At 41.3% G+C, this 213965-nt stretch overlaps 26 protein-coding genes and 1 long non-coding RNA gene across 35 annotated transcripts; 16 read left to right on the forward strand and 11 right to left on the reverse strand.

Moving 5' to 3' along the window:
* Window positions 1-2852: 2852 nt before the first annotated feature.
* Window positions 2853-10251, forward strand: LOC121179034 (transmembrane protein 88). Its single transcript, XM_041033608.1, has 3 exons — window positions 2853-2969; window positions 4017-4311; window positions 7932-10251. The coding sequence occupies exons 2-3, from the start codon at window positions 4018-4020 to the stop codon at window positions 8157-8159; spliced, it is 522 nt and encodes a 173-aa protein (XP_040889542.1). The 5' UTR covers window positions 2853-2969; window position 4017; the 3' UTR covers window positions 8160-10251.
* A 26055-nt stretch (window positions 10252-36306) lies between these two features.
* On the forward strand, window positions 36307-45221 carry LOC121179007 (von Willebrand factor A domain-containing protein 1-like). Its single transcript, XM_041033572.1, has 6 exons — window positions 36307-36708; window positions 42410-42949; window positions 43138-43416; window positions 43807-44082; window positions 44304-44576; window positions 44704-45221. Exons 1-6 carry the CDS (start codon window positions 36627-36629, stop codon window positions 44721-44723), a joined length of 1470 nt encoding a protein of 489 aa, XP_040889506.1. The 5' UTR covers window positions 36307-36626; the 3' UTR covers window positions 44724-45221.
* A 3126-nt stretch (window positions 45222-48347) lies between these two features.
* Window positions 48348-50474, forward strand: LOC121179021 (olfactory receptor class A-like protein 4). Its single transcript, XM_041033591.1, has 4 exons — window positions 48348-48632; window positions 48916-49179; window positions 49793-50038; window positions 50262-50474. The coding sequence occupies exons 1-4, from the start codon at window positions 48348-48350 to the stop codon at window positions 50472-50474; spliced, it is 1008 nt and encodes a 335-aa protein (XP_040889525.1).
* A 3346-nt stretch (window positions 50475-53820) lies between these two features.
* On the forward strand, window positions 53821-55954 carry LOC121179022 (olfactory receptor class A-like protein 4). The gene is made up of 4 exons (XM_041033592.1): window positions 53821-54105; window positions 54385-54648; window positions 55273-55518; window positions 55742-55954. The coding sequence occupies exons 1-4, from the start codon at window positions 53821-53823 to the stop codon at window positions 55952-55954; spliced, it is 1008 nt and encodes a 335-aa protein (XP_040889526.1).
* A 1185-nt stretch (window positions 55955-57139) lies between these two features.
* LOC121178967 (olfactory receptor class A-like protein 4) lies at window positions 57140-58334 on the reverse strand. Its single transcript, XM_041033490.1, has 2 exons — window positions 58248-58334; window positions 57140-58159 (listed from the first exon to the last, which is right to left on the reverse strand). Exons 1-2 carry the CDS (start codon window positions 58332-58334, stop codon window positions 57140-57142), a joined length of 1107 nt encoding a protein of 368 aa, XP_040889424.1.
* A 1841-nt stretch (window positions 58335-60175) lies between these two features.
* Window positions 60176-62265, forward strand: fndc10 (fibronectin type III domain containing 10). Its single transcript, XM_041033585.1, has 2 exons — window positions 60176-60303; window positions 60470-62265. The coding sequence occupies exon 2, from the start codon at window positions 60617-60619 to the stop codon at window positions 61679-61681; it is 1065 nt and encodes a 354-aa protein (XP_040889519.1). The 5' UTR covers window positions 60176-60303; window positions 60470-60616; the 3' UTR covers window positions 61682-62265.
* Window positions 62266-65277: 3012 nt separating this feature from the next.
* Window positions 65278-70294, forward strand: ssu72 (SSU72 homolog, RNA polymerase II CTD phosphatase). The gene is made up of 5 exons (XM_041033603.1): window positions 65278-65545; window positions 66557-66700; window positions 68472-68611; window positions 68861-68979; window positions 69334-70294. The coding sequence occupies exons 1-5, from the start codon at window positions 65466-65468 to the stop codon at window positions 69433-69435; spliced, it is 585 nt and encodes a 194-aa protein (XP_040889537.1). The 5' UTR covers window positions 65278-65465; the 3' UTR covers window positions 69436-70294.
* A 3424-nt stretch (window positions 70295-73718) lies between these two features.
* On the reverse strand, window positions 73719-79137 carry atad3 (ATPase family AAA domain containing 3). The gene is made up of 16 exons (XM_041033549.1): window positions 78834-79137; window positions 78139-78215; window positions 77757-77858; window positions 77577-77636; window positions 77416-77485; window positions 77140-77305; window positions 76912-76981; window positions 76517-76672; window positions 76368-76424; window positions 76150-76275; window positions 75934-76058; window positions 75770-75821; window positions 75552-75622; window positions 75261-75428; window positions 74693-74801; window positions 73719-74527 (listed from the first exon to the last, which is right to left on the reverse strand). Exons 1-16 carry the CDS (start codon window positions 79027-79029, stop codon window positions 74069-74071), a joined length of 2064 nt encoding a protein of 687 aa, XP_040889483.1. The 5' UTR covers window positions 79030-79137; the 3' UTR covers window positions 73719-74068.
* Window positions 79138-79700: 563 nt separating this feature from the next.
* On the reverse strand, window positions 79701-81831 carry mrpl20 (mitochondrial ribosomal protein L20). Its single transcript, XM_041033613.1, has 4 exons — window positions 81531-81831; window positions 81172-81282; window positions 80289-80366; window positions 79701-80179 (listed from the first exon to the last, which is right to left on the reverse strand). The coding sequence occupies exons 1-4, from the start codon at window positions 81615-81617 to the stop codon at window positions 80006-80008; spliced, it is 450 nt and encodes a 149-aa protein (XP_040889547.1). The 5' UTR covers window positions 81618-81831; the 3' UTR covers window positions 79701-80005.
* Window positions 81832-81954: 123 nt separating this feature from the next.
* Window positions 81955-86192, forward strand: sdhb (succinate dehydrogenase complex, subunit B, iron sulfur (Ip)). The gene is made up of 8 exons (XM_041033590.1): window positions 81955-82149; window positions 82907-83040; window positions 83783-83868; window positions 84412-84548; window positions 84945-85061; window positions 85164-85265; window positions 85396-85518; window positions 85639-86192. Exons 1-8 carry the CDS (start codon window positions 81958-81960, stop codon window positions 85717-85719), a joined length of 972 nt encoding a protein of 323 aa, XP_040889524.1. The 5' UTR covers window positions 81955-81957; the 3' UTR covers window positions 85720-86192.
* Window positions 86193-87050: 858 nt separating this feature from the next.
* mfap2 (microfibril associated protein 2) lies at window positions 87051-92471 on the forward strand. The gene is made up of 8 exons (XM_041033614.1): window positions 87051-87134; window positions 88879-88940; window positions 89506-89553; window positions 89944-89970; window positions 90104-90166; window positions 90258-90345; window positions 91444-91517; window positions 91612-92471. The coding sequence occupies exons 2-8, from the start codon at window positions 88910-88912 to the stop codon at window positions 91713-91715; spliced, it is 435 nt and encodes a 144-aa protein (XP_040889548.1). The 5' UTR covers window positions 87051-87134; window positions 88879-88909; the 3' UTR covers window positions 91716-92471.
* A 94-nt stretch (window positions 92472-92565) lies between these two features.
* Window positions 92566-113392, reverse strand: LOC121178992 (rootletin-like). 2 transcript variants are annotated; one of them, XM_041033537.1, is made up of 37 exons: window positions 113224-113392; window positions 110302-110428; window positions 110072-110214; window positions 109025-109216; window positions 108853-108936; window positions 108674-108765; window positions 108348-108513; window positions 108142-108248; window positions 107804-108031; window positions 107287-107377; window positions 107096-107182; window positions 106809-107018; window positions 106118-106317; window positions 105825-106007; window positions 105185-105329; window positions 104950-105096; window positions 103926-104156; window positions 103374-103567; window positions 103155-103282; window positions 102849-103018; window positions 102531-102710; window positions 102132-102266; window positions 101896-102039; window positions 101263-101501; window positions 101018-101177; window positions 100734-100901; window positions 100218-100641; window positions 99432-99595; window positions 99202-99322; window positions 98838-99001; window positions 98064-98279; window positions 97613-97837; window positions 97379-97528; window positions 97043-97243; window positions 95593-95724; window positions 93758-93931; window positions 92566-93505 (listed from the first exon to the last, which is right to left on the reverse strand). In XM_041033537.1, exons 3-37 carry the CDS (start codon window positions 110204-110206, stop codon window positions 93419-93421), a joined length of 5874 nt encoding a protein of 1957 aa, XP_040889471.1. In that variant the 5' UTR covers window positions 110207-110214; window positions 110302-110428; window positions 113224-113392; the 3' UTR covers window positions 92566-93418. The 2 variants fall into 2 exon arrangements, with proteins under 2 accessions (XP_040889471.1, XP_040889473.1); XM_041033539.1 differs by having other exon boundaries at window positions 110072-110217.
* An 837-nt stretch (window positions 113393-114229) lies between these two features.
* Window positions 114230-119779, reverse strand: necap2 (NECAP endocytosis associated 2). Its single transcript, XM_041033597.1, has 8 exons — window positions 119628-119779; window positions 118047-118147; window positions 117411-117515; window positions 116639-116720; window positions 115948-116056; window positions 115705-115849; window positions 115513-115603; window positions 114230-115362 (listed from the first exon to the last, which is right to left on the reverse strand). Exons 1-8 carry the CDS (start codon window positions 119720-119722, stop codon window positions 115317-115319), a joined length of 774 nt encoding a protein of 257 aa, XP_040889531.1. The 5' UTR covers window positions 119723-119779; the 3' UTR covers window positions 114230-115316.
* Window positions 119780-121333: 1554 nt separating this feature from the next.
* LOC121179036 (SUZ domain-containing protein 1-like) lies at window positions 121334-125227 on the reverse strand. The gene is made up of 4 exons (XM_041033612.1): window positions 124935-125227; window positions 123462-123511; window positions 123074-123343; window positions 121334-122962 (listed from the first exon to the last, which is right to left on the reverse strand). Exons 1-4 carry the CDS (start codon window positions 124983-124985, stop codon window positions 122851-122853), a joined length of 483 nt encoding a protein of 160 aa, XP_040889546.1. The 5' UTR covers window positions 124986-125227; the 3' UTR covers window positions 121334-122850.
* A 759-nt stretch (window positions 125228-125986) lies between these two features.
* Window positions 125987-133583, forward strand: fbxo42 (F-box protein 42). The gene is made up of 11 exons (XM_041033548.1): window positions 125987-126124; window positions 126301-126559; window positions 127506-127785; window positions 128035-128151; window positions 128896-129030; window positions 129664-129817; window positions 129917-130027; window positions 130618-130714; window positions 130950-131006; window positions 131138-131254; window positions 131341-133583. The coding sequence occupies exons 3-11, from the start codon at window positions 127512-127514 to the stop codon at window positions 132409-132411; spliced, it is 2133 nt and encodes a 710-aa protein (XP_040889482.1). The 5' UTR covers window positions 125987-126124; window positions 126301-126559; window positions 127506-127511; the 3' UTR covers window positions 132412-133583.
* Window positions 133584-134047: 464 nt separating this feature from the next.
* Window positions 134048-140167, forward strand: slc25a34 (solute carrier family 25 member 34). 2 transcript variants are annotated; one of them, XM_041033587.1, is made up of 6 exons: window positions 134048-134140; window positions 134673-135443; window positions 137774-137839; window positions 138555-138707; window positions 138824-138958; window positions 139080-140167. In XM_041033587.1, the coding sequence occupies exons 2-6, from the start codon at window positions 134943-134945 to the stop codon at window positions 139266-139268; spliced, it is 1044 nt and encodes a 347-aa protein (XP_040889521.1). In that variant the 5' UTR covers window positions 134048-134140; window positions 134673-134942; the 3' UTR covers window positions 139269-140167. The 2 variants fall into 2 exon arrangements, with proteins under 2 accessions (XP_040889521.1, XP_040889522.1); XM_041033588.1 differs by having other exon boundaries at window positions 134100-134172.
* A 108-nt stretch (window positions 140168-140275) lies between these two features.
* On the forward strand, window positions 140276-142494 carry LOC121179019 (transmembrane protein 82-like). Its single transcript, XM_041033589.1, has 6 exons — window positions 140276-140639; window positions 140769-140841; window positions 140929-141115; window positions 141283-141700; window positions 142034-142218; window positions 142402-142494. The coding sequence occupies exons 1-6, from the start codon at window positions 140558-140560 to the stop codon at window positions 142492-142494; spliced, it is 1038 nt and encodes a 345-aa protein (XP_040889523.1). The 5' UTR covers window positions 140276-140557.
* A 2262-nt stretch (window positions 142495-144756) lies between these two features.
* fblim1 (filamin binding LIM protein 1) lies at window positions 144757-149852 on the forward strand. 2 transcript variants are annotated; one of them, XM_041033581.1, is made up of 8 exons: window positions 144757-144916; window positions 145288-145648; window positions 146384-146556; window positions 147272-147365; window positions 147499-147668; window positions 148136-148314; window positions 148564-148684; window positions 148796-149852. In XM_041033581.1, exons 2-8 carry the CDS (start codon window positions 145312-145314, stop codon window positions 148904-148906), a joined length of 1185 nt encoding a protein of 394 aa, XP_040889515.1. In that variant the 5' UTR covers window positions 144757-144916; window positions 145288-145311; the 3' UTR covers window positions 148907-149852. The 2 variants fall into 2 exon arrangements, with proteins under 2 accessions (XP_040889515.1, XP_040889514.1); XM_041033580.1 differs by having other exon boundaries at window positions 144759-144916; window positions 145288-145657.
* A 458-nt stretch (window positions 149853-150310) lies between these two features.
* Window positions 150311-169411, forward strand: si:ch1073-335m2.2 (msx2-interacting protein). Of its 4 annotated transcripts, none has more exons than XM_041033532.1 (15): window positions 150311-150574; window positions 151865-152179; window positions 155119-155595; window positions 155721-155875; window positions 156602-156802; window positions 156983-157134; window positions 157223-157348; window positions 157455-157568; window positions 157659-157772; window positions 157874-157974; window positions 158222-165569; window positions 165974-166042; window positions 166143-166337; window positions 166429-166587; window positions 166997-169411. In XM_041033532.1, the coding sequence occupies exons 1-15, from the start codon at window positions 150492-150494 to the stop codon at window positions 167126-167128; spliced, it is 9741 nt and encodes a 3246-aa protein (XP_040889466.1). In that variant the 5' UTR covers window positions 150311-150491; the 3' UTR covers window positions 167129-169411. The 4 variants fall into 4 exon arrangements, with proteins under 4 accessions (XP_040889466.1, XP_040889467.1, XP_040889468.1 ...); XM_041033533.1 differs by having other exon boundaries at window positions 155122-155595; XM_041033534.1 differs by lacking the exons at window positions 150311-150574; window positions 151865-152179 and adding an exon at window positions 152192-153874.
* On the reverse strand, window positions 169149-180414 carry prkar2ab (protein kinase, cAMP-dependent, regulatory, type II, alpha, B). The gene is given in 15 exon segments (XM_041033575.1): window positions 169149-169273; window positions 170670-170808; window positions 170983-171048; window positions 171141-171215; window positions 171398-171499; window positions 171783-171936; window positions 172042-172148; window positions 172625-172764; window positions 172851-172886; window positions 173360-173598; window positions 176737-176815; window positions 177586-177682; window positions 178256-178348; window positions 180098-180217; window positions 180321-180414. Coding segments are annotated over 14 exon segments (1557 nt in total). The 5' UTR covers window positions 180203-180217; window positions 180321-180414.
* Window positions 180256-184478, forward strand: LOC121179040. Of its 2 annotated transcripts, XR_005893846.1 has the most exons (5): window positions 180256-180434; window positions 181297-181405; window positions 182973-183229; window positions 183570-183668; window positions 184222-184478. It is a non-coding gene; the product is annotated as an uncharacterized LOC121179040 (long non-coding RNA). The 2 variants fall into 2 exon arrangements; XR_005893847.1 differs by lacking the exons at window positions 182973-183229; window positions 183570-183668.
* Window positions 181097-189698, reverse strand: LOC121178996 (NCK-interacting protein with SH3 domain-like). 2 transcript variants are annotated; one of them, XM_041033547.1, is made up of 13 exons: window positions 189373-189698; window positions 188353-188465; window positions 188050-188260; window positions 187295-187370; window positions 186552-187093; window positions 185392-185562; window positions 184680-184766; window positions 184203-184341; window positions 183998-184078; window positions 183557-183685; window positions 183239-183328; window positions 182962-183134; window positions 181097-182869 (listed from the first exon to the last, which is right to left on the reverse strand). In XM_041033547.1, exons 1-13 carry the CDS (start codon window positions 189541-189543, stop codon window positions 182645-182647), a joined length of 2208 nt encoding a protein of 735 aa, XP_040889481.1. In that variant the 5' UTR covers window positions 189544-189698; the 3' UTR covers window positions 181097-182644. The 2 variants fall into 2 exon arrangements, with proteins under 2 accessions (XP_040889481.1, XP_040889480.1); XM_041033546.1 differs by having other exon boundaries at window positions 186552-187096.
* A 691-nt stretch (window positions 189699-190389) lies between these two features.
* ndufaf3 (NADH:ubiquinone oxidoreductase complex assembly factor) lies at window positions 190390-193327 on the forward strand. Its single transcript, XM_041033607.1, has 5 exons — window positions 190390-190509; window positions 191874-192069; window positions 192193-192259; window positions 192444-192544; window positions 192707-193327. Exons 1-5 carry the CDS (start codon window positions 190421-190423, stop codon window positions 192812-192814), a joined length of 561 nt encoding a protein of 186 aa, XP_040889541.1. The 5' UTR covers window positions 190390-190420; the 3' UTR covers window positions 192815-193327.
* Window positions 193328-194223: 896 nt separating this feature from the next.
* On the reverse strand, window positions 194224-197151 carry zgc:112334 (uncharacterized protein LOC619199 homolog). The gene is made up of 11 exons (XM_041033579.1): window positions 197110-197151; window positions 196435-196542; window positions 196226-196322; window positions 196013-196147; window positions 195735-195933; window positions 195505-195636; window positions 195219-195318; window positions 194948-195119; window positions 194630-194774; window positions 194478-194532; window positions 194224-194370 (listed from the first exon to the last, which is right to left on the reverse strand). Exons 1-11 carry the CDS (start codon window positions 197149-197151, stop codon window positions 194224-194226), a joined length of 1332 nt encoding a protein of 443 aa, XP_040889513.1.
* A 2374-nt stretch (window positions 197152-199525) lies between these two features.
* LOC121179029 (transmembrane protein 43) lies at window positions 199526-204418 on the forward strand. Its single transcript, XM_041033601.1, has 12 exons — window positions 199526-199555; window positions 200509-200658; window positions 200804-200938; window positions 201473-201567; window positions 201688-201737; window positions 201860-201929; window positions 202008-202078; window positions 202182-202309; window positions 202428-202502; window positions 202949-203050; window positions 203200-203317; window positions 203407-204418. The coding sequence occupies exons 1-12, from the start codon at window positions 199538-199540 to the stop codon at window positions 203607-203609; spliced, it is 1215 nt and encodes a 404-aa protein (XP_040889535.1). The 5' UTR covers window positions 199526-199537; the 3' UTR covers window positions 203610-204418.
* Window positions 204419-204937: 519 nt separating this feature from the next.
* Window positions 204938-208226, reverse strand: LOC121179031 (transforming protein RhoA). Its single transcript, XM_041033604.1, has 5 exons — window positions 208118-208226; window positions 206986-207143; window positions 206508-206628; window positions 205769-205899; window positions 204938-205684 (listed from the first exon to the last, which is right to left on the reverse strand). Exons 2-5 carry the CDS (start codon window positions 207139-207141, stop codon window positions 205511-205513), a joined length of 582 nt encoding a protein of 193 aa, XP_040889538.1. The 5' UTR covers window positions 207142-207143; window positions 208118-208226; the 3' UTR covers window positions 204938-205510.
* A 1099-nt stretch (window positions 208227-209325) lies between these two features.
* On the reverse strand, window positions 209326-213411 carry LOC121179027 (cytokine-inducible SH2-containing protein-like). Its single transcript, XM_041033599.1, has 3 exons — window positions 213205-213411; window positions 212291-212447; window positions 209326-212041 (listed from the first exon to the last, which is right to left on the reverse strand). The coding sequence occupies exons 2-3, from the start codon at window positions 212427-212429 to the stop codon at window positions 211536-211538; spliced, it is 645 nt and encodes a 214-aa protein (XP_040889533.1). The 5' UTR covers window positions 212430-212447; window positions 213205-213411; the 3' UTR covers window positions 209326-211535.
* Window positions 213412-213965: the final 554 nt, after the last annotated feature.

Below are 213965 nucleotides of genomic sequence, written 5' to 3' on the forward strand. Positions count from 1 at the left end.
GTGATGGGATGCCACAGAGAAAGTTTCACTCAGATACTTTAGCTTGTTTTATCCATTTTGTTCATGATGTGTCTACTTTAAAATAATACAGGAGGAGTTCACATTTTTTCACGTCTGTGTTGGAACTTTGAAAGATATCCCACTAGATTTGGTTATCACAGACTTTGGTCCCCTATCTTAAACATTGTAGTCAAGTTAGGGTGGGATCTCTCTACAGCCTGTGAGGGGAGGAGCTGTCACAGCAACCAATAACTTTCAGTATACACAATTGCATTAAGATAGACTTGAACAATGTGAGACTTTCCTTTTATGTCCAGTGTTGATTCAATATGGAAAAAGTACACCACGGAGAGCTACTGGAAGAATTTAAGAGATTAATTTCTCTTAATTAAGATTTAAAAATGGGACAGTGGGCTGATTGTTTCCAGTTTATTTTTCACAAACTCATTAGGTTAAAAAGTTAAAAGCAGAGGAGAATATGAAACATGAAATTACATTGGTGAAAATAAACAGTAAGTATGCAGAAAAGCATGACTATGTCTTGCCATCTGGACCTCAATAATTTTATTGCGAAAGGGAACGTGATGTAACTCATTACAGTAACAACATATAATAAATAAGATAAACGTTAATGACCCCTATTGAATCACATACTAATTACTAAATGTTGTGACTGATGATAGAACAATTAGTGAAAATGTAGATAGATGAAAAACATCCATTACCATTAGTTTATACATTTCACAGACAGTCCAGCAGATGTCAGCAGATGTTACAGGATCAACAAAGGTTATATCTACCGCACACCTTTGTAACATCCTCCTCAACTTCTCACAACCAAACAACAAATCAAGCAACATCTTCCCCCTCAGACGCTCCACATCATCTCTCCTCCCCTTCATCAGTCATTCCCTCCTCTCTATCTCTACATCCAGACTCTATCTTTTCTGTCATTTTCTCGTCAGCTCTGCCCCATATCCTCCAATCTTTTTTTTCTCTTGTTCTGTGTAATTAAATTTGAACAGCGAAAGGTTGACTGTCTGTCTGTGCTGCAAAACAAATCGATCATCCTCTTATCTCTCAGCCACACAGCTGACAATGCTGTGGGGTTAGTGAGAGGCAGACTGCAGAGGGAGAAACTCAGAGGGACTTTTCTGAGCATATCACAGTGTATTGTCATATATTAACTTATTCATTGCGCAAACTTCCTGTCCCCGAGTGTATCATCTTTCACCTGCTCCAAAACCTTCCTTATTTCTTTTCTTATAACGGTTGTTTTCTGATACAGTTTTAGGTGTACTGGGTGATCTGTATATGATTTTAATTGTGGGAGATGAAGAGTCCGTTCTTTACAGTTTGTGTGGCCTCTATGAATTTAAGTGTATCCTAATCTAATTTTCCTGTGAGGTCATCTGATTATCTGATTACACTGACATGTATTTACTTTTGTAAACCTCTGGAAAGGTCACTTGCTTGGACAGATAACAAGATGAACAGGTCTGGGCTACAAGCAGCCTAAAATGTTCCATACTACCAAAATCAGCTCTGTAAACTTAGCCATTAATTAGCCATTATTGTCAAAGAGTAACTTTAACAATAATTGTTAAAGAGTAACTCTGACCACACTGAACCATGGTGTCACCGTGTGCTTGTCACACCCTTCAGTACATTTCTAAATCACTGTAGCGAGTAGAGAAGTTAAACCTCTGGTGGTCAGGAAAAAATAAAATAAAATGACAACGAACTTCTCAGCTGCTGTTAAAATGCTCTTTGATGGTTTAGCCACAAGAAGGACTTTCAAATAACTTTAAACTAAATGTTGCACAACTTTAGTTATATTATTATAGTTATAATATATTGTGTTTTATTCATGATTGATAAGGCACAAGGTTTGGTTAGTGAGTTGTGACTAATGGCTTACTGAGGCATTTACCAATGCTTTATACATCAACTTTTAGTTGTTAGGTTGTGAAAAAATCCCTCTGGTGTGTTGGTGTTTATAATAACAACTTGGTTGACTGTGCAGTTGGTTTCTCATCTTCTGAGGGCAGAACACACCACCAAGTGTCTGCTGTTTGCTTGGGCGGGCAAAGGACTCAAATGCAACTCATTTTACATTACACAGTACATTAGGTCGGGCTTAAAGGATGTGGTCACCTGTCACAGGGATCACAGGGAACAGATTTATAACACACACTGCACAGTCAAAACACTTCACTGTGCATTGATAACTGGCATCAACTATCAACTCTGCAATAAATGCATACATGTTGAATAAGTAATTCAAGAGGATTTTACAACAATCCATCAAGCCTGCTGCTGTAAATGTTTAATAGGTTGTTAAGAAATTGATTTTGGTTTTCTGCAGCCCTTTCACAGGAGGCATGTGGTGTAACAGGCATGATGTGTTCAAGAACTATCTAATCAAGCATCAAAGTGGGGGAGGATTTTCCACAATCTGGAAGTTGTCTTTTAGTTATCCATGTATATGTCTATAACTGATGTATAAACCATTAGTAACTGAAGCCATTACTTTAAACATATAAACCCTTTATTAAAGGTGTTCCCAGATATTTAGATTTTTTTCCCACGTTTTTATTGTTCAGTGTTGGTTTGTGTGTCCCCGTAAGGCCGGTGTGTGGAGACGGGTTTGTTTGCGTTGAACGTCGAAATTGAACTGTTGTTGTGCGGCCGCGTGAGCGCGCACTACACGGTGGTGCGCGCGACCCCGGAGTCGGTCGCTCCCACAGACGCGCAGAGGCTCCTCACAGCAGCATCACTTCAGCACTTCAGCAGCGCAGCAACTCACAGGTGCTTTCCTCTGCTGCTGTTTTTAAAAAATATATAAATAAATAAATAAACAAAAGCTTGCCTCTGTAAGTATTTATTTAATTTGGCACAGAAACTACGCGCTCCAGGTCGATCACCGGGAGGGGAATTCAACAAACACACCCAAGGGATTAACGGAGGTAGGCAACATAATTCTCACCTAAAGCTTGGTGTGTAAAGACGCTCTGTCATAGCTTACGTGAGGCTACTACACGGTGTGCATGTGGTTATTGTTCCGTGGCAGCCTTGTTTAACAGTTTCCAGACAGAAAAGAACAAGTCTAGCCAAGAAATACTAAACAGAAATTCTATATTATTATAGTAACCAAGGATAAAAGTACCTCACACAATGCAAAGAATCCGTGATGTGGATTAAATGAAACTGCTGTGAGAGGACCAGAACATGTGTCCAGTCCAGTTATGGTGCTGATGCTGACCAGCTCTGGGTTGTGTCTGCAGCTCAGCAGGTTGCTCAGGTTAAAAGGTTTCAGACAGATTCAGATTAAAAGGGGTCGTATTGACATACAGTTCGGGCTTTAGTGACAAAGCCCTGATCGATGAGATCGACCAGGAGGAGCCATGAAAGGACAGTTAAAGGTGTGTGTGTGTAAAGTCAAAGCAGGCTATAGGTTCCTCATTTACATAGTCTAATGAGATATTGGCTGCCTGGATGGAAAGTAGAAGAGGACTGTGTGGGGGACAGGACTCTGTCTGCACCTCACTTTTCCTTTTTAAGGTTTTAAAATTCAGCCTGTTTGCAAAAATTAGATGCAGTTTGAAGCAAACAGCATCCAGTCTGCAGGGGAAAGATAAAGACACCCAAAACAAGTGCTTTTAGGTGTGTGAGTTAATATGATAGAGGTGATAAAATAGGAAATGAAGTGATTAAACATGCAGAGATTTTAAAGATCTGTATTTTTCATTAGTTAGATAGATATTTTCAACACAATTTAATTAGGCACACTAATGCCTTGGTTAAAGACCCACCCTTTGTGGCTCTTTAACAGAGGAAGAACAGCATCACTTTACACCTCACCCTTGTTATGTCTTTTACATTCAGTAAATTAACACAATAAATCAAGGCATGTGTCAGTCATGTCGATAACCACCCTGCAGTCAGAGTCTGAAGAGAATTCACCCTGAGTCTGATTTACACCTTTCCCAACAACATCTCTCTCTCTTTTTCAGGATGTGTGGTATGGATGTGGACCTAGACGATGGCAGCTCAGGTGAGGAGGAGAAAGAGGAGGAGTTCTGGATCGGGGAGGGGGTGAAGATGCTGCCCCCTCCCGTGGCCCACAGCGGGGGCAGTGCGTGGGGCAGTCGGAGGGGCAGCTGCGGCTGCGTGGCCTGCGGGGCAGCTCTCATCCTTTGGAATCTGTGTGTCATCTTAGCCAGCGCTCTGCTGCTGGCTGTGGTCTTCTCTGTGGTGCTGCTGCCTGCAATGCTGCTGCTCTATGCTGGTTTCCTCTGCCATTCAAGGGTGAGTTGTCAGCGGAAATATGGCTGCCGCTTAACAGATACTTGTCTGTTCTTTATTCTCTTTGTGACATGGGCAAGCTTAGAGGAAAGGTTTACTGTCATTCTAGTTGACAGATGATCCACTGAGGTGATTTGCGCTCCAAAACAGACAGACAGGTGGACAGAGATTTGTTGGCAGAAGGTCAAGACGATAATATCAGATACAAGATACTGTTTACCAGTGACAGGTATCACAGTGGGCTCCAGAGTACAGTGTTTTCATATTGAAAAATAACGATAGTCGATGTTAGTAATAAGCAATGGAAAATTAAAACCAATTCTTGGCGTCTCTGTGGGTGGACAGTTTTGTCTTGCAAGTCATAACAACACTTCGTTGCATCAATTCTTTCCAACTTACCAATAATCTTCACAAGTTTAGATTTATACTCTATAAACATCGAGTCACCAAGCTGGATATAAAGCTTTGTAATGGAACATGTTCCCTGTCTATCTCTTCTGTCATATTTGTCAGTAGGCAAAGGTAAAAATGTTTTAAGAATTATTAAAAAACCAACTTGTGATCAGTGCATCCAGGCGAAACTGTAAAATGAATAGCTTCAAATTGCTCAATCCCCCATCTGAGCCCTGGAGAGAACCATTGTTGTATGTGATCCACATCTTTACCTCTCTCTGTGTTTCCTGTCTCTTTCCTCTGTCATTTAACCTAGCTTCAATTTGTAATGACTGACTTAAGGTTTTCCTCTTGAACAGCATGGATTGTTTCTTTGTAGTTACTCTTGAGTAAGCTCCACCTTTGTGCACCTGCTAAGGACCACTAAAGCTGTTATAATCAGTATTTTTTATAATGATCTCTATTTAGGAACCGACAGAGAATTTTCACTTTACTCACTCTGCTCACTCTACAGAGAGTTTCAGCATCTTTCAGCCCATTATTTTTGTTTTACACCCACAACTTTGCTGTTTTGGCTCACCGCTCTCATAGCATCTTTTTCAGCTGTGGCAGGCAGCATGATTTCAGCAAAAAAGTTATGATAAACCCACTTTGGACAACCCGCTCAACACCAAACAGCAGACAAAGTTAGCAACTAGCCGGTGAACATAATGGAACATTTAAGTCAATCAGGTCAGTTTCATTTATATAGCACCAAATCATAGAAGATGTCATCTAAGGGCACTTTTCCTATAGAGCAGGTACAGACCACAGATAACATAGCACAATGAAAGTTTCAGATAGGGGTATAATAATCACAATCATAATAACAGTAATCATATTAATAATCATAATAATAATTAGACTAATAATGAGAATTGTAACATTGGGTGTTGAACAGGATCATGGTGCCAGTGGATGGTTTGCAATCACAGATCCAGATTCTGCAGATCTGGAGTTAGAAATCCCTGCAGAAGGAGAAGAGAGGAGAGAGACAAGAAAGCGCAAAACTACAGGAGAGAGAGGGGGCAAGTTAGTAACAAGCATTAATGGGATATGAACACATACAGCTGGAGAGGGAGAGGAGGAGAGAGGAGCTCAGTGCATCATGGGATGTCCTATGGCAGTCTAGGCCAATAGCAGCATAACTAGGGGGTTGTTCAATGCAAGCTTAAGCTTTGAGCCTGATCTTAAACCTAAACTTATTAAATGATGCATATGTGAGGTGAATAGAATTGGTTCAAGCACAGAACCTTGTGGAAGTCACACAACTGATTGGCGACTGCTTTCCCAAGGTGAGACATCAAGTGAGACTTGATGAATTTTATCTCTAATAATTGGAATTTTATCAGTAAAGATAAATTATTACTACGGAAAGCTTTAGGAATGTATATTTAGGGACTAAAGAGCCAGATTTTTCTCTCAGGAGTTGGTAGAGACCAAAAACAGAGGTAAAAGGATAAAAAATAAAACACTGATCTTATATCCATCAGGTCATGACACCAAATAAATGATAATATTGCCCTGTATCTTCTGGGATGTGTAAGGATTTAACTGTCTGCTTCACTCCTTTCAAGTTAAGAGGTAACAATATGTCAGTTTTGCATTTACAGCCTCTATTTGCTGCCCCCAAAAGGCCCGAAAATCAATTTCTGCAGATAGTAGAAGTACAGTAGAAAGACAGTGCTCTGCCCAGACATCACAGTATCTTAACAAATGATTTACTTGGAGGAATCTGCACTACTCCCTCCTTTAACTTAACTAGATGTTTAAGACAAGTTAGCCCATGTCATTTGTGGAGAATGGGAAGATCACCTCTCATTAAGATCGACACCTGGAGTCTCTGTTGAGGGTAACAGACAATCACAGCCTTGAGGGAACGTTTTTCTTGGCAGCACAATTCTCTTGCCTATCCCTGTCTCCCTCTCCCCAAAGCTGTTCAGGCTTATTCTTCATGTTTGTGCTTATTGATTTTTATTATGAACAACAAGCCCATCCAGGAACATGATGACTAAACTTAAATGTTGCAGCTTGTCAGACAGTATTCCTTGTAATGAGGTGAAGGGAAGGCTGCATCTCTTTATTGTGAGTCACACAAGAGGCAGACAGATTATCAGTAAAAGCTGGTGAGTCTAGCAGTCAATCAAAATCACTCTGTGAAGATCTACAGCTGTGTCCTTGGCTCACCTGATGGGACATAACATAGCATGACAACACAGACAAATTAAGAACATGCAAAGTGTGTGGGTGCAACCAGACTATAATTGTGATTAGGGCAGAGCAAATGTCAGTTCAGAGCCAACAATTGCACACAATGTCAGTCAGAGATTTCTTCCTATATGGTGACAGATTGAACACTAAAAGAGGGACTCAGTGAGAAGTCAAGACTGTCTGATTTGTTGCTGGCACCAGCTGTGCACAGATGAGGAGGAAAATGTACTCAGTGAAAGCACAGTGTGCACTTGACTGAGGTGTGTCTGTGTGTGTGTGTGCGTGCGTGTGTGTTAGTGTGTGTGTTAAACACTACTGTTGCTAGGGTACATTTGTAGGAGGCGAAGTTCCTTTTCAAGCTTACAATAGGAAATCGTTTAGCAAAGGGGCTTCAGATGCAGCCGAATCATTTTGAGTGTGTCTGAGTGTGGTTGTGAGATTGACAGAGAAAAAGAGACAATGTGATTGTACATATGTGAGAGAGTGTATGTAGTGTGTATGTAACCCTGTTGTGTGCTCTTCTAAGGATGTCACTGTGTACTTATGCAGCTGGTAACCTCATACACACTCTGATCTCACCCCTTGCTCTTTCTCTCATTACCCATTCATTGTTTTCTGCTCTTCCCTCTGTTTTGATCTTTTTCCTTCTTCTCTTCTTCTCCTCTCCTCCTCTTTCTCCTTCCCTCCTCCTGCCCACCTCCTCCTTCTCACTCGCCGTCACAGGTGATTGACAGCTCAGAGGGTTACTGACAGCTCTGTGCCGCTTCTTATCTGAACTGTAGAGAGAAGCTGGGAGAAACTCTGTCACACCCCACTGCCCTCATGGTCCCACATCTGCACCCTGAGCATGTGCACATGCACACATTAATCATACCTAGCCAGGGACAAATCTTTCCTGTTTGCTTTTTGACAGAAGGGAAACAGCTTCTGCTGAGTCCAAAATGTTCATTATGTCTTCCCCTCTGCGTTTGTCTTTGTAGGTCCTTGACGCCCCCTCCGCCATCTGCCGTTACCTTGACGACAACAGCTGTTCCGCCCTTATCATCCTGGGCTTTGTGATGATGTCGCCACTCGTGGTCGTGGCGGCTGCAGTCTTCTGCGGGCTGCTCAGAAGGTTTCGACTCCTTCTTCTGATTCAGCCGATCACACGTGCCTGGTACCGAGGGCGGCTGCTGGACTGGGCGGGCAGTGTCCACGCCTGGGTCTGATCGAGATGGAACAAGAGGCATTGATCGTCGTGAGGGTTGCACGTAACAGCCAGGATGGATCAGAAAAGTTTGATCAGTGTGATATCAACCAGAGAGGAACAGGGGGTAGTGAAATTATCAGGAAGACCTTAGAAAATGATGCAATTCTGTACAAGAGTCCTATAATAAGTCCTTTCTTTCCAAAACATGATCAGTTTTTGTTTGTCAGAGAAATGTAGGTTAAGGAATAGTTTAATATTTTGGGAAATTCTCCTATATGCTTGGCAAGAGTCTACAACCAGCAGACAGCAGTTAGCTTAACTAAGACTGGAAATGGGTAGAAACCGTTAGCCTGACTCAGCCTACCAGCACTGCTTAAGTTCACTGTTTAACACCTTATATCTCCTTTGTTTAATCTGTACATAAACAGAAATGTAGCAACAACAAGTTGTGGTTTTACGGGGGGTCATGTACGGGACTCTTTCTTGGCCAGGCCCAGTCACTTTCTGGAGTCTCTGCTGCTTACCTAAGATAACTGCCTCTTGTCTCTCGCTTTAAACTTAACCGAGAGTGGTGACAATCCCCTCATCTAACTCTCAGAAAGAAAGCAAATAAACCAAATTTCCAAAATGTTGAACTATTTCTTCAAGACTAATTATGGAGGTGTTTCTGAATTGAATTGCATACTGAAAGGCTGAAAGGTATTTCTGTTATTTTTTCTATCCCCTGCATATTTTGGCTCATATTGTGATTTGTTGCAAGTACAAAAAATAAGATTGTGCTTAAGTTCATTGTAGCAATTTCCACCTCAGTCTTATTTGGCTTTGAAGTAGAAAATGGCTAATTTTCTGTGATTCATAGAGTGGCATCTTTGTACTATAGCCTCACATTCAAAAATGACAAAGATTACAAAACATTTTCTGCATTTTATCTGAGAGAACAAAATGGCTCTTGGGACAGTCCAGAAAGAAAATAATCCCTTAAATCTTTATGGAAAGACTTAAAGATTTGTCAATTTCTTGATATGAGGTTATAGTTTGAGGTGAATGACACAATGTTTTTGTGATTTTGTATTGCCTGCTGGCTAACTATGTTGACATAGTTACATGTGGAATACTCTCAGAAATGTATTGTTGTGAAGTTATTTGTTTTTGCACATTAGAAGTCTAGCAACAGGTCAATTTCAAATATCCTATTTGGTGATTTGTTTGGGTTTAACTTGGTCCAGAATATTGGGGTAAGTTTCCTGGGGCCTTCAAACACTCTGAAAAACAGAATAAAATATAAAATGTTGGATAAAAAGCAGCATTTAATATTGTTTGTGTGGTGAATTAAAAGGACAATGATGTTTGTACTTGAACAAGTCTCTGGTGTAGCATCAAGCAGTTTCGTATTGTGGAAGGGGAGGGTGCATTTGAAACTTATTTCATTTTAGTGGATCTTTTAGATCATATTGTGCCATGAGAACACGCTCTTCATTATAAAAACAACACAAGCTGACAGCATGACAAAATAATGGCTGTTTCGTGGAAGCCAGGTGTTGAAGAGGGATTTTGAATCACCAGACCAGGAGCTCATTCTGCTGTCTCTTAGCTTTCAGGTCATTTAAATTCATCAGCAACACACGCAATGCACATCCTTTTTATCAGTGTGTCCTCACTCTGTAATTAAGTGTTCTGATTTGAGGTCTCATTTCTCGGAAGAAAGCCTTGATTCATATTTAATGAGCCGCAGTTATTACATGCCCCGTGCCATTGTTGAAATGCTGCTATACTGAAATGTATTTGTTTTTATTTAAATGTATTTATTTGTGTGTTTTGTCTGTTTATGTCCCGGTCCTATTATTTATCCTCCATTCACTGTAAAATGTTTGTTTACAGTAATGAATCTGTGTTGGTTCCAGTATTTGAGAGAACTGTACAGGAAAATAAATGATGTTTATTTCTTTTTGTTTTTGCCAGGTTATGTGCCAGTAAATATCACCCCCAAAAACAATTTACTGGAAAGATGATGGTGGTTAATCTAGGTTTCTCTTTTTTTTTATTCAGCTTTTGATTTCAGTGCTATCATGAAAACAGTGACATAATTCCATGTTCAGACCTTCCATCAATAAAAAGAGGACCTTTTTTTTCTCAGTGTCTCCTTTGTGTTGTGGCCTGTTTGTGAAGGTTTGAAAGGTTTGATGATTACAGTCCAGTGAGTGATGACTTAACATTCAGCTCTGACTCCGATGTTCTCTCTCAGTCAAACACACCAGACTCAAAAAGCACACTAAAAGGGCATTTTGACCTCAATTTCAAAACAAAACACTATTAGAACATTTCTACCACAGCCTGAATGCTGACCCCTCTCACCCTCACTTTACCCTTTGTTACATTTGTGCAGTACAATTGAGTAAATCAGCTTATTAAAGGAAAATGTTGAAAATGAATTTTGTGGTTGTCCAGTCTGTCCTGATGACGTATGCAGTCCATTAAACTAGTACTATTCATATTGACAGATACATCACCGCTCTCTTGTTCAGAGATGCTGCAGTGTTGATATGTCTGCTCACAGTAGGATGGTTGTGTTTACCAAGCAGTTTGTGTAAGCTCTTAAAAGGATCTTCTTACCAAAATCAAAGAAAAGTATTGGACAAGTTAAAAATTTTAATCTGTCAGTAGTTCAGTCTAAGGTAACTGTGCATGTCCATATGACCTTGCCATAGCCATGCTGCTTACAGGGCTTTTAAAAATAATTCCCACACTAAGTTATTGTTTTGGTTTTTATAGAACAGAATGGTAGAGGCTCTGTCATTTACAAGCCAGACATACAGTGCTACTAGTCAGCAGTAGCTGGCTCCTCACTGGGTGAGTCAGCCTGCCACTAAACTCTGAAGTCCACTGCATGTACACTGTTTGCTGTGAAGAGGTTGAAATATGGCTGAGCTTTAGTGTGCTTCCCCGAGGGAGACAGAGGAGAAGCAAAACTGGATTTATTATTGTAGTTTAAAAGGAAACTTCTCTTATAATGTGTGTCAATCACTTGTAACACTGTTGTTGTTAAGTGGTCGATGATTAGAACAGATGCAGAATATAGGGGAGGAAATTGCAGTAGGACAGACCAAACAATGAGCTCTGAAAGCCAGGGACTTCACTAAGTGGCAGAGAGGGAACCAGGTCAGTAGTGTTGATGCCCTTTAAAAAAAACGCTAAAATGATACCCCTTTAAATTATAATTACAGATTATAAAATCCCTGCATTGCCGCTGGAGATTGCTTCAAATTTACTTTTCATTAATGTTGCCTGTTCATCACTATTCATTTGTTCCCATCTCACTGCAAAAAAAAAAAAAAATTAAGAGCAATTTAGTTTGATATTCAGCCTTCAAACCGTATAATATTTCCACTTGCTCTGTGTGAGTATCAGAACTGTTTAAACACACTGAAAAAAAAACAACTATATAAATAACTCAGATCATATGATTCTACAAAATCCATAAAACATGTTAGATCCTAATAAAACCATGTGAGTGAATGTGAAAGTCAGCCTACTGTTGTCGTTTAGGAAACTGTTTTAGGATTTGGTAAGGTAAGATATATTTTCAGCACAGTGTGAGTGAGTATCAGTAAAGAAGACTATGCTGTGCATTCAGCTAGCAGTAGCATGCTGTCATGGTCACAGTGACAATGCTGGCTTGCTGCATTGAAACAGATGTAATGTTTATCATGTTCACCATCTTAGTGTCCCATGTTAGCATGTTAGTATTTGCTGATTCACATTAAACACAAAGTGCAGCTGAGGCTGATGGGAATATTTGCAGGCCTAATAATAATAATAACAACAACAACAACAACAACAATAACAACAATAATAATAATAATAATAATAATAATAATACATCAAATTTGTATAGCGCTTTTCCGGGTGCTCAAAGACGCTGGACAATGGAAGCGACAAAACAAAAACAGAGCAGTAAACAACAATGACAATTTGGACAATGATGGCACTACGGATCACCTAAATGATTACTGTTCATCCTGATGGCGACATGAACATGGGTACAAAATGCCATGGCAATCAATTAAACTGTTTTTGTGATATTCCAGTCTGGATAATAGCGATAGACCCACTGTTTGAGCCAAACAGCGAGTGTGGCTAAAAATCACCAAACATCTCCATTTTAGTGAAGCTGAAGTGTAGAAACCTTTTTTTGTGTTGAAGCAGTGTAGTGAGAGACCAATGCAGCTAATCTAGTCCAATTCCAAATACAAAGGTATCCTATTAATACCTCACTGACTCTTTAAAAATTGAATCCATTAGTGTAAGGGTCCTTCCAGCTGCTCTCTCCAGTTCCACACACTTTCACCCAGGCAATGAAAATGTGGGTTTTCACCGCTGTGTTTCAAAGTGGACTCTATAATGGATGCTTCTGTCTGCATGAGTGCCGCTTATAAAAGGAGGGTCTATCAGACAATATTTCAAAGTAGTCGTATCGATGAGGAGAATGCATGTAAAGTAGTGGCTGGAGTGATTTTCAGTCTGCTAGATTTTCAGGAAGTGTTAGCTCTAATATCTGAGTTCAAATACTACAAACTAAAAAAAAAAGCTCAGTGAACCAAATATTTGTACATTGTTAGGTCAGGTCTTGTGGTCTCTCTTATACTTTACTGTCAAGAACATTGGCACTTGTGAGCCTCATATTCTGTGTTATAATAATTTCTTTGATGTATATTTTGATGCAACTTTCACACAGATCCACACTCATTTGTCTCCATGATAACCCAGATTTTTCAGGTATTTTCCATGGCAACCAAATAATGTCAGAGGAAATACTGATTATATATAAAATTAATTATATATAACTTATAACTGTACATGCGACAGCCACGTGTGTTCTGTCGGTGTATTTCCTGTGACAACTTTCTGCAGCAAAGACAACCAAGGCCTTTAAGTAATAAAGAAGTGAGGAGCAGCTTTTTGTAACTTCACCCCAGTCTACCAAAAGACTATATCACATTCTTAAACAACGTTGTTGCTGTTATATTGTAGTTGATATTTGTTATGTTTTGTCCACATAGTTCAGTCATAATCTGTAGCAGTAGGAGAGTGATGTGTTTTTCATTGTTTTGGTTCTGTACTCCAGCACAGTGAGTTTGAAAAGAAACAATGACTCTCTGGTTCAAGAGTGTTTGAGGGTGTTCTCGTCCATATTGGTTGAACACTTAGGGTTTTTTTTTTCATAAATAGACCTAGAATTTTAAGAGAATACAGAGGGATAATAAGTCGGAACAGAAAGACACAGTGACCCAGGAGTTTTGATGGCCACATATCACTGTATGATTATATGTAAAACCACATCACCTTCGTAATACATCCTGACCTCACTGTGAGTGCCCTCTTTGTTTCAGTTCACAGATTCATGTAATCAGAGGAAAAACCTTGGGAACATTTAATCAAAACCCATTCATTACTGCATATGTCAACAGGAAAAGTGTGTTTCAGTCCAAAGCAAACAAAGGATCGCTGACAATTACACACTGTCAACAAATTAATCTGCAGGATTTCAAAAGCCAAAACAGTGATCTTGTCAACCAACACTTGAAGACTAAACATGAGCTTCATCTGCAACAATCAGCAGGATTAACCGACGATGATGTTAGCTGCCGGCAGCGGATTGGGCTCCTGCAGTGGATGTATTTTGGGTACAGGGAGCAGTGAGTTTGTTTCTGACCCTCCTCCCTCTGTATCCCCCAGGTCCTGCAATTTTCTTCTCAATTATGCTTCCACCTAAACACTACTTCCCACTAAACAATCATCGCCTCTATTTAAAGAATGCTAAAATAAAAAATAAATAAACATGCTGCTTTTCTGGGCTAAGCCGCTGAAGGTTAAAATATATTGCAAGTGCCTGCAGAATGGATACTATGCATTTCATTTAATCTGTCTCTATGGCAGCAGGTGTTTGTGGTATGTGCATTTAATGTATGTGTGTGTTTTTGTGTCTCCGCTGTGTATGCAGTACAATATGATTGTGTGTGTTGGAACCGTACCCAGAGTGTGCCTCTTTTTATGGGCACGAGAAGCCAAACAAATAACCACTGTGTTAGTACACAGATGTTCACTGGCACGAACAAATAAACAAATTCAGATTCCTCATTTTCTCTGCACATCCTGTAGCGGCCAACTGCTGGTGATAAAGCATAGGAATACAGAGGGGTAATTACCAACAGGCACTGAGGCGTGGTGCCTACAGCAGGCCGTCGGAGGAGACAACACTTCCAGAGCAGGATGGGGATGTGGAGAGGTGAAGTCTTTTAATTGGCATAATGAACCTTTTGCCATATAGAGTTCATTTATATACTCTCATCCAATTAGCTGCTGCAAATGTAGGAGGTATGGAAATCCTCCAGAGAGGTAGGTGGTGTCAAGAGCTGGAGACGGCAGCATGGAAGCCGGACTGACCTGCCAGCTGCAATCACCAACTAGACTGCCAAACGGAAACTGCTTCAGTGCTCAGTGATTCAGGAAGCTTAGCCATAGGAATAAGGCTTAGTATGTTCGAGGTAGTACACAAATATTAATACTGTTAAACAACAAGAAAAAAAAACTGAAAAAATAACATTTTATTTAGTTTCATAAGACTTTTCCACTTTTTTTTACAGCTGTGGAGTTTGCGTTGTATTAATTGTTTACAGACAAGAGTTTACAGGAATAGCTACCGGTTATTGTGTATTTTGGGATACGTGTGCTTACTTGCTGAGACTCAGATGAGATATCACTCTCAAGCATAATGTAGTTACTTTGACTGCTTGTCTGTTTTTTGTGAATCCATGTGTTTCCATGTTTCTGTATCATCTGTCACGGCTAGGGCAAGGACTTGGACCCAAACGCACGACCCCACAGACGTAATCAAAAATAATAGTGTTTATTCTAACAAAGTTTCAAACAAGGATCACCCATAAAGCGGAAAAAGGCACAAAAAACAAAAATACAAAACGTGAACTCAAAACCACACTTAGAGAGGAAAAAGACTGAACCCAAGAAACCAAATCCAACCAAGAAACAAAGTAACAAATGATACACAACCTGACTTGACACACAATGACTTGGGATAACTGGAAAAGAGACAAGACATGAGACAAGAGAGAAGGCGTGGGACAACGGCATGAGACAAAAACGAACTGACAAGAACACAGAAACGACGAGACTTAAATACACAAGGTAAGGGGTAACAGGTGAAACCAATTAGGGCGGGGCAGACAATCACAAATGGAGGGAAACAAGACAAAGACAGGAAGTAGAACAAAACAAGATACACAAGGGCCATGGTTTCAAAATAAAACAGGAACTACTAACAAAATTTAACAACCTAAACAAGAGTCCACAAAGGGGTTCAAAACATAAACGTGTTCAGAAAACTGCCCCCTTAGGGGCTAGTCATGACACCATCTCATTATTAAAACACCTTTGATCAAACTCTTGTTTATGGAATCACAATGTTTTCTGATGTGTAGTCATTATCAATGAATTTGTTGTCAGATACTGTTTTCACAGTTTCACAACTGCTTCCACTAAAAACCTCACAGGCAAATGACTGTCTACAGTATATCAGGCTCGCTGCATAGCTGTGCACCCACATGCACAGTTAGGGCAGAAGATACCGTTAATCTCTCAGCTGTTATTATGATTACATGGTGCAGAATAAACAAAGTGACATTTAATCAGCTAAAAACCAAACTAAGTTAAGGAACAATGGCCTACAGCTCACTTTTTGCCCCAGACCCTGGCGCCACTTAATCTGCCACTGGGTAGTTTTTTGGTTTGATCTTCATGATATTGGGACGTTCATGAAAGACTTTTAGTGATCATTTAACTTTTTATCTAGTGCCAACATCAGGTCAAACTCTTAATTTCGGTCGTGTTCGGTCATGCACTATGCAAGTGGAAGTGTGCATACAGAAGTATCTGAAATTAAATGGTCGATGGTTGACATTAACATCATCTCAAACCACCACCTATGTACAGCCTCACACAGCTGTTAGCATGTCTACAGAGTCTCAGTTTCTCAGTTTATACCAATATAAAGTTTATTCCTAATATGATACTGAAGCAGGTTTACTTCTTTTAGCCCTCTGGAATATGTCCCTTATACAAGTTTTTGTACTCAGAAAGGGATTCATGCACAAGTTCTGTTGTTAGCTAAAATCCTTACAAGTACACAACTTTGACACCTGACAGATTTCATCTCCTCTATAGCTCCTGTTCCTGGCTGGTTGTGAGATATTGAACTTGTGTGATTTTTTTAAGCAAGAGGGGTTGTGGAATACAAGGCGTTTTCTTCCTGCTGGTCATAATGACCACGTTATATCATCCATTTTTAGATTACAGAGGTAATCATGGCTAATCATGCTCAGTGCTAAGAATCAGTGTATTCTGTGTCACAAATTGTGCTCACAATCAAAGGCAATCATGAGAGAGCATTCACAGCTCCGGTTGGTGTAATGTCCCTCGTCTTTCCTTCTGGAGCACTGTCTCCTGGGTGAGGCTCAGACTGGCCTTTTAAAAAAGGGAGAAGATTTAACATTTCAAATCACAAGTATAAAAGGATAACACAATCAGAGGTAATAAAAACAACACAAATGTGATTTCCTGCCATCATAATGATTTTTGCCTCATCTATCCACTCTTCCCCTCTCTCTCTCTTTTGTCTCTTTCTCTTCTGCTTTCTGAAGCACTCTTGTGAAAATGAATCTGTCCTATGAGCCATTTACATCAGGCTCTCTCAATCCATTTCCCACTCTTGTACTCCCCACCATCTCTCTCCCATACACTCACCCTATTTGCTCTTGCTTTCCTGCAACAGAAAATTACAGCTCTCCTGGTTTTTACCGTAGCATCTACCATCTCTGTAATTTCTCTATCTATACCTCCCCGTCCTTCACATACAGGGAATGAATCATACTGATTTACAGCACCACTAGCAGGTCAAACTTAGATATATCCAGCGAAATTTCTCAACCTCTGCAACGTGGATGGGCACAAAATTTTGAAAACTGATTCATGGTTCCCAGAAGATGTATCCTAATAACTTTGGTGATCCTCTGACATTTCATCTAGCGACACCCTGAAGTTAACATTCATGGTTCAGAGTGAAATGTTTCAAGAATTACTAGGCACACTGTGTGAGCTAGTTCTTTTCAAGCCTGACCTTAAGGCGTCTGCAGGTTTTTTTTTTTTGTTCCCTTGCTTCATCGTTTTCCTTGATATTTCAATGTTCCACTGTGCCAGTCAGACAACTACTATACTGCTCTCTCAGATTCTTCCAAATTAACCCGTGAACACAATAGTCTCTGCCCCCGTGTCAGCCACGCTCCGTCTCTCATTACCCCCCACATGGGAAAAGAAGATAGCTCCCACTATTACGCGTTATCTTTCCCCTCTTCTCCAGCTTTGCTCTCACTACTCCGCTTTCAGTTTACAGCTTAATACTTTGAGTCTTTACTGAGTGCTGCCCACCTCCCTAGTCTTTCCTATTTTCAGAAAATTAATATCCATTTTCCATTGTTCCGCTCTTGTCTCATTACAACTTATTCCCCATCTCCTGTGGCTGCAGGATGGAAAGAGGAATCAACGAAGGCTTTTCATGAACACTAATTCCCTCCTCTGCAAGAGACCTACAGCTGTCAGGAGGCGATTTCATTGCACTTCAGAGGGTCGCTCAGGCCATAACACACATATGATGGAAAAACATCTCTGTGCTGTAAGTGTGATGAAAAATGGATAGGCCTGTGGTTAATTACTGAATGGCAGCAATGTACAGCTCATGTTGATAATCTTCTCCTTCACTCTGATATGTTTTAACTCTGATGAAACAATCAAGCAATGGTTTGTGATGATAAGTCTGATTCCACAATTCTTCATCAGAAACCCGATTTGATTTGTGGAGTCATTCTGAATATGTGCCTTCAGTAAAGACACTTGATGTTCATTCAGACCCACCTAATGAATCCTAATACTGGTGACCGCAGTGATGAGGAGATACTGTGTTATTCGTGTGATCAGGTAACCATAATAATATCACCCATTCCATATGTCACTGTACAGTGTCAGTTTGCCACAGAAGATTAGGTTAAGATTCATTTAATGATTGATTTGTTAAAGGGTTAAATCTTAAATCTTAAAAGTAGATGAAAGTGGGAGATTAAGTAGATACTGGTCATTGTGTCTGTATCGTTTGGTACAATCCACCACACACAATGTTTATCAGTTTGTTGTGTTGTCTGAACACCATTTCTTTCTGTGAATCCTACATGCACCAATAAAACGTATAACAGGGACAGTCTGGACTTCAGTATGTTCATGAACAAAATTTATCATGCTGGCAAAATTAGTATGACATGCCAATCCAACGGCTCAATTTACGTTTGTGTGAAAAATGTGAAAAGTTAAAAATGTCCATTGTTGTGAATCCACATTTTCCTTCTTTTGTTGATTCTTCCTTTGTTGATCTTTCTGATGAGAGTGCTAAGACATGGATTAGCTGCATGTTTAAATTGGTAGACATTTAATAACTACTCTCAAAGCTGACAGGATTCTGTGTTTGCCAGAATGTCTTATGATGGCAAATATTGGTACAGAGAGTTCAAATAAAGTCGGTTTACACTTGTTTCAATGAATGGTAAAAACAAAAATGAAATCTAGTACTTCCTTTTTCCCCTCTCAGATGCATCAAGGATGTTTACTGGCATTTGATTATCTGCTATGTTACACTATCATTTCTGGTACAGATTCAGGACAACAGAGCACAACGCCTCAGGTCAACAGCACAATTTGTTGTTTACTTCACCGGTTTTAAAGGTGAAATCATGACCTCAACATCATAGTAACCCTAACAGACAAGACACACACATGGAGAAATGCATTGTGAATCTACATTTTATGAATAGAACTGGCAACATGTGGAAACAACATGTGTACCTTCAGAAGTTATTTGAATTTGAAAAAAAAAAACAGAGGTGATGCACCACCTCTGACTTTCTTGAGCTGTTCCACACAGATACAGTTAATCATCTGCAGAGCAGCAGACCATCTCATGAGTCCTTCAATCAAAGATCTTTGGACTTTTATTTAAAGCAAATATCAGACAACATTTTCTCAAAATAAATTACATAGACCGCAACTGAAATAAAATACAACCAACTTCAACTAAAAATAAAATGATATGGGCCTGAGTCATGGCCTGGGAACTAATGACCTAAAACAAACAGCTGCTTCACCTGCTCTGCTCTGACTGCTGACAACTGCTCAGACTGAAGCTGCAACAGTAGAGAGACATCTGCTGCTCTCAGGGTCAGAGAGAGTTACCTGCAGTGTTTGGTAGCACCTGCAACCTGTTCATAGCTGTTTACACTTTATTTACTTGATGCTGTTGTTCTGATTCTCCATAATGAACAATAATTTTACTATTGCTTCAAACATTGTCGTGAACACTCACCTTCAGATTGTTGTACAACAGGTAGTAACATCTGGGTGTGAGTCCTGGAGAGAGTCCAACCTTAAATCAGTAAAATACAACAAAAACCTGACACATGGTTATTAAATAATGCAGATGAAGTTTATTTTAATATCAGTCGGTTTCACTGACTTATTTAGGTAACTTTTTTTTAAAGATGGTGATAAACACACTGGTTCTACGTGAAGCTTTTCCATTCAGATTCTCAGGACACGCTGTGACTGACAGCGAATGATAATCTCAAGGCTCAAAGGCCCTGGTTTTGTCTGGTTACTCCTTGAGACATGCATGCACATTCCTGCACTGACAGAGGAACAGAGCTGCTGCTGTGAGATTAGGTACCTCTGGGATCCCATCGTTTTCCTGTCTGTTCGTGGTCAGAACCATTAAAGCCGGTGCAGAGGAAGGCTAACAGTGGATAATGGATTAGAGTAACAGGCTTAACTCTAGGCAAAAAGTGGTTATGTGGTAATAAAAAATGACTGAAAATAGATTGTTGAAAGCTCTAAATGTACTATTTGTCATTTGTATCATTACAAATCAACTTGTCGAGTTATTTATAAATCATAGAGTAATCAAGACCACGTGGCAGTAAGATTTGGAATGCACATTTGGAATGGATGAAATGTGCATTATTTGGAAGAAAGTTGAAGTGACTTTAGCCCACTAATTCCATTAGAGTACTGGACCCCCCTTGTCCGTTCCGTTTGGGAGAGACCCAGAGGTCAACTGCACCCCCCTCCTCTTTACTCTCCTCACACAGCTTCTGAGCATGGCACCCTCTCAGCAAACAAGAGCACCTGCAGGGGCCGCCAATTTGCCAGCCTATTGAATCAAGAGACAATGCTTTCCTCAGGTCAGGGTGCCTGTCTTCTACAGCATCTTTATCAAGGAGGAGTCATATCATGATCATCCCATTGGCCAGCAGATTAGTTTCACAGACAACAAGAAAAGTAAGTTTGCTTTCAAAAAAAAAAACAAAAACAAAAAACAAAACAAGTCATTGAAATTCTGATAGTTTCTGTGATTTAACTGCATTTATTCTCATTTAACAGTTGGAATTTCTGAGGAGGACAGCATGCTTCATAGATCTGTTGATGAGCTGCAGCTTCACTCAAGTAAGATTTTTAAAAGTCACAGGGGTAATTATCCCACAAGTAATCAGATTCCATTACTGACTCTGACCCATTTATAACCAGCAACACATTAACGTGCAGGAACATGCCCTGAACCAAAATCATATTTGATGATAATTCCCACAGTCACGCACACAGAGAGGAAAGCTCTGCTAAAACCAACAGGAGAAGTCATCGTCACTCTCCTCAGTGTGTTTCTCCCTCAGGCTGACACTCAGGAGTCTCAGTGAACATCTTTTATCATGCTCGTCAGTCTACCTGCTTCTGTGTGTGTGTGTGTTTGTGTGTGTGTGTGTGTGTGTGTGTCCATAAAGGGTTCAGCTTGGAAAATATGGCCACTATGCTATCAGTACACACACACTCACCCATAAATCAACACATACATAAACAATGAGAGAGTGAGATAAAAAAAATAATAAGAGGAGATGAGAGGATAACACACCCGCAGGTTTGACTTTACTGCAGAAACACAAATCTGCTAAAAATGAAATGAAAAATACTGTGTTTTAAACATTAAGCAGACTTTAAAAAAAAATGTTAAGCTGTGATTTTATTCAAGTTGATGAATAATTTGCTGATGGTTTATAGATCAATAAACCATTAACAAGAACTTTTTAGTTGTAAGATTGTGAACAATCCCTTTGGCTGGTGTTTCACCTCAGCATGACACTTTCTTTGTCTTTTTAGCTTCTTATCTCTTTTCAAACCTTATAGACCATTTCCCTGACCTTTAAATCATCACCCATGTCTCTTCATACACAAGCAATTCAGTCTGACTGTCAGCGTGGGTATTTTCATCCTCTAACACGTCTGGAAACTGAACTACACATCATTTATGAACAACTTATTCAGTTTGACAGTTACAGACTTGGATTATTGTTAAAAACACTTTATTGAGAAATTCTTATTAATTAACTATAAAGCATTAATGAATAATTCATCAACCATTAATGCAACTTGTAGACCCTTTATAAAGGCTGTTTTGTTCATCACAAAGTTAAGATGTTGACATTTTGCCTAATTTCACATGTAACGCCAACCAGAGCAGGTGCTACCTGGTTAATCACAGCTTACTGGAGTCAGCTGGTGTCTCAGGTGTGTCAGTCCTGATTGGACAGTGGCAGTGAAAAGCAGCACAGCTCTGAGTCCTGTGGGGGACTGACAGCATGACGTGCTCAGGGTTAAGAATGATGAGTGCTGCATGTAGAGAAGACCTCCTCATGGACACAATGACAGTGAAGCAGAATGAACAATGAATCTGATGGACAGACATGATGAAGATTGAAAGCTGTGCAGGTCGGGTGGGAAGACACGTTCAGCACAGTACAGAGTGGGCCGTGGCCCCATCTGGGGTCACTTTATGTGGGGTGACCAGAGATTTGCAATTTCCCCACTGAGGGACTAATAAAGGATTTCTTATCTTATCTTAAGGATTTCTTATTTCGAACAGTATTCTATTTGTATTAGTGTGATTATTTTTAGTAAAATATCCTTTTATCCTTACCCATATAAAGGATATTTAGCTAACTGCTGATTGTACTGCTGAGTTGGGTGATAAGTATCTGTGACTTTGTCCCACAGGTGACACCTTTCACATCACACACAGGCATGTTATCCCGTAATAAAATGATTATTTTATACAAAAATATATTTAACATAAGAAATACGTACCAGATATCACAGTACATATTCACAGGTGACTACGACCAGTCAACTGTATATGAACTCAGACTGTGTAATAATCTTTGCAGCTGAATAAAATTTCATGTTTATCTCTTATAAGAAACATCCACTCTACCTGCAGCTCAGCACACGTTTCTACCTCTTATGAGGGTAACGTTTCTAACGCGTTTGATGCAAAACCTCTAAAAACTGTCAACTCTTCAAACTCGAAACACACTCTGAATCTATTCTCTTTTGCCTCCTCTCGCTCGTCTGCAGAGTTTTCACACTCTCAAGTGTAGAGGGTTCTTCTACTGCTGTGCATACAGTACAATCTCAGCAGTAATGGTGTTTTGACATATTTTTTTTTCCAGCAGCGTACCTGCCTTTCTCACCACACACAGATACACATAAGCCTTAGAGAAATATCCTGTAACGCGGTGCACCAGGCGAACAGAGAGCATCCATAAATAAACCGACTCCCTCTCTGCCATTTCCCTCTTGATGCGCTGCGCTGAGAGCAGAGCCAGACTCCTCAGTTTGCCCCCAGGGGCAGATGAAAGAGAAATACTGATGAAGAGGAAGCAGCTGGGGGATGCCAGAGACAGCGAGGTGAAGGTGAAAATTGGGAATGAACTTATGAGGAGTGAAAGGTCAGATGGGAAGAAAGAACAGAAACTCAGCACGGTATTAACCAAATACAGCAGGCGGTTGTTGTCAGCCTGTAATCTGTTCAGCACACACTCTTCTGAGCCTGGAAATATCTAGAGAAAACAGCATATCTAACATGTAGGCCTCAGCACTCATTACCTGAATCAACAAAAAAGGCTTTACACCAAAATGAAAGCTGAAAGAAAATCAAAAACAGTCCTGAGAAATGTTTCTGGGAGTCACTGTGGTGTACTGGTATAAAATATATAAAACATGTAGAAAAACAGCAGATTGTTGTGGTTTGTGGTGAGTAAATACAACCCAGACTTTCAACCAAAGATCAGTACACAAGCTATTTTAAATGAGATGTTCTGAAGTTAAAGCACCACAAAACAGTGTGTTCACATTATGCTGTGAGAGAAGCATTTTGCATTAATGTGATGCATCACAGTTTCCCAAAGCTCAAAGTCATAACTTTTAAATGTGTTGTTTTGTCTGACTAACAGTTGAAAACCCCAAAGATTTTCACGGCTTAAATTCACAATTTATGGGTAAAGTTAAAACTAAAACAGTTAAAACTGATCTGTTCACTGACAACTTGATTAACTGACTGTTTGTTTCAGTTCAACCATATCACACGCTCTTTATCTCAGTTGCTGTTTGAATTTCACCCATAACAAAAAACATTTCAAACTTTTCATCTGTGTTGCCTATGAAGGTATTTAAAGATTTAAAGATAATTCTTTAAAGATAATCCTTGACCTTGGAAATAGTTCAACACAAGAATCCCAACTCATGGTCCAATTTTTTCTTTTTTTGTTGTTTTTTTTACCAGCTAATTAACCGATTTATTGGTTTATTTAACAGGGGACTGGAAAGGACAGATGTTACCTTAAAAAGCTTGTATAAGATTAAAGTTACTGTAGTCAGTGAAATAAGCATTCAGATCAATGATTAAAAAATGTGAAGATCATAAAGGACAACATTTTACTGTGTTGTTAAAGTGGTACTTGTTAAAACATGCAGCACAAAGCACATAATTAAACATGCAAAGCAATGCTACATACAATATACACAAAACATGACAGCATTGCGCTGCATTGTTAGACCCTAACTGGGGCATGCAAGGCAGACTGATATATAGTCATAAAAAGCACATATTGTGCTGTTTGTTTTTTTTTCACAATAGTTTGTAGACCAAACATCTTGCTCGCCTCCTTATTCAGAGGTTCATTAACTCCACCACCATCAACCACCATCAACACTGTAACTACAAGATCTGCATGGAAGCTGAGATTCTGCTCCACGCCTGAAAATCCAGCATCTGAAAATGACTTTTAAACATGCAACGCTTGCACAAGAAAATGACAGAGATTTTTTTTTTCATCAGTATAATTTTTATCCTTCAAACTTCTGTGAAAATGTAATAGTAAGTGACACACAATCCTTGAAAGGTGACAGATTTAAGAGCTGGAGGCAAAGATTATAACAGACTTTTTCTTATCCCTCTAGACCAATGGTAGACCTCCTCACTCCCCTCTATGTTTCTGCCTTAGGCAGGAATACGAGGCAGAAATACTGCTGAGCGCCTCTCATCCTCCCTCGGTCCTCTGCCTGTCTCTTTATTGCTTCAGTCAGCACCAGAGTGCCAACTGTTTGTGTGTGTGTGTGTGTGTGTGTGTACAAGGATGAGACAGGTAGATGTATGAGGATTGTTCTGACACTGCAGGATAGAGAAAGACAAGGGTAGAGCTACCGGTGTGCACACACATTCTCATATATAACACACCCACCACAAACAAAACAAAAACACAAACAAAGAATCAGGTAGGACATGATTTAAAAAGGTCATTTTAAAATACACTTCAAAATGATAGGACAATTAGATGAATACACATTATCTAACACTGCGTTGCAGTGTCATGATTTGCCAAAGATACAGTGAAATACATTTCTGATATACTGTGAACAATACGTGTAACAGTATTGTTTGAAATACAAATAAGTTTTATTGGATCTAAAAGGATCCACATGAGATTATGTTTTCGTACATTAAAACAATGTCAGGGCAGATAAAGTAAATTCATTGAAAAGCCACAGACATTGAAATACAAAAGAGCTGGCTGAAAAATAACCAGCATGGCTGCTGCAGGCAACAAACAGGGCCACAAACAACAAGAAGACACAAGTAAATAATGTTATAAACTGAGTCGAGTGCAGGAAGAGCTACAGACTTTCACATTAGGAAGACAAAACAGCAACAGCACGACCCAGCACGGGAGGATGTTCAGCAACTTTCCTAAAAAAAAGCAGTTCATTTGGAGACAGAGGTGTCCACATCCTGAACAGAAAAGACAGAGGAAGGTTTGAAAAAGGAATGAGGAGACCTCCATGTTAAACTGGACCAACAATCCCTAAAGAGAAAAGGAAAAACTGAGACTCCAGCTACTAACAACTCAAGCTAACAAGCTCCTCACATCCTTCCCAGGTGGTCTCACACCAATTCACACCTTAGTTCATGTGACTCTGACGACTCGCACATAACTTTTATATGACACCTACCACTTACATGTGACTCTCATGGTGTGAAGAGGATTAAATATCTGCAAGTCTTCAATCGGCCTGCTGCTAAAAACTTGTGGATTAGTGAGGAAGAAGCGTCTTAGCTGTCGTTTATCAAGAAACAGTATGTAAAACCTAAATATATACTTCTTTCCTTTTCTGTCTGTGCATGGATTAAATCAGCAAGCTTCAACAATTTAATTACAAACACTTAGAGGTGCTGTGTTTGAACTTCAGACAGAGCCAGGTTAGCTGCTTCCCCATTTCTAACTCCTTCATTAACCTACAAACACGAGAGTCTCATCTAACTCTCGGCCCAAAAACTAATAAGCAAACTTCCCAAAATGTCAAACTTTTCCTTTAATAAGACACTATCTGAAATCATGAGTGTAGAACACACATACAGCAAACTTCTAAAGGAAACTTTAAACATTTTTGACTGCCCTGTAGTCTTTGATGAAAATAATCAGTGTTTTTCAATGACTGCTGGTAAAGAATGAGAGGCATTTCTTTTGCGTGGTTCTCTGAGCAAAAACAAGGGAAAAAAAAGAAAAGAAATCTGAACAAACAAACTGAAAAACAAATCAATGTAACCACCAATGAAAGCATTTAAGTCTGTTCCATTTCAGTAATTTTCTTTTTCAGCTGTCGTTATTAAGTTCATTGCTAAAATTAAAAAAAAAAAAAAGACAGCTTTACAAGCACAAACATAAAATGGCACAAGGAACTGTGTGAGCAGCATGAAAATTATCCTATCCACTGCTGAGCACTTCAGTAAACCCCCAAACTACTAGAACAAGGACAGTAAATGAGAGGAATGCATGACGGGCCCTGGAGGCTCGCTATAAACTCCAAACCGAGCAGATGTTTGTGACTAAAATACAGCGTCAGTGCTTCAAAAATGGATGAGCTGTGTGATACGGAAAACCCGAATAAGAGCAGAGAGACTGTGAATCCTGCCACCAGTTTTACGCATAGAGACAATTTATTATCAAACGCACACCCATGTAAGAACATTGAAACTGAAGGAAAGTGATGCAATGTCTGATACAAAGAGGACATTGAAAAGACTCTGTTTGAGTGTTACATTAAACTTGCATCAACTGGTTTTGTGTCCACTTACTGTAAGCTGTAAATGCAACACTGACATTTTATCACCTTATAAAGCTGATATGATGAGGGTCTTAGCAAAAAGTTGCCTAATTACACATCCAGCAGCTACTCAGCAACATTATCACTGATTTGGAGTCATGTTTCCAGACATCTGGCAATTGTATTTCTAATATTCACCTTCTTTTACCTCTGTTTTTGGTCTCTACAAGTCCTATGGGAAATATCTGGCTCTTTAGCTGTTAAATGCTGCACTACGTTCACCAGCTAATCAGAAAGTTTGTTGGCGTTTTTAGAAGTTTTTCTTTGAAAGCAGCTGACAGTGGGGCTGATAACAAGGGTAATGAGAGCTGTGAGAGTGAACCAAAAAACCTAAAAGACACTAAAATGCTTCATAGAGCTGAAGGGAACCGCACAGTCAGGTGATAGTCATTTGTGGGTCTGACATTACTACACAAGCAACTCCCTTCACGTTCCAGGTAGTCATGTTATCCATTGATAATATAGAAATATTGACTATGGTAGCTTTAAGTAAAATTGGATAATAACTTTAAGTCATAATGACCCCATTTCCACCTCGTCTTTCAGATTTTGATGTGCAGGGATTTTTAATTTAATTCCTTACTACAATATTTCCAGAGCTAATTTCTTTTGGTATCTCTAAATGATTGTTTTACCATCTTATTCCCCTCATTTTCCCACTGAACCTCCATTCCATTGTTATAATTTCTTTCTTTAAATATGACCCTTTCTATTGGATTCCACATGTATATGATAATGTTATTTCTTTAAGTTAGAGTTAAGAATTTTTAGTCTTTTGGAAATCTCCTTTGCCCTGCGTCTTCTCTGTGGCTTGAAGATATCCTTTTTTATGAAACCAAATAAATATTTTTTGCAAGAAGGTAAAGTTTTATAACTTATTTTAACAACTGCCTTTCAGTTAAAATATACTTTTACCACCAACAACCTTTGTCTTTCTTTTCTACTTTAAAGCACAGTCTTAACTGTTGATGTTACAGTTGAATGTTTTATCACTGTAGTTTTTCCATAGATTAAATCAGGGCAGTAGCTGTGGGATATACCACAAAATTATTTTGGGTGTTACTGATGTTATCAGTCTTTTCTGTATCAGCCATCACTTTTCATGTTTGTCCCGGTTGTTGATGTTCAGATCAAGGCGGGGTGTTTAAAGTGTAGGCCATGTGTCAATTATACATTTTATCTAAAAAATTTCTTTGAAGAAAAATAACCTCATAGATGGAAAATGAAAGATAGAGGGGACTTTTTTTGAAGAGTTGCTTTTTATGTAATGAACTCTGTTTCAGCAAAAATGTATTGCAAGAAAGTAATTAAAAGACATTAAATCCACCTTTAAAGATGATCCACACATGTAATTTACAGTCTGTAAAACCATGCCTATGGAAAATATTTGTTTCTGACTGACCGGCAGGTGTCAGTTAAATTGTATATCAGGACATTACAAAAATTTTCAGTTAACAGTTTCTTCAATGTTATAAATCAGAACATGTTGTATTAAAGGGATAATTCACTAATTCACTTCCCAGTTTTAATGCTAAGCTAAGCTAAGTGACGACCACTGACCCCTGAGAACACTGAGCAGTGATTAGTTGTCCAAGGCGCAGACACTAGGTCCATTGATCCTTTACTGGTCTGAAAAACTGGTCGATTGATTGAGTGGTCCCAAGCTGCAGGAGGTCACATGCTGCTACATCGTATTTCTTTCCCATCAGTTCCTACTCAGTGTTCCAAACAAAGACAAATCAGTGCCTGGAGCTTCAGCACAGACCGTGAAATATAGCTTGTGACCATAATATTGACCTTTCCTGTTGCTTTTATGCTTATATTAGTGGTTATTCTCTGCAGCCTGCCAGAAATCAATGAGGAAATGTGTTGTACGTGCACAGGGCACAAACATGCTGTAACTGTTAGATATGAGCTGCAGCTTCTTATGAAGCTTACTGCAACAAAAATACCTGTGATGTTCAGGTGCAACTGCAGGTGACTGATCATTTTCCCCACTGTGGTCTGTCTGCTGGAGATTTTAATGATACAGCATTGACACTAAAACCCAGCAAAGAGTCCGTTCATCATTTAGACCACTTTATGAAACTGAAAGCACATGATTGTTTTCAAAGACCCCGGGCTTCAATTAGCCGGACAGATGATGAAAGATTCAGAGTTTGAGCAGAATAAAAGCCTTATGAAATCTGAACGGAGATTATAGCATCATTTTGTCTTTTGAGAAAACCGCAGTGTCTGATTTACGTTTTTGGTGACACTTTAGAATAACGATCCTTTATAAGACATTTATAAACTATTAGTAGATATCAGTAGATAGTTAACTAATCATGAACAAAACACTTATATAAATTTGTAAATGATTATAAAACCATTTATAACTAGTTACTGAAAATTTAAATAAATAAATAGCTTCCTGAAGTTTTATAAAGTAAATAAAACAAAGTTAAATTAAATTTGCACAGAAATGTGACTCAGAGATGTTCAGCGTGCCGAGGGCACACCTCCCTTCTGTCGTGGGTTTTTCTTTTGACACACGCTCTGCTCATATCATGGCTCGGCCATAAGGTGAGACCCGCCTATCTACAGACTACACACCTCCAACTCCTCAACAAATTAATCAACTGTACCGTGTGGAAAACTACCTGAGCACAGCACAAAAACATGAATATGGCATGACGGGAAAAAGTAGATTGCTGACCAAGTTCTTTACAAAATAAAGTGAATTTGTTTGGTTGCACTGTGAACAGATAGATGACGTTCTTCTCTGTTTTATTTCTGACAAAGTAGCTACTCAATCACTGCTGCATTAAACACAGGTGCTGCCAAATCAACTAGGACTGAAACTGTAAGAACTGAAACTCGTCTGAAAATTGTCCTGAAAATTGTCCTTAACGCTTTTTAGTAACCACTGATCTAAACCAGTTTGTCTTTAAAACCTGGAATTTCACTGTTCACTGTGAGAGAAAAAAACAGACATTTCATTTAAATTTGGATACGACTTGCTGCAGTTGTCCCATTACTGAAGAATATGTATTTCAGTATTTCACAACAGCATCATGTGACTCCTTTTTGACTCGGAACACACTGCACACTTTCTGCAGCTCCACTGCACAAATGAAAAACAGAGCAGGTGACAAAAAGTCGATGTTCAGTAAGTGCCATTGACTCTTTAATAATGTGGCTCCAAACAGGTTGTCAAACCAGAAAATGAATGAATCTCTAAATGACATTTAACACTATTGTACCACTGTCATACTCTTGCTGTGGCTTTCAGCAAAGGTCATGGCAAAGGTCATGTAACATCGGAGATACACACAACATTTTACTGTATTCAGATACATTTCTCTCTGCAGCATTCGCTCTCTGGTGCTGCTTTTTTTCCCCTCCCGCAAGCTAATTTTCCATGTCTTGCGTCAGAGGAGAGCTACTTAGTGTTGGCCTCGCTTCAGTTTTGACCTCTGTTTTCTCTCCCAGTTGTCTCTGTTACTGTAAGCTTAGTCTCTCTCTCTCTGCCTCCCTCGCTCTGTTTCCTGTATCCTTTCCCAAAAGTCCTGCATTTTTCTTCATAATGACTGTTGTAATACTTTTATCTGATTACAAATGTGACTGGCAGACATTAAAGTCAATTACAGGACTTCAGCTGCTCCATTAGCTAAATGGTGTCAGAATCAGAAACGTGCCACCATCTGTTACGCTCAGCCAACCAAATCAGCCTTCAAATGAATGGATGAATGGGATTTGAGAATGCTTTGAGAGAACTCTGTCAGAGAAACTAATGGGCAAAATGCCTTCACGTGCATTCATGAAGTGCTCCTCCATGTTTTACGAGGCAGCTGAAGGTTACTGCTCTCTAGACTGGCACTGAAGGGTTTTATTTATTCCAGTGGTCTCATCTCCCAACAGAGCTCTGAATCCTGCGATTAGATTTTACTCTGTGCCAACTTTCTAACACACTCATGCACACCAAACGCACACACACATAAAGGAGTGAAGTCATTTCACACTTAAATTGGAGCAAAAATTGTGTTTCGTCCGTGTGCTGTGGGGCTTCGTCTCCTCCCTCACAATGTATAGTACTGTATGTGCACATCAATCATAAATTGATGAACTCTTCATATCGATTGAAGAAATGAAATTACATCTCCTTCTTTCTTACATTCTCTCAGTTTTTCTGTTTCTGTTCCTCTTCGGCTCCTCACCATCCACGATCGATTCTTGAATCGTCACTATTTTAGCCCAGCTAGCAGCATAGCAATGTCAGCCAGTCAGTCTGAGCTTTTTCATCCAAAGTGGTTGGGACTGAAATGTGTTAGATGGATTGCCATGAAATTTTGTGCAAACATTAATGGTTCTCAGAGGGGGAATCCTAATGACTTTGACAGACTTTTTCTCTAGCACCACAAAGAGGTTGAGATTAGTGGTTTTTAGTGAAATATCCCAACAGATATTGGATGGTCATGAAATTTTGTGCAGATATTCTTGTTCCTTCCAGGATGAATTCTAATCATTCATGACCTTTCATGTCGCTCCATTATCAATTCCATTACTTTGATTTATAACCAAATACATGGAAAAATCAATGACATTACCATCAGTCTCAGCTGTACTTGATGTTTACTGCTAATTGGCTAATACACACTAAAAACACACTAAACTAAAATGACTGGGGCCCAGTATGGTCTCACAGAGCTGCTCGTATAGCTGTAGACTCTTAGGCTGTGCTCAGAAAAACACGACTCTCTCATTCATTTGAATGGAGCTGGTCCACCAGTGCAGTGTGGGTGCTAATACAGAATGCTCTGGCAAAACAACACATGGTCACCCTGCACAAAAGTTGAACCTGGTTCAACTTGCGCTGCAACATAATACAACATCAAAGTGCTGTGCTGGCCAGGCACACATTCCCGGTAGATTACTTTGTGAAAGGACACTGTAATTCTTTTATCTTACCTGTGTTTGAGTTTTACAAACTATTGTGCAGTGTGTTGGCCCCTGACAAGACTTTAAATATATTAGATCTATATCTGTAACTCCATCTGGACTTCCTGGATTGTATTTTATTGTCTCACCTGTACCTTAAACAACAGTCCCCCACCAACACAGCTTCCTGTGCTGTTTTAACACAGAGCTGTGTGTTGTCATATTTTCCCAAATTATTATTATAGCCCATTTCAAATGGTAGCAAGCAATGCAATGAAAAATGGATGCTTGTTAAACATTCTCAATTTGGAAAATCCATAAATATCCCAGAATTATAGGTATATACAGCCCAACATATACATTGCACCCTTTGGCTCTTTGCCAAAAAAAACATTCACACAAAAAACTCCCACATACAAATTCACACATGCCCAGATTCACAAACACACACATATTATCCTCATGTACATGTTTGTCCATGCAAACATGAGGAGAGTGTTGCCTTTGCCAAACTCTTCAAGGGAAATTCCAGTTTCCATCTTACAGGGAGGGCTGGTGATCCTGCAGGCCCAGACATGCACCAGGCAGCGGATGAAAACGGAGACGGAAGGAAGGAAGCCGCCATCGTTATTAATCTGTCCTTTAAGTCAGTGCCTTCTAATCAATACCTGTAAATGCTCTGTATATTGTGTTTTCACTGCTTTCACAAGGGAGTTTTTTTTTTGGTTCAAAGCTGTCCTTGAGGGCTTTCTCTGCCACCAATGTTCAGCCAGAAAACCACTGACGCAGCTCAAATGTTCATTCCGCTTTTTAAAGAGCCTGTTCAAAAGGAAAACATTCGAACTTAGAGGGAAAAAGGTTACCACTTAATTCCTGCCCTGTGTGGTCAGTAATATTATATCACTGTGCTGTTGCGATAACAAATCCTGTTAATTTAGCAGCGGCAGAGAGCTGACAACACATTAATCTGAAAGTTAATCAGCGGGACTCCTCAGCAGAGGCAGAGCTCATCAACATGGTGTTAATAAAATGTCTTTTTAATAGCATGTCTTCCTTCTTTGTGCACAATCGGGGCGTGATTTTTTTATTTTTTATTTTTTACTGTGAAGAAAAACGTGCTGGTAGTCTAATCAAGTATGTTGTCATGCTGCATGCACAGAAGGAATTTATAATACTGCTTGCGTAGACTTCTTACAGATTAATTGAGTTAAGAGCATGAACACATACACATAGACACACACATATACAAGCTGGGGTGCTACAGTGGGAGTTAATGTCTCGATTATTATACTCATATAACTATAAAAATAACAATCAATCTGTTTCAAATGGGAGCAAAACCAGCATGTTTTCAATGTTCCAGAGTGAGAATAACAGTCATGAGCTGCTGGTGATGGGGAAGAAGACTCATATTTCACTTTAGAAACAATGTGAAGCAGTGTGTGGCTCCACATTGGACTGCATCTGCTTTATGTTCACTGTTAGACCATCTAATTTATCTGATTATTCACAGAAAATGTGAAAGCTTTATAATAACAAGCTGTGTCCCAAATCCATTCTATGCACCAGTTCTATGGATGGAGTACCGAACACGCCTACTGGGGTCCACCTACATAGTGTCCATCCACAGCACACTCAATATGTGTGCTGCCTAGTTTCAGTACTTATGTTTGTCACCAAAAATCTTGGTGTGTTTTTTTTAGACAGGAGAAGTAGGATTCATCCACCGGTGGCCATGAATATAGGTACAAAATTTCACAAAAATCTGTCCAATCGCTGTTTTTATTTTGGTCTGGACTAAAGTGGGCTGACCGACTGCCATTCACAGAGCGATGCTGCTGGTGTGAAAAATGTGAAGCAGAGTCTGGTCTATTGACTGTATCCGCTTTACCTGGAATTTACCTCAAATTTATCTGACTATAAATCTGAGAAAAACTGTGGAGGCTTTATAATGAAACTTTGAAAAGTATCCCACAATAAGATGATTGTTTGACTGAGCAGAAAGCTCAAGTTTAAATGTTAAATATCCATTACAGTGGGTTTTAATATGATGAAATGTTCAAGGATACCAAAATGTCACACTTGTGCCCAGTGGCACATTAGATTCTACTGTCAATTAAAGCAGAGTGTGTGAATGCGTGTGAGTGTGCTTGTGTAATTTTTCAATTTAATTGTGGGGCGTCTGGTGAGTTCAAGAGTGTGGAGTCAAGCTGGATTTACTGCTTCATCCACTGTGGCCTCAGATTTCAAACACAAACTATCTGAGCAGGAAAACCAGAGGTATATTAGAAAACAGCAACACATTACAAAACCTCAACAGAGCTCACATTTTAAAGGGACAGTCTGACTTATTTGCTTTCTTGCCGAGCAAAGATCTCACATTGGTCTGTATTTCTATAGCCAGCAGGTAGCTTACCACAAAGACTGGAAACATGTGCATATTATGTTTGAATAGTGGGTTTATGTTTCAAATGACGTGCTTACTGAGGCAAAACCAGATGATCTGATCTCCACCCTTCTTTAGATTTAGAGTTGTTAATAATTGAAACAGATGTCACTGAATATTGGAAAACCAGTCAAAATGTTCAGCCTGACAGGCTTAATAAACAAGATATAGCATGTTAAGTAGTGAACATTAGAGGTGCTGGTGGACAGATTTGACAGAACCAGGCTACCTGTTTCCCTGACAGCTAACCATCATTAGAGTGGTATCAATCTTCTCATCTAACTCTAACTTGGATGGGCATATTTCCCTAAATGTAATTCAAGGTTCTTGGAGACCAGCAGACATTTACAGTCATTCATTTGTCTCCAACCAAAATTAGAGCCCTGGAAGACTGTAGTATCCATAAACCTGCAGACAGACTCCTATCTTAGTGCACAGACTGAACTTCTGCTTTGTACCGGCACTGTCTGCCAGTTAGATACCAGCCTGGTATGTGAGCAAGTGTTGTGTATCAGAAAGTGCTTTATCTCTCTGCTATCTGTCTCTGTCTACCTTTATCCCACCCTGAATGACATCCCACATGCACAAAGTCTTTGCATAAAATAAAAAGAACAAAAAGAAAAAAGAAAACACTGTCACATTCAGGCAAATTCTGATCATCCACATTATTTCCCTTGAAGTAACAGAGGCTCTGTCTTGGCTGTGGACACATGCTGGGCACTCTCATCTCACAAGGGCACATTCAGTCAATGCCCTCCATTTATTAAGCCTTTTATCTTTATCTGGTTACACACACACGGGAGGCAGAGATGTGGGTCCTATTGTAGTCGACTGTAATAAATGAATGTGAATAGACTGCACTTGGTCCAAGTATCTTTCTGATAAGTGGCAGCTGTGGTATTTAGTGTAATCCCGTCTAATGGACCGGCTGAATGGCTTTCTATGTTGCTTCTTGATCCAAATGGATGTCTTGCCCTGTTGCTGTTTCCCAAAGTGGGGTCCAGTTTTGTGGTCAGCTTGGGGAGCATCCAGGGAGTCCCCAGAGAAAACTGAGATCGGATCAGTTTCACTGTTATTTCTCCAGACATGGACGGATTACTAAACTGGCCTACTGGGCACAGGCCCAGGGGCAGAGGGGTCAGGAGGCCCCTGAGACAAAGCATTTGTTTGAAGTGGCTGTTAACATTTCTTGTTGCAGACAACAACTACAAAGACGCAGAAAAGAGATGACACAGAATGACCATTATGAGACGTAAAACAACCACAAAAAATGATCATAGAAACACATAACAACCAGAGACAGACATAAAATAATCCCTTAAAGACTTTAAAAAAAGATGCAAACAACTATGCACTGCTGATCATTTGTAATCATTTTGCAAATCTGGCTGCCTTGCTTCTATATAGGAGAGGTGGAGGACTGTGTACATGTCTGTGTTTCCATCCTGTGCTTCCAGCACAAGCTAATGTACAGGCAACACAGATGTTATTTTTCTTACAGCAACAGCAGACATTTACTTCTGGCATGCGTATGGTGAGATGTTCTTGGTTCCTCTGGGACATAAAGTTTTGGTCCACAGGTGTCCATTTGGCCTGGTGCCTGAATGTTTGCATGATTTAAGAGTGATGACCCCTTGATGGAATCAGTGGCGGTTCTACACTACTCCCTGGGCGACTTCCCCTCCAAGCGCCCCCCCCCCCCCCCAGAGGTGAACTGCACCCCCCTCCTCTTTCCTCTCCTCACACAGCTTCTGAGCACGGCACCTTCTCAGCAAGCAAGAGCACCTGCAGGAGGCGCCAATTTGCCAAATCCCCACACAGTAATATGATAGATAATAGAAAACCGTTTAGCGGCGCAGATGATTTTTTTTGTTGCCACCAGGCTACCAGGCCACCATGCCCCCTGGGTCACGGTGCCGCTGTGTACAGCAATGTCCAACAGGCCACCATGCCCCCTGGGTCACGGTGCCACTGTGTACAGCAATGTCCAACAGGCCACCATGCTGGTGCAAATACAGATTATATCATGGTATGTTTTGGGCTTCGTTGGTAAAGAGGTATATGTGTACGTGGGTAAAGAGGGTGTCGTCCAGAAAAAAAAGTGACAATGATTTCCTTTCCTGGCTCAGCAGCTGGAGGAGGAGGAGGAGAAATCCCAAGCAGAAAGTGAACTGTGTACAGTAATGAAACAGCTGGGAGAGAAGTAATCTGATATTAAATGAAATAAGTGCGCCGCGGAAACAATCCTTCAGAGGGTGAAGAGCGTGACTGACGCAGGTGTTTGCTGAGGAAAAGTTTCCAGGAAAGCAACAGGCAGAGCTGCTTCCACACAGGCTGGATCAACCGTGACAGTGATCTGAGCGATGGAAAACGGTGAAGTTACGTTTATTTCACCGGATTGTTCTGTTTGATTTTAACCACATTCATGATTTTTTTCCCCCTTTTTTTCGATGCTGTCTGGAAAGAATGCAGGGCTTTTTACTTCGCTGCGTTTTTTTCTGCGCGATGTTGCAGCGGAGCAACACGCAAAGTGCTGTACCTGCCACAGGTGAGTTGATAGCACAAGCTAAGATACAGATATGAAACAGAACAGGTACAAGTGTGTGACCGAATTAAACATTAACATCACACGGACCCAGTGCACAAATACAATGTTGAGAGACTGCAGTATTGGTCATCAGGGTTAGATTAGGAAAATTTGATATTTTGTAAATGGAGTTTGGTCTTAAAGTTAAACCTTGTGGGGGGAAAAAACACACGAATTGTGTAAAATTGTATAAATTACCTATGCAGTCTCTGCAAATACACCCTAAAATGAGAGGACTGATTTTCCTTAACACTGAGTAAAATATTTACACATTGCTGTTAATTAGTTATGAGTCAGACGGCAGCAGTGAGGTATGAAAGCACCATCATTGACATTTAAAAAGTAGCAACAGGCCAGGATTATTTCACCGAGACAGTCAGGTTTCAACAAGTTGTCCCGAGGAGTTTGTGTGGTGATACGTTGCACAACAGCACCGAATTTAATCCCGAAGATAAAGGGTGTGTCTATTTATATGGTCACAGTTTATGATCTAATTAATATAATGATCTATAATAACCATAATGAATGTTAATAATAGCTATAATTGGCGACAGTATGGAGAGTCACTGAGGAAACTTATTTCTTCTCATTGGATCACGTTTGCGTTACATTTACTCAAGTACTGTACTTCAGCACAGCTTTTGCGGTACTTTACTGGAGCATTTCAGTTTAAGGCTTCTTCATGCTTCAACTCCATTTCAGAGGGGAATACTATACTTTTTACTCCAGTGGTTTTATGAGACAGCTGCAGTCACTGGGTACTTTTCAGAGTATAATTTTACAAACAACCACTGTCTAAAATATGTTGAATTGTTCAAGATTAAACTACCTAACAGTGTGCAAAGAAGTACAAATTTTCTTCATCTTAACATGGACATGCTTCTTACATATTTATGCATAAGTAATAATAATCTGATAACCTCATGATATAGTAGTAGCATTATGCAGACATTTCTCTGTATAATGCTACTACCTTTCCTACTCTAAGTACATTTTGCTGATTATACTAATGTATGTTTACTTAAGTAAGATTTTTAATGCAGGTTTTTATTTCGAATATTTCGGTTTTTTGGTTTTTTTTTTTTAATAATAAGTAATTCTACTTCCACCACTGCAGGTGATGTCATTTTTTTTCAGTTTAAGATGGAAAAGATGCCAGGTGGCTATAACTGGACTAAAGTTGTTTTTGTGACTTGGAACTAATTAGTAGAGGGTATAAAATGTAACAAGCTACACCAAATGTCATATTTTCCAAATTATGACACTAGTAGAGATATTACTGCCAAATTGGACCTCAACCAGTTCACAGAAACATTGCAAGTAAACAGTGTGTCCATTGTCATCACTGGTCTGCCCTAAAACATTTCAGCTGTCTGAGTGACTCTTAAACGGGTTAGTCCAGCCATTTATTATTGCATGTCTATATAGGTGGGGGACCATCCCTTGTGCACAGGGATGGCGATACCAGACAGCGTTCTTTGGAAGAAAATAGTGGCCTAGAAGGAGCATAAGCCTGGATTATTGGGATCAAGCAGATGGCTGCAGACACAAAAGTCATTCTTTAGGCAAGCTTTAGTGACTTGAATTTGATTTGATTTGGGCAGCCATGGGTAGCGAGTGGAGGTCAAGGAGCAGCGGAGCAACATGTGCCCTTTTAGGCTGATTGAAAATCAGACACGCCGCTGCATTCTGGACCATCTGTAAGAGTTTCACTGTGCATGAAGGAAGGCCCAGTAGAAGGGCATTGCAGTAGTTGAGGCAAGAGATGACCTTGACCTGTAACAAGAACATGGGGGCATACTGAGCCAGGTAAGGCCTGATTTCTCTTATGCTGTATAGAACAAAGTGGCATGACTGGGAGACAGATGCAACATGGTCAGAGAAGGATAGCTGGTCATTAAACATGACACCCAGGTTTCTGACAACCTTGGTTGAGGTGAGAGATTAAGTGGAGATTTTGATGTTTATTTTGTGATGGAGAGATTGATTGACTAGAATGACTAAGAGTTCAGTGTTAAAGAAGTGTAGATGAAGGTGGTGTTCCTTCGTCCTTGTGGATATGTATGAGAGATAAGTTGAGATCAGACTGTGGGGTCATGGGGGGAGTGTCAGGTATGGTTGAGCACAATTGGAAGTGTGCACTTCTATCTTTCACAAAACAGGACAGTGACTAAATGACAATTAAGCCATCTTTAGTGGTTGCTGTCCAATCTATTGGTGCTGAAAAGCAATTTTCAATCGCCGGTTGCTGGACTGATGGTGGCTGGTTGGAAAATTGTAACATGTCACCCAACCCTATTAAGAATATTGCACAGAGAACCAATAACACAGTCCCATCGTAATGTCAAATCATTTTCAAACAGCTAAATAAAAACAATGAGTCTATAAGAAATAGTTTGATATAAATGTATTTTTAAGGACAATAGGAGCTTTGGTGTAAATGCTGGTTTTGACATAGAGAAGGCCGTGGTCCTTACAGGTGGCCACAGCTAATTAAAAGAAAATATTTGGACTTATTTGCTAAGTTAGAGAAACAAAACGTGTGGAATGTGTGGAATTTTTAATTAATTGACGGTTTCACTTTCCTGCAGGAAATCTGTAAATGTTTAATGCAGCTAAAAGCAACATGCAATTTATATGTGTAAAAACATCATCTGAAGTTTATAAGTAGCCTGCATTGATTTTGATCTGAGAGAGACTGGATAGTCTGCCATCTGTCTGTTTAATGTCAACATGTGTTGATAGTGCACTGAGTAAACTTCACAGGAAGAATTAACATATTTTTCATTCATCTGTGCAGCTCTGCAGTATGACATATGGCCTTGGCACAGCTCGAAAGCAATTAAATAACAGATGACATCCTCAAATCTCTCTCTGTCACACAGACACGCTTATACACAGTCACATGCATTTGTCCTTGCAGGAATGCAAAGATGGAGCAGTTCCTCCACATCTCCATCAACAACTCTAATCCAACCATGTCTCTTTATCTTTCTGTCTCATTTTGTGTTCTGTCTGATTCTCCTCTTTTAGCTTATCCCCTCTGCTTGTCCCCCATGCATACACACACACACACACACACACACACACACACACACACACACACACACACACACACACACACACACACACACTGTACATATGTGTATAAACGTTTTAGAATTTCTTAAAAAGCTTCCTCTTGATCCAGATATCTTAGCCAACTATAGACCTATATTGAACCTCCCCTTTCTCTCTAAGATCCTTTATAAAGCAGTTGCCAATCAGTTGAATGACTTTCTACAGACCTGTTTATACTGGTGAAATTTACAAATGACTTTCTAAGAGACTGGCACATTTCATTGAGATTAAATGTATATTCTTATTCCACGTATGCAAAAGTTAGACACGGAGTTCCAAGGTTGTGTGCTTGGACCAATTCTATTCATCGTATATATGTTTAATTTAGATAGTATTATTAGGAAATACTTACATAAACTTACACTGTTATGTGGATGATACCCAATTGTACTTGTCAGTGAAGCCAGAGGAAACCAGTCAGTGAAACTTCAAGCACGCCTTGAGGTAAAGACCTGAATGATTGATAATTTCTTCCTATTAAACTCAGACAAAACTGACAGCTATTGTAATTGGTCCATACATAATCTAATTCTGGATGGCATTGCAAAAAGACACATAATGTCTCAAAAGGATGCAGAAAAACTAGTCAGTGCTATGCTTGGATTGTTGCAGTTCCTTATTGACAGACTCTCCATTTGATCAAAAGTGCTGCACTGACAGGAACTAGGAGAAGAGTTCGTATTTCTCCTGTGTTCGTTCCACTGCACTTAAAATCCTTCTCTTCACCTACAAAGCCCTCCAAGCCAGGCACCATCATCTTAGGGAGCTCATAGTAACCTATTACCCCAGTAGAACACCACGCTCCCAGAATGCAGGCTTACTTGTGGTTCCTAGAGTCTCAGAAAATAGAAATTGTAACAGAGCCTTCAGCCATCGGGCTCCTCTACTGTTGATGAAGTCCTTTTGATGAATCCCCTGACATTGCCAAAGGTCACGCTCCAGCTTGACAGGCACTGCACCAGTTTCAATAAAAACTGGAAAAATTAGGGTGTTACCAAAACGTTTAACCAGTAGTGTATAAGTTTCCATTTCTCTTCTGCTCCCCCCAGCATCTATCTATCTCCTCTTGTAGTCTTTGTAAGTTATCTGTGTTTCATTAAGAGGTTGGCTGACGCCTCTTCGTCTGATTGCACTTTTCTCCCTCATTTCCTCTGTTCCTGTTTATTTTCCTACTGCTTTATTTTCTGCCTCCCTATAAAAGTTTAATGACTTGACCACTGCTGCAATAAAATAATGGGTGTGTTCTGCAGAGGACCTGTAAATGGAAAGGACAGAGAAGTGTGAATGACATGGATGAAGTGATGCAATAAAGCAGATGTCTAGATTATGTAGTGTACAATTAAGATTGATTGTATGTGGGTTGAATTCATTCTATTACTCCACGAACTAATGTCCCTGTATTAGTCATTTATAATAGGTGATGGTACAAGACCAATATATCAGCCAGCAAATGTTCCAAAAGTCTCCTGTGGTGAACAGGATTATTAGGAAACACTCACTGGTTTCCAGGAGAAACAGATCAGTGAGTCACCAGATGTACTGGACACGTATCTGATTTTGCAGGATGGTGCTTGTAGGTAGATTTGTTTCTTTTCATTGAAAATTATTGTGAGAAATGCTTCTGAGAAATGATGATGGGTGAGATGGAGAAACCAGTGTGTGTTCATTCAAGTGGGGAGATCCCAAGATGTGGGATGTGCTTTTATTCCTTTGCTCTGCACAGCTTCTTTTCTTTTTAAACTGATTTATCTATAATGTAAATCTCACTCCAGTTTCATATGATAAATCCACTCCTGTGACCAGTTCTCTTGGTTCCTTGCCATCATAAATCCTGTGCTGTAATTCGATTTAAAGTGTTCTCAATGCAGTATTTTTTGACATGTTTTGATACAGTGCGAGCTGTACAGAGGATTGTTCTCAGGACTTCAGTGCAATGTATGAAAAAAGACACCTGTTATTGCCTCTCATTCTTTATATTAATGCTTCTCCAGGAACAGTAACTGCATCTAAGACATTAATAAGCCCAGTGTCACCTTAGATGCCCTAAATCAGTGTCCCTTTTTTTTATATGACTGAAATATTAATGCAGTCATGATTGGAGGATTGGAGGATGCAGCATAGGCACCATGGTTTATGAAAATTCCACTTGCCTGTCTTGTACCTTCATCCAGTGGGGAAAAGGGGGATATTGAAGCTCTTCCTTAAAGCTGTTGACTGTGGTGACAATGACTCTAATGTAAAAGGTTTCACTCAGTGACAAATCCACAGATAATTATCCTGTGACTCTGCTGTTTAACCATCTTTGAGTTCACTGTTTTGGTTTTCCAGCCCTCAGCTGAAGGAGTAAATAAGCCATTCTTTCTACTCAAGTTTGCTAATATCAATTTAAAGGCAATAAAGAGGGAATAAAAATCACCTAATGCAGGTTTAAAGGCATAATTTTAAAAAAAATCACTACTAAACCTGTCACTAAGGAGAATGTGAGGTTCGCAACATCCACATATTAAAATGGCCTTCCTATTTTTCCTCCTGTTGTTTACAGTGTTGAACTGCAGTGAAGGGGATATTCTGCTCTTGCTGGACTCTTCAGGAAGTCTATCAAACTATGAGTTCTCCCGCCTGCTGCTTTTCACTACCGAGCTGCTTCGCCCCTTCTCATTGGGCCGTGGGCACGTAAGAGTTGGGCTGCTGCAGGTGGGCACCAAACCAAACCTGGAGTTCAGCCTGGATGTCCACAAGAGTCAGGAAAGTCTGCAGAAAGCCCTGCGACGTGTCAGCCACCTGCAGGGAGACACCAACACTGTGGAGGCGCTCAGGGTGGCTCAGCGGCTCCTGACAGAGACAGAGGAGAGCGTACCAAAGATACTGCTGTGGCTGACTGATGGTGTGCAGCCCGGAGACGTGGACAAGCCCATGACGGAGCTGAAGGCACAGGGAGTTTCTGTGTTAATTGTATCTACGGTACATGGCGACTATGGGGTGTTACAACGTGCAGTGACGCGTCCTCTGGAGTCCCACCTCTACTTTGTGGACATCGATAACATCGACATCATCACAGAAAATCTGAGGGAGGCCATCATTAGTATGTGTGTGTGTGTGTGTGTGTGTATGAAATATTAGGTAGCTCCATGTTATGTTAGAAAGTGATTTTTTGACAGTAAAGGTGATTTTTAACTACAGAATTATTAAGTTTCCAGTTTCTATATTTTATCTCTGTTTTCCTCTCTTATCTCTTCCCCCCCTCTCTTTGTCCCTTTGTCTTATCTATAGAAATTATTCGTGCAGAACAGCTGCGCATTGTTCGCTTGACTTCCCACAGTGTCGTGCTGCAGTGGTGTCCTGTTCTAAGAGCAGACAGTGGTTACTATGAGCTCTGGTATAACTCCGTGTTGAGAACAGACCCTGAGACCAGACTCACCCTCTCAGGCGACTCCAGCTCGGTGGAACTGACCAACCTGCGGCCTGATACCACCTACACAGCGTATCTCCACCCAGAGGCCAACCAGAAGCCGTTTAATACACTGTCTGTTAACTTCACCACGCTTCCTGGTGAGATGATTGAAAAGTGATTTCCCCTTCTTTTAAATATGCGTTTACAATCCTGTAATGCATTTAACCAAAGAAGTAGTAGCAGACAAAACCATCTCACAACAAGTTCCTCTCATTTTTTTTGTCTTATGCCTTATAGCCATTAGGGGGGTATTTACTGCAACATGAGTGCACATATCTGCACGTTTGCAGTTTGTAATACACACAAATCTTGACTTGTACGTCTAAAGCAAACTCGGGTTTCTGCAGTGTGATTGTTTAATTCAAGTGAGGCATTTCGAATGGTCACTTTGGGTATTTTAGTACCATATTCACCAGGCTCCATCTAAGCTAAATTGATGCTGGTAGTTATCACCTCACCTGTGTCTCTTCTTCCTACACTTGCCTCAGACGTTTTAAGCCCGGCAGTGGTCTCTGTGTCAGACTCTGGCCCTCATCAGATCCGTGTGAGCTGGGGTCCCCTGCAGCCGGCTCGGGTCCAGAGATACACAGTGGAGTATGGGGCTATTCCAAGCGGACGCGTCCAGACTGTAATATTGCCCAGCCAGAGAAACTCTACCTTGCTTACAGGCCTGGAGTCAGGCACTCAGTACCTGGTTACAATCAGCGCTCTGCATATGAATGGGAAAGAAATAGTCATGTCAGTGAGGGCATGCACTCAAGAGGGTACGCTTTTATTTTGACATTTGTAGACCATGTTTTACATCAGTTGTGTTTGGTTGAAAACATCACGTTTGTTCTTTTTATTGATGTTTTGTTTTGTATCGGCCCGTTGGATGTTGCCCATGTTCCTTTATGAATCATCCTTACTCTTTTCACTGTGTGTCAGCTTCACGTGAGCAGATTGCAAACTCCCTTGTTTTCTTTTATGGTATTTTCTGCAACAGCTTTGCCTGCCCTGGCTAAACTTCAGCTGACCCCATTGGAGCATCAGGAGGTGCAGGTAGTGTGGCAGGCCCATCAGGACGACCTGATAGGCTACTGGCTCAACTGGAAGAGAGGAAACTCCCACAGGTCCTCCTCCTCCTCCATCTACCTGCCTCCTCATTCTCGTTCCACACGGCTAACACATCTTCCCCCAAACAGCCGAGTGTGCGTGTCTCCGGTCTACAGCTCGGGCCTAGGAGATGGTTTATGCTGCACTGCAGAGCGTCACACAGGTTAGCTGTGCAGAATATTATCATCTGCTTTTACTTTCTTAATTCCTGCAATTACGTTCATACATAGCAGGTTTGGTTCATTTGAAGAAGTAGAATTTCCCGTCTCTTTGTCTCTACTCTCTGATAGATTCCAGCCAGTGGGGTTAACAACCAGAGTCTGCAGCATAAAACATGGATGAAATCAAGCATTTTAAGCACTGGGTGCACTAGAAAACCTGTGCAGGACTGAATTTTATTTCTGAAGTTCATCTTGTTCATCGGTTTTCATCTTGAAATGAATTACAGTGACTGAAAAGGCTTTATTACATCACCCCAGCCCTGTATCCTCACAATGGCTGAGTAAATACTGAGCATAATTAAGTTATTTTTTTTCTCCTGCAAATGAAAATATCAAAAGCTTCATAGGAAGGCTGTCCACCACAGCACCACACATTTGTTCAAACATATTAGTTAGTCAGGAATATACACAGCTGCAGAGTATGCGGATAGGCAGCATTCACAGTCTGAGGAAATACTGTTACTGACTATAATTATTTATTATTCTGATTAAGAACCTGTAATGTCAGCCTACTCTCAAATTGTTCTGTTACATAATTATAGCTGTATTTACTTGAAATTCTATGGAAATGCATTTACCTTCCTACCTGCCCTGGTATCAGAGTCAAAATTAGAGGCATCAGCCATCACTAGTTTTAAAACTAGCAAATAAAATCTTCTTCCAGATGAGAAGTGACAGTAGTTTGAGTGGAATTACAGTGTCTGAAATAAGATATGCATGAGAGAATGTCATATTTTAAGTCTTTAAGGTAACATAAACCATGAAACATACTTGTGAAGAGTTAAAACTATGCAATTAAAAATAGAAGTCTCTCAATAAATTGTAACCTGAGAAGCTGAGCTGCAGTAGCCTGAAAATCAGGCTGCCCTGCATTTCATTTTCACAGCACTATTCAGTTATATTGCTTAAAAAAAAAAAAAATCAAAGATATGGACATCAGTTGGGCGGCACGGTGGTGCAGTGGTTGGCACTGTCGCCTCACAGCAAGAGGGTTCCAGGTTCAAACCCTGGGCTCGGAGTGCGGAGTTTGTAGGTGTGAGTGTGTGTGTGTGTGGTTATCTGTCTTTGTGTGTCAGCCCTGCGATTGACTGGCGACCAGTCCAGGGTGTACCCCGCCTCTCGCCCATAGTCAGCTGGGATAGGCTCCAGCTCTCCGCTACCCTGACGGATTAAGCAGTATAGAAAATGGATGGACATCAATTCAGAGGTCTGGCACTACAGTGGTACTGTCTCAGAGTCCTCACACAGATCACCTTATCCTTCAAACCTTTTTACAAGACAGTGTTCAACGATGTTTCCATTCAATAAACGTAATATTTTTTTTCCATGTTATCACATGAACGCTGTTAAATGAGTTACTCTCACTCTCACATAAAGCTCTGAATGTCTAGTTAGAGGACTATGACCTTGCTTGACCTTGTTAATGTTTTCCCAGGTAGACAATATGCTTGATCTGACTGAGAATAATTAATCTTTTGAAATCAGTGAAAGCAGCGTTAATTTGTTTAAAAAAAAAAAAAAAGATCAAAATTGTTACTATAACAAAGGTGTATTACACACAGTGTAAAGTTACATTTTACAGTCCTTGGGCTGCAGACAGCAAATTATAGTCAAGATAACAGACCAATAAAAATAATGCTGCGTCACAGTGATTTTGGAATATTTTTTTATTATTTTTAATGATTTCAGCTTGTTATCTACCATTTGTGGCTCATCACGAGTTGGACTGTTGATTATAGTAGTTTAAAATGTTCACATTTTGAAGCTGATGGTGAATGCGTCAGAAAAGTGTTTTTTGCCAGGAGACACAAGTTTCATTTATCATTCTCTTGGTTCCACTCAGCGATGGACATTTGGCAACAAAAAAACAACAAGCAGCAAATACTGAAGTCACAGACGGGTGTGTTTCTGTTTTACTGCCCGTGATGAAAATCAAGCAAAATGATGCTGAGAGAGTAAATTGTTTTCTGTATCAGCATCCTGTTTCTGTACTTTCTGTACAGTACAGAGTAGAGAGTGAGTGAATTGTGAACATATATTTTACATTTTTGCTTTGTATTTAACTTGATGTGCAACTGAATTTGTGGCCAGGTTTGTTCAATAAAATATTTCTCTAAGCAAATTGAATAACAATAGAAAGATTTCTATGAAAATATATTTGCACAATGTCCATATGTATTTGATTTTTTTCTTCGTAAGCAGAAGGGAATAAAAGGTTCTGTATTAAAAATGTGTTGTTCTCGCTGGTATTCTGGTATTTGGTTGTTTGTGGGGCCATCTAGTGGCTATAAACAGATCTTTCATTCTGAGTAAATGGTAAACTTGGTGTGATCCTGTCATGTGACATCAATGATTCATTTAGGATCATTACAGATCATGCTCCATTATATAATATTTCTTAGGTACACTGAATGAAAAAGTCTTCCAAATAAAAAGGGGACCTTGGCATTAATTGGAACATTAAAATGTTGACCTGCCCTGATGTTGATATGATTCCTTAAAGGACCAGTTTGTAGAATTTAGTGGCATCTAGTGGTGAGGCTGCAGATTGCAACAAAAGAATGTAGACCTTCATTCATTCAAAAAATATGTTTCCAATAGAAATACATTTGTTTTAAAGTCATTCTGTGAGTTACAAAAAAATGGAAAATTTGTGTCCTTGAACATGACTCAATAGATAAAATAGTGACAAAACAATTTTACGAACTATAGTGAGACTGGTTTTGACTTCAGCTGGCATAAAAATGTGAAAGGACCTCTCAAGAGCCAGTGTTTAACCTGTCTGATTTGGGCTACTGTAGAAACATGGTGCAGAGGCGGGCTCTGTGGAAGAGGACCTGCTCCCTGTGTAGATATGAAGAGCTCATTCATGGGATATGAACTGCGGACATCTCTCACCCCAAGCAACAATCAAAGAGCCTTCACATGCCCCTCGGGGAGGCTCACCTAGACCTTTGATAAGGGCATTCTGGGCAAGTTTGATTAGTATTTGTGCCACTTTCTGTGAAGGACAGTAGCTTGTTTTTTGTTACTGAGCAATATAATTTGTGACTGTGGTGCTTCATGAATGCAGATGACAAGAGGACATCACAACTTCGATTATTTCATTTAATACCTTCTAGGAAAGCAGATCTGGTCTGAAGTCAAAAAATAAGATTAAAGTGCTGCTGTTTTTTTTTGTTTTTGTTTTTGTTCATTTGCTGAAAGCCCAACCACATGCAAATACATGAAAACAAACAAAAAGGCTTCCATTTCCCCTGGGATAATGGTGAAACAAATCAGGTTGCAAAGAAAGCACATTTCACTCATGGAAGCTGATTAATCTCTTGAGTTTCATTAACGTGCACTTCACGCTCCCTGAGGCATAAAACATAGTCTTGCTTTGTGGCTTTCTCAGGGCCTAACAGGGGTTGTCTTACCAAAACGGAGCACATAGACAGCCCTGCTGTCAGTTTTTTGTCATGATGACACAAGTTGGATAACCCTATTTGTGTAGCCGTGGGAAGGAGTGTCTTAAATGACTGCGCCTGTGAAGAACGCACAGAACAAAACGCAAGTAGGCTGATTGAACTGGTGTTCAACATGTTGGCAGCATTTTGGAGGACAAAGACTGGATTTTATTCTTCTGATATAAATCAAAAATGAAGATGAGGTACGCTTTAAGACTTTATATCAACTGTTAAAACTGCTTCAGAGACAAGGTTGTTAAATCAATGGCTGCAATAAACGGCCCACAAAAGCAAGATGAAGACCAGAAGCTTGTGGGGATGGGACTTCGTGTCTCCGTGTCCCCTGCACAAACTGCCTTTTACATGATCCTTGTGGTGCTGGGCATCCTGGGTAATGCCACTGTGGTTGGGGTGATTGGTAAGAATGTGATTATGGACCATGGTGGAGGACGTAACTCAGATATCATTATCATCAACATGGCATTGTCTAACCTGCTGGTGTCTGTGATGAGGAACACACTGCTTGTTATTTCAGACATGGGACTTGAGGTATGTAGCTTTTAAGATAAATCGCGAGTTATCCTTTGGTTAGTTTAGAGGCTTTGTCTTTGTACCACCTACCATACTGGTGGTCTATGTCAAAGCGTAGATTTTTGTTTGGGAAATTTGCGTTTGCCATAGCAAACATATAGTAGCCGAAAAGTTAAATAGACATAAAACAAATTAAATGTCAGTCAGGCTGACATCTAATTTGCGTTTTTTTGTATCTCCAGGAGATAAGTGTGAGTACAGAATACTAGTTTATTTATTTATACACCTGTTTCTTTTACAGCTGTACTCATCCAAAGACTGGTGTCAGTTTTTGATGGGTGTCTGGGTGTGGCTGCGGTCAGTCAATGTGTGGTCAACGCTCTTCCTCAGTGCGTTCCACCTCCAGACTTTGAGGCGCGTGGCTCCCACTCTCGGGAACTTTCACGGGTCCCGGGGTGTTCCTAAGACCCTCCTGCTGAGTCTTGGCCTGATCTGGCTTCTCAACCTTGTTTACGCCATTCCTGCCCACATATTTTCCACTAGTGGGGATGTGAACACCACAGAGGTAATTTCAGTGGTTTTACATGTTTCAGCCCATTTACTACAAATCATGTATACTTTAGATTACAGCACTGAAAAGATCCCTAATGTGTTTTAGAATTTTTAAAGTATTTTCTTTCCTATTCCAGGCCTCCATTAGTTTCTGTTCATTTCTGCAATCTATGAAAATCTTTGGCTTCTTTAACCTGCTTGAACTGTGTATCACTGAACATCAGCTCTGCATTTATTGTTTGTAAATGAGTTGATTCAGTTCAGACATTAAGAATAATTTTCATTATTGCTGATTACATAATACAACAACATAATACAAACATATGCAGGTTTACATTTGAGGGGATGAATGAAAGTGTACAGCATGCTTTAAGTACACCCTGTATTTAAGGAGACAAAACTTTAAAGGACTGGTATGGTCTTTCGATATTTAGAGAGATTGTATAATACACTTCATCTAAAGTATATTTCACTTCAAGTAGGTTAGTAGTAAAGTGTAAGTGAATGTAGAACTACTTATTTTAAAGAAAAACTATGTTTCACCTAATTTCTGACCAGTGGTACTAAGTTATGTTCCCCTCTCGTTCCTCTTTTGTTCTGCCTCCACTCTTTCTTCCTCATCACAGACTCTGATGCTGGTGAGCAGCACAACACGCCCCCTGCTGGGCTGTGTTTGGAACTTTCCCTCCAGCTACAGCGGCCTGGCCTATGCCACCACATCTTTGGTGATCCATGAGGCGATTCCCATAATCTTGATGGCTTTTACCAACCTGGGCTCCCTTTACACACTCCACACCCATGGCAGGACGCGCAGTTCGGTGCAAGACGCGCCTGTCATAAAACGGGTACCAGCTGAGAGACGAGCAGCCAAGGTGAGGAGGAGGAGAGTGTCTAGAGCTTTAAGCCAAGCAGATAAGTAGTGAATGAGTAAATTAAAATGTTTGATATTCAGCAGACCTCTGATTTTATTAATAGAACAGGCAAGCATAGCCAGTTTCTAAGTTGTTTTAGCAACATTTTTATTACACCAGATTTCATCAGATGTCAATGTGTGGGTTTCACTGCCTCCAGTTCTTTGTCTTGTGTGATTTTCAGGTGATTCTTGCTCTCATAATGCTCTTCATTGCATCCTGGGGAACCAGCATTATCTCCGTCAACTATTTCAACTACAACCGTGGCTCCTCGGCTGAGTTTCTTCTGGTCATTGCTCGGTTTGCCAACATTATCTTCATTGCCATGTCACCTGCTGTTCTGGCAGTCGGCCACAGGCGGCTGCGTTCTTTCATCAAGTCCATGATCTCTCACTGACAGAGCTGCTGGTGAACAGTTCACTCTGCTGAAGCACTGGAGGTGCAGCTCAAGCAACACTGCTAATCATGAACTATTATTAGCGTCATCCTCTCTCAAAAAAATAGTAAACGGAGGTTCACTGGCATAGGATGAAAACATGTTTCTCTCTGTAAACCTCCACATATGTGTGTGTGACTGGAGATGGTCACAGTCGAAAGGTAAAGTGTTGAAACGTCATTAAGGTAACAAGGATTTATGCAGCATGACCCAATGAGTTCAATCCTTTATGTACGCAGCGATGATAGCTGGTGTGATGTTTTTATTTTACAATCCAAACAAATGGTCCAAATAAAAATGAAAATCTACCAAAATCAATTCATGTACATTATTGCATCATTTTTTTATTCATCTGCCAGCCAATATCTGGGGCTAAAGTTTTGCTGTATATGTTCATTTTATTTGTTATCATGTTGGCTTTTGACTAAACATTTCATAATCTGACACCCTACTTGTAACAACATAAAATAATATTTTAACCACATCTCAAAGAAAATGATTGTGAGACAGTAGTCCCTGGGAAACAATTTGGAATATCAAGGTTTCTGGATCAGTTTGTAGATCCTTATAAGAGAGCTTAGTGATAAACGCAGGGGTAAAGTGGTTAATATAATGAGCAAACATAAAAGACAACTTATGATAATATGAATGACATATTTTACGTCTTTGAAGTAACATAAGCCATGAAACATCCTTGTAAAGAGTTAAAACTATGCAATTAAAAATAGAAGTCTCTCAGTAAATTGCAACCCAAGAAGCTGAGCTGTAGTAGCCTGAAAATCAGGCTGCCCTGCATTTCATTTTCACAGCACTATTGTTACTGTTATATTGCTTTAAAAAAAAAAAATCACCAGTCCAGGGTGTACCCCGCCTCTTGCCCATAGTCGGTGGGATAGGCTCCAGCTCCCCGCGACCCTGACGGATTAAGCGGTATAGAAAATGGATGGATGGATGGATGGACATCAATTCAGAGGTCTGGCACTACAGTGGTACTGTCTCAAAGTCCTCACACAGATCACCTTATCCTTCAAACCTTTTTACAAGACAGTGTTCAACGATGTTTACATTCACAAATGTAATATTTTCTTTCCACTACTAGTTATCACATGAACGCTGTTAAATGAGTTACTCTCACTCTCACATAAAGCTCTGAATGCCTAGTTAGAGGACTATGACCTTACCTGTTAATGTTTCTCCCTGGCAGACAAAATGCTTGTTCTGACTGACAATAATTAATCTTTTGAAATTCATAAAAGCAGTGTTAATTTGTTAAAACAAAAACAACCAATAAAAATTGGAATAATTTTTATTATTTTTAATGATTTCAGCTTGTTATCTACCATTTGTGGCTCATCACTAGTTGGACTGTTGATTATAGTAGTTTAAAATGTTCACATTTTGAAGCTGATGGTGAATGCGTCAGAAAAGTGTTTTTTGCCGGGAGACACAAGTTTCATTTATCATTCTCTTGGTTCCACTCAGCGATGGACATTTGGCAACAAAAAAACAACAAGCAGCAAATACTGAAGTCACAGACGGGTGTGTTTCTGTTTTACTACCCGTGATGAAAATCAAGCAAAATGATGCTGAAGATCATGAAGATGTTAAATTTAATGGTATTGGCTTTTGAGATCAGAGTAAATCGTTTTCTGTATCGGCATCCTGTTTCTGTACTTTCTGTACAGTACAGAGTAGAGAGTGAGTGAACTGTGAACATATTTTTTAAATTTTTGCTTTGCATTTAACTTGATGTGCAACTGAATTTGTGGCCAGGTTTGTTCAATCAATTTTCAAATCAAATTTATTTCTCTGAGCAAATTAAATAACAAGTTAAAGATTTCAATGAAAATATATTTGCACAATGTCCATATGTATTTGATTTTTTTCTTCGCAAGCAGAAGGGAATAAAAGGTTCTGTATTAAAAATGTGCCCTGATGTGGATGTCATTCCTTAAAGGACCAGTTTGTAGAATTTAGTGGCATCTAGTGGTGAGGCTACAGATCACCTCACTTGAATTAGCAACTTGAGCTTGCTTTAGATGTGCAAGTCAAGATTTGTGTGTATTACAAACTGCAAACGTGCAGATATGTGCACTTATGTTGCAGTAAATAGCTCCCTAATGGCTATAAGGCCTAAGATTAAAAAAAATGAGTGGACCTTGTTGTGAGATGGTTTTGTCGACTACTACTTTTTTGGTTAAATGCATTGCAGGATTGTAAACACATATATTTAAAAGAAGGGGAAATCACTTTTTAATCATCTCACCAGGAAGTGTGGTGAAGTTAACAGACAGTGTATTAAATGGCGAATGGATGAATGGATGATTTTCTGTGTAAAGTAATACATAATCAAAATATTGCCATACATGTCACAACCAGCTAAATGAACAAAAAGGAAACAATCTGCTTACATTTTTTATGCATCCACCAAAGGCCAAAAAGGAGTGATGCTCTGTCACATAATCTATTTAAACAAAGAAATTAATATACAACAAATGTTACTCAACAGAAATGGGTATAAATAAACTAAAAAAACAGCAGATAATATAGAGTAACTTACTGGTGTGGCAGCATGGCTGGGGACAAACGGGGATCTGTGGAGAACACACAGCCTCTTATAACCTGCTTAGCTTCTCCCCTGCACAGGTGAGCATTTCCACCCACTCCCTGCCTGTCTAAACTCTCTGGATGTGAGATTCTTTAACAACTACCTTTTAGGACAACAGATCTGGTCTGCTGTCCTCAAACGCAAAAAATAAGATTAAAGTGCTGCTGTTTTTTTGTTGTTCCTTTGCTGAAAGCCCAACCACATGCAAATACATGAAAACAAACAAAAAGGCTTCCATTTCCCCTGGGATAATGGTGAAACAAATCAAGTTGCAAAGAAAGCACATTTCACTCATGGAAGCTGATTAATCTCTCGAGTTTCATTAACATGCACCTTTTGCTCCCTGAGGCATAAAACATAGTCTTGCTTTGTGGCTTTCTCAGGGCCTAACAGGGGTTGTCTTACCAGAACGGAGCACATAGACAGCCCTGCTGTCACTTTTTTGTCATGATGACACAAGTTGGATAACCCTATTTGAATGGCCGTGGGAAGGAGTGTCTTAAATGACTGCGCCTGTGAAGAACGCACAGAACAAAATGCAAGTAGGCTGATTGAACTGGTGTTCAACATGTTGGCAGCATTTTGGAGGACAAAGACTGGATTTTATTCTTCTGATATAAATCAAAAATGAAGATGAGGTACGCTTTAAGACTTTATATCAACTGTTAAAACTGCTTCAGAGACAAGGTTGTTAAATCAATGGCTGCAATAAACGGCCCACAAAAGCAAGATGAAGACCAGGAGCTTGTGGGGATGGGACTTCGTGTCTCTGTGTCCCCTGCACAAACTGCCTTTTACATCATCCTTGTGGTGCTGGGCATCCTGGGTAATGCCACTGTGGTTGGGGTGATTGGTAAGAATGTGATTATGGACCGTGGTGGAGGACGCAACTCGGATATCATTATCATCAACATGGCATTGTCTAACCTGCTGGTGTCTGTGATGAGGAACACACTGCTTGTTATTTCAGACATGGGACTTGAGGTATGTAGCTTTTAAGTTAAATCACGAGTTATCCTTTGGTTAGTTTAGAGGCTTTGTCTTTGTACCACCTACCATACTGGTGGTCTATGTCAAAGCGTAGATTTTTGTTTGGGAAATTTGTGTTTGCCATAGAAAACATATAGTAGCCGAAAAGACAGACATAAAACAAATTAAATGTCAGTCAGGCTGACATCTAATTTGAGTTTTTTTGTATCTCCAGGAGATAAGTGTGAGTACAGAATATTAGTTTATTTATTTCTACACCTGTTTCTTTTACAGCTCTACTCATCCAAAGACTGGTGTCAGTTTTTGATGGGTGTCTGGGTGTGGCTGCGGTCAGTCAATGTGTGGTCAACGCTCTTCCTCAGTGCGTTCCACCTCCAGACTTTGAGGCGCGTGGCTCCCACTCTCGGGAACTTTCACGGGTCCCGGGGTGTTCCTAAGACCCTCCTGCTGAGTCTTGGCCTGATCTGGCTTCTCAACCTTGTTTACGCCATTCCTGCCCACATATTTTCCACTAGTGGGGATGTGAACACCACAGAGGTAATTTCAGTGGTTTTACATGTTTCAGCCCATTTACTACAAATAATGTATACTTTACATTACAGGCACTGAAAAGATCCCTAATGTGTTTTAGAATTTTTTAAGTATTTTCTTTCCTATTCCAGGCCTCCATTAGTTTCTGTTCATTTCTGCAATCTATGAAAATCTTTGGCTTCTTTAACCTGCTTGAACTGTGTATCAGTGAACATCGGCTCTGCATTTATTGTTTGTAAATGAGTTGATTCAGTTCAGACATTAAGAATAATTTTCATTATTGCTGATTACATGATAATGTAAAACTGACAAACATATGCAGGTTTACATTTGAGGGGATGAATGAAAGTGTACAGCATGCTTTAAGTACACCCTGTATTTAAGGAGATAAAACTTTAAAGGACTGGTATGGTCTTTCGATGTTTAGAGAAATTGTATAATACACTTCATCTAAAGTATATTTCACTTCAAGTAGGTTAGTAGTAAAGTGTAAGTGAGTGTCAAATGTAGAACTACTTATTTTAAAGAAAACCTATGTTTCACCTAATTTCTGACCAGTGGTACTAAGTGTACGTTCCCCTCTCTTTCCTCTTTTGTTCTGCCTCCACTCCTCTTTCTTCCTCATCACAGACTCTGATGCTGGTGAGCAGCACAACACGCCCCCTGCTGGGCTGTGTTTGGAACTTTCCCTCCAGCTACAGCGGCCTGGCCTATGCCACCACATCTATGGTGATCCATGAGACGATTCCCATAATCTTGATGGCTTTTACCAACCTGGGCTCCCTTTACACACTCTACACCCATGGCAGGACGCGCAGTTCGGTGCAAGACGCGCCTGTCATAAAACGGGTACCAGCTGAGAGACGAGCAGCCAAGGTGAGGAGGAGGAGAGTGTCTAGAGCTTTAAGCCAAGTAGATGAGTAGTAAATTAGTAAATTAAAATGTTTGATATTCAGCAGACCTCTGATTTTATTAATAGAACAGGCAAACATAGCCAGTTTCTAAGTTGTTTTAGCAACATTTTTATTACACCAGATTTCATCAGATGTCAATGTGTGGGTTTCACTGCCTCCAGTTCTTTGTCTTGTGTGATTTTCAGGTGATTCTTGCTCTCATAATGCTCTTCATTGCATCCTGGGGAACCAGCATTATCTCCGTCAACTATTTCAACTATAACCGTGGCTCCTCGGCTGAGTTTCTTCTGGTCATTGCTCGGTTTGCCAACATTATCTTCATTGCCATGTCACCTGCTGTTCTGGCAGTCGGCCACAGGCGGCTGCGTTCTTTCATCAAGTCCATGATCTCTCACTGACAGAGCTGCTGGTGGACAGTTCACTCTGCTGAAGCACTGGAGGTGCAGCTCAAGCAACACTGCTAATCATGAACTATTATTAGCGTCATCCTCTCTCAAAAAAATAGTTAACGGAGGTTCACTGGCATAGGATGAAAACATGTTTCTCTCTGTAAACCTCCACGTATGTGTTTGTGACTGGAGATGGACACAGTGGAAAGATAAAGTGTTGAAACACCATTAAGATAACAAGGATATGTGCAACATGACCCAATGAGTTCAATCCTTTATGTACACAGGGATGATAGTTGGTGTGATGTTTTTATTTTACAGTCCAAACAAATGGTCTAAATAAAAATGAAAATCTACCAAAATCAATTCATGTACATTATTGAATCACTTTTTTTATTCATCTGCCAGCCAATATCTGGGGCTAAATTTTTGCTGTATATGTTAATTTTATTTATCATGTTGGCTTTCGACTAAACATTTCATAATCTGACACCCTATTTGTAACAACATAAAATAATATTTTAACCACATCTCAAAGAAAATGATTGTGAGACAGTAGTCCCTGGGACACAATTTGGAATATCAAGGCTTCTGCATCAGTTTGTAGATCCTTATAAGAGAGCTTAGTGATAAACGCAGGGGTAGAGTGGTTAATATAATGAGCAAACATAAAGGACAACTTAAAAACTACTGCCTACTGTAAAAACAAACTTTCTAGGATCACTTACTGAGTATCCTCTTCCAGGTTTTCTATCATTTGTACTAAATTTTTGGGGATCAGTTTTACTTTCTCAAGCTAGAGACTGGAGACTAGTTGGACTGGGTTTGAGTCATTGGAAAGGTGCTTTAGAGGCTTGTGAAGCCTGTTGAGACACTGTACGTGATACTGGCTTATAAAAATAAACCTGAACTCACAGCACAAACAACCTGTACAAAAAAACCCCTCAAAGTAGTATTGGAATACATCTCAGCTCAAAAGAAATGACAAAGACATAATAACATGTTTTATCTCAAGTTGACCTCCATTTGACCTCCACTGCTTTTATCGACATATCTCAAAATAAGATAATATAATATTTGACAACAGTATAGTCCTGGCAGTAAGGGAGTGGATTCAAATGGATGATGCATCAGTGCTTATCTGGGTGTAAATTTTTTCACTTTTCAAAGAGTATTACGCATTCACACTTTGCATCATTTGCTTGCTTTAACTTTCTCTTCTTTAGTGACTTTCCTCTCTTTTTGAACAACGAAAATGGTTTGATTTCCTTTTTTTCCTTTAGTCTTTGGGGATTTACTCTCCTGCTCAGTGTCCTCACTGTGACATTTAAGAGCTTTGGTCCACCCCAACATCATGCTCATGATTCTCCTCCTCAGCCTGCCATGTCCCAGGGCCACCACCATCGGGCTGAATCCTACAAACAGCGAGGCAGAAAAATGGGCCACGGTCAGCAGCCCTTCAGCATGGTGTCCGCCATCGTGGTTGTAGTATGTCACTGCAGCTACCTGTAGGGCCCAGCAGGCCACAAAGAGCGACACCAGCGACATGATGACATGAGCTGCCTTGCGTTCAGTGGATACATGTTTCTCCAGCTCTCCGTGAGCTGCTCCTGACTCTCCTCCTGAGGTGATGGCTCTGATGTGCTTGGCCAGAGCGTGAAGTGTGGCCAGATTAGTGCAAACCATCAACACCAGTGGCAACACCTCATTAAGTGCCAGAGAAGTGGAGGCGAAAGCTGAGCCCTGCTCGTTGGAGGGGAACTCCCAGATGCAGCCCAGCAAAGGCCTGGTGGTGCAGCTGATCACCATCAGCTCCACAGTGGCATTGCCGTGAACATGGGTGCTGTATACCAGAGCCGGAATAGAGAAGGCCAGGTTAGCCCCCCACACCAGCCCCAGAACAATCCATACCCGCCGCCTCTCCCTCTGCTGTGCAAGAGGTCCAAAGCTCACGTGCTGTCGCCTCAGGGTAGTGCAGTGGAAGGCACTAAGTGCTAGAGTCACCCAACAGCCCACAGCTCGCCACCACACCCAAAGCAACATGAAGATTCGGCACCAGCCTGGCGACAGAGACACATTCAAGCCCAGGTCTGACACAAAGATGGGCACTGTGCGGAAAAGTGAGGTCAACAGGTTAGCCAGCGACAGGTGCACCAAAATAGTGTCAGAAGGAGGGAGTCTATGCGCCGGGGTCTCACTGGCTGACTGAAACACCTGAGAGCAAAAGCAAGACAGACTGAGAACAATCCTACCAAAAGCATTAAGCTCACAAATACCAATACAGTGTTCTATATTATCTCACCACATGGATGACCAAGATGTTTCCCAGGATGCCAGAAAAGACCAAAAGCCCAAACAAAATAGCGTCTACAGTGAGGACTTTTGACATGGCATCATCCTCTGCATGGCGACATAGTTTGCTTTGTCTTTGTGTGGAGCATGTCTGTTAGAGTAGAGAGAATCATCAAGGCTTCATTTGTACCACTACTACCGCTGATATTCCTCATGGTATTTTATATACACACACACGGGCGAACTAATAGGTTCATCACACAGAACATTTCTTCTTTGCTGACCAGGTTTAAGGTCGATTTAATTCAACATGCTGATGCTTTTTACTGTATAAGCAAAGGAAGGAATTTTCCACATTTGCTTTCCGCGTCACCGACCGACTGTTAATGTAGTGCTGCCTCTTGACCTGAACAACTGCATCAACAGGCATGAGTTGCTGTTATTTGCTCTGTTCATATTAAATTATTCATACCGATAACAACATCTGCTACAGAAACGCATGTTGTGTTGGACCAGTGATCCACCCTGGGTGTTTCCCTTGTTGGCTCATTTATTTTTCAGTTTATCTTGTTAATGTCCCATGACTAGTTTGGCTAAATAACATTATGTAGTACCAGACAATCATATATTCCAAAAACTACTGATCACACAGATTTAACCAATTATACAACGTGACCATTCAGGAACAAGCGGTGCTGAGCCTGCACCACTGATGCAGCATTTTTTTTCTATTAGTAAGCTATTCATACTCTCCCTTGGTATTAATTGTTTGCTGGGTTGCCATGTTTCTCTCTCAGGGACGAGGCAATCACTGTTTGGAATAATCTCACCTAAGCACTGCTTAATGAAATGTATTGTGGAGAACGATGCATCTTGATCATGTAGCAATGTCATATTCCTTTCTGTTGTGCTTGGGATAATTTATCATCATTAGATTTTCCTTTGTTGAACATCTATTCTCTGACAGTCTCAAACAAAATGTGAACATAAGCTTCACAAGGGTATAACTGCAGGAGTTGATTTAACTGCATTGTGTTTCATGTTGTGCTTTAATTGGCTGCCCACTCCGTTCAACATAAACAACAGATTTACTTAAGGAAATTTAAACATTTAAACCAGGAAGAAAAATCAGAGGCAACAACTTTCTGTTTTTCAGTAGCGGTTAATTCCTCCATTGTGGCAGATAACTGCAGAATAAAGGGTTTGAAATTTATTCCATTTTTGTCTTATCAAATTCTCCCATGGTATGTGCAGAAACACGCAAATTCAATAATTCATATATCAGATATGCAAACCTTATTTGTAAATGCAGGTTTTACATATGACAATATATATGGCATATATATGTGACAACACTCTGTATGTTATCTCCTCCTGTGAGGCATTCACTGAAAGGCATAGAGCTAAAAGTGAGAGCAGCGGGGCATCAAATGCAGCCACCAAAGTTTCTGAATTTGAACTGTATTTAAAAGCACTAAGACAAATCTAGATTACAGAAGTCATAATAAAAATGTAGAGTCGTCCTTTAAGCATGCTTTGAAACAGGATATCCAACACATAAATGTATAGGTATGACAATATCTCTTTCTTTGTATTATTCATATGGACAAGTTTTATTTATTGAAATGTAATACGGAGACAGTCTCGCCCGTAGTCAGCTGCGATAGGCTCCAGCTCCCCCGCGACCCTAACGGATCAAGCGGTATAGAAAATGGATGGATGGATACTGAGACAGTTGCATTGTTGAATGTGGAATCATTTAGCAGCACGGGTGGGATGCAGGTCAGTTTAAACCCTCCATCCATCGGTGTTGTCAAGACTCGTATTGTTGTCTCTGTTACTGACAGACACCCGAAGCACTGTGTGGGATGATGACTCACAAACCGACTGTTTATAACTGCAAATATTTTGTGCACGCACCCACGCGCCCAAGCAGTCCACGGCGCGCGCTCCTCCACGTGCACTCTCACACAGCGGGCATCAAAGCCTTTACGTCAAGCCAGGCAGGAAGAAGAAAAGCAAATCTGATGGCACGATAGCTGGGTCCTCTCGTCCAGCCGAAACAAGTAAGTGGTCTTCATAAATGCCCGTGTGTCGAGAGCTACACCGAGATGACTTTAATCACCATTAATGCTTTATTAACTTCATCGTGCAAGCTTATCCTGTGCAAGGTCATACTCGGATCTCTTTCTGAGTAGATGGACGCATGATTGAATGTTATTTCTGTCGCAGATGCTTCGCCGCTTGCTCTCGCCCATGGACGCGATATTCAGTTTCACACGGATTTCGTCGTGTGCACCGAAGCTGAGCTGATCCTATGGCAGACATCAGCCCGCCTTGTACACTGTGAGAGAAAATAATTTGACGAGAGGGACTGAGATGAAAAGCCAACAACGACCATCACTGCTCGCCTTATCGGCACTCCTGCTCTGCACATTACACCAGACAGCTGGGTCAGGCAGATCTCATCGCGCCAGCTCAGCATCATCAACACGATCATCAACAGCATCCCCATCGGAGGTGAGAGGCAGAAATAATGTGGGGACGCCCCAAAACTGGCTGAAACAGACTAATATCAGCTCCAACTATGGCTCCAGTGACTCCAATTACAGCCACGAAAGTAGGCCATCACCAAAGCTGGAAGAGGTAACAGGCCATATGAATAGCTCCTCTTTCAACACCAGCAGAGGCAATATTACTACTGTGATATCTGAAAGGTCTGGCAGGGCACCAAGCTGGGGCCCAGAGGAAGGGGTGTCACCGCTGTGTGCCTACCGAGTGATTGAGGGTGGCATTGGGGGCCAGCTGTGTTTTCGAGACACACTGTTTGGGTACAAGTGTCGTAAGGGAGACTGCAGGACAGTGGTGTCTTTGGGGAATCTGGTGGCAAATATTCTAATCAATGGCAGCGTACTGTTACAGTGGACCCATGAGGGAGAATCCACGATTGATGGCCGAGGTATAAAGACAGAAGAGACTGCAGGTGGTCAAAAGAGCAGTGGGGATCCTGGGATGAATTTAACCAGAGAGGAAACTATACGATCAAACACTGTTTTCAGTGGCCGACGCCATAGACGTAGAGGCTACGAGTTGAGCTGCTGGTGGAACGGAAGCTATACTCAGTTTGAGTGTGCTGGGGTCCATCTTGGATCTGGCTGCAGGGACTTTCTACTGACCGAGCTGCATGAGAACATCCCCTACAGACTTTGCCTGCGTTCCCTGGCCCGCTCCGATCCAGCCCAGAAAGCAGACTGGCGGGATTGTGTAGAGTTTACCCTGTCGCCGTCTGGGATGCAGGATATTGTGATCGCCATGACAACAGTGGGGGGAGCTATTTGTGTGATGCTGGTCATCATCTGCTTGCTGGTGGCATATATCACAGAGAACATCATGAGCCCCACGACACAGCACACATACTCCTACCGCACTCATTCGCGTCACTGATGCACCTCTGAATAAATAAAAAGTCCTACATTTAACATCCGTGACCATATCAAATCTCACAATCATGGTCCCTCATCGTCCAAAACAATTATTTTTCAATCAGCAACATAATATGATATATACATCCTGTTATGACTGAATTGAAGCACAATCTACTGTGGCTCTGCAAATAACATGCCTTGTCAACCTCTGCGAGGATGCACTGAACCAAAAGTACTGATGACCTACATTCAGTAAATCCAGTAGTTTACTGTGCTATGTTTTTGTTCAAGGTTGTCTGCGATTGAGTTTGTCAGTCTGTGTGCTGGCAGCATTTAAACAGCAATACAATTAACAAAATGGCTTTTAGTACATCAGAAACAGCAGTTTTGCTAAGTGTGCAGCCTGTGAACATGTCCAGACTGGTTCTGTCCTTGCTGGGTCACAGAAAAATAAAATTTTATTGAATAACATTTTTCCACTTGAATAAATCATCCCATCCATCTTGTTTTGCTTTTAGATCCTGCACACAGTATGTATTTGTACCATTTTGTGAAGGGCAATACAATCTGGTGTACAATCTCCAAATACTGTGCCAAAGTTAGAATGGGTTAGAATGCCTTTATGTCCTGCTGTTAGTGAATAAAGAACCATGAGGTCATTTCTAACACATTGCAAAGGTCATTATTTTTCTCTTGGTGTGTGTGTGAGTGCGTGCCCACTGCGCAAAGACACGTCCAAACAACGTCTTTTTTGCACGTCCAATTTTGGTCCCCTGAAGGTGCAGACTGTGACGCCAGAAGATGTCTTTTTTCCGATGTCTACCGAACGTCCAGTATTGACGTCCACAGGACCTCTGAATAAGGGCTAATTGTAGTCCAAATGTGGTTGTTGTGGACATCTTTTCTACATCAAATTTTAAACTCATTTCAGACATCGTTTTTATACTGCTTCTAGACTCTGTGCACGACTGTAGTCCCATTTCAGGAGGTGGCACACTGTTCCAATTAATTTTCCTATAGCTTCATTTGATTGTCTGAGCAGCAGGTGACAACTGGAAACGCATACAAAGGTGTGATGCATTTCCATTTTAAACCCGCTGCTGAGGCAACAAAGCTACAGGAAAATTAACTGGTACAGGAAACGGGTCCTCCACCTTTTGGAAACACATGGGGCTACAGTTATACACAGAGGTTTACAATAAATCACAATTCAATCCCCACTTATTTATTTCCATTTTTATTTTTGTCAATCACTGGCACAAACATGTCACTAATAAAGCTTTTGACTTCTGTTGAATTTCCTGCCAACTACCAGTAAAAACAAGGAACATGAATTTCATGGCTTGCAAGTGGACATTACTTCAGTGTTCATCAGTTGAAGCCAACATGCTTTACTTTTGTCTGCCAAAACTAAATGAAAGTGATAGCCAATAACTACCAGTAGTAGAAAAATACAAATAAATAAATATAAAAATAATAAAATAAATTACACACCCCACCTTGTTTGGGTATGTATCACAACAAATAAACATACACATACAACAGAAATTTAAAACAATAAAAATTAAAGTGCTAAACAATGTGTTTTGAGGTAAAATCCAACCCGAATTATTCTGAATACAGAAGACGATGCACAAAAGCTGTGACAACATTCTCCACAACGGATAATCAGTCCTGAGTGACTGCTGTGTATCCTCCACCTCCACTTCTTTGCGGTCCTTTGCTTCATCCTCTGTCCTGTGTCATCAAATTTCATAAATCCAACTACACGACCAGAAAAAGAAAAATTATTAGAAATATGTAAAGGAAATCTGCAGTCATACTGTACTGCTCTCACCACGCGTACCCTTAAGCAAAAGGTGACTACATAAATACACAAACTCCACTAAACAATGCTAACAACACAATAAACATACCACTTTGAAAACTACACGCACACAATACTTACAGACTGTACGTTCCCTGGCTGAAACATGAGCAACCACATTCAACTTTACATCTCTGTGTTACTGACCGAACCTAATGACTGAAGAAACAGTACGGGTACACCAAGTCCCCATATTTGTAAGCAAAAATATGTTGCCTGTGCATCCACTACCAATACTGGATTAATACATATACATCACCACCTGCCTATATCTTCGTGGCTCGCTAGCATGTAAAAAGCATATTCCCTGCCACGAGGGAGCCGCGAGATATAAAGTTCGCAGCTTGTTCTTTTCGCTAGCTTAGCGAATTTAGCTTAGGCTAGCTACCAGCCTAGCGCTGGTTAGTGAGCAGTGACTTAGCGACTTAACAATGCTTGTTCACGTTAATGCTTCAGCTAACGTGAATATTTTTAGGCACTGTCGTTTTCAAAAGTAATTTCAATTCCATTTAAACTATGGCCAATGTTTAGCTAACGTTAGCTGATACGATGACATGCAATGCCAATTATAGCCACAGCAGGTTTAGGTAGCTTAAAACAACAAAGCTAGAACAGCTAACACTATAAATACATAAATGAACATAAAATGAACAAACATGACCAACTTACTTTCAGCGTAGTGGAAAACGGTGGTTTTGGTGTACGCTGAACAGAACCGAACGGCCACTTGCTTCCACAGAGATGAAATCAGAGACGGTTAATGAAATTCGAAGAATCGCGCCAAAAGCTTGGCGTGTTTCCTCGGCCAATCAGGGTACCGTTTACTGGTTGGCTTATGACGACGTGCTGCCTCAGCCAATCAGAGTGGCGTTGACTGGTTGAAATCATAAAAGTTATAAAATCAAGGCTCCTATGTACCATGAAATTATTTTCTGAAGCCTAATTTCCAACAAGTTGCATTTCCAAATAAATATATGAATAAAAACATAAACAAATAATAATAAATGATAAAATAAATAATTACTAACAAATAATGTTTAATCACAAATAATCTATAATCGTATTCATTAATCATGTTGATAACAATGTTGATATTTGTCATTTAAAAAATTACATTCATTAATAATGTCAATTTCCTGCACCTGTCTTAGACGTCCACGTGACGTCCAAAAAAGTTACCTAGTCCGACGTTCAAATGTTGAACTGCATATTGACATCCAAGTGGGGTCTTAGTTAGACGTCCAAATATCGGACCTAGTTTACACGTCGTGTAAATGTCCAGAACTGGTCATGGACCGACGGACGCAATATAGACACGATCTGCACATCCATCAGACGTCTAATGTTTAGTGGGATACTTACGCCACTGGTTCCGCATATGGAATAGATTACATGATTAGATTTTGGGGTGCCTGGCTGCATAAACTTACATATTATTTAGGCAAAACTTTTCTTTAACTTCTGTTTGCATTCTTGATGATAACTGCTAGCAGAGCATTTGTGTTTTTCCTGGGGTCATGGCAATGTACGGCAATCCAAGTGTATGTTGGAAAATACCCTGGGTGTTCTCGTACACATTTTTCCTGTAGTAAAAAATATATATATTTATTTAAAGGAAGGTCATGTTTTTCACAACATGTTTGTTTATTGCCGTCACGTCTACGTCGCTGTATACTCTGGACTGACAAAGTAGAAAGCTCCTCCCTCACATGACATCACATGATAAAGCCGTATTCAACTCACGGGGCGCCGCCATTTTAACTTCCTGCTTCAAAAGAAGACGAGCACGTCGCACAGTATTTGTTCTCGAAAGGCTTTATTGTTTGTCTTAACGTAGGGGTTGTTTGTCTTGTTAATTGTTCTCACAGGGAGCAAACTAACCACCTCTGTTAGTTTCTGGCAGCTTGTATCGGGTAGTTTCAGCCGGAGAGTCGCAATGCCGAGCCACCCGCTGCGTGTAGCGGTTGTGTGCTCGAGCAACCAGAACCGCAGTATGGAAGCGCACAATATCCTCAGGTAAAGATGAGCCACCGGGAAGAGGAGAAGCGGAAAACGACCGCCAAGTGAACGAAATCCGTGCGGTATCGAGCCGTTTTCTGAGCCGGTCCCGAGCCGCGGCGACATGGTGACAGATAGTCCGTCGGGCCTCAGCGCAGTTTAACAATGGACTTGCTCCTCTTGAGAGTCACACCGGGGCCACAGCGCACTGTTGACGCTGCTTTTCACTACGTTTTAGGTTTACTGCTGCCTCAATTAAATATGTACACAGATCGATTTCAAACAGATTTCTAGGTTTTCAAAATACTGGCCCAAGTTTTTATGTAGTTGTGTTTTTTTTTTTTCTCCACCCCACATGTTGACAAGAGCGCCCCTCTGTAGGAAGTATTCCGGAAGGGAGGAACTGCAGCTGTGTAACACTGGGGGGACTCATCATATCTGATCAGCACCCTCATTCACACCATTTAGGAATTTTGTTCCTAAGACTACAGTTCACACTTAGCCTAATTTTCATACAGCTGTTCAGTTCTCATTGTACATTTGCATAACAGCAGGGCTGAACTGGAAACGAAAATGAGAAGTCACAATTAGTGCATCTCTGTCTAGGATGGAATGATCAATGGACCAAGAAAGCTTGTCGGTGACATACTGTCACCTATGTGATCAGCTGGGAAAATGCCTCTATGCCCTTTACCCTCTATAGGATTTTGTCCATTTTATTTGAAAAGAAAAAAAAGTATCTTCTTCTGACACAGTACGGCAGAGAGCTGGAAATGGCTCTACATGCTAAAGTGTGCAGTGATGTCTTAATTCAGCTTGTTTACACATAACAGCCCCCACATTTGCTTACTCATTCTGTTCAGGTCTTACATGTCAGGAGACAACTGAGAAGGCAGATTGGTTAAGATACGCTACAGGCATGGCAAAATTGGTTTAAATGTATTTTGCTTTTGTATTATGTTTTCTTGCATCTAACATTGATCCCAGAAATGTTATGTAATTTACTCTCCTGTCCTCTCCTTTTTGCAGCAAACGTGGATTTGATGTGCGTTCATTTGGGACAGGGTCTCATGTGAAGCTACCCGGTCCTGCCCCGGATAAGCCAAATGTGTATGACTTCAAAACAACATATGAACAGATGTACAACGACTTGGTCCGCAAGGACAAGGAACTGTATCCCCTTCTCACTCACTTTTTACTCACCCACTCTCTCTCTCTCTCTCTCACACACACACACACACACACACACGCACATATATATATATATACTACACGCCAGATAAGTGAACATGGCCCATGTACATTCATCTTGTTTAGGTATCAGTCTTTGTGGGGGCTCATGGAAGTGTGATGGCGTTGGAATGGCTCAGCAGATCGGAGAGCACTGATGGGTAAATCACATCCAGGGTTTTTAAAATGTGTGACAGTATGCTTTGTTATGAAAACTGTAAAATACAGAATACAGGAGAAGCACCTTGCAATACAACAGCTGTACAGCAGTAAGTGCAATTTGGTGAAGATCCTTGCTAATATTCTTCCTTCTTGTTACCACTATTTCTTGCTAATGCAGTTTTCCTATATTTTTAAAATGTAGCTTATAGATACTTTTGTAATTTGTGTAACACCATCAAATTAGACTATTTTTTTTTTCTTGTATTCAGCTTGATCTAGCTCACTTGTCTTTTATTGTTGTTAACAGCAAAATTGAAGCGTTGGCGTATCAGTTATAAACACCGTAAAACATGGTAAGGGGGAAAGTATAAAGAAAAAAATCACAGGAGAACCTCATTGGCAAAGAGAAACAGTGGCCACAAGTAGGTAAGAATGACTGAGAAAAACCCTACAAAAAGCAGACACCAATGACTAATCCTGTTTAAGATTTTATTGACTGTAGTGCCCCAAGGTAAGTTAAAGATTCTCAATTATAATCATGTGTTATTCCTCATTAGTTAAAGTATATGCAGATGCCATCAAACTGAGGGCACTCAGACAATAGCTTGGCCCACATTATGGAAGGCTTGTAATGTGCTGGGGTACTATTACTGCCGGGCACTTTATTTGTACATAACTCAGAAACTTTGATGAAAATCATTGCAGTTATTGCGCCTGTTAACAAGTCCTGCCATTGTTCAAATGTCAACACTATCAGCCGTTGAATGTTATAGCTGCCCCTTTCGTTCTTTGTTTTAAGGCCTCTTTTATTCCTGGGATATCTCACATGTTCTGTCAGATAATTGGTGTCTTTAATTAAGGACCAGGCTAAGTGTTGGACTATTAAGCATGTCTAAGAAAAACATCTTTTTCTGGTCCTTCAGTTAAAATCCAAGCTTAAAACTACTTCACCAAGTTTTCACTTACTATTGTGCCATTGCAAATAATATTGCTGTATTGCTGGTGTAAATGTTGCCAACCCACTGCAGGATCATATTGCTGAATATGAAGGGCACCTTATTATAAAATTGTAAACTAGCCATCACAAATCACAATGCATTATGAATAGGTGTACATACTGCTGTTTCGGTTTGTTGATAACATTAAATATTAAAACTCTGTTGAATGGATTAATCATTGTCAGTAAAAGTTTCACTTTCTACTGACTTTGCCCTGATGTGCCATCATTCTATCCACGCTGGTTTTGTCAGCTGACCACTAACGAATAGCAGGCTTTTCACTCCCCACTAGAGGGTGCTGTAGATCTACTAATGCAAACACTGACACTATTCAGATGTGTACAATCTGCCTCTATCACTTGACTGAGACATAGCTGAGACAGTTACAATCAAAATATACAGTCTCATTCAGGAAAATGGACATCATACTTTTTCACAGTCTTACGGAGTGCTGATTGAAACCCCTCCTCTCCTGATAGTGTGATGAATGTGTTGTATTACCTTGAAATGTTTCTCTTGCTCCTGCTGTGTTCCTTGACCTTCCCGCTCTCCAGATACACACAGAACGGCATCCTGCACATGCTGGACCGCAACAAGCGCATCAAATCAAAGCCTGAGCGCTTTCAAAACTGCAAGGAGAAGTTTGACCTGGTCATCACCTGTGAGGAGAGAGTGTATGATCAAGTCCTGGAGGGTGAGGCTTCCCATAAGAAATGTCAAATCACTGAAGAAACATAGTAACTGAGAACTGTTTGGAAAAACATAGCACTAATACTATGCTTTATGGGCTCGCTCTGGCTGCTTTCAACCCATTAGCCACAGCACTGAGTCATGGCATGGTTTAAAACACAGTTGTTGTGTATGCAGTTCCAAGTGTTTTATCCAACACTTCTGACTGTATGGTGTTCTCTCTCTCTCTTTCTCATCTGTTGTTGCTCCACAGATCTGAACTCAAGAGAGCAGGAGACTTTGCAGCCTGTACACGTCATCAATGTAGACATTCAGGATAACCACGAGGAGGCCACGCTGGGCGCCTTCCTTATCTGTGAGCTGTGTCAATGTGTGAGTGTCTCCCTCCAGGGTTCTCAGATACTGCTTTGCAGGCACAGTGTGAGCAAAGTGGGGTTGTAGTTATTATGCAGCATGTTAAGGCATTAAGTGGTTCAATAATGAAATTTTGCAGTAAATCTATATCATCAGGTGATATCAATGAAATGATCTCTAAGTATACATAATCTGCCAAGCCATATATATGTAAAAGAACAGATTCAGTGGTCACCTAATGAAAATGCTGCCAATGCTATAAAAAGGTGCTATAGATTGATAAATGGTGTACAGAGATCGATTTGAGTTTATTGGTGCAAACGTGTGCATGTGCAGGCTGTGTTTAATGCGCTTCCTTCTTCACCCCTGCAGATCCAGCACACCGACGACATGGAGAATGAAATCGATGAGCTCCTTCAAGAGTTTGAGGAGAAAAGCAACAGGCCTTTTCTTCACACTGTCTGCTTCTACTGATGCACAATAGAAATTTGCAATAAACACAGACCCAGATCATAAGCAATCAAACAACAGAATATGGACATACACACACTTCCTGCTCCTCAGTCAACTGTAACACAAAACATACACATTGCGTGCCTACACACAAACAGACACACACACACACACACACACAGCTTTGGGTCAGGACCTAACAAATGGCTGCTGTTGGACATATTGGTGATGATGGGTTTTTCCTCTATGCAGAGGATGGACTTGCTGCTCTTGCTCTGCCTTTATTACTTCGGATCAAGGTCAGGCCAAGGTCCTCCCTCCATCCCAGTCCAGTGAAATCACTCAACCATGTCTCCTCAGGGAGAGCCATAACACCCACACACCCCTGGTCAAACAACTGCTTTACAAGTCCCTTCTAATTTTTGTTCGGTACAGCACATTGATGCTGTTTTTTTTTTTCTCTAGATGATTTATAATTGTAATTCATTCAAGTATATATGTGAGATTTTTATTTCTGGGGGACAATGTAAATGTGTTTCTCGGGGTCAGATAGGGAGGAGAATTAATTGAACTGAATGCGTGTTTTGTGAGACTGTGTGTTGTAGATTAGTTAGGATTAAGTTAAAGTGGGTGGGCTAATAATGAATAACCAAACCTAGACCTCTCTGAGGCTCTCCTCCAATGTGTTTCCAATATAATGCGTTCATTCATATTTAAACTTGGATATGTTATCTTTCAGGGCATTTTTTTTTCTTTTGTAAATGTTAAAGAATTGAAGCATTGTAATTATCTGCAAACTGCGAGCTCAGCTCAGAGTGCCTGACTTTTCTGTATGTACATATGAATCCACTAAAGAGAGAGACATCTCTAAGAATCATGACCGGACTCTTTATTTTCTTTGTGATATGTGCTTCATGTAAGAGCTATAATACATGTTAGCATATTATTTGAATTATTCTGCTAACACAGTAGTCCAGACAACCTGCTCATCTTGTTTGATACAGTTAGATGTTATGGAGCTTTTTGTGGACAAACAAGGGCAATAATTAGATTACGTTAACATATTTGGTGAAAATTGGGTTAAGGTAAAAAAAAAAAAACTTTGCTCAGTATGGCTTTGTTTGGTCAGCAAACACTGCCCCTCTGCATCTTGTGGTTCACAGACATTTTGTATAGCTGATTAAGGTGTGCTAAATAAAGCTTACCTGGGTGAAGCATAAGTCAGTGTGTGTTTAAATGCATTTGTGTACACTGGCGGAGAGGATGTAATCCGTTACTACCCGCCGGTACCTTGTTAAAGCAAAGTATATATTTTTCGAATTAAGGTCATTAAAAAAAAAAAAGAAATAAATGTTAAATTTAACACGAGCTTCGTTTTATGTTGACAAAGTGAGGAAGGGGGGCACTTATCCAAGCGACCGTTTGTTCAGTAACGACAACTAGAATTCGAAAGTTAAAACGTTACAGTACTAAAGGTAACCATGACAACTCGTTTCATTCCCTTTAAGCAGTTAGGAGAGACTAGCTAAACTACCTTTGTCTGGACAGCGGTCGGACGGTGAGGGTAGGGCAGAGCGGGTGCACAGGCACGGACAGTTACCGGTAGGAGCCCTTCTGTTCTTCCTGGAGCAAGTTACAATATAAGCTAACCGAAGAGTCTGGATATGAGATCAACATGATGCTCCTAATGCTGTATGGTGCTCTTTTGTGGTCCCGGGTAACAACTCGTGTCAGTTTATTGTCGCTTTCAAAACGACAAATCGGCGAATAAGTGGATAGTAAGCCAGTTAGTCGGCGTTTAAAAACTTGTTTGGAAAAGCCATCGATGCTGTGGTGCATGTCCGTTTACAACAGTTATTATTTTTTGTTTCAGACTGACTGACAATGAACGCGCTTCTTGACCGCTATCACAACTTCATTTTACCGTTAATCAGAGGGGAGGACCATGTCTGTGCCTGCACCTGCGGAAGGTAAAATACAATTCAGATGTCACGTTACTAAAGTCAGTCGATCTTTGTTTATACTCTGTGTGTGTGTGTGTGTGTGTGTGTGTGTGTGTGAGTGAGTGAAGCTCAGGCTGTGTTAGACTAGTGCATTTCAATGAGCCTGAAGTCACGCAAAGCTTATTATGACTTCTCACCATGAAACCTGGGTATTTATGGTATGGTGGAAACCTTTATTAACAGGTGCAACATTTCATCAATTATAATAGCACTACTCTTTGTGAGACTGTGGAATTTTGTGGCCTGTTTTTGTCGGTTAATACAATTGTTAATTACAGATACAGTGGAAATGGTCGTAGCAATGGGTTATGATACTGATGAGTAGAGAAATTTTCTCTACCTCTACAGCTCATGAAACTTGTGTGTGTTTACAAGGTTAAAAAAATACATTATTCCACAAGCAAGGCTAGGTCTACTAATTCCTGAACAGCTGACATTTTGAAAATTGTAGTTTTCACTGAACAGCCTCAAAAATATCCATGTCCTTGTCATCTTTCAGTGTCATGGGTTCATTTCTGTCCAGTGACACTGTTGTTCTGTACCTCTCTGTGTGCAAATCTCTCATCAATGGGTTACTGCTCTGTCTGCCACAGGCATCAAGCCTATCATGTAATTCCATATCATGGGTGCAAGACCATGGTGTATTCCGAGGAAAACTACTTTTTAAGTGACAACATGACCCAGCAGGAGATGGACGTTTTAACTGGACTGCTTTTGGGCCTCTGCTTGAGCTGGTTCTTGTGTTGGCTGGATGGTGTTTGGCGCTTAGGGCTTAAATACTGGAGAGCAAACCAACTGAATGGTGAGTAAGAAGCCTGCTGAAACTGGACTTGCATGTGGGGAAAGCTTAGGGGTTTCTTAAGAAAGAGCACTGGCAGTCATTATACAGTATGTGATAAGTTTATATATTTAAGCCATGCATTCTTGTAAGTGAAACTTAGTGAAACAATGCCACTAAGTTATACTTTTTTTTAACTAAAAAAACAGGTTGTTTGTTATGTGTAGAGCACACAGAGAAGAAAACCTCTCCCTAACTTTACCAAGATAAGTTTAAAAAACTTTAACCTCCAAAAGTAAAACAGAAGAAAATTAATTTGTAGTAAATGTAAAAAATTATAGCATAATTCTGGTAAACTTACTGAATTTTTCAACAAAAATTCAAGAGACTGTCAAAAAAGCCCAGTTTACTTGTCTTTCTTTCCAGATGTGGGTGTCTGGTCACGGATATTCAAGTTCACAAAGGACTTGTCCCTATGGTTACATCCAAAACACAGAGGACTCCAGGAGGAACATGGTGCGAATCAAGCAAGTGGTGTGCCGTAATGTTAACGACACTTAAAAGATAAAATATGGATGAAAATCAACAGATACTTTGTTCTGTTTTCTGTCTAATAATCTCATGCCTTGCAGTTCTGATTTAGTCAAAACACTACTTGATTTTTGAAAACGTATTTATGGAAGCATGTTGTGCTTTTGTTAAATAGCGTACAGTAGAGAGCTGATAGAAAATCAAGGGAGAAGAAGTGAGGTGAGACATGCAACAAAGGTTCTGTAGCCAGACACAAACCAGGGATGTTATGATTTTATAGTTAGTGTCCAAAACCACCAGGCACAGACGCCATTCTTATTCATCTGTGATACAGGAACAGGGGTTTCTGCCTGAGGACCTGAGGCTTTACACCCACTTAATTCGTAAGGATTTTAAAAAAAAACTGAAAGATGGGACCAGCCTGCGAAGAGAGCTTTAAAATTATCTAAAGAGATGACCTTGTTGCAGTGAGTTAAATAATTTCCTAACATTTTTTTTTTTTTAAACTTCAGTTTCCTCAAAATTACCAGATTGTATGGTTGTTATTTATGTGAACACATACATCACAGTACACAGTACATGCATCCTATAACATCTGACAGGGAGTTTTATCATGTGTCCTATTCCAAACCAGGGACAGTTTCATGCCCTTGACTTCGCTTTGTAGAAGCAGTTTCCTTAATCCCTTAGCCATTACTGTGAAATATTGAAATCCCTAGTGAATTCCTATAGGACAAGTCTTAACCCCACCCTTCTGCATCCACCCACCTCTGTGGTTATGTATTGTGTTGCTCGACCCTGTCTGCCTTTCAAAACCATATATAATGCCTAACAATGTCATTGATAGGACTGAACTCTCTAAATCCTACATCAGATAGATACTATGCCACTTACTGCTGATTTGAAAATGTTACTCTGAGATCATTTTTAACTTTAAACTCTACTACAAGCGAAATTGTCAGTTGTGTATTGTCATGTAACAAGTATATTCCAAACCATGAGAACCATGAGAACTTTTACTGTTTATAAAAACACAGACCCATTTTAATCATTTCAACAGAGACGCTCCACTGTGCACAACATTTATATACTGTTATTACAGACAGTCTGGTTTCCATGTAAAGTACACTTTTACAATGTATACATATATATTAGAATGAAGGAGTCTCAGGTGTCGTTTTTGTGTTGAAAAGTTAATTCATTATCTTCCCCAACCTTGTGAACTCATCTTCTGTCATCAAAGATGGTCCGACAGGCTTTCAGACATAAACTGACATACTAGTTAAAGGGGCAGGAAACTAATCTTTCAAATCCAGGCAGCCCCACTGAACAAATCTTCAACTCAAACTGGAGTTCCATCTTTTGGAGGAGAGGATCCAGTCTTGTCTTCCTTTTCCACCTTGCCCTCACTGTCGATGGAGGTAGTAGGCTGGGCTGTCGTAGCTTCTGCTTTGACAGCACCTTCACAGTCCTGTCCAGCTGGGATGGAACTCCTGCCCTCTGCTGAATGGCTGATGTCTGCAGGAGGTGGTACACTGTCACCTTCTTGTTTTGTGTTTATCTCGAGGACTGGAGCGATCACCTCCTGAGCCTGAGGTGTCTCCTTGAGGGGCAGAGTGAAGCCCATTTTGCCTCCAATGGCAGTCGCCCCAGGTGGGGGAGGTGTAAGGGTCTTGGTCTGAGCTTCCTCTTCTCCATGCAGCCAGTCCATCTTTTGAAGGTGTTGCTTGACAGCGTCGTCAACCCGAGCATCAATCATAGCCTCTGTCAGGACACCATCTTCAGAGGAATATGCTGCCGCCTGTAAGAACATGAAGCACAACACGTGTGTTCAACACATTCACTTACAAAATGAAATGAAGCCCCTGTACCATTTTAAAAGAATAGCACTGTGTAACTGTGATTTACGCTGCAGTTTTTATTGAGGATTACAGAAATGGATCCACAGTAACTTAAGGGAACTTACCTGCCAGGCCACACCCAGCTTGGAGATCTCTCTTCCTGACATGCCCTCTGTCCTCTTCGCTATCTCAGAGCACTTTTTACCATAGTCAAACTGTGCCAGCTTCATCCTCCTGCAGAAACACAAAGACATGACATAATCAGTTTCCTGCTGTTTTGCTAGCCTGGATTCAATTTGTCTCTGACTCTGTTGTGTTTTTGCAGCTTACTTCATTGCCTCCTGGCCTGTGTGTGTGTGTCTCGCCCCACCCGCTCACCAGCCTCCATCACACAGCTGAGCTCTTTGTAATTAAGGCCTCAGCATGGCTGGCCAACCTCTACATGCTCAGCAGGCAATTTCTTGGCCTTCACCTCAAAAGGCCCTAAATCTAATCTAACCCGCATTCTGGCAAAACCTTAAAGTGAAGGCATATTATACAACTCAAAATGACAATATATTCCTCTACATGTGAGTGTGTACACATGGTGGACTGAACCTAATTACTTGTTCTGGTATGCACCCCCTAGTGTGCAGCGGCTTGCATTTGTGCCCTATTATATCTTCGGAGTTGTAGTGTTGGGGCTGTACTCACTGCCTCCCTCCAGTGGCGGGCTCCAGCACATATCTGTCAAAGTACAACCGCACCAGCCTCTCCCTCTCTTCGGGACCCGGCAGAGCAAAATTCACTATTTCATCTATACGGTCGTTTATGGCCCAGTCAAACTGCTCTGGTTGATTACTGGCCAATACCAGCATGAACCTGCAGGAAAAAAAAACAACAACAAAGAAATTAGGCACCTCAGAGTTGTGATGGGAAGAGCGTGACACAGTCAAGGTTCAGGTCAAAGCACCAGTGTGGCACAGAAGGTAAATAAAGGTTTACTTGTTGCTCTGTTCTCCGGTGCGATATAAGAAAGCATTCAAAGTAGCTCTGAGGTCTTCACTGATCTTCTCCTACAAAATACAAGAATGAGAAATGCACATTATATATTGAAAGATAAATAGAGGGTAATGCAATTATAAAAAGGGATCATAAAGAAAAACATACTTTGTATAAAATTTTCCGTGCTTTAAATTATTATTAAATACATGTACACTTACAGTGGACCTCTTGCGAAGGAAGGCATCAGCTTCATCAACGAAAAGCAGCAGCCTGTGACAGTATAAAAACCACAAAAGAACCTCACTGTCTGTTGATACTTTATCGCCGGTGGACATTATTTGTTTGTTCATTATCAGATTCTCCACTTAATATAGTAATATACCCGCGTCGACTTGTGTTGGCCCAGTCAAAAACTTTATGCATGGCGGTCACACCGTCACGACCCATGGGTGCTACATCTCCACCGGTCATAATTGCATAGTCCATCCCAGAATGCACTGCCAGCTTCTACTCAGCACAAAGAGAAATTCCTTACAGTTAGATAAAGCATCACTGTCCATGTGTGTAACAGTTTACATCATTCAGTCCTCAGTTATACCTTAGCAAACAGAGTTTTGCCAGTTCCTGGTGGGCCATACATGAGGATGTTCCTGTAGAGGCCGTTATTCTGCCTAGTGTTTCTTGTTGCAATGGCAATGTCACGCACACGCTCTTCCAGGGAAGGCTTTAAAAAATGGAAAATTTTATTTCACATGGTTGCAAAACTAAGAATCCCGATTTGTTATATCTTTTGTTAAGACTTTGATATCCACTTACACTGAGCACAACCCCCTCAAGTGCATCCTGAGGTTTGCTCCTCAGCCGTTTAGTCGTCTACGTAGTTGAGAAACGACAGGAAAATTATAATTGAGATATTATAATCTTCAGTTACAAAATGTAAAAAGGATAAATTGCTAATTAGCTACCTTGACTGGATGCTTGATTGCCTCTCCCACAGTGAATCGGGATGTCTCTCGCACCAGCGACGGCTTCCCAAGCCTCGCCTCGATATAACGTCCTGCCACTGCAGTTGCATTTCGGGCTGAATAAACTCCAACAGCTAAAAGGGTCAGTCCTGCCACCTGGTGACAAGACAGAACAGTTAGACTACATTCAAATGCTAATCACAAACCTGTTTTTCGTTTGCCTATACAAATGGTCCAAACATCTTAATGGAGTTTTATAGTTACGCATCCATTGGATGTACCCAGTGGAATTAAAATCAGAAAATGCTTTATTGTGCATTTTATTGTGCATTTTTTAAATATAATAATCCTTCACTAAACTAGCTGTGAATGGAAAACAGAAACAGACGTCTCACCGTGGCTGTGACTTTGTCCCAGTCTGACACAAAGGCCCTGAATCCTTCCCCAAACACAGCACCTGCGGTTCTTAAAAGCAAATACACCCTAACTGTCAGTAATTGCCTTTAGGGTGTTGACGACTGAGGATGCAACTGTTGAGTAATGTCAGTTAACATATAAAACTAAGATAATAAGATAAACACTGTAGTGTGAAATCACTACAGTGATGAGTGCGTGTGTCTTACTTTATGGACTCCAGGACAGTCTGTCTGTGTTCTGCAGCCTTCAGACGGATCTGCTCGCGGATTATATCAGCATTCTCTCTCTCCACGCGGGCTCGCGCTTTAGATTCGGCCTCTATACGCAGAAGCTCATTCTTGTGCCTCAGTTCCATCTCGTGCTCTATCGTTGCTATAAAAGAAAAAAAAAAAAAACATGACACAACAAGTACATAAACCACTGCTCAGCAGCTTCAAAAACCTTTCACAAGATCCTGTCATCAGTGTAACAGTGGTCCATACCTTTCCTCATGGCCTCCTGTTTTTGTACAGACTCCTCCTGTTTGCGGAGGTTCTCCTCATTCAGGGCTTGCTGTTAAAAAAAAAAAAAGAAGCAGTCATCAGTTTGGTTCTGCAGTTAATTTAAAAGCATTTTACAATAAATATGGAGAAGAAATACGCACTTGTTGCCTTAGTTGGTCCTCATATCGCTGTCTGGCCAGCTTATCTTGGTACTGAGCTCTCTGTCGTTAGGACAGAAAACAGTTATTGGTAACCATAAAACTCTAGTTCAATGCTGCAAATTGTCTACTAAATTTTCTTTACTTCAAAATAAAAAAAAGAAAAAGCATTCCTGCTCATACCGCTTGATGCTGTTTGGTCTCCTCATTCAGAGTTTTCCTCCTCTCCTCAGCTTGGACTCGTATCTGGTCGCCTTTGAGCTGCTCGACTGCTGCTTCGTACTCCTGTTACAGTGACATGCAAAGGATGCCAAAACTCTGTTAAACCCAAACAACACACCTGAGAATGATTACATTCATTGTAAGTCCTTGATCGACTGGGTGGTGCCATGAAAGTCCTAAAGAGATACATAAGTACACCGGTAGCAGGTTGATAGATAGATCCCGAGTGTAACTGGAAATCCACTTTATTTATACATGATTTCTATTTTCGATACTGATAAACTGCAGGAGTGAAGCAGGACTTTCATGTGGGTTTAGTAGAAATGTATTGTGTCCACTGTACCTTCATTTTGCTCTGGTGCTCCATCTGGGTGGTCTGCTCCTGCATGCGAGCCAACTCCAGAGCTTCTTTGGCATGTCCTGGATAGTGATGACAAGGGAAGATAACAACTCAGAGCTAAAACACACGGTTTACATGAAAAAATGTTGATTTTGGTGGCTCTGGCTCAGCGATCTGCAGTATGCAACCATGACTGATCTGACTGTAAATCCTGAAGGGAATTTTATTTTTTTCTTTACCTTTCTGGATTTAATTCCCCTTTCAATGTTCAGGAAAAATGCTTAAAACAAACTAATAACCACAGAACACAACAAAAGCAATTGGTACAACATTTTCATGTACGTGCACAAGAGGAATTTGGGTGTTGCAAGCCAGATTGCAAGGTGATGACCTTTGAACTCAGTCCACTAGTTTGAATGAAGGTGAAGACAGGACAGGGTTGTTCTCATGAGCTACCAAAAAAAAAAAAAAAGAAGTATGATATTAAATACAGGTGTACAGATGCTGGCTATTATATTGAGGCCCACCCTCATTATCTAAGCAGTTGCATCACTGAAGCGACCACCACCATGGACCAGAGAGGAGCTGGATCCTGGTATATCAAGACTTTTACTGTGCAGTAATGTTGTTATAATCTGGATAAACCTCCACTCCGGTGACCCCCCCGTTGAGCTAACACGCCCCTCCTGAACACTTACGAGACTTGTCGAGCTCCTTGGCCGCCTGAGCAGCACGCTCCAGCCCGGTGGGATCGAAGTTGCTCCATTTGTCCTTGGGTTTATCTCCACCGCCACTGGAGCCTCCGGCCGGCGGCGGCGGCGGCGGTGGAGGCTGAGCCGGGAGGCCAGGAGGCGCTTCGGGCTGTCCCTTGTTCAGGCCGAAAAGCCACGACATTTTACTGAGAATAAATAAAGCACAGTTTCGCCGGTTCTGTGTGGAGAGAGAGGAGGGTGCTGCTACAGACCTGTCACTGCACTTCCTCCACACGCGTGTCACGCCGCAATCTTTTGCGCAAGTGCATCACAAAGTCTGGGTTTCCTTGAATAACAGCAACGACGATTGGCTGACGTCAAGTACTTCTTCCTCTCATTGGCTGCCCAAACAACTACGTTCACTAGAGGTCATTCGTGTAGTCCCACCCAAAGTTCATACGGCAGCCGCAGAGGGTCATAATATCTGCAATTCACATTGGAACGGACATGGTGTTTCTTTGGTTGCATCAGGCTGTTTCTGGTTTTGTAAGTCACAGGTCATTGCCATTGTCCTCTATAGCTCAGTTTCTGGCAGGGAGCAGTCACTGGGTTTGATCTGTGCAGGATCATCGGAGATAAATGTTGGACCAGGGAACTGTTTAGACTTCAAACCTCAGCCTTTGTGCTTCTCAAATGCCACTGGTTAATTCAATTTAAATATTTTTGTCCTTGTGTTCCATAGTGAGCTCTCTCATAGCTATAAAATAAGGAATTTTGCAGGGACAAATAGCACATAGAATAAAACAACTCTTGAAATCCCACACCACACATACTAAGTGTGAAGAGAATCAAGACAGGGCAACATAATATATATCAAAATGTTTAATGAACTAAACATTATCAGTACAATCTTACCACAACAAAGGGTAAAACATATATTTACAGAGACAAAAGTTGTCATGTGATAAAGCTTGAAAACAGTCTTTTTTTCTTCCTGGAAAAAAAAAACTCACAATGCAACAGCATCAAACCATAACTTAATAAAGGTTGCATATGATATACACAGGGAGAGTTATGGAAATTGACAATCACATTCTCTTCAGGATTATCTCAACAATCCAAGAGAGCTGCTCTTTAAACCACACAGCAACTGGAAATCCTTAACCGTAGCAAGTCCTTTATTGTAGTGAAACAATGCGGGAGAAGACACCAGGCGGCTCTTTGCCATCACCCAGCGCTGCACGGAAGCCCTCTTGTTGCCGAGCCCGTGCCAGCTTAGCAAGTGAGAGGAATGACCGAGGTTCTGTGACAGCGAGGTCAGTGATAACACGTCGGTTCAGCTGAACGCTGGTCTGTAAGGAGGAAGACAGGAAATGTTTTACATACAGATAGAGTGAAATGTCAAACCTAAGACATCCTAGAGAGATTTGGCACTATGCTGTAATATGTGACACAACCAACCTTTGTAAGGTTGTGCATCAGGACAGGATACTTCATGCCGTGCTCCCGTGATGCTGCTGCAATGCGTGTAATCCAGAGCTGAAGAAACAAGAGTGCAGCAAACATGATACATCATTTGATAACCTTGTTCAAGGCCAGATTAACAATTATATTTTGTACAAACAGAGTTGGTTTTGCAAGAACTCAACAAACTTCCCATACAGTTTGTTGATAAAGCACAGTTGATACACCTTCCTGCAACACTTGAGGATGTGAATTAGTAGTTCCCAACAAACCTGGGATTGGAAGGACAGCTGACTTTTAAGGAGGTGACAACACAATGCATAAATGAGAGACAAACCAGACCTAATTACGAAAGTAATATATGGTTTTCTTAGGCATCTTAAAATCATCTTGTGACCCCTCAGATTTGTCATGAGGCCTCTGCAAGGACCTCAAGTCCTGTGTTGGAAACCTTTGGACAACAGGGGTGTACATTTAAGGACTGTTCTAAAGCCTCAGGGTCAAGAGGTAACCTAGCACCTGGACGCTTGATCAAGAGACTGCAAAGACGGTTATAACTGCTGGATGTGTTTTTAAACATATAAGTACCCAGGCTTCCTTGTAAAGCAGTATTAATAGTGATTAATAAAGGTTAGGCTGGAGGAAAGCAGGACACCGATGCAAAACGTCTGCACAGTGACTGCAGTCTGCAGCACTCACTGCTTTTTATATAATGTGGTTTGAAAAAAAAAAACAAATCTCCAACATTTATAAAGAGACCGTAACCAGGTTCTGAATACGATATGGATTACACAGCAGGTAGAAGCTATTTCTCTGATATTCCAGACAAAATCTAAAAATCAAATCCCTGACTTTGCACCAGCCTTGTGTTTGGTCTTACCGTTCTCATGTTACGTTTCTTGAGCCTCCGTGCATTGGTGGCGTAGACGAAAGCCCTGCGTACCGCCCGCACAGCCAGAGTGTAGCAGCGGTTCCGTCTGCCTCTGAAGTGCTGGTGGAAGAACCGACAAGAATGTGACAACAACAAAACTACCGTCATTGTTAGATCACGGTGCTGAGGCAACTTTCTGACTGACCATCTATCACTAGATAGCAAACTACAGCAGAATGACTCATTGAATTAGTAGTTTTCTGAAGTGGCTACAACACAGATCACAACGTGAAACTATTAGACACAACATTTAGACAGCGTGGGAGCAGGTTAGCCCAATCTGCTCTAGGAAATAGTCCCGGCCTTACCCGCGCATGCTTGAGAACTTCTTGCACTTTCCAGTATCGGTCGGGTCCCCGGCTTCTGATCCAGCAAGACAACGTCAGGAACACCATATCTGTTTTTCACTCGACCTCGCTTAACAGAAAACAAAACAGATTTGAGTGACCTTAACAGAGCCCAACCTGAAAGGAGACTCAATTCAATTCCACACGCCGTGCAAACGAGTGACAGAGACGCGCCGGGTACGTTCGTTATAAAACACAGGACATCTGGTTTCCGTGCTTCCTCGGCTTCACCCGGGTTTGCTGACCGGGATGTCGGGAAAGACGTTCGCACTGTAAGCAAGACAAACGAAGCAAACATTATGGGCAAAAAAACAGCAAAACGAAATACAAAAAAAAAGAAAAGGCACAACCAAGTCAAACAAACCATTAAAAATCAGTGTCCTATGACATGTGTGCGGTTGCGAAGCCGGGAGACGTGTGTGAACGAAACACGCGCTCCTATGAGAGCAGTGACGCAGCCACGGTGGATGCTGGGATAGCAGGCGGTGGAGGTCAGAGAAGCTCCAAAATGTCGGTCGCTGCTTTCACGTCCTTGAGCCGCTGTGGTGTTTTGGCATTCCGCTCCCCCACGGGACTGGTGGTATGTCTGAAGTTATCAGAACAAGTCAACAATTTACGTTACGTGTTATTATCAGGCACTGATATTCTCATGGAGCTCTGTCGCTCTGCTCACAGTAACACATATCCGTTTGACAGCGGAGGGCTCCGTCTATGCTCTGGAGTCCTTGTTACGTAGTCCAGCTAAAGCTGCTAATTAGCTACCCTTCACTTTCAGTTGCAGTTAGACGGACTCTAATAACTTTTTAAAGGCTTTAATTTCTTAGTAATCGGTTGGTGTCTTTAGCATCAAATATAAACGATAAAGAAATATCCGGTCAATGAAACTTGTAAATATTTTTCGGCTAATAGTCGACTGGATAGAAATAATCTGCAGCTACATTGATAATCGAATAATCACTTCAATTCATTTTCAAGCAAAACCGTCAAACATTTGTTACTCTCATCAATGTGTGGATTGAATGAAAATAATCGTTGGTTGCGAGCAAAGTTTTTGAAAGGAAGGTAGAAAGACCAGGTACCAGCAGATGTCTTCAAAATAACAAAAGTCCCATTATGTCTCTAAACAGATTATTAGGGGTGATAAATAAATAATGAGCTGTCATAGTCTGCAACACAATCGAGTGAAAAAAGCAAAGATGGAGTAGTAAATAAATTTCCATTTTATCATTCTTAATGTGAGTGTATCACGTATCCATGGGGTCAATTTTAATGTATTCAGCGTAAATGGTAGAGAGCCAGAATAATCACGTTTCGTCTCCTGTTGCCCCTGCTGCCAGGCGGTGCGGTGTGCCCAAACGGCAGCAGCTCCTGCAGCTCAGCCCAGAGTGAAGAAGTTCCAAGTGTACAGATGGGACCCAGACACTCCAGGAGACAAACCCCGCATGCAGACCTACGAGATTGACCTCAACACGTAGGTGTAACAGCTTTTCTCCTCGCAGTGAGGAGGAGGATGATTATTATAAATGCATAAGTGATAATGGAAAAAAGTGATCTCCAAATATTTGATATCTCTGAAGATAATGGGTGAGGGGGAGGTGAATCCATTATTTTCTATATCAAAACACCCTGCAGGGTAACACTGGACTGACACCGTGAATGCTTTATAGACCCCTGTCAGCCAGGTGGAAAAAAAACTGTTTTCTGTGGGAATTGTATTTAAGAGTGTACTTTTAGTGTAGGTGGAGTGAAGAGGACTCTGTCAGATTAGGCTTATCTTTTCTACTGAATAGCACTGACTATAGCATTTTCAGTTGAGCTCCTATATGTTCATGCTAGTGATAACAGATTATCTGGTTTGGTAACGTGCACTTGCACTGACGGTGGCTTGCTGTTCGGGGCACTGAAAGCAACATATAAACAAAAGGTATGACTAATGAATTGTGAACAGCCTTCAGGTGGATTTAACACAGGTGTTTCTGACAGCCTGGCGTATTTCCAGTCCCCTTCCTTCATCTGTTTCTCTAATCCGCTTGAGGAGACTCACTTCTGTTAACATGACACTGCAGCCAGAAGAGCTGAGCCCCAGAAACGCTCTTCAGGCACTTCATCTGTTAGGTTTTTTCTTGGTCGAGTAAAACACATCAGTTATTCCCTTTTACGCCCTGATGTTTTACAATTAGCTCACTGAGTGCTTCTTGTTCTTCTTCATGTAGTTGTGGCCCAATGGTTCTTGATGCCCTGATCAAGATCAAAAATGAGATTGACTCCACTCTGACCTTCCGCCGCTCCTGCAGAGAAGGTCAGTAACAAGGAGGCTGGAGTGTGCCACCAGAATAATTTTTAAAGTGTGTCATTAGACATGAATTTAATACAAATTATTAAACTTTAAACTATTTACACATGCATTAGTTACTTTTAGGTGCCTTTAGACGATAGAATGATCATTAAAAGTGGGAAATAATAGCTGTGTGTAATTAGTCCGGAGTAAGTTGATTAATAGATTAGAATTAACCACAAAAATTCCCGAATTAATCTGTTATGATGGTTCAGTCTACATTTGATTTTTGTTTTTTTCATTTAAGGGAGTATACCAGAGTTTTTGAAGTTATCATTTGTTCAAACCAACCACTGGTCGTTCAAACTAATGCTGCACATTCCCTTCTTTTTTCCCCAAATTACAGTCTACATAACTCTTATGAATTTGTTTTCCAGCATAAATATCTATTAACATACTGCAGAAATAAAATACTACAGTAAAGTATTGTGGTAGAAAAGGTGTTTGGCCTTCAGATCATCCTGTCTCAGAATTTATACTGAAAATCTGATTGTCTTTTAATTGCAGGTATTTGTGGATCCTGTGCGATGAACATTAATGGAGGAAACACACTTGCTTGTCTCAACAAGATTGACACCAACATTAGCAAGCCAACTAAGATTTACCCCCTGCCACATATGTATGTGGTCAAGGACTTGGTACCTGTGAGTAATAAGTCCTGAATCAAGAGTCGACTACATCATGAACGGTTGGAACAGCTCTGACTGGGAGCAGATGTTGTCCCAGTTGTTCCATTTTTGTATGAAACAGGTTTCCCTCCAGTCATGTACTTAAGTTATGATTTAACAAAACAATAACATTTAACCTTGTCATAAAGTGTAAAGAATTTAAAATCATTTATCATTACTGTCTGCATATGCAGCAAATGGAAGTGTTAAAGTGGCTGCTGAGATTGAAAATAATAATTTCAGCCTCTGAAAGTATTTTTTGAAGTTCTGTTAATCAGATACATGGATACATTCCTCTGCCATATTTCAGAAGCATTTTACAGCCCTTTTTTAAAAATTAACTTTTATTCTGGCTGGTTTCTTGATTTGCAGGACATGAGCAACTTCTATGCTCAGTACAAGTCTATTGAACCCTACCTGAAGAAGAAGGATGAGTCAAAAGAGGGGAAAGAGCAGTACCTGCAGTCTGTAGCGGACCGACAGAAACTGGTACACCACTGTTTTTATTTTGATAAAGCATTGACTCACAGGCTTTCCAGTGCTCAAACTCACACCTCCGTAAATCTCCTTTCTGTTTTTTCTCCTGTGTAGGACGGGCTGTATGAATGTATCCTCTGCGCCTGCTGTAGTACGAGCTGCCCAAGTTACTGGTGGAATGGAGACAAATACCTCGGACCTGCTGTGCTGATGCAGGTGTGTGTGTGTGTGTGTGTGTGTGAGCGAGCACATTAACATTTAGGATGGTTCATTGTATTCTGAGTATTCTGATTAAAAAAAATGACCATGCGTATGAATGATCAGTATATGTCCTGTTGTCTCGCAGGCGTATCGTTGGATGATTGACTCACGAGACGAGTTCACAGAGGAGCGTCTGTCCAAGCTGCAGGATCCTTTCTCCCTCTACCGCTGCCACACTATCATGAATTGCACCAAGACCTGCCCCAAGGTAAAATGTCAGCACTCATCTACTTCCACATGCACACCACAGCTCCTGCTGCAGGGGACACCGCAAATATCAAAATTAATTTTTTCTGCTCTCTCCTCATTCGTTTCCTTTTCTTCTCAGGGACTGAACCCAGGAAAAGCGATAGCTGAGATCAAGAAGATGATGGCCACATACAAGGAAAAGAAGGCCGCCGCTGTCTGAAGCCTCGGTTGTCCTTTTGTACAACTTTTCCCTCCGTGATTAAATTATATATTGATTAAAAATGCTTAACAAGGTCTGAAGGGCCAGTGCACGAGTCATCTCCATGACCACCACACCCTAAAAAAACCACAGAGTCAACTAATGGAAATGGGTGTGTGTGCCTGTGGTTGGAGGACTTGGTGTTACACAAACGCACATGTACAGTATGAATGCAGGAGAGAGAGTGTGTGTGTCTTACATGTACCAGAACAGAGGTATTTATCTCCAGCTCCATTGTGTGTATGTTTGTGCACTTGGGAGACATGATGCTGAATATAAAAACAAGGAGTTTTCGTGTGTGTAGACATTTTTTTTTAGCTTCTTGCTTTTCAGGTTAGCAGCTGGTTCACAGACATACAGTGTATATGTTCCCTCAGATCTTCCAACATACCAACAGCTTTGTTTTGATGGAGAATAAATATAGTTGAAATGCCTGCCTTTGTTTTCATTGCTTATTACTTGCTGTCATTAATTTAATTCCTTCCATCCACCTATTGCAGCCACTGTCTTTAGCAGCCAGAGTCCACTAGATGTCATTATTGTGTAGAGTCTAAGCTGCAAATGAGCTGAACCATCAGTAGCTTGTTACTAGGTTTACTTTAAGTTTGTGTCAAAGGCAGATTTTATGTTGATGTGTGTGTAAGTGACACAGGTTTGTGTCAAACACAATCTAGTGCAACAGCTCTGCAACATATTGTTAAGCTTATATTAAGAATTTATTTAAATGGAGTTGGTTTAACTTTTAGATCATTATTTGTGGCTTAGCCAATATTATAACATACAGGCAAAGGTATTTTTTAAATATCTTTTATCACTTAAAGGAAGATGTAACTTTAGGTAAATGAGAGAAAAGTTCAAACATTATTATATATCTACATTATGTACATGTATCTTGTGTCTAAGAGTTAACCTAGAGTTAATTAGCATTTTAATTGCATAAGTAACAAAACTCTGACATTAATGGATAAAACAGTTTAAGTAGATATTCTGGTGAGGTTGGTGAAAAAAAACAATGACAAGAAACTAAACCTTGATTTTATCTTTGAAAAAAAAAACATATAATAACCAATAATTATATCTACTGACAATGAATCAATCATGAGATACATGGATAGAACTGGAGTAGGAAGACAGTGCTGCAGTATGGTGGTCGTTATTTCACAGCTGATGTCTTCTAACGTTGCAGATTCTGACGGCTAACCGGTTTTGGTCTAACCCTGGTCTTCCTGGGACCGGGGGTTGGGGGCTGGAGGCTGGGACTGGACGGGGTGGAGACTACAGATGCTGGGTGGTACAATGTGGCGCTGCGAGATCCTGGTGCACTCAGAGGACGCATGAGAGCTGAGGAAAGTCGGAGCAAACTGAATCAAAGTTAGGTAAGGCACTGAAAAAAAAATCCTTATGTTTGCATTTTTTGTTTTCTGTTTACTTGGACGTTACTTTATTGTTTTTATTCTCTGCATGTGTGCGATCAGATGGCTAAGAAGACTTAACTTTGTGCTGAGAGTTATGGAGAAAAAAGAAATCTGCAGATACGAGGTGTGCACAGACTGCAGTGCAGCCCGGTCCAAGTTTCAAGGACGTCAAAGCATCTCAGGCGTTTACCAGTGCGCTTAAAGTAGACCGAATAATTGTGGATAATTAGCGTGCATGTTAATGGCTGTGGAGAGTTGACATGTGGTCCTGTGTTTTCACTGGAGAGAAGGAGGAGGAGGGACTTCGCAGCACAGCCTGCAGCAATGGCACTACAATGGAGAGAGGGTGCCAAGAGGGAAAACTGAAGAGGAAAAAAAAAAAAGTCAGCTGCCTCCAGAGTGTGGGGGTCAATGAGGGAAAGATGATTTTACATTTCTTTTTATTTGTCATGGTTGCATACAATCAAAAGGTGTAAAACAGATGACAGCAGTGAAACCTTCTGTCGCTGTCCTCAGAAACTCTTACTAATGTGTGTGTGTGTGTGTGTGTGTGTGTGTGTGTGTGTGTGTGTGTGTGTGTGTGTGTGTGTGTAGGTGGGGGGAGATGGGGTCTCTAGCTGGGAAGGGAAGGACTCAATGTGGAGAGGGGGGCTAATCGCTCCCAGATGTGTGCTGTGAAAACATATGGTTTCCGAAAGCCACTGTGATGCACAAGAAGAATGTGTGTGTGTTATGCTGGTGCACAAACACACTCACAGATTTATTGTGACACATGCAGAACTTGTGCAAACAATGTTTCTATCATGTTTTGTGTTCAGTGTGGCCTCACTAAAAAAATCTGCATGCAATCACAGAGAGAGAGAGAGTCCACAGTGTAGGATGTGTTGAGAGCACAACTTAACTGCTTTGCGTTGTGTGTATGAAGCAGCCTACAGTGCTGCAGTGAAGGAGGAGCATTCATACTTTCCATAAAATGGAAAAGTAGTTTAGTCAGTGCTGCAGGACGCAAAGGATTTTACTGTATGTAACACTGTGATGTCCTGAGTCTGATAAACAACCAAAGAAAAGAGAATGATCTGGTTTACTAGCCAGTGATGTCTTGATGTTGTCAGTGTTCATATTTTTCTGTCCACATGTCATTTTGACTCAACCTGAAAGGCCCCTTTTGCTTGGTGGAGTGAAGAAGAAAGAGAAGGGGGAAAGAGGAGGAGGGGTGGTTCGAGGAAATGACTGGTGACGGGCGACAGAAGGGAAATGAAGGATGTGGAGACAGACGGAGGGAGGGAGGGAGAGACGAAGAAAACTCTGAGAGTGGGGTGGGGCTGAGGGGTCCTCTGCTTCTTTTCCTGGAATGCAGCCTCGAGACTGTCTGCTGCAGTGAGGAAAAGTAGGAAAACAAAGAGATTGTTCTTAGGAAGACAAACGTGCCACATTCTTGCTGTCAGAGTTTTCTCCCCCTCTTTTTCTTACCGTGGCTGTCTGGGGGCCAGTGGAGGGGGTTTGTTGGGAAGGGGGTGATGAGGAGGTGGGGAGGGGGGGGGGTGTGTAGAGGAAGAGCAGTCGGGGGTTTGAAAGGTGATGGAGGGCAGGGGGAAAGAGAGGAGAAGAGAGTTCAGGAGACCAATGGAATATCCAGCACTAAACAGTTTATTTCCCTCATGTTGCTCTGTTTTGATTGCTCTTCCTCTCCCCATCTTCCCTCCAGTGTTGAAGTCAGTCTACCTCCCAACGTGACCATGAGAGTACTCCTACTAATCTGCATGCCAGGTAACCGAACCATATTCCTCTGTCAGCTGAAACAGTCAAGTGAGGCTCATGAAAACGTGGGTTTGAATTTTACATATTTTGACATATCATAAATATTCATGGCTAAGTAATGGAACTGTAAAAGCTAAAGGAAATGAAAGCAAGTTGGCTGAAGACATTGAAGAAAGCATGGTGTGCTGCAGAGATGGCTGTCCGTGGAATTATCATTTTAATGGGCTTTAAAGCATCACAGCGACTTTATGTCACTTTTACTAACTAAGGCCGCAGCTGGAAGTTACAGGATAATGGTAAATGCTAACTTGTAGCACACATGCTTTAAAGGTTTCATAGTTATTGCCTTAAAGAAAGTTGAGTGCAACGTTCAAAACTTAAGGAACTGAAACTTTGAAATCAAAAGTGAGAGCAGATTACGTTTATTAGAAAACACCTGAAAAAAAGGCACCAGTGCACGACAGCACCTTTCAGTTGCAGTATTCAGATCACTTACAATTACTCACTTTCCATCCCTGCATTTCACTCACCACCTCATCTTTGTGATTACTTTATTTGTCTAAAATGTCGACAGTTCTCCTGCTCGCCCAGGGCCAGTACCAGGGACAGTTGCCTCTTTTGGGTGAGTTCATTAAGAGAATATTTGCTGTGGATTGTTCCAGCTCAGCATCGGTTTATATCACAGCTCTCCACATCTGTTCCTGATCTCTCGTTGTCCTCTGATGTGTCACCTAGCCTCGAGGAGTTTCGCTCTCTCTCCTCATCCCCATTGTTATTTACCACCCGCATAGCAACGGTCGTCACAGTGTAAATAGCACTTTGACCACTCTGCATGTTATTATTTGTAAACATTTCTCATATGAAGTCATGGATTTACACCCTCGCAAGCTGTTCAGCTCTGGCAAGCAGGTGGTTCATTTTATGTGTATATCTTTGTGGGGGGTATGGGCTGTAACTGGTTTCACAATGTTGATCTCATGAAACATTTTTCTCTCCTGCTCATTCTTCACAGGGGACTATGGGACAGATTATTTTCCAGGTAAAACATTTTCAGGTTCAGGGAAATGTTCCTTGATGTTCTTTAAATGTTACTTTCGTGTTTAAACGTCAGTGTATCAGACAAAATGGATTTTTAGGGAGTCCAGATCCTGAAAGTCCAGATTCTCTTCCAGAAACCTACCAGCAGCAGGTTCGACTTGATTTGGAGACTGAGCCCACAGAGCCCGGCCCTCTCGGTAAGAAACCTGCAGAGATGAGGAGCAATAATTAAAAAGTTGTTTACTTTGAATGGAGAAATGGTGATTTTTCTGTGTGTTTGATGTCCAGATTGCAGAGAGGAGCATTATGCCTGCACCAGACTCTACTCTGTTCACAAGCCATGCAAGCAGTGTCTCAACAGCCTCTGCTTCTACAAGTATGTAGGACATTGAAACGACTTTTAAACGAGCAGTTCACCCTGAAATTAACACCCAGTCGTTACCTCTTTCACCCTTACATTAGTCAAAACCTCTCTGAAGTTTGCAGGACCAACAAACACACTGTGAGTCACTGCACATTGCTGCATTTCAGCCTCCTCTCAAACCCATCCAAACTACTGTCACTGCTCCAAAAAGCACAAAGTATCTGTCAGATCTCTCCAAAGAGCTTGTGCCACATAAGCCAAGTGTGACAGTGCAAATAAAGAGCCCAAGAGTCCAGTATTTACCTAATTTTTCTGTTATAGTTTCCTTATGCACAACATATGGGTTCAGACTTTTCCAGGGTAAAAATCACAGAAGTAAATGTGAGGCTTTTGGAACACACAATGTATTTATGCAGCACATTGTTGGGCTACAACAGGACTGAGGTGTTATGTTCCTATGGTGAAGATGTAAATGAAATTGTTTAGGAAAAGGCTAACATGGGTGCATAGCGGATAATTTCCTGTTTGTTTGAAGGATTAGGACGAAGCTTTCTCTCACTGTCAGCATATTTCTTGAAAAGACTAAAACTAATAATGCGTTAGCCAGTTTCTCAGTACTTCTACTACTACTACATTTTCTCATGTGTGACACTCCCTTTTTATTCTTACTGAAGATATAAATCTGGCTACAGGCCACAAATATCCATGTGTGGCTATATTTTTAAGGAAAGGCTCAGTTATTTCTTACACCAGGTGGGCACTGTAGCTCTTTGCAGTTGCTTCCTCAAGAGGACTAAATAGTACACTTGTTGGGGACTATTTTCAGCTGCGGATTAATATACATTTGGTGCTCTAGCAAATATTTACAGCAGCAGGCCAGTGTACGTGGTATCAACCCAAAATAAATTACAGTAATGTTTATCATAATGAAGAAACATGCCACCCAGTGCAACTGTGTAGTTCACTGAGCCTTTTTAATTGTTTAAGTAGTAGTTAAGTAGTGTTTTGACTGAAGATGTGTTTGCATTTTGGGGTGAACTACTCCTTTAACCTCGCTGGCACTTTAATGTTTTAACTACACTTGTGACCTCTACATGTGTTTTCCTTCAGCTTGCGACGGGTGTACGTCATCAACAAGGAAGTTTGCGTGAGGACTGTGTGTGCACATGAAGAGCTGCTCAGAGGTGGGCTCAGGGCATTGTGTGTTTATCCAGGTCTGTGTGTTTGCGTGCGGTGACTTGTTATTTTAACTCTTAACTCCTCTCCGTCTGTGTTTAGCGGACCTGTGTCGTGATCAGTTCTCTCGCTGTGGCGTGGCCGCGTTGAGCGGACAGTGTGCATCACTAGGAGGAAGCTGTGGAAAGAGCTGTGGTGGCTGCTGATTGCTTACTGAGATCAGGGACACTACCTGCCCAGATACTGCCGCTTCTCTACAACTCGTCCACATCCTCTTTCTTTGTCCTCCTTCTCCCTTCTTCTCTCCTCAGTTCTCCTTCTGACTCTACTGTACAATTCATTACTCTTGTGCCAAAAGCACTTCTTTTATTCTATTTCTCGTTACCTTCATTTTTCCACATGTATATTTGCCCAGTAGATCCTGTGTGTATGGTTACATATATTCCAAAGAACATTGATGATTGTATAAATCACTGGTGCTATAAAATCATCACACTGGTGCTATAAAAAAAGTTAACCTTTAGAGATGCACATAAAGCTGCAGAACATCTTTTTTTCTTTTCTTTTTTTTGGCATATTGTATCATATTAATCTCATGCTTTGTGTTTGTTGATACGTTACTGTACTTGTGTTGAGAAGCAGTCATTGTCACGATGATCAACTCATCAGTGGTGGCCACTGTGCACTGACATCAGACAAAACGAATCAATATCCAGCCGTCTGCAGTCTCACCTTTGAAGATCATGAGACGTGTGAAGAAACAGGTGGTGAGTGACCTCAGATTTTGTACTACAGCCACCTGGATCTGTGCTCAGCAACCAAGCAGCAAGCTTATATAAATATATTCCAGTGGCAACAAGTGCTCTGAAAAGGCATCTCACAAACGGCCTCTGTACTACTGCTTTGTAAAACTGTCACTATAAAGACCGAGAAAAAAAAAATAAACTTTTTTTTTAAATACAGCCGTTCAGTGTGTGATTTGAATCAAACATGATTCATCGCCGTAACATAATCTGAGGCTGCAGCTCGGTGCGCTGAAAGGTATTTATGAAAGACAAGAATTATGGTGCACACTGTGAGTTTATTCTCCTGCGAACATGTGGCTTCCATGTGTACTGTCCATACAAGTCACATTGCTGTTATTAATCGTCAGTCTGTCAGCCATCATACAGTAAATAAAAAGTATATACACCTAATAAAACTAGTAATAACTAATTTTAAAAAACACATACTGTAAATATACCATCACACTGCAGCACTCGACTGCTTCAGGTCCTTTTCTCAGCTATAAAATAGAGTTTATTCACCAAATCAGTCAAATCTGTATCTGTTTCTAAGAAAAAAAAATACAGTGCAGTTGCTTCATTATGCACAAGGCCTTCCTTCCTTCTTTTCTGTCCTCAACTGTTAATATAAATGCAGATGAATCGAGGCCAAACTGCAAAACTGGCCGAGTTTCCTTCCTGTGCTACATCCAGAATCTATCTGGAGGAGAATCCTGCGGTGATTTGGGTTTCTTCTTGAGTGAGAGCAGGAAGTTTGGGAAGATGTTGAGCACGGATCAAGTACAGATGGTTGCCAGCAATCAGCAGGCTGCTGGCATTTACAACCCAGCTGCTGAATCACATTGCTGCGTTCCCTTGCCTGTCGTGTGTGTGTGTGTGTGTGCTGCAGGTCAAGTTAAGTGCTCTTAACTGTACAAAACATCAATAAAACACCATCAAAATGAAACTAGTGTTCATTTCAGTCACAAAATAGAAACAAAACATTTTTTTGAACTGAGTTAAGAGTATAAACACTTTCAGGAATGTTTCTGTGAGTAAGATATTGCTTTCAAGACATTCATGATGGGTGGATTTTCCCTGGATTAGAAGGTGGTGTGCTGGTGATTCTGGGTTTAAGCTGCACCTCATTTTCCTGCCGACAGTAAGGACGATGGAAGAGAGGGTTGTCGCCGTTTCATCTCCTGCTGCAGCTGCTCCTTCAGAGTGGATACCTGGAAGGAAAAAAAAAAAAACATTTTACATTTCAAATCTGCAACTTAGATCACATGTTTACACACTGATGCCATAAGGCTGTATACAAGGTTTTCCATCAGGTGGCTGCCGGTAACAGAGGAATGAGGGCCTAGCTGAGTTATTGTGGTCGAAACGTAATACTGGTGTTTTAAAACTTCACAAGGACTGAACCGCTTTCTGTATTCTGAATATTTCACCACAACTGTGTGTGTGTGTGTGTGTGTGTGTACCTGCTCCTCCAGGCCTTTGACCCGGTGTCGGTGAGCTCGCTCTCTGGTGCCCAGAGTTCGCTCTATGTCCCTGAGGCTGGTCCTCAGTCTCTCCGCCTCCCGCTGAGCCTCGTCACGCTGCCTCACCAAGCTCTCACACAGGCTGTGTGTCTGCTCCAGCTCAGCCAGCTGAGTCTGCTCATCAAACACACACACAGACACACAGACGCACAAATGGAAGAGTCCAAAATGTGAACACTAAGGAAAAAGGGCAGAAAGTCTGACAGGATAATGAACACTAGGACAGTTCATATATGGAGAGAGTTTGGCTGGAAGAGTCTAACTCAGTTTTCAGTTTTGTTTTTCAGGAGTTTGTTTCTGGAACAATGTGAATGTATCCATAAAAGACATTCTGGGATTTTCTTTTTCCAAACAACTGTGCTGTGATGTACCAATAGGAAACATTAAGGAGACTATAGTTTGATTGTATCCTCACGGTAAAGAACAATGGCTTCATTTTGTTCCGAAAATTATTTTTCTTTTCTGCCTTGACAAAACTGTATTTCTTCTGTGTTATGCTGCACTTATTTCTCCTTCAAAAATTTAAGTATGAAAAAAGTAAAACAAAAAACAAAATAATACAGCTAATTTCTACATCACATTCCACACATGCAAACATTTAATAATTAGGTATTTACGCATGAGTAAACATCATAAATCTCGTGTTTATCTGGTACAACTAACACCTGGGATTTTTATTGGTCTGGAGAAGGTATGACAGTTGGGACATGTTGATTTGTTTCCAGGTTAAATCACACAAAGTCTGCATGCTCCATCTCTTTCTCAATACTTTTCCACAAGAACCTGTAGCAGATGCTTGAGGGGTTGGGAATTACCGCTTTAGTTGGTGAATCCTTCTGCAGTCTGGGAAAATCTTTGACTAAACAAGGAGAAATGAACAGTGGTCTGAGATGTAAAGCCAGCCTGTAATAAACAACTTTAACGACCGTTTCTAAATTCTTATGAAAGCCACTGTAGCTTCACTTATTTGCTTGTTTATAGAATGTCTGTGGTATTTAAAAAATCATAGTTATGATCATTGTTTAGCATCAGAACACCAAAATGAAGCCTGGCCAGAAATATCAAGCTGTTCTGGCAGAACCTTCTGTTTTTTGGTGTCATCTATGGGAAGTGTCTCTAGAATGAAGCAGTAACATGAATGAGTGGTGTCAAACAGGAGGCAGATGTGTCCACAGCAGGTTATTTTTAAGTTATACTGACTTCACTTGACTCTTAAAAGTTTTTGGTGCAATGTACAGAAAAAATACTTAATACTTAACTCTGTCGTGCCTTAATTTTTCAAATGTAACTTTAAAAACAGGAGCCTCCTCCTTTAACGTTCAGAAAATGTGAAGTTTTTCTCATGAAACCACTTTTTCATGCAAAAACATCCCTTGCTGCACGAGTCAGTAAAAACACAGAGGCTCTCACAGTGTGAACAGTATGTTAACTAGAAGCTCTGTGGTTTAATAATGAAAGTAAAATAATTTATAAACCACAGAGAACATATAAAGCCCAAATTATGGGATCAAAATGTCGAGTTAAAGGCCAATTTTCCTCACTGTAAAACACGTGCTTGGCTTTGTCCTTCAGTGGAAGGTGATGGACTCCAGACTGTGCTCAAGCTCTCACCTCCAGCAGAGGTGTGAAGCAACAGCTGAGAAAACAAGTCAGCATCTGTGTCGCCAGGATTCACTTCGGTTTAGACCTTGAGGGGGTTTTGCTTTTATTACGAACAGTATGTCACAACCAGGACCCATCTTTAAGTGTAATGCAGATCAGCAGCTGCTCCCCACCTGCAGCATCAGTATCTGTTGCTGTGCTTCTTGCAGCTCCTGCTCAGCGGTGTTCAGAGAGCGATCCAGACGGCTTTTCTCTGCAGACAGCCGCATGCTGCCTTCTTCGGTCTTCAGCTTCTGACGTTCCACCTAAAAACCGAGGTAAATATAGAAATATAACCAACAGAAAGAGTGAGATCCCTTGCAGAAAAAAAAACTGATTGTGATTTCAAAGCATGTGTGCTTTTTGGACACCGTTTTTCACATGATGTAGTAGTATCATAACAGTAGGGCTGTAACTGCAGCTGAGTTCATTCAGCTCAGTTACTTATTTGTGATTTCTTAAAGTATAAGTTCAAGTTGTTTAAATGTTCATTTTGCCTGAAATAATAGCAAATGTTTTGTTTTGTGGACATTTGGACCTTTTCAGATTCTTGTTTAGTTTGTGAAGTTTTGTTCACTGTTCCTGTTTTATTTTGAAATCATTGCCCTTGTGTATCTTGTCTTGTTCTACTTCCTGTCTTTGTCTTGTTTCCCTCCTTTCGTGATTGTCTGCCCCGCCCTAATTGGTTTCACCTGTTGCCCATTGCCTGGTGTATTTAAGTCTTGTTATTTGCCTGTGTTCTGGTCGGTTCGTCTGTGTTCCATGCCGGAGTCTGTGTCCTTGCCTGAGTGTGTGTCTTCCCTGTGATCGTTCCCGTACCTGTCTTGCACTTTTTTCCCCACCTCATGGACTTACCTTGGTTTCCTCTGTTTGCAAGTAAGAACGTTTTATATTTTCGTTTGGTTTGGTCTCTAAGTATTTTTCTCCTGCATGGATGATATTTGGTTGTTTGACTTTTGTTCCCTGGCCCTGAACACTTCCAGTGATTTTTGGTTCATTAAAAGACTTTAAGTTACTCCTAGCCTTGGTCATGGGGGTTATTGTTTTTGGGTCCTGGCCTGATCCCTAGTCTTAGCATAACATTTTGGCACTCCTGTTTGAAAAGTTCATCATCAAAATCGATCATCAAAATACGGTCGACTAATCGACTTGTTACAGCTCTATTGTATACGAATATCAGGTGAGATTTGTGTATCATTTTTTTGCCTCATCTAAAGATCTTGTTCATGTTTTCACAGTTTTCATGGTTTCATCACATACGCACAACTAATGGTAAAAAAAGCTCAGACATTGACAAGGAAAGCCAACAATCCTTCATGTCTCGTGTACAAAAATGTCAGTTTGAAGCCACACAGTAAAATATTTACTGCAACCATCTGAGTAGAGAAGGTGCGGCCTTAGCAACACAATTTGAGAAAAAACACATACACTTTCTGACCCTCCATGACCCCAGTACTGTGTCCACCATCAGGCGGTGGTTCACTGTGACCCCATAAGATTGGAATCTGATAAAAACCCAATGTTTCCAATGGACTTTTGAGTTTTTTTAAATCACGAGAGGCTCTTTGTGAAGACAGTGCTGACCTTATCCAGTGTATTCCTCAGGGCGTCCTTGTCTTTCTCCAGTCTCACAGCCTGTCGCTCGGCATCTTTTTTCTCTGTCTCAAGCATGGCGACCGCTCGTTGCAGCGCGCGCAGTCGCTCCTCGACGGCGACCCGCTCTGTCTGAGCTGACTGGGCGCTGCGCTGAGCCTCCGCCAGGACAGCCGAACGCTGACGAAGAGCCTGACAGAGGGAAGACACAGATCACACCCAGGGACATCAGGCTGGAGCCTTCTAAAGAGGGACAGCTGAGGTAGTGGTGTGCTCATAAAATTTTACAATGAGCCAAAGACTTTCTTTGTTTGAGATTGTCAGCACCTCTTGAGCATTGTGGAGCTCAGCCTCCAGCTCCTCTCGTCTCAGCTCACTCTGGTTCAGCTCACTCTGCAGGCCTTGCACGCGCTCAGTGAGGGTGGCCATGTTCCTCCTCGCTTCAGCAAATGACGCCCGGACTTCATCCGTCCGTTCCTTAGTGGCACAGAGCGGCCGTCACATGAACATTCACTGTTCATCTACATTGTTTCAGGCCTTTTTAACTTCTGATCCACTCACCTGTAGAAGTCTTTTGTCCTGTTCAGCCACACTCAGTGTCTTCTGCAGAGAAACCAGGCGACTCTGTGTGCTGCTGTGAGCAGCTGCCGCCTCCTGGAGGCTCTGGTTTAGTGAAGAGTTCTTCTCTCTGAGTAAAGATTCACCTTCCTGAGCTTTGAGCAGAGCCTGCGTCAGCCTCTCCACCTCTCTCTGCAGCAGAGACACACGGGCCTCTCCCTCTGCCACCTGCAGTTTGTAGAAATCAAATTAATGTGCAATTTAGAAAATTTTACAAAAATTACAGACCAGTAAAATATAGTATTACCAAACTCGATAAATCTTGCACCTCAACACTTCTGAGGCAGATATACAGCATCACAAACTGCATCCCAAACTGTGTATTTCAAGCCAAAATCAACAGATTAACCACTGAGAAATGAAAACAAACGGACTTTTTATCAGCCTGTTGTACCTGTTTGAGTAGAGAGTCATTACGGTCCTGGGAGGCCTGGCTCTCAGCCTCCCGGTCTCCCAGACTCAGTTTGAGTCTCTGCAGCTCCCCCTCCAGACTGCGCCTCCCCAGCTCCACCCTGGTGGCCCGGGCCTCGGCTGCCTCCAGCGCTTCCCGCAGGCGCTTCCTCTCCGCCTCCAGACGTATCTCAGCAGCACGCTGCTTATTTAACTGATCCTGCAGAGATGGAGGGAGGACAGAGAGGATTTTAAAGAGCATATTTTTTTGCGTGTATAATGGAGACCCAAGTTTTTGAGCCAGAAAAAAAGACAGTCTTCATAAATCCTCCTGAGCCTTTTCAAAAATGCTTTTTCACTGAAAAATGTCTTAATCCAACAAATATAAATCTCTCTCTCTCACACACTCATAAAGTTTTGTCTATCTGAGCTGTAAGCTGTTTTTTCCCCCCCAGTAAGAGCGTCACTTTCTTTTTGTGTCCCTGCTCCTCCTGCGGTCCACAAGGTCAATCATTATGAAAGGTGCTGGCTTTAAAAACAGACATATGGAGAGCTCACATGGGACACCACAAGAGGTGTAACACTGTCTCTGTGTGTAGCATCTGTTGTTATTACAATCCCTGACTGTTGTCTAGATATGGCTCTACGGTTGAGTACTGCCATATGGTGATCCTGACAGTTCAGTGGTCACTGCTGAGCGAGTCACAACACAAATACACTGTGTTTTTATGTACGTGCAAGCAAGAGCACAAATGTATGTGTGTGTGTGTCTGTGCACCTGTGTGTGTTTCTTATCCGCCTCAGAGGCCTGCAGCGCTCGCTCTAAATCCTTCGCCCTGTCGCTGAGAGCTCTTCTCTCTCTGTCTCCTCTCCTCACCGCCTCCTCCTGCTGCTGGAGTAAAATCTGAGTGGTGGTCAGACGCTCGTCCAGGCCGCGCCTCCCTACAATCACAAACACGAACACATGTCAATACAAGACAATGCACTGTATCTACAGTAGCTTTTTAGTTTTAGTTCTATCTATCTATCTATATCTATCTATCAGATGAAAGGGAAGTTGGGACAGGAAGTATTTTCTCAGGGTTTTTTTGTGAGGGGTGTACTATTGTTCTTTTCAGACTACATGGACAAAAATGATTAACCTTCTTGATAGTCCTGTACAGTGTTCTGTAGCTGAGTGAGACGACTCTGAGCAGAGTCTCTTTCCCGCGTCAGCTCCTCCACCTCCCGCTGCAGGGCCCCCAGCTGGCATCGAGCATCATCCTTCAAAATAGGCAATAAACAAAGACGTCAACCATGCAAACAAAAAAATCCTGGAAATATTGTGAAAATTTACTTGTCTTTTTTTTCTTTTGTTGCACAGCTCTTTTACCCGCTCCCTCTGTGCGTCACGCAGCTCCTGGAGGAAGTCTCTCAGACCACTTCGCAGTGTCTCTGGGTCCAGGTCTGGCTGAGGGAGAGGCAGCGGTGTATCCCCTCTCTCAGGAGACACAGCCCCGGAGCCTAAAGTGTTGTCAGGCGTGCTTACTCGAAATTCTGTAAAAATGAAACAAAAAGCGTTGAAATCACCAGCTGGTTTTTGTTTATGCTGGAACATCTACAGGAGGGGAGGAGGGGTCACATTATGCCGTCACCCAAAGACTGATGCAACAGAGCCATATTTCAGTGCAGTAGTTTGTCATATTCCTCAATAATCAAGTAAAGATTTCTTTTGTGTTACTGTTCAGTTCAGTGCAGTGGTGATACTGTAACTGTATAAGACTGGTAAGACTGATTTGGAGAAGAACTTTATTAACAATGCATTTCTATTACAAGTCCAATTTTTGTATTTAGGTATTTGTTTGTGTCTCAATACATTTTTGTAGTTACTGTTTATGTATGGTGCATACAGTATGTCTACGTTTATTTATCATATATGATATTTATGTTTTTCTTCTTCAGTTTGCTACAAAGGATCAATAAAGTTCATCTTTTCTTATTTATTGCATGAAGTGTAAACATTTGTTAATTATGCAGTATTTATTTCCCCAGGAGGAGTAGCTGTTGCCAAGGTAACAGCTATTAAATGGGATCTGAATAAACATCATACTGTATTTAATGTCAGAATAAATGCCTAAATATCATGTTGCAGAGGTAAACTTGCATGTTTCATTCTTACCCTTAGGAGGCGAGAGAGAGGAACGCAGCGGTGAGATGCTGTGGTGACGTGACATGTTGCCAGGTGATGCGGAGCTCCCGCCTGGGCTCCTCCCCCGGCCTCCTCTGCCGCCCGCTCCGATGCCCAGTGTTCGGGTCAGTGCCGACTGGAGGCTGCTCAGACGAAACTCCAGCTCCCTCCTCCCGGCCTCAGCCCGGGCCAGCTCGGCCTCCGTGGCGGCCAGTCGGCCCTGGGCCTCGCTCAGCTGCAGGCTGGATTGAGCAGCAGAGTCCTGAGCTGCCTGAGCGCGCAGGGACAGGTTCTTAGCTTCATCCTGAAGCTTCTTCTCGCAGCCACGCGCCTCCTGCAGCTGAGCAGTCAGTTCTCGCTCGCAGCCACGCCAGCCCGACTCGGACTCCACCAGGCGCTTTTGAATCTGGGAAAGCTAGAATGAAAAATAAAAAGGATTGAAATCATGACACAGTGAAGACAGTGAGTGTGACAAGAGCCTGTAAGTCTCTTTTCCTCCATCCTCACCTCTTTCTTGAGGGAGTCTCTGGCTGCTTCAGCTTCAGTTAACTTCTGTTTGAGGGTGAAAACCTCTTTGCCTCTCTCCTCCTCTCTTTGCTCCTCCAGTGACAGGCGAGTCTGCAGCTCTGCCACCTCCCTCCCTTTCTGCTCCTTCTCGCCATCCAGAATCTTCAGCTGCAGCCAAGAAAAACAAAAATCACAGCTCAACACACTCTGCAAAGAAAATCCTGAAATGTTTAAAACCAAAGTTTTCAGCAATCCCGAGCATGTCACATGACAGCATGTCTGACCTGTCTGCGGAGCTCCTGCAGTTCTCTCCGAGCTTCGAGTCGAGACCTTTCAACTTCTCTGAGGCAGCTACGCAGCTCCGCCACCTCCTTCTGAGCGGACGAGAAGTTCTCCTCCAGCACAGCCAGCCTCTGCTCTTTCTCCTCGCACTGTCGTTTCACACTGACAAACACAACACACACACTTACTCTCACACTACTCTTAACGTGCCTGTCCGACTGGCTTTCTCATTCATCCGAGTGTTTACCTGATTCTCTCCGTCTCTGCACTTCGCAGAGTTTCCCTCAGCTGGGTGTTTGATTGGCTGAGAGTGTCCCTCTCCTTGCTGACGTCACCCAGGTTGCGTCGTATCTCCGTGCTTTCTCTTCTGTAGTTGTCTGCTGTGTCCTTACTTTGGTTGAGACGGCGCTCGATGTCCAGCATGTCCCGTCTCAGCTGGTCTCTGCTCTCCTCATTCGATGCGAGAGAAGCTCTGCACTGCTCCAACTGGAGGGCGAAACAAAATGATGGAACTGAACAGAAGCAAAAACTATAGTGAACACAGCTTTTACATCCACCATGGAGGGTTGATTTGCCAATTAGCATTATAAGTATGGTGTAAGCTTAGGCCACATGCCAAGGAACAAGTCATATTTTTTTAGAAGTTTCATTCACCGTGTGATAGAAGGTATTTATTTTTATGTTGTAATTGTTTTCACATGATATATGGGACAAAAATTCTGTTCCTACTGAAGATTTATCCCATGTTCCGTATTTGTCAATGCAGATCCAGATGCAGAGATAAAGACTAAACTTTTTTTATGGTGCGACCTTGATGGATATGGGCTCTCTGTTTTGTCACGCATAGCTTTTATGTTCTGTCTGGTACAGGATCATCTACCTCTTTGAGAGCAACATTTGCACGTGACTGAAGGTCAGTGCAAGTCTCCCGTAGACTGTGGAGTTCACGTTCGTGAACAGAGGCTGCATCCTCCAGCTGAGAGCGAAGCTCCAGCAGCTCGGCGGTCAGAGCCCCGACCCTGATCTGGAGGAAACAACACAGAGAGTTGATTTAGCTGATCTTTTTTATGCTTTTGTGTTAGGTAAGGCTGATGATAAGAAAGGAAGCCACGTCACCTGCTCCTGCTCTCTGTAATGAGCTGCTTCTCTGGACATCTTCTCGGCCTCCAGGGTTGCAGCTGACAGCTCGGCCTGCAGACTGGACAGCCTGTCAGACAAAACTGTTTTCTCTGCCTCCTTCAGAGAAAGGGCCTGGAAAAAAATATAAGTCTGGATGACTTATAGATGCAGGTTATAGCAGAGCTGAACCTCATTGCTTCTAGACCATATCTAATGAAATACCATGACAGGAAGTCCAGACAATAGGGTTAAAACCATTTTCATATAATTATCAATCATCATATCTGCTTGTTTTTAATTAACATATATGGTGACAGTGTTTATCATGATATTAGGATTCCACACAACGCTTCACTAAAGGCACCACAGTTCCTCAGTCTTGGAACCAGATCAGACCTGTTGTTTCTCAGTCTCAGCCTGCAGCAGACTCTGATCTCTGTCGTGCTGGAGACTCCTCAGTTCATCCTGCAGCTCTTCTCTTTCTCTCTGCGCCCTGTGGAGCTGATCCTCCATCTCCTCCCTGAGCTTCCTCAGGGCTGCCTCGTGCTCCATCAGCAGGCTGTGCCTCACGACTTCCTGCGAACCAGAGTGCGCGGCCAAGAGCACAAACACGGATTAAAGAGCCATCGACAGCATCAACAGTCTGACTCCAGACGTAACGTCGGTCTACAAATAGAACTTTAAGTAACACACTGAGCCACTGAACTTTCTGACCTTTTCTGAGACCAGTCTCTCCACCTCCTCCTGATGTTCGGAGATGGCCTTGCGTAAAGCCTGCTGGGTCTCAAGCTGTGCAGCATTCAGAGTCTGATTCAGAGCCTGTTTCTCCCTCTCAGCCTGGGCCAACGCGTTCTCCCCATCAGAGCGAACACGCCTCAGTTCAGCTGGAAATCCCATCCAGGAAAACAAAAAAGAAGGAAACACAAAATTCAACCACCAAGTACCAAATATCTTCTCTTTAGCATATTTGTGTCATAGTTTTCTCTCTTTTGCTACACGCTCATCATCCTCATCACTCACCAGCAGCAGTTTCACAGCGGACTCGAAGGTTTTGGTTCTCCGTCTCCAGCTGTTCTCGGCGAGACTCCACCTGAACAAGCTGCTGCTGCACCTCGAACAGACTGGTCTCCAGGGATTCCCGCTCTGACCTGCGGGGTCATACAAACAAACACAAGTTACACACACGCAGGGAGACACGTGAAAACGTGTGTGTCATGGACATACAACAACAACACACACCTGAAAGCAGCCAGTTCCTCTGACAGCATGGTGTTTTCTCTCTCAGAGGCCGTCAGCTGGACCACCAGAGCCGCTTTGTCTCGGGCCAGTTCTGCACGACCGCGGCCGACCTCCTCTAAGGCCACCTCGTTCCTCTGGCCCTCTCCTCTGGCAAGACTCAACTCTGCTCCCAGAGAGGTCACCTCACCACAAAGCTGTCAGCAAAGGCCGAGCAGAAAACAAAGTGAGAGAAAAAAATTACAGAAATGAGAAACCACGAGTAAAATGGAAAACTCTTTCCCATGTGACACGCCATGATTGTGTCATTCACTTTTTTTTTGGCATTTCATGCACAGTTTTCATTGTTGTTTTAGCCAAATAAACATCTTTTAAACACCATGTTTGCTGCACAAAAGTAAAAAAGAGGCCACACCATCTAATTATAAGGCATGTGATCAAATTTGTAATTAAATAGGCCCATAAATGGCAGGTGCATCACTCGTAACTTTTCCTAAAGTGTTTTCAGGTTGGACTTAACCTTTAAACAATGATGTAATATAACCTTTTGTGTACCTGAGTGACTTTCTCCTGCAGCTTAAGTCTCTCAGCCCTGAGACTCTGGAGTTCTGCCTCCATCCCCACCCGGCTTAGCTCTGTGTCCTGCAGAGACTGCTGCAAGGTGATGCGGGTAGTGTCCAGCTCAAGCCGGTCCTGCTCCAAGCGGACCAGCTCATCTCTGATGGTCAACTTCTCCTGCTCCGCCTCCCGTTTCTGAACCTGCAGGAGGGACTTCTCTTCCTCCAGCTTTAGGGGACAGAGGTAAGAGTGAGACTGAGACATCCACATTAAAGGCCCTGAAACTTTGTTTTCTCAGTCAGCTTTTTACTATGAGCGATAAACAAACAATTTTCTTCCAAAGTTGGAACAGTTTTTATAATTTCACATGGGATTTCTGTGTTTCTGTTTTTGATTTTCTGCTGGAAAAAAAAGCTGATGTCTTCTATTTCCATACACCAATCAAGAGTTTAGCAACATTTGGATATAAACCTGATAACAGCTGTGGTGCTGGATGCTTATGCTGCCAGGTCAATCAAATCTCATTAAACCACATCCACGGAGTCCTGACAAAGCAGCTTAGCTGCGTTTTGTTAGTTAGGTTTGTGTTAAACTCTTTACAAATAACAGCTAAGACTGCGGTCTAGTTTACACAGCAAATTGCCTTGTTTGCAGGGATGTGAATGTAAGGTAAAGTTTTAACTTCTCTCTCAGCTTTTTCACTTTTTTGGTGTACAACCATCACGAGGGCCTTTGAGAAGAGACGGTCCAAAAGTGTGCACCTTTATCCTCATTTGTACGATCGCACTGAGACTACAAACATGTGCAAAAGATACAGAATTCTTGAAAGAAAGATCATGTATGCAGCCAAAGGAGGCTATGATGGCAAGTTCCAAACTGCCACATCTTCAAATGTGGCAGTTTGGAACAGGACAAAAAAACGTCATGCAATAAAGTATGATCAATCGTGTCACACAACCAGGTTCATTTCAAGCCTACTGAACCCTTTAACAGGTCAAATTCTTTCCTGGAAACCCCATACCTTGAGGATGTAGGTGTTTAGGTCAGCTTTATCCTGGGCCAGGCCCTCGTTCATGCTGCTCATTTTAGCCAGAGAGTCTCTGAGAGCTGCATCCTCAGACTGCAGCTTGTTGAGCAGCAGAGAGAGCTCCGCGTTACTGCTCTCAGCCTGCAGGGACAATATGAGTCGTTCACAAGAGAACACATTATACAGAAAACTAAATCAGCAAACATTAAACGAGTTGACTTTTTCTTACTCGACCAAGTGCCTCGGACAGTTGGGCTTTCTCTCTCTCCAGCAGCTGCCTCTCAACCTCCCCCTGCTGGTGAGTTTCCTTCACTGCAGACAACTCTCCACGCTGAGCAGAGGCTCGGCTCTCACTCTGATCCCACTGCTTCTGTCTGTGTCAAGGCAATACACATGCACGATCATTTTCAGTTCATTGAGGCTATTTATGAGAGAGTTAGGCGGTGTGTGTGCATGTTCTTGTAATTGTGTAAAGCTTATGGATTGTGGTAAACATAGTTTGAGCTCAGCATAAGGACAAATACAGTGTGTGCTTGAAGATTAGACACGCAACAGTTTTATTTTCTCAGTATTTTATTCCGATTTTCAGATCTTATGAATAAAAGTCCAAATGTGTAGGCTTGAACGGTCAGGACAGCTCTGCTACGGTGCTTTAGAGGATAAAGGATTTACATCAGATCTGTTCAAGGAAAATCTTGAGAGAGACGGGAAGAGTTTGTAAATGACAACAGAGAGCTTTCTGTTTTGTAAGCTACTACAGATCCTTTGAAATGCACAGTGCTCATATGCACTGTGTGTTGGCTGCAGTAGACTTTGTGGATTAGTGCCCACATCACATTCACTTAATCACTATCAATTAGCCTACTTACATCCTCTGAGTCTCTGCCTTGGCCCGGTCTCTCTCCTGAATGGCGGCCTCCTTCTCCTCCCTCTCGTGATCTCGCTCTCGCTGCGTGGACACCACAGTCAGCTGCAGCTTCTCACAGTCCATCTGCAGGATCTGGTTGCTGCTCTGTGCTGCCTGTAAAGTCTTCTCCAGGCTCACCTTCTCACTGCCATGTTCACGATGTATGTAGGAAAACACATTGTAGAGTTAGAGTTACATTTCCAGGATTCAAGGATTAGAAGCAGATTGTTAAAGGTGATGTAACTGTCTGCAAACCTGGCCAATGTGTCTCTCTCCTGCTTCAGACGGTCCTTTTCTCTCTGTGTGGTCTCCCTCTCTCTCTGAGCAGCGTCCCTCTCCCTCTGCAGAGCTTGGTTTCGCTGTTCTGCGTCTCTTTTAGTCGAATCTGTCTCTGAAAGCTGCTTTCGTAACTGCTGTGATGTGGACTGGGCCGAGAGCAGACGCCCTCGAACATCCTGCAAAAACATGACAAGACAGTGGCGGAAATGATATGTTATATAATAATAATAATAATAATAATAACTAAGACAATGGTTTTAAGGCATGGGGGTCCCCTCATAGCTTAGGGGTTAAGATGAAGACCATGAATCATAATGCAAATGTCACCAGTCTTTCTCAATTATGTTCTGTCATGTTTCTCTATTGTGTGTAATAAAGGCTTATTTATAATACTCATAAATACATTAAGAAAGTTTTTTTTTAATGTTTTACTCTGCTCCTTCCATTTTAGATCCTGACTGGTGATGAATAAAGTAGGGTTACATTTCGCTAATGTAATTATTGTACTCATGTATGAAGCTTAAGCACCGTATCATTTACCATGATACCTTCCTGAAACATGGTAAATGATGAGATAAAAACCGTGAACAGCATGAGTGTGTGAGTGTGTGTGTGTGTGTGTAGGGGTCCTTTATCATATAGAGGGGTTTAAAAATTGACATGTCACCTGCAGCTGGAGCGTCTTGTTTGTGACCGCAGAGCGGAGAGCAGACAGCGCCGTCTCCGGGAGGGAAGCCAGTGAGGAGGGACGAGAGGGGGAGGACGACCTCCGGGGAGAGGAGCAGCGGTGTGGGGAGGAGCCACGCAGCAAGGCCAGCAGTGGAGCCCCAGCGTTGTCCTGGTCCACTTCTGATGACTCTCCATCTGACAAAACCGTCTTTAGAAAGGAAATTAAAATGAGACTCTGGAGTCCAACTGGTATGACAGCGTGTGCAGATGTGTGCAGCTGTGTACCTGAGCAATGTCCCGCAGCGTGTCTAACAGCGTTTCAGTGTGAGTTCTCATCATCTGCATGTCGGTCTCATCGTTACCACTCTGCTCCTGCAAGAACAGCAGGAAAAAGAAGCACAGACACCTCAGTCACCTGAAGGAGGAGGACTGAATGCAAATGAACAGTTACACGGCCTTCATGACCGTCCGCTCACCTCAAGCCTCCTCGTCAGTACGACCATTTCTCTTTCTCGCTCTTCCAGTTTGCCCTTTAGTCTCTCCGCCTCTCGCACCGATTCTGACAGCCTGATAGTCAAAACGATAACAAGCACAAAATAAAACATCTGATTAAAAAAACTGAACCTTATAAAAATATATTTTTTTTTAAGTTTTCATAACACAGAAAAACTGGATAGTTGAAGGATAGTGAATTTAATGGGTTGAAGGAACACAGGTTTATGTTGTGACCACCAGTTGTCACCTGAAATCGTGTTTTAACTTTCACTTAGAGTTGCATTTAACTGCGTTCTGAGGTCCCTGATCTTGTGTTTCTTACTGAAATGTACCCTGGGAGCCGTAGTTAACGTCTCACCTTCATGTTTTTATGTACACAGGCTTCATCTTTTTGATGAACCAGATCTTTTCTAACACACTTGTTCATGTTCACATGTTCACATGTAAACAGTAAATCATCTAACATTGTTCATGGAAACGGTGCACAATGTCACTGACCTGACATTGAGCTCACTTCTCTCTGCGTCCGTTCTGGTCTGAAGATTCATCATCTCTGTCACCCGTTCCCTCAGCTGCTGCTCCAGCTGAACCCTCAGAGCTTTCTCCCGCTCCAGAGCCAGAGCTGCTCCTCCTTCGCGGTTGTGCAGAGCGGCAGACAGACCGGTGCAGGACACCTGAGCGGAGTTGGACAGTCGAGCCAGCTCGTTACGCATGTCTGACAAGTCCCTGAGATTGGAGAGATGGAGGGGAAAGGGAAAAAAAACACAAAATGTGAATGTGCACATTTTCCAAAAATGCAAACAACATGTATTTTATTGTTGATTGTTGATTTTAACCTTTCAGTGGCGCTCTTCAATTCACAGACGTGCCTTCTGAACCCGACCACTTGCCGCCACAGCATCAGCAAACGACTGTGCTCGCTGCTAAAGTAACTGTGGAAAGACTGAAGGGAAGGATGGAGAGAAAACAACAAGTAAACTACCCTGACTTCATATTTTCCTTAATTTTAAATGCTTTACTGTTTACAGCATCCCTCTCCCACCTCTTCTTCTCTCCTCCAGTCAGACTCCTTTTGTTCCAGCTCCTCTCTGGCTTTCGTCCAATCAGCAGTGAGCCTGCGGATGTCCTGGCTGAGAGCCTCATTGGCCAAACCGGCCTGCTCCAACTGCTCTCTCAGCATCGCGTTCACCGCAGACAAACTGCTGCTCCTGAAAACACAGCAAGAAAACACACAAGGGAAAAATAAACTATGTTGACAGAGCAAATCAGGAAGAAAAAAAACTATGTGATATTATGAGATTTGCGACACGTGAAAGCTCAGGAGATTTTCACCACTGTGTTACATCTCTCTCTCATGTAACCAGTCACCTCTGCTGTTCTTCCTCCAGACGGATTAAAGCATCTTCCAGGTTGCTGCTTGATTCGTCTTGATGGCGACCATTGGACGTCTCGCTGTGACTCTACATGAGAGAATGTGTGCCAAGTTAATGGTCGTGCGGATGAAAGTCGGCTTCCTTAATGTGGAAAATCAATAAAACACCACTGACACTCAGCCTGTGTTTCTCCAACTCTGAGGACTTCTCCTGGAGCGTCTGCTCGAGATCCCCACACCTCTTTTTGTACTGAAGGACCTGAGGAAGCAGCACAAATATCACCGTCTCTCCCTCTCTTGCCTCACTGACCACATCCCAGCTAAACACTAGAATAAAACAATCATACCTTGGCCTGAAGCTTCTGCACCAGCTGCGCCTGCCTCTGCTGACCCTCCTGGTACGCGGTGAGTTTACGCTTGTAGGCCGCTTGTTCCTCATCCAGGCGCCTGCGTAAGTCCACATTCTGCTGAGCAAGGCTGCGTGACTCCAGAGAGTCATGGTCCCCGTCTCCCGTGTCGAAACGTAGCGCCTGCTCCAGCTGTGGGTTTAATTAAGAGTAAGAGGCAGAGGGTGACGTTTCATTTCATGCTGTGAATCTATACCTACCATGTCCTGTAAATCCAAACATCCTCAGTATTTGAGACTGACAGTTCATTCTTAACCTACGGCACCTCCCACAGGTGGTGAGCCCATGGGAGGTGGTGCCGTCCGGAGTGGGGCTTAAAACCCACGACACAGATCTATCACACTATAGGTGTGAGAGATGTGTGTGATAGATGGGCAGCTGGCGTCACAGCATCTAAACAAAACTAAGTATTTCTGATTCCTGACAGACTGAGGATGAGATTGTTGTTGCAGAAAACATGTACAGGTTACAGATTTTGACCAGAGCTGCCTTTTGGTTTTGGACCTTTATGTTTCCTTTTGCTAATGTTCAACCCAAAACTGGATGTGGCGCCCACCCACCACCACACCTCCTGTCCTCTCCACTGAAGCCCCTGTTTACAGTTGCCCAGGGTGACAGACGCCATGACAACATTCCACTTCAGCTCATTCCAGCCCCCGTCACCTGGGAGACCAGCAGATCTCAGACAAAGAAACACCAAGAAAACAGGCAAATGGGGGAAATGGGGAAAGGGCCACAGTAGCCCCTTTAGGTGTAATATAATCTGGAGGATTTTGCAATCTTATATTTTATACAGTGCTGATGATGGTCAGGGACAAATCATGCGTAGAAACCAGGATTCTCACCTGGGACGTTATTCACTGATATATCTAATATTTCTCAGAGCTTTGTTTATATCCAGCTCACAGTTCTTATTTCTCATCTTAGTGCACCTCAGCCCATCATGCCATCTGCTATTGTTGCTTGTGTCCTGGTGTGTTGCCTCACCCTCTCACTAATTGCACCATACTTGATGGCGAGCTCATCCCGGTCCGCTCTGCTGTGCGCCAGCAGGTCCTCCAGCCTTGCCAGCTCTCCCTGCAGCACCCGGTTCTCCTCCTGGAGGGACATGACCGAGGACATGGCCCCTGCTGCTGAGAGGAAAGGAAGACAGAGGCAACGGTCAGGCAACGAAAGCTTTAATTTGACATGATGGAGAACGGATAGCAGCCACTCACAGCTATCGTTGAGGTTCTTTGTGACAATCTCTCGCACTCGTGCTGGTAGACATGTAGGGGGGGCATCAGGTGAAGGGCCCCGGACCGTCAGCCTCTTCTCCTCGGACAAAACGCTCTCCTCCAGCCGCTGGTGCACAAAACACACACTTTTACCCTTTCAGCTTGTGACATTCACAGAGAAGGACAACTATGAGAGACAGTTATGAAGTGTATCTCAATGTGCAGGCAATGACAATAAACAATAAATACTGAAAGATGATGGTGATTATGTGATTAAGAGCCACAAGACCAGGAGGTGCCACGGCAGCCACACCAGGCCAACACTGCTACATAATAATAACTCAACACTGTCCTCTAACACAAACAGGCAACACACACACAGAGAGAAGCCAGCAGCTTTATTTGTCACATCTCACACCAGGCAGCGCTTAATGTACATTTAACAGGCGATGGGAGATGGAAGAGAGCCCGGTGCACCTCACCTGTATCACAGACTCCAGCTTGTTGGAGTCCGTGTCCGAGTTTTCCGCCGCGCTCATCGCGGTCGCAGCAGATATATAAAATCCTCCGGGGAATAGGATTAACTCCGAGTAAACGTAAAGTCTTCACAAGTTCAGCGATCGTCTTTTGCTTCCCAACAGGTGCGAAAAAGAGGAAAAGTTCACAACCTCGGGCGGGTTATTTGTTGCCGCCGGAGCCGACAAAGTTTGGGGGGCAGGGGAGCGGAGTGTGAGCGTCCTGTCGCCTCCTCCGCCGGCACAGGAAGGCACAGATTGAGGACAGCAGGATTAGCAGGTTTTAAGAAGCGCACCCCTCCACCTCCACTTCACCACCTCCACCACATCCACCACTACACTCTCACTGCTCGCTTTCACAACCCGCCACAAACCAACTATTATTCAGCCGCACAACAAAGAGAAGCAGGAATAAAGCTTCAGTACCACCCTCCCTTAACATAAAGAATATTTTTAAGTGTTTTGACCTCTGTTATTAGAAATTGTGCTCCTGTTGTTAAAGGGATACAATTTATGAGATGAATTTTCAAAATAAAATTCAGAATAAGAGAGGTCAGGGCCAGATGTGTTTTTATTTTTGTCCTTAAAAAAAAAAAATTCCTGTAACAGGTATTCTGTGGTTGTGTGCATGTATGTGGAAATGTTCTTTGTCTTTTGGTTTAATAGACTGAATAAATTTGGCTTTTATACTTTGTCACTTTACACTAAGCCATTAATTAAGAAAATATTCTGCAGATTAACTGAAAATGAAAATAAGTGTTAGCTGTGGCCCTAAAATGGATTCATGTAGCTTTTTTTGTGGTGTGCAAGTACAGATACTGAGAGGGCCCTCAGCTGTTTCTGATCAGAGGTAAAATGTCACAGCTGACCCTGTCCTTTAAATTAACTTAACACCATGGCAGACAATAAAATCTGTATCAAGAATAAACTCAGAATAAAAGAGTTATCCACAGATTTTGATCTTTGAGTATGGATTTGTTCTTCTAAAAACTATTTGAGGTTTAATGGCTGTTTTATGTTCAACATGACATGTGCATACTGGTTATAAGTGCTCCATAAAGGGACTAATAGTAAACTGTAAGTGTTAGCAACTGCAGAACAATAAAGTTTTTAAGGGAGTTTGTAGACATGTGAATGTGAAACTATGACACGTTAAACATGGGGGTTGTGCACTGCACAATGTAGTGTTTGGATTGTCATAGTTACAGACAAGAGGATCATTGTGTCAATACCAGACCCCCAACACAGCCTTAACACTCTCTCTCTCACACACACAAACACGTATTTCTGTATTTGTGAGGACGCTCACTGACTTTACACATTCCTTAACCATCACAGCTACAGTCAGTGGTGTGAACTGCACGCCTCACCCCAACCAATGCTCTCACTTTTCAACACTGTCCTCGCTCTTGAGGTTTAAAACCTCAAACTTATCCTCACTAATGCAGAAGTTCAAGAGCACACACACACACACTCATGCAAAGTGATTTAACACATTTTAACCCCAAATGTGTGGTTTCATTTTTGTTAAACTTGTCAGAAATTAAGAATAATACATTCATGTTAATATTCCCCCACTGTCCGTGCTGGGTTTCCCTTCAAGTGTTTTCAGTATTAACCTTTTTTGTCCTTAAAAATTACATGACTTGCAATAATGGTCAACTGCTAGACCTAAAGTTTTTTTTGTTTGTTTGTTTGTTTTTTGGCATGTGTATTACTGGACATGCTTTCATTCATAAATAACCAAACATCAGCCAAACAGCAGTCGAAAATTCAGTTTTAATTGCTGAACATCTGTGGCGCCCCCATTTGGTCTGTTAGTAAATGTGTGGCTCTGATTTCAGTGAGATTTTGTATCTGATGAGCTAAACACCTGTTGATCTCTCGTCTCCACTGTCAAACACCCCAGCTGGAGCTAAACAGCCCTCATGTTTCACTATCAGTTATGTGCGGCCACAGATTATGGGGCGAACAAATAGTTTGATGTCCAGTCGTTGATTATCGACTGCTTCCTCTTCGGTTCCAGTTTGTTACAAGGGGAACTAAAGGCTTCTGTTTCTTTGACTCATCACCAACATCCTCTTTATCCAAACACACTATACAACACAGAAATGCGTCCAAAAGGACACGCCCAACTTTTCAAAAGTCTGTATCAGGAGTTTGAGGAGGCGGGGGGAGCAGGAGGAGGAGGAGGAGGGGGGGTTTGTACATTAAACTGTCCAGTATCCAACTACATTTAACTGATGATGAATTAGGACTTTGGTTTAAAGTAACAGACACTGAAAAACGCGCCGCTGTGAAAAACGACAGCCTGAATATAAAACGTTTTGCAGACCCACGCTGTGTCGCGCTTGCTGCAGCTCTCGCAGTGAAACCATCCACCTCTCTGTCTGATTTACATCCTCACCTCGAGCGATCGGTCGGATCAGCTTTGCCCTGCCGTCCCTCCATTCCTCTGGGCGCGATTTGGGATCATAGAGGCAGAAACAATCCAGGTCCACCGCAGCTACAGAGCTATCATCAGCTGTTTTCAGGCGGCGCAGTCTTGTTCTCAAATCTCCTCCATGCTTTTTCCGGGGAGGGACTTCAGCTCTCACGGATAGACCGGCCTGCAGTCTGTGACCTGCTCAGTGTGTTTACATGATGCTCAGCTGTCATCATGTCATGTGATCACACGCATCTCGATTTTCTGTTCCATTAAATTAATGTTTTAATTTTTATTCTATTTTATTTTATATTATTTTTCAGCAAACAGCTGAGAACAATCTCGAAAAATATCACGAAGAGATAAAACCCTGTTTTCTCTGAAGATCTCAAAATCAAAATTTGAACACTCATGACTAATGTTTAGTAAACCAGCATTTACAGTTACTTTTTTATTGAAGGAAAACGCTTCAGTAACGGTTCAGTGGGAGATTACTTTTTTAAAGTGGCACATTTTGCTAATATACAAATCTTTATTCAACAATTGCCATTGAAGTGGTAAGGTGAAAGGATCTGAGGATATATATACACATACACATATGTAGGAAGAAACTATTTTGGTGCTAAATATTTTAAAAGATGCACAAGTCCGACATTTCATATAAGGTCAAATGTCTTATATTAACACAAAATTTCCTGATTGAAATGAATTACTGTATGAGAACAGGTAATTAAGTTTTGGTTACCCTAAGGAGGTAAAGAGGCAAGATATTCAACACTAACTCCACATACTATATAATCAACAGTTTTATGCATTATCATTAGTTTTTGAACACTGTGATGTTTGACAGCATACTGAACAACAACATACTGGAAGTGAAGAGGTGAAATCTCTAACATGAGCCTCAGAGACCAAAGGGATTCAGATAAAATTGTCTCTGTGATTCGACACGCACTGATTAACATTTTTAAAAAAGTAAAAGAGCCAATGAAATATATCGTTTATTTACATGAAGACATAGGTTTACATTTTATACATTTTAGATCATTTTCAGAAAGGCACTTAATCAAATACTCAATGCAAATCTTCAACGAGATTAAGGAAAATTCAATTTGGTAAAAGGCACATTTTAAAAAGCAACAACACGAGAGGAAAAGACATGTGAAGGGTGTACACAAAAACAAGCATGAACACACCAACAAAACATTTTCAAGCTCTGAATGACAGACAAAATGGCAATCATGACTTTATTCCAACACCACGATTAAAAAAAAAAAAAAAATCCTGGTATTTTTGATGAGGGCTTAAGAGCTTTAACATAAAACTAATCATCAAATATCGATGGAGCTTTGCAAAATCTCCTAAAACAAAAACTAGGAAGATGAAAATAGAAACAGAAAACACACACTGACATACAACTAAACAAAACATGGATACTTCAATAGGTAAACCATATTACTTTCCCAAATGGTGAAGAAAACCTTGACATGAGTGGTGCTGGTGTATTGAGAAAACTGTTCGGAAAATAAATGCATGATGTTGTGAAGACAAGGACCAGAGGGATACAATCAAATCAAAATTTTGGGTAGACTGACAGTGACAGGACTAGAAAAGAGGAAAAAAATAAGGGCACATTTGATTTAAGGCAACGGACTGATGTTTTCACCTGGTTAGTGTGACGAGAGAAAACCCTTTCCCTTCAACCATCACTATGCTCACTTTTCTCAGAGAGAGCAGAGGCTCTAACAGCGACGGTCAAGTGGTTACCTGACAACTAAGAATCAAAAGACAGATCCCACTGCACAGCAGAATGTGGAAAAAAAAGACTAAGATTGGAAAAAAAGAAAAAATATATGTACATTGTACTGTTTGCTCCTCCAGAGTTTGTTGGTCAGTGGGCTATAGTTTACGTGAACAAACTCTTTACAGAACGAGTGCAGCGAATGACCCAGTCAAGTCTTGTAAAAACATCCTCTCTTTTAGTTTCTTTCTTTGTTTTTTTGTTTTTTTTTTTGCCACAATGGTCCTGTCCGTGGAATGTGTGGAACCTGAGTGTGTGCACGCTTTCTCCCGACTCAACTAAACTGCACCCATCCTGGTTTGACAGCATCTTTACTGGAGCTGTGGAGGAGAAAGATTGGGATGAGAGTGATGATGGGGTGAGGAAAGAAAAAAAAACACTCATATAAAACTAACACAGAAGATGACAGATGGAGGGGATGGATTACCACACAACAAAAAGATGCTGGGTACATTTTCTGAAAAACTTACTTGGAACCTGCAGATGTGAAATCCCCCCACATGTCAGAGCTGGGCTGGGCTGCGGGGACGGGAAAGGGAGAACCGAAGTCTAAAAGGGGGGCTGCATTTAGAGAGAAACAATTATGGAGAACATGAGTGATGTTAACATCATGTGAAGATGTTTAATAAAAATTTAGTCTGATTCAAAAGCAAGGGGATCACCAGTGTTAGTCTGAACAGCTGGGGCTGTCTGCTGTCCTCCAGGAGGCGGTACGATACCTCCAGCCTTTGCTCCAGGTGGAGGTGGGAGCAGACCCCCACCCATTGGCCGTGGTTTGGCACCACCTGCATCCTTCTTCTTTATGTTCTGTGGTAGGTAAACACATTTTCATATAGTCAATTTATTGTGTAAAATGTAATTACTCTTATCTTTTTCCATCTGCGATGTCTGGGCGACATGCTCACCCCGATGCTGATCTTGATGGTCTGTCCCTCTTTGAAGCTCAGGTCCAGTTTAGGTGCTGTGCTCTGAGAAGCTTCCAGTTTTGCGAGCTCACCTTCTTGCTTCACCCACCTTCAGAAACAGAGTTTGAAAGCATAGGCATTATCACTAATACAACGTTGTGTTGAGTTCAACTTTAAAGTGGTACTTAAGAGTGAAAGTGTGCTGGTGCAGTTGCAGATACGAGACATCACATTGATGCCACTACAGGGTTAAACCACCTCGTTAACTGATGACAGAGTTTAACATTTTCACAGTTAATATTTTTAGTTTTCATTCTAAAACACTTAAATTGGAAAAAAAAATCTTTGAGTCAACAGGAAACATCTGAAAAATATTTATCCTCTTTTAATAACAGAAATTTAATTTTATTACAGAATAAAATGATTTTATTACAGAACGTATTGTACTGACTCAATAAATAACTTTAGAATAAATGTGACATATGCATCCAGTGCAAATGTGCATTATTGTCACAATTATTGCCTACAGCAAATATGTAGGAGGTGAATGTTAAAGTTTATGTCCACATTTGCACAAAAGGTACAAAGATATGTCTAGAAACATGTAACAGGTTGTTTGACCTGTATGACAGGTTGTATATATAAATACATATCGGACACTAAAATATATGTGCAAAAGGGGGTAACTTACTTAAAATGGTCTTGTAAAGCGACGTTGAAGTCGAATGAGTCTCCACGATCAGCAAAACCCAGACCAATAAAAGCGTGACGTCCTTCATTCAAAGCAATTACAAAGACAAAATCACGACAGGGTTCCTTTTGCATCACATGATAAAACATACGTATTCCTTCAGTATTCATACAACAAATATATTTATAAACTATTCTGATTTGATTAACTTCTGTCACTTGACAGCAAGACTGACAGGTGGAGTGCTTCTGCGACTGTCTGAGAACCAGGCCGAGTTTAACATCTTACATCACCACAGTGTCACTTTTAAGATTATAGTGATTGTCGATGCAAAATTGTTTTGCAAAATAGTTCAGGGACCAGCTAATGATCTATTTCACTGCCACCATCCAATTTGAAAACTATTATCTTGACACGGAAACATGTCATTAGGAACACTGACTATAGTTTGTCACTGTTTACAGTCTTGCTTTTTAATGTAATTCATAAATTTAGATTCAAATAAATTTGTCTTTGTAAGTGTGACATTAAATCTAAGAGATGGGTAACACAGTGTATCTGCCTACTTTGTTTTATTCAAAGTATTTCTTTGACAAAGATTTTATACAAAAACTAAGCTGTCTTTAAATCAGGGTATTATCTGGACCAATATGGTAAGTGGATAAAAATCCAGTGTTCCTGGAGTGTGTTCCTTCCAAGTTTACCCAGTGCTACATTATACAAGTGTAAAATTCAAATTTCAGTTTATATAGTTTTGATTAAAGTGCCTTACCATTTCCATCCTCTATCCGGATCACAAAATACCTGCTGGAGTCTGTGACTGCTTCAACTGCACAACCTGGATACTGTTCGACTGGAGCTTGTGCAAACAGCTCTCCTGCAAACAACAAAGTTACACCACATGGTGCCTTAGGGTTATTTTCTGCGTGGTAAACAATCACGTAAAAAGGCTAGTGGAAGACAATGCAAGATAAAAAAAGCTTGTTGAAAGGAGCTTTGATCGCACTGTGACCAAACCAAATGAAATAACCTCCTGTGCCACACAAATGCGACACTAACAAAGCAACCCACATCAACTAACTACTACAGAGTCTATATTTAGTGCTTTTAAGCAGAGCAGGCAGGGTAATGAGGCTCTCTCTCTGTTTTATGGCTAAACCGGTGAGGATTTCTTGCCATCTTTGTGGCTACAGTCATCGCGGCTGCTCTTAAATTCAAAAGAACTGGAGGCTCACTTTAAACAACCAGTGCTTCACTGACACTTGGAAGAGACTCACTTATATGAATAAATGAATCAGTTCTGGGTTAAGTAGAAATTTGCATGAATGACTTAACTGTGAAACAGTTTGTTTTTTGTACACACTGACACACACGTGCAGAAACTGCGACCTCACGTGTAGTTGTTTACCTGTGTTTTTGTCCTCTAACTTGATGAAGGCCATCTTGCCTTTAGCTGTGATTTTCATCCTACCACTCCATGCAGGTTCATCCAGCTTCCAGTCAGCAGCACTAGAAAAATGAGAAACAGGCATCTAAAATGTGACAATGGTTTGTGTAATCGTCATCCACAGGAAGAGCTGACTCGACCACTGTTTACATTAAGGCAGCTGTAGCTTTTCACAGCAGGAGGAAGTGAAATTAAAAGTTTCAAGGAAGACAAGACATTAATGGAAACAGTGAGCGCTTTTGTTCCTCTGCCAAATGAAGAAAAGCTATGAGGGACTTCAGCTAAAAAGACTGCGGACAGTAGAATGCATCTGTAAACATCTCAAAATTGTCCATCGCTGTGAAGCACCTCTTAGATCCTTTCAATACATCTGACTACAATATGACACCTGTGGGTCTTTGAAAGGTGTTCTGAGGCCCTGAGTTGAAACAAAGCTTCGCAAATGTCACCATGAGTATTAAAATCAAAAACCAAATGCTAAAAAGATGAAAGACACTCACACTGCAGCACACAAACTAAAACCATATCATTCCATATTATTAAAACAAAAATGCATTAGAAGTTCTATCTTAATTAACAAAATATGACCAAAACAGAGAGAAAACAACAGGCATTTAGGTAACATTATCAAAGTTAATAATGTATATACAGATAGAGAGTAGTCCACACATTTGTTGTTGAATTAATCATTAAGGAAATTCTAATTTCCACAGCCTCAGTGGACACCTGCAGCCTGTCTTAGACAGACAAAGGTCAGTGACTGGGTTAACCTCCTAGGGGGTCCCAAATCAAAAATCTGTTGTTGACCCCTATTGATCCCCAGTATTTATGATAATTCTATTATTTTTCCAACCAACCATTAAGTACTTTAAATGATTAAGTTGATTGATTGCTCAGTTGACAGAAAACTGAATGGCAACGATTTTGACAAAAGATTCATTGAGTCTTTTCTTGGAAAAGCAGAACAAAAGTCGCACAAATTATCTGTTAACAGCTTCTCAGAAGTGAATATTCCCTTTGTTTATGTAGTTATCCAATGTAAACTAGACAATTTGGACCTGACAATTTGTACCTGAAGAGTCAGCGTTGACACAGAGTCTCTCTACAACAGAATCCTACGAGATGAAGGACCCTTTAACTTTTCATATTTAATTAACGTTATCAGCAGTGTCAAAGTTTCTGATGTCTATCACAGGCAGCTCAAGTTAACTTTTTGACAACAGGTGTGAGTTACAGGTAAGTTGTTTGTCGATGATGGTGTCCGATTTCCTTAAGCTGAATTTGTTTGTAGACACTACAGCGGTACGTGTTAGCCGCTAGCCTGTGTGCGAACTATGTGCATTTATCGTAACAATCTGTAGTTTATCTGTAGGTGTGGTGCTGTGAGCGTCGACTGCATTTAAGAGGAAAACAGAGAAAAGTAGCGAACGTCCATCCTGACGACTGACTGCCTGTCCGATAATGGATGTATTTCCGTTAAATTAGCTTTGCTGACCCAGACTTGTCTTTTGCAACCGTCACCGCTCTCTGAGGTCATCTTACCGATATCCACGGTTAGAGGCCCGCGGTGGGATCCGGTAAACGTGAACCTCGGGCTTTACGCAGAGCATTGACTCATAACTGTTGTCTTCTGCCATTTTGTCAAGTTTCACTGACAAAAACACCAACTTCCGACTTTCAGTGGACACCACGACTCTGTGGGTTGAAACCTGACGACAAGATCCCACAGGAGCCGAGGAGCTGATCCAAACAGCGCCGCCTCTGGTCAGGAGGGGCGCAGCACCTGAGAGGTGCAGGGACAGATGGACCGTACAAAACCTGATCACCTCATCATTTTAGTTTATATGAAACTCATTTATTGCAGAGTGTTTTATGAGACTGCCTCCATTTTTTCTGGTTGTCATGTAAGTAACACACAGAAATCCTCCAGCACGGTGGTATGAATCCATCATAGTAGAACTATGAGACGCCAACCTTCACTGATAATAAATATTTAAAGGATTAATGATTTCAGATGCACTCTGTCATCCTGGTTTTAATAAGGTTTGCAGCATTGCAGAGTTTGCAAAGGGTTTGAAAAGTCTGTGAGAGAGCCTGCAAGCACTTGATGTTTTAAAATAAGGTTTTTCAGCATGTTGTGCTTTTTTGCTTTGTGAAGACACTGCAAGAAAATGTATTCTTTAATAATTTTATGTCTTTATATGAACCACCTTCCTATCTGCATCACATGAAATAATTGAGAAATAACATATGCATTGAAGAACCACGTTTCATAAATATAAAACATCCACCAAGCTCTCTTTTTTTTGAAGTGTGTTTATTAAAGGGTATTCAAATTTTGTTTGTGTTTTTCCAAGTTTCAAAATAACAATGACATCAAATTGGCTTCAAGCACAACAGGTGGCTGTGAATGACTGAAACAAAGCATCATGGGTAAATCACACAGGTATGGGGTGGTTATTTGCTTTCAGCTATCAATTTAAAATTATTACAAATCTCTTTCAATAATTAAACCTGATCCCTGGGGGCAGTGTATTATGGGCATGAATAGATGTTACAAGCATGTCACTCCTACTAACAGTATAAATTATCTAATGAAACAAAAATACTGAGATGTTAGAACTGCAACAGACAACTTTCGTAGCAAACTCCAGTTGTACTCCAACTTAAATTCCCAGAAATCCTTAGCGAACAATGAACTCCTTTGAACTTAGGGTTCTTGTTCTTTGGCAGGTAGTGAGGCTGAATAGGTGGAACAAATGCAGCAGCATTCGTCATATTGATAAGTTTGCTCCATGGCACATTTGTTCACTGCTGTGTAGAAGCAACACCCTTAATTCAATGTTGATCATAGTTTCAATTCTTTACACTTCATGTGAGTGTTTCTAATTAACTTACCAGAAATTATATGGATAAAAATTATGGAGAAAGCACATCCATGGAGAACGTCTCTAAGAGAGGCTTGACTGCACTTTTACAGAGTGTGGTTTTGTATTTGCCTACAACTCTAATTTAGTGCAGCTATAAACTGTGCCTCAATTACACAGGATTTATTCAACAAAATAATTAACCTATCACATGTGCACAAAATGTACAATTAACCAGAACTACCAGGTGTAGTAGTGTAACCAGGGATAACTGTTATTTAAGGCAAAGTGTCAAAAAGTTCAAAACTTGCTGCAGGTTTGGTTAATTGTGAACCTCTCTAACTACCAGTGCTATTGACTCATCAGTATTTTATTACAATATTGATTTCACAGTTTGCGAACTTTTATTTTCAGTTGGTTGCAAACAAGCGGACTATGTTTTAAAACCTTGGTGTGTCAAAAAAAAACAAAAACAAAATGCACAAAAGAAGACATTCATCAAAACCAGGCAGTGGAATCTGGATTCATTCTCAAGGACAATGGTTTAGAAAGGTGAGATTTCCTGTATTATTTTTGTAGTTTAAATCACATATTTCCCTGACCCCGACAGGACATTTGCATGTGATTGTGTCATGCTGGGCATGAAACAGTTGTTTCTGAACAAATAAAAAACACAATTTTAATAACAGATGCAAAAACAGACCAAAGTCCTCGTTGCCAGACAGATGAATCTCAGATGGCTGTAAGAGAAGTTCCAATTTAGCTATGCCGATTAGAAGCAGTGGGACAACACAAACAGTTATACTGATGAATGATCACTTCAGTTGTTTAAGTCATGGATAGGTCTGACACTACCGGTAACGTTTCCTTTGCAGGCTACATCATTTATTCTGTTATGCACTACTAATCTCCGGATTTAAACATACTATGTCTCAGAAAAAAAGAAAGAAAAAAAAAACACACAAACATGAAAACAATGTAAACTCTTTAAAACAAAACACAGCACAGGTAATTAGTCAATATGTTAAAAAAAAAAAAATCCAGGGAACAATTTCATCATTATTATTGCTTGTATAAGCTTAGATTTAGTGACACTCTGTCCTTCTGATCTATAATCTTTGGCCACAGGCTGTGTGCCCACCGGGCATTTCTTCAATAGCCACCAGTGCCAAACAGAGGCCTGTGGACTGTGGAAAGTGCTGGTCTGGGCCACTACAGTATTAAAACGCACTTTTGAGCACAGGGCACTTTTTCCTCAAAGGGCTGAAATTAGGACGACTTTCCATCACCTCACACTCAAGCTGCTGAATACACAGTAAATTCTCGGCACAGTAAAGCACTTCATTTCCACTGAACCCAACAAACTGAGGCCAGCTCCCCGGTGGACACTCAGCCATGATCCACGGTCCATCAGTGGAAAGGCCAGCTCGTTCGTTTGCATGTCTCTGGGGAATTCCCACAGATTCACAAGCTCTCCTTGTTCTCCCTGAAGAGACAGACACCTGATGCTCTGGTGCTGGGCTGGCCAATCAGACTTAAAATCATAGGGCACCTCATGGTACATCAAAGTATCACAGTGTGTAGGGATGTGAGGCAAAAACCTGTTCACAGTGTGGAACAGAAGGAGTTTCAGATCTTTGGCTGATCTCTGCCAGCCCCTTGTAACGTTCCACAGAAGGAAAAGACAAGGCGCAAGGCAAAGACCACACCAGTAAGCAGAGTAGAGAGAGGGTGGAGAAGTTCGTCGCGATCCATGCTACGTCTTCATATTTCTCATGTCTGTCAAACTGTGTGTCATCCCACCACTCTGCTCTTCATACCACACAAAACCCCTTTAACTGCCACCCTTCATGGCCTTACGGGGAGACAGCTGTTTCCTTGCAGCGGGCAACACCAGTTTATCTGCAGAGTCGAAAGCCTGAGGTGCCGTCGGGGCCGGTGGGCTGGCGGATCACATGATTGTTTGGACGAACTGGCTCTGATGGTTGCTGCACACTCATGCGAGTGGGCCTAATGACATGAGGAGAAACGAAGAATAGATTATTTGTTTTTTAATTTTAATAAGTAATACTTTGTGTAATAAGTGTGGGTTTTGTTGTTTTTGCTGTAGTAATGCCTCACCTGTCCTGGCAGAGATTGTCCTGAGGTGTTTCATCTGAAGAAGCACTGCCCAAAATCCTCCTCCTGGCTTCTGCATACTCTGCCTCCCTCTGGGCCAAAGACTTCATCTGCTGAGAGGGACGAGTCGAGGACGCAGGGTTTCCTGTGGTACCGTTATTTGAAGGACGCTTTAGAATTCTAATTTGTGGTGGCGGTGCCGCAGGCAAAGACTCATCCTGGATTACCATAGCAGTTTGCACAGGTGAACCCCCTGAACTCAAGGTGGACTTTCTGCACAGGTGAGAAAGTGCGAGAGGAATAAAAATTATTAGAAAAAAAAAAAAACACTGAGTGTGTATATTCATATCACATATTAAACCTTTTTTTGATAAACTTTCTGTTTGCTTACTTTGCCTCTTTAGTTATTTTCAGCTTAGCCTCAAGCCTTCTCTCTATTTCCTGGGAGAAAAGAAAGACATATTTATTATGTTTTTTATTACTGTCCAACAAGTTCATACTGTCAAACAAGATATTTGAAGTTATCACCTGGGGCTTTGGGAAATTTGTTCTGACATTTTTCACAATTTACCAACATACTGTTGACAAAGCGTCTAAATGATTAATCGAGAAAATAACAGACAGATTAATCATTAATAAGAATAATTATTATGCGCTGAAACACAATCAGGATGAGTGGATACGAGCATGCAGCAACTCAACCATTACTATACTTTAATATCTACAATAACAGATATATAATTAATATAAATAATAATTAGTATTTTCACAGCCACTTAAAAATGTGTGAATTGTAGACAATGCTTAATTAAATAAAGACTATCTCAAGGTGATGTCGTCAGACACTTTGTTTAGTTGAACCAACAGTCCAAACCCAAAAATATCCTGTTTACTATCATATACGTCAAAGAAAGTCATTACATCGTGACATTTGAGAAGCAATTATCAAAATAGTTTCAGATTAACTTTCTCTCATTCGACAAATCAATTAATTGACTAATCGTCATCCCAAGGTATCAGTTCTATTGATAAAGTCTTGTTTTGAGTATCAATACTTGTAGTAGTGGGATCCATCACATTAGATCACATTGCGGACAGGTGAACACTCGTATCAATGCAGCAAAATTTTTAGTTTGGCAAATTATTTATGGTTAATTAACATATATGCAAACTTAATAATAACGACAGCCTCATAAACCATGACGTGTTAATTTCCCTTACATTACATTAGCTACTTTTAACAATAAAAGGTGCTGAAATCTGTAATCCTGGCCCTGGTATTACTTGGAAATGGATTAAAACCAAATGTTTTGGTCCACTCCTAGTTTCATCTACTAACATGCTGGAAAAACACTGCCAGGTTTCTATGATTATACTCCATCTATTCTCTTTCAGTAAACCTGACTTACTACACTGTTATGGTACTGTAATGCTTCACCTAAGTGCAGCCTGTCATTTCCGCAATGGGCGGGTCTAAACAATGGTTCCACTATAGGAAAAAGTATACTTAGATAAGTAGGATTAAAGTTTCCTTTGTGGTTACCATGCAGGATTTCCAATAATAATAATAATAAAAAACACACACACAATGACTCTGATGAGCAAAAGACGAGACAAGAAGCCAGACTCGGTCCCCACGTCGTTATGGGACAGCGAGGCCTGCAGGACTCAGCCAGGAAGAGAGGTTGCTATCTTTGATGAGAAAACAAACCGAAATAAAAAAAATAAATAATAATTTAAAAAAGCATTTAGTTGTGTTCAAGCGCCACACACTTCCAGCGTATCGCGGATCCTTGCTGAGTGCCTTTCTAAATGAAATCGGGTCATAACCTGGTTTAGCGCGACATGTGTTAGCGTTTCTCACCCCGCTGTCCGCTGCCTCTTCCCAGCTCTCTGCAACCTCCTCATCCTCCATGTTTAACAGGACTGCTGGCTGGTTACCTCTTCGGCTCCACCGGCTAGCTATTTCCCATCCGCGCCGGGGGCGTGTGACGGAGGGCAGCGTCTGTGCCGGCCTGCGTGGAGCTCGATTGAAGGGGCTGTTGTGATCAGCTGAAGGCTGAAGGACCAGACTCACAAACCTTTCCCTGGCCGCGTGTTAGCCTGTTAGCTTAACGATTTAGAGAGGGTAACCTCCTCCTCCCCCCTCCTCCTCCTCCTCCCCCCGCCTCCGACTGCCTGTTACTTTAAATTTGGCGTCACGTCCACCCAGGTAAATTCACCGGCTGATGGTGTAGTTCAGGTCACTCTCAGATGGAAAAACGGCGATTATAAACAATAATTTCTATCTGGGTTCAGTTACGTGAGCTGTGGTCTAACACTTCGCTAAACGACGCTGAAGTTCGACCCGATTCGGCAGTTAACGGAAAAAAGGGAAAGTTAACTAATACTGAGCCTGTCTGTTTTCTGCACCTCTCACTGCTGTTGAAGGGTCTTAGACACTGTAGGTAAAGCTTTCACACTATCTGAGCCCCACTTTCAAATTATTTATAAAAACTTTATTTTTTTTATGAAAGCAAGATTGACTGATTGACTGACAGACTAATTTATTTAACATCTAGACCACATTGAACCACCAGATTGACCCAGATACAAAGTACAAAGTAACAGAAGGAGTAGCAGATGTCAACATCCTTATTGTGTTCAAGTGGTGAAATGTAACTAAGTACATTTACTCAAGTACAGTGGTTAGGCACACATTTGAGGCACTTCCTCTTGAGTCTTGCGTAAGTTGCTATTCCTTTTACTATTTTTTTTTCGTAATCTTGAAGCTTGGGCTGTTGGTCGCACAAAACAAGCATAGCTGTCGCTTTGGGTAATTTTACGGGCATTTCTCACAATTTTCTTAATTGTTTCAAACAATCAATCGATTAATCGAAAATAACAGCAGATTAAACCATAATGAAAAGAATCATTAATTTTTCCATCTCAAACAGCTACAACAGCGAAATCCTGTTTTTATATTGATAAATGAGGAATAATGACCTAATGTAGAGTATATAGCTTAACACTCACATCGGGACATTTTTCTGCAGAGTACTTTCACTTTTTACTGTAAGTACATTTTTCTGATTATACTTACACCCTCTGCTTAGGTACCGTTTTCAATTCAGGACTTTTACCTCTAACGGGGTATTTTACAGTGTGGTATACGTGCTTTTTGCACAAATTAAGGATCTAAAATATTTCTCCACTTCTGACATTTTCCGTATTTCACATTGGTCTTCCAGAGAAATCGTAGCTTTCCCCTGGACAACACTTTTCCCCTCTGCGGCTGGGGGCGCAGTGCTTGGGGCTAGGGACCCACCCCGGTACCACGGACGATCCGCGGGTGCTGGAGCGTCGCTGTGCTGCGGAGGAAGCTGTTCACACAGCGGAAGATGGCGACTGTTTGGAGGCTGCTGAGGAACCTCCGGAGCTGATACCGGGGAGGAGGAGAGGAGAAGAGACACACTCAAGAGCCTACAGAAGACCACGTCTATAACAACGGTATAAACAACGCCGGGTTCAGGGTTGAAATCCCGACAAAGTGTCTGACATTAGTGGAGCCACCGCTAGCAAAGATTACCAGCAGTACATCGGTTGTTACATTGGTAGCTAGCTTGTTAGCTGCCAGGGTGTACACGAGCCCGAAAGGATGTCGTGTCATTAGATAATTAAGAATTATGGGGGGTTTCCATGCTGTGGCAAGCCGAGGTATTCAAAAGAAAACGCGTTAACGGTGGCTGTTTGCTGTTATCGAAAGATTCATTGATGTTAGCTAACGTTAGCTTGGATGCTCATGATAAGTTAGCTAGCGTCGTTAGCTAATGCTAGCACATATTCTCTGAGGATCAAACGTTAAATTCAGCAACATGTACACGCCGGTTAGTCAGCGAAAAAAAAGTGTTTTTGTAGTATAAGCCATTCCTCGTTTTGCCGTAAAGCATATTGAAAGCTTAAGGTATATTTCTACGTGGTCATCTTTAGGCGATAATTGGCATTAGCAACCCCACATTTCATTTATTATGTGACGGCTAACGATAGCTAGTTAGATGCAGCTAACGATATAAGGGACGTGCTGTGTGCAGGGGCCAGCTGTTCAGGCTACAGAAAGGGCACCACCCGTTTTAAACAATGGATGTAACAATTAAGCCTGCTGCTACAAAATGTTATGCTGGTCACAGCTTTGCAGTGTCATTGAGTTCCTAGGGTAGGATCAAATCTCATCTAGTATTGTTTAAGGATTCATCTTCATTAAATTTGCTTTGCAGAAATCCAATAAGGAACATAGAGGACAGGTGTGAAATGGCTGAGTCTACTGACATAAATGAAATAAATGGCCCATTTTATAAGCTATTTTAGTGTAGCTAAATGTGGCTGGTGGTAAACATGCTTCTGAGCATCATGGTCATTGGCGAATACATGACTAGCATGTCTCCCTGTGTCTCAACAGACAATAATGTCCCGCTCCCCTGACAATGAGGATGGATGCTTTGTTGCCATGGATACAGAGGATGATGGTACAGAGCCTGCTGGGATAACAGAGGACATAGAGGCAAAGATGGGGTCTTGCCGACAAGAAGGGAACATGGACAGCGGTGCCAAAGGAGGGGGGGGAACAATGATGGAGTTGCCAGAGGAAGTTCTCGAATACATTCTGTCTTTCCTTTCACCTTACCAGGAGCATAAGACAGCTGCGCTTGTATGTAAGCAGTGGTATCGCCTCATTAAAGGTATGCCTTTCATATTTGCATAATCTTGTGTAAAAATGCATCAGAAAGTGGACTTGTTAGCTTCACTGTGGGTGTGAGTGGGCATCACACCATGAGCAGAGCAGTGAAACGTAGCTTTAGACACCTGAGAAGGAGAATTTAAGAAGCAGTGACTCATTGAAATGTGCTCATACTCCAATTTGAACATTGTGCACGTGGAAACACTTAACCTTTTGTGTGCCTGTTACTTACTTTGCTTGTCTGATCTAGGTGTTGCTTATCAGTGCTACCATGGTTTCTTGAGAGCTGTCCAGGAGGGAAATATCCAGTGGGAAAGTCGCACATATCCATATCCAGGAACCCCTATTACTCAGCGCTTCTCACACAGTCAGTTTATGCTTCTTTACAGTTGCACATCATGTATACAGTGTTGAATGATAACACTTTTCTCAATAAACCCATAAAGTTGCAGAGAAATACAGTGCTTCAGGTTTTGCATCTAGTGCCCCATAATGTTTAAATTTTAGCTGGGTAGAGCAGATAAAATGTCTCCTGCAAGATTAGTGATTCATGAAAAAAGCAACATCAGACACTTAATCCATTTTGTTATCAGATGGACTCCAACAACACTTAAAGTAGATTTAGTGTGTTCACATTTTGGAGTCAGTACCCAGCCAAGTTTATATTTTCAAGCTGGCCCATAATCACCAGCTTTACATTTTGAAATGTCTCTGCTGCCAGTGCACCAAGAAGTTCCATTTTTCTATCCTACATGAACAAAAGTGTCAGAAGGTTTATTTATTTGTCTTTTGAGTTTGAAGAGCAGTGATTTTTGATTAACATCGAACTGTCCACATGTCCTGTGTCAAAGGACAAATCTACTGACCTAAAGGGACCACTTATCTCCTGTGTTATGTATGTAAAATAAATCACTATCATATTGATGTATGTACTACTATTTGAATGTGGTGTTAGACAATTTTAACTGGATTTTTAAGGTAATCAAATGAAGAATAGTGGGACATTTTGTAAAATCTTTTACTGCAATTGTACTCAGAAATAGTCAGAAATATCAGACATACGCTGTTTTCGTTATTTTGTGGCTGATTTTTCTTTTTTGGGGGTTTGCAGGTGCATGTTATTATGACTCAAACCAGTCCATGTATGTGTTTGGGGGTTGCACTCAGAGTAGCTGCAATGCTGCCTTCAATGATCTATGGAGACTTGACCTCAACAGCAAGGAGTGGATCCGCCCTTTAGCCTCAGGTACGAGTATGTTACAAGCAGTAAAGGCTGACAGGAAAAACAAATCAGCTTTTTTTTTTTTTACAACATGGAGCTCTGGTAAAAAAGTAACTTCACATGGGGCTTATGTAAGGTGAACTGTGGGAGGCTGAACCACATTTGTGAATACAGTGGTCAGATGCTTAACAGCAGCAGCTGAGTGCACAGTATTTGAAGAGGTGGCAATAAAAAAAAAAAGAAGCACAGGTGAAATGAGATTGTAGTGAAACAGTTTTACGGGGGCATTTTATTTCTGTAAACAGAGCTTATTGTGCCTTTTGTGAAATTACACACACAGGATTAAGAGGCTGAGCTCTATGTTTGTCTCCTCTGAAAAGAACATCTACAGAGTCTAGGGCATCACAAAATGAATGCTCATATAGTGTTTTTAAATAGTTTTGCCACCTGTATGTGAGGTGAAGGGGGAAAAGTATTAACTAGTCTTAGTTTGTGCTATTTTCACTTAAGGAAATAAGGAGCCATCTCTGTTTGGTCAGTCTTTTTCTCCACTAAATTATTTTGGGGTTGATTTATTGGATTAAAAGATTTATAGATAAAAAAAAAAAAGCAACAACATTGTGCTTATTGTGTGTCTTTGCTCATTCTCTCTTACAGGCTCTTATCCATCTCCTAAAGCTGGAGCAACTCTAGTGATGCACAAAGATCTGTTAGTGCTCTTTGGGGGGTGGACTCGCCCCAGCCCTTATCCCCTGCATCAACCAGAAAGGTTTTTTGATGAAATCCACACCTACTCTCCTTCAAAGAACTGGTGAGCTGGATTGCAGTGCGGGGAGTTAGATGGTGCAGTTATAACAATTGATGAACTGAGTTGAAACTCAAGTTCACTTTGCGTCATTGTTTTTCTCAGGTGGAACTGTATAGTAACGACACATGGACCTCCACCTATGGCTGGCCACTCTTCCTCTGTAATTGGAAACACCATGGTGGTATTCGGGGGATCGTTAGGAGCACGTCAAATGTATGAATGTATTACTTGATTTTCATTACACATTTTCAAAAACTGAGCTGCATAAAGTTGAAATCTGTAACTTTCTTCATTTTCAAACTACAGTAAAGATGACATGACGTCTAGTGTCATATTTGCAAAGGTGTTTCCCCTTGTTGTAAAATGTTGCTGACTTCTCAGGTGTCAGGTGATTGTGAGTATATTCTTCACTGAGGGGATCAGGTTGCATCACCTCAGTTACACCGGCAGCACTCAGAGCCCACAAAACAATCAGTGCAGTTACGTTTGTGAAATGCAAGAAAATAGACTTGAAGCCTAAAAAGAAGCTTGACTTTCTTGAGTAAAGCCCAAGTGACATGAGCTGTTAATGCAGCCTACTCAGCCAGCCTCTTAGAAGGCTTTATAATTCTCACCTGGGCAGGTCTAGTTTATCAAATCTGACCAACACAACATAAGAAAGTCTCCAACCAAGTTAGTGTTTCATCACACTCTTAAATTTTAATGTAAGCTATTAAACATTTCCACTTTAAATCTTAAACTTTAACTGGAATGTTTCAGTGAATGAACACCGTGTTGTTCTGCCCTTTGTTGGTTCTGATCAGGAGTAATGAAGTCTGGGTTCTGGATCTGGAGCAGTGGTCCTGGTCCAAACCGCCCATATCTGGCCCATCACCACACCCACGAGGAGGCCAGTCACAAGTAAGGATCCATTCGTTGATTTAAGCTACACTAAATAATTCATTGTGTTTTTAACCATCTTAAATACTGTTATCAGGTCGCACCTTGGTCTGACAGTAAAGTTGTAAGGGTAGGCATCTTAAATGCTGCCTACCCTGTTTCCATGCAATTTGCAAGTGGGTGAAGTTGTCCCAGAAACCTCCACTTGTCTTTTTATATGAATCTAAATGATACTGTTTAAATGTATTCCTATTAGATTGTCATTGATGATCACACGTTGCTCATCTTGGGAGGATGCGGTGGCCCTAATGCGGTAAGTTTTTTTTTTTTTTTTTTTTTTTAAACTTAAAAAACAACATGTCTGTGTTTCTTAGCTAAGGTTTCATGTGACTACAATTAAGTAAGTCACAGTTTTGACTTAACATTTTGTTTTGTGTGTTAAAGCTCCTTAAAGATGCCTGGCTGCTTCACATGGATGCGCCACCATGGAGGTGGCAGCAGCTGCAGGTGGAAAATGAGGACCATGGAGCTCCGGAGCTTTGGTGTCACCCAGCTTGTAGAGTAAGTATCTATCTTAGCTGTCAGTCGTTTTGTGTGTGTGTCTTATAATAATGTGTCTTTTGACTTTCTTTCTCATCATCCTCAAGGTGGGCCAGTGTGTGGTGGTTTTCTCACAGGCCCCGTCTGGCCGTGCCCCACTCAGCCCAAGTCTTAACTCTCGGCCCTCCCCCATAAGTGCCACACCTGCCCCTCTGGGCCCCGAACCGCCTTCCCTGCGCTCTCAGTCTCCTGTTCGAAGCGGTGCCGCTGGTGTTGTCCTGGGAGCTGTTGAAGAGGCTCCGTGTGTAAATGGTCGATGGGGCACACTGAGACCTCGGCCTTCGGCAAGAGGGAGTGCCAGAGATGGAAGCCCATCTTCATCCCAACAGCCGTCTCCCTTGCAAGGCCCAGACAGCCCTCCTCTTCCTTCACTTCCTCCATTATTAAATGGATCCTCCCCTTCACCCCGGACCAGCCCAGCCCAGGCTGCATCTCCTCCCTCGCGCCCTCACCCGCCTGCCTCCACAGACTATGGCTGGGAGTCTCCCCCTTCTGCCTCTCACCACCCTGAGGTACCCAGCACTAATGGCCTGCATACACCTCCTGCAGGCTCTCCACACACTCCCCCGGGAGCAGTGTCCCCCGCTGCCTTACGACGAGGTCTGGAGGAAGTGAAAAACAAATCTTCCTCATCTTTACCATCTTCATCATCGTCGTCTTCCCTTCAGACACAGGGAGCTTCTCCTGGAGGAGGAACCGGTGGGGGAGGAGGAGGAGGAGGAGTGGGTCCTCCTGGAACCCCTCCCTCATCATCCTCCAGCCCTCCACAGGCCACTGGAGCTGATGGACATGCTATCCCACCTATTGCACGACGTCTCGGCCATCACCCACCTCAGAGCCTGAACGTAGGAAAACCTCTCTATCAGTCTCTCAACTGCAAGCCCATGCAGATGTATGTGCTGGATGTGTCCCGGGCCAAATCTGCAGGGGTGGTGTCCTGGAGAGTTTATGGAAACGGGACTCCCGCAGCAGTTACAGGACCACCAGAGACCAGCCTTCACACAGTGGTACAGGGCAGGGGAGAGCTCATCATTTTTGGCGGCCTCATGGACAAAAAACAGAATGTGAAGTACTACCCTAAAACCAACGCCTTGTACTTTGTACGCGCTAAAAGGTAATGCAGCTCCAGGCGGGATTGGGAAGACGCTTCTCCCTGTGACCACACAAGGGAACTGACACACAAGGCCTTTTTCCTATAGAGAGGATTATGGGAGAAGAACATAATCATTGTTAGATGTTCCACTTCAGAAATTCACTATCCCCCCTTCTGCCTACTGCAAGCATTCAACATAAAATACTTTAACTACACTTTGATAAAAACATTTGGTTGAATGAGAAATGCTGGCTGTGTGTGTGTGTGTGTGTGTTTGTGAGTGCAGTGATTAGAGAGAACAGGACATTTTTTGTTGTTCCCCAAAAGGTGATCAACCAAACAATAACATTTCTGTTTTTTTCTGTGTCACCCTCCTCTGAACTCTTGAAAGAGAGGAACTCTGGAAGATGGTCGCTGTTGACAGAAAAGGTTGACGACTACCTTGCTTTTTGTATTACTCTTTAAGCCTGCAATGTTTACATTGAAGACAATGTGAGAGTGTGTGTGTGTGTGAAAGAGTGTGTGAGTGTGTGTTAAGTGTGCACGGTGGTGGTTAAAAGTTGTTGACTAATGTGTGTTGGGGGCCATGGTGGGTGAGAGATGTGGCACTGTACTATAAACATAGTTAAACAATAAAGGCCTCCATGTCTACTCTGTCACAGTCTTAACACTCCTGCTGTGTCTGTGTGTGTGTGTGTGTGTGTGTGTGTGTGTGTGTGTGTGTGTGTGTATCAGTCATTTCAGCTTTCATTGACAAAAACATCTCACCACAAGGTCCATTAGTAGCTGTTCTGGAGCTTTCTTTTTATCATATGATCTTCCTCAGCAGATGGAGTCTGTCCGCTTTCAATATGAGTTTTTAAGCCAACATGGATGAAAAGTATGTAAACAAAGTAAAGCTATGGTGAGTTTTATAAATGGTTTTAAACTGTCATTGCACATATTTTCCATCTTCACACGACTGACTCTGAAATGATACTCCTGTGTTGGAGATGTTAACATCTTTGCCATTTGCCATGCTGCATTTGGCATACTCATTCAGAGGAGTTTGAAGTGATGTTTAATGTTTTTTTTTAGTAGTTGTACTTTATTGATCTGTAGCAGAGCGACCTCTAGTGGCTGCTGTTGCATACAACACAAAATAAAAATGCCCACATACGGTAGATGAGTCATCTCAATTGGAAATAGCATCATTTGTTCCAAATAAAGTTTATATCTAACACATTTTGCACTTCGCTTCTGAGCATTTATGATTTTTCTTAACACAGCTAACATATTATTTCCATCTTTACTAAATTTTTATGCAAAATGTCTCTAAAACTATCATTTAAATAAGAGAATAATGCAATTAAATTCTATGTTGCCAAAGTAAAGACAGCACAGGTTTGTTGTTGTTTGTTTTGTCTCTGAGATTATCCATGCTATCTTTAGCAGATTAACCTCATTGCAGCACCTCTCTCAGTCAGCAGAGCCATCCTTACTCTCCCTTCCCTCAGACACTCCACCCCTCTCTCTGACCAACAATAACCTTTTACCCAGAGAGCTCCTATAGGACCAGAGAAGGGGCAGTTTAGAGCAGAGCCGTTTGATTCGTGCAGACTCAGGGATATGGTGAGGTGGCAGACAGAGCTGAAACTGTATTGGCCCTGACCTGAGGCAGTGGGAGGAGACTTTGACAATGAATGTGCTGAGGACACATGTTTACAATGATGGGGAGAGGGGAAGAATGGAGCTGCACAGGATCACTGAACACTGTGAGTTTCTGAATGAAGTAACCAAATTCAAGGTATATTTTCTAACTTTTCAAAAGGCAAGAGAAAGGACCCTTCTATTTTAGTGTGTTTCTAACTAGTGCTTGCACTGTGCATGTTTGTGTAGTTGTGTGTTGGTTTGAATGAATTTGACTGGAGTGTGTCAGTGTGTGTGTGAGAGAGAGTGTGACATGTCTGTTGATTCTGTGTCTAAGATTCTATGCTTTCTAGGATCTATCCTTTCATGTTTGATTTAATATTAAGTTGAGTTCTTTTCTATATGTTTTTACATTTCTGGGGTGGTGTTGAATTTCAACGGGCTGCAAGCTATGTGCTAAACTGCTGAACGGGTTTCTAAACTATGTAATATGAGCTAAATCTGAATATTTCCATTAGGACAACAGGCTTCTTCTCAGACTTCCTCTTGATGCACAAGCACTCTCTGTCCTGATATGAGGAGCTGAGCTTTTGTAAATATACTTGAATTTTATCATTCAAACACAAACATGAAAACACTCTCCCATTCTCCTTGCAGATGGTGCCTCTCTTAAACAGACTGACAATCAAGGAACCTAACAAAAGTCACTGCCGAGGGACACCAGAGTGGTGCAGTGTCATGTGAGACACATGCGAAACAAACAAACATTCAATGAGTTATCACAAAAGCTGATACAATTTGTTTTTGACTTCGCTGTTCTGTACTTAGTACAATACACTCTCCCTGTTCCCTTTGAACCTAAACAAGGGGGGGGGGCAAGTCATCACAAGGACTAACAGAACAAACCGTGAAGATAATTTCTCAGGGATGACCAGTACACAACTGCTGGGAACTTCATCCAAAGAGTCTGTATTTGGTGCCGAGCCTTCCCACAGGATGGCATCCACTGTGTCCGCAGTCCCCCGAGGTGTATTTGGCCCCTCGCCTCCCCCTCCAGCAGTCTGGCCTCCTCTGGACTTCGCCCTGGGCGCTGTTGCCTGCTGCGCAGCCTGCGTGTTCACCAACCCTCTGGAGGTGGTGAAGACTCGTCTGCAGCTTCAGGGAGAGCTGCGTGCACGGGGATCCTACCAGAGACACTACCGGGGAGTCCTGCAGGCCCTCTGGGTGGTGGGCCGCACAGACGGGCTCCGGGGCCTGCAGAAGGGGCTCTCAGTTGGGCTGATTTATCAGGGTGTGATGAACGGTGTGAGGCTGGGCTCCTACTCCTATTGTGAAGCTCTGGGTATCACCTCATTCCACGGAGGGAGTCTGCTGTCAGGGGCAGGGGCCGGGGCGCTGGGTGCCTTCATTGCCTCTCCTGCCTACCTGGTAAGTTTACTGAAGTGTCTCTTTTTTTAATTGCATCCTTCTGAGTGATGATTCCCAGTGTTCCCAAAATACAAAGCTCCATAGATAGTGACTGCTTCAGTGGTCTGCCACCTTTTTCTGGTTTTTAACTGATCTGTATTTTTGAGGTTTGAGGTTATTTTGTCCTCAGGACATATGGTATGTCCCTCAAATATTGTACAAGATGTTGGCCATTATGTTGTTCTGGTTGTATCTGTTGTACACTGTCTGTCTGTGTGTGAAACCCTAACCCTAACCCAAAGCCTAAACCTTATAGGAAATTGAAATCCCGTGTACCATTAAAAGTGGATCCCGTGATTAGGTTACACTCAGCACACTCATCCTTACACACATGTTAAAGAAAACCAGATAAGTTAATTAACAGCCAAACAATGGACATAAGCTAAAAGAGGACCAGAGAGCTAATGGAGCTAAATTTTTTCTGGGTCTAGAATCAGATACATTATGCAAAAAGTTTCAGCCTAATGTTCTTTTTTTTGCAAACAGATGATTTGAGCACATTGTCATCTATGTAGAGAAACCAGTTTGTGTTTGTGTTTGTGCGTGTATCCTGGAGGACAAACCCTTAATTGAACTGGTTTGGTCACCCTCCCTCGAGCTGTAATCTATAGCAACAAAACACAGGCGTGGTTTTTGTAAACAAATTAGTAACCAGCTTTTAGAGCACTGAAACCATGTAACAGAGGTCATTCACATTAGTCATCATTAGATATCTCTTATAAGGTACAGTAGGATGTTTCTACATTTTTCAGCTTCGCAATACTCACATCCTTTTGTACACTGAAAGTTGAGTTTTTGGTTGCTGTAATCATTCCTCCTGTCCTCACTGGCCCTGAAAAGATCCTTTCGTAACACAATTCCAGTGGAAGTGATGGGGGACAAAATCTGAGTCAAAGTATTTTAATGTTTAGCCAAAACTAATGTCAGGCTTCATCAGTGTGTGTTATACAAAAAGCAAAAGATTTTTAGACTGTAACTTTGGAAGACACCCACTTAATATGTGTATTGGAATCATGTTGGAAAATGATCTTTTCAAGACCAGTTTGGACAGGAGGGAAAATCACAGCAACAAGTAACTCTTTCAGTCTACATATGGGCAAGTCAGCACTGTTTTAAGACAGAATTGAAAAAATGGGAACCCTTAATTTTCATTGCAGACTCAAAAGGGAAAATTACTAAAGGAAGGTAAACGGGGAAAAAAAGAAAAGCAACAAAAACACACACTTCTAATAAACTGAAATAAATCAAACAAAACTGTGAAACTCAGCTTCTAGGTTGACATCGCAAACCATCTGCATTTGACCTGAATAACAGTATTGTAAGTCAGCACAAACAAGAGGCATGAAAGCACACCAGCTCAGTTTCAAAGACGTCTCAAATGTCCTAAATCTATTTTTAGCCAGCACGAGAGCTTGTGAGCCAAAGTAACATTACATAGTTGTGTGTAGTAGAATGGGGGTTAGTCATAGATAGCATCTTGTTTAAAGACATTTTGAATGCAATATAATCTTAAGCTAAGTCAATGCACATCTTAATATATCATTTTGTTACCCATCTGTCCCCATGCCATCCACAGCCTGGTCCCTCTCAGCTTCATTGTTCAAAATAGATGCAGATCTAATGTGCTATATGAAATCAGGCAAGATTTAAAGCACTCATAATGTTTGTTTGTTTTAACACAAATGTCACCATCTCTTGATTTACTGTCCATTTTTTATGACATGTTACCTTTTCATATGAGGGGAGTTGTTGTTGTTTTTCTGCCTCAGCAGTCAATCAATGCATTTTAAACCATCCAACCTTTTGCTCCGTCATGGAAAGACAATATTGTGTATTGCGATTACATGTTTGTGTATTTCTAGGTCACTAAATATACCCTGCACGTTGCTTCAACTGCTGCCAAATGTATACAGTATCTTATAGCTCCTTGTTGTTGCCAGGAAGGAGTTATTTTATTGACACTGTATGAGACTGAGTGGGGAGGCTTCTTAGTTTTGTGCATACTATGAATATAATCAGCATTTTAATCGTTAAGGCTTGGTGCAAATGAATGACTCAGGAATTTGTTTGGCCAGTTCCTGACAGTGTATGTGTTATGTAACTCATACCTGGTGAACATTTGCAAAAAGTTACCTGTAATTGTTACATAACTCATCCTGGCATCCGACTCAGACATTATCCGCCTTAGTGACAAGTCTGGTTTTATCTGTGGATTTGTTTTCAGCACAGTAATTAGTACAGTGTGGCGTAGAAAACTGAATTCACATTCATGTGCTGCATTTTATTCATAGGTCAAGACCCATCTGCAAGCTCAAACCGTGGAAGCCATCGCAGTGGGTCACCAGCATAATCATCTGGTAAGACGGGCATGTTCAAAATAACACACATGAAAACATTACATACAACATTACATAGTATGTATTCAGATGCTTCAAATTAAAAGTAACAATACCACAGTGTGTATGCAGCCTACATAAGGGCAGAATGCTGTCTAACTATAGACTTCTCAGCAGTGTGTGGGTGTGTATAACCTTTGCTTGACTGACATCTCCCTCACCCTCCTATTGATTTAGTTGGACTTTAATTTGCAAAGTAACTCTGTAGCTATCACATCAATGTCTATGAGTAAAAAGCACAAGATTACCTTCTGAAATGTAGTGAAGTGAAGAACATGGAAACATTTGAGCGGTTTGATTGGTATTTGTCCTTGAGTAGGTGTACTCAGTTACATTCCACCACTGACAGATGCTGTATTTTGGTGTTTAAAGACAGTAAATTTGTAACATGTAATGTAAGAACAAAAATCAGGCCAACTAATTGTATTCAGCCGTCCACGTAGGCTGTCACATTTACATAATAAGATCAAAACTGTTGTAAGCAGAGATCTTTACACTGGTATGGCTCAAGGTTATGTGTATGAAAAAGGGTTTTCTTTATTTCAACAAATTGAGGGAGGAAACACGTTTCTATTTGTATATCCATGTAATAGGAAAACATCACACAGTGTTATTAGGCACTATTATCTGCTATTTTCAAGTCACTATTCACCTTTGTTTTCTTTTTTCATCCCAGGGAGTGTCTGATGCCTTTGTTACCATTTATAGAAGAGAAGGTGTAATTGGCCTTTGGAGGGGTGTGAACGGGGCAGTGCCTCGAGTCATGGTGGGATCAGCTGCTCAGCTGGCAACCTTCACCTCGGCCAAGGACTGGGTGTCACATTCCCAGGTAGATGTGATGAACAGCTGACTTTTTTACAACACATTTAACCGAACAGTTGCCGTAACGCCATCAGCCAGAAGTTAACCTCCAGTTAATAGTCTTTTTTTTTTTCTTCCTTGCAGTGGTTTAGACCAAACAGCTGGCTCACGGCTTTGATAGCTGCGATGATCAGTGGAGTCGCCGTGGCTATCACTATGACACCATTTGACGTCATTAGTACGAGGCTCTACAACCAGCCGGTGGATGAGTTTCGTAGGGTGAGTTTAAATAATCTCCTGTCATCACATTTGTACTTGCACCTCAGTATTGGCATAAAATACTGTAGGTCTGCTGGGATTAAGCTCTGGAGACTTATTGATTTCCTTTTCTGCCTTTAAGGGACGTCTGTACCATGGATTTTCAGACTGTATGCTCAAGGTGTGCCAAGCTGAGGGACTGTTGGGGTTGTACAAAGGCATGGGCCCTGTCTTCCTGCGCTTGGCCCCACACACAGTGCTCAGCATGCTGTTCTGGGATCTGATGAGGCATCAGGCAGTGAAAGACAACCAGAGACAGGGAAGGAGCTAAAACCTCCTAAATGTGCCTGCTTATAATGACAGTTGTGGCTATCGAAGTGGTCCATCAACTAATGAAACACTGAATTTAAAGAAAAAGTTTGACATTATACTTATCGGTTTTCTTTCTGAGAGTTAGATGAAAAGGTTGATGCCGCTCTCATGTCTGTACGGTGGTCATGAGCCAGGCCAGGTGTGTCCCTGTGTTTCCAGTCTTTGCGCTGTAGTTTCATAATTACGCTACAGACATGAATGCTGTATGGATCTCTTCTAATTCTCTGTCAGAAGGCAAGTAGGCACATTTCCCTAAATGTCAAATTATTGCCTTAAATGAGACTCATTCTGTCTCAGGAGGCAAGAAAAGCGGATGGACATTCATATACTTGACAGAAGATGGACACATGCTGCACAGACTTTGACAGACATTTTGAGGAATTCCTGTTTAAATCCTAAAATGTATGATGTTATTGATGAACTTTCAGGTTTTACCTCAAATTACCTCAAAGGATAAATCTACAAGCGATCTCTCAGGATGGCGCTGAAATGAGACGAGTGACTCCCATATGGGTTTCAAGCAAATCAGTGGAAGTGCAGATTACTTGAAAAACAAGTCTTGATTATTAAAACATAATCTCTGTATTCCATGTTAATAATCCAGTGAGGCTGCTCTAACCCTGTCACAGTTTAATGCATAACTCTTGTTGCCTTGTCTGTTATATGTTAAAAAAAAAACAAAAAACAAAAGACATCTGATGGGAATGTTTTTATGTACTGACATCAACTACTGGTACCTAAAGCCAAGCATGCTGTTTGATTTGAGGTTTTTATTTGCAGAGATTTAACCTATGGGTATCAAGCCTTTTAACAGCAATAATAATAATAATGATAATAAAGACTTTTTTATGAAATGTATTAAATACATTTGTTTTCATATACTCTGGGGTGCCTGAAATACTTCATATGTAAGAATCACTGTGAGCACAGTGTGATTTCGTTCTGAGCCAGTTAAAAGGTGTCTGATTGTTTTCTAAACCTAATCATCTTTTTGAGAGGACTTTCGGCCTCTTTCATCAGTAAATAGGGAGATTGACAACAACAGTCAAATCACATTTGACCTTTGGAACGTGAGCATGAAGCAGCGAGAAGAAATAAAGGCAACGTGAAATCTTTAGTAAAGGTTTGGCTCACAGGAATTTAGCATCAACTGCCTTTATCTCCACCATCGTTTTTGAGCAGGTTTCAGATTGTAGTAGCATTAGTGAATTATTGTGTGTGTGTGTGTGTCTTTGTGAAAACATAAAAATGTTTTCCCCCTTCTCCTGGATCCCGGGACCTTTTGAATGGACACCTTTTCATTCAAACCCAATTGACTGCTTTCTTCAAGGTGAGCTGACATGTTTTTCATCCTTGTGGAAATAAAAAGCTTCTATTTTATTTTCTCTAAAGTTTCAAAACTTCTGCACTGTAGTTTCTTTACATACTTATTTTTGGTTGTGGTATTTTTTTGTCAAAGGTCTTGTCGGTGCATGTGGAATATCAGTGTTGTGCAATCTGATGAGAGTATACTTCTTCATTCAAACATGCAGGTGAGTTTATTCTTGGGAAAAGGAGAGAAAATGTGATGAACCTTTCAGGGCAGTGGAGTTATTCTCTAATTTCTAATCTCTTCACAGTGATTCTGAAACTGAAAGTAAAGAGAAGTCATCCTCACCCATCAATCCCCTGAGAGCGAACTGGAGAACAGTGCTCCAGTTCTGGTCCCTGACGCTCCTCCTGTCTCTGGTGGGCTCGAGGGTCTCCTCTCTCATAGTGCTGGAGTTTTCTCTCAGAGCTATTTCTGCCTGGGCGTCTGCAGGACTAGTGAGTTTCTCAGACAAACAAAGCAGCTGATAACACATTGATTTTGTCTTATTTTACATCTACTTCAGGAGATACTTTCAGTGTTTGTTCTTGTGTTCAACATATAAATCCTCCTAACACTGAACTGACCCATTTTCATCCATGCTTCTCTATTTGTCTTAACTCAGGATACCAGTGGCAGAGGCCTAGACCTTCTCCTGATCCAGTGCCAGTTTTCCCTGGGTTGCTGCCTCACCTGTACTATGACCTTCCTCCATCAGGGGGCTCCACACAGCTCTCTCAGCTTGTTTCTGGCAGCTGCGCTCAGCTGGGCACTGGCAAGTGTCAGCCACAGTCTGTGGAGCCATGTGGCCAGACTCTACCCACTGCATAGCACAGAGCGTTACTGTGGGAAATGCATCAACCTCCTGACCTCCGGACACACCATACTGGCTTCACTGCAAAGAGCGGTTGTCTTGGCTTTTGCTCTAGCAACTGTGGCTTCCACCGCTACGGTTTATGACCACTTCCTGTGCCAGAAGGATGCTCTAAAGTTTTGGACTCCACTGACACTCTGCTACACTATGCTGGTGGTCTATATCCAAGGTGAAGAGTCAGGGTAGCAATGTGGGGAATGAAAATGGTCCTTGTGGAAAATTTCTGAACTAGTTTGTTTACTTTAGCATAGTGACAAATAGCAAAAGAGACACAAGTCAGGGCACAGCAGATAACATAATGAAAGACTTAGTGCCACAACAATAGTTATTAATATACAAACTTGCACATTAGAGTAAAAGGTGAAATGAGACCTTAAAAATAACTATTAAAAACCACTGCATATGAACCTTACAGATGATGCCAGAAATCACAGCCTCATATCTCAGTAAAGCAAGCACAAGACCCTTTTGCATTGTGATTTTCTTTTTCCATTTTATGCAGAGGGTCAGCATCAGCAGACTGCTGTAGAGGCCCTCTTGCACTCTGTAGTGCTGCGACTGGGAGCTTTGCTGGTGCTCATGCTGACAGTGGGCGACTGGTCTGATGTCCTCCACGTCCCCATCTATTTCCTGGGTGAAGCAGCCTGTCTGCTGCCCTCTCAGGACCTTCTGCAAGTCATGTTAATGGTCTGTGTGAATAATCACTTCCATTCAAAAAACTATACATTTTATCTTTTCCTTGTTTACATTTCAGCTTTCATTTCTACAGAATGATAGTTTTTGTGTTCATCACAGAATTTTTTATTTGTCAGTAATGTTGAGAAATGTGACAATGTCAAGCAACATTTAATTGTCATGCTTCATTTTTAGGAAGAAGAAGACACGAGCACGAGCAAACATGAACAGAGCTCCGATCACAAAACAAGGAAATACACGAGGAAATCATCATCAGACGACAGCTGATGTTGTGATGCTGATGTCTACCTCTAATATTCAGTATGACCATTAATAAAAGGATTATTGTGGCCTCAGATTATGTATTGACTGTTACTTCATCTCACACATCTCACTTCTGTGCCTCTGGACAAACAAAAGGAAAAGACTTAGGAGTTTTTAACTTTAAACCATTTCACAGCTGCTGTTTTGTTTCTTCTGTTAACTAGAAGATCCAACAGTACAGTTTGATACAGATCAGCAGAAAGTTACACAGTGTAAAAAGATAAGGAAAGCAGCAGCGAGGGCTTGTCAAAGCCATAAAATGTGTAAGTCTCCAGAATGGTCCAGGGTAAAAAGTAACTACTTCAAAGAACGCATTACTGGAATTGAGAAGCTTTTTGATGCACTTTTTTCTTCTTTGTTTTTACAATAATTCTACATAAGCTCAAGTTGATTTTCATCAGATATTCTACACAACAACGTCTGGGAAAGTATTCTCAGAGAAAAGCTTCTGGGAAAAATACTAGGACGGCGATGATGCATAGCAGAGGAACTGATCAGTATGGTGTGCTCATTTTAAAACAGTAATCATTGAGATGTGAGATGAGACACTGGCCCATTGATGGTGACCATATGTCGCTAATTAACAGGGCACTTTAATAAGTGACACACACGAAGATCAGTTCACTCATCACGAGAAGACCCACTCGAGAGCTTTGCAAACTGGATGTGTGGGGTTTTAAAGAAAAGACTTCTGTTACTTTGATTTAAGCCATTTCATCTGTCTCTCACAGCTCCCCCGGCCTTATTCCTGAAGTCCTGGTTTAACTGTGACTCGAAGAAAGCTACTTTTGAAGTTTTACTGAGTATTTCTCCCTGAGTTGTCATTTTTCTCAACCCTACAGATGTTTACAGTTAGGAAATCAGCATCAACTGTAATTGTGAACATGCAATTGTTGTTGTTTTTCCTATCCACTGTGTTTCTTCCTGTTCCTTTGCCTTCATTTCCTTTCATTCATTTAATTCTTGATCCATTGTTTTGCTGCACATCCACTAAAACTGGGTACTAAAATATGGAAATTTAGTGTGGGTGAAGTGAAAAGTCACACTGTTAGAAGCAGTGAAGAGATTCAGATGGTTTAATGAGGATTTTGGCTGTTGGGGGGGGGGGGGGGGGGGGGCGGAGCGCAGAGGTCTGGGGATTGTGTCATCAGTAGGCATGCTCCCTCCTGCAGCCGTGACATCACCGCAGCATTCCTTTCCACAGAGCTGGAACAACAGAGACCCCCATCACTCTCCTCATCTCCGTCTCCTGTTAACCCTCTCTCACACATTCCTGCCTCGCTCTTCTTCCACTTCAGTGAGGAAAGTTTTACTCAGCATTTTCGTTTCTCGCTCCGTCCTCCTCTTTGACCGTCAGGAACGGACCGAACCTCACAAGGTTCGGGTCCAGAAAATAACCACGATAGTTGCTGGTGGAGAGCAGCAAACACAACAAAGCGGCTTGTTCATAGCTCTCACAGACATCACTCACCTCCCCAATATACCAACATCTCCTCTTGCACAATGCCCTGATTCATTGCACTGTAATGCTGCTGCTCCTGTACAGCTGAAGAGCTTCATCAGGAGAGTCTGATGAAGTCCACCACATGTAATCAGACAGTTCTGCTATGTTCTGCTCATGGTACGCTGATAGTGAGTCAGGGCTAAAGTGATATAATGTTGTGGGGGAAGGGAAGAAGGAAAGAGGGAGAAGAAAAAAGGAGGCAGACTCAATGAGGGAGGTAGGGAAAATAAAGCTGACAGAACAATAAGGCAGAGCTGCACAGGAGAGAGAGAAAGAGGGCAGTTTGAGATAGAGCTGCTAGAAAGGGCAGGTATGGTCACATCCTGCTGGCATGCAAAAAGATAAAGAAGTGGGAGGTGGCCGTGTGTCTATGCTTGTCTATTTAAGGGCGAAAACCTTCTGAGGAACTTTATGGTACTGTATTTTGCAATTGTTGAAAGTCTGTGTAGTTGGTGGTTATATTGCACAACTTTTGCATGACTTAGTGTGAGTGTGCATCTATGTGCACGCATGCCAGTGTGTATGTGTGTGTGTGTGTGTGTATGTGTGCGCGTGCCTGCCAAGTTTTCATAGTGGATGAATGTGTCATGTTTTTTACTGCACTTTGCCCGAGATTAACTGTTCACCTTTTACGGCAGGGAGGGAGGTGGTATTGTCATTCAGCCAGAGAAGGAGGAGGGGTCGACGGACTAGAGATCTGGGGAGGGAGGTACAGAAGGAAAAGGAGTGGCCTTCTGCAGATAGTCGCCCTCTCTGCCGGAGTAAAGTCTTCTCACTGTGGCAGCTTATAGGAGGGAAAACAAACCAAAAGTTTTGAGATACAGAACAGGGAAGGAGATAGAAGAGAAGAGGGGGCCGTTTTCAAACCATATTCTCTCCCAGGTATGTAATGGCAGCTCACAGCCAGTGTGAGTGGGCTTAAAGGAAACAGATGATTCAAATTTGTGCCTTCTGCTTCTAAAACCATTCATTATGGGTAAAGAGAGCTGTGAGTGTGTAAATTTACCTCTCTAAAGTGAGAGTGAGCGCTCCCACAAAGTTGACTGAGAGGGTGTGTACACTTAGATTAGATACTGTTCACTATTGATACACTTTGTTCTTACACTCCAGTGTTGCTTAGAAAGATTGTGTGAGATTCAGTGATGTGTTTCTATGTTCCTGTTCTATGATTGTCCTTTAAAACAGGCTGATAAGACAATAGATGTTACAAACAGTCTTGAGTCCTAATGACCATTGTCCTATTCTCCTGTTAGGCTGTATGTGGGTTGTACACAGTCATGGCATCAGCAGCTCCACCAAAAAGGATGGTGTCCTCTGTCTTTATCACCCTGGCATCCCCTTACCGAGCCACTGTGACACAGCAGCAGCCCGCCCTCCAAGCTCACAGTGCCCCTGCTAGAGACAAGCAGCACACAGCTGTACGAGTCAGCCCAACTGACAGCATCCCCGCCCCCAGACGTAGGAAGGAGGACCACTCACCGTCTGAGTCTTACGGCAGCATTGACAGCAAAGATAGAACATATGCAGGGGCCTCGGCTCGAGCTCCAGACCTTCAGAGTCCCAAACCTGCCCTACCTGGACCCAGCAGAGGAAAGCTGCAAGAAGATGAAAGAGGTGCCGCAGGTATTCATGGAAAAATCTTTCGTTTTTTTTTTTCAGTCTTGGAGTCAATGAAAAATAGCATACTGAAAAAAATACAAAAAAATCTGAGGGTGTGGGGCTAGAAAGAACTGACCTTACTGGTCTCTGCTTGAGGCTAGTGGCTCAAGGCTACATTAGCTGCATTGTGGAGAATGTAGGCACCAGGTTTTGACAATGAAGAAGAATAAGTGGGGAAAAACAGATATGTCTGTATGGTTCTGCTGCATCAGTTTTGATCATTTATGGGTCTGACAATGTTACAGGAGTACAGGGCCAAACTGGTGTAGTAGTTTTACTTTTACTTTTACTTTAAACTGGAAAAAAAATCTCAGTATTATGCCGTGAGGTTGAGAATGATAAAGGGTTATCTGCAAATTTGATCACATTTGACTTCCTGTTTTAGGAAAATGCAGAAAAGTTGTCATTTTAGGGACACATGCTTAGAAGACATGACCCCCTAAGCTTCAATTTCTTATCATTATCATTTACTTTTTTTAAAATACGTTTTTGAGGTGGTGGTGTCTGTATGGATACGTGGATTGTATGGATATATGCATTTCTATACATATATATGTTTCTGTAGGTGTACACATATTTGTATATTCTTGGCTGGGTTTCACATTAAACTTATTCTGAAACCATTTAGACCCTTTTCCTGTTTAAGTTACTACAAAGTGACTTGAAATACGTTCTTTTCTTGCCAAACAGATCTCTTCCCTCCTCCACCTCCTCCTCCCCCTCCTGCTGCTGCTGCTTCTGCACTGCCTTCATCTCCAGGAGCAGCGCTCCCTAAAGAATCACCATTTCAACCACCTCCTCCCGCCCAGACACCTCTCTCACACCCTCTGACCCCAGGCCAGCAGCCAGTTTACAACAGAGAGGTATGTAGACTTTCTCTCGCTTCTGACGCTTAAATAATTGGTCACACTTTCATCACCCATATCTTAATGTTTAAGTCTGATGCCATTTACTGTTTGAAACGCTTGATCCCAATTTCCCCTCAGTAAATTCCTCTTGAAGTAGACAAGTCATTTTTTCCCACAGTGAAGGATTACAACTTTCCACAACTTTTACAGATACTGTATTATGTTCAGCAGTGCTTGTAAAGAATCTTCTGCAAAACACATTATGATGGAAAAACAGCTGTTCTTTTAGATATGGATAAATGATCAGAAGGACTTTATGAACTGTACACATTTTTCCTTCACAAACAGAACACTTTCTAAACTCTTGATATCTTTATAAGAAACTTTTTGTTCCCATCCTTTTAGCCCAGTCTTTGTGTAGAAACACTGAACATACAGATCAGGATAAGAACTGAGTCTGAATCTAGACTAGGTGTTTCCTTACTTGACTAAATCCCTGTATTTTTCTACATACTTATGACAATGTTTTCCATGTTTTATAGATTCCATGTTTTCTTGGATGACTTTTATGTTTCTCTCTTAACCCTCTCTACTCCCAGCATCAAACACAACCCTTGTATGTTCAAAACCAAGCATTGTTCACCCTATAAGGCCAAACTCAAATGTGAACCTGTCAGTTGTCTCAATTTAAAAATTAAGTTTTACATTCACAAAGTGCTTTTCATTCAAGGTGGAAACAAGCACACCATCTAGTGGGTTAAATCGAGATGAACAATCCCATGGGACCCATAAAAACGGCCAAGACACAAGCATGGAGAGTAAAGGTAACATGATCTCTATTTACACATTCAGCGCTCAGGCTTTAAACTGTTCTGCTTTGACAACACTTTATTATTAACACATGATTACATTATTATTATAACCTGCTCTGACATTTGATGTTTGCTTACAACGCAGAGGTGTGTGGCTTCTGTCGGAAACCCATGGCCCTTTCTGAACCTGCGATAGAGGCCTTAAACAGAACTTACCATGACAGTTGCTTCCAGTGTAGATCTTGTCACATTCCCCTGGCTGGCAAACAGTACTACAACAAGGCAGGAATCCCACTCTGTGAAGACTGCTACCAGGTAGGTCCAAGTCAATGCAACCTCCACCACAGGATGCACAGGATACACATATAAATCTTTGTAAAGGACCATACCAATGTTTTTTGCATGCTCATTTTCTTCATTATGTATGTTTTGTGTGAATGCTAACTGTAGTGTTTTACATTTTTAAACCTTCAAAGCCTCCACTTTCCCTTACAGTCACTCCAGCATCAAAAGCAACTTGCACAGACTTGAAATTGGTTGGAAATTCATGCATCAGCTGTTGTCAGAGTCAATGTTCCGTCTCCATTGCATGGTTTAGTTGCCACTGGAGACTGCAACGTAAGAAAAAACAAAAATGAATGGAAGCCAATGGCAGCTTGGAAAGTGGGAAAAACAGATTTCAAAAATGTCAACACTGCTTTATTTTGGAAAATGTGTTGCAGACTCCATCATCTTTCAGTGCAGAAATGCATTCTTCTAACCATTTATTTTCTGTCTCTTAGGCCAGTCTCGAACTTTGTTGGGCATGTGGAGAGGTTATCACAGACCATGTGATCCGTGCACTGGAGCGAGCATACCATCCTCCTTGTTTCATCTGTACAACGTGTAAAAAACAAATTGGAGAGCAAGCTTTTGCTCAGGGAGAAGTTGGAGAAGTGTATTGCCTCCAGGACTACTACAGGTGTGAGAGTTAAAAAACATGGCAAGCAATACAAAACAACACAAACAACCAAAGAGAACCAAACCAAATCGCATTTTATTCTATTTAAGTGATTTTATTTTCCTTTTTATGATGCTTTTAGATGCGATACTAATGTATATCTTCTTCTTTGGTAAAGTGGGTTTTAGTTCCCTCTGTGGTGAACGGTTCTTTACAAATAAAGTTGCCTTTTCCTAATATTTTCTTTCCTCTAAAATTTTGTCCATGAAGGAAGTATGCTCCAAAGTGTAACGCCTGTAACCAGCTAATTATTCCAAAAGAGGATGGTACTGACAGCTACACTGTTGAATGTCTGGGACGCTCCTACCATGAGAACTGCTACAGATGTGAGGTAGGCACTCTGCTTGCAAACAGTGTACTGTACAGACACACTGACAAGTATGCAAACACACTGACATGCATCAATCACCACCAGTCAATCAGTCTTGCATATTGTCTGCAGATCTGTGTCATCCAGCTCTCTCCTGATCCGAATGAGCACGGCTGCTATCCTTTGGATGGAAGGATGCTTTGCAAAGCTTGCCACTTGAACCTGGTCTCTGGTCCCCACTAACACTGGCCTTGTTGTCCACGATAAACTGCAACCGATGGAAAAGTGCCACAAGTCCAGGTTTAAAGAGACGGGAGATTGTGCATGTGCATTTAAGACTCTAGCATACGAATGTTACACATCTTTTTTTCCAATAGAGCATTATGGTTATTTTCATAATATATCATGCTTTCTCAAGATTCTCTTATTCCTCTTTTGTACTTGATAATTTTGCACTCAATAAACTCTACAAAATGCACCAAATATATTTATGCAACAGACTTACTGCAAGGATTTTTTTTTTATTATTTTTGTAAGTCTTAATCAGTATACTGTTTCTCAATCACATTAACCCTTTCTATGAAAAAATAAAAACTGTTAAAAAAAACATTTATATAAAAGTAAACTAATATATTTTATCTCGAGGCAGGCTTCAACATACATAGTGTTTGTTAAATTACACATACAATATCAGTAAGCATTAAAATATGGAAAAAACGAGGTGTCAGTGGCATGACAGACCATAAATGCAAAACATAATCACGAATACAGAGAATACTATGGGCGGCTGCCTGAGTTAATTTTATGATGGGCTGAATGTGGTCACTCTTCAAACAGGATTGGTTTACTCACCTGTTCAGGTTAAGCAGGTAAAAAAAACAAAAACCTAGAGGCAACAGATTAAATGCAGCATCTATACCGCACAACACAAATTTATAAACTAATGTATAAATACATTAACTGATTCTCAAGTACTCATTATGGACCAAAACTCGAAGGTGTTTTTGATCTTCACTAGACCACAGGGGCTGTATTTTGCTAAAACTATTCACATTAATTTGACATTACAATATTAAAGTCTCATTTGGATCCCAGCTGAATTATTTGGTTCTTTGTTATGTATCTCAAAATTACTTGTTCTGTGGAATTATATTTCTGTGTATTAAAAACATTTATTAAAACAATTATTCTGGAAAAAGTACATTTGTCATTTTCCATTCACCACAGTTTTTTCCCTTTCTGTTATTTTTCTAGCAACCATGGTTTATCTTTTCTGTCTGGACTTTACAATGAGTGACTGCGGGTATAACCCTCTGCCTGTGGCCAGTTTAACCTGACTGGAGGCCCTGGGGCAGAAATTAGCTGTCGGGGCACCTTTAGTCTCTACCTTCCAATCACGTACAGTGCATACACCACAATAAAGATTGCGACTTCCTTATATTTTGCACAGAGACCTAAAAGCCAACTGGTCCTCCTTTTACACAATTGGGATTTACTCTAATCTATAACTTCATCACCGCAGTCACGCTGCAGAGAAATCTACCTCGATGGTTACAGTTTGATCCCCTTTAAGTAATCGCATGCTAGCTGTCGACACACCGGGGCCGCGCAGCTCGTACCCGGAACCACCAGGAACGAGGCTGAGGCGTGTTCCCGTGAACGGAACGGCACGGGGACGCAGCAGCTAAAGCTACGCGGAAAGCGGCCACCGGGCCCAGATCATTCACGGAATCAACCGTCGTTCATTTTGTTCAGGCGGACCTCCGACCGGCAGGGATTAGAAACGTGCCAGATCATATGTGTGTGAAGGGGGGAAGAATAGCGCAAGATGGTTCGGGAAACCAGACACCTCTGGGTGGGAAATTTACCCGAACATGTCCGAGAGGAGAAAATTGTGGAGCATTTTAAACGGTAGGTTACGCAAGAGGTTTCCTCTGTCGGCGGAGCAGCGCGCGATAGCTGCAGCTCAACCCGCTAGCCGCGTAGCCTGCGACCAATGCTAATTCAGCTAACGTTAGCATTTTTAAGTTTTACAAGTCAGAAGGTTTCTTATGTGCTGCCTGTTGTATATTGCTGCCCGGTGGCATTTGTTGTAACGAAAAGCCGGGGAAAGAGGCACTGTAGTGCAGATGTTTACGATTTATAATGTTTAGCTAACTTTTGCTAGCGCCAAGAGGCAAGTAGCTAGTTGTGCTAGCCACCGAGCTAACACCCAGCCACCCAGCCATCCGACCATTTTGTGGGAAGTGGAGACGTTTTCATGATCAGTACAAGCCAAAAGGAAGCTAGCGTTAGCTGGACAGCAGGGCAGATAACATTAGATGACTTGTGTTATTTTAGCCACAGGAATCGTCTGGGCCACAGCGTTATTTCAACGGTGTTGTTAGAGAAAAAATGAAATGTAGAGAAGCCAGAAGCTGCGACCGATCAGCGACCCTACTGCGCTGATTATCAGATGTTAGTAAGTTGTTGAGCCGCTTGGCGAGGGCAGACATCGCTATACTTACACTCAGCTAAGATATTCGTTGTTTTAGGAGTTGGCAAGTTGCATGTAAACTGCAGGTTTTACTCCCGCTAATGATCGACCACTTGGATTTAAATAAAGCTAATAACCTTAATTTATAAGTTTTCCTTCTTCCACAGACGTCTTTTAAAGCTATGTAACGTTGCATGTCATTTTTATTTACTACGTAATGTAAAGTCTACTGGAGTAACTGATCAACAAACTCATCTAAAACACAACAAACTTCTCATCCAGTCACAGTTAATGGCAGCTATTGCGGTAGCCACATTACTAGTGGTCTGAAAGGGTAATGCTTTTATAGTTGTTAAACACTGATATTTGACATGTGTGAGCTCCCAGAGGGATGATTAAATAAAATGAGTGCTTCGTAGTTGTTGTTCAGAAATCCCTCAACACTGCCAACAATATTTTACACTCCAAGGGTAATCATCCAGCAAAGTAATTGTAAACATGGTTGAAGATGTTCATTCCCGTTTGGTGGCCTAAAAAGGAAACAATAGGAGAAACTGGTCTGGGCTCATAATTGGAGCTGAAACATTACTTTTTGCTTACCATATCTGTGTCTCTTCTGATTGTCATTTACAAGTCACTGATATTCATAGAAACAACAGCTTTTACCCTATTCTTAGCTGGTGTATATGTAATTTTTCTCTGCTTTCATTGTAATTTCCTCTCAGGTATGGGCGTGTGGAGAGTGTTAAAGTTCTGCGAAAGCGAGGGTCAGAGGGTGGTGTTGCAGCTTTTGTGGATTTTGTGGATATTAAAAGTGCGCAGAAGGCTCACAATGCTGTCAACAAGATGGGGGACAGGGACCTGCGGACTGACTACAATGAACCTGGATCAGTCCCTAGTGCTGTTCGGGGCCTTGAAGACAGCTCCCCTTCGAGCAGTCGAGACGTTACAGGATTCTCTAGGGGAACAGTTGGTCCAGTGTTTGGTCCTCCTGTGTCCCTTCACACCAGAGAGGGACGTTATGAACGGAGAATAGATGGGTAAGTGGACACGGCCTCCCCTTAAAATCCACGGGAATCTAGGTATTGGATAGATTTAAGACCTAAACACATAGTGGGGTTATTCGTGAAAGATAGATGCCTCAAGGGGGTTACACAAAGGTAATCTAGGGATTGTTCCAATTTTCATCATAATTGACTCACCATTCCCACCGGATCTAAGTAAATTAACTACACATTATCATTTAGTAAGGTAACTATAATTCAAGGTTTGACATCTGGTTTGGATATTACATCTGTGAGGAATATCCTAGTGAGTTTTGGATTTATTACATTTTGTGGGAAACTACCTCTGGACTTCTGGATATGTTTTTCTCCTAACTGTGGGATCTAACCTTGATTTTTTTTTTATTTGGAATCGTTTGAAACTGGAAGTAAACCCCTACTACGAAGGAATCACTTTTCTCTGAAGAATCTATACAGGTAACATGAAATTACTTCAAGGACCTTCCATCTTGGGTTGTCACTTTTTTCCCTATTGGCAACAGCTGATGGTTGGAGTACTTTTACCATTTTTGCAACTGTGGATACGGCCTTGTCTGGATTTACGTTTTTGAACAAGTGGATAGAAGAACTTTACATTCGTTACACATTCAAAGAAAAACAGATCAGTGCATACATCCATAATGCTCTCAGTCATTTTAGGATGAGATTAACTTCATATAATGACCAGTTTTTGTCCCAGATATGGAAGCTATACTAAGAAGACTTTGCAAGAACACTGAGGATCCGAACAACCAGCCATTGTGGAGCTAATCTTGTTTTGGATTGATGGCCATGAAGACACACGAAGGCTGCATAGTTGGGATGTAACCTCCTGGATGTACATGACACAATACCCCATGTTGGATGTACTGATGTGGACCCTAGTATGGATAGGTGTAGCTGTCATTCATTTGGATTACTCAAGTGTGGATATAGCAGTGTAAGGCCTCAATGAGGAGAAGAGCACTCCAAGTAGGTTGCAGAGAGCTGAAGACAACTTTTTCAAAGTGACTTGAAAATTTTCTACAAAAAGATGAAGTCTGCCAGTACGCACACTTGACGAGATCCATGGATTGTGGAATTATGTCATCCCTATGAGCTGTTGAGGATTTAATGTGCTGTGGTCATAGTGTCTGCAAGTCTACAAGCTTGTGTGACGTTAAACTACTTGACATTAACCAGTGGAATACGTTTTTGACCATTTTAATGTAAAGGTTAACTTTTGGGAAATACTGCTTCCTCATACTACAAGACTGATCCAGTTGGATGTATTTTCCACTTGGGCACCAGCTTGCTGTATAGTCAACCTGGAACTGTCAAATTACCACGAAGTTCATCATCCTTTTTCAATTTTTTTTTAAAATTCATATTTATTTATTGAGGTTATATGTTCCTATGTTTTTTTCCCACATTTTCTGAAATCCATAAAGAGGTCCATTTATGTGGTTGTTTTTGTTTTTCCCTTTTTCCATCCAGTGAAGAGAATTAAGTAGCCTAACTGTGGATTATACATCAACAATCTACTGGCCGGGTGCTCCACAGTATTTGAAGATAACGTGCAGTGCGATTCAAGAGAACCGTTTTTGCCTAATTAGATCAATTGATTTTTCCCCTTGGTTTTTCATTCGGGCTTTCACATTCTGACCACCTAGATTTTATTTGGATTAGATTCGGTAACCTCTTTTCCAAAAGGTTGGTATTGCTCTGCCCTCTGCATATTTTCCTTCTCTAACCTTCCTTAGTGCTTTGTCTAATATTAGGTTTTTGCACTGCTTTTAGGGGAAGATTAATTTGATGAAAGTTGACAAAAAAAATATATTTTATAAAATGTATATATAAAATATGCACATTATATGTCATGTTTATATAAGTGCTTATATTTTCCAGCCTCACATACATATTTTAAAGTATTGGTTTAACATTATATATATTAATATGACTTGCAAGGCATTTTAAATTGCAGTTCCACAGAGCTTCTCAATAGAACTGTCGAGTTGAATATTTAAGAGAAATGTTTAATTTGGATATTTTCTTCTTTTTGTTTGTTTACCAGCAGTAGTTCATGAACAGTCAGCCTCTGAAATCAGCTCCCCTGAACATCCCGAGGAGACGAAAGTGCTCCATGATTTTGTTTTTGCAAACTGAAAGAGTCCAAGAACAGCATTTCAGCATTGCTGAACTCCATGTTTATATCATTAGATATTCAGTCTCAGGTGGCTTTGTTTCATGCGACTGTTTATGAATTAACAGTGTAGAATATTGTGCTTGTTAGTAAGTCTTGTTGCTTTTATTTAGGCTGCTGACAGTTTAGGTATGGGAGCAGCAACCACAAAAATTGTCCGCACTAGTATTTACAGACAGTGCCAGTATTTGATTTTTCTTGAAGACTCAAGTTATTCTTATTTGTCTATCATGAGGAATTTGGTATTGTTTTTCTAATCTAACCAATCAAATCTTATGCAGAAAACTTGGTCAACTCCCAAAGACCACATTTGAATGAAAATATGCAACTTTTTGTGATGTGTTGCTGTGATTTAACACACGTAGAGTTTTTTTTTTCTTTGTGGAGAAGCTGGAACCTCTTAGAAGACCCCAGCATTTGTGTTTGATGGTAACAGATCAATTGACAAGATTGACAGTGACAGACTAATGGATTTTGCCAAAGAGAGAATGACAGGATATCTGCATTAGAAATACTGGCACTGCTCTTTGTATCAGTATTAAGCTACTTAAATTGACCCCACATCTTATCTGGCCTGTTCTCAGCTGTGTTTCTCAGCTATGTCTTTGCTGCACCGGACATTTATATATTCACTGTTACACATTTGGATACCAAAATAGCTTAACAATACATAGTGTTTTTTGCCTTTTATTGTTTTTAATCAAATTAACACTTTCCCCCCCCCCCCCTTCTCTGCCCTTTTCTTACTTCACAGTAGTTCAGAAAGCCGTGAACGTGCATATGATCACAGCCCATATGGACACCATGACCGCAGTGGCACTTTCGACAGGCAGCGTCACTACAACACCGATTATTACCGTGATCGTTCTATGTTTGCTGCTGCTGGCCCAGGGAGCAGTGCTATTGGGGGAAGCTTTGAGGCATCAGACCCACATTTTGACTCGAGAATTCGAGACCCCTTCACTCTCACTAATTCTACACGACGTGACTTGTACAGAGATGACAGAGGACGACGTGTTGATAGAACTTACCATCACCGTCGCAGTCGATCATCTCATTCCTCACAGTCAAGGCACCCTTCCCCACAACGGACCACGGGACAAACCCCCAAAACTTCCCATTCACCTAAAAGAGCCCCTTTGTCCCCTGGAAGAGGCCCAAGATCTCGATCTCGCAGCAGATCTTCAAGCTCTGATTCGGTCAGCAGCACCAGCAGTACGGGCAGCGGCAGGTGTGACTTTTGTTTTGTCATGATATTATCACTTGATGTATCTTGGGTTTATTCATTTAGACTGACAAAAGTCAGATCATTGTTCTCTGGTTTTCAGATTAAATTTTTTTTTTTTTTTGTGACAGTGATTCTAACAGCAGCTCAAGTGATGGATCGCGTGCACGTTCTGTTCAGTCGTCGGCTGCACATGCCCCCACTCAATCGTCTATGGTGCTTGACTCAGATGAGCCACGCAGAAGTTTTGGAATTAAAGTGCAAAACCTACCTGTGCGCTCCACAGGTAAGTTTCTACATTTTTTAATGTTTATCTGTAAATGCCTTTGTAAATAGTTTTTTTTTCCTGAACTGGGATACAAAGTGGACATTCGTTCAATTACTTCTACAAATTTCTACAAATTACTTCTACAAATTTCTACTGTCATCTGGTGCCTGGTACCCCGGATGTGATCCCACTGGTGTACAGATCATTCTGCTTCTAATATCTCCACATTTGTGCTCTTGCCAGTTTATTCATGTAATTAGAGCAAGGATTCCCAGACTACAATCTTATGTTCTTTACAGCCTCATTTAAAATAAGGGGCTTGTGCAAATTGCACCTCATAATTGTCATTTTGTAATTAATGCTGTCAAATCAAGGCAATTAGAGTGAGATTCTTTGGTCTTGATTAACTATGACTAATGGAGGATTATAGAATAATAGTAGGAGGTCTATGAAACTCAAGACATTGTCCCAGTCCCAAGCATCAGCCAGGAAGAGAAAAGTATAAAGATTGACTGTGAAAGGAAGCTGTGAGCATTGAAAAGGAGCCTGTACTATGAAAAGCATCAGTCCACTATGCACAGGTTTTATGTAGAAATAAATTCTTCTGGAAAAAAAAAGCCTTTAGATGGCACATAGATTGCCATGATTGTGATTCTTAATTCATCAAAAAATCTGTTGTTTTCAGTGCTTTTTTTTTTTGGAGTCTGAGCACTGAAATAATGTTCATCCATTTTCTCTTGGCAGACACAAGTTTAAAAGACGGCCTCTTCCATGAATTCAAGAAACATGGGAAAGTAACCTCAGTGCAGATCCATGGAGCATCAGAGGACCGTTATGGTTTGGTGTTCTTCAGACAGCAAGAGGATCAAGAGAAAGCCCTTAGTGTGTCCAAAGGAAAGCTGTTCTTTGGCATGCTTATTGAAGTCACTGCCTGGAATGGTCCTGGTAGGTGATGACACATATCACACAAAAGAGTATTTATTGTCATGAATACTTGGTGCAGACAGATTACTTCCTCAAAAGTTATTTTACAAATAGTTGTTTGTGTGCTGGTGGTGGAGAGTATGACCCTGAACTTGAGTGGAATGCCAGTAATATTAATAATAAACCTCTTTCTTCCTTCAGAAACAGAGAGTGAAAATGAGTTCAGGCCGTTGGACGGGCGGATAGATGAGTTTCACCCAAAGGCCACAAGGACGCTGTTTATAGGCAATCTTGAGAAGACTACCAGTTATCAACAACTCCTCGACATTTTTCAGCGCTTTGGAGAAATTGTGGTAAGCTGCCATTTTTAATGTGTGAAAGTAAATTTGTACATTTTACTTTTTATATTATTCTCTAATTGTTCTTTCTTTTCTCCTCAAGGACATTGACATCAAGAAAGTAAATGGAGTTCCCCAGTATGCCTTTGTGCAATATTCTGATATTGCCAGTGTTTGCAAGGCCATAAAGAAGATGGATGGAGAGTATCTGGGGAGCAACAGACTGAAGGTATTGTTTTTACAGTAAACAATAGTAACATGTCTGGTTTGTGTGTGTTTTTAGTCTCATGTACTTTATACAAATAATATGCATGTTTTTCTCTTTCTTCTTGAAGCTTGGTTTTGGGAAGAGCATGCCCACAACCTGCGTTTGGCTCGATGGTTTGGCAACCAATATTACAGAACAATACCTCACGCGGCATTTCTGTCGCTATGGACATGTAGTTAAGGTAAGATGTTATATCTCAAGATTTGCTGATTTTGATTTCAGTTCTGTTTTCAGAATTGTAAGTGCGATTTTAATTTGTCCTTGTGTTTAGGTTGTGTTTGATAGATTGAAAGGGATGGCCCTCATCATGTACAACAACACAGATTTTGCTCAGGCAGCTGTAAGGGAGACCAAAGGCTGGAAGATTGGTGGCAATAAAATAAAGGTAAATAATAATGAAAATTGTTGGCTTGTTTAGTATAATGTACTCCTCATGTGTTTATGTGTTGTTTTATGTGTTCACTCATCTGTGTTTACTGATGATAGGTGGACTTTGCAAGTCAAGAGAGTCAGTTGGCGTTCTACCGATCTATGCAGGCATCTGGTCAAGACATTAGAGACTTCTATGAAATTCCTCCTGATCGACGGTAAATTGCCCAAATTGTTAATTGCATACAAATGTCAGTTATATATATGTTTATTCATTTATTGCAATTTTGAGTTTTAGTTTTTTCAAATGATTTTAACCCTGATAAAATATATGATGCAATTTGATTATGTAAGAGTTCCATTGCAACATATATAAATCACAGTGAAATGTCTAAAAAGATCAGTTAACAGAAGTGGACAGAATTCATTATTGTTCTCCTCCTATTCTCTCCATTCATTCTACAGAGAGGATCGCAGACCTCCATACCATGAATTTACAGCAGAAAGGGCTTACTATGAGAATATACGAACCCCTGGCCTCTATCCAGAGGATGCTCGCAGAGATTATGCTGCTCGCAGCAGAGATCGCTTTCCTGAATTGGAACATTATCAGGGGGATCACTTTGACCCACGTTATCATGAAGACCCAAGAGACTACAGGGACTACAGAGACCCCTTTGAGCAAGATATCCGAAAATACACATACATTCAAAGAGAGCGAGAAAGAGAGCGGGAACGCTTCGAGGCTGACCGCAGCAGGTGGAGCCCTTCCCATCCAAGGCGACCTATTACTCCTACAGTATCACCTTCACCATCTGAGCGTGCCCCCAGAGACTCAGAAAGACGGGTTTATAGTCAGTCCTCTGAGCGAAGTGGTAGTGTGAGCTCAATGTCACCACCACACTTTGAAAAATCGGAGAAGGCCCTGCTGGAACATGCCTCTAAGAGTGACAAAAGTGAGAAAAGCTGTCAGTCAGATCGTGTGGCAGGTGCTGAGAAAACCAAACGTGCCAAACGAAAAGAGAAGGGTGACAAGGACAAAGCTGAGAAGATTAAATCAAGGAAAGCAAAAGGGCAGTCCCCGTCCAATGCACTGCCTGAAACAGAGCTCGAGACTGTCTTTGATGGAGGCTCTGGAAGAGGAAGGGTATCAGACCAAGATGCTCATGAGAGGCAGAAATGTAAAGGGGATAGTGACTCTGTTTCTGGAAATCAGTTGTCAACTGCTCATCACGACTCTGTAAAAACTGAAAGATCTGAAATGAGTAAAGGTGATAATTCGGACTTGGATGGGAAAAATCGACTCAAGAAACATCTTAAGTCTGACACTGGAAGTGACGGTAAAGATTTATCAGTGGACTCAGATCGCCTGGCTGCAAGAAAAAGGCGCTTTGCTGATTCTGGTGGAAGGACTATTCGTCAGAAGAGAAGCAGGCATGAGGAGGAGGATGGTAATCAGTCCTCTGACTTTGGTACCAGTGCCACATATTTGAAAGAGTCAGACAGTGACAAACATAAAGAATCACAACGGAGAGATTCAAGACTGAAAACTGATAAAGGAGGTACTCAGAAGGATAGTCAAGAGGACATCAGAGGACAAAGGGAGAAATCAGAGGGACCTTTGGACTCACTAGAGTCAAAACGACATCCAGGACACACTTCATCCAGAAGATTTTCACACGAGGGGACTGCAGAACAGAGCAGTACAAGAGAACAAGAACACCATGCTGCTTTCAAATTTGGTAGTCAGAATACTGACACTGACAAAAGTGCCAAGAACAAGGAAGACCATGTTGACATTGACCTGTCTCAGAGTTATCGTAAGCAAATGGAGCAAAATCGACGTTTGCATCAGCAACAACAGCAGCGTGAGTCTGACAAACCTGACAAATTAGAAAGTCCTCAAGGAAGTGAAACAGAGGACTTAGAACATCGCAGTCTTGTTCATGAAGTTGGCAAACCACCTGAGGATGTCACAGATAATTTCCCATCTCACAAACTAAAGAAACTAGACCAACTTGATGCAGACTCAGGGATAAAGAGAGAGCGTGTCTACAGAAGCTTTAGACAAAAAAGTGAAGATCCTGACTGGAACAACTCCTCTCCAGGACATCAGCACTTCTCTCACCATGCAGATGAGGACTTTATGGATCCTTCTCAGAAAGAGTTAAGTAAAAATGATGAAAAAATTCACCCAGATCTGGAGCTACTAGTCAAAAGGACACATAACACACAAGTAAACAAACCAAACACTCCTTTGCTTAGCGTGGAAGAGGAGCAGCAAAAGAGATGGGAGAGCAGAGTTAAACAAGACTTGTTACCTGACCTGAACTTCTCCAGAAGTCTAAGTAAAAACGTTCACAATTGCAAGCGTTTGGAATATGGTATTTGGCATGACTTGGAGCCTGGGGAAGTGCGATCCGATTCTGAAGAGGACAGAGAGCCCAAGCCCCACTCCCCTGTACCCTCAACATCTATGCCTTTTTCAGAGAGGCCAAGGGTTGACAGATTTTCAGACCCAAAACTAGCACATCTTGAAAGAAACAAATTCTATTCCTTTGCACTTGACCAGACCATTACACCTGATACAAAGGCTCTGCTTGAGCGTGCAAAATCTCTTTCATCTTCCAGAGAAGATAACTGGTCATTTTTAGATTACGATTCTCACTTTGCTAGTTTCCGCAACAGAAAAGATACTGAGAAAGTAGAATCAACACCAAGACCTACACCTTCCTGGTACATGAAAAAGAAAAAGATTCGAAGTGGATCTGAAGACAAACTTGATGACAGGAAGGAAGAACCTAAGCCAGAGGAGCAGGAACGCAGGGAACTATTTGCCTCCCGCTTCCTTCATAGTCCTGTCTTTGAGTTGGATTCTAGACGACTTCAACACTTGGAACGCAAACACGAAGAACCCGAGCATACGCAAAACCAACAGCCTGGCCAGCAAGGGATAGTAGATGGTGAAGTTGACTCAGGGCCAGTTGTCCTTTTCCACAGTCGTTTTTTAGAACTCACACGACTACAACAACAGAAAAATAAAACTCAACAGCAGCAAGAGGCAAAGGGGGACACTATGCCTGTGGATGAGAATAAAGCGGAAAAAGCACCTGCTCAAGAGCAGCAAGGTTTACAGTCACCTGAAACAACAGGATCTGTCGTGGAGCCAGAAATTAAACCCATCAGTCCAGCTGAAGACCTGATTTCTGAACCGCAACTCACACCTACTTCTGTCACCCAGTCTGTGGTTAGAGACTTTGCTCCACCAGAAGACAAATGTGTTGCGGTAACTCCAACCCCTGATCTGTATCCTCCTTCTGTGTCTTTCACAAAGGAAGAGGTGAAGGAAGATACAAAAGAAAGCGAACATGTTGCACCCATGCACCACCCACCAGCTGAGACGACATCTGATTCTGAACCTGCACCTGTAGCAGCTTCCGAACCCAGTTACTCAATGGATAGAAGTGAACTTTCTCCATCTGAAGGGAAATTGGAAATTGTTACTGAGGATGTAAAACCCCCAGTTACAGAACAACCATGCCGCCGCAATTCTCAGGATGAGTTTGTTAGCAGTTCAGAACCAGAGGTGGATCTTGAGATGACACAGCCAGAACAGCTTCAAGCCACTAGTCCTATAACACCTCGTCCTTTAGAGAAGATGGAAGCAGTCAAGAAAGAGACTCATTCCACTAGTAAAGCAGTAACTGAGTCTGAGGGAGAGAAGAAACCCCAAGCTAGTAAAGTGCAGATGCCTGTTGATAACGACACAAATGATGAGCCAGTCTCACCACAGAAAGAGCATAAAACAAAAGAAATGAAAAATAAAAAGTGCAAACAGTCCCCAGCTCCAGTTACTCCCATTCCCGTCACATCTGCTTCTGGTTCTGAGAAACAAGCTACACGCAAGAGTGAGCGGATTGACAAAGAGAAGCTGAAACGTGGATCATCCCCAAGAGCTGAATCAAAGTCCACAGGCAAATCTCCTATTCATGGATCAGATCCTGATATGTCAGAGCAGAGCATATCATTAGGCAGAGCCAGACGAAGAAATGTTAGATCTGTGTATGCCACCCCAGTGGAAGATGATGCACCAGCTCGTTCTGGAAAGGAAATTACAGAGTCACCACGCTCTGCACGAAAGCGAGGCACAGACAAAGATGCAGCACAACAACAAAATGTTGAACAGGATATACCTGCTCCCACCCCTGCAGCTAAACGGGGCCGTCCTCCCAAGAATCGCAGACAAGGTGAAGAAAGTTCAACTGTTAAAGTAGAAAAACCAAAAATGGATAATAAAGACACAGATTCCAATGAATCAGAAAGTGGTGAACAGATTCCAAGAGTGTCAAAAGGGAAAACATCCCCTCATCTCACAAAGGTTTCATCAAATCAGACATCCGCAGTCCTAGGATCTGGATCAACAAGGAAGGGGGATAAAACTGAGGTGGCTGAGGATGATGATCAGGAGATGGATTTCAACGATGAAGATAGCTTGGCTTTGCAAGATTCATCAACAAAAGAGGAGAAAGACAAACAAGGCAGAGAATTGGGCAAAAATAAAGATGCTCCCCATGAAAAGGCTTGTGAGGGTAAGTCAAATGAGAAAGAGACAGATTCCCTGGTCTTAGAGGAGAAACCCAACTTGGAAAAAGAAAGGATTGTTAGAGGAAAAACCAAGTTTACTAAGAATCCTAAGTCTCCTGTTCTCAAGAACCTCAAAATAAGACTAAATGTCACAGAGGTGAAAGACCTTCTTCACTTAGGTGATGATGAGCTAGGGAATCAAGAAGATTCTTCAAAGAAGTTCAGAACTGATGACTACACTGATGCTCACAAAGGAGACTCCAACTTGGAAGAAAAGGAAAATGCTGCTTTGGAGAAAAAGGAGCTTGTGGAAACATCAAAAAGCTTAATTTCACAGGAGCTGGAATTGGAGCAGGCTGTTGAGAACATTGCTAAACTCACTGATCCAGCTTTTCCAGTAGAAACACCAACACCACCTGTCCCACATACTGAAGTAAAAAGCAACCCAGACGAAGAAAAACCTTCTAATCCTGCTAGTGAGACAGAGCTCATGGCTGCTATTGACTCGATAACTGCTGAGGATTCAACTGTATCCTTAACCCAGCCACCTCCACTAAGCACAGATGTAAGTTCTGAACCTGAGATGCAAGATTTCATTCAGCCTGTCAAGGATGATGAAACTGAAACAAATACATCCGCTGTACACGAGGAGCCTGTCTTTCCAACCACACCTAAAAAGGGCACCAAGGGAAGACCTAAAACACCTAAACGCTCTAAAGGCCAAAAGCAAATAAGAAAGGATTTAAAGGAAGGACATTCAGTTAGTGAGGAATTGACAGCTACAGCAGCAGATAGCATATCTTCTGGTGTAAAAGTTGTTTCTGAGAAAACTCCAGCAGCAGCTGCTGCTGCAGTGATTACTTCTACTACTTGGAAGCCAGAGCCTGAGCCTTCAGCTGTCAAGGGTACAGATGTAAATGCAGAGTCAGAGTCACCTTCTGAAGATCAGGTTCAACATGTTAAAGCTGTTTACCCCCAGTCCAAGAGTCCAATATGCCCAAAGCCTCAACAGCTGCCAAATGAGTGCATTTCCCCTTCCATGTCTCCGCTAGCTAACAGGCCAAATATCAGACCCATTCAAACAAGTAAAACTCCTGTTTCTCCTCCAGATTGGCGCCACCAGTCTAAAGATGCAGGTGTCTCCTCTTCACCTCTCGTGCCAGTAGCTTCCAAGGAAAACCAGCCTTTACCCTCGGAATCTGAAAATATGGAAACTGAACATGGCACAAGTGACGTGAGACAGATTCTCGTGAAACACAAAAATATTTCACTGCCAGGCAGTAGTTCTGTTTCTAGTAATGTGCCCATTCTCCGAGATCAGGCCCCATCTGAAAGTAATACTCCATCAGCTGTTGTGCCAAATAAGTCACCACTACCTGATAGTAGAATGCCAGCTCATTCTGTCCCACCTATTGTTCGACCTCCAGCCTCACTACCATCTCCTGAGACAAAGTCTGTAATTTCTGTTATTGCATCCACCGCAACCTCTGTTATCAGTCGTGTTTGCAATCCTCCTGAGCCTGAAGACAAAGTAAACATAAACATTGGAAATCCCTGTGTGGACATGACTCTACCCAAATCAACCTATAGGCCCAGCAAAGACGATACTGGATCGTACCATGGGCAACCTGTTGGTGATGAGGGAGGAAGTGCTGCACGTTTTATTGTTGACAGTTCCAATCTTGGTATGGGATCTTGCCCTGGTCTGAGGGTAAATACGTCTGAAGGAGTGGTTGTATTGAGCCACTCCGGCCAGAAAACAGAGGGACCCCAGCGGATTAGTGCAAAAATAAGTCAGATCCCACAAGCAACAGCAGGTGACATGGAATCTCAGCAGTTGGTATCCATGCCCCAGATAAAACAGGAACTGTATGGTCATTCTCAGTCAGGGCTTCAAAAGGGGCCTTCATCGCAGACAGATCATGGGAACCCTGGTAAGACACAGTCAACCTTGTCTTCTATCAAACAAGAAGGCTCTGGTTTGGAAAAGATAGAGCCCACTTACCAGTCTGGACCTCAAGGAGTAGTGAAGCGTCTCACATCAGGTAACCAGCCAGTATTGAGTTACCATCAAGACTATATGCCATTAAAACACCAAAAGAAAATGGACAGTGTGGATCCTCACAGTACAGATGCAGCTAAACCACCTTGGACCTCTGCTATAAGTCCTGCAATAAGCCCCCATTTGCCATCTCCACCAGGCAACCATGTGGGCTTTGTTACAGCAGCTGGTGACAGAGCTCCTTCACATCTCAGTGGGGTCAAACAGGAACCTCGATCCCCACGCAAGTCAGGTCATCCACACTCTCCATTTACTAAAGTGTCCTCACCCATAGGCTCCTCATCACCCAAGGGCATACCTGTGATGTTATCCACTGGCCTTCCTGCCATGCAACAGTTTATTACTGGTGTGCATCATCCAGAGCAGTCTGTCATCATGCCTCCTCACAGTGTGCCCGGAGGCTTGGGACGGATGTCTCCTCACTGTGTTACCCAGTCAATTCCAGTGGGACATCTTGTCCAGGGAGATGTTCGAGTCAATACTCCACCTCTCTCTGTGATGAGTTATGGGATACATAGCGAGCCTCTTGCCTCTCCCTGGTCTGGCTCCATGCAGCCACGGCCCTCCTCACCGCAGGCTGTGGGCAGAGACAAGGTTCTCAAGGTAAACCCCGGTTCTTTGAGGAGTCATGAGGGTGAACAGGAAGAAGCCAGACACTTCCACATGGCAGGAAGACAATCAGCCACACAGCTAAAACCAGAGACCATGCAGTCAGATCCTCGTGGGCCTTTGCGCAGTAATGTCCAGTTGGAAACATACATGGCACAGAGAGATATGCGTGTGCTCTTGCACCAACAAGGGGAGCGTTCAGCCACAGATCCCCATTCTGGACACATTCAAGAGACTCTTCCCCCCTCTTCAACGCCTTCCAACATACCTTTATCCTTGTCACCAAGATCACATGTTTTGCCCAAAGTTGTGTCTGAAAAGGATATAACAAAGCCATTAGAGGCAAAGAGGCCCCACTCCCCTCTTCCTAAAGATGGAGTGATGGGCATCCGACAGTCTGGGCCAGCAATGGCATCTCCACAGAGAGTTCAGCTAATGCCACCAGGACCTAGTGGCTCATTCCCAGAATACTCTGGGATGTACCCAAACCCAAGGGGCATCCATTCTCAATTACCAGAGACATCTGCTGTTGGTCTTAACCAGCCATCACAGGCTATGGTGAGTTTACTGCAGTTCCTGTGCCAGTTTATTAGGTACACCCAGCTAAAACTAACAACATTCCTGCGTTAAAAACCTACCTACGTATTGTTTATAACAAGAGGTCTGTCCACTGTTTTGTCCACCCCATTAATATCAGTGAGGGTAGACTTCATATAAAAAAAAAACCAATATATTTCAAAACGGTAAAATAATTATACTGTTAAATCACACCCCAGTTTCAACAAAAACTTTGTGACCTTTGTGAAGGTAAAATTTATTGGAGGGCTGTTGTATTACACTGCAGTAGTGTTAACAAGGGGTTCCTAATAAACTGTTACTAGAGTGGATATGTAAATGTGTGGTGGTCTCCTGGCTTTGCAGATCTGCTCATGACACAATACACTATTTTCTCAAATCCTCAGGGTGCAGACCTCCAGGCAAAAGCAGATGGCAAGATGACGCAGCCTGTTAATATGATGCAGTTGCTCACGGTAAGACAAAACTCCTCACAATAATTGTGTTCAGGGTTGTTAGTCTGAACAGGAGCTGGCTTTGTCTGACAAACTTGTCTTTGTTTTCTCATTTAAACAGAAATACCCTATTGTGTGGCAAGGCCTGCTGGCGCTGAAGAATGACACAGCTGCAGTCCAGTTGCATTTTGTCTGTGGCAACAAAGCTTTGGCTCATCGATCACTGCCCCTACAAGAAGGAGGTGCCCTGCTTCGGATTGTTCAGAGAATGAGACTCGAGGCTTCACAACTGGAGAGTGTAGCCAGAAGAATGACAGTACGTGCCTTTCGTCTTACTGCCATTGAGTAATTTTCAGTTTCACTAAATTGAGTCTGCTAAAGACATTTTCCTTTATTTCCGTCGACAGGGGGACAGTGACTACTGTCTTCTCCTTGCTCTACCATGTGGACGAGATCAAGATGATGTCCTAAACCAAACTCAAGCTCTTAAGGCCGCGTTCATCAACTACTTGCAGACAAAGTTGGCTGCTGGTATCATCAATATCCCCAACCCAGGTTCCAATCAGGTGAGACATCATACAGATAATATTGACATACTGCCTCTGTTCAGTGTCCACAGTGTGGGTGTGAAAGTGCTGGGTGGAGTAGCCAGTTAAACCCAGCAGATTGTTTGCTATCTTTTGATGATAAATCATCAAGTTCCATGATTCTTTACCTTGTCGTCAGAAGAAACACATCATTTAATAGAAATCATGGTCAGGTCAGGTCATGGCAAAAGTTCTTAAAAAGTGAAATTCTTTATATACAGTACAGTGTTCAAAGCCGATTATCCATTTTTTCATGTTTGAACAATGTTGAACAACTCTTGATGGATTAATGACAATGCACATAACCTGGAATCAGATGTGTTGGTTCTCTGTAACTTCACGTGTTATTCAGGGTTTTTTTTTTCTTTTCCTTGTTTTTTTTCTTCAGCCCGCCTATGTGCTACAGATTTTCCCACCGTGCGAATTTTCAGAGAGCCACTTATCCCAGCTCGCCCCCGACCTCCTCAACAGGATCTCCAGCATCTCACCACACCTCATGATTGTCATCACCTCTGTGTAACCTTCACTGCTGGGAACTGTCCCACGGATGAATGTTCTCGCTGATGAGCCTCAGGAAACCAGAGGAATATGAGAATTTTTTTCTTTCCTGAACACAATGGGAATGTGTAGGATATACCCTATCAACGCTTTTTTTCTTTTTTTCCCCCTGCATCAGTCTTTTTTTTCTTTCGTCGCTTGTGTCTGGTATTTTTGTCCTTCTCAAAAGAACTCAGGGATGGACCAAACCAGAATCAGTCTTATTTGACCATTTCTCTGCTGTATTTCTATTTATTGGAGTTTTATTTTAATGTTCGGAGATGCTCTGAAGAAAAAAAAAATCAGGATGTTTGATGAACAAGAGTGACTATTTGGGTGGCCTTTTTTCTTTCATCTTTTATTGATTGTCATATTCATTTCCTCAAGACAGAGAGAGGATCATAGAAGCTGTTGTACCACAATGGCTTAAAAGGCTTTTCAGCGTGTAATTTAAAATAATTATATACAGACTTCCTCGCCCAGGCTTTCTTTAGAGGAGGAAGAATTACCTTGTAAACCCATGGAGACCCTGTAGAGGACCACATTCGTTTAACAGCTCCTTTAATTCCACCAGCTCTGCTCATTTTCTCACACTACTGAAGCAGTTACACCTCTGGCACCTGCCTTTGCATTGAACAAGCTACAGTATGATTTGGGAATTTTTGAATACAGGACTTTGTAAATATTTTAAATATTTAAACTTTGACTATGGAACTTGGACAACAGAGACTTGAAACTCTGGGACATACCAGAACACAGTGTGGAAATTTAGATGGATATCCTTGACTTTTGGGTGTAAATAGTTGTAACTCAAGAAGGTTAGCAAACTCTCCTGTGGAGTCTGCTGATGGCACTTCATATTTTGTAACTCAAATAAAACCAACTCCAGAAAACTTGAATATTTTAGATATAAGCCTTTATTTTTTTATGTCCTGTGTTTTGGGCAAAAATGTTGATTTTTTTTTTTTTAAACTGAGCTTCTCTTATACTTGGTTGCCAGTTTATTAGGTACATTTAGCTAAAACTAATACAGAGTAATATAACAGATCTGCAATAAACCCTTAAGTGCTGATTCAACTGTGAGATCATTTTGGAGGAAGTAGTTTGTTCCTGCTGTTAAGCTGTAGTGTGCTATACAGGGAGGTGTTTCTGTTATATAGCCTGCACTCATTGATGTAAATAGGTTGGACAGAAAAAATAGACAGTTCAACAGCACCACAGGTTACTTCCTCCAGTTGAATCAACATGTGCCTGCAACAGTCTGAACATTATAACCTTCATGAAGGAGGATTTACAGCAGTGCTGATGTATTAGACTTCATTAGTTTTAGCTAGATGTACATAACAAACTGGCAACTGAGTGTATGCTTCATGCCATACAACAAATTATATTTTGTTTTTATGAAAGCTTGATTATAAGATGTAATTATAAAATTTCAAACATTTAAGCTTTAGAAACAAAGACATAAGTTAAAAAAACAAATGGAAATGGAACATTTTCCACTTAGCGACAGACCTTTATCACACCATTTTAACTTGTCATAGTCATAAAAGCACAGGCGTTACTAACAACATCCACACATCATGAGTTTTATTATATACAGCTGTTTTTCCTGTTGCGACATGTCAAAATGTCCTGTCACACCTACAGCGAGGAACAGCGCATGAAATGTTCACCCAGAAACTGTATAAAAGGCTCCATAAAAAGTTATGACATTTCTTGTAATCATCAACCAGTCAAGAATCTGAAGGTGAGGGACTGTATGATGGGTTGTGCGTCCTCAGTCAGATGTATTTGAGTATCAGTGTTTCTTGGATGTCCTTCGGTTGATTATCAGGATTGTCACATGAGAAACATGGTGTGCTCTACTCACAACAAGACAGAAGGCTATGTGTTACACTTACCTCAAGGAGAAGATGTTGCATGCAGGAGACATGTTACATGCAATGGTACTGTGTTTGACTGAAATACTGATTTATGATTTTGTGTACTAGTGTTGTGTACTAGTGTTTCAAGTCAACACTGGAGCCAAACAGTGCCACCAGCTGGTCCTCATACTGGGAGATGTTCCTCTTCATGATGTCCATACAAGGGCCCAGCAAACGTTCAAAAGCCTGGATGTCAATTACTGGAATAAAAAAACTCAGACATTTAGAATTACGACATTCCACTGCAGGGTTTTTAGTTTCCAAACACAACAATCTAAATACATGGATAAGACGTTTGTGTGCACATTATTTTAGTGCTGGATTAAATATGATTTTAAATCAGATTTGAAGAAAAAATATGTTCTTGATGTATTTAAATCATGATGATCTGTGGATATAATTTTTTTTTCAGTGAAACAGCAGGAATCCAGATTGTACTGATTTGTCCAATGTGCCTCTGTCAAAACTTGCTACTTAATTGAAATCAGAAGAAATTAACACCCTCTTAAATCTTCACCCCCTCTAGTATTAATACTCAATAGGGGACCCATTCTCAAAGGTGTGGAAACATTTATTGGGTTTTGGTCAAGTTGACTGCTTCATGTGGCTCCTGCTGAGCTCTGTTGGATTGAGATCTGAGGCCTGTGCAGATCACTGGAGTGACCTCAAGTCACTGTCTACTTCTTGGAACCATCTTAAAGTGGAAGTATTCGTTTGAAGAAAGGTAGATTTAAAAAAGAATTGTAGTCACAAGTCTACTTTGATACAAAGAAGGAAGGCTCTATAGATTCAACCTGAATCTATAGAGCCTTCCTTTGCATCAAAGAAGGAAGGCTCTATAGATTCAGGTTGTTTGTGCCACATGTTGAGCCTGTTACCACCATGATGCAACACAAATTCAGATTTGCAGGAGGAGAACATGTTACCCACAGATAATCACATCATTCCTGTCAAAATACTTGGTCAGTTACTGCACTTCCTGACCCTGTTCATGGACAGATTATCAAACAATGGACCCCTGTGCAGAAGGAAGACGGCCAGATAGAAAGAGACATAACAATTTGTCTCTTTGTAGTCAGTTTGCATGTGTGGCTATTGTGTATCTCTGGTTATTTTTTGTCTATTTGTAGTCATTTTCCTTGTTGTCAGTTTGTGTCTGTAGTTGGTTTGTTTGTCTTTGTAGGCATTTGTTTTGACCCTCTTTGTAGTGATTGTAGTGTTTTCCTGTCTCTTTGTTCCATCTCTCTGTGGTCACGTCTGTCTGTCACTGTCTTTTTTTGTGGTCATCTCTTTGTAGCTGATTTGCATCTCTGTGGTCATTTTGTTTCTCCCCTTAGTCATTCTAAGTATCTTTATAGTTGTCTATTTATGTCTCTTTGTAGTCATTTTACGTGACCCCTCAGGCCCCTGGGTCTGTGCCCAGTAGACCCACTCAGTAATACTTCCATTACCCTGTCTGAACACTGACAAGCACAACTGAGTTATATAACAGCCACTTACAGTGTGTAGAATTTAAAGCTACTGTGTTTGCTTGTCTCTTCTCTTCTAAAGCTCAAGCAAATGTGCGACAGCTCCGGAAACAAACATGAGACATACCTAAGCATTTGGTTTCTCCCACAGCATAAACGGATGCTGCTCGTGGTTTGTTGGTGACCAGAGCCAGTTCCCCAAAATACTGCCCTCTAGAGCAACGAGCCACCTCAACCTCTGCGTTATCCTGCTGGCCCGCCTTCGTCTGTAACAGAGGAACCCCCGTGAGTCCTGCAGCCATTTACTACTGAAACATCACACATTACCAGATAGATAGATAAGCAGATAGATTACATCCACCTTATGACTAACACGAGCAAATTTATAGATAAAACAGGGTGAATAAGAAGGTTTTTATTAAATTGGACACTGTGCTTACTTTGCTTTTTATCATTATCTTCACCTCTCCTGATTCCACAATGTAGAAACAGTCGGCCTTCTCCCCCTGCAGGTATAGAAAGCAGAAACACCATATCTACCAAGTCTGACCAAACCAATATAAGAAAACGTTCAGGAACAGACGTCCCAACACTGTACCTGTGTTATTATGCACTCTCCATCTTTGAACACCCGTGCTCCCAAAACATCAACAATCTTCATTCTTTCAGAGAGCTTGTGAGGAGAAAGTAAAGCATGATGACAACAATGCAACGCTCACACGCCTGAAACTACCTGGAGCATAAGGTGACTTCATATCCATGTATTCCATGATTATTGTGTGTGTGTGTGTGTGTGTGTGTGTGTGTGTGTGTGTGTGTGTGTGTGTGTGTAGAGGTTGTGTCTCTAATACAAACCTCAAGAGACTTCAGAAGAGGAACACACTCAATGAAGGCCTCGTACATCCTCCTTTTCTTTGCGTTGTTTTTCACAATCAGTCTGTGAAATGTGGCTCGATCCTAAAACAACCAACCAAAAAAAAAAAAAAAAAAAAACACATTTAGTTTTGCATTTAATCTTCCTCAGTCCTACTTTTTGTTCTGCCTCAGTTTTAAATGTATATCAGGTGGTGACTGGACTTTTAGGTGTACTTAAGTTTTCATTTGCTTTCAATAAATGTGACTTGCAATAACATAACATTAAGGGGGATTAAGTGAATGTATTCGGCAACACAATTAATATGCTCCTCAGACATCACATGATGATGCTTTGGAGCATTGAAGGTCATTACCCTGGACTCACCAGGCCCCACAGGGCGCCGTCCTGCATTGCAGTGATGGTGGCGGCTCGCGGTGTGTTGTACATGAGTGCCAGCTCACCAAAACTCCCCTTATTGTCATACTTTCCAACACACACGCTCACTCCGTCCTTCTGCACAAAAATGTCATACACACCCCTGGAAATAGTGGAAGACACAGGGAGGGAGAGCAGGTCATTGTCAGCCTGACACAACATCTAGTTTCAATATGATAAAGAAAACGATTCAAAATCTCTCACTCACTTCTCTATGACATAGAAATTGTCTCCGTCGTCTCCTTGGTCTATGATGTTCTCCTGAGGTTTGACCAGCACCTCGAACATGGCGTCCAACACCTCAGAGAACTGCTCCTGAGGGACACAAGGAAAGATTGTGTATATAGCACCTTTCAATAAGGCAATTTAAAGTGCTTTAGATATTAAAGATGCATTAATAGGATTTAATAAGAGGAAAATAGAAATTAATAATATGGTGAAGAAATCAGAAATGTCCTTTGGCTCTAAACTATTCAGTGCTTTATAAACCAAGGGCCAAGCAAATTAAAATCCCTATACCTTGGTCAAGACAAATTAATATTCATAAACCAACAGAGGTGATCTAAAACCAGTTCTTCAACAAACCGGAAACCAGTGAAAACAGAGAACCAGAGTGAGATCCAGCAGCTGGAAAGAGCTGCAGCTGTCCTATAAACTTTTTATACTCAGATTAGGTTCCAGTGTGCGTGTGTCTGTGTATAGTTAAATTTAATACTGAAATTTAATCTGGAAAAGAAAACTCATCATCTAAAGGAGTTTTTTTTTTCACCCTCATTGTGAGCGGTTGTTACCTGATCCAGTGTTTTAAACAGCAGAATGTCTCTGCACGCTTCCTGAAGTCTGCGACGCTGCTCGTCTGTTTTGGGATGCACCACCCGAGGCTCTGCGTCATCGTCCTCATCATCATCAGGGTTGTACGCCTCTGCACAAACTGCAGCAGGACCAAGCAACTTAAAATTACTATACCATGGTCAACACAAATTAATATTCACTGCGCATTATGCTCCAGTTACTGACCTGAAACTCTGCGATTGTATTTACTGGCGGTGGATTCTGCAGAGAGAGATAATGGAGAATATATTTTACAAGTTTATTAAAGGAAGGTCATCCCACTTTACTGCTACAGTTCCTGTGTTTGGTGCTGTTTTGTTCTCATCTCTACACATTATTACTACTGCAAAAAACATAAAACTGTTTCTAACAAAAAAAAAAAATCACATATGTCCTGTATTAGTTTTTACATGCATTGTCAATTCTTTGGACATAATGTTTTTTGTTTTGTTTTTTTCATCATGTGATTTTCTAATTGTAGGCGGAGTTGTTATTTTTAGATCTGTATACATGGATGTTTGCCTGTCTATGACCTTGTGGATTGAAAGTTTGCATCAATACAACATGTTTTTGGGAGCTTGCAAATCTCAGTCTGTAGGTAGTTTCTCCATTTCCTTTGTGTGATGTTGTGGTTTGAACCGTTCACTAGATGACATTTCTTAATATTTCTTTGGAAATCACCTAGTAATACTCACTAACAGCGTCTTCCTCCTCCTCTTCATCATCCTTTGGCGACTTATTCGTTTCAAAGGTGACTCCTTTTCTTGCTGGCTTGGCGCTGTGTTTCTTGGCTCGTTGGTCATTTCTTTGGTTTTCCAGAATTTGTGTAAAATGCCGCACGGCAAACTCAACCAAGTTTGGCGGCCTGCGGCGAAGCACCTCCACGGTGTATCCCTGTAAGAGCTCTTTTAAACCAGCTGGTATCTCAACGTTACTCATTGTTCAGCTTCAGAGGTCAGAGGTTGGATTTTGATCATTAACAATTAACCAAAAACCTCTAGAGGACCTGAAATATTAAACCTCAGCAGCAGCAGCACTAAATGTCCTGCAGATTTGATAAACAATCTCCTGTCCGGACCATCATCACAGGAGCAAACAGACTCCTCCTCTTGCCCCACTCTCTCTCACACATTCAGCAGCTTATTGATTTCTTTATTTAGCACAGCTTGTTGGAAAGTATTGACCTGAACTTTTCGCATCAGATGTAATTAAAGGCTGTCCAATGGATTACGCCTCAGAAGTTGATGATTTGGCAAACTACACACACACACAGAGGACTTTTAATTGTTCGTCCTGGAAATCAGAATGAAACTGCCAAAACACACACCGTCACATTGATAAATTCATAGATTCTAAATCTAATCGTACATGAATCTGAGTACAGTGCATTCATATGCAGTGTTAGCAGTAAGACAGGTGTGTGTCTTTCCAAATCATGTCCGATCAGTAGAACTGGCCACAGGTGGACTCCAATCAAGGTGTGGAAGTATCTCAAAGATGATCAAGAGAAATGGGAGGCACCTGATCACCAGCTGAATTTCAAGTGTCAGAACAAAGGGTCTAAATATTTATGTCAAAGTGATGTTTCAGTCTTTCCTTTTTAATGAATTTGAGAAGAAATTCTGTTTTGCTTTGTCATTATGGGACATTGATTTTAGATTCATTGGTGAAAAACAAATTAAAATTATTTTAGCATAAGGCTGAAACATAACTGAGGGAAAGTGGCAGAATCGATGTGACTTTCAAAATGAAACTTCAGGTTTGTTATTTCACCTGTTCAGAAAACTCACTACATTAATCCGTCAGCTGCTTTGAGTCATTCGAGGCCAATCCTTATCATATATTTTGGTCTTGCCAATTGTAAAGTCTTGTCTGGCTAGAGCTAAAGTTTTACAAAACTATATAGAAGTCCAGTTTAAATTAGGGAAAATGTTAAACATCTGACATTAAATGCTGCAGGTATGCTCTTTTCTCTTTCAAATTCTTTGTATTTATTTGCTTTTGTATAATTTACTATCACTCAATCTTATTATTCTTTGCTTCAGTAGTTTAAACAGATATGGACATTCAAGGCTTCTACGTTTTATGGCAATGACATTATTTGTGTATTATTTTTTAGTACAACTAACTGAAAGGAAATTTTAGGAAAAAAAAGTGCACAACGTCTCATTTCTAAATATGGATTCTGTTTTTTATTTTCTATACATGCCAACATTCATATACTGTTCGATCAATCTCATTAACTCTACTGTCATTATTTCACATTAAACAAACAGAAACTGAAGTTAGCATCAGTGGTCACTGAGTGGTGTAGGACTCGAAGGACAGTCTGAAAGGCGTGTATTGCTGAGAGACTGAACACACACGGTACGACAAGATGCACCTTTTCCCTGATATGTACACAAAAGGTAAGGCACAGCATGTTCAGCTTACTCCTTTTCTTATATAAAAAATAAACAGAATTTAAAATAAAAATCAAAAATAGGTAAAACAAGAAGGAGTGAGAACATTCGACTGTCTGTGTGTGTGTGTGTGTGTGTGTATGTGTACTGACACTGGCACCACAACATCTCTGTACCCTCTGAACCCTTAGCAGGTCTGAATGATCCACGTGCTCTACAGTACCACAAGGTTTCCAACATAATCAAGTAAATTATTGGAAAATTGTTAAAATCTCTTTGTATTTTTTGATTCTGTGTTTGTGTGTGTGCACTGCTAATAACTCCGCTGTTGCGTTACACAGTTCTCATCCTGGGATTCACGTACGAGGTGACGCTGAGCCTTCATCACAGGTTTGGTGCTAACCAGTTCAGGAACTTCATCGCGAGCTCAAATCCTAAGAAACAAGCCTGAAAACAAGAAAATAAAACCACTTAGTTTGAACAGTGATGGAATAAGAGCTGTTTGTTTGTTTTTGGACAGTGTAGCACATTTGCTAGTTTGGAAACTGGCAATCTGCTTTGATTCCTCCTACATTTCTAATTTACTCAAATTTACACAAAATTTGTTTCAATCTAGTTTGAAAAAGGGAAAAAATGTACATGTTAATCTAAACTTTAACTTATTTTCTATTTTCCTTTAAAAACAGTCGCTTCAGACTATGTTACCTGTACTGAACTTTACAGCTTAGTGATCCTGTTTTTTCATCTGCAATATCCTACAGAATTGCTAATGAGAGTATCTAATTTCTTCACATCATATATCAGAGCTGAACCTCTGGCATTCAGGGCCAAATCCTCTTTATCTTCCTTGAACATTTCAAACTGACCCCAGCCCTTCACAATGTCACTGAACAGAAGTATAAGTCCACTCACTGCGTTTGCGGGGAAAGCTCTAAGCATGACAGCATTGAAGCCCTTATAGAGCGAGGCCACGCCCTCCTCTCTGATCAGCTCCCGCAGAACATCCCGAAAACCGTTGGGATATTTTCCCTCAGGAGCTGAAGGAAAGACACATTACAAAACTCAGACACAGACACATTTTAAACAGACAAAAAAAAAAAAAAACCATAGGAAAAACTCATCTTTAACAACATGAACAAAAGTGAAGACATTTATCCAGAAGTAGTAAGTCAAAGGAACAAGGCTTGTATTTTATTTCTTAAAGACAGTTTATAACTCATCTATGAGGCATCTGTTGTTTCCAGCCTGGTTAATTTCCAGTGACTCAGTACTTCTACATACCCTCTAACTGCATAATGGAGAATGAACCACTAATGCTCAACTGTAACTGTGGGAACTTAACAAATGGAAAAAATGAGACAAAAAAAGAAAGAGAATATATGATCTTAAATTTCAAGCAAAATCAAAGTGTTTTTTCCAGACTTGTAAAAATACTCACACTCAAAAAAAAAAAAAAATTTAACATAATCTAAAAGCAAACCTGTCTGGAAGCGAGACTTGAGAACATCGGGTGGGATTGCGACAGCCCAGTTAAAGATCCCGGCCATTCCTCCAGCAAACAGCACACTGGGAATGCTGAGCTCGTTATGGCTGCAGAGAAAAGACAACAGGTTCAGCTGCTCAGGTCCTTTTAAAACAGACAGTTGTAAATACTGTGAGGAAAAACAAACATTCACCTTTTTCCTGGAGGTGTGAGGAGGTTCTTCAGCCACTCGTAGGACATGAAGTACATCCCACTGGCTGGAACATCTGAGTTACAACACAAAAAGGGGTTATTAGATAAATAATTAAATGTATAATTGTCAGTTATTACCTAATGTTTCTATGTGAATATACCATACTTATTTTCACATTATATATTAGTGGCTTTTGCAAGTTGAAGCAGACACATTTACACAGACTATGATAACAACCTACAGGGAATTTACAAAATAATGAAGATACTTCATGAAAAAGACTTAAACTCAGAAGTAACTTGACACATTTACATAAGAATGTTAGCAAAAAAAAAAAAAAAAAAAAAAAAGTAGCAGAGCTCTAAATGCCCAAATTATCTGAGCTTGCAACCTGTGTCAGTAACAGGAACATTATAAAAAATGTCAAAGTGAATTTTAAAAATCATGACAAAGACAAAGTGCATGTGACATGATCTACATTCCTGCCAATCGTTTCATACTGATCAACAGGTGGCAGTAACACACCAAAGCAACAATGTGCTGATGTACATAACACATAATTTTTCCAGATGTGTTACCAGGAAGGAAATGCATTCAGCACATTCAGTTTGCACACAGTGCGTTTTTGGTGAGCAGCATCGAATGTTAACAGAAACTTTGTGTATTTACAGGCAAACTCCACAGGGCAACTTTTAACAGTTTAGGTTCTTCTGCATGACGTGTTCTCATTATTCTTTCCACCCATTGTAAATATCCAGCACAGCATGAGCAAAGCGATGAATGTTATACACTGAACTTGTGATGTTTGCTCAGATTCAGGATCTATTAAGAGTAAAGAACCACCTCTCATCAGAGTCAGAGCGGTGCCTTTGTAGATTCCCCTGATCCCAGACTCTCGGTACAGCTGTTTGACACAGTCCATGGGTCCGGCATACTTCACCTGCCCGCTTGATTGCTGGATCTGTAACACACAAACAAACACACACTCACACACATTATTTACATTGATTAAATACAACCTCAATTTTGCCGTTTTTCAGTAGCAGGGGGTCACAGATTAGATTCTGCTTATCTGTACATTCACATACAGTGACCTCTGACCTGTAGGAGGCATTTGATTCGTTCTCCAGGAGCCATGATGGCTGTGGTGAACACACCAGACAACATCCCTGCTGCAAACAGCTGTGGATACCTGCAGGAGACGAGTGAAAGAGGCTGATGCACGTACAAATGATCATGCAGTCTTTGGAACAATTAGCCGAGCAATATGGCCACCTCAGAGAGAGCAATCACCTACGTAAGGATATCATCGGGAGTTCTCTGTTGTAGTTTCTTGCCTAGTCCGAATCCAAAGAAACAGACAGCAAACATGGGTGTGACTCCAATAATCGGGGCTGCCATGCCTTTATAAAGCCCTTTCAAACCCTGTAAGGGAAGAAGATGACAAGGAGACATCAGCACGAGGGAGGAAATACAATATTTTACCCAATATTTCCTTGAGATGCATCCTCACCTCTTTGGCTAATGTCTTTTTGAAACAGTCAATGGTTCCAGCATACAGGGGGATCTCTCCAGGTTTGGGTTTGGGCTGAGTTTGTAAACGCACCTGAGAGGAGAAGAAGAAGACAGGGTTTGTATTGACCTCACACACAAAGAATATGGCAAACATGTGGAAAGAGTTGTGGACCTCACAAGAAATGGAGGAAATGGTTTTCAGAGTTTGAAGCGGATGCACTTGACTGCCCTGACCTCAAACTCATCCAGAAGGTGCTGGATGAGTTTGAACACCAACTACAAGCCCGGACTGCGAATTAATCCAATATTTAGGGAGTAAATATTGGATTTTTATTTGCCTGGTGGCCAGAAAACACATTTCCAAATAAATTCTACTGTTGCTCTGTGTCTGTTGGATATGTAAATATGAAACTGTTTGCTAAGTTGTTTGCTGTAACAAGTCCATTAGCTGATAATATGTCAGTGTTTTGTTTACACCCTGTTGCTCTGCTCCTTTGTGGCCACAAAAAAAAAAAAATCAGCTAATGCAAGTTTAAACACCCGTGATCACAAAATAATCTGACACTTAAAGTCAGAGCCCCTTTTTGCAGCTGAAAATAATATCACTGTGTTTTTAAATATATTGTCAATAGTTTTGCTTTAGTGAAAGCGAGAAAAAGGGTCTTTGGGGAAATATCAGAAAGATCTTATTTGTTATGCAAATTTTCTGTTCTAATGCTAATGTGCTAATCTTTTTTTAGGGGTCTGTGCCTGCGCTCTTAAACCCTGCTGCTGGTTTTTGGTAATTTCTCACTAGCTGTAAAGCTAACTTTGTGTCCTCTGCCACTAGCTGCTGTTTCTCACTGGAATGTGTTTCATGTCAGCTGGCCAGAGCTTATAGATGTGTATCAAAGTGAAACGAGCTAAAAAATAAAAAATTCACCTCTAAATAATAACTTTACTAGTTGACACTCTCACTTTCTGCTGAAACTGTTCATAATTAAGCTGTCACGACACTGAGGCAATGTGTTTTATACCCCCTGATGTGGGATGTTTGTAAGACTTTAAAGACTTTGGACTTAAATAAATAAAGAAAGAAAGAAAATAATACATCAATTTATTTAATTAAAAGGTGGAAAGATAAATGTGTTCTTATCCACCACACAGTATCATCAGGGAGGCGTCTAATCGCAGCATGACAACAAGTCCAAACCTACAGCCAGAGTCATAAAGAACCACCTTCAGCGACAAGAACAAAAAAGTCATCCTGCAACAGATGGTCTCGACCCCACAGAGCCCTGATCTCAACATCATGGAGTCAGTCTGGGATTACATGAAGAGACGGAAGACACTGAGACAGACTAAGTCCACAGAAAAATTCTGGCAACGGTGGTCACACTGAACACTGATTTGATTTAGTTTTTTCTTTATGACATTAACTGATAAATAAAAACTACCTGCGGTATTATTATTGAAAGCACAGTCATGTATCTGCAATAAGCTGATATTTTACAATATACTGACCCCGGTGGTTTATTATTCTAACTATATACTGTGGGTCTAATGCAGTGATAGTGTGATGACAACAGTCCTGCCTTCAGGTGAGATCTCAGCAGTGAGTGAGCTGAGTCATAAAACTGACTGTATGTGGGTCAAAGGGCTGCAGCAGGCTGAGCCGACACTGAGCTCTCTGCAGTAACATTTAACTCACTGAATGCAGCAGTATGTTACATCCACACAGCTGACTCTGACTCTAACCAGGAACATGTTTGTCTCTGCTCCCTACAGATGCAATGTCCTGGCTATAAAACGCAGCGTGTAAGTGGCACACACACACACGCACACACTGTTCAGTAATTACTTTAATGGTGTCGAGTGGATGTCCGGCGAAGACGAGGCAGACCCCTCCAAAGCCTCCAGCGAAGAAGTTCTTCAGCGGACTGATCGGCTGCGGTTGTTTGGACATTTTTAGTTTCCTGCTCTGCTGAAGAAAAAAAAAAAACACAATGAAAGCGACGCCGTGAGGAAACCGAGACACGCCGACAAATACAGAAAACACACAAAAACAAGAAATAACATCTCACCTGGTCTGTGCGTGTCTGTGAGAGGTGTTTGTGCGCTGCTGTTTCTCCTGCCTGCTGGACCTTTCACCCACTTATCTACCCGGACCGGTCTGACTGCAACACAGAGCTGCCGTGGTACGTCTCGGTTTGGTGTCCGGGTGGAAAGGCTTTGATTGTCACCTTTGAAACTTGAATTAAGAATATTAAGTAAATATAAAGATAAATAAATCACACGTTGTTAGTGTCTGCTTGTGTGTATTTATGTGTATATGCAGATTAGTTTCTGTGTGAATGTTTCTTTTATTTATTTCTTTTCTCATTTTGTCATTTTACAGTTCTTTGTTTTCATGAGTGCCAAACAAGGAAACGTTGCTATAATAATAATAATAATAATAATAATAATAATAATAATAATAATAATAATAATAATAATAATAATAATAATAATGATTATGATGACCCAAAAAAGTAAATAAAACTCAAAAGAAGAGGTTTTTAAAGAGAAACTGATTGTGAGTAAAATACAGGACCATGAGTGAAATTAGTGTTGACTCTCATTTAATCTTTGCACATATTGGACACACTTGTCTGCTTTGAGATGTTCTTTATCACATAAATTACTGTTTAACTCTTAACCTGGTTAAATCTCACTCCCATTTGTTGTTTAGTATCCTGAGTGTAACAGTGTCAGCAACAACATCCTAACAAAACCTTGAATTAAGATTTTATTACGTTTTAAACTTCAACAAACTATTCTGTCACACAATCGCCCTCTCAACAACCAATCCAACCACTTCCACTGTTAAAATATAACTTTATTAGTTTTATTATAACACAGTTGTAGCAGTTTTGCAGACAATGTTAATCATGGAAAGGAGACGTTCATCTCTCTCTCTCTCTCACACACACACACTGTAAACAGACACACAAACACTGAATGAATGAGTACTCAGACATGAACTAAAAATCTGATATCACTTCTGGATTGTGTTCTCAGAGACATGTTTCCAGACAAGAGAAGCCATGCCGGGGACAAGAAGATAAGTTAAAGTGTAAGATGGGAGAACAACATCAACCACTACATCATGGGGAAGAAACAAGGAAAGGTAAATGTTGCTGTTAAAGTATAAGACCACATGGAGATAAAAGAAATGCCCCGTATTCTCTCTCCCTCATCTTGATTTTCAGTAGGACCATGAGATAATAACTGGAAATCAACAACACTGACTCATTTAAACTGCTTTTCCCTTACATCAGCCAAGACTCAGTATTTTACAGCTAAGTTTTTAAAAGCCTTATTGCAGCACAGTTAGGCTGGGTGTGAATGCAGCATACGAACAAAAACCCTTCAGTTCAACCGACATTAATCTGTAAACAGTCAATGACTCCTGACACTTGAGGAGCTTCGCATATGTAAGTACAGAGCGATCATCTTTAAGAGTTTGAAAAGCAGTAAAGAGACAATCGTACCAGATTGAGAAAACTGCAGACGGCGCCACAGGAGAGATTCAATATGTAGCAGCAAGTTACTCAGCTAAAAGCTTAGTAGAGATAACACATGAGCCAGAGTGTGCTTTTTGTTGCTATGATAGTACACTTGTTCAACTTGATTTTAATTTCAAACATGATGAATGAAGGGGTGAATGAACGAGGAGGTCAGTTTTAGGGACAATGTACTCTATAAAGAAAATAATGCTCTCAGTAACACACAGTAGTTTGGTCCCACTGTTAGGGAAGCACATAAAGTATTCTCACAACAGTTCATATGGTGGCACTGTTATTTGAGCATAGTTTTAACTCTGCCTTTTCACCACAAAACTTTGTTCTAAAATTAATTTGGTTAAAGTTTGTTTGGTTAGAATACGTTTCAGTCGTAGTTGCAGTTACTTTAAATTTCAAAATACGTTTGAGTACAGTAAGTTCATGTATGATTTTTAAGGTGATTATTGCTAAGGATTGACTGTGAGGAAAAGCTCTCAAGCTTGGCCGAGAGATTTTGGCTATTTTTAATTTCCAAGTATGACTAAACCTCACAGGTTTTTTTTTGCACATTTGTCATATTTTGCCCTTCTTGAAGCACACCAAAGACAAACTCCCACTCAAATAAAACTCATGTGAGAGGGGAAAAAGCAAAATCTTTCAGAAATCAACATCACATGGATGCCGCAGCCACGGACAACGAGTCCAAGAAAACCTTGGCAAAACTGGTTTGCCTCTCTCAGGACAGGCTGGCACAGAATACAGGGCGTCCCATCAAACATCATTTCTTCCTCTTTCAAGCTTTATCGTACCTCCCTGCAGTAGACGGGAGCAGACTACAGTGTGCGAGCATGCTACTCATATGGTTAGTCCTGGTTCTCACAGATCTGTGGGAACTCCTTGTAGATCTGCTGTACAATTAGCTTATCCATCTGTTTCGCCGTGGCGCTCCCCTCGTCCTCTCCAGGATCTTCCTCCTCCCTGAGAATCCTCTGCAGCGCCCCCTGCAGGTCAGAGAGGCGGTGCTGGTGCTCGAGGTAGTCCGTCGAGCGCATTATGGAGTGCATAAGTGAGAGATACTCCATCCGCAGCTTTACAGGGAGGGAAAGAGAGGAGATTGTAATCAAAGTTAATGATCTGTTGATACATCCGAAATAGCATCTGTAACATGTCAGTGTCTCACCTTGTCTCCAGGTGAAAGGTCAGATATTTGCCGGACGGCGATGTCAATCATCACCATCATGTCAGTGCGGTAGAAGATGTCAGCCGTCTCTGTGCTGGCAAAAACATCCTGCAGAAACTTGAGCACTGAGTGCGGTGCAGGTGGGGTGTGTTTGAACATACACACCGGGTCATCTGGAGGAGGAGAGTAAAAAAAGATGCATGAACGACGGGATCAACGACACTGAAGACACTCTGAGAACGGATATGAAAAATGGGAAATGACAACGGTATTTTACCGCCTCTGTTCAGAAGCAGCAGCACTTTCTCTGACAGGAACTTGACATTTTTCTTCTTCAGCTCCTGCATGATCACATTGTTGCTGGGTGCTGGGTGACACAGACAAGCAGTACAAATAAGTATCTATAGTAAAACAACAAAAGCTCAACAAAACTCCTCCAAAGTTCAGCTGGGAACAAGAAAGTACAGGAGTGTAGAAATCTGTTCTGCATGACAGTAACCCAGTTGTGCACAATAGCAGGAGCTGGATTCCAGCCATCATTAACTTCATGAGGTAAATTTCTGCTATAAGAAAAGTCTATTGAGGATATTCTCACTTGTGTGGTGCAGGTTGAAGGACAGCAGGAGGTTCAGGAAGGCGTCAGGCAGCTGCTCTGTGGGATCAGATGGAAGCCCGTCCTCTACCACACCCAGCAGAAACTGAACAAAGTCAGCATTCAAGTGTTCTGAAAGGAGGGAGGGTCAGAATTACGCATGCATAATCACAAATCCACACACTGTCCTTTTAAAGCACCTTTTAATTCATGCAACTCAAGCAGATTTTGTTTAGCTTGGGAAAACCTTCCATTATCTGTCAGAGGAGGTGAAAGATGTCATGAAGCTAAAAACAAAACCGTTTTTCTCTGTTTTCAGTTTTTATGAGCATAACTTTACAGGCAGGGGTTCAATATGAAGGGCAGTGTATATGTTATACGCCACAGAAAATGTGTCATAACGCAGCAGCCTTAGATAATATCAGAAAGCCTTTTCATTCATACCATAGTGATGATATGGCACCTGTTCGCCCATTGAAAAGATCATAGTTAGCACCAAAGCTGTGTAACACATCTTCTGGTGCTCTGAGAAAAGAAAAACAGACACTGAATAAATAAACAGACAGACAGATAAATAAATAAATAAATAAAAATTTGAGTAACTGTGTTTCTATTAAAGGGATGCTGTGAAAAAGGTCCATGCTTTCACCTTGTGTGTCTGTCTGTAGGTCTCTGGCCAGCTCCATGGGGAGGATGGAGTTGAGGAGGGTGGAGATGAGGGCAGCGTCCAGGCTGCACATCGCCCCGAACACTTTGAGCAGCAGCAGCCGCAAAGACACACGGTGCTCCTGCACGGTCACATGACGGCAGCAATGAGCCAAAAAAGACCAAATGTGCACTGAACATCGCCAACATGCATGCTGACACAGTAATTACATATTCAGACCTCTGAGGCACTCATAGCACTGCACAATACTTTGGAGCATTTATTTAACAGAATATGTAATAAACAAAGAATATGAATTGAATATTATTGTGGAACAGGTACATTAATAACAAGTAAATTAATAAAAAGCCATAAGAGGAAGCTCAGCAGCTTCATGTTCACAGAAACATTTTTCTACTTTAACCCTGTTGAACTATTGTTTTTCCTGAATACATTCAGAGTGTTATTATTGTGTCTTACCATCTGATAATATGAAACCAGAGAGAGCACATTCTCATAATCGTTGGCCTTGCACATCCTTTTACACACTTCTGGATCTGCATCAGTCTGAAGAAACAAAAAAAAACAGACCTTAGTTGTAACAGTGCTGGTATAATAACATCGTAACTATGTAACTTCATAATCCTTTGGACAGTCGTGGTCCCTGGACACACCAGAGGATTATGGAGCCCATTAAAAACTCATCTGAACATCCCAACCCTGATCTGAGTTTCGGTCGGGACGAACTGCCAACAAAGAATATCTGGCAGCCTGGAGGGTTTACAGATTCGGTCTTTAACCACACTGTTGGATTTGTAGCATCGTCTGAGCCGCTCTGATCCTATCAAACATGTCCATGACATCTGGGTAGGCCCGGTGGCCACATCGCAGTTTCATCCCAACAGAAACCTTTTTCGTAATATAATGGTGAGAATGAGACGGTTCCTTTGTATGATATATGCTGAATTAGTGGCCTAGTATTTTTCCAGCTCTCACTGAAAACTGTCTCTGCTCTGAATCTTCTTTTTTAGGTCCTTTTTTTAAACTCATTACATTACTGTACATGTTGATCCATAATGACTCATGATGGATTTAGGGCTTTCATTATGAGGCTCTTCAGTTTTTAAAAGCTAAGTAAGGACACTGAAACCCTGCAGACTGTTAGAAATGTGAATCGTTCCCTGCATCTTACCAGTATCTTCAGTAATTCCTCAAGGAAGCAGGCGATGAGGGCGTGGTCTTCATGAAGCGCCCAGCTACGCTGCTGGGAATCGTCCCGGTGACGGGCGAGGTCGTTGAAGATCACCTCCAGCCGCTGCTCATCATGACACACCTGGCCCTGCGGCAGCGCTGCGCTCAGATCCTGCAGAGGTAGAAAACAGTCACTATTTAATTTATCAAGTAAAAATATATTTTATATGTGGGTAAAATCTTGAATCTTGAATTAAGACAATGATTTGTGTGAACAGCTTTAGCACACAATTTACACACCTCTCCTCCACCTCCTCCTCTCTCACCTCTATTAGAAACAGCTGCAATGTTACCTGTCAACCTGCAGTAATTCATTTTTTAGTGCAGAGCAACACATTACCGACGTATTATCACCTTTTAAAGTGAAAAAGTGAAAATATTAGAAATCGGCTGCTTATAAGCTGCTAAATTGCAGTTGTTGGGTGATAGTTTCCTGTGGGTTTGTCACAATGAAAATATTGATTAGAGCAGATCTGAAGGATAACACTGGTGTTTTATGTTGCATCATCTTGCATGCTTCACTGTGTTACGTTACGGTGTCTGCGTCCAGACAGTATAGTTGGAGATATCAGCCTTTGTTTTCCTACCTTCAGAGGAGGCTATTCTCTGTAATTAATTTTAAAAGACATTAAAAACAATATATACAAGCTTGAAAATCAAGCTACAGCCCTCGGTTTCGTTTTGTTTAAAATTCTTTTTACTTTATCAATATGTTGTTAAGCCCAAGTCAGGGGTTTTCACATCTAAAAGCACAATGAAGAGGTCTCTACTAAAGGATGAGAAAACAGGATGTAGGCAAAGCACTTTCACCAGCCGCTGCTTAGTGTTACATTACATGATTAACCATCTTAAACCAAGAGGAAGAAACAGAAATGTCTGCCAGGAAACAATCAGCAGGTCTTTCACGCTTGGTTTGACACTGCAAAATGTGCATTTATAAACAGGAAATGAGTGTACTGTCCCATGCCTTTCAAAACAACACTGAGAAATGTCAGCTAAATGCAGCCTGAGCTGTAACTTTAAACGACACCGGTATTCTCCTTTAAGCTGGCAGGGCTCCAGGATGCTGAATCCACATGATGTAATGAAAACAAATCTGACCTTGCTCTCCACCAGCGAGACGAGAACTTGCTCCAAAGCGGAGGAGGCTTGAGGTAAAGCCGTCTGGAGATGGCCGACCACCACGCCGACAGCGACCCGCGACAGCTCGTAACTCAAGCCCGTGTTCTTCCGTACCAGCTCGATCAGCTCAGCTCCAATAGTCATGGGAACCGGTTCAGAGGTAGTGGGGCTGCCAGGAGGGCTTTCAGCGACAGACGGGGGGGCAACAGGCCATTCACTTTCTGGCTGGTTCTCTACAATGGGCTGCAAAGGGGGAGTGGGCTGGGGAGGTGGCGGCGCCGGGCTTTTCTTTGCAGGAGCTGGCTGAGGAGGAGAGTCAGAGGGCAAAACGTCTGGAGGCGGCGCAGTGGGCTTCACACGGGATGGCACAGGAGGAGGGGGGGTGCTGGAAACACTTGGCAAACTGACATCAGAGGAGACCAGAGAGTGGGAGGAGCCTGACTCTAAGGAGGTGGTGCTGATTGAGAGAGAGGGAGCAGGGGACGGAGGAAGAGAGGACACTCTGGAGGGGACCTCCGGCTCTGCTGACACAGAGAAAGAGCGAGAGAGAGAGAGGGAGAGCTCCAGTTACAGAAGAGAGAGGGAACAGGATTGACCTGACTAAGAATAGAGTATGTTTGTGAAGTATAGAGCTGAAGCAGGTAGCATCAGCAAAAACACTCTGCTGTAATGTCTAACACTGCAGTGTGTTTCTATGTTATAAACCCTGTGTTGTCACTAACCTGGACGCCGGCTGTTTCTCTGCTTCTCAGGGGGAGGAGGGGTGATCGGAGCAGCACGGCGAGGCTGAGGAGGCACCTGCAAGAGGAGGACACAGGCAAGGCTGGATTACCAACCGGGCAAAGCAGGCAGCTGTCATGGGGGCCCAGACCCTGGGAGGGGTGTGGTGGGTGGGGGCATAACCTCCATGTCCATTGTCATGTCATTTGACATTCGAACTCAAATTTGTTACCGAATCTCCACCACAGAAAAACACTATCATTTTAGACCAGTCAAGCATTATTACTATATAAGGCTGCAGCTATTGATTATTTTCAAGAAAAAAAAAAAGATTCTTAAGCAGATTGGAAGAGGAAATGCTGCAGCTCATGGCCGAGATCTTGGCTGGTAAACTTTGGATGTGTTCAACCAAAATTATCACAAACTGAGACACAGAATACCTGGGGCAGGTAGTACTATTACAGCATAGGAGTACTTGTCAGTTTCTGAAAGTCTCTGTAAGGAACGAAGTTGTCATGAACAGACATTTGACCAAAGACACACATGGAAAGATTGTGGAACAGAAACAATAAAAAAATATTATTTTGTAAACCAACATATTTGTGTTGTTTAAGGAGGAAAACAAGTGGGTTTACAAACAGCTGTGAGGCTGAACAGATGAATCTGGCCCTGAATGCACGAGCTACAAATATGAAATAAACCACATTCAAAGCAGTTTGAGTGCATATTGTGTGTAGTGTAGGAATGAGTGTGTTACCTGGTAGAAGCCCTGTTCTCCTTGCATATTGTCCATGCTTCCTGACAATGGCACGCTTGCCTGTCGTCCATAGTCTCGGTTAAGGCCATTGGGTGGAGGAGGAGTTTGACTGAGAGATATTTCACTGCTGGAAGATGGGAGGCCTTGTTTATGACTGGAGGAGGAGGAACTCCGTCGTGCAAGGGTCTCCTTCCTGTGATGGATCAGCTTTCTGTGACAGAGAAGGATAAAGAGTCAATTTTGGGACATAAACAGGACAATATCTTACTATCTGACACTTATCATGTGCATTTTTGGACTCACTGCAGAACATCTCGCTGCTCCAGATTGTATTTGCCCCCGTTTTTTAAGGCCACATTGTGGATGCCTTCGATTGCTCTGTCAATAGACTGCAACACCTCATCCTGCTCCGGAGCCTAGCAGAGAAAGATAAAATATGGAGGGAGGAGAAGAACAAATCAAATATTCATGAACATGGCAGCATGCATAATTATTAAACTTTAAACAAAACAGAACAAAATCACAGCTTGGGGGCATGTGTGACAGCAGGCAGAAACAAACTAGGGCGGTTATCTAACAAAAACAGCCTTTTAACCAGTGTCACACGTGCTCAGCGAGGCCTCACATTCAGGCTCATTAAACCTCCACAGCCAATGTCACTAATAACAGGAGAGAGCATTCCTATCCTGCCACGGTGTGCTGATTTTACAGCATACATGCTCTGACTGGTTCAAGTCTGTAAGTCTGGATCACAAAAGAGCACATGTGGGTGTGACAGAGAAAACAGAGAAGACACTATGCAAAGGGAAGTAGCTACTTATGAAACAAAGAGAAGGTGAGTTGAGAGTGATTCTTCATAATAAAATGCAGATGGAATCACAGGAGGAAATGATTTTAATTTGAAAGCAGAAACAATGGCTTTCTGTTTTCTGGTGGCCTTGTCCTTGTGGAGCTGTCCCGTCTCATTCCTTATCCTGTCCTGGACTGTATCATCCCATCCTTTCCTCACTCCTATCCTGTGCCTCCTCTCTGTCGCAGTAAGCAGCTGCAGTGCAGAAGGCCATGTCCCTACATGATGCAACCCTTCCAATAATTCATGGGTTCTTCTGAAAAACGTGCAGCAATCAGCAGTCAGCTTCAACATGGCCTGCACTGCAGGAAACACACGGCACTGCACAGTTACACTGGATCTGTCTCCCTCGATCCCATCAACCCCTAACACTCACTGGATTTCTCTTCACCTCAGGGCGCGACATGGTCACACCGCTCGTGTATTCACTGAGATAAAAAGCGAGAACCAGCAGGTCTGAAAGTGGCGTTTACCTGTATCTTTTCGATGTATGAGGCGGGGATGTAGCCGGTTTCTCCCGAGCTGCAGCGGGACCCCAGCCACCAGTGTTTGTTACTCCTCTCCAGGATTAAGAAGCTTTCTCCGGCCGCGAAGTGAAGCGAGTTGGGCTCCGCGGATCGGAAGGCGTACAGAGACCGGTACATACTTTTAATAACACTTCAACACGCCGAACTAACCCCAAACAGCTGGAGAAATGGTGTGTGAAGATGAAGGGCGTCGGAGTTGAAAGATCTGCTGTGCTGGAGGTGAATTAAAGAGACTTACGAAGGCATGGCCACGGCGGATCGCTGCTGTCTATTTACAATGTAGCCCGATCATCTGACCCGTGACTGTTGCCAGTAAACACCGCGGGGAGGCGCTGTCACACTCTGAACACGCCCCCCAGGCATTTTAATCGAAGGCAGAGTAAAGTGCAGGGTCATAAGATTTTACAAAATAGTCAAAGGCAACTTTGATTTGCATGTTGTAACTGTCCCCTAGACATCAGCTGTGTTATATCTCAGCCCCTATATACACTACAAACTCCATTAATGTTTCAAAGTATTCTGTATTACACTCATCAGATGATTATATTATATTATATTATATCATATCATATCATATCATATTATATTATATTATATTATATTATATTATATTATATTATATTATATTATATATAACAAACATGTGAACATAAATTAACTACTTTTTAAAAATCAATAATAATTCGTCTTATTTCAGGTTGGGCAATAGGATGGCACATTATTAAGGAGTCATATTATTATTGTTATTATTAAATTACAAACACTTTTGTTTGCTTTAACAAACAACAATTGGTGATCAACTTAAGCTTTTTGTTTAATAATATATAACGACTAATATAATACACCGTGGTGGTTTAAGATGAAATAGTAGATGGTTTAAGACTTGAAATAAAATATTGCTCGATTTTGCGTTATGCAACACCGGAAACGAGGGGCTGGTGTCACACAGAAATCTGTCCCCCTTGTGTGTCGCCGGGTGGTTCACGCCGCCAACATGTCCACTGCGGTGTGTAGCAGAGTCCTCCTTCAGAGAGGAGCACAGGGGTTTCTCTTCTCCTCCAGGGCAGTACCCGCTTTCTCAAGGTATGGTGGGTTTGTTTTTATTCACGGCTGCTGATTCATTTAGGTTGAAGGAAAAAAAAGCCCAAAACAAAAACCTCAGAGTGGTCGGTTAAATAACTGTCTCGTAATTTGACTTTCCTCCTCTCAGACTGTCCTTCTTTGGAGACGAGGACATAAAAGAGTCATGTTTTTGTTATGAAATACTGAACTGACACAAGTGTTATTTTTATTCAACATAGGTTATATTGTTTGGTTTTTTTTGAGATGTTAATTAAAAATGGTGAAGCCGTTGGCTGTAGCTTCAAAATCTTCAGAAAACAGTGAAATAGTCACAGGTGTCAACAACTGGACTGCAAAACTGTATTATAAAAAGTCAATACAATAAAAAATAAATATATAAAATATTTCTTATTTTTGTCATTTTCTGTTCGGGATTCTGTTTATCATCTTGTTTTCCACTTCACATGTTGATAGCTGTTATTGATGATTACCTAATTGTTTTCTGAAGACACATATATGGTTGCCTTAGCCTACAGCCAGTGGCTTTTCAGATCTGTCATCTGTTGCAGATCATATAAACTGCTGTTTTGTGCCTGATGAGGATCTGATTGATTGAAACTTTGCTCAGCAACAGTGAATAAAGAAACTGTGGATGCAATGATCAGTCCTATCTTGCTCAAGCATTTGCTGAAGAGGTTTTGTTTTGTTTTTTTTAGATTTTTTTTTTTATTGTTTGGAATTTGCGTAGTGTTTTTTTTTTCCCCCCCGACCACTATAACTCCCAAGATTCCCATTTGGAACAAGCCCGAATCTGGTTTGCCCATCAGACAGCATCTCTGGCTCCATCTGGTGGAGTCAGTCATAGCATTCACACTTTCTTCAGGCCAGATCACCTCGTGAGCCCCTTGCTGTGCTGCTCTAAAAACCAGCTGTTGAGTCATCAGCTTAACAGAAAATGCAGTGCATCACATCTCATAACCAAAGGATTGCTGTACTTGCTCATATTTTTGTAATAGTCAGGAAGAAAAAGTGTGAGAACAGGGTAAAACTTGCTGCAGCTGGACGAGCAGAAATGTTTGTTTCTTGGCTGCCTCTTTTCTGCAGAAATGGGCCTAAAGCTTTTGGCTGTCAGCCCTGTCAGTAGGTTGGCATTAGATTTCTGGCTTTTAAACCGGGCCATATGGCAGCACTTCTGCAGTGCAGCCTGTTTTTGTGAAGTTTAAAGTGATGGAGAATACAGAGACAAGACCTGCACAATAAATACGTAATTACTTTCAGGCTACAAGCACTCTTTGTAATAACACTGACAGTAAATAATAGACAAATGATCAGACTTGTGCACTTAATATATTAATGGTTCTGAGTTTCACCCTCTTTCGTTCCAGCCCGTTTCTGTCTCGCGCTCATAGATTGGGACCCGGTGATGATGAGATGTACCAGCGTACCACGGTGTCCGTCATGCAGAAGGAGCCGGGCAGTGGGGTCATGATCCACAGCTACAGTTCCAGAGGATTCAACATCAATGGCAATACGGTGTTTGGACCCTGTGCTGTGCTGCCTCCTGCCATCCTGCAGTGGAATGTGAGAGAAATATCGAAACTGTTTTCACAAACCGTGGTTTGTTGCATGATTTGCTGCTTTGCATTTAATTTACTCAACTTTCTGTTTGGTTTTTATGGTTTTAAATCTCTTTTTTTTTTGCAGGTTGGCAGTTACAGAGACATCACAGAGGAAAGTGTTTCGCTCTTCCACATGCTTGAACCAAGAATAGGTAAAAAAACCCAAAAAAAAACATAAATGCAAACCAACATACAGATGGGTGAAAAATTAAAGATTAAAGCACTCATCAAATGATACAGTGAGCCCTCAGGCCCTGTATGGAAGCATCTACATGCAGTTATCCAAGTTTTTCCTTGATTTCATCACTCATCTAGGTTCATATGTTGTTTATGCAGAGATTCTTGTGCTGGGGACAGGTGCACGGCTTGAACGAATTGACCCCGCTGTCCTCGCTCTACTCAAGAGAAAAGGCATCGCTGTGGAGGTGCAAGACACGGTAATGGATGCCCAGTATATCAATGTAGTGACATGCATTTTCTCATCCTGACAGCATGAAAGTCTTACTTTATCATGAAGTCATGAAGACTTTCTGTTTCCCCACAACGCCTTAAACACTAATTGAGCTAAAAAAAATGTTTTAATCTCTGCCGTTTTTCAGCCAAATGCATGTGCAACCTTCAACTTCCTGACTAGTGAGCGAAGAGTAGCAGCTGCTGGTCTGATCCCTCCGCCCGTCAGCACAGCCCTGGAAGTAACACAGGAATGAGTGCTGTGATGTACTATAAAATAGTGCAGGCCTGTAAGATTGTTATTTTTCTTCTGTGCAAAGCTCCCAAAGGAACTAAAACAGCTATCTCCACCTTCAATATTTGGTTACAAGTTATTGCATAGATCAATATCTTTAGAGCCACCCTTGTCTTCCATGGTTCTGAGGCACGCTAAACGTTGGGTTCATGACAATTTGAGATTTTATTCAAGAGTAAAAACAAAAGTTTGATCATAATTTAATGTACAGATTTGTACAAGCATTTGTACTTCTTTGAGATGTAAATGTAGAAGTGTGTGTGTGTGTGTGTGCGCGCAAATGCTTAGGTTAATGTAGTCAACTGAAGACACCAATGATGGAGAATTAGACCATAATAAAATGCAGCTGTATTCTTGTATAGAAATACTGTATGTATAGAATATATATATGTGACAAACAAGAACTTGAGTGTCGTGCATTTAATGTCTTTTCATGTACAGCATAAAAGTATAATAAAACCAACCTTGTATACTGTATTTTTTTCTTTTTAAATAGACATAATGAAGAGTTGATGTTGTCTGTGCAACAGATAAAAGGGATCTGTATTCAAAAAAGTGAAATGTCATACGTGTGAATACGTTCCAACCTCCTGTCTGAAGTGTGTGTGTGGCGACTGTCCTTAATTTGGATAAGCCTCTTATATCTGTGCGTCTGTGTGTCCTCTGTCTCCAGCAGCAAATGACATAATTCAGAGGCTTTGTCCTTCTCTCATATAAGCTCCATAGATAAGAGAATCCACAAATCCTCTGCACATCACTGTGATTCATCTCTAATCATCTGCCTCAGAGCCACATGCCCAACGTCAGTCTCAGTGCTTAAGTCCCTGACGTTCACACGCGGGATGCTGCTTGATTACATTCACCTGCTGCTTCTGAAAAAAAGAATTGCACTGATTGGTGCTTGAAGGATAAAAAAAGTCAGACTAATACCTGTTAGGTCACCTTGATCCATTTGAAGAAAGGATGTTAGGTTAATTAAAAGTTATACCTCATTCAGACCCTAAGGTGGGGGACTGTTAAACAAAATAGAAATATGTGTAAGACTATTTTTTGACAAGTAATTTTGATTGTCACAAAAGCCAGTGTGCTCAGGATTTTACTTTGGTGTTGTAAACAGGAAAACCTAAGAACTGTGTAGCAAAAAAGCTGTGTTGATGGATGCAGAGGAAAGGAACTTAAAAACACTGACAAAAGGAAAAAAGGTTTCCAAACTGTTACTCAACATCATGTTTTATAGACTTGACAAAAGGGAGAAATTATACCAAACATATTAGAGGACATCCAACATTTACATAATACACTCACAATCCAGTCTACATGCTACCTAACGCCCTCTCTCCAAATATTTGGTCCTAATGTCGAGAGTCATCGTCAGTCGTCATCGGAGTTGTGAGACTGGTGTCTCTGTGATCCCCCGAAGCACAGCTCTGCTCCTGTGATCCGGTGGTACAGGTCTTTGATGTCCTCACATTCAGTCTCAGAGTGGTTTGTTGCATCATATGAGCGAGACACAAATATCTAGTGAAGAAAGAGGACAGAGGAGAAATGTATTACCAACACTGGGCCCATCGCAGTTCATCCCATTTTTAAAAAATCTTTTATTTATCTTGTTTCTATCTCATTACCTGACTCTTCTTTCCATCCTCGTTGGGAACAAACAGGTTGCTGACTGTAACAAATCTAGATTCAAGGTGGTGACAGAAAATAACACCTGTTAAATAAAGTTTAAAAAAAAAAAGAACAGTAAAATGAAATACTTCATTAAAGTTTCACAAACTTTTGCATGATAGGCTCCAGAAGCTCCAGCCCAGGCTGCACCTCCTTCTCTGGGTTGCTGGTTTCTGCAGTGGTGCTCACTGTGGCGATGTACATCCCATCTGAGGCCACATTGTGGGTGTAGGACACTACAGATATGTAAATGTCTGCATGGAAAAACAGAGAAGGAATTGTCCATGCATTATAAATCACGGTGATAATTTTTTCAAAGATTAAATTTGAGCAAAATCATTTATTCACAAAGATTCTGTGGAGTGGTTGATGGTTGATGGTCGATGGAGTGGTTCACTTATTTTTCAGGCTTTGACAAACATAATACCTGATTTCCTGTTGAGTTGAGCTTGTGGGATGATGATTTGGCAGGAGCTGGCCTCATTGGTGTTTTTAACTGGATGATTTAACAAACATATGACCCTTATGACACGGCCCATTTTCCTCACTCTGTTGGGAACATAGCTGGGATCACAGATCAGCTGTTTACAGTGGAACAGCTGTTAAAGAGAGAGAGAAAAGACAAAATCACAGAGTGCACAATTGAGTCCCTGGATATTTTATCCAGTGCCTCCACCACTTTTCTGCATCCGCCTTACCTTCCCCTCAGATTTCACAGCTTTTACTTTGCCGTTGTCCATCACAATCTCATCCACTGCTCTGTTCAACAGGAAAGTTCCTCCGTACTCTGCACTCAGTCTGAAACACACAGAGGCAGGATGGGTAACGTAAACATACCAACTGCATTTGTAGTAGCCAGCGTGAATCCCTGAATGTTGCCATAAATGTTTGTGATCATAAACATTTAGAAGACCACCTTCTGAAAATCCATGTCACTGTCAGGCTGTTTGCATCTGCTCTGAATGTCATGAGTCAAAATATAACCTGGCAAATCCCTGTGGTAATTCTCCCAGCCCGTACACAGGGTAGAGGTATGGACTGGTGTTGAGGCGGGACAAAGACTCAGCGTACAGCCTGATCCGTCTGATGGTTTCCACACAGGGCTGGTCCAGGTAACTACAGGGGACACCGGCAGTCAGTAAATGAGATCAGGCAGGTTTTAACTTAAAGGATCATCAATCAGCATCTGGTTTATAAAAGTTCTTGTGACTGACCTCTCACTGCTGTGTAAGGCTATAGCATGACCTGTGAACTCCATCACATCTAATCCCAGGTCAAAGCGGCAGAAAAGGTCCCGTGTGGTTGTTTTGTTAGGATCCACATCCTGGTAGGTCCGAGGGTTTCTCACGTCAAAGTTCAGGGCGAAGAGCAGCAGCTTCCTGAACCTCCTCTTGTCAAACATGCCCATCAGATCTGAAACATTGTGTTTATCTTTAATTAAACTGAACAATAAATGTGCATGGAAATATATCTAAAAACAAAAGAGCCTCACCAGAAGCATGGGCATCCTCCTCTGTGGCGGGGACTTTGTGCACTTTTCCTGCTTTGTATACATAGCTGCCTTCAACGACTTTGAAGTCCAGATACCGAGTAACCTCAGTGTGCACCAAGATTTTCACCAGCTGACCTAATGGAAACAGGCAGCACTCAGTAAATGCAAACAGAATTCATTGCACAAGTCAGATGAAAAACACTGAGCTCTCACCATTGGCAAGAAAAAATTTGGGGATGAGGTCAACGTTCCACTCTTTCCCACGGCCCATAGATTTAGCAGGACCTGGAACCTTGAACTTCTTGTACAGCTGTAGATGCACAGACATATTGTATAGTTAACACCACAAATCACAAACCCTTTTGAAGTGGAAGACGCGTACATGCATGTGTGCTTATGTGTTGCTGTTTGTATGAACACACCTCCTCAAGGGGGGAAATGGATGCACTCTCTCCACCATGGTAGGGATTTTTGTCAATGTGAAGAACCTTTTTCCCACTTAGAGACATTAAACCAGAGAGGATGCATTCCTGAGAGAGACGGGGGGTGCAGTTAGTTAGTGGGTCAGGGCTGCCAGAATCATTTAAAATGTGGGACAGCAGTGTGCATCTGCAGATCATGACGAGCAGTTAATTGTTATAAATCTCTTTTAACAGCAACAGACGCTTCAAAGGTCTGCTTGTAAAACTGTACAAAGAAAAGGACAAATGTTACTATCGCTTATATTATCAAGAGTAACTATAGTTACGGCAGAAAATGAAAACTGATGATTCTGTATATTTTTAAGCACCAAGTACAAAACATGAATGTGTCTGCATCTGAGCTTGAAGAACAATTTGATGACAGTAAAGGAGATGATAACAATTACTGTGTAGGATAGTTAATTTTTTTAGTACATTATGCAAAAAGACATGTCTTAGTCATGGCACAACTTGACCTATTTTGTACCCATCACACAGAAAAACACATAGACAATAAAAGATACTTTGGTTTGTTCCTGGGGCTTTAACTCTGGATTTCTCTCTGGAAAAGCAGCAAGTTACTCTGCTATGTATATTATGGGCTATGTATATTACATTAAATGCAAACTTTCTTACCTTAAGTCCAGTTCCAAGCACTATAATATCATATTCCTGCATCGTAACTCTCACTTTACTTGTTTCTCACTGCCTCACTGAGTCCTAGTGCTTTTCCTGAGTACAGTCTTTTGCAGTATGTGTATGTGTGTGGTGTGTGTGTGTGTGTGTGTGTGTGCAGGTGTGTGTGTGTGTGTGTGTGTGTGTGCGCACGTGTGGGCATGTGCATGTATACAGAGAGAGACAGGTATGATAATGAGAAGTGCTTTGTGGTCGCCTTTGCAATAATCCTCTTAAAGACTGGCACATCTATCCAGATTGGCTACAGGAGATGGGGTGTCCTAGTCACTGCAGATTCAGGTGATATGCCAGTGGTGGTGAAAGAAGTATTCAGATGCCTTACTTAAATGAAGAAAAGTATTAATACATTACCAAAGGCAGATTGTGAATGAAGGACGTTTACTTGTAGCAGAGTACTTTTACATTCAAACGTCCTTCATTCACAATCTGCCTTTGGTAAAAGCAGTGGCGGTTTTTGGCACGGGCAAACCGGACAGCCGGGAGGCGGCACAACCACGTAAAAAAAAAAAATCATCTGCGCCGCTAAGCTGTTTTCTATTACCTACCATATTACTGAGTGGGGAATCGAGTGTATTCAGAGATAGGATAGCTCTGTATAGTGGCGGTCATTTGAATTTTTCTTTGCAGACTATGTCAGTTTGTTGCGTTTGTTAGGTGTTTTGAGAGTTAGTAGTGTTGATAGTGTATTTTTGGAGAATCAGTGTATATAGAGCAATAGATCTATAATTTATAAATTAGATATAGATAAAGAGTTATATAGATAAGTATATAGATATATAATCCTAAATAACATTAGATATAGATAAGACATATAAATTAATTACATGTAAATACACACACACACACACACACACACACACACACACACACACACACTCCCCAGCCTCATCTGTACCATCTGAACGGGTTTTTTTCAAGGCTGGGGAAATAGTTTGTAAAAGAAGAAACCGACTGAGTCCAAAAACTGTAGAAAAATTGTTATTTCTCAATAAAAACTCAGAAACAGTTACAGAAGCCCACCCACTGCCCTGTTCTTCAAGCACACCCTCTTTACCCACATACACATAAGCCTCTTTACCAATGAAGCCCAAAACATTTTCTGTATTTTCTGCATGTATGGACTTTTGGAGAGAAGAGAAAAACCTCTCTCACAGAAAAGGCACAATGGAGCCTGTTGCTATGACAAGCATGGGAGTACAGGTCAGTGGATCATTTACCAACTGGTTTTGGTTTTCATCTTCAGTGCAATAACTTCTTTAATGAACAGCGATGACCGAATGATTTTTATGTTCATAGCTGTTTTTCACCTGTCTTGTCGGTAGCCAATAGACTTGATGGAGAGGGAACCTGATCTCATCTTTGTCAAGGAGGAGTCGTATGATGATCATCCCATTGGCCAGCAGATTTGTTTCACAGACAACAAGAAAAGTAAGTTTGCTTTCAAAAAAACCCCAAAACAAATCATTGAAATCTTGATAGTTTCTGTGATTTAACTGCATTTATTCTCATTTAACAGTTGGAATTTCTGAGGAGGACAGCATGCTTCATAGATCTGTTGATGAGCTGCAGCTTCACTCAGGGGACTTAAACAACTTCCCCATGGTGGCTGACACTCAAACAGAACAATGCACACAGCCAACAATTATGGACAGGTTAATAGGTGATGCAAGAATGAGTACTCTGGTTGACAACACCTGTGCACTCTCACCTCAGTCAGGGTAGCGTCTATACATGCATATGATGGGGAGCCTGACTGGCATGGAGCTAGATAAATAGTACTTTTCTGTTTGACTGCACCAGATGATAATGTGGTTTCAAGTGTATTATTATTATTATTATTATTATTATTATTATTATTATTATTATTATTATTATTATTATTATTATTATTATTATTATCATCATCATTATCATCATAATAGAAGCATGAATTGTACAGATTTGTACTTAAATACAGTTCCCGAGTAAATGTACTAACTTATATCCCACCACTGGATATCTTAATTCCCAACAAGAAAAAAACAGCGTAGTTTCAACATTGCGTAGTATCAAACTACGGTCAGTGACGCTTTCCCGTTCTGCCTGACATGCTAACCAAAACTCTATTACCCATGAGACCTTGAGAAGGAGTTGTTGCGCTCGTTTTTGTTATCAGAGTATCGAGCGGCGTAGGAGGAACGCAAACTTGTGCTGTCCAGCGCTGACTCCGCGAGTTTCGGGATACGCCGTGTCAAAATGCGAGCGTACCTTATGTTAAGTAGCCGTTGGTGTTACAGCTCCCAGTCGCTCGTATGCTCGTCATCTTCTAACTTTGCTGTGGAGCTGAGCTACAGACTGTATATAAAAGCAAGCTGAACAGGTCAGAGAAATGTCTTCAGAACAGGCAGTAAGTGGTTCAATTAAACAGCTTTGGTTTTAATTCATAAAGAATTTTGTTAGGCAGTTGACGTTACCCGTTAGCACCTTAACTACCGCCTTTTCAGCTTCAGTCTACGATACAACATATAGCTACTGACATCTTTACGGCCACTTAACTAGTATCCCCGGTTGTTGAATTTGTCGTTACTTGTTACACGTCTGGTGTTACAAGAGTTTGTTAAATTTTTCTGCATATAACTTTACTCGTTGAAACATGAAAACGGTTGAAGGTTAGGAAGTACAATTAGAGCGGAACAAAAGAGGTGTGTCACGCCAAATTCTGTGACTTGCTTCAGTGCTCAACCTTAAAATAACATGGTACTTTCTCTTGCCCGGCTATTTGTAATGAATCTATTTGAGGGAATGAGCCTGTCTCAAATGCACGTAAACAAAGAAGCTGACCTCACTCACGGTTCACTGCAGATTTGCAAATCTGTGTGGAAATTTTAAAATCTTCATTTGTGGGTAAAAGCCTGTGAATATGTGATCAAAACAGAAACATGATCGTAAGATAAATTAGGTGCATTTAGTTTGGTTTCACCATACATACCGTCAGAGTATGTATAGTGTACTCTGACAGCTTGTGTTTGGTTAATAGTCAATTGACTCTAAAGTGTATCTTTGTATATCCTTATCTAATATTATGAATGGCTGTCTTTTAGTGAATCATATATTAATGAAGCAGTAATCACTGTCTGTTTTCACTAGAGAAAGGTTTCACTTGGTCCTTTAGGATAGCCAAATCTGAATCCTCAGTCCAGAGTAACCAGAAATATTCACTGATTAGAGAATAATATATCCTAAAGCACTGAGTGTTTGAGGTGAAGTCACGCAAGTTTTTCATGTTTCATGTTTATGTTAAGTTGTGACCACTGCTGACTTTCAGCTTCAGTTTTTTTTTTTTTTGCGTGTTTGTCTCAGTTTTCAGGTAAAGACCAAACACACCAACACAAGCGTGTGTCTGTTAAATCTAACCCTGGATTCCTGGAGCGACTAAGTGAAACAGCAGGAGGAACAGTTTTTGGTATCGGACTGTTTTTCCTCTCAATTTATGTTCTCTTTACCAATGAGGTAAGAGTCACTCATTCATTCAAAAACAGTTGCATTTAAGTTCAGCACATCAAAATGTATCTTAATGTACTCAAGGATAAATTGTTGTGTTATGCAACATCGGACAAACATGGTGCGTGTTTTCTGTAACTGATTCTCTTTTCAGGGACGAGCTCTGCAAACAGCATCTTCCCTGGATGAAGGTCTTTCTCAGGTTGTATCATTGGGGCCTTACGTGAGCCTTGACCTGCAGAACAACAACCGTCTAGTTCACCTGACCGCACAGTTGCACACTTCACAGGTATGTTGTTGCATTTTTTTTATTGATTGTGTCAAACTGCTCACCAGGTTTACATATTGATCATAATATATTTTTAAGAGAATAACTGGGATTAGAAGTTTAGAATTGAACAATATTTCATCCTTCTACAATTTTATGTCTGTTTAACACCATATTTGCATGGTGGAGTGTTCAATTAGCCTGTCTGTCTTTGGAATGAGACATCTTGTCAGAAACAACAAACCCCCGTGAATGTGGTTTAAATAATTATTTACATGGATCCAAGTTTCTGTGGGCACAAGAAATCATGCGATACATGCAAACAAAACAGCAGAGCACACAGGAAAAGGATCTCTGTCTGAAGATTCATATTTTGGATGATGATTATTTTATTCTGTTGCTAATTTGACAGATGTATTAAGTCACATGCTGCAACCCGAAAAAAAAAAAAAAAGCGAATTCCAAAAACAGCTAAGCTCAAGCTGTGAGCGATACTCAAGCGATGCACTAAATTTTTTACTTAAGCTGATTAATCATCTGCTTGTGTTTGTGCAGCCCCTGCATGACCCCAACTACAGAGTGGTGGTGCAGGCAGTGAAGTTGAAGAGGGAGGTGGAGATGTATCAGTGGGTGGAGTACCAGGAAAGCAGGTGAGTCTGTTGTCTGCCTGTCAACACTCAGGGCGCGGTCAGGTGTTAAAATGTTGGCTGGGATACAGAATCCTCTTAGACTGAAGACAAAGGAGTTTGATTCTTCACAATCAATTTCAGGGACTACCAAGAGAACGGTGAAACCAAAACTGAGACGACTTACAGCTACAGTAAGTTGTTGATTTTCTTTTTTTTTTCTGTTTTTGGTAACAGCATGGCCTGCACGACTCTAGCTGAAATTGTGTACAATTTTTGATGTCTGATGTGAAGCACTGTGATTCCTTTTCTTCAGACACTGAGTGGAAATCAGAGTTGGTCAACAGTCGTAATTTTGATAAGGAAATTGGCCACCAGAACCCAAGGTACCCCACTACTTTGTATCCGAAATAACTTTGTGTGCTTCTGTGTGCACCTCGTCTTTAATTTAACCTTCGTTGCAGTGCCATGGCGGTTGAGAGTGTGACAGTAGTGGCTCCAGAAGTTAGAGTTGGGCCTTTCATTCTGTCTAAAGGTATCACCGCTATCTGAAAAATCTCACATCAATACACTGCAATACACTGTTTTACAGCTATTGTTTGGCAAACTGTTGAGATTCACCACTTTGTCATCTGCAGGCCTGGTGGAGCAGATAAATAACTTCCAGACACTGAGTTTGAGGGACTTTTCTGTCTTAAACGTGGACCCTTTTCTCACCATTCATGACGACTATTTCTATCACACTCAGTACCCACGCAAGCCGGAGGTGAGTATCAAGATGTGAACTTCTCCCAGATACATAAAGTCCAGGCCTCTTCTGTGTTATATATTCCTTAGTTTGCACAATTACAGAGCTGTTTTGATTGTTTGGTTTTATTCACAAGGTTGGGGATGTGCGTGTGAGATTCTCCTACGCTGGACTGAGCGGTGAGACGTCTCGACTCGGCCCTGCTCAAACTGTGAGTGCTGCAGATGACCTGGTCACTATTAATCTCAACTATAATAACATGTTATTGAATTATTGACTTTAAGCATTTTCTGCATGCATTTCCTGTGCCCTTACCCACATAATACTTATGTGTTTATGCATTTTTAAAACACTGAACAGCGAAATAATTTGATCCTTCGTAAGACGCATCAAAATCCGTCTATGACAAATTAGCTGGCATTGAAGCAGTGATCAAATGAGTCACTGGTTAACTTTCTGACAACTGAGTTATTGACTAATTGGCTAATTGCTCCAGACCAAACTGGTTCTTCTTCAGTTGTTGGAAAAACTAAAACTGTTTTTTTGTTTTGTTTTGTTTTTTGTGTTTTGTGTTGTGTTGTGTTGTGTTGTGTTGTGTTGTGTTGTGTTTTGTTTTGTTTTGTTTTGTTTTGTTTTGTTTTGTTTTGTTCTGTTCAGGTCAGTATTGTGGCCATGCAGAGAGGGGATCAGCTGATGCCTTTTAAAACAAAGTCAGGAGACACTCTGGAGATCCTGTACCTGGAGGAGCTCTCTGCAGAGGTCACTGTGGATTTTATCTCTTTTTGGGATGCTGTTGTTATGGGAAAAGTGAAATATGTTATAATTTCTATACACGTGAACTGTCTGGCTCATATTTTCACGTGTGGTCTTTGTTCCAGTACTTTATGCAGTTGCATTTTTGTCTATAGGAGGTTTTTGCGAGGGAGCACCAGTACAACAGTATGAAGACATGGGGACTCAGAGCTGCAGGATGGGTCCTCATGTTCCTCAGTATTCAGCTGACCATGCGCATCATCTACACACTGGGTAAACAAACACTCACTGCCACATAATCCATGCATTTCATTCATCCCTGCATCTGTCATTTTTATTCCCCATCTGTTTTGTGCCTGCAGTGGATTGGGTTCCTATTCTCAGAGACCTGGTGTCCGTGGGGCTGAAGATCTTTGCCTTGTGCGTCTCGTGTTCTCTGTCTCTTCTCACCATCGCTGTCGGTTGGCTTTTTTACCGACCATTAGTGGCAGTGGCTCTGGGAGCACTAGGTCTGCTTCCGGTGCTTCTTGCCCGCTCAGGACTTCCAGCCAAGAAGAACGAGTGACTATTGAAGTGATGATAGTCACAACAGTTTCCGATGCCAGGCCGTAGCCATCATCAAAGGTGTGAGACAGTATTGTGCAGCTTGTTTTTCCACAGCAGGGTTGCAACCTGCATAGGACTTGCTTTCTTGGGTGAAACATGGATTTAATCCACCGTTCATCAGCGTTTCAGTGGATTTTAACATTTGACAATATTTTACAGTGCTCATCAGTTTCTCACCCTGATAATATATTGAAGTACAAAAAGAAATCACCTCCACTGCACTGCTGGTGTTGACGTGTCAAACACAAATGGAAGCAGTTCGTTGTTGCCTTTAGACCTGTTGTTATAATATGTGGCCTTCCAAAAGTTCAATCACCCATGCAAATCCTCAGTGTTCTCACTTGATATGCTTCTGCTCAGTGAGCAACATAAAATCACTTTAGTGTCATTTTTACTGTAAATATAACTCACCAAAGACTTTGTTGCTCACTTCATACTTGAGGGAAAATTGTGTTTGCAATTTCAGTGTAATACATTGTGTATCTCATAGGGAAATTGTACCAAAGTTGAAAATCTAATGACTTGAATAAAATGCACATATTTAGGAAAAGTGATGAATGTTAATGCTTTTTCCAGCCTTGACAAAAAAAAAAAAAAAAAAGCAACACAAGTCCTGGTCAGATTTTGTTCTGTTTGTATGCAGTGTATGTAAAATAAAGCACTTATTGTCCATTATCAGACCCGAGCAACTTCTGGCTCTTGTTTTCAATCAGGGTGCAAGTCAAGTTAGCCTGGAATTACTGAGGCCAGCACGCTGAGCCTGAACAACACTAGATTGTCACAGAAAAAGCAGTAGTGGCATACATACCATCCAAAAACTAACTAAACGTTGAAGAAAAAAATGTCCTGCAGTAATTTAGAAATTCCGTACAGTTTGTCCATCAGAGAGCACTGACAGGTTTATTTTTCAGCTGTTAATTGTCTCACTAAGTACACATCTTGGTTTTCATTTTTTTTTATTTACCAATAACTTTCAAATACGATATGAGATGAGTCTCAAAAATCCTGTATATGTCAGGCTCTATATATGAGATAACCAAAGAGTGGCTTGTATTTACTAAGGACCCTTGAGCTTGCACTGTGGCTCACCCAGGACCCTGACACCAAATCTGAAACACATATGCAAAAATCACCAGTGTTAAATTGCATGTGCACGATGAAGAAGTTTTATCCTTGTAAACATTTCTGCCTGAACCTTCCTTAACATCTTTAGTCTGTTTCTGAGCTGAACTATAATTCACTGGGTTAAGTGTCACTCGGTGACTGAGAAGCAAGTGATGCAAATGATCAAGATTCTTACAAAGTAATTTATTACACAAAACACTAAGGTTTCCATTTGCGTTTTTAACAAAAATGAGTTTCCAGTCTCATATTGTGCATGTGATCATAATGCACATATAGGATTTGTATATGAAGCGCACAAACAAATTTTGACTTCATGTGTGCATCAGTTTGTTGAAATAATTAAAGGATTACGGGTCACAGTGTACAGGTACTTCACCCTAGTTGGCTGCAGAAACATTCCTCAGATCAGCAGGCAGGGCTTAAGCACTTGACTGTAGTTGGCAGGTATGACACAGCAGGTCCCCTGGCTGACCTCTTTGATTAGATGTTGATAAAGGAGGTTTCATTATGGCAAATTTACTCATGTTAAAGTACAAAAAAGTATTTTTTCCATTACCTCAAAATTGAATACTGACAGAACCTGACTACTTTTGCTTAAGACAAAAAAAGTAAAAGCATTACACCTTTAGTAAAAACTGGGGAGAGCAGTCTTTTGTGTGGGTGTGTTTGGGGGTAGGTTTGACCTAATGCACCTTCTTCTTTCCCCCCTGTAGGAAGCAGTCCTCATGCCCCCGTTTACAGTAGGACACATTTACTGCTCTTCTTTCCCCGCCTGGCCTGTAGTGCAGCCCTGGTGGCCATCTCGAAGACTTCCCTCACACCATCCTTTGTTTTTGCAGAGCACTCCATGTATCCAAAGGCACCGATCCTGTTAGCCATGTCCCGTCCATCCTCTGGTTTCACAGGTTCCTAAAGAAAAGGTCAAGAGGAGTTTTAGGATACACGCATTCACCAGTGGGAGAGTGTAAATATGCTTGTGTGGTAAACTTTTACCTGCTTCATTTTGGCAAGCTCCCTCCGGGTGTGCTCATCGTTACGCAGGTCCTTTTTGTTTCCCACCAGTATAATGGGAACATTAGGGCAGAAGTGTTTCACCTCAGGGGTCCACTTCTCAGGGATGTTCTCTGAATGAGAGGATGAAAGACACCACCAGTCAGAACAGAGCATTAAAAAAAACAACTTACAGCGATTTAAAGTGATTTTTATTAATATAACTGCTGATTAGTTTTCTGTCCACTGACAAATCAACTAATAATCTATGCAGCTCTAGACTGTAGGATACATGTTAGTGAGATGAGATGGTCTGGACATGAATTAAGGAGAGCAGAAAAACATCCATCATTGTATACAGAGTTTACAACAATGCATGTTGAACAGATTTGAATTTGATTATAGGATAAATGCAGGTAACTGGATATAGTTGTGATGTATAGAGGTGAGTAGAGAAAGCAACACATGTAATACAGTGTGAGTGTGCTATTACGCGTCTCCATCGGTCAACAAATGTGTCTGTTCAGCTTTTTTGCTCATGGCTGGTTCTTTACATGACATTATTAGAGCCACTTTAAATCTCCAACTGGTCTTTTTTTCTGGGTTCTCTCCTGATAATTTAGTGAGATACCAATGAATTGAAACAACATACAAAGTTGTCTAATTTGTTTTTCATTGAGATCAATACACAGATGACATTTACACGAAAAAGACAATAACGTAGCTCTCTGTTATCACTTACCAAGACTGTCAGGACTGTCGATGGAGAAGCACATGAGAATGACATCGGTGTCTGGATAAGAGAGCGGACGCAGTCTGTCATAGTCCTCTTGACCTGCTGTATCCCAGAGCGCTAACTCGACCTGCCGCAAGAGTTAACAAGTTATCAACCACATAAAAGCCAAACAATGTCCAGGATGCTTTTGGTCTATAGGTTTGACATTATACTGACCCAATGACTGCATCCACACAACCATCATGTATTCAGAAATACCCATGGGGCACACTGAAATGACTCTGATTAACAATTTTACATAAAACATCACCTTATGATAGATATATTTACTTTAGCAAGCACATAGTACCTGTATGACTGCAGGTGAGGGGGAGTGGAAAGAAAATACAACCAGCACTCAGCTGTTGTTGTAACCATAATCAGGTGTCAAGTTACAACATGCTAATTCTGGTCTCAAGTTTGAGAAGAGCAAAATTATCCATACCTGTTTGCTATCAACTTCAATGTCAGCAACGTAGTTCTCGAAGACTGTGGGCACATAGACCTCTGGAAACTGGTCCTTACTGAACACAATGAGCAGACAGGTCTTTCCACAGGCTCCATCTCCCACTATGACCAGCTTTTTCCTGATTGCTGCCATAGCTGCAGACAAGACACAGAAAACAGCAAAGGTTGCGACGTGAGAATACTTTATCTTTAACATCAGGGAGGGCCGTTTTATTGCATTCAGGCATTATGCAACCACTACCACCACTGCCACGGTGAGAAACGATGAGCAGCAGTAACCTTCAGCTGTGTTGACACAACGCCAGACCCGTCTGAAACCAACACCAGAGGCTAACTATTTAGCTTTCAGCACCGGGGCTGGTTATACTCTGCCAGCCAGCTACACAGCAGACTGCATACAAGGAAGGACACATGAGCAGCATAAACAGGCTGCGAACCGACATCTCAGCTAACTTTAAATGAAAAGTGAGAGTAGGAACCTTCTTTAACGACGAAACATTTCCGCTCCAGTGTTTCTGACCCACCCCGGCATCAAACTCCACTAATTATCCCGTTAAAGGTCTGTCCCGCATCACCATTACTACAGTAACTGAACTAACCTGAAAGTTAATGTGTTGATATTTGGTAATGGCATAAAACTGTGAATCACTGCAGTGCTGACTGACCTAGATTTCAGTGAGTAAGGAGGATGTTCTGTTTACAAAAGACTTGACGCTAGCTAGTGTAGCTAACCAGCTAGCGTTTGCCGGATATACGGCTAATGCACTAAGTTTACATTATTTTGGTTTTATTCGAATGTGGTGTGGGATACATATGCAATATTTATGATACAATTCATCTAATGCCACAGCAGTGTTTGTGGCTCCTCTCTAACCACTCAACTAAACCTCGCTTTTTTTCTGACTCACAAACCGGTGCGGCTATCTAGCCAGGCTAAGCTTAGCATAACGGAAGTCAATGCGACTTTGTCGGTTCGTTAGCTAGTTGCCTAGCATAGAGACAATATAGAAAATAAAGGTTTATTAAATATGTATAACGGTATTATTGTCGATAAAAATGAGTGACAAGATACCGAAACATCACTCATCGTGTTAACATTTTATTCTTACCTCCTGATGGGTTTAAAATGTGTCCAAATGGTCTCCAAGTAGTGCTTTGTTGGCCTCCGTCGCTGCTCCCTGACTGCGCCGCTGCTGCTGGAGGATTAACAGGAGGGAAGTGACGGAGGGGCGGGGAGAGGGTAACAATGCCCCGCTGTGCAAACATTTTAAATTATAATTTATAAGTGTAATACATTATTATTACATAATAATTACGTAATTACGTAATTATGTAATTATAATAATTACATATTATATTATATTATTATTATTATTATTATTATTATTATTATTATTATTATTGTTGTTGTTGTTGTTGTTGTTGTTATTATTATTTCCATATGTTGCAATGACTCGTATGTTGCATGCATTAACATACTTAATGTAAAATATGAATGTCTATGTATTTCACTTACATGATAATAGTAATTCCATCCTACTCAATTGTCCAAACCTCTAAATTATTTTAATAAATAAACAAATAAATATAAAATAGTTATGAGGAAACAGAAAATCCTCTCGCTGGAGAAGCTGGAGCCATGAATGAAATGTTTAAAAAAAACTGCATGAAAAACTTAAACAATTAAAAAACAACTGCTGCCACTTAATTTTCTACCAAATGAAGATTAGATTTTACTTGAGTAAATGTGCAGTTATATTCTGTATTGTACTGAAGTACAAATTTGAGTTACATGGTTGATGTTCGGGGGCCTCAGTTGGGCCCCGACCTGGCCACTAAACATTTTAAATTGCACTGATAAACATCAGCTGCAGCCTCTTATCTTGTCTCATTTCTGTTCAGTCAGACATGGTACAAGGATGTTGCTGACTGCTGGTCAAAAACATTTAGTCTTTTGTAATTGAGATTGAGATTATAATGAGAAAAATGTTTAATGAAGCCGATTATTTAAATGTGGACTGAGAAATTATTTAAGTGTTTCAGACTGATAGGTTGAGGCAGAAATAGAGAGAGTCTGTTCTCAGTTGGTGCAGCAGTGTATTAATAACTTCAGCTCTTAACTACTTGCTCTAATCCAGATAAGAGGCTTTCTCAGTGCTACTCAGATCCACCTCGCGGAAATCAACTCAGACATGTTTCCATGAAAACAGTAACACTAATACCTCACATTCATCTGTGTTCAAGTGGCCAATCATTCAACAGTGAAAAGAAAAACACTTTGGGAAAAAAAGTTTATTTCTCTGAAATCCACAGGCATATATAATCCTCTTCTACAGACAGATGAAACTGCTCCGATGGGCGTCGGCGAAGGCAGGGCTACTCTGGATGCAGAGAAGGATGCTGGGGTCCAGAGTACACGACCACTGACAAGGGGCTGGACACACCAACAGGTAAGAACCAGACATAATGGAGACCGTCAACTGGAGCACCACTGGCAGGGTGTTCCCAGCTTAGAGGCTGCAAGGATGGACAGACAGGCAAGCAGGCAGGTACACAACAGGTAACAACATACAGGTAGCAGGAATGAGAGTCCACAGTATGAGCAGCAGAAAGCAAGACACATAGAGATATTAGCAAATTATCTGGCAACTGACTTGGGGGGGGGGGGGGGGGGGGGGGGGGGGTAGTAGTGTAGGTAGGTGGGGGAAGTTCTGGTGATTGGAAATAGAAAACAGGTGAGCAGGTGGATCTGGAACAGCAAGTCCTCCAACTCAGCTGCCACAGTTGTATTGGACCTTTGTTGTCATGGTTATAATATAAGCATGCAGTTTACTGTATGGAATAGTAACGGTTTGGGTAGGTTTAGGCATAAAATCTACTTGGTTAGGTTTAAGGAAAGATGGTGGTTCGGGCAAAAATAAGTTCTTCATTAAGGTTAGAGGACCTTTGTCGTTATGGTTACAATAATAAATACACATTTAAGGTAGTTGAACAAGTCCAGGTCAAAAGATACAATGATGATTACTGATTACTAATGGGAAGCGAACAGCTGTCCCGTGTTACACTCCCTGTGTTTTACTGACCCATCCATCCACTCTGACCTCCTCCCCATGCTGATTTTCTCTTTATACACCATCACCTCACTTCCTCCGCTAATAATGTCTACCACCACATAAGGTCACCTAACAATAAAACGTAACTATGGGTCATAATAAGCTGCTTGACTGCACAAATGAACCGCAGGGTTGTGTTTTTTGTAGGGGAGGACATTTTCATTTGGAAACAGGAACAAAGTTTGGGGACATCTGGTGTGCGGGCAGAACATGACAGGAGGCCAAACAAACAGGGCTGAAACAGAAATCATTACAGTAGGTTCAAATGACCAGTCATTCAACAGAGAAAAGGAAAAACACACTTTGGAAAAACAGAAAAATCATTTATGAGGTTTATTTCTCCTTAGGCATGTATAATCCTCTTCTGAGAGTAACACCAGTTTGTAAACAGATGTCCTTTAATAGCTAACAATAGTATTTCACGAACAGCCTTTGATTTTCATACTAGTGAGTAAGGAGTTCGTAAGATGGTGAGATTCACTTCTTCAAATGGAAGATATTTGATTTTAGTAAAGGACATTAAAGAAATACAAAACATAAACTGTAACCCTGTCTTTTATTCTATTTTTAAAAATGATTTCAGTCACCTGTGGCCCTCCAGTCTGAATGTAATGTAGTGTCAGCCTGACCTCAATCTATCCACACTCATAGTATTGGTTACAACACTTCCAGTCAGTGTAGCCTCAAATATTCTAATTCTTCATTGTATTTTGATGGGAAGAGAGTAATTACACTGACACTCAGCAGGGAACAGACCTCTCGTGCTCCCCCCTCCACAATCGGTTGGATTTTATGCAAGTGCAGGAAAACAATTAGGATGTGAGGACATGTTTACAAGCTTTTGTGTGATTCTTGCAATGGCCGTAATGATGCCCAGAAGTTGCGAGTGTTGCAGGAGATCACTGTTAGCTTAGCCATGGTTCATCAGGTTCATTGGTTTCGTGAACAGTGAATAAACATTTCGCTGTGCAACCAGCTCCAAAGCAGAGGAAAAACAGAGGTCCTGAGACGAAAACCTAAATTATTTCTAATCTTATCTCTGCTGGAACAGTTTGGGCCCAAAATTAAACCACTGATCTCACAACATGCAAAAACTTTTAAGTCTCTTACTGGTGGTAAAAAAACAAGAACAACTTACATACTGGAATTGTAGAAATAAAATGGATTAACAGTAGCTGAAACATATAAAAATAATAAAAATTATTATTCTGGAGAACAGTAGTAGTGCTATAGTAAGACTAAGCTCATTCATGAGCCATGAGGTCGCACTGAGGTTTATTGTACATGAACCATTACAATATTCTCCCTCTGAGCCAGTCTCTGTTGCCTGGGGTGTCAAACCGTCCCAGGGTCACAGTATGTGGTCATGGAGTGTGACCCTGATCTGTGTCTTGTGTCTGAGGGACAGAGACACTCATATGTGGAAAGGGTAGTCCTGCAGGTAGCACAGCAGAGGCTTTGGGAGTGGCAGCTGGTCTGGGCAGTTCGTGTATCTGTTGATGGTGAGGCGTGCCAGGTGCTGCAAAGAAGGGAAGGCCTCTGGTTTGTGTAAGGGGTGCATCAGTTTCAGAGGGACTCCACTGTCTTTGGCTGTGTGCAGGGCAGGGTCGGTCTTTGTTTTGGGGTGAATGCCATCAGATGCCTGGTCCTGTGTGGTGTGGCCTGAGCTCCTGTAGTGCTGTATGAGGCTGAGAACATCTGGGAAGGACTGCAGGTGAGGCAGACCAGGTGAGATGGAGTCCAGCCAAAAAAAGCCCCTGCTGTACTCTATTCGTACACTTGTAGGTCCATAGCGGGTCTTCACTGACAGGGCCAGTATGTACTGAGGGTGACTGCTGTCCCGCACCAGGAACGTACCTTCCGACTTTGTCAGGAGAGCTGCCTGAGCTTCGCTCGCTGAGATGGGGCCCCAGTACCAGCCTGGAAAAATACAAATTGTTTGGAGTAAACTTATACAAATAATTTCCAAACAACAAATATACACAGAGTTAAGAACAGTATGACTGTACAGTAAGTACAAAAGTGTGTATGTGTTGAGTCATTTCCTGCTTGCCACGTTGGAGTAAATGAATGAGTGTCTGCCAAATCAGATAAATAGTGCAAACAGTTAGATGTCATGTTTTAATGAGGTACGATGCAAAGTCAAAAACTGGTGAACTGCTGGTGTACCTGAGGTCTGTAGATACTGGAAGGTGGTGGTGATGCAGTGGAGGTCCTCTGCTGGGTCCCAAGGTGGAGGAGAGGGATGTGGGCAGCATGAACCCGCTCGCTCCTCCTGGTGTACAATGGTCACTGTCCGGGCCACCATTTCTGACTGACAGCAGATCTGTCAAGATAGCGTTCATGTTGGAGTGTTGCCATCAGAGATTGTTGAGATTGTTGTGCAAGTTTATGCTGTATTCTGCTCCAATATGTCCCTCAAATAACGTTAGTTCTTAAAACGTTTATCTCAGTGGTTAAAAACTTGTGTTTTGGTTGTTCAGTTTTTATTTGAGATATCATCACAATTACTGTGATCAAAGTGAGCAAACAAACAGAAAGCCAAACAGACAAACTGGGGAAAAAAAGCTGATAGTACTCAAAGTGTAACAAACCAAAAAACCTCCACAATACAAAATAATATTAATTTAAAAATATATAATTAACTCGTCAATAGCTAAAAACCCCAAAGGTTACCCAGGCATTAATATATTACATAATTGACATTATATTTCCTTAATAAAATAAAATAATAGAATAAAGCAGATTTTGAAACCACAGATAAACAAATATTTATGTCATTCGTTTATTTGTACTTTTATTTGGATCCCCCTTAGCTGTTACCAGTGTAACAGCAGTCCAACAACAGCTTTATGTGATTATGTAAATGAGAGTGACGTCGAAGTAAATATCTAAACGTACACATGCATAAACATGTGCACATATGTAATCCATGTACTTACATATAAAACAGGTAAACAATGAAAAAGAATAATCATAAAACTATGTACAGCAGCAGTTTATGATTTAATAAACTGTACCGCAGCATACACTCTGCAATCAAATGTCCTTAACTAACCAGTCTACGTTTGAAATAATCTTACCTTAAATCAAGAACAATCATAGGGAATGATTGCGACCAGTTTGAAAAACAGTCCAGGCCACATCCATCAGATTCTCACTGTAAATAATTAAACATCACGAGTGAACAGTCTCGGATGATGGCGAAAAATAAACATTCCTTGTAACTATTTGTTGCTTTAAAAAAAAAAAGAAGAAGATAGAAAAAGAGAAAATATCCAGTGTGTGTGTGTATGTCTGCTGTAAGTAACACTGAGAGAGAGGAGCGGAGTGTGTGCTCTTTATTCAGTGAACTGCAGGACAGAAAACAGCTCAGTTCAGTTTGGACTGACGGAGGTTCCAGGAATCTGTTTCCAAGAAAGGTTTTGTGTTTCAGCGCCCGCAGTGACAGACAGGCTGCAGCCAGCAGCTTCACTGCGCTCCGTCAACACACACACACACAGACACACTCAACACGCGACACTTCCTGCGTCGATTTCACAATAACGTAACAAATATTTCTAATTTATTCATTTAATATTGAACTCTTTGGGTCTGTAAAGTTGATTTACAGCTTCAATTTAGTGCATAATTAAATGCGACTGATTGCAGTGCACAACGTAATTTTATTGTTTTGTTTCTTCCATCACTTGTTGCTCTGTCTACAGTCAGTTTTCAACTTTTATGTTGAAGGCAACTAGCCCGAATTCCGGTTATGTTTGGGTTGCTGCTGTCTGTCTTGATTAAGCTTCCTGCAGTAATGCGTTTTAGTGCTGCATTCACGCTCAGAGGAAAGGAAATACCG

This window comes from Toxotes jaculatrix, chromosome 3, assembly GCF_017976425.1.
Source record: "Toxotes jaculatrix isolate fToxJac2 chromosome 3, fToxJac2.pri, whole genome shotgun sequence".
In the NCBI taxonomy this organism is placed as follows: domain Eukaryota; kingdom Metazoa; phylum Chordata; class Actinopteri; family Toxotidae; genus Toxotes; species Toxotes jaculatrix.

Excerpts from the sequence above, each read along its gene's own strand:
- LOC121179034 (XM_041033608.1), top strand. The coding sequence starts at position 4,018 with ATGTGTGGTATGGATGTGGACCTAGACGATGGCAGCTCAGGTGAGGAG. Across the intron at positions 4,312-7,931 it reads GTTTCCTCTGCCATTCAAGG|GTCCTTGACGCCCCCTCCGC; the intron begins GTGAGTTGTCAG and ends TTGTCTTTGTAG.
- LOC121179007 (XM_041033572.1), top strand. The coding sequence starts at position 36,627 with ATGCAGGGCTTTTTACTTCGCTGCGTTTTTTTCTGCGCGATGTTGCAG. Across the intron at positions 42,950-43,137 it reads TCTGAGGGAGGCCATCATTA|AAATTATTCGTGCAGAACAG; the intron begins GTATGTGTGTGT and ends TCTTATCTATAG. Across the intron at positions 43,417-43,806 it reads TAACTTCACCACGCTTCCTG|ACGTTTTAAGCCCGGCAGTG; the intron begins GTGAGATGATTG and ends CACTTGCCTCAG.
- LOC121179021 (XM_041033591.1), top strand. The coding sequence starts at position 48,348 with ATGGCTGCAATAAACGGCCCACAAAAGCAAGATGAAGACCAGAAGCTT. Across the intron at positions 49,180-49,792 it reads GGGATGTGAACACCACAGAG|ACTCTGATGCTGGTGAGCAG; the intron begins GTAATTTCAGTG and ends TCCTCATCACAG. Across the intron at positions 50,039-50,261 it reads CTGAGAGACGAGCAGCCAAG|GTGATTCTTGCTCTCATAAT; the intron begins GTGAGGAGGAGG and ends TGTGATTTTCAG.
- LOC121179022 (XM_041033592.1), top strand. The coding sequence starts at position 53,821 with ATGGCTGCAATAAACGGCCCACAAAAGCAAGATGAAGACCAGGAGCTT. Across the intron at positions 54,106-54,384 it reads TTTCAGACATGGGACTTGAG|CTCTACTCATCCAAAGACTG; the intron begins GTATGTAGCTTT and ends TTTCTTTTACAG. Across the intron at positions 54,649-55,272 it reads GGGATGTGAACACCACAGAG|ACTCTGATGCTGGTGAGCAG; the intron begins GTAATTTCAGTG and ends TCCTCATCACAG.
- LOC121178967 (XM_041033490.1), bottom strand. The coding sequence starts at position 58,334 with ATGTCAAAAGTCCTCACTGTAGACGCTATTTTGTTTGGGCTTTTGGTC. Across the intron at positions 58,160-58,247 it reads ACATCTTGGTCATCCATGTG|GTGTTTCAGTCAGCCAGTGA; the intron begins GTGAGATAATAT and ends TTTTGCTCTCAG.
- fndc10 (XM_041033585.1), top strand. The coding sequence starts at position 60,617 with ATGAAAAGCCAACAACGACCATCACTGCTCGCCTTATCGGCACTCCTG.
- ssu72 (XM_041033603.1), top strand. The coding sequence starts at position 65,466 with ATGCCGAGCCACCCGCTGCGTGTAGCGGTTGTGTGCTCGAGCAACCAG. Across the intron at positions 66,701-68,471 it reads GTCCGCAAGGACAAGGAACT|ATACACACAGAACGGCATCC; the intron begins GTATCCCCTTCT and ends CCCGCTCTCCAG. Across the intron at positions 68,612-68,860 it reads GTATGATCAAGTCCTGGAGG|ATCTGAACTCAAGAGAGCAG; the intron begins GTGAGGCTTCCC and ends GTTGCTCCACAG.
- atad3 (XM_041033549.1), bottom strand. The coding sequence starts at position 79,029 with ATGTCGTGGCTTTTCGGCCTGAACAAGGGACAGCCCGAAGCGCCTCCT. Across the intron at positions 77,859-78,138 it reads AGCACCAGAGCAAAATGAAG|GAGTACGAAGCAGCAGTCGA; the intron begins GTACAGTGGACA and ends TCACTGTAACAG. Across the intron at positions 77,637-77,756 it reads AGACCAAACAGCATCAAGCG|AGAGCTCAGTACCAAGATAA; the intron begins GTATGAGCAGGA and ends TCCTAACGACAG.
- mrpl20 (XM_041033613.1), bottom strand. The coding sequence starts at position 81,617 with ATGGTGTTCCTGACGTTGTCTTGCTGGATCAGAAGCCGGGGACCCGAC. Across the intron at positions 81,283-81,530 it reads AAGTTCTCAAGCATGCGCGG|CACTTCAGAGGCAGACGGAA; the intron begins GTAAGGCCGGGA and ends TTCTTCCACCAG. Across the intron at positions 80,367-81,171 it reads AGAAACGTAACATGAGAACG|CTCTGGATTACACGCATTGC; the intron begins GTAAGACCAAAC and ends TTGTTTCTTCAG.
- sdhb (XM_041033590.1), top strand. The coding sequence starts at position 81,958 with ATGTGTGCGGTTGCGAAGCCGGGAGACGTGTGTGAACGAAACACGCGC. Across the intron at positions 84,549-84,944 it reads TGGTCAAGGACTTGGTACCT|GACATGAGCAACTTCTATGC; the intron begins GTGAGTAATAAG and ends CTTGATTTGCAG. Across the intron at positions 85,266-85,395 it reads GACCTGCTGTGCTGATGCAG|GCGTATCGTTGGATGATTGA; the intron begins GTGTGTGTGTGT and ends GTTGTCTCGCAG.
- mfap2 (XM_041033614.1), top strand. The coding sequence starts at position 88,910 with ATGAGAGTACTCCTACTAATCTGCATGCCAG. Across the intron at positions 89,971-90,103 it reads TGGGACAGATTATTTTCCAG|AAACCTACCAGCAGCAGGTT; the intron begins GTAAAACATTTT and ends ATTCTCTTCCAG. Across the intron at positions 90,346-91,443 it reads AACAGCCTCTGCTTCTACAA|CTTGCGACGGGTGTACGTCA; the intron begins GTATGTAGGACA and ends GTTTTCCTTCAG.
- LOC121178992 (XM_041033537.1), bottom strand. The coding sequence starts at position 110,206 with ATGTCCTCGGTCATGTCCCTCCAGGAGGAGAACCGGGTGCTGCAGGGA. Across the intron at positions 107,378-107,803 it reads AGAAGTGAGCTCAATGTCAG|GCTGTCAGAATCGGTGCGAG; the intron begins GTCAGTGACATT and ends TTTGACTATCAG. Across the intron at positions 107,019-107,095 it reads CGCTGCGGGACATTGCTCAG|ACGGTTTTGTCAGATGGAGA; the intron begins GTACACAGCTGC and ends TCCTTTCTAAAG.
- necap2 (XM_041033597.1), bottom strand. The coding sequence starts at position 119,722 with ATGGCAGAAGACAACAGTTATGAGTCAATGCTCTGCGTAAAGCCCGAG. Across the intron at positions 117,516-118,046 it reads GTTAGAGGACAAAAACACAG|GAGAGCTGTTTGCACAAGCT; the intron begins GTAAACAACTAC and ends TGTTGTTTGCAG. Across the intron at positions 115,850-115,947 it reads CCATCAAGATCAGCATCGGG|AACATAAAGAAGAAGGATGC; the intron begins GTGAGCATGTCG and ends TACCTACCACAG.
- LOC121179036 (XM_041033612.1), bottom strand. The coding sequence starts at position 124,985 with ATGGAGGATGAGGAGGTTGCAGAGAGCTGGGAAGAGGCAGCGGACAGC. Across the intron at positions 123,512-124,934 it reads AAGAGGCAGCGGACAGCGGG|GAAATAGAGAGAAGGCTTGA; the intron begins GTGAGAAACGCT and ends CTTTTCTCCCAG. Across the intron at positions 123,344-123,461 it reads AAAATAACTAAAGAGGCAAA|AAAGTCCACCTTGAGTTCAG; the intron begins GTAAGCAAACAG and ends TCACCTGTGCAG.
- fbxo42 (XM_041033548.1), top strand. The coding sequence starts at position 127,512 with ATGTCCCGCTCCCCTGACAATGAGGATGGATGCTTTGTTGCCATGGAT. Across the intron at positions 128,152-128,895 it reads TACTCAGCGCTTCTCACACA|GTGCATGTTATTATGACTCA; the intron begins GTCAGTTTATGC and ends GGGGGTTTGCAG. Across the intron at positions 131,007-131,137 it reads GATGCGGTGGCCCTAATGCG|CTCCTTAAAGATGCCTGGCT; the intron begins GTAAGTTTTTTT and ends TGTGTGTTAAAG.
- slc25a34 (XM_041033587.1), top strand. The coding sequence starts at position 134,943 with ATGACCAGTACACAACTGCTGGGAACTTCATCCAAAGAGTCTGTATTT. Across the intron at positions 135,444-137,773 it reads TTGCCTCTCCTGCCTACCTG|GTCAAGACCCATCTGCAAGC; the intron begins GTAAGTTTACTG and ends TTTTATTCATAG. Across the intron at positions 138,959-139,079 it reads CGGTGGATGAGTTTCGTAGG|GGACGTCTGTACCATGGATT; the intron begins GTGAGTTTAAAT and ends TCTGCCTTTAAG.
- LOC121179019 (XM_041033589.1), top strand. The coding sequence starts at position 140,558 with ATGTTTTCCCCCTTCTCCTGGATCCCGGGACCTTTTGAATGGACACCT. Across the intron at positions 140,640-140,768 it reads AATTGACTGCTTTCTTCAAG|GTCTTGTCGGTGCATGTGGA; the intron begins GTGAGCTGACAT and ends TTTTTGTCAAAG. Across the intron at positions 141,701-142,033 it reads GCTGGTGGTCTATATCCAAG|AGGGTCAGCATCAGCAGACT; the intron begins GTGAAGAGTCAG and ends CATTTTATGCAG.
- fblim1 (XM_041033580.1), top strand. The coding sequence starts at position 145,312 with ATGGCATCAGCAGCTCCACCAAAAAGGATGGTGTCCTCTGTCTTTATC. Across the intron at positions 145,658-146,383 it reads AGATGAAAGAGGTGCCGCAG|ATCTCTTCCCTCCTCCACCT; the intron begins GTATTCATGGAA and ends CTTGCCAAACAG. Across the intron at positions 146,557-147,271 it reads AGCCAGTTTACAACAGAGAG|GTGGAAACAAGCACACCATC; the intron begins GTATGTAGACTT and ends TTTTCATTCAAG.
- si:ch1073-335m2.2 (XM_041033532.1), top strand. The coding sequence starts at position 150,492 with ATGGTTCGGGAAACCAGACACCTCTGGGTGGGAAATTTACCCGAACAT. Across the intron at positions 150,575-151,864 it reads ATTGTGGAGCATTTTAAACG|GTATGGGCGTGTGGAGAGTG; the intron begins GTAGGTTACGCA and ends ATTTCCTCTCAG. Across the intron at positions 157,569-157,658 it reads GCTATGGACATGTAGTTAAG|GTTGTGTTTGATAGATTGAA; the intron begins GTAAGATGTTAT and ends CCTTGTGTTTAG.
- LOC121178996 (XM_041033546.1), bottom strand. The coding sequence starts at position 189,543 with ATGTACCGGTCTCTGTACGCCTTCCGATCCGCGGAGCCCAACTCGCTT. Across the intron at positions 188,466-189,372 it reads CATACATCGAAAAGATACAG|GCTCCGGAGCAGGATGAGGT; the intron begins GTAAACGCCACT and ends TTTCTCTGCTAG. Across the intron at positions 184,767-185,391 it reads AGGAATTACTGAAGATACTG|ACTGATGCAGATCCAGAAGT; the intron begins GTAAGATGCAGG and ends TTGTTTCTTCAG.
- ndufaf3 (XM_041033607.1), top strand. The coding sequence starts at position 190,421 with ATGTCCACTGCGGTGTGTAGCAGAGTCCTCCTTCAGAGAGGAGCACAG. Across the intron at positions 190,510-191,873 it reads GCAGTACCCGCTTTCTCAAG|CCCGTTTCTGTCTCGCGCTC; the intron begins GTATGGTGGGTT and ends CTTTCGTTCCAG. Across the intron at positions 192,260-192,443 it reads CATGCTTGAACCAAGAATAG|AGATTCTTGTGCTGGGGACA; the intron begins GTAAAAAAACCC and ends TTGTTTATGCAG.
- zgc:112334 (XM_041033579.1), bottom strand. The coding sequence starts at position 197,151 with ATGCAGGAATATGATATTATAGTGCTTGGAACTGGACTTAAG. Across the intron at positions 196,543-197,109 it reads TGCTTGGAACTGGACTTAAG|GAATGCATCCTCTCTGGTTT; the intron begins GTAAGAAAGTTT and ends CGTCTCTCTCAG. Across the intron at positions 195,319-195,504 it reads TTACCACAGGGATTTGCCAG|ACTGAGTGCAGAGTACGGAG; the intron begins GTTATATTTTGA and ends TGTGTGTTTCAG.
- LOC121179029 (XM_041033601.1), top strand. Across the intron at positions 202,310-202,427 it reads AGTACCCACGCAAGCCGGAG|GTTGGGGATGTGCGTGTGAG; the intron begins GTGAGTATCAAG and ends TTTATTCACAAG. Across the intron at positions 203,318-203,406 it reads GCGCATCATCTACACACTGG|TGGATTGGGTTCCTATTCTC; the intron begins GTAAACAAACAC and ends TTGTGCCTGCAG.
- LOC121179031 (XM_041033604.1), bottom strand. The coding sequence starts at position 207,141 with ATGGCAGCAATCAGGAAAAAGCTGGTCATAGTGGGAGATGGAGCCTGT. Across the intron at positions 205,900-206,507 it reads CGACAGTCCTGACAGTCTTG|AGAACATCCCTGAGAAGTGG; the intron begins GTAAGTGATAAC and ends CCTCTCATTCAG. Across the intron at positions 205,685-205,768 it reads AGCTTGCCAAAATGAAGCAG|GAACCTGTGAAACCAGAGGA; the intron begins GTAAAAGTTTAC and ends CCTTTTCTTTAG.
- LOC121179027 (XM_041033599.1), bottom strand. The coding sequence starts at position 212,429 with ATGGTGGCCCGGACAGTGACCATTGTACACCAGGAGGAGCGAGCGGGT. Across the intron at positions 212,042-212,290 it reads CCAGTATCTACAGACCTCAG|GCTGGTACTGGGGCCCCATC; the intron begins GTACACCAGCAG and ends GTATTTTTCCAG.